Source organism: Melanotaenia boesemani, chromosome 1 (assembly GCF_017639745.1).
Source record: "Melanotaenia boesemani isolate fMelBoe1 chromosome 1, fMelBoe1.pri, whole genome shotgun sequence".
Taxonomy (NCBI): Eukaryota; Metazoa; Chordata; class Actinopteri; order Atheriniformes; family Melanotaeniidae; genus Melanotaenia; species Melanotaenia boesemani.
Genome location: NC_055682.1, coordinates 25,423,780 through 25,695,590, shown reverse-complemented (window position 1 = coordinate 25,695,590; position 271,811 = coordinate 25,423,780). Strand labels below are relative to the sequence as shown.

The window sequence follows — 271,811 nt, the reverse complement described above, 5'->3', positions numbered from 1 at the left end:
TCTAACTTTGACAGAAAACTTATTTCAGATGCTCCTGCTCTTAAATTTTTGTTAGATCCTTAAAGTCCATTTTATTTTGATACATGTAAAAGTGTTCTCTAATCTTGATTAATCATTTGTAAAACTCTTTTAATGTTAAATAAAAAGCTTTAAAAGCTGGTCAAACTGTGTTAAAACAATCTGAAAGTGCAGCTCTAATAGGTTTTCTGTGGTCTGTGACATTCAGAGCAACTCACTGAGAGCAACTCACTGGCAGAACTAAGACCTGAGTTCGTGTTCTGGATGGTTCAGTCCACCACGGATATATTTCATTTAAATTGTGACAAAACTGGATTTTGACTGAAGAAAATTCCTGCAGTCAAAGTGAAAAAAAATGCAACCTATAAACACTTGATGCTAAAACGGATGTTCCAGAAGTATAACAAACACATTTATTCATTGCTGTTGATGCAGTGGTCAGAAGAGACGGTGTGTGTTTTGGTTACCTACAGTAGTGTTACAGCCTGGATGGATGGAAGTCAAACTTGTGAGGAGAGGGGTGGGGGAGTGAGAAATAGAAACAAATGTGCAAATATAGTGGCATGAAGCTAAAAGAGTTTTTTTTTTTGTTGTTTTGTTTTTTTATCCTTAACCTCATCTGTCCTGAATGTCGTGTTGGGAGGGTCTCAAATAACCCCCAAAGAGTCAGAATGACATTTCATTGAATTAATTCAACTTCCAGCCATAACTATGCAGTTTTCTGCATTTGATCATGAATGTGAAATCTACCATGTTAACTTGATATATTTGTAATAGCATATCAAGTCTGACAATGATAAATAACTTGCTTTAACCCCTTTATCTTGCTTTATTACCAATAAACAATAATTTATGTAGAACTTCAATTTTCTACAAAAAAAAAAAAAAAAAACAGTGATCACAGACTGTTCAAAAGAAAATAAAAGGAAACTGTCACATCAAAATGAACTATTAAACAGACAAAATGACACACAGAATCAGATCAAAATCAAGAATGGTGTTGGAAAAAACAGGTTTAAAATTTAGATCTAATAGATTACATATTTCCTCCAGCAAAGTATGGAAGTCACAGGGATGTAAAAACACAAAAAACACTGTTCAGCTGAGAGTTTGGTCCAGACAAAAGCCTCCTCTTCTTGGATTGTACAAAGACATGAAAGTTTGGAGAAATACTAAGGAGCAGATCATGTGATTCCTTGTACGAAAACAAGAAAATAACAACCTGGAATGAAATGATGAAATCGGTTAATGCTTTTTAAGAGCTTAATAGTTGCAGTTGGTTTCTGCAGTTTTATCATTTTGCTATCATTTAACTGAAAAGGCTCTGATGCATGAGGAGATTTAGGTGTTTTAAATTAGATCACAATGCTTGTATTACATTATTTTATTGTTTTTTTTTATATAAGAACACAGTTATAACCAAAATACGGTCGGTTTACGTTTATTGATTAAAGCAGGGATCTAGAAACATGTTATTAATTCTTAATGAAATATCAAAACCACAGAGAAAGCATCAGTATTACCCCATTGAACTGCAAAATATCCCACATTAGATGTCCAAAGAACAAAGATAGTGATCAATATTACATGACGGATGGATAATTGATTTATAAATGCAACTAAAAGATAACTAATGATAAAATTTATCTTTAGTTTTTTAAAGTTCTCTTTAAACTAATGTTTTATTCACAACAGAGTAAAGAAAACCGATCCCAATGGTAGTGAGGTGCATTAGTGCCAGTGGAACCAGAAACATTCACAAGGCCCAATCAGTGCTGAAAGGTAAACAGATTCTCGCCCTTTCATGCATAGTGGTCACTACAGTGGACAGCAATTTAAAGGTTTTCTAGTACATGCATGGGTGAGGATGGTATATTTGTAAATTAGCCAGAGGACATTAGTGAGCCTATTTTCTAAACCTCCAATTAGTTTTTAATCTGGTGAGCAGTCATCCTTCAGCAAGCAAAATTCTTACAAACACAAAAGAATACATAATTAGTTAACAAAGGACTTAAAATAAAAATTACTGACAAGTCTTATGAGATTATTAGTGATTTCCTCAGTGCTGAGAAGGTAGATTCATTATACAATACCATAAGGAACAGAGCAAAATAAAGTGTGCTGCATTTAAAGCAATTTTATTTACAGCACAGTATACAGTGCGAAAATGACAAAACAAGTCTAGGTACTTGACATAATGAGATAAAAAAAAGCTTACAACACTACTTAGAGACCCCCAATGATTCCATTCAAGCAGTGGAAAAAAACCTTTTACAGAGAGCAACCTCAGCAAAAGCAGGACGCATGACGAGCCCAAACATACCACTAGATTCATAATGACCTCTTTCTTTCTGGAATAAAGCTGCATAATGAGACCAAAGCAATGAAGGCAGCTTAAATCTACAAAAGGAACTGTGATAAGTTCATCCAATGCTTTGAAAAACCAATCAGACAAACATCCTGAAAACTGTGCTGGACTGCATTCAGAAACTGATACTGGCTGATCTTTTAAATTTAAGGAAAAAGAATAAAACAAAAGAAAAAAGCAGCATTGCCATTCCCACTGTTTACAATGATTTTTTTATGTAAAGCAAAAAATGACAGTAGTACAGACCAGGTAAAGTACAATTTACACATTCATACAAATTTCAGCAAATGATATGAAAAATATTTTATTAAACCCTGAAGGGGTAATTATAAATGATAAAACAGCTAGCAAAGCAAAGCAAGTCATGGTTATTGCTCATTGATATTTAAGCTGAAAACAACATAGCACGGTTCCTGCAAAGGCTCTTCGGTGAACACTTCCTGCGCTGACTCCAGCTGTGTGTATGGGCTCTGTGGTCGACAGTTTCTGCTCCCTCAGTCGGCCACATGCTGGGTTGTTTATACTCCAGGGTGTAGCAAAACTGATCTGCATGAGACCAGCTTTGTGCTTCTCACTCTGCTGCAGTCAACATATATTTATATGAGGTGGTGCAACTTTAATATCAGCAGATCTGGATACAACCACCCTATAGGCCATTTTCAAGGAAATTACTTCACAGATCCTTTAGAGCAGGGCTACTCAATTCGGTCCTACGAGGGCCATCCAAGCAGGTTTTCAATGTATCCCTGCTCCAACACACCTGACTCAAATTAGTGAGGCATTATGCAGAACTTGAAAGTTTTTAGATGCATTTAATTTGATTCAGGTGTGCTGAAGCAGAAATACATTAAAAACCTGCTGAATTGGACCCATGGGACAGGACTGCGTAGCCCTGCTTTAGAGCTTGGTCTGTTAAGGCAGTGTTTCTTGATCAAGGTCCTCAGGACCCACTGCGGTGATGTTTTAGAGGTAATCCTACTTTAACACACCTGAACTAAATGAATGGCTCGTTAACAAGTTTGCAAAAAACATGAAGTTCATTCATCTAAATCAGGTGTGTTGGAGTAGGAACTGTCTACCTGGATTGGAATAACAGTTTTAAAGTACCCACAGAGACGACAAACAACCAGCTTTAGGGTTATGCACTGTAGTCGTTGGCAACTTCTCTTTTATTGCTGTTAAAAAGTTCAGATTCAAAGCAATTCCAGCTTTCACACACAAACTGTGTTTACACCTTGTTTGCATAAGATTTAGTCCACAATGAAGAATATAAACAAAATATGAATATATACACTAAAACCATAAACATGTATACCTGTGGAGACTAAACTAAATTACTGAGATTGTTTGGTAGATCAGACTGTATACTTGTCCTCTCCTTGCCGCTGAGTTTTGTGGTAGTGAGTGTAGCTGCTGTACAGCTCATTAAACACCTCTCTGACTCCTAAATGCAGGCCGGTCTTCAGAAATTTGAGATCCTGCTCCATGCACAGGTCCAGTATACAATAGATGCCCTCAGTCAGGTGCAGCTTAACATCTGGTCGCAGAGTAACCTGGAGATGAGGGGGAAAAAAAGTCATTAATAATGAAGACAGCTGAGGGGACAATTAAACAAGACAGGGATTTTAAAAACGGCTATTGCAATAATGACACTGAGGTCAAACAAACAATGTTTGCCTAATTCCTAAATCGCTTTACCTAATTAAATTTAATTAATATGCTCAATATGCCATGTTGATCTTTCCCTTTTAAAATGCCTTCTTGGTTCAAGTTTTTACTTTTTCTACCAAAATCTTAACAAGATCATCTTTTCATGCTATCATGATACTGTGTGGAAGCTAAACTACAGCATGAGGGACTGCCTGTAGCGAAAATGTTAAGAGATAAATCTTATGTCCAAGTTGATTAATATTTATGCACAGCTCAAGTTTTAGAGCTTCAAAGGACAGTCAAAACAATCTGCCCGGAAAAACATGTAAAATGAATCTTGCAAAAAAAAAAAAAAAAAGCAAAGAGAGGAAATAAAACAGATGATCAGTCACAAAGAAAAGATCCAAAAATATCAGAATTTAAACAGACATCCACAATGGTATCAAATCTTAGACTATTGTTATCGTTCTCATTATCAGCCATTTTGGTAGGTCAGTGACTAATCCCAGTCAATTTTAAGAATTAAAATTTATCATGTCACTCTGAACTGACAGTTTGGCATTTTTAAGCACATTATTTTCTTTTATCAAATATATACACACACACATCCTTCCTATGTGGCCTAATACTGCTGCAGAGGACTGTTTAATTCTCTGACAAAGGATGTGAATAATGCACCAGAATGGCAGAAGCAGACTGTTCATCAAGCAAGAAAACCAACACTGTAACGAGTGTGGCTTTCCCTCTCCACCCATACAAAAAAAAAAAAAGTCAAACAACAATCATTGTGCACAGTGAACCCTGCTAAACAAGCCGGGAGGATATTCAATAGCTGCTGCTCATTTATCTCGGTTACATTATGCTCCCACAGGTGTACAGATGATACACAAAATGATCTGATGCAATCTACAGAGGCCAAAGTCTTCAGACATTTGTCATACACCATGAAAAAGCGAGGTGGTGACAGTTGCTCTGAGCAGGAGGACCTTTTAAATGATTAGTTAAAACTTGACTCACCTAATGACAGGCTTCACTGTATGGGTTGCTGTAAACAGCTAACATTTAAATGTGATGTTAGTTTACAAAAAGGTTAAAAAATGTCTGAATACCTCATGTTATTATTACATCTCCATATTGATTCTGTTTTATTTAACATGCACGGGCTAAACGTTAGCATGTTGGTAGATAACATCAAGCATTATACATCTGTTTGTTCTTTCTGAATCATTAAAGTCTGGATTCTTACAACATGTTAAGGCTTTGGTAGGTACCTCCTTATTGCTAAAGTGACTGCAAAGTATGGTTTAATTGGTAATCCACTGTAAGTTTACAGTATCATACATGGCCACAGGGCTTGAATTACACAGGGGTGTTGTTGCTGAACAAGCTCAAATTCATCCATAGAAATGTATTACAAAAAAGATCTTTGTTTTGGATACTTTTTAGCCTGTTAAACCAAAAGTGCTAAACAAAACTTAATGTAAATGTGCTGACAGGCATGTTGCACTTAACACACTGAGTATTGCTTAATACTGAAGTAGGACCAAAATTATCTATGCATCACTACTTGACAATTCTTGACAACCTATTGTAATCACTGATTTAGGATTTATGTAGACTGAAATCGATAAAATAAAAGTTGTTGGGAGTTTTCAACGTGGGTAATGGCGCCAGTGAAGAAAATCTGTTATCTATTTAAAATAACACAGGACAGTGTTACTCTGGTTTGTCAGGCGTTCTTAAAAATCTCTATAGAAGCATACCGATGTCTTTATCTCCTGCTTTTTAGAAGCTCTTCTAACATACATGGCTAAATGACCTCTGAAAAGCTTCATCAAAAGTGCAAAACGAATATAATTTCTGGGTGATTAAATGGTTCACACAGAGTTAAAGGATTGCAAAAAAAACTTCTCCATATTAACGTCTGTCCTCTCTGTCAGACAATCTGGACAGTATTTTTATGCCTTCCTTTTAATGAGTAATTCTTCTGGAAACTGCTGAGTCAGGCTGGCATCATGTTGAACACAGTTTCACAGCTCCAGGAGTGGCGCTTATAAGCCAGACGTGACTCACTGTACTGAGGAAACATCAAACCTTAAGCTTTGCTTCAGCATGGGGGAGTTATGATAATCCAGGGCCTGTTCGGTGAGATTTGTGAACATCTACATTTTGACTAATGGAAACATTTCCCAACTCTGCCTTTGAGTGTCAATGTCTTCGTCATTCAGGTTTAATGGATAGCAGACAAACTGGTGAATCAAAGAATCAGCCGAGCTACTGGTGGCTAAATGACATGTATATATGTGTTTGTTACTCACAGCTGTAGAAAATTACGGGGGGATGACAAATTGGTTTGAATGAGGGACTGTGTTGACTTTGTGTGACATTATAACTTTATTCAAGCATGAGTGTGTATATTTTCTGTGCTGGCACTGAACTATTTGGTTTCCAAGCCTTAAACATTTTCCACAGGACATATAGCTATTAGACACAGAAGACAACCATTGTGTGCGTGTGCATGTGTGAGTTTGTACCTTCTGCAGCTCTGTGACGTACTGAGCCACCATGAAGGCTGACAGCGCAGTGAAGCTCTCAGCTGTAGCAGCAATGTGTGTGTACATCCTCTCTACCAGCCTGGAGCACTGCAAATACTCACCACTGTCCGCACCTTCAGAAGCACAACCATAATAAATACTTCAATACATAAGGGCATTTCTCATATATGGCTCAAAATGAGTCAAGACAGTAAGCGTCATCTTTAACTTTCCTTTCTTCTGCTGAGTGTTGAAATTTGATTGGATATGACAGAGTCCCTGCAGTTCCAGTTTACACAGTTTCATCTTTACAGTAATCTAATTCTTTGTTCAATTTCAAGGACAGGAGTACATCAGACCACATGTCAGATCTGGATTGATTGTGAATCTTATTCACTGACAGCTCTCTTACATCAGATGAAAGCTCTTCTTCCATCGGGCCTTGAGGACTTGATCTACTTTCCTGCAGCTTTTACAACTAGCAGCTTTCCACTGAGCACGCTTAAGCAAAAACCCTGACCTATCTGAGTAAATTAACTATTTGTACTCACAGAAAAAGGTTTTTCTTTGATCCTAGGCTTATTTGTTGCATTAATAACTGATAATACAAGAAATTCATCTAATCCTACCACATGTATTGCCATACAGTGACTAATTACATGTAACACAGTTATATAATTAAGCAATAATGAGTCACTGGGGGGAAAAAAACATTTAATTAAAGTTAAGAATAAAAATGCTGGTGACTACAAACGATTGCATTCAGAAAATCTTCATTGTAAAAAGATAATAGAGCATTCATTCTGCTTTGCATTTCTTTTCTTTTCTTTTTTGCCATGCAGGAATGCCTGTTTTTGTCCCAGAAAGGCAGAAAGCAAAGCTACAAATTTGAATGCAACACCATCAAGGGCATGATGGCTTATGAGACATCCCCTTTATATCTAAATGGGCTCCATTCATTTTAGATTTTGCACTCAAATTCCAAGTTGTTCCTATTAGATTGGCCTCTCATCTTCAAATCTAACAATTATACATCGCTCTGAGCTGCCAGAGTTTGCTATGCTTGCAACCACTTGTCTACACCAAAGTGGGTTGCCATGACATCGGACAAGAATGCCTTCAGTGCTAAAACTCAATATTTTCCCTTTCAAATCAGAAAAGACCATGACACTGACGCAGAATAAAGCTTGTTTACCAGTACTGAAAATCATTTAACATTGATGTCTGGTAGAATAACCATTTGTTGAAGTACTTTAAAACAGCTTTTTAAACTGGTAACTAATAATCTTTAACCCAATTCATTTAGAAAGTATCTTTCCCATCACTGGTTACCTGTGTCACTGTCTCCTCGCTGCCGACCCTCCTGCATGATGGACGCCACCAGACGATAGAAGACATTTAAGAAGGATGGAGCTGCTTTCAATATCACCTTAAGAAACACGTAAAAATAATACCATTAGACACTAAATACACAGGACTTGTTTAAGTCAATTACTTATTGATTAAAGGCACACACTTAACAACACTGTTTGCAGACCCCTATATTCATGGGAGAGAAGTATTCTCTTGAGGATTTCTAGTTGACTTCATAGTACAGAATCTCTTGAATCATGCTCGGAGTTATAGAATGAATTTAAAGAAGCTTATGTGCAACCTTTAGGTGTCAAAAGGTTTTATGATGGAGGAAAGAGTTGCACACAAAAACATTTTTCTATTTGGGTAAACCACTCCTGAAATACTTGTTTATTACATAACCATCAGCACTTCAGCCATAACAGAGCTCCTATAGCAGCATACAACAAAACTGAGATAAAAGTTAGATTCCCTCAAGAGCTACGCTCACATTTCTTTTCTATAGCTTTCTCCTTTAGTCTTTTATGAAGGCCTGCTGTGGAAAGAGGGAAATACAGAGAGAATATAAATGAGAGAGGGATGAGGTCACTGGCACTGACTGGAGCTCAGCAATGGTTTCCATCGACTTAAGCCCGCTCCATGCCAACCCTCTCTGCCTGCAGGTTTCCATTGTAATTTCAAATAAAAACATTTCCCACTAGAACCTGGAACTAACGCAGCTTATTAGACCGTTTCTATGTATAAACAACATTAAGCTCTAAATGTATTAATTTGAGAACATTTGATAGACTTCTATGGGTTAACTCCTGAAGATTGAAATTTAACTGATTTAGATTTAAAACTTTTGACTCTTATAAAGTTAACTGCTCGTGTTCTGGTGCTCATTTCATGTTCTATTTTCAAGGCTTTGCCACACAATTATTTATCATTTTCCTCCTGTTCAGCTTACATTAAAGCTGCCAAGACTCGCACCAAGGCCCTTTGATTGACGTGCTGGTGCAGTGCATTGTGGGACTTGTATTAGTAGTGGTGCGGGAGTTGACACCCCTCCTCTTGAGGTTGCAGTGGTACACAGATTGACCTACATCCCAACAATTCTTTCTTGATTGGCTGTTCGGTAGTTGTGGTTCTATGCTAGTAGAAGGCACATTCCCGCTCCCGGGAAAATTTTCCTGTTTAAAAACGTCTGTGCTGGACTTTTTCAGCATTGTCCAATGATTTCTCAGTGTGAGAAATACTATGTGTGGCACATGAGTATGTGAACAAGCTGAAGTGTGTGTGTCTCAAGCCCAATGAGTTGAGAGCCCTGTAACTTATGTCTTACTCTCATCTGTACTCTCCTTACCTTGTCTGCCTCTTCTCTATTCTCAGTTTTACCTCCCTTCTCCTTCCTCTCTTCTGCTGGTTTCCTTAACCAATGTCTTTTTCCTTTACTAACATCTGATATGACTTAGCTGCTCCTTGGACTCCTTAATTCAATGCAGCTGCCCCATTTCAATACTGATTTGTCACCATTTTCTCCCTCAAAAATAAACAATAAACAAACATTTAAAAAAAATATCACAAAACCAAAACAGCAAGAAGTCTTGTGTAAACTGTAATGTGAATCTTCAGATTTAAACCTTTGAGGAAAAAAAAAAAAAAAAGAACTTGAACTCCAGGGGCTTTCAGGTGTGATGCAAACACTTTCAACAGTAAAAGAGGTTTTGAATGTAATGAGGTTTTCATGGCGCTGCAGCAGGACTCCGGTGAGCTGCAATATCCTCTGGAACAAAAAATGACATTCTTCTGTGGAATATCCCAAGGGCCCAGCAGCAGCACGAACTGCACTTTCTTCATATTATGGATTCAAACCAGCAGCCCTGACCGGTAGCGACTTTTACTAAAGAAAAGCAAAAGGTCCAGTTTTTTAAGTGGGAGGCACAATACAATTTCAAGAAATAAAATTAGGATTGAAAAAGGGGACTGTGAATTAAAGTCCTGTAATATACTTCATATTATTTAAAATGATAAGCAATGTAAGCATTTAAACTCAATATATAGCGTATCTTCTATGCAAATACTGACCTGGTTAATGACATCTAGTGTGTTTTTGAGAGAATGATTTGAATAACAGCTTCATTAACCTTTGCCCCAAGAAAAACATACAGAGGCCCTAAAGGACTTTCAGCTCTGCGGGGTGTCAGTGTGCTGCCTTGCTTGCCTCCATCACAAACCAGTGTAGCAGCTTCTATGCAAAAAACTACAAGTTACTCGAAGCAATGAGAACAAACTCAGGGGCTTTGAAGTTTTAGCTTTGTCCTTGAGAAGCAGTTTGGTGTCGTATCCCATCAGGAAGCCAATGAGTTCAACCAATTCTCCTTTCCCTCTATCTTTCTTGTGAAGGTATCCAGACAATATCATCTTTCTAAAGACTGAAATTAACAGTCCATCTCAACTATGTGGAACAAACATTGGCTGTTATACCCATGAGGTCACTTTGTTATATAATCCTTATCATGTGTGTTCTAGCATCACAAATAAATAATCTAATCAACTACTATGATCCTATGTGTCCACTTCTTGATTAATGAATAAAAATCAACTAACGTACAGAGACTACAGCTCCTCAGTTCAGCTGGTAAAGGTTCGAGTCCCGGCTCAGTGCCCTTTGCTGCAGGTCATTCCCTGCTCTCTCTGACCCCTTTCCTGTCCAGCTACTGTTAAATAAGGCCACTAGAACCCAAAAATCCTTTAAACAACAAAACAAAAAAGCAGTTAACGCAGATAATGACCACTAGCTTTTCCACATCTTTTAATTTCTCAGCTCCACCAATCACACACTGACTCTTGGTACCTGAGGATGACACTGGATGATGGCGAACAGGGCCTCGTGAACAGCCAGGAACACAGAGTGGTAGACAGGTGGCGTCAAGTGGCCAAGGGGAAGCGAATGGAGCGCACCAAGGATCAAAATCACATGATGAGGGTTGGTGATGAGCCCCTCCCCCTGGCGCAGCAGTGATACCATTGATGTTACCGTAGGAACAGTAAAGGGAAGGGTCAGAGAGACATCCTGACTGGACGATCTTACCAGGAGCTGTCAAAAAGAAAGATAACACACGTACTTATCAGTAAGACATATTCAGACACAGATATGAGAGAAAGTAGGTATAAAATGTGCACACAAGTGCGATATAAAACATTTCCTTCATTTCAACTTTACATAAAAAAAACTGACAACTGAATCAGGCCTATTTAACACTTCACTTTTCACAGTCTCAGGACATGAACCGTCTCCTTCACAAAAAGGCATTTAATGTTAAAAATAAATTTTAATAAAATAATTTTCTCAATATGCCATACGTGTGTGTGTGTGTTAACATTTTGGAAGTCGAGTGAAAGGGCCTCAGTGAAGATGTCAATAAAAATCCATCTTAACAAAACTGACATGTGACTTCTGTGTTATTTAAAGGGGTTATGTTCATTTGAAGCATGCAGAAACTAAAGACACTGATCTACAAACATAGCGTCAGTAATTTTCTGTACATCGCCCTCAGTTGATGATGGAGAATAAAAATCTTTGACAAAATTAATCAAAAGGAAAGACAGCAATTTTGGTGATGGCATTAAAGATTATTAGCATAAATTATTTTTTGTTCTAGTAATATGCTGTTAAGTAATTATTTCCAACCAGCTGTACTCACTTATGGTCAAAAAACCGAAGAACATTAACAACAAGAAACAAAGAAATTCTGGAGCAAATTCTATAAAAATTACTCAACAATGAGAGACTCAGCTGAAAGAAAAAAAAAATTAGACTCAAACTAGTGCCTCCTAATTAAGCCTCTAGTCATTCCATGGACTCAGTTCAACCTTATTTAATCCAGAGGGATTTAAGTAAGACTTGCACAGTCTGACGTAGTGCAGCCACCGGGACATCTAACAAGCCCGAATAAATGGATAATCAAAGAGTTGATTAAAGGAACGACACTAAAGGTAAAATCAGAGCGCCGTTCTTGTCATCAGCAAATTAAATGCTGTTAATGGATCTGTACAAAAAAATACAGACATGGTTATTTAAGTATTCCATGTTCAAGTGTACTTCACTTTATATTATTCTGTGTTTTTTTAATCACCCAAGAAGTTCTTTAAATTCTGTATTAAATGTTCTACATAGTAAACCTCATCTTATTTTTCCATTTTACTGATTAAAATATACTTTAAAAGTGATTGTGTGACTATATTATTAAGCTAATAATTTCCACTGACCTAGTAACCATTAAGCTAAATAACCATACTTTCATGAAATAAAAATTAAATGAAAGATATCAATAGGCTATATTCATATAATAATATTTTTATACCAACCACTCAGAAACAGAGTTGAGGGTAAATAAACCATCTGGCTGAACGCTCTTTTGGGGGTCCCTTTTGGGACATTCTTTAAGATGAAACTTCTTAAGTAAGCTTCTTAATGAGCTGAATAAGCTTCTTAAATAAGGGCAGACCCTGAATTGGGACACAGAGTTAGCCTGGTCCGAAGCAGACTTGTTCTCCAGCACAAGTTACCACAGTAGCTCAAGTGGGAGTCATTTAAGCCACGATGATGGAACAGAACTCTCACTTTGATGAGCCAGACTTGTCAAAATAAGCAAGATTTTTCCCTAATCCTGCTGCATGGAATTCCCTCCTGGTTAGTAAATGTGAGGTACATGCCAGGGCAGAGCCATTTAAGACTTTGAAGGTGAGCAGTAGAATTTTTAAATCAATACAAAAGCAATCTGATATGCTCATACTTTTTTTTTTGCACCAGTAATGACTGCATTTTGAATTAATTAGAGGCAATAGAGGGAACCCTGACAGATACCAGAGTACGATGAATTTAAGTAGTCAAGGTGAGAAAAAAAAGCATCCATGACCTTTAACGTCAGTCAGCAACATCACAGACCTGCAATAACAATAAAACTGTTTAACTTGCCTAAACATAGCAGGTAGCTCCTCCTAACAACAGGACAGAGAATTGCATTTATAAAACATGATTTCTATGTAAAATACTACCTCTTGTTTGGATCTAAAAGTTCTGGTGTCCCTAAATGATTGGTTAAACACCAGCACTGAGTCAAACATCTCTGACTCAGACCTGAAAACAGCAAACATGTATTTATGTGCAATTCTGTGCTATGAGTAATGTGTGCATTTGTGTGTATTCTCACTTTAGCAGGCTCTTTGCTCAGCCACATGATTTTTGTGTGTTTGTGTGTGTGTTGCGTTCTCACCACCATAGCAGATATGATGTGTGGTACAATGAGCCACAGAGCTTTAGAGCAGGCCTCAGGAAGTGGACAACAGGACAGAAGCTTAATGATGATGACTGCTGAGAGCACCTCCTGGAGGACAGTAAGAAAGGGCCAAAGTTGAAAAAAGTTCATATACTAGGTAATTAAAAGAGGTGGAGAGGGACAGATCTTGTACTCTAATGTATAAACAACACAAATGAAAATACTTCAGCAAGTTGAGTAATGCATTAAAATGTTTACACAAGCACAAAAGTGTTTGTATTTAAAAAAAAAGACTTAATAGAAATGTAAAAACACTCATACAAAACAACAGATTGCAGTAGGTTATATATTAAAATTATGAATGCATTGTTAAAATCATAATAGTGTTGCAGCTGTGGGAGCAATGTCATCCTGATCTAAAATATTATAATGAAATCTATCAACTAATTTTTGTGATGTCAAATTAAACCTGCAATGCAAGTCATGGATAAAGTTATCAAATAACTGGAGAAGTTAATAAAAAAAAAAGAAAAGAAAAAAAGCTTTTGCATAAAATTCTATACAAGCACAGTATTTAAATAATTATTCTTAGTTTTTTCTATTGAAGGTTTTGATATCATAGTAATTATCATTTACTTGGACAAAAGAAGAATCTAGAGACTGTGAGAATATGAAAGTTCAAGATATCAGACCTGATCTTGGCCTCACCCTGTAGTTTCCTGCCCTCAGCTTGCTAATATCCAGACCTTCTCTGATCATCAGTAGAAGCAGGTTGAACTGACTTGTAGTACTTTTCTCCACCAGGTGGTGCAGCAGCTCCTGCACTGCTGGCTCCAGCTCACCAACATCAGTAGATGACAGCCAAGGAGCTGAAAGCAAAGAGAAAGGGTAAAACATTCAGAGCAAGATTATAACATTCAGTTCCATCTATCAGTAAAATCTAAGTGCATTATTTAACTGGTTTATTCTTTATTTTTTATTCTAAAGTAATAAGGTGGACAAAAGCTAAATCAAATTTAACTTGTAATGGGTATCATTCCAGGTACAGTAAAGCTATAAAAATACAGACCATTTACCGTTTAGGTGTAAACTGCTTGCTCTGTTGCAAACTTGTGTCAATATGTTAAAATATGCTAACGCCCAATAACCAAAGAACTGTGTAAATGAGCAAATGTTTGTTTTAACGTGGTTTCATACCTGCCATCAGTCTGTACACATTCTGCAGTATCTGCATAAAGAGCTCCTCCAACTCTTTTCCGCCTTCCTCTGCCTCTTCTTGCAGTTTCTTTTTTCTCATCCTTTCCAATGCTGTGTAAAAAGCTGAGAGGAAATGGAGAGAGGAAACCAGAAAGTCTATGGGTCTGGGGGCGGAGTTTATTTCCCTGAGAATCTGTTGACAGAAGCCTTGGTAAAGAGTCCTGTGGGTGAGCGTGAGCTGGGTGCCACTCTGTTTGCTTTCCTCCTGCACTACCAGCGGAGCCACTTCACAATGCAGCATGACTGTAACAACTTCTACAATGAAAGCTTGGCCAAGGATGCTGGCTGGCTGGATGACAGTCTCATTGGCATTTTGGGGCTTCATGGTGGACTCAACAGCTGGTCCTAAGGATGCAGTTGTTTTTGAAAGCATTTGAGTTAAGGTTTGATCCATTGGCTTACTTCTTCCCAAGTTGGAGATTATTGCCTGGGAGAACGAAGTCAGAGATGCCAGCAAAAGCTGAGCAGACATCAAAGATGCTCCAGATGTGGATAGTCCAATTTGTCTGTCTGTCTTTTCTTTACTGGTAAGATAGGAAGCAAACTGGTCTAGGTTGAGTCTGATGCTGCTGTTTCTGATTATAATCAACTGGACCAAAGATCTTATGAAACTCTGAGCTGCTTTGACTAAATTCTGCCAATCAGTGCTGCACATGGTTCCAACTCTTGTGCTGTTCCTGTTGAGGAGACATGACACAGCAGTTTGCAGCAAAGTACCGCCGTGAATGAGCTTCAAAACACTGTGGAAGGTTCTTCCCTCCAGGAGATAATCCAAAAGCCTGAGAAGCTTTGTCAGAAACAGACCATCAGCTACAGATTCAGGAGAGTCTGCAATCATCTGGTCCGGCTGCCTGGAGGTGGAGGTTAGCAAGAAGAAGAGAAGGAGAAAAAGAGAGGAGAGATCCTCAGAGTTCATCCCATCTTGGTTGAGGTTTGTTATGATTTGAATCAAGTTTACCAGCTCCTTAGTTTGTGTGTCTGCCAGCAGAAAGTGCACATCTCCAGTTTTAGAAGATGCCAAAATATCCTCGACTATGGCCTCTTTGTTTACCAGTGTGGACACAGGTTGACTTATATCTCCCTCAGAAGAATTGGCTCCATTTTCTTTTTGATGAAATGTCAGAAACGTAGGACAAATTTTGGGTTTATGCCCTGCCTTGAGAACATTGATAATTCTTAGCATGAGGGAATGAACTGTGGCAGAGAACAGTGATGCCATCTCAGCAAATTTTGGACTTTCAATAAGCTGCGAAGATATGAGAGAGAAACTCAACCAGCCAGGAGGTTGGTCTTTGGGACTTTCAATCTGTCTGTTCATCAATGAGCTGACAAGGATGTGTGCTATGTGGCTGACCTCTTCTCCACTCAGGTAAGGAAGAATCAACGGCAAGTTAGATGTGAGAAAGAACCAGTGTGCTACACGGTAGGTGCTGGCGTTCACACTGCCTATCTGCCCATCCCATCCCTGCTCTTCATCAGGTCTCACCTCAAACTCTGACTTGCCTAAAATAAACTGGGCTGCCCTGTTTAGTAGTGCTTCTGTGCTGGATTCATGAAGTAAAGACCTCTCTAACAAAATCTTCTTCATCTGCTGTAAAGTGAGGTGTTTGAGTAGCAAACTGCTCATGGGGCTGCAGGAGGGGGAGGGATGGAGACCGTCCATGTGGAGTAGGAGTGAAGAACTGGAAGTAGCATCACTTTGTTTCACAGCTGCAGTCAGGGATGAATCAACAGATGTGTATTTGCTGCAGTAAATGTGGAATAGGGTATCCACTTCCACCCAAGTGTATCTGAGTAGGAGAGCGGCCTCCTGGGTCCTATGTTCCCAGAATGTTTCCATTTTTACCTCTGAAACCTTTTCTGTCTCTTTGGGGTCCAGACTCTTTTTGCCTTTCTTTGGGATCCTTTTAGTTGATGTTACATCTAGTTTGAAAGGTGTTCTCTCTGCTGGCAAGAGATGTAGTAACGCCTTGACTGTCTGCTGCATTTCCTCCATCAGGCCTTTGCACTGCTTGACCAAAGGAACAGGAGAGGCGTTATCCAGAGTCTTCAGATTAAATAAAACAACATGAAGCAGCTGACTGAGAGAAGAGAGTTTCAGAGATGCATCTTCTCTCTCTTGATTCCGATGTCCTCCATCAATCTCCATCTTATCTGCCTCACCTTCTTTCACTAGGTCAGGTAGTATATACGTATTGATGCTCTTCAACACTGATGAGCAGATTTCTAGGATCTGTGAGGGTGGTGTGTCCAGAAAACAGGTCCTGAGGGATATGGAGATGCCGTCAGAAAGCAGAGGTGGTCGGCGGTCATCCAGAGCTGGCTGACAAATCACAGAAAGGAGGACAGAGAAGAGACGAGGCAGCTGACGGAGCTTAGTGTAGATCTGAAGGAGGCTGGACACCATGAGCTGTTGGGAAATTAATAATGAGGAATTTACCTTACAATGATTACTACTGTTGATTCGTTAATGCATTTAATTTCAGAAATATGAATGCATTCAATTAAAATCTAGACCTGTCTGGCCTGTTGCACTTGTGCTTCCATGTCTTCAGCATCTATCCAAGCTGAGCTTAACAGCTGGTCCAAGTCAGGTTCAAGAATCAGATGATTGAGACCCAAAAGCACCTTTAAACAGCGGTACCATGAAGGCATGCTAAAAGTCAATAGAAGCAAATTTTTCATTTACCACCAGTAAAATAGTTACACAAAATTACTATTAAAGTCAAAACTAAAATTTTGTTGTTACCTTGGTTGGGCCTCATTGAAGAGTATTTGGGCCAAGGATCTGTAAAAGTTGAGCTGGACCTCTTTGTGTCGTATCCTGTCTGCAGCAACATTGTAAATGTCTGCTGACAAAGCCTGGCTTAGCAAAGACTCCACAGCCTGCAGAGCCAGGCTCCAGCTCTCTGGAGTGCAGGGGGAGGCTGGAGGAGACTTTTGTCCAGGGGAAACAGCACCCCGCTGCTCTGTTTTGGCAGCTGTAATCGAGCATCCATCAGGATGAAGATCTAATGCTGGGACCAATCTGACGAGAAAATGGAAACACAGCATTCTCTGCTCCTCTTCGGTGTCTCCCTTCCCCTTTCTGTAACTTTCCAGAAAAATTTTAAAAAGCAGACCCAATGCATCAGATTTCACAGAGTAGTGCAGAGATGGTTCACAGTAGTCGTGGGCACTTAGTTTGCAAAGTATAGCACTGACTGGCTTCAAAGGCCCTTTTGTCCCACCAGAACCACATTTCCCAGAATCCTCTTTAGCTGGAAGAAGTTCCCCTTTGTATAAGGCCAGGTGCTCAGAGGGGAAGAGAGCTAAGTGGAGGATGGAGTCTATCTTGACGCGCATGTCTCTGCACAGCTGCTGACGGAGATGCATGCGTGTGGGTGAAGATGCAAATTCCTCAGAGGCCAGCAGGTATCTGAGCAGCACTAATGGTTGGATCAGCTGGTTGGTGACCATAGTAAAGACTCTGTTTGGGTTGGCTTGTTGTCGCTGGACTGACAAATAGCATGACAGGACCTGAAGCAACACTTCAAATAAATTAGCTGAGGGATGGCTTTTCTTTGGCTTGGAGTGGGTGTTAACATCCAGCTCTGGCAGATCTGGTGGACTGCTTCCAGTGATCTGCTCAACTTTGGACGTCTCCAAAGTAGTATCATTTCCATTCTGAGGAGACTCTGTGATCATTCCACCTTGACATGTGTCAGACTCCGTAATTTGGTGTTGTGTGCGCAATGGTTTCTGTATCTTATGGCAGGCCAACAAGCAGAACTTGGACACTAGATTGACAAAAAGTTCATACTTTGATGTAAAAAGAGATGAAAGTACAGGAGAGGAAAAAATGCCTCTAAGGACACTCAGTATGGTTGACACACACAATGGCGACTGACCATGTGCACATTCCTGCAGTTGGTCAAGCAGCAGCTGGAGGCAAAAAAGAAAAGCAGTCAGTAAAACCTTCACATGTAAAATGACGATTATTCTGAAAGCTTTTCCGAATTCTGGAATATGATCAGAGTAAATTCTACAACCCGAACATTTATGCAATATGTGACAACTCAGTTTAGCAGCACAAAAGAAAGGATCTGACACTAAGAAGTGTTACTACATTACAAAAATAGTTACCACACCTGTGCCATATTGAGCCTCAGAGTAATGGTCTTTCCCTGCTTGAGGAAAGAATGGAGCTTTTGGCTGTGAAGTGCATCATCAAGGTAGGACCATAAACCTTCCAATATGTCCTGGGAGAACTCCACCTTTTTATTGTGCCAGCCTGTGAGAGCATGGGTGCACCAGTCCAACAATACCTAAAGAGAAAAAGGGTCCAGGGAGCCATGAATATAAACATACGAAAACATCGCCTTATGAGTATGCTTCATCCGTTACCTGTTCTTTGTTTGGCAGCAGGCACTGCGAGGATATCCAGGCAAAACGTGCCAGCTTCAGCTTGTCCTCCCACGGAGTCTGTGGACTCTTCAGTTTCAGATGGATACCTGAGTATATGGCAGCCATCGCTGCTGTAACAGGTGCACAAGTCTGGTCAAACATTAGGGAGAAGATGAGTCTGTGATCGCCATAAGAAGATAATGCTAAAGAAGACAGGTAAGGCCATATAGGAAGTTGAGTTGTCAATTATACTTTTGTTACGACAAACCATATTTATAAAGCAGCGCACGGACAGTTGTCACACAGGAGACAACAGAAAAAACATTGTAGGCTGCTTGTTTCAGAGTGAAGAACTAACAACATAACAAAGACAATAGGATAATTACACTAAAACATTTACGCAGACGCTACAAGAATGGTTAAAAAAAAATAGATGTTAATTTTTCCATCTGTTCAGGTATGGCCCACCACCACCCAGATCATCAACCACTTTTTGATCTCTGCATCCATAAGCTCCACGCTTTAAGTAAGCAGCTAACGACTAGCTACACTTGCTAATGTCAAGATAAGCGGCTGCTCTATTTGTTTACAAGGAAACAAATAAGCCCTGAGTTTTCATTGTACTTGTTCATAATTCATTAATTGTATTTTTTTATATAGGTTGGTTTTCATACGTACTACTTCTATACTCACACGTGTCTCCTGTTTTCAGATTTGGTCGAACTTTCAACTTTCACCCTGCAAGGCTGAAGCAGTAGAAAGTCAATGCAATCCACCTGCCAACAGTAACAGTTGCCTAAGGTTGCGTCCATGTACTTGCCCCACAACAACAAATTTATTTGATCATGTATATTCTGAATTAAGTTTACTTACAGTTACATATGATTAAATAATAATAATAATAATAATAATAATAATAATAATAATTATTATTATTATTATTATTATTATTATTGATGTTGTTGTTGTTATTGTTATTATTATTATTATTATTATATTAAATGTTAGATTGACATCCAACCCTTACGGTAATGTAAAGCTAATATGTGATTTTAAACCGTAAACATGTTTCAAACTGTCACGAAAACTCACTCTGGGTTCGTTTGCTTTTGCTTGGGAAAGTTTCCTTACATCATCAACCATTGAATTGCCGTCTAAAGGAGGAATCGTTTCTACTGGCCATACAAGCCAAACCAGGGTCACCTTTCCATTTTTTTAAACCTGTAGCTCTTTACCTATCCCAGTAGCTTTACTTTTTAGGGCGGATTCGATGTTAAATATTCGTCGGCCGCTTATTATTCTGCAGGTTACAGGTACCTGTCAAACCTAGCTGCAGTTGACTGTCAGGCAGGGTGTTGGGAGGTGTTCAGTGATAAGCGATAAACTGGGTTAAAGGCGGGCTGTCATGCACAGATAAAGTGCACAATAACGGTCCAAAATCGACAATGTAGGGGCAACGAGCTTAACCACCGAGCGTCTATGGATACAGCTTGTTGACCTGCCAGCTGGCACACCAAAATGCTCCTCCAAGAGGATTTACTTAACAAGAACCACATCGACACTGCCAGTCATTGAGTCTGTATGCGTAGCCAAACAGATATTTCTACTACTTAGCCAAGTTTATCATATTTCAGGTAAATATCTGACTATTTGCATGATGCGGCTTTTAATTCGTATGTCAAAGTGCACACACAGAATGCCCTTATGGAAACTAAAGCCAATCCAGCCCAGGCTATTATGGCTGGATCACCGTACGACCCTCTCGGCTTCCCACCGGAAAAGGAGACAGTGGACCGGGATGAAGTCCTCCGTTCAACCGACCATTGCCTCTCCTCTTTGCATGACCGGACCCATGCTGTCGATCCTGCCCTGTAGCCAGCTGACTGGTCTGTCTGCCCTCTTCTCACAAACACCGACGGGCCGAGCACGGACGGTCACACGTACACCTGTTGCCTTCGCGAGCTCCTCAGCGGCCTCTAAACCTGCACCAGCCGAGTCAGTGAAGACTCAGACGGACGCTGAGAGAGCGCAGACACCGACCACAGTCCCCTTGGAAGATGTTAAAAGGATTTTGCGACTTGCTCACCCGGAGAGATGGAGACTGGCAGGTAAACACACTGTAAATAAGTATAATTACATAGCTCTAATATACATTAGTATTTAGTATCAAAGCTGATACCGTTAACTGTGCTCATTCCTACCTCTCTACGTTTTTGACAATAAAACAAGAAGACTTTTTCTTTTGGTTCTGCTTTATACGGGGGAAACTAGGCTACTAATTACAGAAGGACTGATTTAAAAAGTTATGTTGTATTATTTCTATTTTATTTGTTTATGTGGTAGATGGATGCCTAACCATGTTTTTTTTTTTTGTTTGTTTGTTTGTTTTTTAATACACTTGGCTTTGTATCCTCTATTTTGGACACCAAAGGGGTCTTTAGTTTCCATAACTTCCCTTGAATAGTTTGGAGACGCAGCCTCCAGTCAATAAATATTTGGCCAAATTATGATCACTGCTTGGGGAGCATCACCTCTGTATTTTTCAGTGTACGGAGATCTGTTAAAAGTACTTGTATGGTGCTGTTAAAGTGAAGAAAAGATTTTATGAATTGTAGTCCAGGGTTTTGCATCCCATATCAAATTATTAAGACTTTTTTTTTTCTTTTTTTAACTTTAATTTTCGCTGGATTTCTGTCTTTTCTTTCATCCACTCCAGCTGCCGTTGGCTTCCTAACTGTCTCGAGTGCAGTATCCATGTCAGCTCCCTTCTTCCTGGGCAAAGTGATAGACACCATTTACACTACTGGAACAGACACAGAGACAATGACAGCCTCACTAACATCATTGTGCATCATGCTGACAGGAGTGTTTCTATGTGGTGGAGCAGCCAATGCTGCCAGAGTCTACCTCATGCAGGTCTCAGGTAAGATGAGGGGCCACAAAAAAATAGCCACAACAGACTAAATATAAACCCATTAATGTGTGTTCATAAACAGAATGAGCAATCTTCATGATGGCTCTGGTGGTTGCCTGGCAAATTTATTGTTTGTGTACAGATTAAACATTGTGGTTGTAATGTGTTTTATTAGCAAGCTGGAGAGGGTTTCTATATTTTATCTGCAGGTTACATGAGATCCTAGCTAGTAAGTGGCAGTCCTCTCATGTCATTGACCTAATTTTACTGGAAGATATGAGCAACATGTGTATCACCTATCAAGAAAATGCTGAACAGATTTGTTTTTCCATGATAAACTTGCTGATTGATTTCATTCTTTTTCTCTTTAGGTCAACAGATTATCCGCAATCTCCGTGCCTCGCTCTTCTCCTCAATCCTCAAACAGGAAGTTGCATTTTTTGACAGGAACAGGACTGGTGAGCTGATCAACAGGCTCTCAGCAGACACGACCGTGGTGGGCCACTCAATCACAGACAACATATCAGACGGGCTGAGAGCTGTTGCCCAGGCAGCTGCTGGTGTCAGCATGATGGTTAGTATGTGTCCCGTAGTGGTCCACTAGCTTGGATAAGCAGTCACCTTTTTATAAAGGAAAATATTTGCATAATTGATGGATATTAAATATTTTTAAAAGCATTTATGACAAAGTAATGACATAGTCAGTGTCCTGTTTGCCAAAAAAATAATGTATTGCTAATTTTGATCAAAAATCCAAATGATAGATGTTTTTTCCACCATCAGTAATACTTTTAGAAGTAGATATTTGTGAGAAATGGCATCTGAAATCCATTTCCATTAACATATAAAAAGTCACAGTGCTTTAGACATTCAGTCAGACAAGACAAAAGGTGAGGGAAGACACGCCTTGTTTAGTGCTGCTACGAGGAAGTGGACGGGATTTTCTTAATATTTTGTGGTAAACTTTCCACTCTGTGCTTCCTGTACGTGTGAGCTCAGTTTCCTTCTACATTACTGATAAACTCCAGGACTGTTGTAAAACAGGTTTACCAGAATAGCTTTTATCATTTAAAGGAAATGGATAGATTCTAGTTAGTGTCACACCTGTTTAGTCAACAGGAATTACAAACTGCATGTGTTGGAACAGCAGCTGAAGTTGGTATTGAAGTGTTGCCTATTTGCAAAGTTAATTCAAACAAATAATGACCCTCTGTACTGTGTTAACTTTTATCTGCCTGCCTTTTATTTTTTACTTTTTGTATTTGTGAGCATATACTTGCTCAGACTTTGAACCAACCTTTTTCTAGTTTCCATCTTTCATAATGGTTTCCCCAAATAGTTCATTATAAAACATAAAGCATGTTTTCAACATGCAATATGTTTTTTCACAAGGAAGCAGAAATATTTCTTGGTGTCACTGACCTAATAAGAGGTTAATGGAAAATAGGTACTGCAATCTAGTGTAAAACTGGCTGATCTTTGATGTTTTTAATCAAATGTGTAATCGCTGTAAGCCACTTACAGAGATAACACAGCATTAGCAAGTTAATTATTTATTTTTAAACTCCACAAGTGTCTTTCATATTTTGCAGCATTTATAACTCAACAAAATATCTTTAAGTTTGGAAACGCAGATGAGCTTCTGCCATCAGATTTATATCCAGTTCCTCAGGTTGAATCCCTGCTAATAAAGCAGTTGTATTTAGGATGAGACCTGCGGTACCAGGGTTTATGGACCCCAGAAGAGTAGCTACCACCTCAGTGGCAGCTAATGACGAACTGAATATAAGTTTTACTACATTAATGTTGGCAGTCTGGTGACCAGTCTGGGAGTATCTTGCATCTCACCTAATAGCTGCTGGGATAGGTTTCAGCTCTTCTTTGACCCTGTATTAGAATAAGCGGGTATATAAAATGAATGACTGCAAGTTGGCAGTAATGACATTATAGCAGAATTGTAGATATTATAATTATACTTCTCACAATCAGCAAATTAATTGCATAAATGGGATCATGTGTGCATAATCTTCTGAATTCTCCTTGCATGAAACAAACACAAATGTCACATTTCCACATTGTTTATGACCATATGATAGAGGTGACTTACTCATAGTTTACCCCCTTTAATATAATCTTGTTGCTTCCCTGTGTTCTACTGGTGCTATAGTATTTTGTTCCTGTATTAATTTCCAGTTAATGTTATTTGTCATAAGGATTATGTCAGGCAATAGATTATTATTAGGCTTAAACTATTAACATTGTCATAATGATTAAGCACAAGAACTATTCCCTTCTGAAACCCCCCCCAAAGGCAACCAATGATTTGCATTGCAAATTATGTAAAAACATATTGTAACAATAAATAGTTGTCCAACCATAAATTCTATATACCCTGGATAATAGTCAAGCCCTGTCCTCATTCCTATATTGATCAAATAGTATTTCTTTAAAGTGTTTTATATTTCTACACTGCTTCAGTTCCTCACTTTAATTATCCCCAGCCGATCACCACATATTGACACACAAAAAGTTTTGTGTGTTGTACATAATATATCAATGTTTTTAAGTTTAGATTGCCTGTTAAATTGTAACCTCCCTCTCCATCTTTAAGTATTTTCTGAATATTGCCTGGTAATGGGTTATTTCTTGCCCTAAACATTATTTGCACTGTGTGAAATTTAACCAGATCTGTGAGTAATTTTGACAGTAGGAAAAGTGGGTTGGTGTGTTGCTGATATTCAACCTTATGTATAATGCACATTGCTCTCTTTTGTTGTATGATTAATGGATGCAGTGATGTTGTGTATGTGTTGCCCCAAACCTTCAAACAGTAACTTAAATATGGTAAAATTATTTAACTTCATTAACTTTTTCAATAGGAAAACCATCAATTTGAATCTTTACATCAATGTTTCTATTGTAATTACCAAATAGCATGAATTTAGTTTTGCTCAAGTTTAAAGATAATTTATTTATGTCAAACCAAACTTTTATCTTGTCAAGCTAAAGTTTCTGCAGATTGGGCCCAGCGCAAAACATGTTTGTATCATCGGCAAAAAGAATGATTTTTAATACATTCAACAACTTACAGAAATTGTTTATGTACCAAATAAATCATTTGGGGCCTAACGCTGACCCCTGTGGGACACCATAGATTTTGTCCAAACACTTGTCATCCAGTTTCACAAACTACTGTCTGGTTTCAGGTAGCTTTTTACCTACTCCAACACGACCCCTCTAACACCAGAACGTTCCAGTTTTCTAGCCATTTAATTTGATCAATTGTGTCAAATGCCTTTTTCAAATCTATAAATTCCCCGGCAGTGGCTTTTTCTGATCTATTGAATTTGTGATTTTCTCTGTTGACTCCAGTAATACAAGTGATGTTTTTTTTTTTTTTTTAATAATACAAGTGATGTTGATGTATTTGTCCTAAAACCATACTGACTGCCAGAAAATAGCTTCTGTCTATCAATGAATTTATCCAGTTTATTGATAAAGAGTTTTTCTAATTTTTGGGAGAATTGTGGCAGTAGAGTAATATTACTCTTCTTCACTTTAACCTTAATTACATGCATGTTTTTTCTCTTCTATCTTCTCTCCCAGTTCTATGTCTCCCCCAGTCTAGCCAGTTTTGTGCTGCTGATTGTCCCTCCTATGGCTGTCCTTGCTATCATCTATGGCAGATACCTGCGCGCCATCTCCAAACGTAGACAGGATGCACTTGCACAAGCCACACAGGTGCACAAACAGACCAGAAGCTGTCTGCAAGTAGTGACAGTTGTTCAAACTCTCAGTATTTTTACCTTTTTGTTTTATTGTCACTCATTTCTCTTTAAATTTGTGCAGTTTTTTATTTTAATGAGCCTCTTGCAAAAAATACTTTTCATATCTGAGGTTGGAGAAACTGTTATGTTTGTTTAGCCCTCCTTTTGTGTACATGTGATTTAACTGCTGAACTGCCTGTGGAAACTTAATTAAATATGGAGAGTAAATTTGCTTTGATGTTTCTATTTCTAAAGTCGTGATAAAATTGTGTGTTCAGTTTGCAGAAGAGCGAATCAGCAACATGCGTACAGTCCGAGCCTTTGGTAAAGAGCTGTCAGAGGTCAACCTGTACACACAGAAGACGGATCATGTCCTCAACCTGGCCAAAAAGGAAGCCGTAATGAGAGCTGGTTTCTTCGGAGTGGTGAGTGTCTGTGGGTTGCTGTGATGTAAATTCACAGTTAGTAAATGAGATATTGCGCATAAGCTTCTGCTTTCTGGTTTGTCACAACACCTCACAACCAAATGAACCATGTTTTAGCTTTTAAAAAAGTATTATCCAATTCCCTTTATAGGAGTTTTTAAAGATGGAAAAGTAAGTTTTAAATTCTCAGTCCTCTTTGTATTTTCTGTACAAAATGTTTTTTCTAATTCTTAAATAATCAGGTGTGACATATTGTCACAGGTCTGTCTGTGTTGATGTTCAGTAAACTGTAGTCAGTAGTTGGTATCAGGGGAGAGATTCTGGTGACAAAACCCACCAGGAGGCTCTCCCAGCAGTAAGATGGTAATTGGTGTGATCAGTTACACCAGGTACTGTTGTAATTAAATAATATGCTTGTTTTCCAGACTGGCCTCAGTGGTAATCTCATGATCCTGTCAGTGCTCTACAAAGGAGGCCTTCTGATGGCCAGTCAGCACATGACTGTTGGAGAACTCTCATCGTTCCTCATGTACACCTTCTGGGTTGGCATCAGTATCGCAGGTAACACGCACGTACCGTACACATGCACAAACATACAATTTGCTTTCATGTTTCTTTGTTTGGACGTGTTTGTGGTTTCTAACAACGTGTTGTTCTATGATTTGGTTTGCAGGTCTAAGTTCATTCTACTCGGAGCTGATGAAGGGTTTCGGTGCAGGATCCAGACTCTGGGAGCTCCTGGACAGAAAACCTGAATTACCTTTAAATGGTCAGTACACACACAAATACAAAGCTGCATAGAAGCACCGCTTACCTACTTGACTGAATAGCCTCAGCTGTCATGTATAATCACTCTCAGAGGTTAAATTTGTAATTATTGAAGCCAAATTTTTATATATCGACCCACTGCTTGAAAAAATGTGACAATTTTATCTTTTGTTGAGTAACATAAGTCACTAGAAAAGTTGTAGAGATCACATATCTTTGAGTTATCCCTGGTTATACCTACGCAACTGGCAAACATACATTTTACTTCTCAAGATGCAACCTTTCTGATTAAAATCTGATTAAAGAACAACTGCAGACACACACTGCAGTGCCGGGTGTATCCGACATGATCAGCATGTCAGAGGAGTCAGATAGGGTACAATATTGAATTAAAAGAACAACAGGGTTGTTGAAAGTTAAACAAAAGGGTTTTGTTTAATTTTTACTCTAATTTTAAATGTCACTTACTTCATAAAACCATTTAAATTAGTTTAGCTAAACACTGTTGTGTCCCTGCTTCTCTTTCCACCCACAGAGGGCCAAGTTCTCCCTCCAGACCAGCTGAAAGGCCAGTTAAAGTTCTGTGATGTCTCTTTTGCCTACCCAACTCGTACAGAGGCTCCTGTTTTCCAGAACCTCAGTCTCCTGGTCCCCGCTGGTACCATCATGGCTGTGGTGGGACCCAGTGGATCTGGAAAATCCTCCTTGGTCTCACTGCTGCTCAGGCTGTACGACCCTGATGCTGGTGAGATCAAGATACATCTACTAATGATCAGCTACTCAGCTAGTGACAAACTAAAAAGTACAATACTGTGTTAAGTGGTTGTTTTTGCACCTCAAAAGATACGTCTCTTCTCCAGGTTTCATCACATTTGATGGTCATGACATAAGGGATTTAAATCCCTCCTGGCTCAGGAGTCACATTGGGACTGTCAGCCAGGTGATAAATCAAAGTTAAACTATCTGACATGCAACACATAGTTTATCTTTTTATTTATTTTTAGTAAGGAGATAAAATATTCTGTCTTTTCCCACCAATCTTCCAGGAGCCAGTGCTGTTTTCCTGTTCTATCAGAGATAATATAGCATATGGTGCTGTGGATCCTGATGCTGTGACCATCGAAGACATCTACAGAGCGGCCAAAGTGGCCAATGCCTATGATTTCATCCAAGCCTTTCCTAAGGGCTTTGATACTGTAGTGGGAGAGAAAGGAGTATTGCTGTCAGGTGAGGAACTGAGGTAGCAACATGACTAAATGAATTCAACAAGGTCTCCCTCACTCCACATTGGTCATCTTTCCATCAGTTGCAGTTAGGCTGACACCGCTGAAGAGTTCATTTCTATAGTTTGTCTCTTTCTAACTGTCACCTCAAAGCGTGAAAGTTCATGAGGATTTTCCCATAAGCATTCACTATGCATACTCTTTATTTGTTGCTCAGTAAAACTTCTTTTCCACATTGTTTTCTTCAAATTCTGTGCTCATGTTGCATCTCTGTTACATCTTCACATTTAACAGATCCCCACTTTCCTCTCCCTCCACCTCCAGTCCTTTCTGTGCTCTCTGTAGCAAACTTTAAACTCGTCACCGTGGTGCCAGAGCTTTCTTTGTGCCTCATCCAGGCTTTCGATTTCTCCGCCCCCTCATATCCACCTACTAAACTCCATCACACAAGTCAAAGCTTATTTTTAAAACCCACTTGCTCAAAACACTGCATTTGACCAGATTTCATTCATCTTAGAGTCTGGTTCTGTCGTCTGATCTTTAAGTTTTTTAGTTTCTGGTAATAAGCTGCAGCTTATTATTGTTTAGTGTGACTCATAGTTCTTTTGCTGCACTTTTGTAATTAATTACTTGTGATCTTGTTTTTCTTAAATATCCTGAAAGTCCTTTGAAAAAACATATTGTCTTTATAATTAGTTCTATTAGAAAGATTTGTAGTAATTTGTATTAAAACCATAAGCTGCATGACTTGACAACTATGTGGGCAGATTCACAGAAAAGAAGACCTGATATAACTTACCACGAAAATGAATGTAGCATCTATTATATTAAAGTCTTGTTTTACCAAATTTCAGTTTAATATTAGAAAATTTATAGTTTTTTGATGAGGCAGAAGTAAAAAAAATTCAGTTCAGTTTTTCAAAGCTTACTTTGGTGTGGAAACTGAAACTTGAATTTCAAAATGCTCTCTCATCTGTAGAGAGCCAGGATGTGTTATATAACAACCATGGAGATGTTACTAACTGAGTTTGATATGACTGTTTCTCAGGTGGTCAGAAGCAGAGGATAGCTATAGCCAGAGCTCTGCTCAAGGTAAATACATCAACATTTTTGTTCAACTGTTTGGTGTTCTTTTAATCATTCTTGAGTTTTCCTGTCATTACTCAGCCACGCTCATGTTCTGGATCTAATCCTTCCATTCACAAGCGTAGCTGTAAGAAGGCGGCTTTACTGGTGCTGGGCACCTCTTTTGGTTGGGTAGATGACTCGTATACAGAGACTGAAAGTCCTTGCAGCAGCAAACTCAGTGTGGAGTTTCGGCAGGTGGCCCTTTACTGCAGCTTGTCTCATGGTTTCCTGTCACAAGTATAAAGGCCACAAGACAGAAAAAATAGAAAAGCTACTCTCTGCTTCTCTTTTTCTAAGAAAGCTGAAGTGTTGTCTTTAATATAGTTTTTCTTTTCACAGAATCCAAAGATCCTATTATTAGATGAGGCCACTAGGTAAGAGATTTTACATTTGCTGGTAAAAACATGTCTCATTTGTTGATGAAAATCCTAACGACCATTCCATTTCCGGTCCGTCTTTCATAAGTGCACTGGACGCTGAGAATGAGTTCCTTGTCCAGGAGGCGTTGGAGCGTCTCATGGAAGGTAAAACTTGCTATCTTTTCTGTCTTACACTTTTAAATTGCCTCACACATGTATAATCAAGCTGGCATTAAACATTCCAGCTCTTATCATTTCCTGTCCTTCTCACTTAAATCAACAGGAAGGACCGTCGTGATCATCGCTCACCGCCTGTCCACCATCAAGAACGCGGATACTGTCGCTGTTCTTGATCAGAGGCATATAGCCGAGTGTGGCCATCCCACAGAGCTGCTGGGAAACAGGCAAGGACTGTTCAGGAAACTGATGGAAAAACAGGCGTTCCTACATGAACAACAGCAGCAAGCTCTTCGCTAAGAAAATCCAGAGAGCACAAGTGGAAGAGAAATAAAATATGTGTTGGTGGCTTGGAAAAACTGGATTTGGAAAGACCTGAGCCCCTCCACACACACACAGACATATACAGATGAAGAAACGCTAAAGGAAAGCAAAACTCATTTACTGAGACTTCTCTTTCCAGCGCAGTGCTGAAAAGTATCACATGATGACTTGGCCTGGAAAGACATCAGATATTCCTATAAATTGTTTAGAAAATATCTAAACAAGATAAGAAAGATGGGACAAGATCCTAAGAGAGACATAAGGACAGACACGTGATTTAAATCATTTTCCCTGCTGTAAAACGTCTACTGATGCATTCAAAGGAGGACTGTGGTGAGCATATATATGACAGGATGACTCTGACATCCTCTTTCATTCTCTACTGTGGACCGCTCTCAATTACCACTTCATGATATTCATAACAAACCAAATAACAGTTCAGCATGAATCATAAAGCACTGATAACTATATATTTATGTTATTATGTCTGTAAAATGATTTTTTTAAGCATCATAGTTGAAGCATTATATACAGCATCTTGTAATTTAAAGCCTAAACAACTGAGAGCAGCTACGTTAGGGGTTAACACTTTTGTAAAACAGGATTGAACACAATTCTGACATATTTTGATAAATGTGTGTACATTTGTTACAGAAGAGTCTTTAAAAATCATTGAGGTCTCATAACTGATGTTAGAGTTGTGTAACTTTTTTGGGGGGGGGGGGGGGGTCCTTAAGATTTAACTGACAGCCACGAAACTGCTAAAACATGATCTTCAAAGCTGACTGAAGTCTGCTAAACAGTCTCTTAAGTTGTCAGAGTCAAAGGTGGCTCATGCATCATAACCACCTCTATGTCAACACTTTTCTGAATGTACAGTTTCGTATACAAGTTTCTCTGCAAACCCACTTAACTTTCTTAACACAGTTTGCAAAAACCAAAAATTCAGCTTTATCATGTGATTGTAAAACAGCGTCCATACAGCTGTGAACAGCTGTATATCTCAGCCTGTGACATGATGGTTTCTCTTATCCCCTCAGTACTTCTTAGTGTTTACAGGATCTCCACTCGACAGCCTTAAATTCTTTGTAAACCGTATTAACCACATACGTGTTAGCTCCTGCACTGTTAAGCCAACTAAATATTGTAGCTGGCATGGAGAGGCTGACTTGGAGCTAATGATTCTCCTTGGTAAATATTTGGACTGTAAATGACCACTAAACTGCTCAGTGAGAGTAACAAGAGGACTGTTTCAGAAGATTCAGTTTTCTTTCAAAGCCAAATTTCAAAATGCTTTGAGCTCTTTATATGTAGCTTTTTATGTTTTATTTTGTTTTGTTTTTTAACCCACATCAGAAATAACTTCTTGTAATCAGTAATTTTCACTAAATAACAAGTTTTCTTTGCTCTGATTTGTACCATTGGGCTGCATCGTGGTGGTGTGGTGGTTACTGCTGCGGCCTCACAGCAAGAAGGTTGCTGGTTCGAATCTCGGCTAGGTAGAGATTTGAACACTACCGTTTCTGTGTAGTTCGCATGTTCTCCCTGTGTATGCGTGGTTCTCTCTGGGTTTCCAGCTTTCTCCTACTGGCCTGGTATAATACCCAATGAGACAGATTGATGTGAGATGTGGACGGTCTTGGAAAATGAATTCAGCTTTGATCAATCACTAATTCACTCACTAAATTGTCTCACAATGTTGCCTGTTTACCACAGCTGTCAGTTTGGGGTTCTGTAAATTTAGAGTCATGTATTTATTTATTAAAATGTGTAAGACTATGCACAGGTCACTTATTGTTTTAATCATTATTCATCACAAGATGGCTTTATAACTCTATCCATCTATCCATCCATCCATCTATCTATCTATCCATCCTGTTCGGTAATAATGTCAAACCACATTATTAGAAGTAGGTGGAAAGAAGTTAAGTCAGAAGCTTTTAAATTTGTCTGAATATAATGGATAGATACACATGCTAAAACAAGTTACACCTGAGAGTTTGCTTCTTTGAATCTTAAGCAATACTTAGTATTATAAAGGCCTAAATTATACTGTTTTCTAAATTATAATTATGTGTAGAGGTGGAAAAAGTGACATATTTATAGTCATTCTATTTGTAAGACGTCTTTTACGTCTAGAAACACATTGTTACTAGTACAAAAGACTAAATTATTAAAACTGCAGACACGAGTATTACTGCCCCTTTTGAGTGACCACTCCTCATTAAAGCCATTCAAAAAAAAAGTTGAAAAAATTAGCATAAAGCTTTATTTCTTGCCCTGTTACTGTAGATCAAATTGTGTGTCTCACATCCCCTCAATCATTTCTTGTTTACAAGTGTGCATCTGTGCTGTATCTTGGACTCTCACAAGGGGGCGCTGCTGCTTCATACACTGAGCTACAACCATGCTCTCAGCTCCTGGTAGCTGTGGTAACACAGCTGTGAGCTTTGCTGCAAATAGACTCTGTGTAGTCTCATTTGCACATACACAGGTCCTAGAAAAAGACCAGTGAGTTCATCCTTGAAATATATTCTTACATTAGACATGTTCGTGGAAGTTGTTGACCTTTGTTAACAGAATATGTACTACATGTTTGAGTTCAGATCATTTTCAATGTATTTCTTTTGATGGTTTGATATTTGACAATGAATACTAGCAAATGCCTTTATTTTTCAATTAATTGGCATTATAATAAAATCTAGGGGAGTGAATTTTCATCCAGTATAGCCAGCGGTCATGTTCATGCTGCGGGCCAGGTGCTGCTTGTCCTGCACACATTCCTGATCCATGTGCTCCAGCTCCCCTCACTTCTCTGTGCAGCCACGTTGGGCTATTTGAGGAACTATAGAGAATGAACCTCTAACCTTACACACCATCATGCTAAGCTTGTACTCATCACTTAAAAACATCACATGGAGTCTTGCAAAACAGAAACATAAAAAATGGGCAGAAGTGAACAAAAAACAATCATGCTGTACTTCTCAACCATACCCTACCACCACTGTTGGGAACTATGTGGAGGCGTCCCTCCACTTGTCTATGCATCAAGCTTCCTATTTGTGGTATGCCAACACTGTATCCTGCCTGTCATTAATCCCAAACACAGTCTACGTAGCGACATTGCACAATTTCTTCACCCTCACTCAGAACATTAAAGAACAGCACTAAGAAGGTACTTTTTCCACACCATATGGCAAAAATGAGGTAAAACAGATTAATTAAACAACTAATAATTAACTGATTTTCTTATTTTCTTAAGCTTGATATTATTTACCTGCTCTTTTATAATATCCTTAGTTTCTTCTCTTATTCTTCACTGTAACAAGATAGACAGCACACCAATTAAGACAGCCAATGAATGCTTGTTTAAAAGCAAAAAAAAAAAAAGTCTACTGTACATGTGGTGCCATGCTTTTAAAGGTAGCACACTCATGAACAGCCAGAGCATTGTTTCCAGCTTCTGAATGCCGGAGCTTGTGCTGTTACACTCCCACTTACACGCTCACCCTCTCTTGCTCTCATGAGACTCTCCTGAAACTGTTAGCCGAGTTAAATCGAGTAAAAAATGTTGCAGTCATAAGTGACTGAGCATGCACTCATATTCTAAATACAAAAAATTTCTTCCATCTTTCCACTCTGTAAAGTCACCAGCTGAAATGATCATTCCACACTACTGATCCATGTTAGGTCCTTCTGTTATCATCACTACATCTAGTCACTGCGTATCTTCAGCTAGCTTGGTCACACATCTTCTGACAAACTGAACCCATGTTCTCTACCACCTGCTGCACACACCCTTTCTCCTCCCCCTTCGCCACCTCAGACCGTCCCAGCTCCCCCACTCCTGCCTCGGCCCCTCTGACCTCCCCTACACCACTTCCCTCCCTCCTTCCACAACAACTGCCAGCCTCTTTACATTTTAGGTGTTTCTTGGACCCTTGGGTCCAAAGTGGCTTACAACAAGTGCATAAAAGTAGCTCAACCTTGCTCTTGCTTTGCAGCCCCCCACTAATCCCCATTGCCTCACTCCCACCCACACACACACACACACACACACACACACCCTTCCACATGAACACACATTCCCTAATCTGCTCCTGCTCCTAAAAAGGCAGATTTACCTCTGATCCATCAAGCTTTTTGAGATTTAACACCTCTCTTGTCTCTCCTGTTTTAGAAATTAAGCCCGAAATTGTTGAACTGATGAATAAGTTCAGGAAGAACAATACGATTTTAAAGGTCTATTAATGCATTTAAACACCTGATGGATGAATGTGCACAAGATTTTTCCCTTTCAATAAGTCTGACATGTCAGTCATCTTTTGCTGCTGTGCAAGAGTCAGTTTCAATAAAGATGTAGTTTCTTCTCTTCCTTGAGTCTGTCTTTAGTTTATGAGATGGATGTTTTAAATAATGTATCTGTTTTGCCAAGTTATATAAATCAACAATTATTCAGTTTATATTGTGAAGTATTTTTTTAAAATGTACCAAGACAAAGAACACAACTTACATGGCAGTCACACAACTGTATTTAAGCATAAATACCTAATGTTAGTTCTGAATAGCATGCTTTATTTTTTATTATTTTGTCTTAATTTTTACTTACTACATTACATGTTTTTTGTTTGTTTATTTATATATATATATATATATATATATATATATATATAAATATAAATAATATAAAATCTCCAGGTGTCACTGTAATTGCAACATGACAGTGGCCTCCTCTCGGTTTAATTGTTTACCAAATCAGGCACCTCTGCCTCCTCCTCTACACTCCGCTGTTCCTCTGTCAGTCCTCCCTTTTCAGTTTATAACAACCGCCTCCTCTTCCACTCCTTCTCTCATGCTGTAACACACACTCACATGTACACATATGTACACACTCCCCATTTGTCTCTCTCTCTCTCAAACACATATGCACCAGCTCCCCTCCTCCATTAGAGTTATAATTAATCCAACTGCTCCAGTGACAGAGCAGAATAGCCCCCTGCAGATAAGGTTTCAGCTTTTGGCTGTTGGAACTCACTGTGATCTGTGTGAATATTGAACCATGTGGTCTGCAGAATTGCACATTTCTAATTAAATTAATTGCTAATATGCATGTTACTGTTACTGTTTATGCAAACATAGAACTGAAAAAACTTGACTCAACTTTTTTCAGTGTTGTTATATAGAAGCTAGTCTTCTGTGATGTTTGTTGTAATTGTGTTTTTATTCTTTATGTAATTTAGAAATGTCACAAAGTTTTATGTAAGCATTTAATTAATTAATAGTAGTCTGGTTTAAGAGTTTATGCTGATGTTTCAAGAGTAGAATAATACAGAAAGTCCATCCTAAGCTTTTATCAGCTGACTCTGACTGTGTACCAACCATCAGTATGAGGAATTAGCTATTAATTGGGACCTCGCAGGACCCTCCCTGGTTGAGCTGTCAGTCACTGCTCTGGGCCCTGGCTCTCACTGTGGCCTAAATCTGTTCAGACGAGAGAAGCATTTTCCCATTTTAAGGCTGGATGAGGCCTACTAGTAGCAAATCTATAACCCTGGTTGGCAGCAACTGGCGTCTCCCCTAGAAACCCCCCAGTGGCCCGCGCGCTCCTTATACGGCCGTCTAGGTGGGACCGTGAAGCTCGATGGGAGGTCAAAGCCACAGTTCCATATATGGCGTGCACTCTCTCCTCGTTGGGGGCGCGCAGCGTCACGTCTGATCCCCTCCCTGGAACCTGGTGGATGCAGCTTGTTGCAAAGAGGCGCGCCTCCTCGCTGCACCCCCACACCCCCCCCACCAACCCCTGCACCTCGGCCTGTCATCCTAATATGGCAGAGGGCTGGGATGGAGGCCAGTGCTGAGGTTTGTGAATGGTGGAGAGTGGGTATAAAAGGTGGACAGGCAGCAGGGAGGACTGTAGCTGGTTCAGCAGCAGCACTGGTTGGGTCGTTCTCTCCGAGCCGCAGACAAACACCTAAGGTAAGACCCTGCAAGGACCTTCCACCTTTGAAGCAACTCAGGTTGGGACCCTAGAGTAGGCCTAAGTCAGAGAAGCCCTGAAGCATCGATTGCAGACAGACCAGGGACAGTAAAACGAGGACGGAATATACCTCAAGACAACGTTGTCACCTGCTCGAGGATAGACCAGAGTGTTGGAGAGACTTGAGGCAGAATAATTGACTGTTAATTGGCTACTTGAGCCCAGTAAGCTGGGAATCATAATACAGCTTGACATGGAAAACCAATAGTATCAGCTCTAAATAATGGAATAGATAAGTGAATTAATTGTTTGGTAGATATAGCAGATAACGTAGATTTACTGACAAACTAGTCTGATTACGCATTTTCAGAGGTGCCACATTAGTACCTGTTGTATAAAAGATTAACTGATGGTTATCGCTATAATAACATAACAGTACCAAGACGCAATTGGACTTTTAATTAATTCCTTCAGGATACATTAAATGCCTAAACTTAAAAAGTTACCAAAAACCTTAAAATGTCAGAAAAGTTGTAGGTTTAGTGACATTTTAGCATGTTTTGATTCGTGTTTTTTGTCCATAATTATATATGTTTACAATCTACAAGTTAAAAGATCTTACCAGATCTTACCAAATTAGAATAGAAAAGTAAAGGTCTGTTACAAATTCAGCGCTTTTGGATGCCTTTTTTTTAGGTTTACAGTGGCTTGTAAATCATGCGTAATAGCCAAGAGTCGGTGTGTTACTGGCACATTTAGCGCAAACTGTCCAGGATACATTCGTGTTTAAGTATTCTTAGTCTTTTTGGTTTTTAAAGAAATATACCGTTAATGGTCCCATAAAGGCTGAACCAAAGTTTTAGATTTTTGAAGCAATTTTATGCCATACATGTAAGGTGGATTTGATGTGGTGAAATTAATCCCTTTTTCCTCCACTCCTCTACAGAAGCCAACATGTGTGACGACGAAGAGACTACCGCCCTTGTGTGCGACAACGGCTCCGGCCTGGTGAAGGCTGGCTTCGCCGGAGACGACGCCCCCAGGGCCGTGTTCCCCTCCATCGTCGGCCGCCCCCGTCACCAGGTAAACGGAACAAAGAAGAATCTACCAATTCTTAGAGGTTTAGACAATAATAATTGGCTAAAGTAATTATTTCACACTAAGTATAATAATCACAACTCAAAGAAAAAACACATTTTTGACAGAGATAGCCTGCTGGATATCCAAAATAGTCTGATAATTTAGATGATATTTATCCTAATGTTAGAATTTTCTTACTTTACGCAGTTAATCCTTTATAGCTAATAAATATTGAGACAAGTAATTGTAGCTCCCTAAACCTCGAGCAATGCGGTCCCTTCTTCTTTCAGATTAAATTAGTCACACGTTAATTGGCAGTCTCACAGTTGCTCTTTGTCTGCCTCTGTGACGCATGATGTTATTTGGCACCATTACGCAATTGTTACTATGTCCGTCCAAAGACTTCAAGAGGTCATACCTCTGGACATCCACGACTGACTTTTCCTTTACCTTTTCTTCTCTTCCCCCTTCAGGGTGTCATGGTCGGTATGGGTCAGAAGGACTCCTACGTCGGCGACGAGGCCCAGAGCAAGAGGGGTATCCTGACTCTGAAGTACCCCATTGAGCACGGCATCATCACCAACTGGGACGACATGGAGAAGATCTGGCACCACACCTTCTACAACGAGCTGAGAGTGGCCCCCGAGGAGCACCCAACACTGCTCACTGAGGCCCCCCTGAACCCCAAGGCCAACAGGGAGAAGATGACCCAGATCATGTTTGAGACCTTCAACGTCCCCGCCATGTATGTGGCTATCCAGGCTGTGCTGTCCCTGTACGCTTCCGGCCGTACCACCGGTAAGACTAACAATAACAAACATTAGCGACTCCTGACACAAACACACAGGTTTCCTAAACACATATAACGCATAGTCACACCTCTAGATTACAAAATTGCTCTAGACTGAAACAAAAGGAGGAAAAAAACGTATTAATTGCAACACATTTCCAAACATCATATTTTCATTTGGGCCATTTTACGCACAACTTTTACGCACAGTCCACCAGCCTTTCTTATATTATTAATACAAGTCAGTTGCCTTTGTATTTCTAAATTACCCTTCAATCACATACTTTAGCTACAGTTTGACGCACCAGAGTGTAATACTAAATTCCCTCCTTGCCTCTTTTCAGGTATTGTGCTGGATGCTGGTGATGGTGTGACCCACAATGTCCCAGTCTATGAGGGTTACGCCCTGCCACACGCTATCATGCGTCTGGACCTGGCTGGTCGCGATCTGACCGACTACCTGATGAAGATCCTGACTGAGCGTGGTTACTCCTTCGTGACCACCGGTGAGGAACTCTGCCTTCTCCAGTTCACCGATTAATAGGCAAAAAGTTTACCAGAGGGAGATTCTAAATTATTCTGTCAATTTCTTTATTCAAAACCACATTTAATTTATAAGCGGTTTAGGAATTTTGTCATAATAGCCTGCCTAAAATCAACCAATCAGTGTTTGTTTACGCGCTCTCCAAGCCGCGGCAAATTGGCATACTATTTTAAACTGTAACACATATAATGAAAATGAAGAATAGACCTACACATTTCTATAGACTAGGTTTGAGTATTTAACGTGGTTCACTCCACTAAGTCCGTTTACGCACATAGTGTCTGTGGTCTCTATTCCTTTGTCTCTGAAAAAAACTTCGGCATATTGCCCCCTACAGCTGAGCGTGAGATCGTGCGCGACATCAAGGAGAAGCTGTGCTATGTGGCTCTGGACTTCGAGAACGAGATGGCCACCGCTGCCTCCTCCTCCTCCCTGGAGAAGAGCTACGAGCTTCCCGACGGTCAGGTCATCACCATTGGTAACGAGAGGTTCCGTTGCCCCGAGACCCTCTTCCAGCCTTCCTTCATCGGTACTTCAGATAATCATTTATTTGTCCAAAAACTGTACACACCAGACCTTGTGTGAAACCGTAGTATAGCTCATTTAACACTTGTACTATCATCTGACCAGGTATGGAGTCTGCTGGCATTCACGAGACTGCCTACAACAGCATCATGAAGTGCGACATTGACATCCGTAAGGATCTGTACGCCAACAATGTGCTCTCCGGCGGTACCACCATGTACCCTGGTATTGCTGACCGTATGCAAAAGGAGATCACTGCCCTGGCCCCCAGCACAATGAAGATCAAGGTACTTGAAACTTGAAACATGAAAGATGTTCTTTAACCCAACATTTCAATATGTTACGAATAAACAATTACGCACACCAGACAATGAGAACTTATCCACTATTTTTTTCCTTCTCTTCTAGATCATTGCTCCTCCCGAGAGGAAGTACTCCGTCTGGATCGGTGGCTCTATCCTGGCTTCCCTGTCCACCTTCCAGCAGATGTGGATCTCCAAGCAGGAGTACGACGAGGCCGGCCCCAGCATTGTCCACAGGAAGTGCTTCTAAGTCCTCCACCCTTTTCGCCAGCTTCTCCATCAATTTCACCACCGGCTATCTGGAGATCAAACAAGGAGGAGGAACAACCTTTGCGGCACAGCAACACTCTGCTGTCAATGGACTGTCCGTCTGCGCTGTTGACATTTATATGCATTTTTTACTCTGATAAAATCTGCATATTTTATGGCTGTTTGTTGTCTGTGTTGCATGGAGAAAGGCTGTGAAAACAACCACTGAACCATGCATCCACCAAAAAACTTTAATAAAAAAAATAACAACAACATGTTGCTCAACACATGTGAATGTAAGTGTATATACATATTGATAATTTATTAAAGTCCATTATTTGGTATTTTTTGCCCTTGATCTTGTTTTTCTATTAGAGAGGGAAAGGAGAACAAAGAAAACACAAGCATCGAGAAATTATGTGAAAAAAATAGTCCCTAAAATAATAGGTTTAACAGTATGGCCGCAAAAACCCAAAATATGATGTTAAATTTGTAACAATATTTAAGACTTTCAACAAGGCACGACATAAGCACATATATAAATATATGAGTCATTTAAGTGACTTAGATGACACACTCTACCCCACGGCAGGGGTTTAGGTTCAGAGTTGAATGTAGAAGGGGAAGTTATTAACCCTGCAAGATTTGATGGTTAAAGGAGGGAAATGCACTCTGCATCAGCAATTCTGTCAGGTGGGGTCTGCTAGGTGAGAGGTAGAGACGCCTTTAAAGCTCCGACAGTCGGACTATTACTTGCCAGGAATGCGCACAGGCAGCAGCAGCTCCGCTTTTTAAGACTGTCCGGATCAGCAGCATTGGACACCTGACACCAGGCCCTGAATCCCGTTGAGCTGCCTGCTCTGCGCAACCACTTGCGCCTCCCTGGCGTCAAGACCATCTTTAGCCAAAACCCTACCTCGTGTACAGAAGGGCATCTCCGCAGCCCTACCTTATATGCATATGAGCTCATCGGGTTATCTTGGTGGGGGGTTTAAGTCTAGGCTGAAACAACAAAAGGAGTGCACTAGTGTGAGTGTCAGACCATTTATAACCCTCTTTGATTGATGAATATTGTAAAAAGACACCTCTTGTGTATTTTCTCTAACAACTGCATTAAGCCACAATGTGTCATTGTCAATCTGCCTTAATTCAACAGGCAACGAATAAGGTTTCTCAGTGAACATCTTATACTTTTTAATTCGTGCATTATCACTAAAGAGAACAAATTAAATTGTCGTTTCACCATCATTTACTATCTGATAGAAATCATTACATGCCAAAAGCCGCTCTGACCGCATTCCTGACATCCCAGCTTGGACCACCTGTTGCGGGTGTGTTTGGCTTTTTAAAAACGTCCTCAAGCGGGCGGAGCTAAGCTGGGAGACGAAGCCTTGTGACAACAGCACATCGTCGTCAACGCCATCTGTTCGGTACTGCTTCCGTGAAATCCGAGCCTAGTGTGAGTATATTTACTGTACACAAATTTAGACTAGTGCTGCCATGAATTTGTCAAGCCGTGCGCTGTCGTTGACGAAAGTCGAGGAATTTTCAGCGAGATTTAATGTTCTCTGATGTGTATGTTCGAAGTGACAAGCGATTAACGGTACTCCATATTAGTATGAATACCTGACGTGTATAACACGGGCACGTTTATCATGAGATGGGTTACGTATAACAACGGGAAATGTAAACGACACATTCTGGACAGAGTAGCTTAATTACCCATTTGAAATATTTACATTACATAAATGCATTAAAATATAGAAAGGATATATTTTAACCACAAAAATAAAAAAATAAAAATAGAAAATATGGAATAAATCGCGGCTGCAGTTATTGTAAAGCTTTCTGTATTTCTTAGTGATTGGAAGTGATCTGATTTCATTGGTAGTATTCAACAGTCGTTGATACCACAGCCAATCAAAGGGGCCGATGACAGTGACGTAAATTGGTTCAAGAAATTTCTGTAGCGAGTTTGGTAACGGTTGATCGTCCGATTTTTTTAGAATTAAAACTCCAATCGAGTTTAAATAGCACATGTCCTATTTCGTAACCTTAACCCCTCTAAACCAGATTTCTGTCTGTTCTCGCCCGACAAGCGCGTTAACCTCTAACAGGAAGTAGGCGGGTTGTGGGGTCTCTGCTGTTCTCCTATTGGTTTCCACTGGTTTCCACCTTTTTGTTTAAATGTCTGGTGGTGACACTAAATAAAGTGCGTAAGAAGGTACGTACAGATGTTCGGCCAGTGTTTGCGCTTTTAGATGATAGACGATTGAATGATTTTTGCCTGTGGTAGAGTATTTGAGTTTTTTTTTTATGGTCTTTTATTTACTTTTAGCTTAAAGAGGGGCAAGATGGTGACAAAGAGGATCCGCTCGGAGTACATGAAGAAATTCAAAGACCCCAAATGGGAGACTTACACCAAATGTTATGAGGCGATGCTGAAGTACAGGCTGACCCGCAGGCTGCTGGAGCACACACACAACCCCTGGTTCTGGAATGGCTCTGAGAGTGATTCGGAATCGGGAGGAAGAAGCCCTGCTCTTCCCAGTAAGAACCAGGTAGGGGCTGAAACCACCAGCGACAGAGCAGAGGTTGAGCTGGAGGAGTGTGAAGGGGCGAGGATGGACAGACTGGAGCAGCAGGCCAGAACCACAGGGCCAGTACCCAGGCTTCCCATTCAAGACAAGGAGGAGGAGGAGAATGTATCTGCTGTGCAGTCTTTAGTCCACGGTAACTATGACAAATGAAGAAGAAAGGACTGTACAACATAAAGTGATGCCTGCTGGTCTTGTAATATGAGATTTGATCACTCCTCAGGGTTGGAATCTAATGGTACCAGGGAGAAAAGAGTACTGCAGGAGGAAGAAAAAGAGCAAAGAGTCAGCAGCATAGGCAGCAAACATATAACAGTTCCTCAAAGAGACCAAGGTAGCTCCCAAGAAAAACAGCTAGACTTGTAAATAAAAAAAAGGGGGCCATTGAACAATTCAGTATCTGGAGAAATCTCTATGTACTAGAGATGAGCTTTAAAATTAGCATTATCTTAAATATACTCAAAGAGTAAAACTGATGAAATAAAATTTTAAATGATCTTTTGAAATCATTATGTATTTCCTGGACTAACAAAGCGAGGAACAATTTAAAAGTTATTATCAAATAAGTTAATATATATATATATATATTTCAAAAGCCTAATTCAGTGATAGTGAAAGTAAACATGGCATGAGTAACTTGCATAACTGTATATCTCCTTTATCTCAAATGACATGTAAGACTGCAGTAATCAGACTCCTCTGCTCTGTAGCACAGTTATTTTTAGAAGAAAATATGATTTATTATAAGGATAAACATGCCCCTGGCCCTACATTTTTTAAAACATATTTCTGGCATCAAATTCAAATGTTAATACTGTCAATTTAAAGTATGTAATCAAGCAGTTACTCTTGCTGTGTTGCCCTAGTTGTAGTATTGACCTTTAAGTTCCCCTTTTCACCCATTTCAGGTAGAAGTGGTTTGTGATCCTGTAATCTGTTGGTCTTTTCCGTTTTTAGAGAATGACAAACGAAAACCCCGATCACAACAGAAGAAACCATCCAAAACCACAAAACAAACCTGGCGCTCTCAGCGGGTGAAACCTTCCCCTTTATGGCAGCCTAGAGAGGACAGTAAGGGCAGCAGACACCCTTTCGCGCTGTATGGCTCTGGGGAAAAGGATGCAGACATTGCAGGCAGGAAGACTCACAATGTTGGTCCTGCAGCATCAACTAACGAAGTAATTGTTCTCGTTATGGTTCTGTTCAGTAAATGCAGGAAATTGTATGTGACCAGAGTATTAATATTTATTTTACCCGCAGATCCACGAATCAGCTCTGCGAGCCAAGACTAGGCGGGAGGTGGAGCGTCAGATCCAGACACAGCGAACTGAGCGGCGGAGAGCCAAGTCTGCAGACCTGGACAAAGTTAGGAAGCAGGTCCAACCTGAGTTCAACCCCTGGCTCACAGAGTACATGCGCTGCTTTTCTGCTCGCTCCCGATAGGACAGCTACATTAGAATGATTCATAGCAAAAATCCCACATTAACGCCATCACTGCCTCTCACCTCTGAAGTGTAAACACCAAAAGTAGAAAACAGGGCAGCTCCTAATTGTATACCTTTCACACATTTCTGAGCCATCTGGGTGACTGTCAAAACCTTTAACATTGACGTACACTGCATGGCTTTTTAACCTAGATCTGTACTGTCATGTTTTTATATAAATCTCTTTAATATATAGAATACAGTAAGAGAAATTTTACAAGACAGAAGATGCTTTTAGCAACTTTAGGATCTATGCAAATTCTGTCATATGAAAATATTTAGATGAGACTGTATGGTTCAAAATTAATCTTACAGCCATATTTTGATGCTTTTCCTTTAAATAGACCCATTGCAGGATGTGTCAATATTTTTATGCAGAGAAATAAAACTCAGTGGGGACACACAGGGCTGTGAAGACAGAGGGCAGCACTTCTAAATCTACTTGTATTTTAAACACTTAAGCAAGATGAACAATATTATGTATAAAACATCCTTTGCATGCAGTGCTGTCAAAAATGCTGCTTTTAATCACACACTTTTGTCAGATTTATTTGGTTTTCAGAGCAGATGGACATCCTTCTGTGTGTTAAGCACTACCAACACACAGGAACACGTCTGCTTTATAGTTAGAAAGCGTTTCTATTTTGGGGTCTTTATCTGCTATGAACTGGATCTTGTTTGTGTTACGCCTGGTGGATGAGTCCTGATTGCCTTGCTTTAAATGGACAAATAATCGCTTTGTACTAACAGTCAGTGTCACATATGTGTTGTGATGATTGTATTTTCTCCTAAGCTTACAAACACTTGGATTATTGACTGTAAAAGGGTTTATACTCAATCAAATTGGTGCTAATATGTTCTCTTAAAGTCACTAGATGACTGTGGACAGTGCGCTCTTGTGGTACTGTGGATACTGCCATCTTTCTTTTACACATTTGCTGAATGTAGAACATTTTCTAATAAAAAAATAACATAAGATTATAAGCTTTCCAAAACCCAAATCCAAACATCTTTATCATTCCTTACTGAAAACATTTTAGAGACAAAAAAGGAAGCACAACAACGCAATGAAAGCTGATGCAGCGTCTTCTAGTCCGAACTGAGTACATACTCATAATTTGTGGTTTAGTTATGACCAAACTGAACTGCTTATTTGATCATGTTGCCTTTCTGAAATATTACATAAGAAAAATGGTTCATAATTGTAATGAAATAAAATCAGCAATGTGCCATAAACAATTGGAAAAGGTTTTATTTACTTTTTTTGTAGCTTTAGTCTTTTTTGTATTATGGTTGTGAATTTTGTAGAGTAAGCAGCTGAAATGGGTGGAATATCTGTGCTGTACATACAACCATATACTGTATTACTCTAAGAATATTTGCAACTTTTAGTTTAGTATTACGGCATTATGTAACTTGAATTTTATCATGATTTTTTGATTGGGTTTAAGTTATGTTAGACAGTTTTGTGCAATATTTACAAAAACAATCAAAAACACTAACTGCATTTGAGCCATTTTGATTAAAAAATGTGGTAAACTTTGACAATTGCAGAATGCAGGAGTAAATAGGACAAAAAAAACAATTTAAATTGTTGATGAGACCAAACTAAGAAGCCAAGCTCTTGTTTATATTGTAGAAAAATATATTTTTGATGAGATTCCTTTATATCTCACGATTTTCTAGTTTTGTCAATGTTCAACAGTAAGTATTTATTTACACTGTGATGGCGTCTGCATTCATGATCGTATAACTTCAGGAGTTTAATAAAGAAGAAATACATTGTGATAAATAAAAGGCTTCATAGTGCAGGTTTTGCCAGTTTTGACTCATTGCTTGTTATTAAAAATTTGAATATAATGAAGGCAACGACAATACTGTAAAACATAATCCTGTTACTTTTTCTTGGCTTTGAACATACTGTGTGCGCATAATTAAATAACTTAGAGGCAACAGCTGGACTTCAGTGGTGTGATGTAAAGCTTTTAGTAAACAAATTACCATCATTTTGTTTTTCTTTACTAAATCAGACAATATCCCCAAATTCTTGAACCTCATTAAGCATCACTAACTGGTTTCAATGTGACCCAATTCCTGATGTGATATGTCGGTTTGTTTGTAGCTCAATGCACAACATCAGGTTTTCACTGTGCAGAGCTGAGTTTGTGATTGTAAATCCTGTTTTATTTATTCTGTTCCTCAGAGCTTCAACAATCCATTTGAATATGGTTTCAACTAACTTTTATCTAGTCATTTTGGACAAAGAAAGAAAAACAAATGAAAACACAATGGTGTATTTGTTTTTATTTCAAAAACATATGCCTTTTATTATACATAATAAATTAAAAATCTATGATATTCGTAATGACAAGAAAAAAATGAAGTACACAAATATAAACAAAAAACGTGACAACATAAACAAGACAAAAACCAGCATCAGATCTCAAGATACCTGAAGCTCTCTTAATGTGAAATGTTTCTTTTGTTTGAAATGTGTATAATTTAAGAGAAATGTTCAACCAATAAAATGTTTTGTTGTTTTTTTTAAATAAATGAAAAGCATAAATGAAATGTCAGAACTCTGGTTTAAAATCTGCAAAGACTTCCAGAGTAAATCAACAACAATGTCTTCAAACAAGAGATGAGAAAAGAAATAATAAAAAAAGCACACATCAGATAATTTTCATACTGACACCAAAACTTGAAATGTGATTGGTTAGTATTACCCCACAGCTGGCAGGAGTCAGACAGATACTCATGTAAACAACTTTCAAGTCACACAACAGTCATTTCTACTAAACTGAATCCTTTGTATGAAGATGCAACAGACACTACCAGTTAAAAGTTTGGACACGTCTCCATTACATTTAATGTGAGATTTTGTAGAAACCTTTGACTGGTACCATACATTACCATTTATCTCAATGGTGACATCTGGGTGTACCATTGTGAATTCACAACTGGCCAACCACTGACAAACCAATGATTTCAACAAACAGAAAAACACAGTGACAGCTCATAATATCTCACGCTGCCTTATTCAAAAGATCTACACCGATTTCTCCCATTTACCAAACAAGTTACCAGTGTATTGGAGCTGAATATCCTGATTATACAGTGGAGCATGAAACATATGCTTAATATGATATTTATTTTAATATACATGTAATATCTCTTCATAATTAAACCCTCTGATATTCTGCTTCAGAAAACATGCGTTAGTCTGTATATACAGAAACACTGTACAGTGTAAAAGATGCTGCGGGGGGGATAGGAGGGGAGGAGAGAGACCAGGGAATTTACACAATGCAAGGAGGGCAGGAATTGGGGGAAAGAGGGTAAGATTTGGTGATGAGGGGGAATTTAGTGGGCATACAGCTAAGAGGAACTATTATTAGAAGATAAATAAGTTATGAAAAGACAGAAAAAGCCTGGTCTGTAAACTGTTAGTGGTGTGTTTTAATCAGGTAGGAAGGAAAGTTAAAAACTAATCAGAGCAAATGGATGGTAAAAGAAGTGTTCTATGAGGGAGTAGTATGCAGTTAAAGGTACTGCTCGACAATTAAACAGATCTGATTTTCTGCTATTGGGATGAAAAATTCATTCACTTTGCACACCATCAAGCAAGAAGAGGAAGAGCAGGAAGTCAGCTCAGTCACTCCAAAGGTTTAAAATCCACCCACTGACACCTTTTAGCTGAAACAATTAACCAATTATATTTAACTTAAGTTCAACACAAAAAGCAGGAAGAAAATGTAGAATATTCATGTGAGCTGTGTCAGGGTGGAACAGCAAGAAGTGGATTAAAGTCTGAGACTGTGGGTGAGCAGGTGTGAAGGAAAAATGCTGGATAAGCATGTCAATAAACATTCTGGTTGGATGGTTGGGGAGGGTTTGGTCCAATAGAACAGCAGGATGTTGGAAGGTGGGCTGTCAGTGGTTACCTTGGAGATTTCTGAGCTCTGAGGAGGGGCGGGGCCAGGAGGTCTCAGCACTGCACATGCAGAAATGACAACAAAGGCTCTGAAGGGTCAGTGCAAAGGTCAGGGAAGGGTTACCAGCGTAGCAACCTGAACCTAACATTGTTGGGTCCTCCATGGCTGTTCTTCTTCTGGTCTTCACAAACCTGTCTTCAATGTTCACATAGACACAGGCAGCATAAACCGCAATGCTGTAAGAAAAAGTGAAGATCTATTCGCAAATTGCACCTCCAGAACAGATTCAATATACAATCCTTGTTGTTACTGGACAAAGAAAATTGCAGAGGTATGACTAATTTTGGCACAGCTGCCCAAAATGCACAAGTCTGCAAAAGCATAAGCCGTGTAAAGACAAAAAGTGCCTGAAAGTAAAGATCTGAGTCATACTGCTGAGAGCGGTAAGCAGAATTTTAAGTTGCTCCTTCCAGCTTATAAGAACAAACTCTCAAGACATGAAAGAAATTTACTTAGGCAGTCATCAGAAATATTAGTTTTTAGAATAAAACAGCAAAAGTGCTTTGTCCCTGACAAAACACTTGTACTCTGGCCTGCTTACCTTGAGTATGTATGTTACAGGATGTCCACTAGCAACCACACTCCTGGGTGCCCTGTGGCTGAGCACGACGGGGAGAACGAAGTTGTCGTAATGCAGCGTCTCCATATTGGATACCTGAGCCCATTCGCTCTGGATCCAGTTCCCCTTTAAAAGAGAGGTAAGGTCTTTGAGGAGATAGAAAAATGAGAAAGTGGAAGGTGTACACACACTCTCCTCATATAACCAACACAAACCTGATTCGTGATAGTCTGCTTTGAAATGAGGTTTATTTCCTGTTAATAAACAGCGTGTAAATAACCGATGTTTTATCTCTGCAAGAGACATTTTAACACAGATTTGCCTGTACGTCACACAAATCTACAGGCCAGCATTTAAAGGTAGGGGGGGCTGAAGTCACACCTAAGCCTTAACATTGATCCTGTTAGGATAAAGAAGGGATTTTACAGTTATGGGTGAAGATTAGAGCTCCTACCTGACTCTATCTTGTTCAGGATTTTTCGAGCACACTGGACAAAGGCCTCTTCAACATTTTCCCCTGTTAGAGCACTTGTCTCTAAGAACATCAGCTCTGACACACACAAACATATTCCCAGATTAGACCAGTAGCTAAGAACAGAACATTGTATTTCAGTCCTTGTCAATTTAATAAGTGTACAATGAAAATAGCTTTTTTTTTTTTTTTTTTTAAGAATCCCTTCATGGTTTTACCGTTCTCTTGAGCAAAGCGTGAAGCCTCCAGGAAGGTGACCTCTCTGTCAGCATCCAGGTCCTTCTTGTTCCCACATAGGATGATGACTATGTTTTGACTGGCCAGCATCCTGGCATCACTCAACCATGTGGTCAGAGCATTGTATGTTTCCCGACTGCATTGTCGAGTGAAACAGAAATAAAAAGAGAAACAGGTTGTATTTTTCATGCAGAGACTCGAGTTAGCAAGAATGAACAGATAAGATGATGAGAAATCTGATGCTAAGCAAGTTTTTGTGATACCTGGTGATATCATAGACCAGCAGGGCTCCTGCTGCTCCTCTATAGTAGCTCCTGGTTACAGACCTGAAATACACACACACACACACACAGATATACAAGTTAAGAGGCACATAGCCAATAAACAAGTAGCGAAAAGTAAATATGGTTCTATAACTGCAATCACAACTGAATGAACTAAATATCTGTGTCAGTGTCTGGCATGTGAAGATGTGTGCTATGGAAAAAAAGTTTAGCCCATCAGCTTCAGTCACAAAACATTTTCTCCCCCACCTGTGAGCTTCAGCATAGCTATCCCAAGTTCAGTAAACGGAATAAATAATACTGCCATCAGGCTTACAAAAGAAAAGCAGACTACATGTTCAACTATAACCATTTCACTTAGAACATTAACATCCCTCCAAAAAAATCCAGCAACCCTGAAACACCTCCTCTTTAATAGACGATGTCATAAATTCAGTTTTTACAGTCCATGCTTTGTGTACCAGTTATCTCGATGTGCACATAAGGCTCAACATAAGTTAATGGTAAGGGGTTATTGACTGATAGCTGTTGAGTGAAGCTGTGTGTCTCTGTCATGGGGTTTATCTCTACCTGAACCGTTCCTGTCCTGCAGTGTCCCAGATCTGCAGTTTCACTGTTTTGTTGACAACACTGATGATCTTAGAACCAAATTCCACTCCGATTGTGTGGTTTGATTCATCCTTAACTGGAAAACATAACAAAGAGTCAGTTTATTTTTTTATTTGTCACAAGTTATAAACATCTGTGAAGACATACTATTATCTTTGAACAACACACAGAGACGTCACATTGACATGATATAATAAGCAGCTGATTAGGATTCTCTTTACATGGCTCATAATTAGCCATTCATGTATTCTATCTATCACTAATCATAAACTATAACAACAGTGCGAACAATAAAAAGTAGTGGCATGATGCTTATCCGTGACTTACATCTCTTCTCTATGAACTGGTGCAGCAGACAGGATTTGCCTGTTCCAGCATTCCCAATCACCAGGAATTTGAACAGAAAATCTGCAGAGGGAACATTAAAATTCGATCCATGACAGAAGACATGAGATTTGTAAAATGGTATGACATTCATGGTTTTCATCTGTGGTGCTAGGGCAGTATATCAACTGAGCTACTCTTATCAGACCATATTAGTTTATTGTAGTTAATCATTTGTGTATCAGCTGGTAACTGCAATACGCAAATATAGGAATACCTGTTAAAGTGCTACTTCCACACTAACTAGGGCTATCATATATTCGTTATAATTAGTTAACTACCATATATTTGTTTATTGTGTTAATCCACAACTCATTTAACAGTCACGATTATCCAAATGTAACATTGTTGTCTTAGCAGCACATACAAACAAACATGGTTAAGTATGTATTTAAACTGCTCAGTCACATACTGACACCAGCTCGATGATGTATGTAGCCATGTATGAGCCTCTTGCATTTCCTTATAACCTCGGGTTTACTTAAAATAACTGTGAAATCGGAACATTTTGTATATACGATCACAGTAAACTCGGCTCTGTAATCTCTTTCGTTTTCTTTTTACGCTGACATCTCACTTTTAAGACCAAAAGCCTTAACTAGTGGCTCAGTTAGCTCATCAGCTATCTGTTTACGACGAGAAAAAGCCTCCTCGACACACCTGTCTCATCCCTTCTCTGACTACGGAGAGATGTTAACGGTGGGTAGACTGCAAAAGGGACTCCTTACCGTAAGACTCTGACATCGCCAGTTTGGCGGTTTGAGAGCAAAACGGAATGAGGGAAAATAGAAATTGACAGATGCCTAGCTAGCTTTGTAAAAGGAAAATAGTCCGGTTGGTGATTTCCGCGGATTCCAGCTGATTTTCCCCATCCGACTTCCCGTACGTGAAATCCATCTAACGAACGGGATATGTGTAATGTTTTAAACACGCCGCACGGTGGCGATGTTAAACTTTTTTTTTTCGAGTTGAGCATTGTACAAATTTGTCGAAAATTTGTGATACACATGATTTAAATATCATATTAAAATAATCCAACCCACTGACCATTTTGTATAGCAATATATCTCTGACAACTATGTAGCAAGGTAATTATCTTATCTCAATCACCGCTCCAGTCCACCAGGAGTCAGTTATGTGACTGAACGTTTGCCAAGCACGATATGCTCTTTCAAAGAAGAAGAATATCTGCAACGGCTAGTAAGCTAGCCTAGCAGAAGGTATTATTTATCGAGATATGGCTACTGTACTACCCGTTAGACCGCCTTGCGATAGCAATCCCGCTACCCCTGGAGCACAATCCATAAAGGTGACGTTTGCACTCCTTGTAATTGTTCATTTATATCATCCCAGATCTCAGCGTGGCTGTTGGCTCAGCTAACAACTAGCTGACTGGTTAACGGCCGCCTCCTTCCATGAATGACAACAGTTAGCAGCATTAGCATCACTTCTTTGTTGTCAAATGGGTAATAAAGGCTTGGTTAGACTATGTGACTGCCGTTTCTTCGTAATGTCTAGAGACAGCGTGATACTCTAAATATGTAAATAAGAAACAGTGTTGAGAGCAATTTTTAATTTCTGTGCCCTCCTTGCCACTGTGTTTCTTGTCAAGTAGTGTATGAAAAATCGTACTTTGTTTTATGATACTCATTTTGCATTTGCAAGTTGTTAACAAGTTTGCGTTATAAATTATTTTGATGTTCCAAAGATGACTTGCAGGTTTTCTTAGTGATGCATTGGGAAAAGAAGAAAAATAATACATACATACATACATACATACATACATACATACACACATACATATATTTGTGATCCAATATCGGTAAATACATAAAAGTAATTTAAAATGAATTTCTCCTGAATAAATTACTTGTAAACTCTTTTGTCGACAGGAAAAGCTACCCTGTCTAAAATAGACTGTCATTGTTATTAATTTAAATTGGCTATGGTTTTATTACCTGTCTGAGAAGTGATGTTGAAGTCAAAAGATATCCAAGCATATCCTGTTTATTACAGGGTTTTTGTATTGTTTGTTTTTTGTTGGACTGCTAGGAATAAACTGATATAGATGTTTAGGACTAAGACACTAAAGAAACACTTAGTCTTTAGTGAAGAAAAGCTTCCACTTGCCAAGCTACAGTTATAAAGTGTGACAGCATTATGAATGTACTATCATTAAAATTGCCATGTGTCAACAGTCTCTGTTTGCTCTAACTGAAAATATTTGGATAATTTCGCTGCATATGATTTCATTTGATACCTAAAACATCGAAATTAAAATAGTTAAGTAAATAAAAGCCAATGAAGTATGCTGTGGAAAGGTTTCCAACATTACACTGTGTAATTGTTTGATATTCAAATAAAATGTTTTCTTTTGATGTGTAGGAGGATGTAATAGAGGAGGTGTCCAATGATGGGAGCCAACCTCCAAAGAGAAGGAGAATGGGTTCAGGGGACAGCTCTCGAAGCTGTGACACCTTTAGTCAAGAGCTTGGGTAGGCTGGCCAGATACTAGGCATGGCACAATAAATTAAGACTGGCATAATATTATAGCAGTATTATTAACTTCATGACACATAGTATGTTTTGTTATAATACAGTTTCTGCTCAACCCCTAAACTCTGCTTTTTTCAAGGATCTTTTTCAGTCTTTGTTCCTTTATTTTCCTGTCCAGACCGACATATTTCCCAGCAGAAAACCTGACAGAATATAAGTGGCCACCTGACGATACAGGAGAATATTACATGCTCCAGGAGCAAGTTAGCGAGTATCTTGGAGTCACGTCATTCAAGAGGAAGTATCCTGGTAAGAATTAGAGTAAAATGTTTAAAAATAAAAAAGCAATCAGATACTAAACATGTTGTGATGCATTATTGTGGAAATTGCAGAGAAGTGGAAAATGTTCTTGCTATGACTGAAGTATTGCTTTATTTATTATCATGCTGCTGTAATTCCTGTGTTTTCTATACCCATGTTCTGTTGTGAAGAAGTTGTTGAACAGTGAGAACAATTTCCACTTTTTTAATCACTTTGTAGATATGGAGAGGAGAGACTTGTCCCACAAGGAGAAGCTCTACCTTCGCGAGCAAAATGTCATCACTGAGACACAGTGCACTCTGGGTACAGACATATTCTAAAAACTCACCAGCTTAACATCTACAGCTTACAATTTACAGTCTCACTTCATTTCACACACTCCTAACATATTTTTAACATAGTGCACATCTTTGATTTGTCTCCAGGTCTGACAGCTCTGAGGAGTGATGAGGTTATAGATCTAATGATAAAGGAATATCCCACCAAACACTCAGAGTATTCAGTCATACTGCAAGAAAGGGAGCGACAGAGAATAGCAAAAGAGTACTCTGTAAGTGCACAGTCAACAGAGATTTCTTGTTTTGCATTTGATAGAAATTTTCTACAGGCTTGAATTTCTAAAATTTTGTCTTGTGCTTTGATAGCAAATGCAACAGCAGAACCCTCAGAAGGTGGAGGCCAGCAAGGTGCCAGAGTACATAAAGAAGGCAGCAAAAAAAGCTGCAGAGTTCAACAGTAATTTCAACAGGGAGCGCATGGAGGAGAGAAGAGCATACTTTGATCTCCAGACACATGTAAATCCATCTAAAACAGCACATGATTCTGTAAAGGGGCGATGATACATTGCTTGTTGTGCTGAATTTCAGCTATTTTTATGTTACGTTTCTTTGTCCCAGATTATCCAGGTACCCCAGGGCAGGTTTAAGGTGCTGGCTCCAGAGCTAACCAGAACAGGACCTTACCCTGTGGCTCTCATACCAGGACAATTCCAAGATTACTACAAAAGGTATATTTCATGCTTAAACAAATGATTGTGCTTAAAGGCTTGCTTTGATTATATTAAGAGTAATTTATTTAAAAGTGTTTCTTAAGAGAAAGTACTCCATCAGCTGTGCATAATATTGTGGTTTTCATGACAGATACTCTCCCAATGAGCTGCGCTATTTACCATTGAATACTGCTCTGTATGAGCCTCCGTTGGATCCAGAGCTGCCTGCTCTGGACTCAGAGCCTGACTCAGATGATCCTGAGGATGGCAAAGATGGCAAGAAGAACTCTTCTGTAAGACAGTAGTTGTTGCACAGTCACATAGAAATGCATGATGTGTGCATGACAACACTTTAGTCCTGAATAAGAGTCTTATGTTAAAAGAAATGTAAAATACATTTAGATTAGCAAATGTGTGGTAAATCAGTGGTAGCATCATGTCACAGTGGCTAACTTTCATTAGTCTTAATGAAAGGACATTTTTGTACACCATTATTATACATTTTGTGAATTTTCCACCTGCCTCTGTTACTCCACAGGACAGCTCTTCAGGCAATGCATCAGATGTGGAGAGCCAGGAGAGTGGAGGTGGACAGGGCCACAAGTCCAAAGCCAAAGATAGGACATCAACACCGGGCAAAGACCAGCGGCATTCTGCCTCCCACAAAGCCACCCCAGGGTACAAGGTAGAGGACAAAACCAACTGAACTCTTCCTCAACAACAGCAGCAGCACTTTTCTACCCCCTCCTCCTCTTTCTACTACTACCTTACTCCATCCATCCCGCCACCCCTCTATAGCTCTCTTTGTTCTCCAGCTTCTACATTGGTCAGCCTTTTCAGGCTGGGACATCCTGGTACACACACACACACACACACACACACACACACACACACACACACACACACACACACACACACACACACACACACACACACACTGGGGGTCCTGTCTTCAGTTTTTGGTCTCACAAATACCACATGGCTTTTTTTTCTTCTTCGTACAAGACTGTGAGCAATAAGAACATTATAAAGGAACAGTTCACGCTTCTTTTTGCTGCACTTTCAATTTTTTGATTTTTCAGCAAAGACAGTTTTTCCTTTTGTCTTCAATATACCTCTTGTTTGTCCTCACTTGTCAAAAAAGATATTTCCAAGACAAGTAAGTGGATGTTTTGGCTGCTAGTTTCCCCTTTTTAATCTTCCTTTTTGTTATTCCAATATAAAAACAAAACACGAGCCAAACAGCTTGTGGTTACTATTAAAAAGAAATTCGTGTTAACTTTAAAAAGGTTTTATCATTTATATCTGAAGTGTAGAAGGGACTTAATCCTAATGTTTTAACTTTGTATTGATAAGATAACACTTTGTTTATACACCTGTGATGTATTATCAAGATGTAAATAAGTATCAGAAAGCTGTTTGGCATGGACACTAACTGTCCCATTAGAGGTGAGGATATGCTGACTTTGTTCACACTGTCACTGAGCTGAGCTACAAGTAGTCTGTGTGCTGACTGAGCTACACATCAGCTTGAAATCCAAACTTGGATGCATCTTTGATGCTCATTTCAAATAAAGTTCGTGAACCGCATCTAAACTCTTTACATATTGTTACCATGAGATCTTTCCCTACAGGAAACTGGGAACAAATGTGCACTCATAAAGTTTATTTAGCTGTTTCAGTCTACAAGAAGTGCATGATTAAATCAGCATTAATGAGTATAATGGATCTGAATATGTCCAGTTCAGCTCAGCTTTGTAGTGTGGGCTTGGTCCTTTTAAAGTGTCTGGTTACTGTGTTGAAGCTTTTTTAACTTAACTTTGAGTTGGCATTTTTCAGATCATTTTGTATATGTTTTTGAGCCTTCAGACTTGGCATGGCATAATGGCAGCAAGAACTCACTAAAATAACATCCCAGTACTGTTCATAATTTTGATGCATACGGAGGGATGTAGATGCAATGACTTTATAACATTTACAAATTTGAAACAATATATAGTGTATGGAAATCAAGTATAATCTGTCATTTTGTTCATCTGATCTTGCCCTAGCAGATGAAAGGCAGATTGATCTGTGATGATTCTGATGTTTCCACAAATATTTAACAGCATAATTTCTATTCAGTGGTTTAGGTGCTAGCTTAAAAAAGTTACTTCTGCTTTGACCTAACTATTATCTGCAGGGCATGTGGTGGAACAATGACTTCACTGTTCAGCTCTAAAGCTTTAGAGTAGTGCAGCATTTTACAGACAACCCGGAAATAAAAATGATTATCAAAGAAGGGATTCATTTGAATGGTCCACAGCAGTACTTTGCTTAGATGTTATTCACTGCTTCTGAAATGCATCTAAACTGCACCATGAAATTGGTAGATTAAGTTTAAGGATTCCAGAAAATAAATTATATGATACCTGAGGCTTCATAGCCATTTGGTAGATGACATATAGAATTTAATGGATATAAAAATCATGGGATTCAGTTCTAGTATGGATTATTGTTGGAAGACCAAATGTTTAAAAAGTTTATTAGACATAATAAATATCAACAGCTCAGTTGTCAAATTATTTATCCAGCAGTGAATTAGTATGTATAGTCAGCTAGTACAAAGTCCACATTTAACTCCCCCCTCTGTTTGCTTCTGCAGCTGCATGTTAGAGCAATATGACACCTTTCAAAAACCAACAGTCTTTGTAAAGGCAAACATGGCTGAAAGTGTTTTGAAAACGTTAGTTATGTTTCTTATTTGTGCCTGAAAATGCAGTATTTCCTGTTCAGATTCAGTTAACATAGAATAAATCATACTGAAACTAGCTGGATTCAGTCTCATGAATCTCCCATTTTCAGTCTTAATGTGATGATGTTCCCACTGAAGAGGTTTTCACTGTGCAGGCATCATTCACACTTTGTGGGCTTAAAAGCCGACTGAGCACTGCTGCTAATGTATGTGTTTCATGTACCTAAAAATGTGTTTTTATGGTTGTGAAAATAATATAACTATATCAATGTAAATAAAACTTTTTCAAGTTTTAAACTAGTTCAGACAGGCGAAATTAGGGGCTGTGTTTTAGCTAAGAATTGTTGGAGAAAAACAAGAAAATGTTGATAAGTAAGTCAGTCCTTCTTTCCTCTTCCCTTCTCCTGCTGCTGTCATACTCTTAGTTCTTTAGTATTGGATTTTCATCTTTACCAAACCATGTCCTTCAATGACCCATAGTTTTGCCGCTTTTGGCTATTTAGCCCGATTTGCTCACCTCCTGTCGGGACATTTTAATTATGGATGTCACACCATGTTTTGTTTTTAAAGCTTAGCTAAACAAAACATGATCTTTTCACGAGTAACAGCAGAAAATATCAAATTTTTAAATGAACAAATACGTTGATAACAGGATATGGCCACGAAGCCAATTTTAGTTTCTGTAGAAATAATGATGTTGAGTTAATTAATAGTCATAAGGCTGTGTTGAGTTGAATGAGGCCTGTGTTTTCTGGTTCAAAGCTTTAGCTGTACTCTGATAATAATACACATGGATCAGCTACAGCATCAAAACCACCCACCTCTTATTAAATAGTGATTTATGTCTCTGCTTAAACAGTTCTGACCAGTCAGGCTATGGACACTGAACATCCAAGGGTGTAGGAGTGTGTTACTAGGATGTTAGCAAATGGTCCTTTGGCCCTGGGGGCTGGAAGGGTGGGGTCTTTTTGGATTTTGCTTGCTCCACATATATATCAGATCCCATCAGATCGGTAACTAGAGAGTTTTAAGGCAGGGTGACACCTTAGACTCTTTTTGTGTGGGTGTTCTTTTAGTGCTTGCCAAGCAGTTTGGCTTTTTAAGATGGTGACTGGTCTGCAAACATGCTGAAGTAGGTGACCATTGTTAAAGTAACACCTACGTAAATGCCAGGATGCATTTCAACAAGTTGAGTAGTGTTACTCACTTTACCTGTCAGTGATTTTAATGTTATGGCTGATTTATGTATGGTGTATTTAATAGATTGGTTTCTTGCAAAACAAGAAGTTTAAAATAGTTTCTTGTTTGCATGTGTGATGTCCTGATTTAAATGTCCCTGAGCTTCATCTTTCTACTCTGTTTCTTTCCTGTTTGCCATCGTTTAAACTCAACAGTAAGTTTCATAAAAACTCAAGATTTATTCTTTTACAAGCGAAAGAGGGGTGTGTTTCTAACTCACAGATGTAATGGGAGTTCTTTTTTTGTCATTCATTGAACATTTAAAAGATCTTTACCAAATAGTAATGATCTTTCTGTCACTCCAAGTAAAGGGAATTGTTATAGCTTTTGTCAGACTTTGTCTTTGTGTGCTTGCAAGTAAACAACACATCTTTCTGTGAACTCTGAGTTTTAATCTCTTGGTACTTTGTTGCTGTTGAATCCAAAGAAATAATTTTGGGGCTGTGATCTCAACAAAGCTTTGGTTGCTCTTTGCTATAAAGACTATACCTAAAACCTAAAAATAACATCCACACCTGCCAACGCCTCAAACTTCAATTTTAGGTCAGCTTGAAATTTGAGTTTCAATTTTTTGAGCCAGCAATTATCCACCTTAAGTGTTATGCCCCTCAAAATAGAAAAAGCCCTTGTTAGTCTAAACAGTGTTCCTTTTTCACCCAGGTATTACTGTATTCTTCTGTATTTCCATGACTACAGGATACACATGTGTGATTGGTTTTATAGCATTATTCTGCCCTTGCAGCTTAAGGTCATTCCAAATGCTATATGTGGCATTTGCCAGAAGGGTAAAGAGGCCAACAAGAAAGGCAAGCCAGAGGCTCTCATTCACTGCTCCCAATGTGATAACAGTGGTAAGTTCATACTCTGCATTTTACAGGACAATTTTTTGCTGTTTTGTTATTATGTTTTTCCCTCATCATTTTTTAAATTAATTTAGTACTTTTGCCAGTATTTTGCTAAACATCAGGACAATTTAGACCATGAATATGATTCTTTGTATCATAAAAGTAAATGTAATTGTGTGTAAGATCATTTTAATTGTTAATAGTGTTTATTTTTGTCATGTTTAAGAAAATCATGCAAACTCCAAGCAAAGTTTGTGATTTTTTTTCTTTTTTTTTTGTAAGGTTTGCAATTCATTTTACACTGTAAAATAAAACTAAAAGTTTGATAGATTGGTCTTTATTTTTAATTGTAAAAGAACATAGAAAGATTGGTCACAATATGTCAGGAAATGCATCTCTCTCTTATGCTCCTCTAAAATAAAGCAGCAAAGATAAATGTATGTACACGGGCCTGTTCACAATATGTCTGTTTTTGTCTCTTTCCGTGTGCTTGCCTCTGTGTGTCTCTACACGTATTGTCTATTTATTTGTATTATCGTGTGTGTGTCGCCGTCTCTTTTGCTCCTGCTTGTGTTTTCCCATGTCAATAAACTTCAGGCCATCCCTCATGCTTGGATATGAGTGAGGAGCTGGTTTGTATGATCCAGACATATCGCTGGCAGTGTATGGAGTGCAAGACCTGCACCGTGTGCCAGCAGCCCCATCACGAGGACGAGATGATGTTCTGCGATATGTGTGACAGAGGATACCACACGTTCTGTGTGGGCATGGGATCCATACCTACAGGTGAGTGGATAGACCAACACGCTCAGTGCATGGTGGGTGTAACCACTGAGTTTTGGGAGAGGGTAAACCAGACTTAGAAACCCAATTTCCAATAATGTTGTTCACCTGGTTAGTCTGTTTTCTGCTTTTGGTTCTACTAACTATCTTTAATTACTTCTGTCTTCTTAGGTCTTTGGTTATGTGAGGTTTGCGACAAAGACTTCACCACACCCAAGAAGAAAGGAGGGGTCAAAACACCCAAGAAGTCCAAGTCAGCTCGTAAATGATCAACATGATGAACAGTTATACCGTGTTGAATTTAAACATAATTGCACTGTCACTAATTCATCCAAAAACATCAGATAATTTTTTATCTAAAAAAAACGGTTGGAAAAGCCATCATTTCAAACATGTATGATCCCCCCTAAAACATAAAACAAAAAAAAGACCAAATACTAACAATCAAAACACATTTAAACTGTTATTACTTTTCACTTGATGCCAAACAGATGAAGCCTTGAGAGTTTCAGCAAAGTAGACCTTGAATTTAAGTCAGTCGATTAGCATCTGTGTGCCAGACGACCATATTTTTGTGATTGTACATCTACACGGGGCATTATTTTGTAAGCGTGATAACTAAACTTCTACCCAACCATGAGCAGTTTACAACATTCCTGCTTCAGTAAACCAATGAGTTATACAATTTTTGACTCATAATGTGTCTGCACTGATAAACTATGTTTTAGGAAATAGTTTCAGGTACAAATGGTGCTTTTAATCTATCGAAAGAATCAGGGTTTACAAGAGCTCAGTGGTGTTACACAGGTTGTTTCGAAATTACCTTTTTGTATGTGTTTTTTGTATCTTATAACTTGCAGTTTGTGTTTTTGGTCAAGTTTTATTTAATGAGACAAGCAGTAAATGGCAATCTTTTTTTTAAACAAATGGTGCTTTTGATCCTTTGTAATTAAATGTTTTACGTTTGCGTGTGACCGACTTCGGGCTGTAGGAATTTTCAGCTTTTGTGAGTAAATTTTCAAACCAAGCATCCCAACCCTTCACTATTATTGTTGTTCAGAAATAAACCACTTGTAATTACATCAGAATGTAATTATACTGAAGTTAACATCCATCAGCATAATGATCTTGCAATCAGTTCTTTTCTTTTATTAGTTTATCATTTTTTTTAGTCGTTTTGTATTGTCCTACCATATTTGTGTTGAAGGAATATTTGTTCTAGCGTCATGGTTACTGAATTATAAAAAGTTTTTTCAATAAATAATAATAAAAACACTTAAAAGGGTTCTTTTTCCCTTTTCTTGTGTATTGTATTTAATTGTAACCTAGTTGTTTATACCTGCTTATTCCAATACAGAGTTGCAGAGGGGGTGGAGCCTATCCCAGTAGCCATGGTACACCCAGGATAGGTGCCAGTCCATTTCAGAGCCAACACTGACAAACAGCCTCTCACACTCACTCCTAGAGAAAATGAAGTGACCGTTTAACCTAATTTGATTTGTTTTATTTTTCATGGACTGAGCAGTTACAAAAAGCATGTTCATTAAATATCATGATAGTAGCTCCATTGTGAGTGTTTCTGTGTTTTATCTCTTAAAAAACCCACGTACCATGCCAACATTAAGTTAACTGCTTACAGCTTGGCCTGCAGGTGCAAAAATTGCAAAAGGAAATGCAACATTATGCCAATTCTTTCTGTTGGTGTATAAATAACACCTAACGTAAAATATTAGTTAAAGTGAATTTAAAAATATAAAATGTCTCTTAAGAACTCAAAGCCAACATTAGGGACATTTTAATTGTTACTGGGGGGAGGGTGACTAAATTAAATCATGTCAGTTATTGGTTATTTTGTATTGAAAACCGATAGGGGAGCTGTCGCGCAGAAACTCTTCACACATGTTCACGAGTTAACCGTAGAACAAGAGTCTGCCATATTGCAGTGATACAGCGAGTTTACCTGGTTTGAGCTCTATTCCGTCAGCTTTCTTTTGCTAATATGCTTTCATCTCAGATTTTTGGAGATCCTGGGAAGATGAAAGAGTACCATTACACTGGCCCAGTAGAGCACCGGTTTTCGCCATACGCTTTTAATGGAGGGTCAGTAAGAATTTTCAGCTGCTGATCACTTAGCTTCGTAGCTAGCTTACATTTACGCTCTGTAATATTGGATTGTGCTAAGTAGCTAAAACTCTTAGCACATTATAAGAGCCAATAAAACAAAGGTTAAGTCAATTAATAGTTTGTATGGAAAGTAGTTTGTGTATTTTTGTGGCGTAATCTGTGTACATTTTATCTTAATGCTTAGTTTAACATTTTTTCTCAAAATTAGCGGGGGTAGAAGAGGTCACGGTTTCAGTTTCGAATCTGCTTCTTAGCTTCCGTTAGCATGTATCATGAACAGCATCTGGTGTTGTGTTTTATGAGCTAAAAGAACTTAATTGTGTTTTTCATGTTTTTAGAACTGTACTAGCTGTTGCCGGGGAAGATTTCGCAATTGTAGCCTCAGACACCAGGCTGAGTGAAGGCTACTCAATTCACAGCCGGGACTCCCCAAAATGCTACAAGCTGTAAGTGCGCCCTCATTTCTCCTTAGAGCTAATGAAAGGTAACAGGTTAGCAGTGGTTACACTTTACAATCTGGGTATATTTAACGGATCATTTTTACGTAGAGCTTAGGTTTGTGTTAAAACTAATATCAAATGTGACATTTAGCTGTCTATTGTGGTGCCGTGGTATTTATGAAGGTAGGTGACTGTATTTGGTCTGCTAAATGCTTCCTAATAGATTCATTCACTTCCATCTTAACAACAGCTGGAATTTGTCGATAAAATACCTTCTACATAACATTATAATAAGCCGACTAAGTAATACGTTGAAAAGACTGTTACTGATATTTGTTTCTTTTTTCCCTTACAGCACAGACACAACTGTCATTGGCTGCAGTGGTTTCCATGGTGACTGCCTCACTCTGACAAAAATAATTGATGCCAGGCTAAAGGTGAGTTGGGGCAGAGAGATGTTGTAGGTTTCACTATCAGTTTACATTGCAAAACATTTTGATTTATGTACATCATCATTGCAAAACCATCTCTAATTGCATCCAGACATTTTATTTTCAAAATGGTCAATGGCTGAATGATTTAAGGTTTAAAATGAAAACTTATTGTAGCTTTATTTTTCTGCATCAAATCACATGTTAAGGAAAAAAAAACAGAAATGTATCAAAACTTAGGTGAATTTATTTTAACTATTTGGAAAGAATCTCTGGAACAACTTGGATGTTTTCATAAGAGAAGTGCAATGCTTGTCCTATGAATCAACAAAAGCTAAACTCAGTGTTTGCAGTACCTGAGAAAAAACAAACTAATTCAAAGATTGTGTTTTTGCTTCCTCACATTTTACTGTGTCGCAACAACATATTTTGTCAGAAACTATGCAATTCCTTTTATGCTTGCTTTGGATGAGGCCGGTAGCTTTCAGTAGATTACTGTCTGCAGTGTTCCACTAGTTCACACTGAACCTTTGCCAGTGTAAATAGTGTGATATTAGACAGACTACACTTGAAAATTGGCTATTAAGGTGAGGAGTTTTCTGTTACTGCCACTAAAAATTTGTAGAACTACTTATATTAGGTTTCTTCTGGTAACATTGCAAGTCTTGCAGTGAGAGTATGGCAGCGATGAGCACCACAGTGCAAATGATCAGTAGAACTTAATTGTCATTATAATAGCCAAGTGAAGTGCAATGAAAATTCATGAGCATCCTTAGCTGAGTGGTAAATGTATAAAAAGTAAATGCTTTGTCTACTGCGCTTTCATTCATTCTCTGAACCGCTTAGTCCATTAAGGGCCACGGGTAAGCTGGAGCCTATCCCAGCATTAACAGGTGAGAGGCAGGGTACACCCTGGACAGGTCACCAGTCCATCGCAGGGCCAACACATAGGGGAGAATTTAGAGTCATCAATTAACCTAAACATGCATGTCGTTGGATGGTGGGAGGAAGCCGGAGTACCCGGCGAGAACCCATGCATACAGGGGACAACATGCAAACTCCACACAGAAAGGCCCTCCCCCAGCCGAGATTCGATCTGGTGACCTCCTTGCTGTGAGGCTGCGGTGCTAACCACCATGCAGCCAGTCTATTGCACTTATTAATGCAAATACTTAGTAGATTATCATTGCCCCAGGTTTCCTTGCTGTACAATAGTTTCTTTAATATGAGCGTTGTTGAATCTATGAAAACCTGTGTTTTAGATTGTTTTTTCTTGTTTGTATTGTCCTGAAACAAATTTCATGCAAAGCAGGGTATGACGGATACTGATGGGCCATCTGCAGTTTGTCATCCAAGATGTTTTCAGGTTTGTCGCTAAAGGACATCGAAATTAATGTTCCTTCTCCCTCAGATGTACAAACACTCAAACAACAAGACGATGACCAGTGGAGCCATTGCAGCCATGTTGTCCACCATCCTGTACAGCAGGAGATTCTTCCCATACTACGTTTACAACATCATTGGGGGACTGGATGAAGAGGGTGGGTACTGATATTAAGTTCTAGTGTGTTCCAGTATGATTTATTGTCAGACATGTAATAGAAGGAAGAGGATGTTGACTTGTTATAGTTCAAAACATTAGATTTCACTACACCCTGCATGCTGAACTTTGAAGATGATTAAACTTAAAACCTGATGTGTAACATAGTTCATATTTGCACAGGATTGCGTCAGTTAAAAAGGCCCCTGTAAAAACATCTGCAGCAATATTTTTGTTTGTCATATGCCATTGTTATTCCTCTATTGTTTTTTCTTTTTTTAATTGTATTTTTTCCTATGTTTTAAATTATGTTTACATTGAATATATGCAATGTAGGCAAAGGAGCAGTGTACAGCTTTGACCCAGTGGGTTCCTACCAGAGAGACACCTACAAGGCTGGAGGATCAGCCAGTGCCATGCTGCAGCCACTACTAGATAACCAGGTGAATGACAAATATACACATTCATGCAAACTTGCATTACTCTTTCCTCACACTGGACACTTTTTGACTTAATAACATTCTTTACAGATTGGATTCAAAAACATGGAAGGTGTGCAGCATGTTCCTCTGACTCAGGAAAAGGCGGTTCAGCTGGTCAAAGATGTCTTCATCTCGGCTGCAGAGAGAGATGTCTACACCGGAGATGCCCTTCGGATTTGCATCATCACTAAGGAGGGCATTAATGAGCAGACAATACCACTGAGGAAGGATTGAGGAGTAAAGTCTCCTCTTCAATCTGTCTCTTCCACATTTATTCTGCAGATTTAATCCCTTTATACCAGGTTTGTTAGAACAGGAGTGTTGATCCAGAGGTTGATTCATGTTGCCTCTTAACTTTGGCTTTAGTTTGGAATCCTTGTTTAAATGATTTGACAGCTTGATCCTAGATCAGCACTCCTGTTTTGAGAAACCAGTTCTGTACCCATGCCTGCTTAGACTCTGCCTCTGTATTGATTTTTCATGCTATTCTTTTTACATTCTTAATAAATGTTAAGAATTTAAGTAGTCTGTTGCTGTTCATTGTCTCTGCACTTGGATGTGCTTCTACTAGTTACATTGCAGTCTATTTAAAATGAGCAAAGAGAGTACAGAAGGGACAATTTCCAAGTAAAAAGGTTTAGTATTTTTGATTCTTAAATCTTCTTATTCGTTTCCCCAGTTAAAATTTTCTTTGTTTCTTCATTTTAACAACAGAATGGGAAGTATAGCAGATTTTAGTCAAGGAGTTTGCACACCATCTTGTATAAACTGCTGGGTGTGTTTAAATGTGGTTCGTATGAAATCCACTCAATCTAATGTGGTTGTGCACTTAAACGGTTAATCTAACCACCAGGCATCAGTCTAAATGACCAATTAATTGTAGCTGAGCAATGACAACTAAGTAATTGATCTGGCTATGATGATTTCTTATCTCATTATGTATGTGTTACTCTGAGCCACGAGCAGTTGTTTACCATTTGACAGCACTTGCTCAGCTCATTTAAAAATATTCTGTATTGTAACTGGTGGTGTACAAAAAAAGTATAGTTTTTAGTGGTTTTATGAATTTCTTTGTGTATGCAATGTATGTAATGATAAAAAGGAATTATGATTCTTAGGGTGGACCTTCTGATGGGGAAAATAATAGAGAATGTGTGGTCCATATTTTTAGAGAATGTTTTTTTCTCTGTTTTCTACACAAGGTAAGAACATCTCAACTTTTACACTTGGACCAGAGTAGGAACTCCAGTCAACATATGATGTAAAATCTAAGTTGAAAATAATTTACCTAAATCAATACTGTTCATTTCTATCCTTTGATGAATCTGCTCCCTTCTCACATAAAAAAGATAGAGCTGATGTGCATGTCATAGGCCTGTTCCCAGAGCTTGTCATCATATTTGAGGTATGCCTCTAACCTATCAGACGATCGTTCTTTTCACTGAAGATTTTTAACTCTCCCAAAGTTTGTATGATGTGCGTTTATCTGCAATACTTATAATTTAAAAAATATAGAAATTTGGTACCCTTTGATAGTTACCAATCTGACAGTATTGTCCCGTTTTCACTCACTTTTATCCTATCATTTTTTATTTGGCTGAGGTGGCTCCTTGGAACTTGGAACTGTTTACACCTACAGCTGCAAGTCTCTGGGGATAGGTTTGAGCATAGTATATCTAGCCTGTTTTTTTTTGTTTTTTTTTTGCTGATTCCTCAAAACAAAACTGCTCCAGCCGGTTCAAGTTGGATGGGTTCTGCTGACTTATAAGTCATGCCACAGATTCACAGATCCTAACTTGTATTGAGGTCTGGGCTTTGACTCGGCCATTCCACCGGATTTTAAATATTTCCCTTTAAACCACGAGTGCTGTTTTCCAGCTACTTCAGGGTTACTTTTTTGTCGTCTCTGATTAATGTCCTCCTTGCCTGGTCTGTGAGTTTTGGCAGATGGCCCTTCTCTACACAGGTTTCTTGTGCCAAATTCTTTCCATTTTGGGATGATGAATATAATGAAGTTCTGTGGAATTATCTAAGATTTTTTTCATAACTCATTGACTTGTGCCTCTCCACAACTTTGCTGTTGACCTGGTGCCTCTTGATTAGTGATGTTGCTGACTGGTGCTGAAACGCATGAATGAAATTTATGAATGAAGTTCTCAATAGCGCAATGGCCAAATTCATTAAATTCTTTTTATTAAGTAATCTCAGTCGATCAGAAACAGAAACATTCTGCATTTGTATGGTACAGTTTTTCATTTTTTTTTTTTTTTTGAAAATAAAATATACTAAATAAACAAAACAAAACGGAGAGAGAAAGAAGAAAAAAAAAAAAAAAAAAAAAAAAAAAATTACATATACATACATGTATATACATATACACACATACACATACATACACACATATATACACACACATACATACATACACACATTCATATACATATACATACATATACACATACATAAACATACACATACATACATACACACATATATACACACACATATACATATATATATACACATACATACATTGGTCCCCTAACTACCCTCCCCTTCCCTATAATTCTCTGTATTTGCTTATAATTTATATGGTTTAACCAATACATTTGACAAAGACTCTTATACATCATGGGTAAAACAATTCTGTAATATAGGATTATAATGATCCAAATATGTTCAATTCTGTCTCCCTAGTCCATTTTCATTAGGATGTTCAGAAAGGGGGTCCATGTTTGATCAAACTTTGTTAATGTCCCTCGTATTGCATGTAGAATTTTTTCAGGAGTACAATATGACGACAGTTCATTAATCCATTGTTTCTTGCTTGGAGGGACTGTAGATTTCCAGTTTTTGAGTATACATTTTTTTGCTGCAGAGGATGCCAAAAGAACGAAATATTTCTTACATGAAAGTAACTGTAATGATGAAACATCTCCAAGTATCCATATTTTAGGGTCCGGATTTAAAGATAGACCACACACCTCTGATGTTACTTGGATCACATCATTCCAATACATTTGCAATTGTGTACAACTCCAGAACATGTGTAGTAAATCCCCAACATAAATTTTACACCTTTGACATTTATCGGTAACATCCGCATATGATTTATTCAATCTATATGGTGTGAAATATATTCGATGGAGGATGTTGAATTGAATTTGTCTATGTTTAGTAGAAACTAGTAGGGTCTGGAATGAATTTAATAACCTACTCCAATTTTCATCCTCGTATATACAGTTCAATTCCGATTCCCATTTCTCTTTTTTTAAACTTATCTTATAGGCTGGTAAGTTATCTATCACCGTTTTGTAAAGACAAGAAATAAGGCCTTTCGTGTTAGTACGTTTGGGATCATATAGGCATTTTTCATATAAAGTTTCCTGTGGTTTATTTGGATATATTTCTGAGGTTAAAGATTTGATCCAATGCCTGATTTGTAAATATTTAAAAAAATTGTGTCCTGGTAAATTATAAAGTTCAGATAATTGATTAAAGTTGGCAAAAACATTGTCAATATAAAGGTTACTAATTGTTGTAATACCCTTTCTACCCCATATTTGGAGTATACCATCTGCTATGGGTTTAGGAATATTGGGATTATCTCTGAGAGGGGTATTACTGAATGTTTGTAATTTCATATTTATAATTGAATGTAATTCGTGCCATACATCATAAACGTTTATGGTAAGAGGGTTTGATGTTATCGTTCTGAGTATTTTTTTTGAACCCACAAAGGGAATGTTTGATAATGGTATAGGTTTAATTTCTTGTTGTTCTATCGAAATCCATCTTACATCCTTTCCTTTTGAAAAAGTCCACATCCAAAGAATGCGGAATTGTGAAACTAAATAATAAAGTCTAAAATTGGGTAAATTTAGGCCACCTTTAGAGTAAGGGGCTTGTAATATCAAGAGTTTAATTCTAGGGATTTTTTTTTTCCATAAGTATGCTGATATTAATTTATCCAAATCTTTAAAGAATTTTTTGGGAATTTTAAAAGGTATACACTGAAATAAATATATAAATTTGGGTAAAATATTCATTTTTATTGTATTAATTCTGCCAATTAGGGATAAAGGAAGGTCCATCCAGCGCTCCAGTTCGGTTTTGGATTTATTAAATAATGATTTGTAATTCTCCTGGAAGACCTTCTCGGGAAAAGAACTAATGTATATACCAAGATATGTAAATGGCCAAATTCACAGCAAATATGTTACTTCAGTAGATAGAGATCAGGTAAAGTGCAAAGTGAATTAAAGTCTCCTTTCTCAAGCAGTTTCTGTTTGTAATACTGGTTATTACCGATTACAAATCAATTCAAAATATATGATACTATGCCATCAACAGGATGTGAGATTGTAAGAAATCACAGAGAAAATAACTGTCTGCTGAGTCTTAAACTCAAAGATTAATTACGGATTTTCTCCGCATTTACTGGCTCCATTAAAACATTTTTGGAAGATTTTAGGAACTTTGCATTGATATTGTTTAATAACTTGTAATTAAATACTGCTCTGTTTACACATTTTGTTTTTACTTGAAGCTCATTCTAAGGCAAATACGTGAGAATGTAAATGATAATTTAGTGGTGTAGTTCTGCACTATATGAATAACTAAATGTACATTATCAGTCACTTGTGCAGTTACTTTCAAAACTGTCCACTGAGATTAGTTTAGTTTCAAAAGATGGTTTAAGATGTGCCACCTATAAATTAAATTTAAAAGCAGCTATATTTATCTACAGCACCCATATAAAGAAATAATTTTTAACTTGACCTCTGTGTTTAGTTAAAACAAACACAACACAACTTAAACTTTCCTTTTATTAACCCAAGAAAATCAGTATTGGTAACAAGTGTTTACTCCACATCTGTTTTAATATTCAAAAGACATTTTTCACACAAACAGACACAGTCAGTGTCTTTAGGCATAGTACTGAAGGTTAGCCTTCTTCTTGGCTTGGACCTCCAGGATTCCCTCCATGTAATCCTCGTGGTTCAGCTCTGTGGCTCCACGGCGCAGCGCGATCATACCGGCCTCCACACACACAGCTTTGCACTGGGCTCCGTTGAAGTCATCGGTGCAGCGGGCCAGCTCCTCATAGTTGACGTCAGGACTGACGTTCATCTTTCGGGAGTGAATCTGCATGATGCGAGCTCTGGCCTCTTCATTAGGCATGGGGAACTCAATCTTCCTGTCCAGTCGACCTGAACGAAGCAGTGCAGGATCCAAAATGTCCACTCTATTGGTGGCAGCGATCACCTAAAAAATAAAACAATATTACTGTAGTCAAGTCTGAGCCCATCATACTGTAAAGTTATTGTAAGGATGCTGAGTGTTCACAATTTAACCTCTGATTTCCTTAGCAAAACAAACTTTTTTGTCCTTTTATGGCAACTTATGCCAAACGCAGAATATGTTACACAGAGACAACTTTTATTAGTTGAGGCTTGTTGAAATATAAATATTATAACAAATAAAGCTAACAGTTTTACAGAATAAGTTATTTTAATCAGCTACACTATTCTGCCTAATGCAACAACACTTCCAACATAGGCTATGAAGAATTAATAAAATATGTTATATTCTATGTAAACAAGTTTACAAGTGGCAGCATCTTTACCTTGACCTGCATGTTGGGCTGAAATCCATCCAGCTGGTTGAGCAGCTCCAGCATGGTCCTCTGCACTTCTCTGTCTCCCGCCTTCTCGCTGTCAAACCTCTTTGTTCCGATGGCATCCAACTCATCAATGAAGATGATGGATGGGGCTTTTTCTTTGGCCAGGGCAAAGGCATCTCTCACCAGCTTGGCTCCATCTCCGATGAACATCTGGACAAGTTGTGGACCTGCCAGCTTCAGGAAAGTGGCCTTGGTCTGAGCAGCGCAGGCCCTAGCCAGGAGAGTCTTTCCAGTGCCAGGTGGTCCGTACATCAGGACCCCCTTGGGTGGCTGGATCCCCAGGTTTTCAAACTTCTCCTTGTGGTTCATAGGCAGGACTATGGCCTCCACCAGCTCTTGAATCTGCTTATCGAGCCCTCCTATATCACTGTACTGCTCCGTGGGCCGCTCATCTACCTCCATGGCCTTGACTCTGGAATCGTACTCAGTGGGCAAGGTCTCCAGGATCAGGTAGGAGTCTTTATTCACTCCGACCAGGTCCCCGGGCTTCAGCTTCTCGGCATCCACTAGCCCGATCACCGGCAGGAAGTAGGTCTGTCGAGTTGAAGTTTTAATGACTGCGCACTTTCCTTTCCTCTGGGAGTCCAGATCCACATTAGCCCCGTCTTCCTCTTGGTCGTTGGGGTCCACATCCAACAGCTCAATCACGTTGGAAACCAAGTAGGGAAGCGTTTTATTCACCTTTATCTTCTCCGTGTTTTCTTTGATTTTATCCTTCATGGCCTGCAGTTCGTGAGTCACCCGAAGAACTTCGCTCTTCATAATCTTTATCTCACTGTCGAGGAGACGAGTTCGCTGAACTATCTCTTCTGTAGACATTTTTAACACTTCTTCGCCGATACCATCCTCCACTTCATCCCAAACTGATTTGTCACTCAGCGACGCCATCTTTGCTGTCTCTCTTGTGAACTGTGACCCGACGGAACATAAAGGCTTCTCTTCCGGAAGTTGTCGATTGCCTTCTTGAGCGCCGGAGAGCAGTGAGGATGACAGAGAGCAGAAGTTGAATTAATTTAGTTTGTGTATTGTGTTTTACTGGGATTGTGTGAACGTAAGTTTACCAGAATGGCACGCATTTGCGCTGTTAATTATTAAAAGCTGTTGCAAATTTTTATCATAGAACATTGCTGCTTAGACCCCGCTACCAAACATTTATCGGGTCCATGTTAGCTAACATTAGCTTCATGGCTAACTTCAGCTAGCGCGTTACGCGTTTCATTTTGAAGGCTGTCAAGGCGTCATATTTGAAAGCTATTTAGTTATAGATAACTTTCGCCACAGATAGTGTTTAACTGCTAAGGCGAACACATGATGCATGAGGTCAACGTGAAAGGATGAATTAACGTAATTTTATTAAGCATGGAAGATGGTTAAATATGACTTGCTATGTTTATGTTCGCGCCACTACAGGAACTCGTTTTCATAAATTTGCATGTGGTTAATTGAGTATTGTCGATGCATAGTGATAGTCAATTGTAATTCGTAAAGCGTTTGTTCGACTAAACCGCGTTTTTGTTAATCTTTATAGGGGAGATACTTGGGATTATTTCTCCAGAATCCTGTCTCCTGTGGAGGGCTTGTCTTGCACTGATACCTGTTTTAAAAAAAGTCCTCCTACAAAGGACCTGTTGATTGAAACTTTCCCAGCCTCTGTTTGTTGGGAGTGTTGAACGTGCGGAGCTGAACACATGGACCAGAACAACAGTATACCAGCCTTCCAGGGGCTGGCTTCCCCTCAGGTAATGAAGCTTTTTGTATTTTATGATTAACATGTTTTTACAATGTGCTGTCTGTCTTTTTCATGTCAGAATTCTCCCTGCCCCCACGTGTCTGTATTTTCAGGGTTTTAAACTAATTTGCCTCCAGAAGCATTAGCTCTCATTTTGGAAAATTACACAGCACAAAACAATGAACTACTCCAAATTGATATCTAACTCAGTACATTTCTATACTTCCAAGTAGATAGTTGATAGAGCACCATATTTTACTTTAATAGGGAATGCTCTAAAATTGTTAAGTTAAAAAGTTATCTTTTTTTTAATCATGGATGGCAAATGATTGAAGCACTTTACAATAATTTATCATTTATTAACCCCAAAAGAAATTTATTTGGATCAGAGAATTTTTTTCTTTCTGTAAGTTGTCTATTTTGAACCATTTAACAGAAATGCACTTACGATCTAAAATATTTGGTTTAAGTTTATTTGTTTAAAGATTAGTATTAGCAACAATGAACTGTAGATCTACTGTTCCAATTCTGTATACAAGGGCGCATTCTCATCAGCCGTTTTGATATGAATCCTGGTCTCGTCGGAAAGTGTGCTTCATTTCAGGTAGTGTTAATATGCAAATGAATTCTGATTTGAATCAAAGAAGCGGACTCGGCCCGCCTACAAAACAAGGTCTTGGTCTGCTTCTAGTGGACCAAATACAAAAAGCGACCTACAAAACAAAGTGCATTGTGGGTTCAGTGCACAGCATTGTGGGTAAAGCAGCTACAGACATTGTATTTGGTTTACTTCATAAGTGTTTTTTTTATTTTTTATTTTTTATTTTTTATTTTTTATTTTTTTTTTTTTTTTTTTTTATATTTCGTTAAATAACTTTGGAAAATATTTAAACTGGATTTGTTTTCAGTTGCTTCTTAAGAAGGATTGTGTGGTTTACTATAGCCTAAAGAAACCTTACACAATCACAACAACCAGCAATAATCACAATAATGTTCACCTAACCTGATTTTTGATTTGGCATAGGAAAATATTGGTATCGACCAATATCCGAATTTCAGATATCAGATCATAACACCAAAAAAGCGAGTCAGTGCAGCTCTACCAATCTATTTTTGTTTCAGCTTATTTTGTAGATAAGTCTTCCTTTTTTTTTTCTTCTTCTTTTTTTTTTTCTCCTGGCAGAAAGCTGACATGTCCATCAATGCTTCAGTCCCCTCAGTTTATTTTGCACTATAAGTGTTTTGTACAGAATATGTGGTGAATTTATGAAAAGCAGGAAAAAGATATTGTTGTATCACAATTTTATTGCACTTATGCAAAGGTCACCAGAGGGTACTAAATTTATTGACAGAATACAAAGACGTGGTTTTAAAAGACACTGGATTTTAAAAATATCTTGAAAGAGTTGTTGCACAAAAGGCGGGCAAACTTAGAATTGTGATTGTGATAAACACCATTCTTAAATTTCTGCATAGTGATAGTTATGTTTTTACATTTTTTTTTCTTGGGGTGGGGGGGATGTGTGTTTTTGCAGAGCGCCATGACCCCGGGCATGCCTATCTTCAGTCCCATTCTACCATATGGCTCAGGCCTGACACCGCAGCCAGTACAGAACACCAACAGCCTGTCTATACTCGAGGAACAGCAGAGGCAACAGCAGCAACAACAGCAACAGCAGGCCCAGCAAGCCAACTCTGGTACAACACATTTTTATCGTTATTACTGTCTTCATCTTCTACTTTTACTCCGAGAAATTAATCGTAAAGTATTACATAAATTTATGTGCTGTTCATAATACAAAGAGGATGCAGGAAAAATGCTTTTTGTCCCTCAGGCCTTCCAGGGACGTCGGGGCAGACTCCTCAACTCTTCCATTCCCAGGCAGTGACAGGCTCAACTACAACAGCACTGCCGGGGAACACCCCTCTCTATAACACTCCGCTGACCCCCATGACCCCCATCACACCGGCTACTCCTGCCTCGGAGAGCTCTGGCATTGTACCACAGCTACAGTATGTTTCAAGTCCAATTGATATGACTGTTTGTTAGTTTGTGCCAGTTGGCTTAATAATTATTTATGTGATGATTACTCCTTTTGATTTACAGCAGTAGGGGTTGGTGATATATTGAATATACTCAATGTATCCTGAGAAGTTTTATTTGCAATATATAAAATATCTATATCGCAAACATCAACTACAAATTGTCACAGCAGCATCTTAAGCCGTCTGCAGGTGATTTTCTTCGTAGCTTGGCAGGCAGACAGCACACTCCCGCCACTCATCCAGAAAACTTTTCTGTGTGCATGCATGTTGTTTCAAAAGAGACAGGAAAGAAGCATGGAGACTGCAGAAGTAAGCACATTAAGCTAGTGTGAGCATTAAGAGATGGAAGCTGAATGTGAGAAGTCTGTTTTAGGCTGTAATGCGCTTTAGAAACTACCACAATGACAAAGAGACTCTGATTGTTCAGTTGTTTGTGCACATTCCCCTGATGGACATGCAGGTCTTAGTACACTGGAGCAGAAAAACTCCTTCACCTGCTCCTCGCAGGTAAGCAAGTGTTTCCACCTTGGGAACGTTTAAAAATGCAGATATTTTTGTATGGTTTTCATGTGGTTGACGCCACATAACTTCCTATGTGTGCTCTGTCCACTTGTGGGAGAGTAGCTCATCTGTGTTTGCATGGCACAGCTTGTAGAGACGCAACATTACCTAAATATTGTGGTGTAAATAGTAACGTAACATTAACGATAGACTGGTTAGTTTTTATATTAAAAGAACTAAATATAAACTTTTTTTTGAAGAAAGATCTTAAATAGCTTCTGTTGCGATCTAGTGCAAAACAAAAATAACCAAAATAATTATAAAATAATGGAATATGAAATTAATGTATAATAATTAGGGCTGTCAAAAATAACGCGTTAATGGCGCTAACTAATTTATCTAATTAATTGAGTTAATATTTTTAACATAATTAACACATGCACGCCATAACAAGCCCAATACATTTTTTTTAATGACAACGGGGCATGGAGGCGTCTAGAGGCAAGATGGAAAAGATGAGCCAGCTGACTATGGATGGATTTCAGAATAAACAGAACATTGATAGATCAACACATGGCCGTCGCCCCTGTGGAGGATGATGGTGTTTTAACACCACACTTTTCGTGATGAGAGGGTTCCACAAGGTTTTTTTTTTTTTTATTGCATTGTGCACAAACAAATGAGGCTTTTGTGTTTTTAGCCAGATCTTCAGTTTTATCAGAGTTTCTTCATCAATATCAACTGTTTAACTTAATTTGTCAACATTTGTGGTTTTATGACAGATTTTATCACCATGTGGTGATGTGTAGGTGGTTGGTGAGATTATGCTGGATGATTTCTGAATTATGATCTAGAACAGAGAGATGATGCAGAACAACACAGAAGTACATTACATGCTGCATTTACTGACCCTTGGACATTCGATGTTTACCCAAAGGGAGGTCAGTTACTAAATGTAAGCACTGGCTCGCTGTAAAAATGGGCAAATTTCACAAATGGTGATTAATCATGATTAATTAATTTGTAAGCTGTGATTAATCTGATTAATTTAAGAATGTGACAGCCCTAAAAATTATATTTGAGTAATGATAGAAAATAAAATTAACTCCGTGTTCAACTAATAAAATGGTAGAGGAAACACTGGTGTTTTTTAAACAACACTTATGAGTGCAAGTCCCTGGTTTCAAAACAAAAGGTTTGCTAAATTTAACTTGTGATTTGTTTTCTTCCTTTTTAACAGTTTACTTAAATCTGCTGGTGTCTTTATACGTGACAATGTTGAATTAAACATTTATACAGTGTTTTAGGGGAGATTTCAGAACATCCAGATATATATCGTGTATCATTAAAAAGCCAAAGAAATTGGAATATTAGTTATGAGCCATATCACCAGCCCTATTTAGGTTTGCATCTGTGCCTCTGTCTCAAATATTTTTTTAATATTAGCTCCTCTGTACTTTGCCATCAGAAACATAGTATCTACTGTAAATCTGGGCTGTAAACTGGACTTAAAGACCATCGCTCTGAGAGCCAGAAATGCAGAATACAACCCAAAGGTAAGACTGCTCAGCCATGTGCTCTATTAGTTCCACGAGGCAGCGCTTAAATACTTTATTTTTCTGTAGCTTTGAGTCCAGAGCAAAAAAAAAGTTGTCAGTGGAACTCATTTCTCATCATTAACTGCTAAAATTGCACATAAGAAAACATGAACTTGCTGCAAAATGCATCTCATGAACATTAGATAAATTGACCCTACAATTAAAGTGAAAGCACTGGTATCTTTCTGTAATGTTTGAATTAAGTCACATCTGTCATTTCTTAGCGTTTTGCTGCTGTCATCATGAGAATACGAGAACCGAGGACCACTGCTCTCATCTTCAGCTCTGGAAAGATGGTCTGCACAGGAGCCAAGAGGTTCGAATTTCTTTTGTAAATGAATTGTTTTTCATAAAACTTTTATTATTTTCTTCATTGTTTTTAAGGCTATCAGTATCTTTTTGGAATTGGTTCATTTCAGTAAAATGTTTTCTATATTAATATTTGTCCAGCTGTTTTCCCACCGTCTTATTTTTGGGCACTGATTGATTCACTTTCTTTGTAGTGAGGAGCAGTCAAGGTTAGCGGCTAGAAAATATGCGCGTGTGGTTCAGAAACTTGGTTTTCCTGCCAAATTCTTGGACTTCAAGATTCAGAACATGGTGGGCAGTTGTGATGTGAAGTTCCCCATTCGGCTAGAGGGATTAGTCCTCACACACCAACAGTTTAGCAGGTAACTTTTTTTTTTTTTCTGTCTGGAAGCTAACAGATGGCATACAGCAAACAATTTACAAAGGTAGATTTTTTCCATATCTTGTCTAAAATTATTTATAACAGTTTTCTTTTCATACTAAAATGACACGACCTGTGTTTTGTAGCTATGAACCGGAGCTGTTTCCAGGACTGATTTACAGAATGATCAAACCCCGAATTGTCCTGTTGATATTTGTTTCTGGGAAAGTAGTACTCACAGGTAAGTCTTCCCTTATTTGTCATTAGTCTGTATTTATTAAGCTGGATTGAGATTCTGAGGTGGTCACTGGTGCCTGTATGTTAGATTTGGGGAAAATATGTAAAGTTGACTAATTTTAGATGTTTCTTTGGCCATTGTTGAAGCACTGTAAATTGTCTTATTCTTATGGACTTCAGCAGTGTAACATCTAATATCTGCTTGTTTTGAAGGGGCCAAGGTGAGGTCAGAGATCTACGAAGCATTTGAAAACATTTATCCCATCCTGAAAGGCTTTCGCAAGACAACGTAGATTCTATAGCTGCTTTTATTGTCTCGACCATGTCTGTTTTTTACTAGTTTTTTTTTTTTTTTTTCTTTTTAAAGTCACATCAAACTGTGATTTTAATGTTAAACTTGACAGGTGGACTGCTGAAGGGGCTGTTGTACATAATGAGACATTATCACTATCTGTTGCCCTCAGTGTTTTCAGGTTAGTGGTTTTTTGTTTGTTTTTTTTATTTGGAAAGAGAATTTTAAAGGTCCTCATCCGGTGCTCGGATCTCATGTCTAAATCTAATACTGTTGTCTTTCCATTGGTTTCCATTTATTTTTAGTTTATGCATTTCAGGCTTTTGTTGTCCCCATCACATCCCTGATTGTACATAGGACTGTAAGAAATGTAAAAAAAAATGTTAAGAGAAGCAGTCTGGGGCTGTTCTTGTTTTATTTTAAGCAGTTTTAAATAGTTTTGTATTTACCATTTTTATAATTCATGGACTTTTTAATAATGCATGTTCAGATCTGTCAGGTCTGCCATAAAACTCTTGCTCATTGAGTTTTATTGTCAATATTAAGATAATCTAGGTTAATTTGAAGTGGATTTCCATTTGTATTTAGGCTTAAGATGTTATGCACTAATGAAATGTGGATGCTCTTAAATTTGCAAAGAATCCAGATCTTTCAGCCAATGTTAAGTTATAGTTTAGTTTTCAGTTTGCCTCACTTGGTATAGGCTTCTTATACAATCATACTTTAATCTTTGACTGGTTGGAATCAGTTTAGGAAAAAAATGAGTATGTTCCAATTTCAAAAGTGTTTTAATGAGCAAACTTGAGTATATTTTTATTTTGTGGTTAAAAAAATAGGGAAGACGGGGATGGACAGATCAGTTAAAACATGGAAGGCCTCATCTTCTTCATCTTAACCTCAAATTTAGCACTAAAGACTGTACAATGGCAGATAACGTATTGTTTTAAGAGTTTACTTTGTCTAGTTTTCTTTTAAGGCATCCTCTCCGAATGTAGCTAGTTGTACCACAGTTCACTCTAAACCCACTAAAATGACTTGTGGGTTTAAATTCTGGTTATTTCTCTGTGTGGTTGTCTCTTAAATGCACAATTTACTGCTCATATCTTTGACGACCATCTTAATGTTTAGCGGTCAATGTCTTTGATTCAGTGCATTTAATTAACACATTTAATCAATTTCACCAACTCGACTTTTCCACCTGATGTCTGTATTGACCGTAGCTGAAAAAATCAGGGAGCCTTTTTACATCTAAATGCTTCTTTTTCAGTTTATTAATGGTCTGCATTGTACATTAATAAATGTGTTCATATTGACTCTGTGCTGCATTTATTTTTGTTCGGTTTACACATATTGTATATACGCTGTCAGTACTTTTCTTAGTAAAGAGAAAACCATTCATAACAAATGTTTGTCAGTTTTAGTGTTTTGTACATCCTGACATGAATTTTGAAAAAACAAAGGCCAGAAAGTTGCAAAATTACAATTTGAAAATCTGGTTGAAAACAATTTAAGTCATACAAAAATAACTTATCTGGTTGGCCACAAAAGAATGAGTGATTTCAGATTAGATCTGTGTGTAGTCACTGCAGACGTCCTCAGGTGAAACTGATCTGAGTAACAATAACTCAAGTCCCACCATACCAAGCCAAAAAGCTGTTATGTATCTTTAATCTGCAAGTGTTGATCTGAGCTGAAGTCCTGCTTCCAGATGAACTCCGGGCAGTACTGGTCGCCATGGCTACAGCTGGCAGAGCATGTGTAGACAGCCAGAGTCCCCCAGTCAATACTGGCTCCCGTCGAGTCCACAGGGAGACAGTTTAACAGCTGAGGCATCACCTACACACACACATGCACGTAAAGCTATTACATGTTTTGATTTCCGGCAGCTACACATGCTATTCTCAACATGCGAACACTTTATTAATAAACTTCATTATGGCTTGTTTCACGTCTCTGCACTAAATCCCCCATGTCTGAGTTAGTAAATGAGATCACAAACTCCTTGATAAGTTTTCACCGTTGCCAAAAGACGACAGTTCCTATGTTACTCAGTTCTATTTATAACACCAGTTCTTATCAATTTATATGCATGATAAAAGGTTTAACTTGAAGTTGAGGTCAGTAAAGGTGAAGGCTAAAAGCAAAAAGATATAAGTGAGAAAAAAAACCCATTAGCTACAGCTCATTACTGCTGCTATTTTTCCTGGGGTCCAACCCAATACCCATACACGAAAATTACACCAATAATGTGAGATAAAAATAAAAAAAATCAAGTGATAGAAACACACACACAAACTAAATTTTTACATTGGTATAGAAAATACTAAACCAACAATACTATCCAAACTTAAAATTAATTTCATCACCTCACTGTATCAATAAAACTATTTCCATTACATATTTGCACACACATCACCACTCATTTATATAACAGTTACTCTAGTCCCTTTATCTTTAACCCACTGATTATTTACTCGTTTAGACAATGCCAATATCCTCCTATACATTTTTAAATTAAACCTATAATCATTTTATATTTGTTCCAGTAGATACTGCTGTAGTGATGCCTTAAACTGAGTTTTACTATTAGTTTGCGAGATATATTTTGGTAATAAATTCCGCTCTTTAAATGCTACCCCTGGGATTGATATTTAGGAAGCATGGTATTGCCTTCCATGGCTTTGTTGATGATGTGCAGGTGTATCTGCTGCTGAAGGTTCCTTCCCAAGATTCCCGTCAGGTCACTAGCACTTCACAGAGGATCCCATTCTAGGAGTCTTGGTGTGATCGTGGAAGCTAGACAAACAGGTCAGCTCAGTGGTTAAGTCCAGCTTCTTGCAGCTAAGACTTTTTGCCAAAGTCAAGCCTTATCAAAGGAAAAGAGACCTTTAAAAAGTCATCCATGCTTTTATCTCCTCTCGATTAGACTATTGTAACTCTGTATGTGGGAATTGAACAGTCCAAACTTCACTACTCTGTGGAACACTTTGCGCTTATCTGTGCGGTCTGCAAACAGTCTCTCCACCTTTAAATCTTTTCTTACGACGCACTTGTTTACCTTGGCCTCTGGCTGAGTACAGGCACTCTATTGGGGTTTTATGTTGTACTTTTGAATGTGTCCCTGTGTTTTCATATTTTATTTGTTTGTGTAAAGCACTTTGGAGGGTTTAGCTGTATAAATGTGCTATAGAAACAAACTTAACATTGAAACTGATACGTTATTTTGTAGAGAACAGTTTGCTTGATGGCAGTTTTTACTACTGATAAAGTGATTTTACCAACAACAGCACATCTCATAGATGTGTTTACTTGCACTAAAACCCAAGTTCTTATGAATTATGGCTGGTGTCATTGTTACAATATTTCTGATAAATATAAGTAATGAATATATAAATCTGTCTTTAACATGTAATATGTTTAATTGTCAATGCATGGTGTAACATTAGTCCTATAATTACATTTCAGTGCTATGCATGCTGCTAGATTTTGTAACATTTGTAGTTTTTTTAATATTTCTGTTGTGGCACTGGACCTGATTTCTGGGCAATAGTCTAAGTTTGACTAAATCAATGATCAATGCAGAGATTTATAAATCAATTTGTTTGATTGTGGTGTCAGAAAGCTGACCAGACTTCACCCCCATTTTAGCTGTAATCCCATTCACATGCTTTTCCCACGTTAATTAATCATCAATAACGATGCCCAAAAGCTTTGTTTCATACACTTGATTAATTGCCATGTCATTTATTTTTTAACTTAATGTTGGGTTTTTGCTGATAGAATAGTTTGAACCCAGTACCATTCTGCTTGTTTTTGTAATATTTAAAACCAGCTGACTTTGCTCCACCCCTTGAATCACTGATTGTAGTTCCCCCTCCAAAAGTCTGAATGTGTAGTGTTAAACTGGCAGTAACTACCTGAAACTCAAACATCCTTTTAGCGCCACAGGTGCACGGTGGGATGTCCTCATCTGAAGGAATATGCTGAGAGGAAACCCACAAAGGAGAGCCTCCCCGGCTGTAACGTATCACCTGAACGTGACAAAAACACCATCAGATAGAGGAAAACCTGTGGATCTAAGTAACTACACTATGCTGGCTGTCTTATATTTTTTGGACCTGGTGTGGCTCTGGTGCAATCTTCTTTTTAAAATGCTGGAACACTTTGTTGTCTTCAGTCTCATGCATAGCCATCTCTTCCAGGTCTGTTTCTGTCAGGGCTAATAGATGACAGATGAAAGAATCATAATAAAAGAAAGAAAAGTAATCAGATTATCTAAGCTGATACTAGATATTAAACATTACACTGGTTACATCATAAAAAGCATGTTCGACATGACTGAAAACTCACTGTCTGCTAATGAGGGACAGTCTAAACTTTTCTGAATGCTGCCCTCTTCTTCAGCTTCTGTATCTTTTCCTTGCTTTCCCTCCTCATCCTCCTCCTCCTCGGGCTCAGTGACAAGCTCAGACTCAGGAAAAAGGAGGGGAGAGCTTGTGACAACTGTTGCATCTGTACACAGAAAGACATCAGTAAACAAAATTTGTCTTTCTGATTTCAGTTAATGCTACTCTCAAGCTACAATCAGTAGCCACTGCTGCTCAGTTTCTTTTCGAATCACTCAGTGAAGTAATGATGTACCTGGACTGCAACACTCCTTCTTGTGAGAGTGTTTCCAGTGGAGGGTCTGGTGGTGTTTTCCACAATAGGTTACAGTGTGACAGCGGGAGCAGGCTTTGTTGCCAGGGCAACCACACATCCAACACAGTTTAAATCCAGAGACAGACAGCACGGTGTGGTCTTCTTCTGTACCGTTGGGTGGCTCATCCTCTGAGGAAAGTTAGATAAAGAAACAAAACATGGAGATAAAATATCATCAGAGGAGTCGCTCACTGCAAGCAGAGCATAAAAATGCATTTTAGTTATTTGTTCATTTATACCCCATTATATCTCTTCTGCAACAACTTTTATCTGCATTTTTTTTTCTTGAAATCAAAGTTCTGACCTAAAAATTTCTCATGGATGCTGCAGTTAATAATATTTCTGGGAAACTTAGTTTGCAGAGTTTATTAATTTCTTTATAGCGCCTATGAGGGAATCCAGCTTAGCATTAATACTGGACAGTTTGGATCAATTCAAATGCCAAATATGGAGTAGGTCATCCTTTTGCCACCAAAAGAGCTCTGACTAGTGACTGAAATCAATCAATCAATTGCACATGAACAAACCTGGAGGAGGCTCATAGGGGTAGAACTCATTCCTCCTGGGCAGCTGACTTCGTAAAACTGGTATAAAAAAGAAAAAAGTTTTGTAAAATGCTCCTAATCTTGCAATGATACTGAAAAGAGTTCGGCTACAGGAGCACCAGCTGTGCAGATACCCTACAAGAACGACAAACACGAAAGCAGTAATGATGGCTCCATGTACCTTTCATGCAGCGGCTGTCATTGTGTGAGTAGCATTCAGGAGTTTTGCAGCAGAACAGAAGGAGTGTTCGATGGAAGCTTCTGTCCTGACCGGATATCGGTGCATACACCTGCAGCAAAGATAGACAGGAATGCAACACAAGATATATCAAGTTTTTAAAGGAGAATATTTTTAGATGTGTATTTGGCTGAATTAATTAATATCTTGCTTGGAATTATAGAAGTTAAATAACTGAGTGTTAATGTTGGAAAAAATTATTAAAATGTTGTTTGGGGGTTTGAGCCTTGTGTTATGGTAATAATTTAGAGGAAGTTTAAAAACAGTGCTTTAAGCAAATTGTTTAAAAAAAGACTTAAAATTTATTCATAATGTATGCTTGTATGTTTTAAATTGTGAGATGTGTGGGGCAATGGGTTTTACTATTTGGCTGTGCTGTTAATAAAGATTTCCATCACTGTTTAAACTCAGAAAAATGCCAAGAAATGACCGTGGAACTGCTTTCAAGTGAACAAGATACATATTAAGAAGCACATACTCATTGTTATCACACAACACCGGCAGACTAGTCGCTTATCAATTCATATTATTTGATTAAATACATCCACACCGACCTGCAGTAGGAAGACCATAGGAAGCCGGCAGATCTCGCACTCCAGCTCGTGAAGGGAGGGCAGGTCTTTTTGGCTAAGCCACGCTGGTTTCCCTCCTACTTTGCTGGGGAACTGTGAAGATCGAAGCCGCCACGGCTCTGCCTCCTCCAAGAAACCCAGAACTACCTCTGCTGAGGACATGTTTGAATCTATAAAAATAAAATAAATTAATCAATCTCCAACTGACTGCATTGAAAAAGTGAGGAGCTTTAATTAGCTGTCACAACCACAACACATGTAGGTACAGTTACGAACATCATCCGTGAGGAAACACCAGTAAGAATTGTTCCGCTGTCCGTAAAGTTCTAACTTAATTAATATTTCTTTAAGTAAACTGTTATCATAATCTATTTGGTAATTGAGAAATCAGTATATTTTCTTTTTGTTTCCAGGCACATACATATAAATATATATCTATTTTTTTTTATAAAGACTAACAGGACTTTGTGATTGAGTAACACCTTATTATGTCACTATGCTCACTAGATGGCGCAAATGTCGTATCTTTGGTTTGCAAAACGTATACAAGATGTCAAACATTGGTAGCCTGACCTATGTAAACTGTAATCCAACATAAGTGGATAATGACAGCTGAAAGTAGCCCAACCAAACACATTTACTTGAATATAGTACTTTACTTTGAGTATAGTACTTTTCAATAGCACGCTGCGCCTGTATTTAGTTGGAATAAAATCAATTTTCATGTTTCAGAGGGATTATTGTACTCTCTGCTACGTCTAATTCATCTGACAAATGTAGCTGCTAAATACATAGACCTGTCATATAACAATATTATGTAATGACTATAATATGTGCTTGTAAAAACTAATTTCAAAGCTACAAATATTTGACTAAAATACAAAAAGTAAAAGTAAAATGTTATGCAAAGTGAGGAGTGTGGCTAACTTAGTTCACCGCTAAGCCACTGTATTCTAAAACCTTTGACAGACTGCTAGTGAGACAAGACAAAGAAGTAGAATAAATTAATAAAATTTGTTGTAAAAATAACGTTTAATATATATATATATATATTTATATATATATATATATATATATATATATATATATATATATATATATATATATATATATATATATATATAACAATTCTATTCTAAACCTATAGGCCAATAGGACATGATACAGACAGTTAATTAATTGCACTTCTCTTAGTCTACAAGCTACTTTATTTAAACTTTAAAGCAAGTTCACACCTTAAATCGTATTTTTCTCCCCTTAGGAAAACTATCTCCGTGTCCCCAGAAGAGTACCCCCTAAAGTTACTGGGATCCCGATGTCCTCACAACCAGAGTAAATAAAAGTACTCTCTCTCTCTCTCTCTCTCTCTCTCACACACACACACACACACACACACACACACACACACACACACACACACACACACACACACACACACACACACACACGCTTAGTGATGTCACGGAAGGGGAGTTTTGGACGTCTCTGTCCGTTGGGCGCCTGGACTGACTCACATTGTAACAAACGGCCAGCACTAATTAAATCTCTGCTCTTTAAACTGGACTTTGTAATTAATAACTAAATAAACCATGTAGCTGAAAGGGACGCGGCGTCATTCGTGGATTCTGGGGGGTGTAAAGAAATTTAACCTTTTGCCATTTAACCATGGAAACTGAAAGGAAACGGAAAGCGGCACCAACGGCCAGCCAACAGATTTCTCCAACGGAAGAATGGACGGTGTGAAAACTGGACATACTCGCCAGGAGTGATCGACCCGCCTGGGTCTCCTCCACCTCCATGTCACCCTCCTCCCCGTACCAGGTGCCTTCGCGGAACGATGGGAGCTACAAATCACCGGCACCGATGTCCCCGGCTCCGCCCGTCCCGCCACGGAGGGTCCGGTGTCGGGACTGGGGCTCAAGCGGGAAGACGCGGCGATCCGGAGTAGGGTCAGCGGGAGCAACAGGAGCGGAGAGGCGGGTGAAGTGCGTACTGGTGGGGGACGGAGCTGTGGGGAAAACCAGCCTGGTGGTCAGCTACACCACAAATGGATATCCTACCGAGTACGTCCCGACCGCGTTTGACAACTTCTCAGGTAAAAGACATTGATGAAATACTATAGCCTACCTGTATGAAGATATCTAACATCAACTCTTTTCATGATAAATTAAGAAACTTAAACTAATCTAATCTAATCTTTTACAAATGTTTGATATGAAATACATTTTAATCACAAACTATCTTTCAGTGCTATGACTGTCAGAATTAATGTTAATTTATTATGTGAGTATTAGGCCTGTTAGATAAGCAAACTAACTCACTATCTCTAACTAAATTATGTATTTGCTTAACTTCTGGCTTTATGAATATCTATCAATAATTGGAGCAGATAATTCCAGAAATCACAGTAAACTGAACATTTTCTTTACTATAGGTGTGTCTTTATTGCTTAATTTTTGTCAGCTGATTGCTAGCGAAACTCCACATGGGTGTTACTGACATCATGACGGTGTGTGCATGTGTTTGTGTGCATAGCAATGGTATCAGTGGATGGGCATCCAGTCAAACTACAACTCTGTGACACAGCTGGACAGGTCAGTAATTTCGGTGCAAACACACACACACACACACACACACACACACACACACACACACACACACACACACACACACACACACACACAAAGACACACACAGCAGCAGCATTTCCTGTTGTTGTTTCTTTTTCTATACTGGACAACAATATGCCTCTGTTGTGGAATTATCCTTTCTTTCTGGTCTAAATTACACAGGATATGACAGGACACAGAACGGGATGTAGGACATGCAACAGTTCCCTGACTGGAACCAAAAGGGGACACTGTGGTTGTTTTGTCAGATGGGTTTACCCCCTAGCCACAATCCTTTTTTGATACTGGTCAAAGTTTTTATACTGAACCTGATTTTCCAAATCAGATCTGTAAACATACAGCTTATGTTCTGTCCATACTTCAGTAAAAATGTAAAGGAATAAAACCAAAAAAAGATTTCCTGCTCCATCCACATTTGCTGTTACATAGACCAACAGAAGCATAGCAGTGTTGTTTAAGCAACAGAGTTCCTAAGCTCTAAAATTCTAAATAATAGGAGCAAATATGCAAATTACACTTGGGCAAAAATTGATTTTGGAAAAGCTTCTTGTCCAGGAAGCTGTGTGTATGATAGGTCTTTCCTTTGAAAAACATGGTAAACAGAAAGTAATGCAGTTATGTCTACAGTTGGAGTAGCAGATGTTTGTCTTAAAAAGATCCATATTATGAGATACAAGCTACAACTGGTCAGACATTGTGAACACAAGCACAACACAAATGATAATGAAAACTGACTATCTATACCCACACGTCTTAGTCAAGATATGCCAAGTATGTCCCAAAGCACATTTTTGATAAGAGTAATAGACACCTCAGAACTCATATGGGTGCCTGCGCATACACTATTGTGCATGGAATGCAGCAGCTGCATCCACCTACAGTGGAAAACAGGATAGATTTCTTTTTTCATACCGAAAAACTGTGGCTATTGCTGTAAAATGAGAAATCTTATTTATATTTAGTGGATGGCGAGTATTATGTGACGTTTTTAATCCTTGAACATGTGAATACAAGATACCGCACACTGAAATAAAAAATAAATCTACATTTTCTACACAAAGACCATCTGTCCTGATATATGAAGACAGAATGAATGGGAGGATCATAGAGGAGAGGGTGGAAAATTGCAGGTCAAAAGATAACTAAGGTGAAACCAGACAAAACTTTATAGTTAATCCTCCGTAAATAAACAGATCAGTCAGTGGCTTTTGACTGATTATTACCGTCTCTCTTATGCACATGAAAAGGTTGATAGAAGTTGTCCTTCCTGCTCTGCTGTTGGGACTAAATCTGACTTTGTTCGGTTGCTTCCTCTTCTTGAAATATTTATCGTCATAGCATCCCTCTGTTCCTTATGTCTCCATCTCCCCTTGTCCAATTTTGCTGAAACATACAGAACTGAAAACCTCTTGGAGATTATTGTCAATGCTACACTGGGGATGCCAGTCAATCTTTAAAGCATTCTTGAGTTGGTTGGTCTTTATCTCTTTGACTTTTAAACTCTTGGTGGCTCTCTTTTAATCTCTTCCAGGATGAGTTTGACAAGCTGCGTCCTTTGTGTTACACCAGTGCAGATGTCTTCCTGCTGTGCTTCAGTGTCGTCAGTCCCGCTTCTTTCCAAAATGTTCCTGAAAAATGGGTGCCAGAGATTCGAAAACACGCCCCTTTGGCTCCACTTGTTCTCGTCGGGACGCAATGTGACCTCCGAGAAGATGTCAAGGTGTGGGGTTTGAACACAGACATAACAAGTCTCACTGTGATTTAGTTTCTGATCATGTAAATAAATGAGACAATGTGCATACTAGCTGGAAGCCTCACAAGAGTAGCAAAAACCAGACAGATTGCTTTATGATAGAAACTCAGTTGCTATGTCTACTAGTACATGTTTCTAATAATAATTTGTAACAACATGTGGTTCAAAATTTTGGGTTATTGTTTCAGTTGTCTGTTTTAATATTCCCTTGGTTAAACCCAGAAAAGTGTCTTTCTCTAGCTTAATCTTGGCAGCAGCTGCTTCTTTCTCAATTTTAGAAACATCTTTTTGTTTAATGTAAAGTTACTCAGTAAGCAGTAAAAACTGCAGTCATCCACTGGAAATGTAATTTAACTGCTGAACACAATTAGACTGAAAACTGTCATCAAGGTAAATCAAGTCTCCCGTGGATCTTAAAAATCACTTTTTTTCTTTTTTTTTTTCTTTTTATTTTTTATTTTAGTGAGTTGTTTGTAATAAACTTTCAACAGAGTGCTCTGTTTACAGTAAAGCCAAGGAGGAAAAGCTAGTTTCTCCCAACTGTTGATATTAAGGAGAATTATTAGTGAAATGAAAAAGATTAATCAGTAGTTTTTTTTTTTTGTTACATTTATGTGAAACAAAAACTTCTTTGATGCAGCAACACATGAAGTAAACAACAGCCATTTTGACTTGTTGAGTCGAAAAAGAAGAGGTGTAATTTTTTTTTTTTTTTTTTTATTCCACTGTCCTATTACAAAAGGAAGGGTGATGGTAAAGTGACTTATGAAAGTAAAGCAGCCTAACAGAACTGATTTTATGATTGTCGCCTGTCCTTTTTCTACTGTGACCTCCAAAATATTTTTCTTTGGAAAAAATAATATATATAATAATATAATATATATATATATATTATATAACTTCACTGCCTGCAGTTCCCAACCATAATGTAATGGTTGTTACGCATCTGTGTTTCTCACGGGTGTCAGAAACCTCATCATGTTTAATTACATGGAAAACACAGTTTTAAGATGCAGCATCTGCTGGTGATGCTTTCAGAGGAGTTATAAGATTTCCTATCTGTTGAAACGTCTAAATGGAATTTTTTTAAGATCATTAACAGTGTTTTATAGTGTATTTGACAAAGCTCAGAACAGCTGCAGCTGCTACAAGAGTGTCACAAATTTGTCTTTATGGAATCTCTGCATGACGCTTACCAAATCCACAAAACTAATTGTGCATCTATCCTTACTTCTTGTTTAATAAATATCTTTGTAATTCTGAAGACGTGTATAAAGGATACCTCTTTTCTTTAGGTCCTCATAGACCTGGCTAAATACAGAGAACGTCCTGTGGACCCCATGGATGCTCGTGACTGTGCAATGGAGATTGGAGCTGTGGCTTACATGGAGTGCTCTTCTTTGACGCAAAAAAATCTCAAGGAAGTGTTTGACACGGCCATACTGGCCAGTCTGCAGAATAACAGCTCTCGTAAGCAGCCGAGAGGGAAACAAAAACGGAGGAAAAAACAAAGGCAGAAACCGGACAAGATGAAAAGCCTATCAAAGTCATGGTGGAAAAGGTACTGCTGTGTGGCCTAGAACAGACTTATGATGGGTTTGGTTCTTAGATCCTCTGGTGACTTCATTCTGGTCTGGTTCCAGCTGGGTCTGGACTCTGTCAGCACAGAAAATCAGCTTTCTCTCTAAAGAAGCCTGATACAGGACCTTTGCTGGATTGTGGAAGGGAACCAAGTAAGACTGTCCCAGACGTGAAATGTTTTTGTTCATATTATGGATAAGATTTACTACTGAGCCTCTAGTGTGAGCCCTTTGCAGGGTTCACCTTGTGTTTCCTTCACCTGAACTGGTTCTCTTCTGAAAACAGCAGAAGATGTGATGGTATTGTTCAGGATTTGACTGGTATTAAGTTGAAGAAGAACATGAACTGTTTTTTCTGTGGAGTTCTGGTCAAATCCCCTCCCAGACCTATTATGGATTTTTGCGGCCTTGTATGTGGCCTTGAAATGAACTGGACTGTCAGCAGAATATGTGTTATTGGTGACCTAAATGCAACTATATCCAGTCAGTCATTGTTCTAAATTGCATCTTACTTTAGACTGCTTTCAAATAGAGCTGCCCTCAAAACCAAACTTTATCATCTAGGATCATTTAGGATTTTCTGGCCCAGACATGATCACCAGACATAATTAAAGTCCAGCCTGTAACTAATTTTAGTGCTACTTTTTTTTTCTTATAAATGGGGCCATTGTTATTCCAATAGAAAAAAAAAAAAAAAAAAAAAACTAACTCATTACGACTCTGTCCTGGCCAAATGCACAGTTTACTGTTGTGCCACATAAAAAATAGTGAGAATGTTTCACCTTTTAATTTAGTCCTGATCTCAGTAATTCATAGATGATTCATATTTTAATTTTTGTATGGTTTTCTTTATGTCCTGCGAAGATTTGGCTTCAGTTTGGATCAAATTTATTCTGCATACCTCATGAGGGTAAAATCACTCATGCATTGATCAAAGCAGAGATTTCCAAACAACCATACATTTGAAGGCATTGTCTGTATATCCTAACACAGGCTTTGTTCTTTAACAGCAGGTTGTATTTTTATTCACAATCCCCTTTGGGTTTGCTCTTGGTAACCATGATAATTTATCATCCGCATCTATCTGACATTGAAGGCTTAACTAAACAGTCTGAAAATGTAGTGGTGCCAGTGTGGGTTGGTTAATTATAAATCTTATTTCAGTGGTGGCAGATTCTTGTCTGGGCTGCACTTGACCTTAATCAGGATGAAGAAAATTTTGCAATTTCTAATAACATTTTTCCACAAGGCACAACTGTTCTCAGTAAAGTAGCAGACGAGAGCCTCTTTTCAAATGAAAATGGAAAATCTTAGATTGCAGACATGTTTGATTTTAATAGACATCACAAAACCAGTAAAACAACGAATAGGCTTCAGATATTTGAACTGCTTTTTGTGAGTTTGATTTATATTTCCAAACATTTAACAGCATTAAGTATGAGCACTTGATATCGACCAAGATGGATCTCATTGTGTTCCAAATCACAAGAGGGACTCGTATCTCATTGTGTAAGTCTGTGTCAAGAACACATGGAGGTTCAGTTTATAGCTTTTTCAGTGTTTTCAGTGCAGTTATATGTTTGGCGGTGAAAATAGTATAAATTACATGTTTTTCTGTTCAATCTTTTCTTAATAGTAAAAAACTATATGTTCACTCATAATGTTTGTTGATCTGTCTTTGATTACTTTACAAAAAGAAAAACAATCTTTATCTTTTTAAGGTGGTAATAATGAATTATTTCTGTCACTCACACCACCTACATCACCTGTTCTGTCTTTCTTCTCTCTCAGATTGAGCATTTTATGTGGTGTAACTGAGCTGAAACAGCTTACTGAGACTGAAAATGTGTGGCTCACATGTTCTTAGCTGCCACACCTTCCTTTGTACATTCTAGTCACCAAATGAAGAGTAAAACTCAATAATATGTGTTTAATGTCCTTCAATGCTCACATCTAATAAGTTTTTCTGTATAAGAATCAGTGAAACAGAAAGGAAAAGGGTGAAATCACGGTACAGCTTGCCATGAACTTTAGGTTAATAAACGATTATTGAATACACAACATTATTATTTACACTTCTGAGACATAAACAAAAAGGAAAATATGTTTCCTAGCCCAAGGCCAGGTTAACCTGACTTCTTAGTTAGAAGTGAGAGTTCCGAGTCTTTGAGTCTTAAATTTGATTTGGTTTCTAATTTAAATGCTCCACAACAGCTCATTTAACATTTTATTATCACTGGGAGCATTTTGTAATTCCTGGAATAAGAACAATCTAATTTTCTAAAGGATGCACAACAAGCATGCTCTGTTTGAGAAAGCGAAGCAGTGCTGTCCAGCTAACATCAGGTTTTCTGATGAGTCATTAAAGTTAGGTCTCACACTGGTATGCAATGGTGTTAGCTGTGGTTTGCCCATGTATCTAAAATTCATTCAATAATTTTAATCCCACCTTTATGGATATTTGGTTGACCAGAACTCTAACAGTCAGTTTAAATCTTTGCATGCATGCTGTTTTCTATTGACTTGTCAACTAAGGCTAGACTTGAACAATCACAGAAGATAACTCCAGACTTTTCTGGAATAATTTATGCTTGTTAAATAACTTCTCTCTCATTATATTCTCTATTAATCTCCACTGGGTATAGACATATGTAAGCTTTTTTTTTTCTTAGATAAACTTGACATCTCAATTTAAAATGTGTAAGCTTCAGAGTTAAAGCTTTGACTGCTGGTCTGACAGCAGCTCACTGGGGAAGTTTGGTGGTTTTCTGTTGAAGATGTTACAGCTGAATGGGTTGACTGTGTCGATGTTTCACTCTTGATAGCAAACGTATTGTGTCTTGCAAAGGCAAAATAAGTCACTTGTCACAAAAAGCATAATAAGTCACTTGTCCTGCTGTTGTGTGTAGTGTTGGCTTATTGTGGAGCTAAGTAGGCTAAAGGTCACACACTCCTATGATAGCTGGAATTTCCTGTGTCAGGCTTTTACCTATGTACAGTTTACTGACATATATAGACAGCATTATATTTCTCACCAGAGCTGTTTATTTTAATGCAGTTTTTTCCTGCTTAATGTATGAATGATATCTGTGTCTGTTTCCACTCAGCGAATCAAACAGAGATAACATCCTCTCTCTTGATGTAGTCTGTAAAAACAGATACTTTGGTATGCTGTAATCCCTTAGAGGCTGTTTAAATCTATCCACAACAGCAACTCTGCTTTTAAGTGATACTCAAACCATGTTCCATCTTCAACTAAAGAGAAAAAGTGACGCCTTTATTACTTGTGAACACAACTTTTAAGACTACGAGTTACACTGTGCCACTATGACTTATTTCTGATTTCTTCTCAGGTGGTGAAGCCACAGCAGTGTTTAACCTGGAAAACAGATTTATGGCTCTGTAATGTAGAACAGATGGGGGTCTGAAAGTGAACTATTGTGTTTAAAGATGGACAGAGAAGAGACATGGATATTGTATTTATGTTTTGTTGTAAGTAAAACATACATTATTTGGTGATGATGTGTGGGTGTATCGTGTACTGTATGAAATTTAAACCACTTATGATTGTGGCTGATTTGCTTACTTTAATTAATTTGATGTTGAAACAGGCCTTCTAAGAGTGATTTAAGGCATTAGTAAGCCACTGTTTAGTCTCATTGGATAGAAAATGAGGATATACAAGATCCATTCAAACATGTCAGTATATGCACATTTATCTGTCCTCTAAATTCCAATGCTCATCAAATTTTTACATTCACAAATTCACATTGTTTGAATTCATGCTTGTGTTGTTCTTACTCTCAAATGTAAGTCGCTTTGGATCAAAAGCGGCTGCTAAATGACTGTAGAATAGAACTGTAGAACAAGGCTAACAGAGAAGCTCATTCTGGAGATTTGCTTGTTTTACTGAGGTTGATACCCCCAACACAGACCTGAGCTCACTCACAAAAAACACCAGCTGAGATCTTCTCTCAGGAAGCCAACTTACCCATCACTGTTTCCATTGTCCCTGCATGTAAAAACAGTAACAGATATGATAGACTGCTGCAGTCCGCTCATAAGTAACTATCTGTTAAAGTGGACATCAGTCGAAGGAGAATGTGTTTGTACAGACCTGTTGTACCTTGAGAAATAAAGATATGACATGAAATAAGCTTTGGTATATTGATTTTTGACTGCTAGTTCACAGAACTAACATGCAGGAATATGTGTCTTTAAAAAATACGTATGTCCTAGACATGTGCAACCACCATGTCACAAGAGCTGGCAGACTGGAAATGAGATAAAATGTAGAGACATTAGAGACATTTCTTTAAAATTTCTGACTATGGACAAAAAGAATTTCATGGTTTTGACAGAAAAGAAATCTGAAATAAACAGAGCCTTGAATTTATTTGTGGCACATGGCCCTTGTTGGATGTCTTGGTTCCACAGTCTGAACATGTTTTGTCATGTTGTTTTGGCTAGTCATGATTTGGAATTGCACTGCTGGCTTTGTGAAGTGCAACAACCATGATGCGCTCAGCTGATGAACATCAGGAGAGAAAGGTTGAGATAGGCACAGCTTCAGGGCATGGAGACTCATTTATACAAATACACACACGCCTACAGAAAGTCATCCAACTTCAGTCTGGATCATTGTAAGCAGACTCTGCTTCCAGGCTCTCGTGGTTATGCAAGAACTTTTTTTAAGGCTGTCATGTGTCATTTGTTTGGTTGTCTTTGTAGGCAGTGTATGTATGTGTGTATGTGTGACTTTCAAACAAACTGTCCTGCTTTACCAGACAACACAGCTGGTGAATAATATGGAGAAAGACTTTGTTCTTGTTACATTAACTTTTCTTTGCCTGAAGTGGTGCCAGGTCCTGTTGGATTATGTTACTCAACTCCTGCTACAAATTACAGCCTGTTTTTCCAGATGTAATTTACCATGAATTGAAGCTTGTGAGGAAAAAAAAACCCAAAACAAAAGAATACCCATAAGATGGGTGTGTTTTAATTCTACTTAAATATACAGTATCTCACAGAAGTGACTACACCCCTCACATTTTTGCAAATATTTTGGAACAGCTTTTCATGAGACAACAATCTAGAAATGAAACTTTGACATACAGAATATTAAACTATAGAAACTAAACTTTGATATTCTGTATGTCAAGTTTATTTCCTAGAGTGTTTTCCCATGAAAAGATATACTAAAATATTTGCAAAAATGTCAAAACACAGGCTTTCTGTGAGATACAGTATATATATATATATATATATATATATATATATATATATATATATATATATATATATGTATATGTTGATTTAGGCTCCAGCTTCCCAGCACCCCTCAGTGGATGAAGCGGTATAGATAACAGGATATATTTGCCAGTACTCAAAGAATTGCTTTGGGGGTCAGTTCCAGTTAATTTTACAATTTCATTGCCACTGTGTGTGTGTGTGTGTGTGTGTGTGTTGCATAATATAATGAGAAGTGACATCAGTGCTGACTCTCAACAAGCATAGCTAAAATCCAATTCACTTTCCTAACAAGTTATAAATCCAATTCATGTGTGTGTAGGCAGCTGCTCTCAGTTATTGTGTGGTTGTTTAAAGAGGCGTTAAGAGAAAGTGAAGAAAAAGAAGACAGACTTAGCCACAGATGGGGAGGAAGAGAAAGAAAAACAGTAACAGACAAATAATTGACAGTTAAAAATAAACACTTCACAATTTGGGATGCACAGATTAGTAATTAAGTGGAGCATGCTCCAACTATTACTATCAGGCTTTAAAGCCCTTCATAACACATAATGTTAATTGATAAAGGTTATTAATGACATCTCTTTGCATGTGATTCAAGTGACTACGTTGTTTTGGTTTTGCTTGATTTAACTGTTTCATTTGACTCAGTAGATAACATTTTGCTTATCTGCCTTAATCAACTTGTAGGTATTCGTGGCACAGCACTTGATTAGTTCAAGTCAGGTGGATAGGTCATTCTGTGTCAATATTTTAGACTGTATCATTATGTGCTCCCCTGTCATATGGAGTCCCACATGGCTCACTTCTAGGGCCACTGCTTTTTTCCACTGTTTTTATTTCTTATGAGTTCCATCTTAAGAAAGCATGGAATTGTCTTTTATTGCTATGCCAGATCTACTTGCCTCTAAAGAGGCAACGGATTCTCAATCAGACCTCTTTTAGATTGTTTGGAGGATATTAAAGCTTGGTTGACCCTGAACTTTTTAAATTTTAATGAAAAGAAAACAGAGGTGATGGTGTTTGGCCCAGATGGCCCCTGTGAATCCACAATGTGGAACCCCTGACAGTATATTTTAAGAAAACCGTTACCTGTCACGGTTTCTGGGTTTTGGTGGGTGTTTTGATCATAGTCTTGCTATTGGTTTATAGTTCTTGTTATGTTCATGCTTTAGGTTTCAGTTTTGTCATGTTTGGTTTTCCCTCTTGTGTTCCTGTGATTTCTGTTCTGCCTCATTAGATCACCTGGTCTGATTAGTCATCCACTTCACCTGTGTCTTGTTACACCCTCTGTATCTAAGTACCCCTGGTTTTCAGTCACTCCTTGTAGCAGGACTTTAAACAGGCACCAATAACAAAGACCACAGTACCCCTTTTCTGGCTTCATTCTAATGTATGCCTGTGCATTTTAGAATTGATTTTAAACTTCTTATGTTTGTTTTTAAGTGTCTAAATGGCCCTGTCCCACCTTACCTTACTCTGAGCTTCTTCATTCCTTCTTGCCTTCTCAGTCAGCTGACCAGCTGCCCCTATAGGTACCAAGGTCCAGGAGGAAGCTCAGAGGGGACAGGGCAGTCTCTGCTGCTGCTCCACAATTGTGGAAAAATCTGCCTTTACACATCAGAGAGGATCCTTCACTATCCATTTTTATTCTTTGGCTTTAAACCCCAGCGAGACTTTTTATTTGATTTTGTTATTTGTTTTAATTAGGTTTTATTGTGCTGGGTTTAGCTGTTCTTATGTCTCACGTTTTTATTAGTATTTATATTGATTTTATTTGTGTGCAGCACTTAGTGTCAGATGTGGTTGTCTTAAAGTGCTTAATAAATAAAGTTGGTATTGTATGTTATGGTATTAGAAAAACCCCTTACCAGAATCCCACAGCCACACATACATAACATCAACAGTTAAAATAGATTTTACTTTCCTTTTTAAAGGAAACATCCAAATGCTTTTACACATTTGCTTGGCAGCATTTTGCTTGTTTCTGCATATAAAGAATGAGAGGCTAATTACACATTTATCACAGCTGTGTTAATTTGTTTAACCTGGTACTGTTCCCTGAACAGTTGCCCCACATCTCCCCCTGCAGCTGAGTAAAGCTACACTAAAACACAACTAAAACAACATAAGCTGCAGACTATACGTGGTACATAAATTCCAAATCCAGAGGTACACACTGTCACAAATGATCTCCTCTTGTCTTCTGAACAGTTCACACACTGTCCAACTTTTCTGATAGATGAATTATTATAAATAAAACATGTAAAACTTAAATGAACAAAGTTGGCACCTGCACAATTTTGCCATCATCTCCTCTTGCAAAGGCGACATCAGCACTATTCTTATGTCAAACTGAGGCAAAAGTAGCTTTACACACTACAGCCTAAGAAAACCTATTAAACTAAATATCTGTGCTGCAAACAGTCTGCAAAAAGATATGACAAGTAAAAATACAGAAGCTAAAAAATTAAATGAGAGAAAAACAGTAGTGATAGATGGACAAAATGGACTTTATATAAGCCTTTCACCCAAGTACTACCCATGTTTAGAAAGTTAAAATTAAGCAGGGTTTTAATGTGATAAGAGGAAATACAATGAAGTATAAGTTTCTTTCTTTTGTTAAGTAATGCCTTAATCATTTAAACAGTGGTTGTGTAAATGGCGTAACAGGAATGTGTTATCTGGTTGATGTTTCTGCTGTTGTAAGAGAGTAAATTATAGCCAACTGTTTTTATTTGACATTTTTTACCTCTTTCGCTTCAATGAGAAAATGTTTATCTATTATCTTTCACATAGAACACTGTCCATTTTAAAACAAATTCTGGGATTATATCCATCCAGAACCTTACAGGAACTTGGTGATCAACTGACACGTTGTCACTGAGCACTGGTTTGGAGCCATTTTGCTGTTTTATTTTCAAATATTGTTCTTTTTTTCTGGACATGTTAGCTAACTACCACCTGGTCAGGACCTATTGATTATTGTGCATATTATGCAGGCTTTTTGTGCCACCTAAACTGTTCTGCTCTGAGTCTGACATTTGTAACCTCAACTCTTATCTTCATACTGAACAGATTCAGAATGACGCAACCTCCTGGAATCTTTCCTGGACAAGTGAAACCGAGTGTGCTTTATCTCTACTCACTCAGCTCCTGCTTTATTCAAACACATTTTTCCCTTCTTGTCTTTCCTTATCATCTAGTTTCTCTTTCTCTGTTTTCCCATCAAACACGCTCTCTCCTTGGCTTTGTTCTCGTCCAGTTTTCTGGTTCATACGGGTTGTTTATGTGCATGAATGTGTGTGGAGGTAAATGTGGGCTTTTGAATGTATGCAAGTAGAGTTCATAGTTTGTTGTGCAGCATTTGCACAGTTGAAAAACAGTGTGACACATGAAGATTACACCCTCACGACTCCCTCCCATCGTCCTCCTCCTCTTCCTCGACCAGACAACAGCTGACCACTGTGTTTATATTACAGCTGATGACACCAAATACAGGTCAGTCAAGATGCACCACATGTTTACATCCTGATTACATACCTTCTACATTAGTACCAAGAATATGATGTTTTCACTGGATTTCATGTTTGGTCTCGTTTTGCAGATGAAAACAAGGTCAGTGAAAAAACTGTTTCTTGGGTTATAACTTTTTATTATTTGGTTAGTTGCTCTTCAAGTGGAACATATCAAGGCAGCTGTTAACAGAGTTGACTCACTAAAAAGCTTTAGCTATTGAATTACAGACAAATACAGTCTGTGAATGAACACAACAGGAAGATTACAAGCTTACCACTTCAATAACAAAAACCCTGGCAAATTTCAAGAGAGTGTATCAAATGGCAATCTTAAAAAAATAAAAAGCACAATATTTTGCTCACCATGAAATGACTGTGTAACCTTATATCAAGTTAGCCAAGATTAGTATACCTGCAAACCTGCACTTATCCTGACTGATTAAGTCATTTTCTCAAGCTGTAGTTGAGCTAAACTGTGAAAAGCCTAAGAAAAACTTGACTTCATGTAAAAATAAAAAAGGATAAATGTGCAATTTGTTTTGCCACATCAGTGAAACTGAGCTAAGAGTATTTCTCTTAGCTACGAAGATACTAATTAAAAAACGGTCAACACACTCACTTAGTCTTCAGAGAGAAAATGTAACTGGACAAAAAAGTAAGTGAAAACACATTCCCCAGGTAGTATTAGCATTATTAAACAGCAGCTCTGGTAATATACCCAGCTAAGAGATATAAAAGAGAGGATTGCAAAGAGACTGGAGGCTGTTCCAGCTACCATCAGGGCAGAGGCATGGTACACCCTGGACACAAAGGGCCAAAGAAGAAAACTATTGTGTCCAAAACCACACATGCACATGCAAACTCCCTACAGAAAGCTCAGACTGATTTCTCAAAACTCTTTTGGACTAAAACCATGCCAATTTCACATTTCCACTAAGATAAGCCTAATGATCTTGGAGAGCTAAATAAAAAATAAAAATTAAAAGTAAATGATTCTCAGGCAGTTTAACCACCTTATTGTCATAGTTCATGGTTTATGCTCTTGTTTCATGTGTTTGGTTTTTGTTATGTTCATGGTTTATGTTCTTGGTTTCCTGTTTAGGGTCATGTTTAGTTCCGTGTTTTCTGGTTTTTGCTCTTTAGTTAACCTGATTAATTAGCTCATTCACTTCACCTGTGTCTCGTTAGTTCCTCAGTGTATTTATTGGTTTCAGTTGCTTCTTTGTTTGTTCTTGCTTTCTGTTTAGTTAGTCCATGCCACCACAGCCTTTTCTTTCTGTAAGTTTAGTTATTTTTTCATTAAAACCTCTTTACCTGCACCGGTCTCCCTCCTGCCTCTTCAAGTCTGCACTTGGGTCCTCATGTCCACAGCCTCTCTGACACTTATCTTGGGATAACTTAGGACCTGGTCAAATCTTGCCCTCTATGAGTATTAGCGGTTGTTTCCAAAATAAGAATTTGACAAAATTTTGAAAATATCACTAAAATGTAATTAGAGATGGGTCAGCAGGATATAACTAGCTTTTGTGGACATGACAGCAAGCAGTGGGATCTCCTGTTGTAGTTCTCATGTGTTGTCAAGAACCAAGCACCTCCATAGTGACAGGTACGGCTGCTTGACACATGTTTCCATGGTGACAAGTGATAAACATCAGCTGATTTAAGAAAAAAAAAGATAAAAATCAATGACACATGATAATTTGTACTTCCATGATAGCAGTCACATACTGTTACACATACTTGCAGCCTTGTGTGTTGATGGTTCTTTTGAATTTGTGGCATATTAGTCCTGTTAGGGAAAATGGGACAGCTTTGTGTAACCAGTACATGTGAAATCTGACTTTGGTTAGAGTCTGTGCAAATAAAAGCCCCGAAGTTAGTTTTTCCTGACCTTTAACAGTGCATGCATGGCATAAAAAAAAACACAAGCATGCCTCATAACATTAAAGACTGCATGTGCCATTGCTGAAACCTGACACTGCTTCACCTTAATTAAACAAAGCCATTATTAAAATCAATCATGTTTGCTGCTCAGACTATGATGCTGCAAAATATTTCTAGTGGAAATAGTCTATGGACTGGCCAGTTTTATTGGCTTAAGTGAGTAATGAGAGTCAAAGTATGTGAAGTAAAATCCACACACACCTACACAGCCAAATAATAGTTGCTTTGTAAAAAGGTCCTGGCAGGTCAGGCTTCAAGACTGATTGTAACACACAGGCTTTGGACAACGTATGTTGCTGAAATAAGATGGAGGTGTCAGTTTGGATCAGAGTTCAAACTGACTCTGACAGTATAAATAGTAGGAAGGGAAGATCTAGCAGCTGTCAACATTTATGTAATCATATTTAATTTAGTGTAAAATTATCAGAAGATTTGTCATTTCGGAATTTTAAAATGTTTTTATACACACTGACAAATCAGACTTCTGGGAAACAGGGATTAGTAACTGATCTTGAGCAGTGGGAGAAAGCAGCCTCCTTCTTTGGCCTCTTAAACCAGATGTAACCAACTGGCACACAAACACACACACACACACACACACACACACACACACACACACACACACACACACACGCATACATACACAGTGACCACCAGGCTTATGGCCAGAACTTTTGTCCTTTTCTCAGCTGTGTGAATCGACACATAATGGAGCCAGAGAGAGGCCCAGTTTCAGCTGCATAGTCCAGAGAAGCTGCTTCAATGCACCTTTGTGGTAAATGGCAACAATTGTCATTTTTTTAGAGCGGCTGTTTAAATTAAATATTTTAAATCTTTGTCCTGACATTAAAACACTAGATAAGTAAACAGAGAGCAAATAAACATATTGCTTGTGTTCCTGCATCTGTTTCTTTGACCCAGCACACACACAGAAGGAGAGAAAGTGTGTGTGGTGTGATGTTGAAGCAGTGACTGAAGAGTTTGATTGTGAAAGCAATAGAAGTTTTTATGGTTATGGAGAATATGCTGAGCTTTGAATATTTTACAGACACACCTGCTTTGCTTACAGTCTAGAATACAGAAAGCTTGTGAACATGCATTAAATTTTGAGTCAGAACCAGATCAAGAGGCCTGTTTTAGATATTACTGCTTGTTCTTTAAAATCTGAAAGATGACATGTAAAATAGATTTCCCTGAATAACCTGTGACAAAGCTGTGGTTTGTTCCACACTTGAATTTCTTTTATTCAATGCCACTGTGCATCAGTGCATCTTTCCACATCTGTTTGGATGGATTCCCATCCAATCTACATCCAGATGTCTTTTGAATGTTTGAGTGGTTCCTGAAGCACTGATTCCAGCTGCAGTCCACTCTTTGTGAATCTCCCCCACATTTTTGAATGGGTTTTGTTTCACAATCATCTTCAGGGTGCGGTTATCCCTATTGCTCGTATACTTTTTTTTTTTTTAACCACATCCTTCCCTTTCCTTTGCCTCTCTATTAATGTGCTTGGACACAGAGCTCTGTGAACAGCCAGCCTCTTTAGCAATGACCTTTTGTGTCTTGCCCTCCTTGTTCAAGGTGTCAGTCTTCTTTTGGACAAGTCAGGTTAGCAGTCTTCCCCATGATTGGGTAGCCAGCAGAACTAGACTGCGAGACCATTTAAAGGTCTTTGCAGGTGTTTTGAGTTAATTAGCTGATTAGAGTGTGGCACCAGGTGTCTTCAATATTAAACCTTCCCATATTATTCTAATTTTCTGAGCCTTCCCATATTATTCTAAATTTCTGAGATACTCTATTTGGGGTTTTCATTAGTTGTCAGTTATAATCATTAAAATTAAAAGAAATAAACATTTAAAAATATGTCAGTCTGTGAGGAATGAATGTTTACATTATTCAAGTTTCACTTTTTGAATGAAATTACTGAAATAAATCAACTTTTTCAAGATATTCTAATTTCATGACGAGCACCTGTATATTGGTTAATCCCTTGTCTTTTTCCTCTGGAGAAATCGTAAAGGCAAGTTCTTTTATTTGTCCAACGGGAAAAAATTCAAGCACAAGTCCGCATGAAATTCAGAACGAGGAAACCTATTTTATTCTTTCAAAATTGTTGAAGGGTTCAGTTCAGGTGTTTGTAACACTGTGTTTAAGCCTAGAATGTCACTCATATTATTACATCTGTCTCATATTTCCTTTTACTGACAGACACTGAAGGAGTAAGGTAAAATAAACTAAAAAGAGAGTATATTTTTCTTTGTTAAAACATTAACACCAGTGTTATCAGAGAACAGAGCAGTCATAAGACAACGGTTCATATGATCAAACCGCACCACATATAGACCACAGCTGGTGCCGCTGCTGCTCTGAGATGGGATTTCAACCAAGTCACAAGATGAAACAGCTCAGGGCAGAATCAAAATTTATCCAATCACAAGATCTTTTACCAGTCAAATTTCTGTCCCCAAAATAAAGAAAAGTTTCTCTTAATCATAAAAGTGAGTGTTTATAGTTTCAGTGTACAGTGTCTACCTTGGACAAACACTGAACACATGACTGTAACAGAAAGAAGAATTTCCTTCTCTTTCTTTCTCAGCCATGCATGTGACTAAACAATATGTCTTTCACTGATAGATAGGAGACGTATCCGTATTCCAGAAAAATGCTAAACAAAAAGCATAAATACAAGAGCACACACTCCAGTGTGTTACATAAATTGGTCCATAAACAACACTTTAAAGTCATTCTATTTTTCAATGATCACTATTAAACCACCATTTATGTCTTAAAAGGAGATTCTATTTTCAGTAAGAGAAGTATCTGCAGAATTTTAAACTATTCATACATAATGCATTGTTTAAAAAAACATTAAAGGCTTAGAGTGTATAGGAAACCATTTTAGGAATTTAAACCTTTGACTAAAATATTTTTGGGATGGCTTGAAAATGATGTTGTAATGCTGATGTCGCATGATTGAAAGGTAAAAGCATGCATATGATTGCATCAGATCTGAACGGATTAATGAGGTGCAGCCTCTTAAATGTTTTTAAAAGCACCTCGTGACCACAGTCTATACCCATGACTTACTCCATGCCTAGCATGATACAAGAGATAAGGGAAAATGTGACAGGAAATAATGCCAATGAAAGATGTGAAGACAACAGAAGGGATGGGAAAGATGAAACAGAACCTGAACCCCTAAACCTGTGGAAAAAGAAACATTTTCCAAAAAACATCATGCAATGTACTTTTATTTAGACTATAAGATGAAGTACTGAGTCTCTGTGGACCTTAAAATGAAGAGGGAGGAAAGCATGTTCAAAATCAGGAAGCATCCTTGTGTATTCTACACATATTTTGAGGATAAAGTGTCTGACTAAGAAAATGGAGATAAGGGATTCGGGTAATTCGGTTAGAGATGGGGTTAGGAGTTGAACATGTAGAAGAGAAAGCATAAATGACGGAGACAGTGAAGAAATAATGGGTGATGTCAGAGCAGCAGTATGTCCGCTGATCAGATAGCTGCTTCTTTCACACTTATCGCTGACCTACATGTATGTCTGTTTGCTCACTGTACATGTGGATGTCCTGATATACTGTAAATGTATCAGCTTCAGTGTAAACCAGTGGGCATGTGAACAGGTGTGTGTCCCAATGATCACATGTTTGTATTTCAGGTTTTGGAATGTGCTGCCCTGATTTCTTGATGGAAAAGGTAAAGCACAAGGCTGCCCACAAAGGGGCCAACTAGAAGATAAAAGTTTCCATAATCTAAAAGAACTAAAACCTCAAAAACTTCAGCTATTTGAGTAAAGGCTATTCTTGAATAATCATTGTGCTACTTTTGCATTAGATTGCTATTTACTTAGTCGTTTTCTTGCTAGCTTTCATACTATATATACTCTATACTGACATCTAGTCAAAGAATGAAACATTTCCATAGAGGGCTAATTCATTGATAAAAATTAATTTTATTTCATATTTCAATATACAATATACTGCAACAGAGTAATGTGCATATAATATTTATATTTTAGTTATTAGGTTTTTGTGCTGTTAGTGTAAAATATGTACTTGTAGCATATGGAAATTTCCAGACAAGCGTTCTTATACAAAAACTACTATTTTTATCAGTTTGTGCTTGGTAAGCATTCATGCCATTTCTGTCGAAACACTGGCTGATCATCCTTATTACCAAAATTATCTAAAGATAGATTTGATTTAATCATAATATCATAATATATATAGTATATAATAATTAACCTCTTAATCTGGAGAGTTGCAAATTACATAAATTCTGTGAGAATGGTTGAACATGGACACAGGAAAAGAGTGAATGAGACTAGACAAAGTTATCAGAAAAGGAAGTATGAAGGAAAGAAGAGAACAGAGGACAAGGAGGAAGGAAGAAGGGAGGAGGTGGCAGGAACTGACAGTAAGTGAAGAAACAATAAAGAGAGGATAAAAGAAAGTTTAACAGAACAAGGGAAGTAGAGAAAGTTCATTCTGGGAGGTTTTCCTACAACTTTGAGTTTATCCGGCATGTTTCACACACACACACACACACACACACACACACACACACACACACACACACACACACACACACACACACACACACACACACACTTACAGGATGTGTCTGCTGCTGACATGCTGATGCATCCTGTCAGCAGCAAAACAGCTGACTGTGACATCTTCCATTAAACTGTGTGTGTGTGAAAGTGTGTGTTTTTCAGCAACAAGGCTCATGCTGACCATTGGGTAGTCTTAGGTTGTGAGTGAATGTGAGTTTTTGAATCTTAAAAATCAGTAAAAGTTGGTGGTGTACATTTATTAAGATTTAACTGAAAAATGTAGCTTGAAGTTAATTCAAGTTAACCCATAAAGGCCCAACCAATGAAATTTTTTTTAATGTGTGAGGTCTTTCTTTGGCCTTTTAACAAAATATAACAAAAAAATTAACATTTCTTTCTTTTGGGGGGGGGGGGGGGGGGTATCTTCCATTTATTACCATGTGATAGTTTAAAAATATTATAATGAGGTTTTCTGCATCTCTGTATCTATTAGGGGACAGAAGACAAGTATCAGATTGTGTTCAACAGGATTTTAAGCAAAGTTTACACAGCCAGCACAGACAACGTTACTATTAATCTGGAATACGTTTTTTGTCGACTACAAGTCAAAATTGCATCAAGAAGTGCAACAGCAAAGAGATTTAATTTAACTGATGGATAGAAATGCCATTGATTTGCTGTGAAATGCCTATTATGATCATTCTACACAGTATTAAAAACACAGTTGTGTAGTGAGAATCAGTGGAAGGACCCGGAGGCGCTTCTGAAACCTGCTGTCAAAGCATTCACGGACACAAAAGTGAAACTGAGGACTTTTCTGTGATCTGACTAATCCAAATGTGAAAATCTCTGGATGCTGCAGTTTTATTATCACGTCTCCATGATAGTATGGGTGCATAAGTGCATGTTTCAAGGGCAACTTGCACAATTTGTAAAGGTGCCATAAATGCTGGATGAGGCTGTATGCTTTAGCCGTGTAAACATGGGTTTTCCATTCAAATAAAGCCAGTTGAAATTGAAAATGTAGGCTGCCATCTACAATATATTTTTCAGGGAAAACCTTGCATATTTCAACAAGAAATTAAATAAACTACACCCTAAATTGCTAAATCGACCAAACTTAGAACTGCCATGCACTGAAACATTTAGAATGAAAAAAAAAAAAAAAAAAGACGATTAAATTATGAAATAGTGGGAGGAAGCTGGAGTAGCAGTAGTTTGCATATTCTCTGCAGAGGGACAACATGAAAACTCTTCACAGAAAAGCTACAGTGACATTTAAACTAGAAATCTTTTTGTATTTGTAGTGTAACGCCATGATGCCCATATGCTCTTCTTGTGGCATATTATGTCAGACATCCTACATGAGCAAGTTACAGCATGTACCACTACTGCAGATTAAAACAGCAACAGGAGGACAAACTGAAGGTGTGTTTCTGAAAAAGACTTATGGTATCTTATTTTGGGTCCAAAGACCATATTTTGACTGAACTACTGTGACCACTGGAATGTGTCTTTGTGTGTTTGAGCCTTGGTTGGGGCATTGCTTAAGCTTGTGCAATGTGAGGGCAACGGGGCCAGTGCAGTTTTAGGAGCAAGAACAGGAAACTGAAAAAGACGGTAAGACTTGATGAAGGCCTTCAGTGTCTCAAACACAACCTGCTATTGTGGTCTAGCTTTCTATGTAAGACCTAGACAACACACCAGCACTTACATACACACAGACTTATATAACCAACTTTAGGCCTTGTTGGACTCATGTGGTTCACGTCCACGGTCATCAGTCTGGTTTAAGAGACTGGAGACAGAAATACCTCCACAACACACATAGATGGACAAGGCCACTACTGAACTCCATATTGGTGCCTTTTAACCTTAATTAATTAATTTATTTTACTGTCCCTGCTTACAAAAGATCACCTGTGACAGCTTTGGTAGCATTAACATAGTTTGAAAAACAGCCAAGAGTAAAATCATGTACAGAAGATTCTCAACATAGAAACTATCAACTATTTTCTATTTACGTCTGCAGTAATTTCAGGTTCTCGCTTGAAGGTTTCAGTGATGGCACCAAGAACAGAGCAGGGTGGACGTTATATTTATTTAACATCTGAGAACAGAACAAACACATTCACCACCAGACAAAAACAAACTCCAGTATCTTTTGGACTGTATTTCTGTCTCTTAGCATAAGCATGAGCACCCAGACTAACAAACTTTGCATGCACTCTGTATTCACAAAAACACCAGTGAAGCTGCTAATCAGCGCTATGAGATCATGAAAACATCCTGCCTGTTAAAGATTGTGTTCTGGTTGTGTGTGTGTGTGTTGGGAGACATTTTTAGATTCCAAGGACAGTGTATGTTTCCTGTCTTGCTTTCTATTGTTCCTGCAACGACATTGATCCTCAGGAGGCAGCAAAACAGACAGCACTGCCAAGCAGCAGTCAGTGGAAGGGTGGGTTAGAGACGCCCCGAGGCTTAAGGAAACTAAAGACACCTCTTACTTTTCACTACATACAGCAACAGAATGGTTAACCCTAATGTCTTCCATAAAAGACCTGACATCATGCATCGTCATGTGGTATGATTGAGAAACAGTCTGAGGAGTTTGACTTCAATTATGTGATTTCCCTACATTTGTTTATCTGAGCTGGTTTAAGCTGTGTAAGTCAGTGTGATCAGCTGCTGCACTCTTTCGCCATCAAACATTATAGGCTCAGTTAGTGTAACTAGCGCCTTCGCTGCCCTCTGGTGGACAGTCTGAGTACTGCAGGCAAAACAAAAACCGGTGAGGTCTTTTTGACCAACAAACATTAGCTCAAACTGACTGTGAGCACAGAGAATATTTCTGCTCAGTACAGTCAGTGGAAAAACATTGACTGATATTTGAGCAAATAACAAAGCCCCCCCTCAAAAAAAAAGCATGACCCCAGGCAGAAATGATGGAATCATCACTCATAGGGAAATGTTCATTTTGTTATTTCAACAGCTAGTACACAAAAATATTTTATGTAACAGCTGATAATCATGGCTTTGTACAACACAAACCAAAGAAGCTAAATACAGTTGCTATATTTTTCTTCTCTCCAGATAAATATATATGGAATCACTCACTCAATCATGTGGAAAAAATACAGTATATGGAGTACCAGTAATTTCCTAAAACAAATACTTAGAGAAGTGTAAATATTAAAATTACTCTATAGTTAAAAGTATTTTTAAGTCTTAAACTTTGCTGAGTGACAAAAAACATAGCCTCAACAAGAGAACTGTCAGTGAAAACAACGGGAAAAGATAAAAACTCCTTCAAGGGGATAATTCCAGTATGGGGAAAAAATAGAAAAAGGCAGGAGCAAAATGGGGCAATTGTAGAAGAAAAATCAACCAAGGCAGAAAACGGCTTACAGCTATGTGTAATTAAAACTGTGAAGGGTACATGCTTCTAACTAATCTATAAAAAAAAAACATTAGCAGGAAATGAGTTGCTCATTCACAAAAATCAAACTGAGCTTCTACCAACACATTTAACAGAAGAAAACCAGCTTTGATGTTGGTGCAGGATAAAGGACCAGGAGAGATGCCCCAGAACGAGTGGACAGCAGTCATGAAAGACAATGACATGATCAGCAAACAGTTCAGATCTCAGTTTGATCTAAAATTTATTATAGAAACTGAGCTGTACATGTCACTTTTAACCTGACTGATGAAGATGGATTTCCATTAGTGAAGTCAAAGAAATGGAGTCACCTCAGCGTACGGATTCGTTTCACAATTTCACATCTTTCTACTTGATCTAAAAATATAATTTAAGTATCATTTAACAGAGCTTGAATATTTAGATGTTAAACAGGCTTGTGCCATATTTGTAATTCAATAACTTATGATAAAAAAAAACAAAACCCACACATATGATTATTTAAAAAATGTATTTGTATGTACTTACATACTGCTGTCAAAAGAGTATGCACCAAAATGTCACATCGATTCACAATTACAAAGAAAAAGCTTTTTTCTTTTTCAATTACAAGTATTGAAAAAACTATGTACAGAAAAAAGGGGCATGTTGACAAGAAGGTACACTAGAAACTTACAGTCACAATGATTTAAATGAGGCTTCTGCAAATAAAAGAAACAATCTTAACAGTTACACTGTCTTGGTGCTCTCAGCTTCAAATTGTATTCCACTCAGAAGAATAACCTTGTGCAACCTCTCCACAGTCCAGCGTCAAAGGCAGTTTCAGAACGTGCTCCCAAAAAGAACTGCCAAAAGACTAATTTATCAAAAATGGAAAAAAAAAACAAAAAAGGAAAAAGCTGAATGGAAACACTTCTTACTTAAAACATATGTCCTAAAGATAACTCTTAAAAAAGGTATTACAGTGGACAGAGACTGACAGTTTGGAGGAAGGTCCTGGAGACAAGCTTCTCTCTGGGTGGACATTAAACTTTGTCTCCATTTCCCTGCTATCATATGTCACAGATGGAAAGTATATTAGTTCCCCAGATTCTGGCATTTCTCCCCTTATGGAAATTTACAGATTTGGATCAAGACAAAACACAACCGGTAACAAAAACAGGCTGGATAACCAGGATGTCATTTCATGTGCCCAGCAAAACTGAAAAAAGGTTTCTTGAATGAATGGGTGTTAGTTGGAAAAATACATGTATAAATGGCAAGAACTGGACTGGTACCCCAAATGCATCAGTTCCTCTCTTGCGATGGATAAAGTCAAAACTCACAACAAACTCAGTAGAGGAGCCCGAAATCCGGCACAAACACAACTGAAGCGACACTACACGGCTCATTGTCACTGCACTATGAAGCTTCAGCTACCTTTATACAGTACCAGGTTATTCCTCAAATTCTTTTAATGGTACATCTATGCAACGTGTGTGTTGGCATTGTGCAATTTGTGGCTGTAATGTGTATGTTTTATACTGCTAAGCCACGGTGGCATTGCTCCCATCACTGTTAAAGTGTGAACAGAAATCAGATGCAGGTGACTCCATGAACTATTTTCAAGCTTTCTTCAAAACAAACCAAAGCTGCCAAGAGTAAAGTGATATAATAACAGAGTGCAGAATATGGCTGCAGGCAAGATGAAGCATCTCTAAAATAATCCCTCAGTGGACCTGCAGTGTTATTCAGCATGGCAGTGAGGGTGCCTCTTTTGAATGAAAGAACTAAAAGTGAGTCCAACTCCTTTCCAACCGGACCGATCAAAAGAAACATCTGCAAGGGTGAGTTAAAGTGAAAATCCACCTAGAACAGAGCACAAAAACCAAACAGATGATGTTTGAGCATACATTATAGCCTTTGTAAATGTCTGCTTCAGGGTAAAATTATGTTTGTGAGGTAAGGATTTCATTTTGAACAGAGTACGTCTCTGGTGTATCTGGGGTAGAATGGAACCAGCTTCTGCCTCTGGGATAGTTTCTCATCTCATTTAGTCACTTTTAGCCTTTTTGCTGTCATTTCCATTCTCTTCTGGGACAGTCCCTTCTGCCTCTTCTTGGTGCTTCCTCTTCTTTGTATCGTCCGACTGAGAGGGGTGTGGTCGGAAGGCAACGATGATGCAGGTCATGTTGTCACACCCCGTCCCGTCTCCAGATGTGTCGGGTGCCAAACAGTGGTCCAAAAGCTGTTTGGGGGACATCAAGGGGTTAAAAAATAAAGATGGAAATCATCAACATTGTTAAAGAGTACAAGCAGCCTTCTGCTGTTCTCACCTCTTCCACTATGGATGAAAGGGGTCTGGCTTTGCCATTCTGGTCTGGTTTGATCCTCTCACTGATGAAGTCCACCACCTCCTGACTGCTCAACACATTCCTACAAACATGTACAGCAGCAATATATTATAGGTTTACAACCCTTATAGCTGTTTCAGTGTGATTTGTGAGGTCTAAACAAGAGTCAAAACTGAATCCTTAACTTATGAATTACACAAACTCACCAGATGCCATCACAGGCAATGACCATGAAGTCATGCTCCTCATTCAGTGTGAGAACCTTGACATCAGGCATGGCAGAAATCATCTGTTCCTCAGGCGGCAGGGCCTTGTTCCTTTTATAAAAGTGGTCACCTGAGAGTCGGGAGTTTTTGTTAGATGCTCAAGTCATTGCAAATAAGGAAAATTGATGCATGCAATGCTAAAGAGATTTTAAAAGGGTAGTCCTAAGGAGAGTTTCTCTCCAAGTTACCAACCAATGGCTCGGGAGAGGTTCAGGCCACCATTGACTCGTCCATCCATGGTCACTTTCCCTCCAGCATTTTTGATGCGAGCCAGTTCCACCTCGTCTTCTGGCTTGTGGTCGTATGACATGTCAACAGCTTTGCCTACAGCAGTGCAGGAACAGAGATATTAGATTTAGGACATGTTAAAACACATTTCAGCATCAAACACACAGAAGTCAGAATTTTAAGGCTCATTTATGCTCGATCCAGAACACGGACACGAAGACAGACCGACAGTTTTGTCTGTCTTTTGCATCGGTTCCACATGTAATTTGGTCTGTTTTCAGGGAGCTTTGCTATCACGGCTTGATGCAGAAGACACAGCAATACTACTGGAAATTGAGGGGCAGCGCTGAGCAGAATAGCTGACATGCGACCAACCAAAGAAACAAACCAGAGAAGAAGAAGACGATCAGGATGCGAACAACAAAGCAGAAGAAGAATTATGACGAGGACAACAGCTGTAGAAATTGTGCAAGCTTTTGAAGAAAGACTGTATGCTACTGTTTAGGATGTGTTGGTGGTTGGAAACAACGTCATAGCGATGCATTACCGCTGCTAAGCGGTGTCTGAAACTGAGTGAACTCTGAACTCAGCACTGCTAGCTAGTGGAAGAATTGACTTAACCATGGCAACGTAAAAGAAGCACAGAAGCATGAAGAAGGCGACGTATTACAACGTTTGAAAGGGACGTCGACATTTACGTACATAAGGGAGCATAAATGGGCCTTAAGACTGGCTGTTAAAGATAACAAGCGTTGTACCGTTGTAGCTAACGAGATGCTAAAACTTTATGAAGTCAAGCGTGGCAATGGTAACATTATGAATGTGTGTGTGTGTGTATGGGGGGGTGTTTTCATTATTTTACAATTAAACTGAAAAGCTGGATTACAATTGAACTCACCGTGTTCAGACACCACACAGCGGGAATCTCCAGCGTTGGCCACTATTAGCTGCTTTCCTCGGATCAGAGCAACGACAGCAGTGGTACCGCTGTCTGAGCCAGGCTGTGAGCACAAACACAGCAGGTGTGACACTTAAAACACATAATTCACATTAATACTCTTTTACATGTACAAAACTGCGAGCAGAAGATGACTGCTGATGCTTTCTATGAAAACTAAATGGAAAAGGTTTTCAACCACAGTAAAACTTTTTTTTTTTTTTTAATAGGTTTTATTGTGTTAGATTTTAGTTTTTCCTCAAGATTTTACTTGACTGCAGCATTTTGTTTCAGCTGTGGTTGTTTTAAAGTGCTTTATAAATAAATTTGTTATGGAATAACAGAAAAGTTTCTGTTTTATCGTACTGAACTACCCACCACTTATACAACATTTTGGTTTGTGCAGCTTTATTTTTAAAATGTTAATACAGCCTAAAAGATCTCAAGCAATGTAATGTAATTAACATTTTTAAAAATGTAAAACTATATTTTACAATATAGATCTGTGCAGTGAGTCAACTCACCATTTTCCAAACACACAAGTACTTTTTTCATTAGTTATTATTGTTCCCATTTTTTTTTGTAATTGTCCTTGGTTGATTCTCCATTTTTTCATTTTTTATATGACCATCGCTGGTATCAATAATTCTCTAGCAGCTGTAACACGGTAATTTCCCTAATGCAGGACCAATAAGGATGATCTTGTCCTGAGTTCACAGGCCGAATCAAAGACTCTGTATCAGAAGATATCTAAATTCAGGTATTAAAACTGAGCTTCAATCAAAAAAGTCCTGAATCAGTGCATGAATGAAAGTGAATCAGTGCATCTGACTTTTGATGGAGAAATAATCAGAGATGAGAACTGTTCACACATCTGCTTCACAGCAGGAGATTTTACTGTTGGCAATGAACTCTCACAGTTGGAAACGGATGGAAGGGGGTGTGGGAACGTCTGTCTGGAGTGCCCAAGGGGCAAGGCATTATGTAAAACGTGATGGAGATCTCTGATTTTAATTACCAATTTTAACTTTATACCACAATCCCACATGCCCTACCTTAACAGCTAAGAAGTGGAAAGGAACATACAAGTCAACAGAGAAAAGTATGAAGCAGAAACGCTTACCAGTGCACATACTTACTCAAACACAGTTAATGTTCTAAAAGATTAGCAATGGATTCTCACACTATCTTGTATGGACGTGTTACCAGAGGACTGAGTTTACATCTATGCAAGAAGTCAAGAGTCAATGTTTTCTATCCTCTTATAAACAGTACTGTGACATTTCATATGTTGTTTGGAAATTAAAAGTCAACGTAACTTTAGGGAACCAAAAATGAACTACACCGTAAAGACATACAATCTAGTCAACCAGTTTCCCTTAAATCAGCTACAAAATGCATTGTTTTCCCTGCATGCAGGAATCTGTAGCAGCTGTGTTCACTTCAGACACCCACTTTGTACAAACCTCTTCTTTGCCATCCATTCCTGGTAAACACATTTCCTCTTCATCTTCAGAGTCCTCCTCCCCTTCCTCTGTATCCTCTTCCTCCAACTCACTGGTGTCACCTTCTTCTTCTTCTTCACTGCCATCCTGATTAATAATAATAATAAAAAAAAAGATTAAATGCATGACAGAGTCATTCAGTGTGAACTTTCACAGCTCCACACAATGGTTTATTCTGGTCCACCATTCTCACCTCTTCATCACTGCCCTCCTCCTCTTCTTCGCCTTCTTCCGATTCTTCACTGTCATCAAAAAACCTGGACTTGGAATCTCCTGCAGCCTTTGAAGATGCAGACGAGCAGGAAGGGCCTGCGTCTCCTTCTGCCTTACCAGCTTTTTCCTCTCCGTTGGAGCTTCCCGACTCTCCGTCAGCTACCACAGAATGGAAGAGTGAAAGTCAGACAAATGATGGACAAATTGACAGAAGTACTAGATAACTGATTCCCACTCATTTTTTAAATTGTAATCAGCTGCAGTAGATTTTTAAGATTTAATAAAATCGAAAACCATTTAGTCCACAATGTGTGTACCTGCACCACGCCCGTCACCTGCTCCCGTTCGCCGACAGGCTCGCAGCTTAGACCCACATGTAACTCCTTCGCCTTCCTTTGCCTTCCCATTGCTCTCCTCCTCCACCTCTCCATTTACCTCTTCTTTCTTCTGCCCCTCACCAGCTTCTCCTTTGTCTCCCGAGGCCTCTGCATTTAGGCAGGATGCCTTCTTAGCTGCCGCGCTGGGGGGGGGGAATAAAACAGTACATCAGACCAAGTGTTGCCAATATAGGACCATGCAACCACTGTGATGCTACTCCTTATAACAGTAAGTCAAAACATGGCTTGTTGGGAGTACCTGATGGCTGCAGCATGTTTAACTGCACTGCGGTTCTGGCCATAACGAACCAGCAGCTCCTCTATGGTCATGGTGGCTTCCTCATGGAGCAAAGCTGCCTCCTCTGTGTCCACTGTGAGGAGGGCAGAGGCATCAAATCACAACTTGTCATCACTAAGTGTTGACATCTTATTTTGTTACAGTTTAAAAGTTTTAATGCACCTTAAAAAAAACATAGCTGTGATAACTTTGGAATGGATTTGTTTATGCATTTTCCTAACCATGTAGAGCCCCATCACATTACTCAGGCTATTTTTGAATGAACACTTACAGTCGTCCTCCTCTGCCACCTTTTCAGCAGGTGGCTCCTCGGTTGGCCGTCCAGCAATCTGCACCAGCTCTTTAATGACCTCTTCCGTAGTTATTCTGCCGTCGATGGCCAAGAAGGCATCCTCCAGTGCCTAGAAACACATTAATATGCCATTATTGTAGAAACCTACAAAATAGTAATTCCCATTCTTATAATATGCTGATTTAGTGAACATGTTATGCTGTGTCTTCTACAGCTTCTCACCTTTTGAAGTTTGCCATCTTTGTAGGCTTTCTGCTCTTTGATGATGTCAGGAAGGTACTTTGAACAGTACAGAGCAACTTCTTCACCTAAATGGAAACAGAAGGCCATATAAATTCTCAAGACAGGTGTGTGAACACTTCTTTCTCTGAGCTGTGTGCAAAACAAACAAAACTGTAAATGCTATGGAAATTTAAAAAATGGACCAGTTGTTATCCAAACTAATAAGGAATGCAAGTTTATCTGAAGTACAGCTCTGTTTTAAATCTGCCCACTGGTTTACTACAACATGCCAAATACTATAAATTACTCTGAGTTTTACCTCCATGTCCATCATACACAGAAAACATCGCCGTCTCATCATCAAACTCTGGGATACAGTTGTGAGCATCCTACAACACAGAAGTCAAAGCAATAAAAACCTTTGTTCATGAATCCTGAATCTGAGAATAGCTTTGTGTTTAGAGATGTTGAATATCAGGTTGGCTGAAAAGATCCCACATTAATATGCATCTTGGATGATTTAATTACAAGTACACAATTCTAATTAAAAGCCTGAATGCACTTGTACCACACTGATGCACATTTTACTCACTAAAAAATGGCCATTAGTTCTAAAAATGTATCAGTTGAGCTACAGTTTACTAAACTGTTTCCAGGGCCACATTGTATGGGGTGCTGAAACAACTGATATCCTATGTACAAATATGCACTGATATATTGATGCCCAAATCACCTACCATACACATATTATACACACAAAGCATTTGCTCTCAGCAAATGGGCAGGATATTGATTTTAATGTTGATACAGAAAGCAAGATTCACTAACATCATGATGGTTTAATGCCATGTGTTCAGTGGCATGCTTAGATAAACCCACATGTCTTTAGATTAGTCAAGATGCAGATTAAAGTTGGGTATGAACAGGATCTATCTGCCAAGTGAGGTCTGTTACAGCAAATCAGCAGTAGGCATAAACTACATGGTCATGGGAAACAGACTTTGTTACAACGAATCTTAAGGAAAAGCTTTTTTAGAAGTTACTCTTGTAAACGTGAGAGTAAGCACCTTTATTGGATATATTTAAAGAAATGCTTCTCTTTATCCCGTCATTAACAATTTAATGCAAACAGTCTCTTCGTTAGATTCAGCGAACAGACTTGGTTGTCTAGTCATTCATTTTTCCGCCTCACCTCCATGGACACCCGCCAGCCTTGCATGGCAGAGAACCCGTAGCTCATGCTGCTGTTGCCGCCATCGGAAGAGGTCTTGGTCGTGTTAGGCTGCGACAGATATGCCCCCATGGTTGTAGTTTCCTATGGCTTTGCACCTGGGGAGAACATACTTCACATTTTAGCTTCACATAAAGAGACAGATATAATATAGAATACAATAGTCAGGTTTCATCTGCTTCGCTAGTTGCAGTTGCTAACTAGCTAACATTAGCAACACAACAAAAAGTAAACGCATCAGCTAGCTAACATCACCGTGCTAACAGGAGCAAACCCGGCTAAACTTCCAGCAGTAACCTCTGCCCCCGCCATACAAGCGGTTGCGCAGTTGTACAAAAGCCAAAATCTTAACACCGACGGTTCACTTACCTTTTCTGACAGAGCAGGGTTAGTTTATAGGACTAGCTTATAAAGGAGATTCACATAGGAATGATTGCACGTGTAAACGCAAAAGCGGCTATCTTCTCCTCCCTCTCCTTCGTCTTTTTAATTCTTCTTCTGATGCTACTTTTACTTCTCCTTCTTTAGTGTCCATTGATGATTGACTAAAATGGTTTAGAGGTGAATTACCGCCATCAACTGGACTGGAGTCCAGAAAGTCCAGTTCAGGGACTCATGACTATGTGGATATAAATATAAAATAAAAAGCATTTAATAAAATAAAATAAATAAAGAAACCAACTTTGTTACTAATAGTGAAAATAAACTAACATTTAGAACAAATGAACGAAGTAAATAAATAAATAAATCGTCCAGATTCATTATGAGAGTCCCTGCCTGGCAACTAAGTGGGCCCCTGAGCAAGGCTCTTATACTGCTCCCTGGGCGCAGGAATCTGACCTTGCAGCCCATTGCTTCTAGCAACTAGGACGGCTTAAAAGCAGAGAAAGAATTTCCCAGCTGGGATTAATAAAAGTAGAATAAAAATAAATAAATAAATGAATAAAATAAAAAATCATAGAGGACTATGCTGAAAAGTCTAGCTAAAGCATTTCAATGTTGTATTTTGTTCAAATACATTTACAGTATAGATGATGTCTCTAATCAACTACTGGAAACAGATAACTATAGTGTTGCTAAAAGTCTGATATTTGCCTCTAGAATCTGAACTGGCAACCATTCTTTTAAAAAACCTAAAGTACCAGACAAAAGCTTGGACAGAAACTATTTTTCAGAATGAAGGAAATTAAAAACTTTTGACTGCTACTTTAAATGCAACATTTTTTTTTATCCAAATTCAGCCATACTCCCAGTGTAGTTGGTCTAAAAAAGTAATAAAAACTACATTCTGTCATTTGTTCATACATTTTACCTTTTATTGCACAGATACATGTCCGAAGAAATTATTTTAGTCTTAACCAGCCAACTTCACTGTATTTAGAAAATATAAGCTAATTTAATTTTTGATGCCAACAATACAGTATAAAAAAAAAGTTTTGATCGTAGCATTTTTACTGTTGTCTTACATCATTTTTACCTTTTACTTGTTTGAGAAACTCATGGACTGGCAACCTGTCCAGGGTGTACTTGAGGGCGGCTCTAGCTCACGAGGAAGACTGAATGAACTCCAGGCTTTCCCTGACTACATTTCGAAGTGTCCTTGGGCGAGACAGTTAACCCACATTGCCTCCTGATGTGCCTGTCGGGGTGTGTGTGTGAATGGGTGAATGTGATATGTAGTGTAAAGTGCTCTGAGTGGTCAAGCTGACTGGAAAAGTGCTATATAAGTACAATTTGCCTCTTGCCTGGTATTTGCTGGGATAGGCTCCAGCCCTCCCTGCGACCCTGCATTGGAATAAGTGGGTATATATGATAGATTTCAGTTGCTCAGCCATACATGGTCATCATCCTCTGATTCACCTCTTCATAACGTGCCATAAATTCCCAGCAGGAGACAAACCTGGACAACGGGAAGCAGGCAATCTCACACACACTGCTGTAAGTCTTGTCCTGGTTAAATAACTGTGGACCTCTTTGGAAAAGATATTTCCTTCATGATATCATGTGTCTACCTCAAACTCTAATGCACACATTTGCATTATTGGTTACCTTAGCAGATAGCAAGTCATCCATAGAAACCAGTGCACTTTTTTGGTACTTAGAACCAGATCTAACTATTTTCCCAAAAACAAATAAAAATGTATGCTCAATGTGGGCCACACAACACACTTCCACTGACTTTCTGTCCATCTAAGGTGAACTGGTGCCAGAAAACTGTAAAGTCAGCATGTTTTGGATCTCTGACAAGTGCATCTTTACAGTCTTTCCCAGAATGATTATATGAATAACACAACAGGTTAATTATGCTTCAGCTACAACTCAAGCCAGACAATAATCAACAATAAAGTCAATAATGTTTGTATTTTTCTTATATTTTTCCTTGTTTTTGAATGTCAGTTTTACTTTTGTCTTCTTCATAAAAAATATCACAAAACCAAGAATCTATAAATTTACCTTTCACATGAAGATACTTGAGAAAACCCTTTTTAGTTAAACAATTTTGTTTTGTTTAGTTAAACTAATAATAAAATAAATTTCCAGCCATTTCTGCAAATGCGACTTAACAAATCCAAAATCCTTTTTATCATTATTATAACATCACTTTTCTTACAATGACACCTTTAAATATGAATTGCATTCATTTCTGTGTCAATTTTAACCTTCGCAAAAAGATCAAGACACATGCTGCATTTTGGTCAGGAATCTTGACAATATATATTTTTATATAAATATTTTATCGGTTTATGATCAACAAACATTACATTGGTAAGTAACATGTATTACCAGCTGGTGGCAGCACTGCGCAGGTTTTAGTTTTACCTAAAAAAAATCTCAAGAGGAAGAAGAAGAAGAAGCACCGACATTGATTAAACATGGCGCGGGAAACCGAGGAAGCGATGGAATCAGTGGACGAAGAAATGGATCGGTTTTCTCCATCGTCTTTGAAATTGTACGAAACTCAATTTTTCGGCTTCACCCCACAGACCTGCATGTTACGGATTCACAGCGCTTTCCAGGACTGCCTGTGCGACATTTTACCCGTGGTAGAGGAGGTGTGTGTCAGGCAATTGAGAAAGGGCGAGTCTGACGGGGCCGAGGAGCTCCTTCGAACCCGGGCCAGAGAGTGCAGCCGGAAGCTACAGCAATTTCTAGAGGAGCGCTTCAAGCAGCTTTCAGAGCGGATGGAGGCGCTGCTGATGAACCGCTGCTTCGCCGTTCCCCCCAATGTTCTGCTGCCCGAAGACCAGTCACACAAGAACTACCCTCAGGACTTACAGGTGGGTGGAGACTCAGCTGTTGGGTGTTTTCATCACACTGGATGATATAAACGTCCTGGAACTGTCTCCCTCTTTCTGTGAGGTCTGTCAGAACCTTGAATGATTTAAAATCTCTTTTAAAAACTCATCTTTTGGCTTTTAACGCCAAAGAGCACGATCATTAGGCCAGGCTTTTTACTATTTTTTCTCTCTTATTGATTGTTTTATTGTTGTTTTGATGTTTTTATGTATTGCTATTTTACCCGTGCAGCACTTTGGGTACCTTTTGGTATGTGAAAGTGCTATATAAATAAAGATTTATTTGATTTGAAACGTCCGAGAAGCTGCTGATTTATTCAGCAGTATGTTGACATTAAACTAATTGCGTTGTTTGTGCTTATTAGTCTTTGTTACTGTGTACTACGTTTTATATAGACATGCAAACGTTTATGGTCTTTTAGTGTTTTGTTTTAGTCTTTATTTTGTCCTTTAGATAATGTTATGTCATTTTAATTTTTAAGCATCTTTTTGTGTGACATTCTGATTGTTTTACATATCAATAACACACATCTAGATAATAAAACAAAAATAATGCTTCCTAACCATTTGTTAGGGACCATCTGATTGTCTAGATGAGCTGCTTTCTGGATGTAGTTCTTCACAGCTATACCACTATCTGCATACATATATTTAAAAAAGTTATTTGATTCTATTCCATTCAGGAGGTGTTAAGGCTTGAAACGTCCATTGCAGATATCCAAAGAGCCTACGAAGCTGAAGTTTGTGCCAGACAAGCCCTACTAGCTGAGCTGGAGGAGCAGCGGGAGGTGCAGCAGCAGCTGGAGGGCATCCTGTCATGGGTCAGAGAGCTTCAGGCAGCCTGGGTGAAGGAGGGTAACGGCAACTTCCAGGAAAGTTTCCGGCTGGTGATGGAGTCTGTAAAAAAACTGCAGGTTGCTGTCAGAGAGGTGCTGGCCTGCAGCAAAACCTCCAGCTGAAAAGATGTGTGAGAAGTAATGTGTATAATAAAGACATTTCTGAGTCAGTTTAATTGATTTGGTTTTTAATATTGATTTGATTTATCTCTTCACAATGTTAAGCATTTTGTAGCACAACTTTTATTTGGTGCTTCAGTGTAAGTGTAATACCCAACAGAGGGTGTTCTCTGCATGTAATCACAATTTATTTAGCTTGTTAAGTCCATAATTGCAGTCTGGGTGTGAGAGCAAAAAAAAAAAACATTGTATGTTAAACTGCATGAAAACATTTTCAGGTTACAGCTTCTGTGGTCAGACATAAGTGAATACACGGAATATTTTTGACATTGAAATGTTTTTTACTAATATTTTGCCAACACAAGAAAATTGGTGACTGATGAACAATAACCTTCAGCTGTATTCCCCTCTAACTCTTTATCTTTCTGCAATACATTTAAAAATGTTGTAAGGATTTGATGATAGCTGATTCACAAACCCTCTATATTTTGTTGTATTATTTGATTCATAGGTCTGTTAGTCCGACATGTAAGTTAAACTATATATAAAGTCCCTTCTTTGCTTTCTTTGAGACATGTCATGAAATTATAGTTATTGTGTGTTTCTTAGATGTGACATCGTTAGCCTCAAAACACAATTGCCTTAGTTATTTAGGGTAAATTGTGATATCTATTACTCTCCTAATGTGCTGTTTGCATCATTGAATATAAAACTTTAAAATATGACTTGGGCAATTGTGGTATGAGACTAATGCTATATTATAAAATTAATGTTTTTATTATTAGTTTTGTTTTGTTTACTGGAGAGCTTGTGTATTAACTGCACCATGTACTAACTTTGCTCTGTAATCACTAGAGGGCAGCATATGCATATCATAAGCATTGTATTGTCCTAACATGCTCCATCTGAAATGCTCAAAGGTGACAAATGGTAGGAAAATGAGGATTGTAAATAAAATCATATTGATTTGAAATTTACTGTGGGCAGAGGCTCATATTTGTGTAACTTTTGCAGCTGGAAAATGTCTCTTTTAAAGATGATTCCTCTTTTTAAATTAATCTCAATTACTTGAAGGGTGAAAGCTATTTTAATGTTTATAGTTTGAAGCTCTTTCTGTCTGACAGGTGATAAACAACCCATTATTTATAGATAATAACAGTAAGACCTGCATACATGGGAAATGATTTATCACATGGTATTCTAATGATTTCATTTGTAGTGTTGCAGATAAAAGATATGACTATTGCAGATGTCGGCTTTACAACCCCAGCAACAACAATTAGAACAGAGAGAAAGTACATAAACAACAACAGACAGAATAAATAGTCAACATTTGTTTTAACATTCTTTGAATGTGTGTGTTTGCCAGTTGTGAAAGACTTGAGAAATGATCGGTCCAAATGGAGAGGTGTGAGAACTCCTGTTTTCCTCTGTTAATGATACCATCAGCCATAATGATCTTACAGGCTGTATCTGTGTTTCCTCAGAAGAGTTTATTTTGTCATAAACTTGAATAAAACGTTTCAGATCAGGAATCAGAAACCACAATGACAACTATTCGCTGTATAATTAATGAACAGCCTAAAAGATTTCAAGCAAAAGAACAAAATGACAGCATTTTCCGATACAAATAGAGTTAATACAATACTTTATACATTTTTCTTTTTGCAAAAGTATCATTTTTATGTCCAATCCTGAAGCAGTGGTCTGTGGTTTCTGCGACTGACCTACTTTTACATACAGTCTGCAGCACACACTTCTGCACAGATACACACACGATTACTGGCTGCTAATAATGTTGCTTATGACAAAATAGCTGGATGGTATATATGCTACACGTCCTATAACCAGCTTCAGAAATGTTAGATCAAGCTGAACAAAACCAACATATTTATTATTTTAGAGAAAATCTTTTGCCAGTGATGAATGATTTAACATCATAATATGCTTTCCATCCATCCATATACGTCCACCAAGTTTTCACAGCAGCCTCTTTCTGTCCCTCTTTTAGTTCTTGGTTATTCAAGGACATCAGTGCCATTTGTCTGGTTTTTGGTGGTGTCTTAATTCAGATTATAATCTTAAATAGTTGACAGTGTTTCACATCTTTACCGTGAAAAGTGTCTTGGTTGCTTTTGCTGTGTCTCCTGCTGAATGATAAAAATTCTTTTGAGTTTTGGTGCGTTTGGTTGAATGTGTACAGTGGTCTCTTCCAAAATGGCATGTGTACCAGTTACAGTCAGACAGAGATGTCAACATATTTGTAAAGGTGATACACAGACATTGCACACATATGGTCTTTTTTTGTCTACTTTTCCCTTCAATCTTTTAATGGGGCCTGACTTCTGTTGATGCTTTTCTCCATACTCTACTTGCTTGTTTTTGTATGTTGAATGCAAGTCAAGGCTTCCTAATTTTGAGGCTTACCATGGTTCTGCACCTTGTGGTGGATCCTCTAATTTATGGTCATAAAGCATTTACAACTAAATCCCAGGAAACAAATTGACTTCATGCCAGGTCATGAAGTCAATTTTCCTCTCCAAGAAAACAAGTTTTTGTTAACCCTGAAGACTCATTTGCCATTTTCCAGCTATTTCCAGCTATAAATTGTTCACATATTTACTCCTAATACTGAAAGAAAGCTCCATAGCATCTCATAACGGCTCTATAACTCCTTTGTACATAAATTAAAAATTAAGGATACACATCTGCATGGAAAGTATTTGTAAGTTAATATTTTACAGTTTGAATCATTTATGATTTATACACTGTGTTTTTAGAGGAAAATGCTCCACTCAGTGTTTTCCATATTGATATAAAATGAAAGCTGTCTATAGTCTCAGGGCATGTAGTATTGTGAGTTTTGAGATCATGGGAGTTTGAATTTATGGTGCTTTTTGGAAAGTATCATTAGTATTAGGAAAGTCTGTTGTAAGTTGTCGTTGAAAGCCTGTTGTGTGTAACGCTGTACCTCTTAATACCCATTAAAGATGCTGTCTAACACTATGAGGACAAGGACACAGCTGTTTGCTGCCATCTCTAAGTGTATGTCTAAAATATGTTGTTAGAGAGAAAAATAAAGAAATACAAAGAGAAAATGAACATTTAATTCACTAGAGAAGGAACCAAACAAGCATAAGTGAATTTATTTGAAGTGAAAGTGTTCAGGTTAGATGTAATGGAAATATTCTATTTTTACCAGAGAGAAATTACATGTTTGTAGTAGTTTTTTGTTTGTTTGTTTGCTTTTAAAATCAAAATAATAATAATAATGAATTAGTAGCTTTTAGTGCTTTGTTCTGGAGGGTGATGGCTGCTGGAAGGAATGATCTCCTGTTTCTTTCTGTCTTCCAATGGACTTAACGAAGCCTCTCACAGAACACACTCTGTTGTTTCCTCAGTGTTGTGTAGAGGAAACAGAGGAATTATGTTCAGCATCTTGTGCAGCATTATTTTCTAGACAACCAACTCCAGTGGCTCCAGCATTATTCCCAGCACAGAACCAGCCTTCTTGATCTGTTTGTTCAGTCTCTTTAAGTCTCTGGCTCTGATGCTGCTACCACAACAGATGGCTGCAAAGCTGATAGCACTTTCCACTTATAGAAGATCTGTAACATCAATGTGCAGACATTGATTGATCATAGCTTCCTTAAGAAGTAGAGTCTACATGTCCCTTCTTGTACACGGGCTCTGTGTTGCATATCCAGTCTAGTCTGTTGTCTAGCTGAACCCCAAGGTACTTGTATTCCACCTCCACCTCTTCTGTGTTTGCCTTGTTTACTCCTGTTCTTCCTGAAGTCAACAATCATCTCTTTTGTTTTGTTTGTGTTCAAGATGCAGTGGTTATTTCTGCACCATCTCACAAACTGACTGATCAGATCTCTGTACTCATCTTCTTGTCCATCACTAATACCCCACAGCTGCAGAGTCATCAGAGTATTTCTGTAGATGACAGGACTCGTCGCGTTGTACTGGAAGTCTGAGGTGTACAATGTGAAGAGAAATGGTGAGAGTACAGTCCCTTGTGGCGCTCCAGTGCTGCTGACTACCATCTCAGACACAAAACCTTTCAGTCTCACAAACTGTGGTCTGTTTGTTAGGTAGTCATAAATCCAGGTGGTTGTGGAGGGATCCACCTGGAGTTCATGGAATCTTTTGCATAACCGAGCAGCTAAATTGTATTAAAAGCCCTTGACAAAGAAGAACATGATCCTCAAAGTGCTGCCTGATTGGTCCAGATGAAAGTGAGCTCTCTGAAGCAGGTAGATGTTGGCGTCTTCAACCTCAAGCTCAGTTCAATAAGCAAACTGTAATGGATCCTAAAAGGCGTTCACTTGCTTATTGAGGTGAGCCAATAACAAGCTCTCTCTCAAGGACTTTCATGATGTGAGATGTTAGGGCAACTGGTCTGTAGTCATTTGGTTCAGATGGTTGTGATTTTTTAGGTTCTGGAACAAGGCAAGGTGTTTTCCACATCCCAGTAAAAACAAAATAAATAAATAAATAAATAGAGACAAACAGAGGCAGTCTCAAGTAGAAATATTTAAAAAACACATTTAAAAACACATTTAGAATAATATTATCCTTATTGTTCATATCTATTATAGGTTTCATTGCTGTGTTTGCAAACCAAGACCACATTACTTGAAGTTCCACTTTCCTTTTATCTGAGCGATCATTCTGCTGGTAAAACAGAACACCATTATATAGCTTCTGGACTCTCTCTGGGTCTCATAGAGACAAGTGCTCTCCATCATGTGAATTAGTTCACGGTTTGCTTTCTTAATTTCCCGTTTGACTGATGCTCTTTTAATCATATAATCTCATTGTGCATTTTCTTCTGACATTCTGGTGGAAGAACGAGTGCCCCCTGCTGATGATCTCAGTCACACAATGCTAAATAATTCATTATCAGTAGTGGGTGAAATGCACATACATTCCTCATTTACATTATTTAGAAATTTGAATTGAATTTAGAAAACATTTGACCACTTAATGGTCAGTGGGAGTGAATTTCCTTAAAAACATAGCCATATACATACTGATGTATTTCAGTATGTGCACAATTTTAGAGGTAGAAGATATGTATTTCATTGCATGAGTGTATCAGCATGCATACTTGTATGAGCTCATGTGTGTACCTGTTGGACTTTGTGATTGTACTAGTGTGTGCATGTGTGTGTGTGTGGTGTGTGAGCGTGTGAATCCACATTTGTGTGTGAGTGAAGACAGCATATGGACAGTGCCCTCCTTCCTGTTGGGAGGGGAACAGTGTGGTTTTCTTTGAACCACAGCTTGACCTCTGATCTCTTAGGATCACACAAAGAAAGCGAGACACACACAAACCCAGATACCTACACACGTACGTATACATACGTCCACCCTCAGCCCACCAGCTGTCCTCATCGACTGAGTGTCCCACACAGAGACAGAAAAGAGAGAGAAGGTGAGAGTGACAGTCAGATGGGGAGACAGGATTGTTTTCTCAGGCTGTGAGAGAGTAACTCTGGAATTCACTGACTTTTCTAAACCCACGTGTCACCCAGCGGGGAAACCAACACTGGGCAGCAGAACCTCTTTTCCTACTTTAAACAAGTGCAGGTTACTGTGACATCACCAATTAGGAGGAAAGAACACAGACATGAACAATTGTATGCAGCGCTGGTCTTTCCTTTTAGCAAAGTAAACAGAAAGAGAGCAGACAACAAAAGATTTATATTTCCATTTATGCTGATTATAGGATGTGTCATTCTTTTTATATGCGCAAGTACACACTGATCAAAATCTGACTTAAGATTAGAATTATTCTAACAATAATATTTTTTATTTATTTTGAAGACTCGTAGGTTTTAAAAATATACAGTAATCCCAAATTTGATTCCACTTTAAAAACAGCCTTATGGAAGCAAACCATTATTTCGATAAATTATTTGTAAAAAAACAAAAAACAAAGCAAAACAAAAAACACATTCACTAGAAGAGCTGAGAACAAACCATATCAACACTAATGCATTCATCTAGTTTCATAACATGATGTGATTGACATCTCTCTGTTTAATACTGACATCAATAAACTGTACACTTGTACTCTTTTTAAGTGTACTTTATAAGTTGGTGAAATAAATTAAATGTAAAATATTTTATTAATCCTTAGAGGTAAATTATGAAACTGTATTATGTTTTGCTTTGTTTTTGTTGTTGTTGATTAGATATTATTCATTAATTATCAGCCCAAAACATTTGTCATTAAATTCTTGCTCTGGATGGTGATTGTTATTGATAGAAACAACCTTATGTGCAGTACCTTTGATAAGATATGCTTTGTCATCATTGCAGGCTCAATTACATTTTGGTACAGCAAAGGCCCAGAAACCATATATCTATGAAAGCTTCTTGTTACCTTTATTCAACCAGGAATAAGTCTACTGTTTCTTGAGCCATGTTGCTCACAAAGTGGCAGTTTGTATACAAGTAATTAAAACAAAAAGAACTGCATATCTTAAGCATAACGTTTTTAATGTTGATTGATTGAAAATTTTATTTAAACAAAAGACAAAAAAACAAAAAAACAAACAAACAAAAAAAAAAAAAAACAGGAAAACAAAACCAAAGGAATATACAAAAGAAGGGAACGTAAAATAATTTTTTTTTTATGTTTAACTAAGGGTCACCTGCTTGCTTGATTGGGCCTGTCCTGGTGGATCTTGACTTGCATTCTCTCACTTGGCAGGACCCAGTCCTGGTGGCTATAAAATGCTTGTTTGACCTTGATTTGTCTCTGCAAAATTTGCCATACAGTCATAGTTAGTCCATGTAGTGTAAACCTGATAACTGTCAGAAACATACAAATGACAAAATATAATGCACATACCTCTTTATTTTTAGATTTGTGTGATGTTTAAGTTGATAATACACTGTTTTAACACTGCAGATAAGACAGACAATTAATCTGCTCTGTAAAAACTAAAACTATACCCTTTTAATAATAGTCCAGTAAATTGTAAACATCTAAGATTTGTCCTGGGACACCTGATTTCAGCTAACCGTCACAGACATCCAGATGCTCTGAAAACTACACAGTTGCTTACTTGGAACTCCTCAAAAGACTGAAGAAACAAAGAGTCAACCATCAGTTTTTAACTGTCAATACAGCACACCGCCCTCCTCAAACTACAGTCCTTTTGTATTGCCTTCTAAATGCCTTTCCAGTGAATAGTGGCCACTATCAGAGGGGAAAAAAGAAGATAAAGAGAGCAGCAGTAAGAAGAACAGAAAGAGAAAAAGCATAGAGGTGAGGTGAGAGGACAGAAGGAAAGAAAAGACGAGGTAAGAAGGAGCAGAGCAGCAGCTGGCAGGTGTCAGGAGTCACAAAGGACCATCTGTCCATCGAGTGCCATCTCCACACACACTCACACACACACACACACACGCTAGATTAAACTTTCTTGCTCAAAACAGTGTGCCTCAACATGACAGCTATCTCGTCATTCTGCTTCCTTTCTAGTACATTTCATCTTCACATATAAATGACTGTTTATTCTTATCCGTTGACTGACTGGTTCACCCCTATGTTCGTCAGCATTTTACAGTGAAATACATGCTTGCAAAATCTTTGGATTGAGCTCAAGTGTTCTTTCCTCAACAGAGTCAGACTGACAGTCCAGAGAGAGTCTAGCAGATACTGTGACGATGAGAAAACAGGGAATGTGGTAAACCTTGACTGTCTGTCTGTGTGTGTGTGGTATGTTGCTTTTTTCTGAACTGAAATGCCATTAGTACTAACCTAGAGAGACTTGTGCACACACACTGTGCTGACCTCTGACCTTTCACCTCAAACGATATCCCTCTGGGGAGTTTTTAAGAGTGTGAAGAGCTCTGGGATGACACATGTTAAAAACTTCATGCATGCAACAAGAGAAAACTCAAGAGAGTAAGGAAACTACCTTGATATTGACTCATCAAAGTCAAGAACATGAATGAAGTTGACAGAAAATGATCTAGACTCTGTATTACAGATGATCCCAAAGATGTTTAGTAATTTTAAAGAAGCACCACAGGAGATTTTCTTAGTGATGCGCCCTGTAGCGATTCAGCATCCATCTTGCAACCTACCTGCACTGTTTCATTACTTGTCTCTTGCTCTGTCCCTTTTTATCTTTCTTTTCCTCTCTTCCTATGATAATGTCTTCTTGCATTTCTTTGCTGAATGAGCCATGGTGTATATTCAAAATGACCAGTGTGTTTATATTTGCTTCTTAGTGCATAACACTGTGCAGAAAGTAAAACTCGGCTGCTATGTCATGCGGCCTCCCAGAAGAAAAAGTGGGCCACAGCAACAACTCAAGAATTGTGCATAATAAATGTCACTTTGCCATTTAACAAGTCAAGAACGCAGAGTTTTAATTTTGGAAAGTTGCATAGTGTGTCTTCAAGCCTCCACTCAGACCAGAGAAGTTTCTTTGCAACAAAGTTGGACCATTTTACAGACGACCTTGTTTTCTGACACTAGTTTGCAGTTGTGTCAGTATGATTTATGCTCACGACCTGGTGCACGACTTTACCAAATGTGTTGCTGTTTTTCACTTTTGGGAGGCAGACAGGGTGGCCGAGTATACATTCACAAACACACTAGAAAAAGCAGAACATGTCCTTTTAGTAGGTTAACTACTAAAAGCATGTGTTCAGATCTTAATGTGTCCTAAGGATGCTTTTACACATGTACTTTGAGCTGTCCACTCAACCCCAATTCCTAAAACTTTAGGGTTTAAAACAGAAATAAAATGATGGAAAATTAAAATCATATGCATTAATTAAAAAAAAAACAAAAAAAAAAAACAAACAATATTTTATTCACCATAGTAAATATAAAATTTGTTGAAAATGAGAAATTTTACTTTTTCATAACAGGCTTCATAATCCCTCTGCTTTTGATCTGGGTCTCTTACAAGCACTTGTAAAACCTGTAATTACTAGCCATGGTGTGAAAAGGGACAGTGATGTTAAACTTGACAGGCAGAATAATTGTGTAGTGAAATCCAGTTTTTATCACTCACGGCTTTTATTGAAGATTAAACCAGTTTTACATTTTAAACATCTTGAATGTGTGATTCATGCTTTTCTTACATCTTGGCTGGACTACTGTAATGCTCTGTATGCTGGGCTCAACCAAACCTCCCTGGTTTGTTTACATTTAATCTAAAATGCTGCTACATGCTGGGAACACTGCACTGTCTGCCTATCAATTTTGGAATTCATTTTAAGATTTTACTGTTTCTTCTGGAATCTTTATATGGTTTGATACCACCTTACATATCAGACCTACTTGAACTATACACTCCATCAAGGGTACTGAGGTCTGCAGATCAGTTTTACATGGATGTCCCAAAATCTAAACTTAAAACCAGAGATGACCGAGCTTTTTCAGTACTGGCACCCAAACTGTGGAACAAGCTCTCCACAAGTATCTTAATCTTTTAATTGCTTTCAGTGTGTTTGAGCATTGATTTATTTAGCCTTCTAGCCTTGGTAAATTATTCAGATGTCCTGGATGTGTGTAGACTGTCTGTCTTTTTAAGTATTGAAATTATGTTTTAAAATGTACAGCACATTGGTAACCCTGTGTTTTTAAAATGTGCTATATAAATAAAGTGGAATGGATTGGATTCCTAGTGTTGCTGGAGCTTTTTAGAGAGGAATGTTGCTCAATTGTTGTCTGATTTCTAGTTGAATTGTCATTGCTCAAAAGACCTGGGTTTTCCTACTTTGTGATTCAAGAAGTTTCAAATGTTTGTAGTTAATGAAAAGTCTGCACTGGAGATATTGTCAATACACCCTGTACAGTGTCATTGTCATAGGAGACAATAGACAGTTAGATAGCCAATAACATTCACTTTAGATAATAGCTTAAAATCTTTTGAACTTGGTAACAAACCACACTCTAAACTGGTTTAAAATCAAAGGAAGGTGAATAAATATCTGATGATCAAAAAGAAGTAACGTTTAAGTTCAGACCTGATTTTTTTGATAGCTCATCATGCAGATCTCCCTTATACCCTATGTTGCTTTACCCCCTCACCCTCCACCCCCCATCCTTCCTTCCACATCCAGCAGACAGAGGGCGGATGCTGGCAAACACTTCCTCTCTCCACAAAGTTACTTCCTGGCACTGGGAATCCATTTCCTGTTCAGAGATACTACAACAGCACTAAGAGCATTCCTTAGGAATCTCTCTCTCTCTCTCTCTCTCTCTCTCTCTCTCTCTCTCTCTCTCTCTCTCTCTCTCTCTCTCTCGTACTCACACAATACAAGTTAATACCTCACTGTCCAAAACTAATAGGTGATTGCTGTCTTCTGGATTCATGATGTTGAGGTCTGAATAAGTGAGGAGCCATCTGCTGCAGAGTCTGATTTTCTTGTTGCTGTTGTTGTGGTTGCTGCATGAATCTGGGACCGAGCATGCCTGCTTGCATTGCATGATGGATGCTGAACATGCTTGTTGGAATTGTGTTGCAGAATGGTTTAAATTAAAGCTCATGCTGTGTGTTTGTGAGCATAATTTATTTTTCTTTAACTCAGGGTTGGTGTGTGTTGATTGAGTTGAGGGCCTCTTTGTTAACAGTTCTCTCTCATATCTCAGATTATTTGTTTTCAAGCTCAGATTTTCCAATGAGTTTTCCTCCTGCTGTTTGTTGGTTGATAATGAAATGATTAAAAACAAAACACAAGATGCCAAATGTCCTTTATTTTTACTTTCTGTGTCAATGAGGTCCACGTCAATGGTTTTTGGCTCAAAAAGACACTGAAAAGATAGATTTTTGAGTAAAAGACTAAGTTTCTGCCATTAAATGAGGAGAAAGGTGAAGATAAGAAAAGTAAGAATGAAAAATAAAAGAAATATTCTTGGCAGGAAACAGGCATGGCTTCCTGTGATGTTAATGCCACAAGCCTGCTTAACACAGAGGACACACACACACACATACACACACACACTCCCAACAGTCTTGTTGCTAATCAGTGGCACTGTTATCTAAACTTACAGGGGGGGAAGTGTTTATATTTGTCTAAAAGGCTGGACCACCACTTAGGACTGGAAATGGCACACAAAAGAAAATCGATCAGCACAAACGGGCCATTTGACAGATGTCAGCATGCAGACACATGAACATACAGAGATCTGCAAAAACATGTTGCACATGTATTTTGCATGTCAAAAATAAAAAGTATAATCAGTTGCTATCAGCTCTTTCTTGAACTGCTTATTTTCTTTGGTATTTACGGTACAACCCCTCCCCAAAGGAATAAATATTTAGGTTTGATTTTAAAGCTTAGCTGAACCATGTGGTCAGACAGGAAACTGTCTCCTACAAGGAAACATTACTCTGTCTCTGTTGTGTTTAGAGGTGAGGTGCAAATTCAGCAGCCAAGTCTTAGTTTTGATCACATCTATGCTAAAGTTGTTCAGGAGTATCTTAAAATGTAGATGTTTTAGTGTGAGTTTGGCTGCAGGTCCTTTGCATCCCGTTTTTTCTTCTTCTTCTTCTTCTTCTTTTTTTAAAAAATGCATCTTTGTGTTTAGCTGTGAGATAATGTGAATTACTTAATTTTTACCACAACTGAAAATCAGGATTCATTGGAGACATCTCTGAACGTTTTGTAGCTACTTTGAAATGTTTTTGTAATAGTTTGTGGTGATTTTATGTTTATATTAAATTTGATAGCATCACAAGGAATAAGTTATACTGATCCATATCTTCTGTGATATAGAGAAGCTCATTTAGACATAACAACTGTCCCCTTAACAAACTGGTTATTATACAGAATGGGCCTACTGCTGGGTCAGTGGTTCCTCTTCACATTTTCCTCCACCAGTGCATGCATGTCTTTACATACAGCATAAACGAACAATAATAAGTGGGTTCATGTTTCAGTCTCTTGCTGCTTTATTTGCAGAAGACACTGAACATGAAGTTGCTTCAAGTAGCAGGGGAGCATATTGTAGCTCTTGTTTGTTTCCATTAAAAGGAAATTCAACCATACAAAGATGCATTTTGATGCCAGATAGTTTGTGCAGCATTTGACATGGTTGCTATTTTGAATTTCTATTTTAAAATCAGCAAGATTACCTGGATCTGATATGTAAGTTGACTAAAATATTTATGTCAACTTATGATAGTTTCATTACAGACTGTATTTAAAATTTTTGGTTGACCTTCCAGTGCTGGCACAGTGTTTACAAGTTTTGGGGATAAGTCATGTTGTGTATTTGACTCATATTAAGGAAGCGCAATGTCTTTGCTAAAGATGAACTTGTCTACCTTGGCCTTTGGCTGAGTACAGGCACCCTATTGGAGTTTTTATGTTGTTCGTTTGTGTGTTGTTCCTGTGTTTTTTATTTTATTGGTTTGTGTAAAGCTCTTAGGAGGATATGACTGTATAAATGCACTATATAAATAAACTTGACATTGACAACTGAACTTTGGCAAATTGTTAATCAATGGGGCAGATTTTCTCAATGAGGTGCCCCCTAACTATATCTAATTTAGCATCCTGTCTGTATTCTAAACTCTTTCCAGTCAATAAAGGTCAGTCGATGTTGACTCTTCTGTCTGTCAGGGTTGAGGCGTGGACTAGAGGACCCAAGTGCAAGTTGATGAGGCAGGAGGCAGACAGATGCAGAATAAAGGTTTATTAACAAAAAAAACTTACCACCCAAAAACTAAATATGACAAAAGCCAGACTATGACATGGAGACTACATGACAAGAAGACTACAAAACATGTTAAAAAGACTACTTGGGCTAAATGAGATATGAAGACTACAAGGCAAGGAGATGTCTTGTAGTCTTCATATCTCCAATAAAGTCCTGCTGTGTTTATTTGATGAATTAGCCATGGTGCACATTCAAAACAGCCACTGTGTTTATATCTAAGTACTGGTGTGTGATGGTGTGTGTAAAGCAAAACTCAAAGCTGTGTTGAAGTATGGTTTCTCAACCCCCGGTATGCTGCTGTGTAACAATGACTTTAGGAATGAATATAAATAATGTCAGTGTTTTGGTCCAAAGTTTTGGTCCAGTGCAGAAATTTACATGTCTTACTTACATTTAAAGCATGGGTGGCAATGTTCCTGTAGACCAGCAGGCATAGAAAAAGGGGATGCCAGGCCTCCACACAGCACATCCTTGAACAAGTCAACACAGCCACTACAAAAATGTCCAGGTTCATGGTCTTCAGTACATCTTGTGCACGGATGTGTCCACAGCCTCTGCCAGTTTCTTTCAGACTGGTGAATCAATCTTGTTTCCTTCCACCCATAATTTATTACAATCAGTTTCAGAGTCTCTATCTGAGAGAAGGTAACATGACCATACTCTGAGTGCACCACCCTTAAAAAAAAGCTTTTCCATCAAGGTATTTATTTCCCATGAACGTTGATCATAGTGGCAGGTGATTAAAAAATTTCTTGAAATCAACAGAACCCACTTCACCTCTATTACTGCTTGGTGTTTTATCTCACTACATGAACCCCTGATGTGTTTATAAAGGACATATGAACATTATTAACAACTTTTGAATCATGACAACATGACATAGTTGTTGCGATAATGAATGCACACTTCTTGCATTAAAACATTCAAGGGATACTACAAGGACATTCCTGATCAGTCATATATGAATGCATGATAAAATGTTAGCAAAACATTTCATTTCAGTCCCTGTGAGGGCTTTGCACATGCCAAATCCACCCCCCTCACAGCTACATCTTTGTTGTTTTACAACATAACAAATGCATTTTTAATTGCAAAACGACGAGGCAAATTTTGCTGGAATGCTTTGCTAGGTAACCATAAATCTAAACACTTTGATGGAGAAACCTTGTGTGAACCTGGGACCAAGCCAAACTATTGTTTTAAGGTTTCACTTGGAAAAATGTAATCCATTTTAATGGGTAAATTAACTTGTTTTTTTGTTCCAGTAGAAAAAAAAACCTCTGAAATTCTCCTGTGTGTGTTTCTCCATCTGTTTGTTCTTCTTCTGGCTTCACCTCTTAAAGTGTTCTAGACTTGACTCAAGGTAAAATGTATTTGCCATATGCTACAGTGTGCTGCTTGATGTTAACATATCCCAAGATGTTGTCATCATCATATTCTTGATGGAGTTGAAAGTATTTAGTGTTTACAAGCTCCAGCAGATAAGAAGAAAAGACATAATATAAGAGTATTTGTCTGCGAGGAAGCACACCATACAAGAGGCTGTGTTTGGTCTTAAATTGTACGGCTGCTGGTGTGTTTGTTCATTGTTGGTCCGGCCTCCTCTCTCCCATCTGCCGCTACTCATTAGCATGGAAACAGGACCGGGAGCATTTTCACACATACACACACTGGCCATTAATCACAAGTCAGACCAGGGTCCATTCCCACACATACACACCACACATATGAAAACAAAGAGCATACACACACAGACCCACAGCTTAATTACAGAAATATCCCAGAGCACACTTTACTAGATCTCGACCACTCCTCTCGTCTCAGCGGATCAGACCTGGCAACCCAAATTTTTGTCAATCAAGTCTGCCAACCTAGTGACGTCTCAATTGCCTTTTCCTTTAAGTGATGACTGCTCCCTCGTGGCATCGTGAGTGAACACGGGAAGAATTGTTCCCATCAGCTGTTCTCCCTTTTGTCTTCATGGGATGAATTGGCAAGTATTATTGTGGGAATTTGCTGTCTAATTTGTCTGGCCATCATGAATGGCCACATTGAAGAGAAGAGGGTATTCCCATGAACTGACAGCATAAGTTTGAGGATTGCATAAAAGCAAACTAGCTAACTGTGCTGCCTCCATGGTGGGATACATAGCTTAATGTGTTTATATCCTGAATTCAATACATTGACAGAATGTATGGAAGGCTTATTCGATTTTAAGAAGACATACAACAAATAGGTTGTGAAATGTTTGAAAGTAGAAATTGAAAAAATTAAGACATTATATTTTTTTTCCCCCTAAATGTGGCTGAAAGAAGTAATAGGCTGCAAAGTGATGCACCTGAGATGCATAACACAATAACATAAGACAAACCATGGCAAAAACTTATTAAACACATTTCACATAAAAGTAAAATAACACAGAAAACAGAACAACAAAAATACAGAAAATACACTGTTTTGTTTAGTTTTTTTTTTTTTAGCTGTGACTATATTTTGTTTTCCTGTTCTGTTTTGTAAAAATTCTGTATTTTCTGAGATGTTGTACTGCTTTGTGTTATGAAACATTTTGTTTGCTGTTTAATTTTTATTTCTTAGTTGCTATTAGAGTTTCTGTTTTGTTATTGTATTGCACTAACGTTACTAAAATGTTGCAATTACCGGATTAGTAGTAGCCCTCATTGTCCTCTTTGCTTTGAATATTTTATTTAAGTGTCTTGTTTTGCCAAATTCTGTTTTTCTAAGATGATGAGCTGTTTGTTATTGTGTTTTCTGTTTAGTGGTAGCTGAATGGCAATTGCATTGCAATTTTATTTATTTATTTATTGTTTCTAAAATGTTGAGTTTTGTGAGTTTCTAGAAGGTTGTATTTTTGGTTTTGTTTTTGCATATTGAATCATAGTGTCAGCTACAAAGGGTAGCTTTTTGTGACACCAGAAATAAGTTGTCTAATTTTTAAAGTCCCTTATACCCCTCTCTACTACATTGTGCATGAGCACATTTTATGTAAATCATTTTATTTTAACACTGTTTATTACACTCAAATCAGTTTTATTATTACATTTCACTGTGACTAAGAGGTTTTATGTAATTTGTGTTTTCACTTGGAGCGTTACTTTTTCAGCCATCTAATATATGAAAAAACCCTCACTTGTCCTCATGTTTTATTATCTGATGAATGAGGCCTGAACATCCCATTTATATACATTTTGTATTCGCACATGACTCATATTAAAGTGACTCTTTGTGCCTTTCTTTGTGGGCTTCTTCTTTCTACATTAGCAGAGTAATTTATCACATATTTGTATCTGAGATATGATATCATAATTTAAAGACTCGTGACAGGACATTATAATAGGCAGCTCAAAAGTTTAGAGGGTTAAAAAGAAATTCAACCACAATAGCCAACTGCAAATGTGGGACCAGCCTGCTGTGCTCTGCATCACTGAACAAAGAAGCATCATTCTATCAAAAGCAGGTAAAGCTGCTGTCTCTTCTCACCTGCTGCTAAAGAGCTGAACACAATTCAAGCTCATCAGAGAGCGATAGAGAGAGACATCTGCCGTTTCTCTATCTCTGTCCCCTCCTGTGTGTCCTCTGTGGCAACATCTGCTTCCTCTGCTGCTCTTTCCCATCATGCAGTGGGCGTGTCCTTTGTGTTGCCCCCAGCTTCATTGTTCTAGCCAATCATTGTCCTCGCCAAGCTGTTCCCACGATGCACTAGTAATGACCAGAAGGTGCTGATGGGAGCTGGTGGCTCTGAAGGAATGACTCCTTCTTTACAACCTCTTTACAACCCCAGGAAAAGACAATAATAAGCAAAATACAAACAAAATCAGCAATCACAAAAACAACCCAGAGATGTGGTCAGTTTTAATAGTTCCTGATTTCCAGCTATACCCCAAAGCTATGATTTTAAAAGAAGCTGCATGATGACTGTAAGAAGAGGTGGAAATGTTATGCTCTGTGAATATCAACAGTCAGAAAGAGACAATCAGGAAAGTAGGAAGAAAGAAGGGGTGACAGAGAGAGATGGAGCTCTGGGAAAAGATCAGAGCCTGGTCCCTGGGGAGCTGCGACAGATGAAGTAGCTGAATAAGCTGTCTGTCATTGTGTGACTCAGGCTGCTGTGGTCACTTCGTTTGTTCAAACTCAACAATGGAGGATGGCTGAGAGAGAAATCTCTGTTTTCCCACAAGATTTAGCCCAAAAATCTCTAGTCAGGGATGCTCTGTTTGTGTGGGGATTTGTCCTGATGACGAACTGAAATGCTAATAATAGACAGAGTGGAGAGAGGTGTAAAGTCAGTGGGTCACTGTTATGATGCAGCAAGAAAGTGAAGACATGGGTAGAATGAAAGGCTTTGTGTTTACATAAATCAATACACTGAAAAAACAACTTCATGTCATTATTAAACGAACAAGTGGATGTTGAATTTGATTACTTTGATCCAACACATCAGTTGTCCTTTTATCAAGACACGATAAAACCGTACAAACCCCAAAAAAGAGAAATTCAAGAAAAAAAAGTATAATTTAGAGGAACCTAGAGATTAATCATTTTTACTACATATATGCAGGTTTGGGAATCAGTGGATATTGACATCTTGTATTCAAAGTGGCAGGATATCCATAAAGTTATAGCTGAAATGGCTATTCTTGAATTTTGGAAATTCTGCCCATCCTTTCATCTTGGAAATCTCTGTGCAGAGATAATACCTATTATTATAAACAATAGTACCAAAGCTAAAAAAGGACATCACAGTGGTGTGTCATCTGTTTTGTTGAAACAGGTTTGGCTGAACGAGTCATTTTTATAGGATGATTATTCACTGTGTAATTTGCTGTTTTAATTTGAGAGGTAAAAAATCTCTGTTTATCATGGACTTATTAAAAACTCACTCTGGGCTGATGACCAGAACACACATCAAATAACAAACACCGCCTGTACAGATCTCAACATTGTTCAGTTTGGCCTGACAATTCAGTTTAAGGAGTTAAATGACTCAATAAAAAAATGAATACTTTCCCATAAGAAGGCCTTCTTTGAGCAATGGGGAACATGGTTTTAAATATTTTATTTACTCTGTGAAAATATTTGTATTTTAGCTTTCAGAATAATTGATTGGTATAGTGTTGTTCTTAATACGCACACATGTCCCTGAGCTGTACTGAAGTACATTTTTAGAGTAAATGCTTCAGGAAGCTTTGGACAGTAAAAGGCAAAGCAAAAGAAATTTAAAACATAATACAATTGATAGATTTTATGACACTGAAACTGAATAAATAGTAAACAAATAAATAAATAGAATTAAGTGTGATCACACTTAACACCATCGCCTGCCACTCATTCAAGATGGGATATTGAATCAAAGATTAAATTCAGTGCAATCTGTTTCCTTAGCAAGGTAATTGTTTTCATGAACTGGTTTATATAAACTGAGTTATTATAAACTGGACTAATGTGGATCATATAATGGACTTGTTCTAATTGGTTTATTTTTTGGACTAGAATTAATTGTATTGAATTGGATTGTATGATAAGAGTGCTTTGGTGTGACTTTGTAGTGAACTGGCATGTTACAAATAAATTTAATTGAATTAAAAATTGTTTCTGGTCCCCTTGTTACATTTGGAGAGTAGTTTATAATGTCTACAAAAATCCTTTAAAGTCTTTTGTGGATGATTTTTAATTCCTGTTCAAGTATTGTTTTTATTTGTAACTTTGCTAAGGCATCTGTTAAACACTGCTTTCATTTAATTTTCATAGGTTTTAATAATTTGTTTTTTAGATATGTCACTATTAATTCATTTAGCTTTAAGACAAGGGTCTTGTGAGACACAATTTCGCTTAGCTGTATATATTCCGTAAGTATGGGAGGAATGACAGTCATTAATCAATAAACAATAGTATCTTACAGATCTTGCGACATGCCACTGTCCTCTCAAATAATCCCAGACAGACTTGATGAGACCAGGGCGCTGTGGGGGCCAAACCATCTGTTGCAGGACTCCTTGTTCTGCAACAGAACTTTTATGGCCACCTTTATGACTCTGACTGGATATGTAGGTTTATTGTCATGATGCAGAATAAACTTGGGACCAATTAGTCACTTCCACCATGGTATCCAGTGACAGATAAGACTTTAAACATTTAAATTCCTAAAACCTACTAAGCATGCAAATAAATTAATAGTTAATAGAGAGGTGACAGGAAATGATGGGGGGCCGAATGGGCTGGTGAAAATTTGTAAACAGAAAAATGGGACAACCTAGCTGCTGCAGCCATCAGAATATCTCAGTTTCGACCACTTTTAGCAAAGTACTTTTGTGCACATGTGTGTGCTCCTATGACAGGTGGCCAGTGCACAGACCAAAGTAGGGTCAGTGGCCAAGTGCGAGTTTTTTTTCTTCCTCCCTTGTTACCCTCTTCCAAACAATATCTTTCTGTCTAGCTCTAACACACACACAACACACACACCAGCAGGCAATGACATGCATGTTTACACACAGGAAAACACTGACACACAAACACACATGCACGCACCTAAATGCTCTAAAAGGTCTGCAAAAGGAGAGGAGAGAGGAGAGGAGTGTATGAATGGACAGATTAATCAGATTATAGCAGAGACACACTTAAACAGGCTGTTCTCTGGATTAGCTATGGTCCTGCCTACCCCCTGTCAGAATGAAAAGTGTAGAAGAGGAGAGCAGGCAAAGAGTGAAGCAGACAACATATCATCCAAAGTGCTTATTTAGACATTTCAGAACATATTTGCATTGATGTTTTGTTCTTTTTTTCCCGTTATTGTTATTATTAAACATGATCAAGGTTTCTGTTGTCCAACAAGAGCTGATCTAAATCCCAAAATATGAATGAAAGGTACAACTTGGATATCTTACAAGAAGGTAGAAATAAAATGTGCCACATGAACAAGAGAAACACTTCGCTATATATTTGACCATGAAGAAGTTTTGATTTCCCCCTCAGAAGTTCAAAGAGCACTGTTCTTTATGAGCAGCAGGACAGCATATGGCAGCCAGTGACCGGGGCTTTGTCTGACTATTGACACCAGATAGATGCGGAGAGGGAGGACGCGAGTGTGTGCGACTGTTCAGGGGCCGGAGGACAGCCTAACAACAACAAAGGACCAGCTTTAAGCCTGTCTCCTGTGATTTTCCAACTCAGCGAAAAGCTATTGTGGCACAGAAAAAAAGTTAAGTTAAAAAGCTTAGCATGGTATGTGCTAACAACTGCCTGCTGCCTGTGTAATACAAGCAAATACTTTCTAAGCAGCCACAGTTGCAGTCTTTGGAAGGGCAACCGTCACTGTGTCTACAGCCAGTGGGCAGGTCACTGGTTCGATCTGCTGGTCTTTCAAGTCAGTTGAGACATGACGGAAACCTCAGTAGCACAGTGGCATGCAAAGTTTGGTCACTCTGACTCAAAATTTCTATTTCTTTTCAAAGTTTCAGGCAAGATGGATGTGTTATTTCTGTTTTGTGCTATTGTAGAGTGAAAACAAGAGAGGGGGCACCATTAAAAGGTTTCAGCACTTCAATAAATTTTACTTCCCACATAACTTACTGGGACTCATACCTAGTATTGATTGTGCTATAGCTTGTTGCAAATCATTGTTGAATAGGGCTTCATCAATATTCAGACAACTCAAGCCAAGCCTCATGAAATCAAGGGTTCAAGCAGATGCCTTCATGCTAAACATTAAATTAAATTACTACAAAACAAGACCACAAGAAGATAGGAAGGCAATTTCAGCAAGCTGTTTGTTCAGTTCAGAATTAAGAAATGGTAGTATACAGGAGATTACGATTAAGAGGAGGTTTTGAAAGACCAAGAAATAGACTGATTCTGGAGTGGCTGTGCACCATTTTACTGTGCACTAATTCATGTTCATTATTTAATTTCTCACATCCTTGATTCATTCCTCTCCTCACATTTTAATTAGTCCCCTGGGCAGGAGTTGATGAGAAGGACTTTTAAGGAGAAAGGAGTTGAGGAAAACAGTTTTTGATGAAAAAGAAACACCCTTACCTTTTGAGCAGGGGTGCCCAAGTTCAGTCTTCGAGCTCTACTATGCTGCAAGTTTTAGATGCAACCCTTTTTCAATACACCTGAATCAAATGAATGGCTTGTAACAAAGCCTCTGCAGAGCTGAATGACATGCGGATGAGGGAATTCAGATATTTGTTTCAGGTGTGTTGGAGAAGGGTTGCATCTAAAAGTTGTAGGATAGTAGATCTTGAGGACCGGACTTGGGCACCCCTGCCTTTGAGCCATTATTTTAAACAGATGCCATTTTAATATGAGCTTAAATGCAGCTTTGTCTGTTTATTGATTTTTTTTCTTTATATTTTACTTCTTTATTGTTTAGTATCCACCAGATAAGCACAACAGTGTTCATGACAATTTGATTATTAATATTTTAAGTCAAATGACAGCGTGGCACAATGCATATTTCATCACATTTGCCAATAAAACATCTTCAAATGATACACCTAGGTATCCTCATGCCTCTGAAAAGCCTTCTCCGTCCTCAATAATTTGTTTTGTTGAGCTGAAATTGATTTCTAGGTTACTAGCAGGAATACGGAGAAGTGAGGAAATGTGAGGAGTACAAGTCTGAGAATGGAAAAGCATTACTGAATATAATATTCAGGTAAAAGTCAGCAGAAGAAAACCTTTTCAGCATCTTCACTGCAGAGGTGAACATAATTAATGTTTTAGCTTTTTAATCTCTTAGCTCTGATGATGGGTTGGCTTTCAGCATATTTTCACTCAATGAGCATGTTGATTAGCTGCTAACTATTCACATCTAACATCAATCTACCAGACCATGAATTGTGTGTGTGCGTGTGTGTGTGTGTGCGTGCGTGCTATGTGGCTACATGTCAATATTTAATACAGTTTATTCTTTGTACGGTTTGTAAATTTCTGATCATCTGTCATCCAATTTCACGGTCTCATTTGTGTGTGTTTATATAAGACTCCAAACCAGATGAGTTTCTTTGATGACTGCTTCTACGCTCTCAGTGGTTGCTAAATGATACACATACACACACACACACGCACACACACATACAGAGTAGTCAGGCAGGGGCAACTGGGACTAAATCCAGACTGGTGGTTTCTATCTCCAGCTATAAATACTCCTCTGCTTAAACAAGATCACACACTTGAACTTATACTCATGTCGAGAAGCTCACAGAAAAAAAAGATTCATTCACTAACATTAAGGCACAGGCATACACACTCATACACATTTGGGCTCATGCTGATACACACGAGCACACCAATCCACACACAGAAATGACTCTGGGCTCAGAGGAGGCTAGCTAAGCGGTCTATGATTATGGGGTGTGTCTTTGTCTCATTTAGTGGTTCCACAAGGAGACAGTCTTCTGCTGTGTCAGACAGACACACGTAAATACACACACACACACACACACACACACACACACACACACACACACACACACACACGCAAATACCACTTAGTGACAACAAATCCCTCAGTTGGAATTTATTTGTTCGACAGCTTTGTAGAGGAGCTCTAAATGTAAATATGAAGTCAAATGACTGAGTAAATTTATTTTTTGATTTGCTAATCTTGCTTTGAGATGATGCACACAAAGAAGGAGGCTGATTTGAGAACATCTGCCACAGTATATGTTTTTTCATTGTTTTGAAAAAGAAAAACAAACATAAAAATAAAATCATTCAACACCAAATAGGCTAGATTTCATTACTCTTTTTTTATTTTGGAAAAATATTGTATTTTTTCCCCCAGTAATAAAAATGACAGGCTCTGTACATACAACTTTTCTCTTAAATACAACACAGTCACAATGGTCTCAAGTGCCTAACACATACATGCATACATACTTACTTACATACATACAATATCTGCCAAATAAAAACAATACAATTTAAATTATGACAGGTTTAACAAAAACATCACAACAAAATGGAGCGCAAATAATTACATAATTAAATTAAAAGAATACATCTTTCTTTAGATAACAAATAAAATAAAAACAAAAGATCCTAACCAAGGGCAGGCAGGGTGATGGTGTCCTTAATTGGCTAATAGTGGAAGACTGGGGGTGAGGGAGGGGTGGGAGTGGGCAGTGCATACATTGACATCATACACAGGCATTACCTCTTCTCTACACACATAAACATACACACTCACACAAACATACACCTCTATAGTGCAATGAGGTCTTGGCAATTAAGTCTTTATAGCTCAGCCTACTTGGAAAAAAAACAGCGTCTTTAAGAGGTCAGAAAAAAAGGGGTCAACAGTCTATTTTGAGTTGATGCAGCATTCATTTCACTGAAAATATGCAGCTGTTTGAATTCAGCACAGAGCGTTACTAACAAATTACTTTTTTTTGCTTTATGTCATTTTTCTTTTCAATTTGTTTTCATTTATTTGTGCTCTTATGCTGACGTTTCCTTGGTTGTCCTGCCCGTAGCATTGCCCTGTGTATCACAACCTTCAGCGGTCAGAGGCCAGTATGGCCCAACAGAATCCATGTTGGATCGATCTGCAGTCACTACTGGAGTCTTCAGTTCTCTATTGTCTGCTGAGAACCAGCTCAGCCAACATTGGCTCTGTCAGTGCTGCAGAGTTAAAGATGTTCAGCTGCTGTAGGAGTTCAACTCTCAGTTTTTTAGTAGTCTTGTCAGGAAAGCTCCACTTGAGATTCCTTGAATGATTTCGTAAAAATGAGCAGACTACAGCAGGACAGGGACTCCTCATGTTGCTACAGCTCCACACACTACTCTGCAGCACTGCACAGAACATGAACAATATTCAACATCCATAACAGATTTTACACAGCAATGTAAAACCACAGCACATTACAGTACTACAACAACACTTGAAAAGTTCTCAGTACTCTTAAGGTACTTTACTGCTCATTCAATCAGTACGCCATGGTACAACATCATCAGTCGACTTCCAAGTCAATGCTCCTGCTTTATCAGGAGAGAAGAGTTCATTCTGTTATGAGCTGCAAATCTTTCAGTGCTGTGGAAAACATCAAATGAGGTCTTCATCAGTTTGCCAGCAGACTTTTGTGACTGTGTGAGTTCTCAGTCAGCACTATTTATGTACAAGTCCATATGAGTGCTAACACTGTCTTCTAGCGCTTCGTCCATAGCACTGAGTCAGCCAAAGATCTGCCTCCATCCAGCGACAAAAATATCCAGAAATCACCCGTAGTACTACTGTAGTACTCAGTCCTTGCCAAGTAGACACTAACTGGCTCATCAGCACCTTGGCTCAAAGTCCTCTGAGAAATCCCAGGGAACAGCAGCAAACAGCGGGAGTAAAACCCCCCGGAAACAAGCTGAGCTCTACTGCTCAGGGTTGGTGCGTATGAATCGCCATCAGCCACAGGAAACCAGTATCATACCTGTAAGTCAGAACGAAAAGAAGTCAGTGTTTAGTATGTTTCCCTGCAAGCATATTATATATATATATATATATATATATTTTTTTTTTTTTTTTATGTGCTCACTCAACAGACCCATTATTCTGTACTCACCTCTGTAGCAATGATACATTCATCTTTCTGGTCTGATATGACATAGATAGACTGGTATTTGGTATCAGTGGTACATGGATACCGGCTGTCACTGGGACTGTGGTATTCAATATCACTGGTTGACTGGAATTTCACATCACTTGTTGACTGGTATTTCAGCTCGCTTGCTGCGTGACAGTTTAAATCCGAGGATGACTGGTATTTTGCTTCGCTGCAGCTTGGTGACTCTGCCCCTTGTTTCTTTTCTGATGCATTGCTGTGGGATAAAAAAAAAGGTTTAGAAATGCTATCTCTTACACAAGAACTTAAATTATATTAAGGGACACGGATTAATTATGTTTATTTTTACTTAGGCAACGTGCAAAATTTCTGAGAATTGTAGGATTTTTACAGCTGTGTACCTGTTTTGTCTCTTCCGAAATCCTTCCTCTGTGTCGGACTCATCCAACACTTCACATTTGGCCTCTGGCTCATTGGGCTCCTCCTCTTTACACAGCGACAGCTCCTCAGGCCTCAGTTCGTGGACCAGGTTGTACTCCACACTGGGGTAGCGAGTCTTAAAGCCGTTCTTCTCTGATCCATTAAGCCCACTGATTCCACTCAGACCACCAAGAGAACCGGTCAGGTCAGAATGGTAATCTGCCTTCTTGTTGGTGTTTTTAATTGATGTTGTCATCACAGAGCATAGTTCCTTTTCGCTACGAAGACAATTATTGGTGGTTGTCAGGTTATTCATGGTCTCATGGCTGTCGCTGTGGACACTATCACTGTGGTGACTGTGTCGGTCCTGCAATTTCACCCGAATATACACCACCAGCACAGAGCAGCCAATCAGGATCACAAGAACGAGGAAGACACCGGCACACACAGCCGTCCAAGGGAATTCAAGGTCATCATCAACTTCACCTTCAGTATTCCCACTTTCTGAGGAAGAATATCGACGATCTGGTCCTTCTACAACTGGCTGGGAACCCCGGGGAACCTCTGGTAAAAGGAACTGGCAGTTATGACCACCATAGCCGGGCACACAGGCACACACATAGCGACCACCACGCTCATGGCAGGTGGCCCCGTTGTGGCAGGGGTTGTGATGGCAGCGAGAGATGGGGGAGCTGCAGTTTTTGTCAGTGTAGCCTGTGAATGAAGTTTAGAGTTTAAGAGTCTGGAAAACTGACACAGAACTATATAAAACAATAATTAAGAAAGTTTATGTTTATTGCTGTTATACCTGGAGGGCAAGTACAGGTGTAGCCAGTCACTCCCTCCTGACATGTACCACCATTCTGACAAGGAAAGGACTGACAGTATCCAGAAAAGGTGCTGCTAATCTCACAGTTAGGACCTGAAAATCCCTCAGGACACTGACAGACGTAAGAGTTCACCAGATCCACACATTCTGCACCTGCAGAGGACATTGGAATTGAGACAAAGACAAGAGATTAGTCTTACAGAATTCTGCTTCTAGCATTAGGTTTATTCACAGATGTGGGTACAGAGAACACAACATACCATTTAAACATGGGCTGGAGGAGCAATGGTCGATTTTCTTCTCACAGTTGAAGCCAGCATATCCCATTGGGCACTGACAGAAGTAGCCACCTTCAGGGTTGTCCACACAACGTCCACCATTAAAGCAGGGACCATCCGCACAGGTATTGGCGCTTAACTCACAGTTGTTGCCATAGAAACCAGGTGGGCAGGTGCACTTGTAGCCACTGTCTCCATCCTAAATCGGAAACATTATAAACAATGTTTACACACAAGTTTGTCATAATTATACTTAGATGCCCATTTTCCTCTGAGGTGATACTCACAGTGCAGCTGCCTCCGTTGCGACAGGGATTTCCAGAACATTCACTGACTTGGATCTCACAGCTGGCACCTGTGAATCCAGGTGGACAGGAACAAGTGTAGCTGCCTTGACCGGTGTTGGTACAGGTGGCTCCATTAAGACAAGGTTTGTGGTGTGTACAGTAGTTCAGATCTGGAAACACCAAATATAAGAATAATGAGCAAAACAGATTAAATGTGAAGCAAAAAGGGGCTGATTGCATGTTTAAGAGGACACAATCTCGTAGTAAATCCAAGCATAAACAAACTCACCCTGGTTGCAAAAGAGTCCACCCCATCCCTCCTGGCAGTTGCACTGCCAAGGTTGTTGGCAGGTGCCATGGAGACAGCCTGGGTAACGGATGCAGTCATCACAGTAACGCCCACTGAAGCCCACGCGACACCTGGGAACACAGCATTGAGTTAATAACTTTAAAAAAGTAAAGCGATATTTACATTTAAGACTGTTCCATTTAGGTATGAAATATAAAAGAACATTTTGGAACTTACTTGCACTCTCCTGGTTTATCACAGAAGCCATGTTCCTCATCACATCCAGGAAGGCAGATTGCTGCAGAGAGAAAAACAAAAAGTGTGTTGTGAATCAAGGGAAACTCAGTGTTTGCTCTCCATCAGTCTCCCATTCAGAAAGCCTTTTCATTGTTGTCTGCTTGCTCACCTGTCTGGTGATTGCACCAGGCTTCACATCTGTTTGTGTGTCTTTCTGTCTATCCAGGTTCTGTCTTCGCAAATATTGTGTTTTGATCATTTTAGCCTGTCATTGCTAATCTAAATGTCATTTTTGACTATCTGAAGGCTTGTTTCTCCAGTGCTACAAAAGTTGCTGAAATGGTTGCCTTTCAGTTTGAACAGTGAAACTAGGAGCTGTTGCAGTTTTGGTCACCAAACAGGAGAAACAGCCAACAACCTCCCTCTTTTAACATGGTTGCTCTTCAACACAAAAGCATCCCACACAAAGCCTCCTTTCTCCCCTTGACTGTGGGTCAGAAGTTTTTTCTCACCCCTTGCCCCTCTCCTCCTCCTTTCCCTCCCTTCCTCTTCCATCCACCTATGCCCTCCCCTTCTCATCTCTTCTTCTTCCTCCTCTCTTACATTCTCCTTTCCCTCCTCCTCTCCTCCTATCTCTCCTCATCCTCATCCTCATCCTCATCCCCCTCCTCCTTCTCCTCCTCCTCCTCTTCCCCCCAGAGCCAGCTGGTCTGTGTGGAGCTAACCACCAGACAGCTGCTCCATTGTCTCCTCTCACTGAGCAGCTGCCCCCTCCATAACAATACACAACCCTGCTTGGCCAATCGTCGGCCCGAGCCACAACAATACAGGACCCCCGCTTGGCCAATCGGGGAGGAGGTTTGGGGCAAGGAGGCCCCAGTGGTCTAATGGAAGGCACGCGGCGTGTGAATTACTGAGGAGCCACTGCGGCTCATTAGAATGGAGGCCTCTGCTGCTATGGGATAACTAACTGACGCCTGTTGCACACGGGCCTCGCATTATGAGGTGGAAAAAGTCTCTAACAATAAAGAGAGCTAAATGACTGTTGGGGAAATTAGAAAAGTAGTTTTATAAACTATGTAGAAGCTGAAAAGCCTTTAAGAGGGTGCCTCTTTAGTTCTTATGATTAAATGATTATTTCTTTAAGATGGTACTGATTTGTGCCTAAGTAAATCTAATGTAAACATGTATTATTATTATTACATCAGCCAGTGATTGGAGATTGGGTGCCTTGTGTAAACATCAGCACCCGCTGTTAATGACTGTACCTCTTCTTCACTTTAATAACCACAAAATCAGCTGTCACCAGAATGAAACATGAGTTATTGCATTACCAAGAAGGTGAAGCAGCATGTTGTCTTTTTAATTTCCAATGTATGGCTTCTCCCTCAACATTTTTCCATGCAGAATGATGATGCAGGATTAAAAAGCAAACCCACTCACGCTCAGTGCAATACTGGCCCTTCCAGCCAGAGTTGCATATGATCTCTCCACGCTCGCCACAGGTGAAGTGTCCAAAAGCATCATCTCTGGGCCGGCAGAAGACAGAGCAGCCATCGCCGTAGTAGTGCTCATCGCACAGGAAGCGGTAGGAGTAGCGCAGCTCTGTCCTGCCGACTGTCTGCATATCCTTGGACCATTCTTCTCCCACAGCAAGGTGGCGCTGAGTGGTGATCCTGCTGATCAAACGGTCCGGGTTGTCTGTACAAGTGAATCATAGTTTGTTATCAATCTTTTTTTTGCTTTTTTTTACAGTTTTATGGTTGAATGTTAACATAATGTCACTGTCTTAAGTTGCGGTTAGTTTGCTACAGACGTCACATCTTTGTAACTCATTCTAAACCTAACTTATTTGATTTGTCCTAGTCATAGACATGACCACACACATTTTAGTGTTTTGAAAAAAGAGAGTGCAAAACTGACATTAAACCTTAGAGGATGTTGCTAAAGTAATTCTTCTGTGAATTGTTTTACAAACATCACAAAAAAGTGCCATCCAGCTGAATTTCCATTGTCTTCCTATTATTCACACATTCTCCATCTGTGCTGCATTTCTAATGTTAAGAGTTATGAATGCAAGAGAGGAAGATGCTTATTATCACACATGTAAAAACGTGAAAATATGACATTAGATAAACAAAATTAGGTCTTGTGCCAGATTATGGCTTTTGACTTAAAGTTTTCTGTGTTTTGAATATGATCAGTGAAAACTTGGCTTGATTAAATATTTGCACCCTTTTTCCACTGAGTCTACATGATCTGAAGAGTACTTAGTTCAACTCCATTAATTTTTCAATGAATTTTTGTAGAAACTTATAAAATCTATTGGAATTTTCTTAGCAAGATGCAAAAAAACAAAAAGATAAAAAAATCACAACATATAAATCAAGAACTGTAGGTCCTAATGAACATTATTTATAATAATAATAATAATAATAATAATAAACGGCTCTGTGAGAAAACAGGGTCCTCATTAGCCTTAATGCCTGTCTGGTTTACACTGCTGCCTTCTTTGGATGTCACCCACCTGTTGTCAGGTCGTCCAGGGAGTCAGTGTGCAAAGCTTCAATGATCAGTGAAAACGTCCCCTGAGGAGAGATTGAGAGAGTCAACAGCTGCTTAGCCTAGAGGCCTCCCTCCCACAGCAGATCAGCACAAGACCATTAGGAGGCCTCGCAATAAACTTCACAGCCTAATTCCCCTGTTGATTAGGGGCCTAATAAGGCCGGCTACCTGCTCTCTTTTCACACCCCTGCTACAATCACACTCTGACACGGCAGTAAAACGAAAACGAGGCGGAATTTCAAGCTGCGCTGCCAATGATGTGCCAACTCAGAGGATGTTATATTTCCCACCACTGTTGGTCAGAGGAGAGGAGAGAATCGTTTGGTGACACCCCCCCCCCCCCCCCCCCCCCCCCCGCCCTCTTTCACACACCCTCCTCTCCTCCCCGTTTTATTCTACCAAAGAGCACAGAAATACTACAATAGCCTCTCTCACACACTGCTGACAAAGACCCTCACATGCGTTGAGTTGGGGAGCATCTGTTGGGTTTTGTACTCTTCAAAGCTAACATGTCCCACTGGAATATGAGCACAATAATTTAACTGTCTGCTCGTGGTTTTAGTTTTCCCTTAAAATGAGTGGGGTAAATATTACGCCACGCATCCTGGAAAATAAACTTGAACAGGAGATAAATGAGTCTAAATTTAGTTAAGGCTAACACACAAATCTTGCATAAAATGAATGAAGTAATTTCTTTCTGCTTGTGGCGTGTCATCAAAAACAAAGGTTATGCTAAATAGTATTTATAACAGGATGTCTACAATTACTCACTGGCCATGTGAAGCCGAAAGAAAAGCGGATTGGGTTGGTGAAAGTATCCGCATTGGTCTCCGGCACCTGGAAGGAGTTCGAGCCAAGGACGGGAGTCACAGTTCCGCCATATGTGCAGGGGGGCTCGGGGGAAACGCTGGCCTGGTAGTGCTTCAGACAGATCCGAAAAAAGGTCTTGCACTCGCATTGGTGGGCCTGCGGATGCGCAGAGCCTCCTGGGCAGCAGTTGGCGTTCCCCGCTATACCCTTCTTGTTGAGAAACTCCTGCAGCTTCAGCTCAAACATACCGGAGCACTGAACCTATGACACAAAATCAATTCAGCTTGTTTAAGGCACACATCTTCGTGATGATTTTTGATATAGGAGAAATAACATATTTAAACAGAGCCTACAATGTTTTGTTTCTTCTAAAAAATATACATGAAGACAAAGGCGTGCGCAAATTTCCCCTATTATGCCAAATGAATTTTACTGGACCTACCTGGCAGGTGAGCAGTGAGAGACTGAGAGCCAGGAGCAGACATAGGCGTCCCATTGTGTTGACAGCTCCTCAAAAAAAGCTCCACAGGTCCGTGTAGAACTATTCAAACACACATGGAGAAAGTTTAAGAAGCTCTCCGTTGTGTCACAGTCAAGGTGAGTTTTTATGCGCAAGGGTAAAGATGAAGTTGGACTTTTCCTGTAGAGCCTCTGTCTTATGTCCCTCTGTTTTCCCGCAAGAGGTGTCAGTTGTTGGAAGAAATAACGTTTTAGTGTAAAGTAATCCCCAGTAAAAGGTTCCCCTTGAAGAAGTGTCACTGAAATCCCCGATGGAAATGTATCAGTTAATTCCAACCAGTCGATGCAGAGATAGCTTTTGATGTTCTTGTTTATTTTTCCAGTTGATTGCTCGTGATATGCTGATTCCAAAGACAGAAAACAAGGATCCGCTTCTCTCTGATTCTCCTGGTGTGCCAATCCGTAAGTCTGGTAGGTCTTCTACCCTGCGCAGGGTTTTATACCGGGCCAGCAGGCCAAGGGTAATAAGATGCAAATGAGCCCCTCTGCTCCTCTTCTTCCCCTCCCTCCACCATCACCACAAGTCCGCCCAGGGGCCATCACAAAGAAAGAGGAGGAGGAGGGGTGGGGGTGGGGGTTAGGAGGGGGTGCGCAAAACTTTTCTAAACCCACCCCCTCCTCTCTTCTGCTCTCAAGGGGACAGACCAAATGGCTAGTGAGCTGTTAAATGTGCAACAACCCCTTGCTTCCCCTGATGCCTCCCTCTTCCACAACACACAGGACCCATTTACATTCCGACAAATTCTTTAACCTCCGCAAAGAAATCCTCCGCTCTATCATGAGATTTATATGCGAAGCAGCCAGTCTGACGGTGGCTTCTCATATTTGGGGTTATTATGGTAAAGCTTTGGCTGGCCTGCGCCTTGCATGGCCAACCAGCCAGCCAGCCGTCCCAACTGCGCTAACGACCATCTGCTCCGTTGCATTCCTATGGTGTTACCCTGCCGGGATTTTCACATGTTCATATCTCCAAAAACAAGTCGATCTGTTTTTATTACACTTTACCTTAATTCATTGACGTTTAGATATGTTTCCTATTGCTCCACGTGTGCATTCATTAATTCAACATGTTCTTGGTGTATTAAATCTGTTTTGCTGCTCGATCTACAGACTAAATACTAAATAAAAAAAATTATTTGATGGATGGTGTTTCCTAAGCATCAACATAATTTAATAACTGTCATGCAAAGAATAAGATGAGGTGAACAAACAATCTGTTCTAAATCTGGTCCGATATCTTTAAACACTTTGAGCTGATAAACACACAGGCGAGATGGAAAAGAAAATATTATCTTTGAGCGCAAAGACGCATCAAAATACGCACTCTCCACAGACCAACACACCTAAATCGTTTTCACTGCCCGTCTGAATATTTCCCTAACTTGCTCTTTCGTAGAGGCAGTAAAAAAGATTTGGTGGTGTGTCACTCGCGTGGCTGTCATTAAGGGACTTTGTGAGGAGAGGGAGGGGGAGCAGGAGGAGGAGGGGAGTCACAGGGAGTAAAGTTTTTTCTCTTTGTGCTTTCAGCTGTATGGTAATTGGGTCGGCAGCACCTGCTCTCCCACAATAATACAACACCAGAGAGAGAGAGAGAGAGAGAGAGAGAGAGAGAGAAACATGGCTAGTGGCAAAAACAATAATCTATAACAACGTATTTCATTTTGAAATATACACGCAATCATATGACTAAAACATCATAGGCTACAGTCACTGGGCACATGTGCGCGCTCTCCGAGTGTTTGAGAATCTGTGTTTGTCATGTGGCCACATGGCACAAACTCACCGGATTCACTGTCTAATTTGCATTTGTGTGTCTTTCCGCGAAAAAAAATGCGGGGAAGAATGCACACTTGTTGCCATGACGTTGTCATGAGCTTATCTCTGGCTGTGAACCAGCTGAAGATGTTTGTAAACTTAAACCATTTCAAGCGAATCCCTCCGCGTGGTCCAGTTTAGCTTCTTTATAAATTAAACTTAATTATTGACCGATAAACATGTAAGTTAAAACCATCGAAACTATAAAGTCGTTGATGTTGTGTAATGTGTAATCTTTTTAGCCTGCTGCTAACAAAAAGAAATTTAGCTGAAGTAAGTTGCTGATTGGTCAGAGCAGTTAATTGGGGTTTGGTGCCACACTTGTCAATCAACTCAGTCTCTATAGCACAATTCAAAGGGACTCTTTCTGAATTCCTTTCTTACAGTGTTGGCGCAGAACAAGTGCACTGCACTCGTGTACTATTTCACTTCTAATGTTTATGCATACTAGCTCACACGCACGAATAGGGTACAAGCACTGGGAGGAGGAGGTGGGGTGGTGGAGTATCTTAATGAACAACTAATTGAAGGGCTAACTCTGCATAGCATCGCTGTTTTGGTCTGCTGCTGTCCACAAACAAGGCCCTCATTCACAAACCGTAGCTAACGTATGGATAACTTTTACCTGCCATGCCAACGCATACAGTGCTGATACAATGGTCTGTGAAAGCTGCAATCGTCTTACTGCATAAGCTTGATTAGCCATGTGTGGATGTCTAATGTGGTTGGGTGTACATGAAGTGCTGTTTTCACCCCTCGTGGCCGATTGAAAGGCCTTTAACCTTAAGCTTTAACACTATTATCCCTGCCTGCCACAGTCTTTCCAGATACCCGTGTGTGTGTTTAGCTGCATGACGCTACTCCTAGCTCCTCATTTCATTTAACCAGTTGATTTCAGCCCCCTTGTCAATACTCCGAAATGCTCCTATGTGGCGTGGCGTAAAATCCTTCTCTTGAAGCCTTTTATTTGCCCTCATCCCGACTTTCAGAGGTCCCTGGTGCTTCTCTCTCTCTCTCTGTATTAGCCCCAGTATACCATCAGTCACTCATCACCACGACGTGGCACACATTTTCCGATTACGCCAGCAAAGCGTGACTGAGAGGCATGGTGAGATGGAAAGTGACCCCTCCTTGTTCACCAACATCAAGACGACATTTTTCACCCAAACATAATTTATGCCAGGAGATTCTCTGTTTTAAGGAAACAGCAGAAACTCCTCCCCTCTGATCCCTCTTTGTGTGCGCGTGAGTGTGCGTGGACGCACGCGAGGTTAAAAAAAATTGTTTAACTGGAGGTCGATTGTTTAATTGAAGTGCTTTCCTGTTGTCTATGCCTGTATGTGTAACTGCGTGCGTGCGCGCACTTGTTTGTCAGTGTGCGTACGTGTGTGTGTGCGTGCGCACGCGGGCAACTGAGAGCTCTGTGACACGCAGGGAAACAACAAAGGAAGAGGTCTCACGCCCCGCCGCCCATTCATCCCTTTCTCTAGTGAAGTAATTCCCATTGATTCCCATTGAACGGCAAGTCGCGAGCCCCTCAGGGGAGAACCGTGTGATTTGTGAAGGGTCGCGAGGACAAGACACGCCCCTTCTCGAGCCCCGGCCATCTGCTCACCAAACACCACAACACTAACCAACCACCAAATGGCTTCTCTCATCTCTATCGCTCCATACAGTCTCATTAATTTTCCGTTGTACCTGTTGCCCGTTCCTCTCAGTCACTCTCATCCCTCTGTCATTCCCCTGTCTCCTTCATTTCTTGGTCTATCCTCCAACTGAGGAAAGCCAAATGTCTCTGTAAGGGAAACTACTAGTTGCTTCCAGAGCCAACTCACAGTGGTGGCATGCAAGGGGTATGAGATGGCCATATGGCCTGTGTGTGTGTGTGTGCCAAGAAATGGATGGATGGCCATCGTGGGAACCTCCACATCATCGCCATCACACCAGTTACACTCACATACATACATGCACGCACATACACACTATTCTGCCCAGCATGACAGCCTTTACCCTGGTCAGTTGAAATCCTAGTTCAAAAGGACTGTGGATTTTGCAGTTTAACCATAAGCAAATGTTAAAACATACACAGCTAGAATACTGGTTTCACTTCATGTCTGACTATGTGGGTCACAGGTCTGAGTCACTGCATATAGATAGATAGATAGATAGATAGATAGATAGATAGATAGATAGATAGATAGATAGATAGATAGATAGACAGATAGACAGACAGACAGACAGACAGGTGCTGAGGGAGGATTTTTCCTTGGCTGATTATAATGATAAAGGGAGAGTGATGTGGCTTGATGGATAAGTCTCCCCCAGCAACAACGGCTCTGTGATCAGGTCAGAAACTTGAGATGTACCTCATCCTGTTGGATCCACAAAGAACTAAAGCAGTCCTCCATCTACAGTCACCAGTGTAGCAACTTTTGACGCCACCTGTTAGCCTAGGTGTGTGACAACTTTTAATCAGTGTATGTCGAACTTGTAATAACATAAATCATAACTACAGATGCAGTCTGTCATAAAAGTGTCTGGCTTTCTTTTCTTTTTTTTTTTTTTTTTAATTTCATTTTGCCTTTGGAAATGAGACGTTTATAGTTTTGGTGTTACGTAAATATCTTTTTTATCTTTATCTTTGTGTTTCACACTTGTAGTCAGACAGACAATCAGTTGATCAACACCTACGTAATTTAATTAGAAAAAGCAAGAATAGAAAATGGTAATAATTTCGATTAATAATTTCTTTTCCTTGCATTATCATTACAAAGAATGGTAATGTGTTATATGCATCCTTGAATATTAATGTGTATTCATTTATTCTTTTACTTATTTTCAAGAAGGACGCAAATTAGTTTGTGCTATTTAAATCCACACTTGCCAATAGCAATGAATCTGCATCTTATTTATCTGTCTTGAAATGATGACATAGCTTTTAGATTCACACGTGACACTGATGTTTACATATTACTTCACTGGGACATTAAATGTTTGATATAGACTTAAAACAAGCAAGCAAACATGCAAAAACCTCTGAATTTTGGACAAATCACACATTAGCAGCTCCCTGAGGTCCTTGCCCTATGGCCCTCCAGGGGTCCTTGGCCTTTAGTTTGAGAAACAGTGGTCTCCAGCAACAGGATTAGCCAAGCCAGCTGCCCACAGAGACCCTGGGCCCTGGACGCTGACACCAGGCCTGACCCTGGGGTGGCTACTATCAGAGAACCTGAGGCGATGTGGACAGCGCATGGTGTGTGTATGTGTGTGTGTTAGCTGCTCATTCAGTTGGACAACTGTTGAGCTCTTACAGATTTGGGCAGCGGTGTTCTTTGTATGAGTGTGTGTGTGTGCTTGTATGGTCAATTCTTTCCGGGGGTTAACTGCTGATCCAGTACAAATGGGAGGTGCTGGGGGTGGGGTGGGGCTGTGGGTAGTCGTGTGCTCCTGGAACATCTGCCTCTGTTTCTCCTGAGTCAAGCTTTGGTCAGGAGGGGGTGATGATGGAAGGCAATAGGGAGGAGGGACTCGGAGAGGATTGAAGAGAAGAAGGAAGGGTCAGCATAGGAGGAGGAGGAAGTTGAAAAGATCTAACGTGAAAAAGCAACAAACCTAAATGCTTAGAGCTGAGAATGGGATGTAGGATTATAGAGGGAAAGACCCTCTCTCAGGGTTGAATGCTGAGTTAGTGCATTGGAGTATGAATATACAAGTGCATATGCATACTAATTCAGATATAACTCGCATGTGTGTTTTTCCTGTGTGATACAAACATGTGGAAACTGCTCAACTAGATAGATGGTGTTAGTTGCTCTATTTTATGCAGCTGTCTAGATGAAATAAAAAATAAACAGTTAGATTGACTGATTTTTTTTAACAGAGTCTTTAACCTTAGTTTGTAACTTTAAAAAAAAAAAAAAAACTCTCCAAGGCTTACAGCTTTTCAGATATAAACTTTTTTTTCCTCCTATATCATAGTTGACAAATCTGTACAATTTTACACATGAAAGAATAAATAATCGTATTGGGTAAATCTGTAGATGAATCGAAAATGGTCAATAAACATTAGCTAAAGTCTGTTTGGGCAAAAACAAATTACGTAGCTACAGCCTTTGTCCAATCAAATACATACCTCTCAGAACTGAGAAGAATTTATGTTTATGTAATAGCAGATTGTTGGAGCAGCTGCCCTTGCAACATCTGCACACGGCCAGGAATATTCTTTTATTTATGATAATAATAATAATAATAACAACAATAAATTATTGCAAAGTGATTCTTATCCATTGATTTTAAATACAATAAAATTTAATTTTAGTTAAAAAATACAACTGTTTCATTGATGGCTAAAAATCATGCTGGAAAGATTAACAGCATGACTCCCCCTGCTCTGAAGAAGTTGTTTGGGAGGATTGTCCTCCCAGTCCACAGAGCATCTGGCTGAGAAACAACAGATGCTGACAGCTGGACTGACAACCAGCATATGTCCCTTCCTTTATTACTGCTCTGTGCAGACAATAGAGTTGAGGGAAGGGGGTGCTTTGTGTTGAGAAGGTGGACTTAATATCTTGTGACTTCTGAGAAGAGCCCCCATTCTCTCAGAGAGTAATTAGACCCTCTGCTTTTCTTGCCTAAAGAGTTTACTTGAGGACTGCCCAATAAAAACACAATAGTTTGTTATTGTTCATGAAAAGTTAGATTTTGTATGTAAAGTTAAAGCTACGGTGATGACCCATAACACAGGTTGCTCTGCGTTTTGTTTAACCTCTGATTTGGCTCCCAACTCATCTCACAAAACTCTTAACTTACATGCGCCGAGCACGTGTGCTTTGTTTTGCAACGCGATGACGTCACGCGCAGATTACGGAAGTTATTTGAATTTACGTTAAGTAAAAATCACAGACAAATACTGTCCGAGCATTTAAAGTAAGTTTCTGCAATTTGAAGCTATGCCAGAGATTATATTATTTTCAGATATATCACAGTAGTATGTAAGTTGTTTGTAAGGATAAAAATAGAAAACGTAATTGTGATCTATTGCTAGTGGCTACTAGCTAAGCTAACATTAACAGTTTATGTCTGCTCATACTGAACACTGCTTTGCAAATAAGCCGTCATACTGTCCCTTGTCTTTCTGCATTAATGATATAAAACAGACCAACCCGTTTTGTTTTCCGAAAACATGACTTTGCACTTTGTGTCCACTGAACCCACATACCTTTCATCAATTACCTGAAATACTCGAGTGTTTTTTTATTTATTTATCTTATTTATTTATTTTTTTACTTACTGTTTCTTCTCAGTAGGAATGGGTGTAAAAGGTCTTCAGTATTTTATGGACCGCTGCTGTCCGGACGTTTGTGTGATCGTGAACTTGAGAGAGATGGCCAGACAGCATATTGCCAACAACCAGAAAGGCTGCTCAGCCACAGGTGAAATTACCACTTGATTTTTTTTTTCTTTCAGTGCCGTGTGACATTAGATGTGTCAAGAAGTTCAGATACACAATCAATCACTATCAAAGTCAGCGCAATTTGTTATCTTATCTCTTTGGACTTCGCAGTTACAGTGTTCATAGGTGTTAAAGAAATCCAAAAGTCTAAAATACCACAAAAATATCAGAACATGCAGAATTAAAAGAAAATATCAAACGAAGGGAATAGCAGAATGAGGATGACTATGGTACATAAAACAAAATCCTCTTTAAACCCAAATAAACACTCACTACACATCAGCATGATAAACGTAGGTACATACTCCACATCATTCTTGTACTAATAGAATAATTTGACCTTATTTGTGGTGCTATTAATATAAAAAAAACAATTAAACTAAAACAAACAAATGGGCCAATGATAATATTGCAAATCATGTGACAAATATGTGTAAAAACATTAATGGTAAACACTTTCTTGAAAATATAGTCACATTTGATATAACTAGTCACAATTAAGCAATAAGCTAAGCTAACATAAACACTTTTTGTCTGCTCATACTAAACACTACCTTGTAAACAAGCCGTCATACTGTCACTTGTCTTTGTGTGTTTGTGTATGTGTGCTTTTGTGGTTGTCTGTATTTTATTTATTTATTTATTTCATATACTTTTCCTGCTAGTCTTAACAGTAAATGTAAACACGGTACTATATATATTTTTTTTTCTTTTATTATTATTATTATTATTTTAACTTTTTAGTGAATCTTTTTACTTTTTAGTCTCTGGAGAAGCAAGAAACATTCATTAAAATAATTTGAGAAGTCAAAATTTCTGTGTTAATTGTAAATAATTGGCTTTGCCCTGCAATGCAAATGTTACATTTAGAGGCTTGAGAGGTACAACAACTCATTTGTTGCTTCAGATTGTTATATTTCCATTTAACTCTTTTGCAGATCCCACACTTGTTGTGGATGGTATGGCCTGCCTGTTCTACTGGTATTCATGTAAGGACTGGGTGTGCGGGGGCCAGTGGAAGGAATATGTTGATGTTCTGAAGAGTTGGGTGGAAGCATTTACCTCTGCAGGAATCAGACTTATCTTTTTCTTTGATGGAGTCGTGGAAGATCAGAAGAGACAAGAGTGGGTGAGCACAGATGCTAATCAGGTTGCTGTGACTAGTTGTGTTTCACCTGCAGTAGGAGGAGTCCTCTTGATAGTCTCAGAAACAGGTTAACTAATTAGTTTCCTGCTCAGATAGTACAAATCATAAGTAAGATGCTGTTTCAAAAACCACTGGACTTTAATGATGCCCATTGGGCTTGTTTTGTAAATAACACAGTTTTTAACTTCTATAAGAACTTCTCTGTTCTGCAGATAAAGAGAAGACGCAGAGTAAATGGGGAGATTTCAAAAGTATTTAACCACATCAAGCTACATGGAGAGCAGCCTGGTAAAGAGCTTGTTTGTCTGCCTTCTGCTCTGGCAACATTCACACCCTTAGCTCTCAGGTCAGCATTTCCAAAAACTAATTGTGATACATTTGGTATTACATAGAAAATATTATGCTCAATAATCGTATACATGATCATTTATATAAAACAGGAAGTTTGACCAGAATTAATATTGTTTACAGGTCTTTAGGTCAGGAAGTGTTTTGCTCAGTGCGGGAGGCGGACTATGAGATTGCCAGCTATGCTCGTCAGCATGGATGTATGGGCATTCTGGGACAGGACTCAGATTTCATCATATATGACAGGTTTGCAAAAATGATTATGTTGTTGTACTTAGATTTTAAAAGTGTTAAAGTTAATGATTACAGAGTGAAGGGTATAACTTAAACTGCTGCGCTGGACTTTATGGTAATGATAAGTTACGTGAAGTGTGAATAAATTGTCTGATCTTAACATGCAGTTTTATTTAATCTTTTAAGTGCCCCATACTTGTCTGTGGCAAAGCTGCGACTAAACAGCCTCACCACCGTCATGTATGACCGGCAGAGGCTATGCAGAACCATTGGAGTGGCTGTTACCCAGCTACCACTGCTGGCATGTCTCCTAGGTAATGATGTGGTGTCAGAGGAGCAGATGCAGCACATCAGGAGCGGTGCCATGGCAACATACAGGTATGAACTGGAGTTTTCAGTCTTTATGTGAATGACATCTTTGCTCAGCTATATTGAATAATTATGTGCAAACAAAGAAAGTTGGTTGTCTGACAGATGGTGACAGCTCAAATCAGAAACCATTAGTCTTTCTTCTTTTTAACAGCACAGTGAGATCATTAGTATGTTTGTGATTTTCTAAGACTAACAGTATGGTAGACTGTCTACAGAGAAAAACACAAATCTTTTTAAGGTATTAGAAAGTGAGCCAACATAGTTTATGTAATGTATTTTACTATTAACAGGAGAAACAACCCACCACCACGTTCTGGGGCTCATCAGGGCCAGATGGTGCAAGCAGTAGCTCAGCTTGTGAGCTCTTTCCATAGCAGAGAGGAAGAGGAAAATGAACTTGTCCCAGAATATCTGAATGTGTCAGCCTCTCAGAGGGAGCTACTGAAAAAGGGGATTTACTCCTATTTACTACCTGAAGACAAAGGCTTTGAGTTGTTCGACATTTCTTCACTCCCATTTGCTTTTGAGAAATATGTTAGTCCAGAAATTTTAAAGGTATGTTATGATTCTTAACATGTATTTAAGCTGTAAGTCTCCCTACAGTTTTCAATGTACCAAATACCAGAATAGCTAAATATTTTTTACTGTGTGGTTTTCCACAGGCATGTAGAGAGAAGCATGTAGCAGCAGAGGGTTTCATGGTTTACAGTGTTGTGTGTGTTGGAGTCACTGAATGTAGCAACTCTATGGAGGATGAGGTGGACACGGAGTTGCTGCCTCAGGCCCTCGTCTACAAGTGCTGTAGACAACGCATCTATGGTCTGTTGCTGCTGCTTGGGCAAAATGGTAAGACAGCAAAAACTCAGGGTGGTTTATGCTCACACACAAATGAAGGCCTAAGCACACATGTATATATACATGTGGTCTGGTAGCATAAAAAATACTTGTTCCTTTGAATACATGCATATTTGCAAAGGAGAAGCTTTGATGTTGCCAACCTTGCAGACTTTTGTTGTAAACATCCACAAATGTCTGAGTGTGTAGTTGAAAATAAATTAAAACATATTTTTTGTATCTTGCATGCCTGGCGTTTAAATCGGTTTAATTAAAATGAACTGTTTGTTTTCAGACACCAATGTGGATCTCCCAGCAATCAAAGAGTGGTTTGTCTTCCCTGGAAACTCTTTGAAAGAACCTGACATGGTCTATCCTGTCCCGGTCAATCTCCCATGTAGTGTATCTGTTTTTATACTTGCATATTATATATACTTAAAAACTGAGGCATTATTTACTTCTTTGACTTCTTGAATAACTTTGAAAAGCTGCCTCTGTTTATGCCTAAAATACATCAAGTATGTCTTGATCTTTTAAGCAGTGATTTTGACCCTATTCAAGAATATCTTCTTCTTTCTGAATTTGTAGGTCCTCAACCCAGTCTGGACTTATTATGGTTTAGCACTGGTCCAGAAGTTTCTGCTCTTCGCCTGACAGCCTTCCTTTCAATCTTTGACTGCCTTGAGTACTCTGAGTTGTATGGGGAAATTGAAGACTCTCTCCTGGCTGCTCTCTGCCTGGTCACGTACATAGTCCTCCAGGTAGCGTCATCCTGCTAATCCTGATAGTTTTAGGGTAGTTAAAAACAAACACTGATCCTTGGAAAAAAGTGTAAAACATTAGTACAGCAGCACATAATCCACCAGCAAAAAGAGAAACAAGATGAGTATGTCAGATCATTTAAATTTTAAGCTAATTCCCTTTTAAGTTATAAGAATCATATTAATTAATCACAAATGAAAAATGCAGTTCAAGTTTATTTTACTTTAAAATACAGGTGACATCATCTATCCTCCTTTATTAAGTGCTGTTTTGTGCTCGATTGGTAAAAACCATGCAAACGTCATTAACGATATTCACTTTAAAAGTAGTGACATCTCCACCGTGATTAATATGTTTGTTTTACTGTTGACCAGACAGGCTGCATGTTTGACATAGGCTCCAATGAGTAAGTTCTGCTGTTGATGAATGGGTGGTAAATCTACACCGTGTGATTTGTGTAAACAGAAAATGAAAGCCCAAATTTATTTGGTGACAATTAAACACACACGTCAACTTTTTGATTTGGGTTTACATCTAAAACACATACACAACAATTATTGTGCTCTTTTGTCAACATGTGATGTGAAATTAAACATGGCTTGTTGACGTTTTTCTCTGTGCCGGTTTTCCATTGGTTGATGGTTCCCATTATCACCCAAAGAGAGCCCAGTTGGGCTTCAGATGCTGATCTTTGTTTCTTCAGCTCTTGCGTCAACAGTAAGTCTGATAAACATAGAAAGGATCTGAATATTTTAAGAGACAGTTCTTCATTCACCAGCACCCTTATGTCATTGCCATTGTAAATGTTAAACTATACACACACCTGAGTCGTTTGTGATCCTGTTGCAATACCTTATAACCACTCTTCAAAGCGTGCAAAAGAAGCAGAGATTTGTGTATTTTACACCAACGTCATCTGTTTTTTTCTTTAACAAATCAGATCACAAAATCACACCACCTGGAGATAGGTCCCTGCGTCACAAAACAGAAGCTAAACAAAAGATAAACAGCAGTTTAATTTTTCAACTTTGCCGCAGTCAGATTTTAATGGCTCTAAACTGGTATCCGGTGTGGTCTTCAGTTAATCATCCAGAATTAAATAAAACATGTAAACGTGTAATCTTCTGTTTATCACTTTTTATTCTGATGCCTATAAAATTTTTTATCTTTAAAGTGTCTAACTTGGCCTTATACTTCTTTAACTTTGTCTCAGTCACAGTGAAAAGTTAATAAATAACTGCATCACTCAGCCATCAAAAGTTTGGTCTGACCTTCAGGGGTTTCATTGTAAGTTTTTTAACCTTTCTTATTTCGTGACTGTTGTGGCCTAAACAGACTGAGGTGAAGGATGGGCAGGATTCCAGACAGACCCTGATTTTCGTCAAACAGAGACTGTGACTGACAGCCACGGATTTAAATGGATGAAGGGCCAACAGACAGACATGAGTGCAGCTTGTTAGACAAACCGTTAGACAAGTAGATAATCAGAGATGAGCAGCCAGCCTGACACACAATAGTAACTGTTGTCTGATCAGTGCTGCTTTCACATTCCCCGCTCACTCTTCTATTTAAATAACTTCAGGGTTTGTTTGTTTTGTACACATAACTGGGCAGCATTGTTTCTTTCTCTGCTGAATTCTTGGACAGCAGGCAGACCAAACAAACAGACCCACACAGAATACAAACTGGGATGTGATTGAACTGGCAAACCATATAGTGTCCTCTCTGTGTGTTTTTGTGTATTTTTTTCAGGTACAGAGTTTGTCTCAAGAGGATGTGGATGCTTACCTGAGTCAGGCTGTGTGTCTGAGACTGAAATCCTCACAGGAGCTTCAGCAAATCGAGGTCAGACACAGCCCCCCCCTACACATACAATGTTTTTCATTTTTATGTGATACTGAAAAAGAAAGAAAGAAAAAAGTCTTGATTTTTAGCCGCAACTTTTGTCACAAACTTTGCTGTGCTCTCTGTTTCAAACAGACAATGCTTGCTGGTATTTATAGTACACAAAATCCTCTTTTGGTAAACAGCTCAAAAAAAGGTTCCATTACTGGAAAATCAAGGGAAGAGACATAAATAAGCTTCTGATTGGCAATTTTTTCCAAGAAATCATAGAACAGATTATATAAAAAAGAAACGGTTATGGCAAACTGTAATGTTATATAGATTATTGAAACAAGATAGTCAACATTAAGTAAAAAGTGCACATTTTTTAATATTCTCTTTATCATTTTTTTTTTTTTTTTTGCTTTTTTCTTGCAGTTATTTCCAGATAAAGGTGTGAAGTGATTTATTATGTTTGAGCCAAATGATCAGTTGAAATAAATGATTACTGGGGTCATTTTCTGCTTTATGTCAACCCACCTTCACAACTTGGAAGAAAATGAAACACTTCTCAGTAATGATGACAAAAGGACTGGAGTGGTACGTGTTTACGTTAACATTATTTCCTAAATCAACCGATGGCTTAATAAATCATCAGTTAATTCATAAAATAATCATGAACTCAGAACTCTAAAGTCAACAAGCCAATAAGAACTCGGCTCATGTGACCTGTGAGATCTCTGATTCAAACGTCGGAGAGTCAGCTGTGCTTTTTCATTTTCTGGGAAAACAGCCGTTGTGTTTGCTCCCTTTTTGCAGCCCCGTTTATTTTTACTGCTTAATTACCATACTTATGTCAAGTAATTTGTATTTTTGCTGCTTGTCTGTTTTCTACACAATAATTAGGGCTGGGCGTTTATATGCTGTCTAGAAGAGACTCAGAGCTGCAGGAGGGGCTTTAACTGACTGACTAATGTATGGATTAAACACACACACACATGCCGCATTTTGTGCATGTGCAGTGAGGTGTAGATGGACAAACGGTAAAGTACTGTTAGTGTGTGTGTGCAATATTTTTGCAGGTTCACACAACAGGAGCGTTTAGATCAACACACAGCACAAATGGAAAATTTGCTTTCTTTACACAGCATGTCAGACAAAAAACTTAAGATTTTATCAAAACATTATTCATTAGAAGAGTGTAAGTGTTCCACTGACTCACACCACTTATTTGCTTGCATGTTAAGGAAAAAGGGGTTTTGGGTAGGCTTTGATAGTAAAAGTTTTTTTTTCCAGTATTCCTCACAATGAGATTGTGATTTTGGAGTGTGTGTGGGTCAGGGTGTAAGCGTCTTTGTGTGTGTGACAGGGAGAACATGAGACAGTCGCCTGTCTGTCCTGGCTGACGCTCACCACATGGAGTTATTTACACCACACACACACACACACACACAAACACACGTCTGTCTTTGTCTCAGGCCTTTTGTGTGTTCTCATGTTCTCTGTTAGTATCCAACCACTTGCTCATTTTCTGTTTTCCTCACATTATTCTTCGTCTCTTTTTTCTCTGGGTTTGTGTCTGTGTGTTTGTGTGCACCTTCAGGTCTTTGTGTGTCCGTCCAGTGGGCCATTGTTTTCAGAAGGTGAAGCTGTGTTTGACTGGAAGCAGGTGGCAGGCAGGACTGTGTGTGTGTGTGTGTGTGTGTGTGTGTGTGTGCGTGTGCGCACACGTAATCACTGTTATCAGTGCTTCTTGCCAGAGGACAGGTGAGAGCAGACACACACAGGGAGAACATCTGCATGCTGTTACTGACTGCTGTCATTACAGTCAGCTTGTTTCCAGCTTCATCTCTTAGGCTTTATTATCTCCCCCGTTACTTCTTTCTTTTTTCCTCAGTAGCATCTTGCTAATCTGTCATCACAAGAGATTAGATATAATCTTTTTAAAGTAATTTGAATAGTTTTTAGTCCATTGTTTATTTGTTTACTGAAGTTTTTCTTCTATTTTTTAACATATTTTTCCTCAGTATTCAATAAGTGAATGAGTGTATAATTCTTTAGAAAATCTATCACAAGTAACATAGTGTTACAGAGCTTTAAAATTAAACTTGGTGCAAAGAAACTTCATCACTATAGACAATCGTCCCAATATTTTTGAAAAAAGATGGACACACAAATGGACCAATCAAGAAATTTCTCTGTGTTTTCTGGCTGTGAGGACAGGAAGCAGAGTGAAGTAACATTGCAGTGGGTGGCCTTAGTTGTGTGATTTATGTGTCAGAGTTTAGAAGATACGATTGTGCAAATTGAGGTTGGGAAACACTGATTATTTTAGCAAATGTGAGGAAGAAGTTTTGGAATTTGTTGTGGGTGGTGGCACTTTAGCACATTGAAAAAACAGATGGCTGTTAGAGATGCTGCAGCACAGGAGGATATCAGAGGGGTGTGTAGATTGATGTTGGGGTTAGTTCTTCAGTCACTACTGCAGTTTTGTTTAATATTCCATTATTTATAGGAATGTCATGATTTTGGAAAGCAGTCTAAGATGAATGGTTCAGTGACACATCAGTGCTACAGCAGATACTGAGCAGGACAGTTCTACGTGATTCAAAGCTCAGATAATTACTAGTGAGCCAGTTTACAAATTTGACATTACTTGAAGAGAAAACTGAGGTAAGCATGGACTTTAAAGTGACCACTATGTGATATGTTTTGTTTTTTTGTTTTTTTTTTAAACCTGAGCTCAAAACTTACTCCCACCATAATAAAATGAAAACATTACATTTGTGCTTCAGCTGTGATATTGACCTGAATCTTTTGGGCTCAGATAGTCTGATTTAAGGCCATATTTATAAGTATAATTACATGTTATGTTTAAAAAAAAACATAAAAGCTTGTGAATATTTAACATAACCACAACTCACTGCTGCATTTAAACTATAACAGCAACCCAAGTTATTGAAGAATAGGCTTCATCTTAGCACTGCTTGGCTTGGGCTTTTCCTGGCTACAAATATAACCTGTTGACCACATTTTAAAACCATCATTAAAAATGTTTTAAAATCTGTAAATGTTTAACATAAGCACAACACACCCTTGAGTTGAAAGTTTACTGTAAACATTGACGTGATGGATTTTTTATTTGCTTGTGGAGAATTTGTGGTTTGATGGCCTCGAGGCACCAACTCCACCTACCATTACTAGCATTATCAACACCATGATCTAAATAGGAAAAACATGTTCATGCCATCTATATATGTAAACTATACTCTTTCCTCATGAGGTTTATAGTGAACTTATTAAACTGTCCCCTTACAGTGTCCCTCTACTATAAGTAGCATAAACCTGCATTGTGCTTTGCTTTTAAGCACTAAAGTCCTTTTTATGCTGACTATTAGACCTGCTACTATCTAACTTTTTAGTGTAGTGGCACAGTGTTTAATAAGCATTCAATCCCGTGTCGAATGATTCTGCTGAAGTCACAAGTATTTACCGGCTGCTGCTATTATCAGCATTGAGGGAAATGTAGTAGTTGAGTGCACACACTGCTGCACGAGTGGGCACAGATAAATTTTTCTTGACAAAAACACAGCTTTATTGGCTGTAGCATATCCGGTGGAGACTCAGGGCAAAATAACCCACAGATTGAAAAAAAAATGTATAGATTTTTTTTCCCTTTCTGGAATAACACTGGCAGTTTACTCTGTTTTGTTGTTTGACCTGAACTGTTCAAATGATCTCTGAAAGTTGTGAAAAACAATAAAATCTCATCAGAACAAATTGCCGAAGCTAACAGGCTTGACTGTAACAGTAGTTGGTTGATTTCAGTCCAGTGCTGTGTTTATCTTTGAATCCTCAAAGCACTGAGGGTAAACATGCTACTATATATATTACCAGCAAACAGAAAAACTTGTGCTCTGGTTGTCTTATTGACTTTGGCCTCGAACTGAAAAGATTTAAAAGTTCATTTTATTGGGCACAAAAATAAATAAATAAATAAACAAACAAACTTTTGGTTAGCTTTGATTTAATTAGCTCAAGAGTCATTAGAAGCAGTTATGTGTTTATTTATTTATTACAGAATAAGTATAATTTAAAGGTTATAATAAAAAAATATTTTTTTACACATTTGGATAAAATAATTTAAGCTCATTTAATGATGGTGGGATGGAGGGCTGAAATGTTAATGAAAATGTTCAGTTCCTTTTAATAATAAATCTTTTGTTGTTTTCCTAGCATTAAAGGGAAAATCAGTTACAAAATCGCTAGTGATTGGCCAATAGGCAAATTATTATCTCCAGCATCAGCGTCAGTTTCAGCACAGAATTTCATTTTTGTTGCATCCATAGACAGTTGTGATCAGAAAGCTTTTCCATAAACACATTTGTCTTTAAACATTAAAAAAGCATGAAGTATATATTAATATTTTAAGGAGGATATTCATTGATTTGTCCATTGCCCACTTTTTGTGATTTTTATTCAACTGTATGCAGTGCTCAACATTAATTAGGGAAAGAAAAGTTTGCATGAATTATTTGTGTGAGTTGCGTTTTTGAAGAACTGTTTTGGTCAATACTGGTCTTGAAAGATGTCTATTTAGCTTTGATTATTAAAAGTTCCCCTAAAAATGTTTAAAATTGAATGCCTATATGTTGACAGACATGGGACCTGTATTTCTGCCCAACCACCTATCTGAAAATACGGTGTCAAAAATACAACTTGTGTTACACATCATGATAAAGATATCACTAAAATGTGAAACCAGACTTACTTTTTGTTTCCAGCTGCCTCTGCTTTCTAGTCGGGCCGTACAGCTTGGATGTCTGTATGTCCGAGGACTGAGCCACCTGCTAGGTGCTAACATCGCCAGCGGCTGCCCGTTGACCTTTTCGGCCCTGATGCCGTGGCACAGCTTTGATGGACGGTTTTTCCACTCAAAGTACCTGCTGGCACACAGGGGTGTGGAGAAAACTGAGCTGCTGGACAGTAATGTAAGTAAAAACAGGAGAATAATTGGGGGATTTGTATCTAATTTTTGTCAAGAGAGAAAAAGGCACCTATTTTTTGGACATTTGTGTGTGTTTAGTCATGTCTAAGGGGAGTGCAAGTGTATTCTATATTTTCCTGTCTTTTGTTTGTAGCCCTCCTGCCTGTCTCACTTTCTTCAACTGAAGGACAAACTTGTAGAAACCTGCTCAAAAAGAGGCAGAGTCCTGCAGTCCAGACCTCAGACCCCACTGCCTAAAACCACCCCTGAAGTTAGATACAGAGACGCACACTCAGGTGAGACATCCATACCTGTGTGTCTCTTCATATGCTGTAAATAAGATGTATTTTGGTATGTTAAGATACTATTTTTTGGGGAAAATGAAGCTCAGCTAATTCTGGATTAAAATTTTTAGGGAGGGAAAAAAATCTGTCGTTGACAATAATGTTTATGTAGTCAGATTTGTGTATATACATTGTGCTGCACTGGACTGGCAACCTGTCCAGGGTGCACCCTGCCTCTCGCTTTGTAGCAGCTGGGATAGGCTCCAGCCCCCTCATCACCTGGCACTGGAATAAGTGGGTATAAACAGTGGATGGATGGATACATGATGTTACACTGAAAAGTGAAAAGTAATAGTTCTGATCAGGTCATTGTTTAAAAACTTCTCAGTTATGTGTCACAAAGTGGTCAGAAACTTGTAGTAAAAAAAAAAAAAAAAATACTGACTGCCACATGTTCTCCAGACCTTGTGTTAGCGACAAAAGTATTAGAAGTCAAGTATTGTAAACAACAGAATCAATGCTGGAAAATTGATATTATTCATAAAATACATCAAACAGATTCTTTTTTTGCGTAATATTAATTTAAAATATAATGAGTTTGATGGTTTGATACATTTTATGTTACTTCTGTCTTCATTATTCACTCTGAAAGTTTGTTCTCTGTTGTTTTCATGTCGTATAAATACACTGGACTCTTAAAAAAAGGCTTTTGATCTTGAAAACCTTTATGGATGGTAAGTGAGGGGAAAACTTGGTCATGAATTAAAAAACATTATGCTGTTTTTAGGATCTCCTGGTAATCTTGTGGTTAAGGTTCATACCAAAAAGTGGAAAAAAACAAACAAAAATAAACCCCACAATGTCCTTGTGCAAATCTGTTGTCAAACCCTGATTTCTCTTGCTTGGTTTCCTGTCTGTACCCGTTAACTATCCTATAAAATGGTAAGAAGAAGAAAAAAATAAAGGACCAAAACAAAATTGCAGAAGAGGTTCCTTAGTGTTGCTATTATTTAAAGTACTTGACTTGTTTCATTTCTATATTGTGAGCTTAAGAGCGTCTCTCGCACAGAGAACTAAAGAGGCCTCCAGTGGTAGCAACACACATGAAAACATTTCTAGAGCCAGACGGAGACACATCACTTATATCTGTCAGTTGATCTATGAATGTAGTCCTTTTGGTCCCTTAAAGAACCACATTACCCAGAGGGCCATGCTGTAATGAGGTCCATGTGTACTGCGGCCTTAATGCATACCACCGTGTGTGTGGGCACACACACGCTTATATGCATGCTCGGATGGAGACTTGCTTTGTCAGTGCAGCAGTAATAGTAGGTTTCTGTTTATAGGCTGGGATAGCTCTATTTTAAGACACACAACAAGACTAACTGATTACAGACTCGTCTATTCACTCCCTCCCCTCTTTCTGCTCCCCTTCCTCTCAGTTGTTCCTCTCTCCTTCACTCTTTGTACTCCTATTTTTCCACTATCCTCTCTGTGTTATTCTTATGTATTTGTAGTTGTTTTCCTTACGCTTCCAATTGTTTCACTCTCTAAACAATTTTTCAGATTGTCTCACATTAATCTGCAATTATTTTCTCACATACTTGCAGGTTTGTATTAATGTGGCCTGTCCACGCCATAGTTTCATTGCAGTCTTTAGGCTTTGTCCTGCTCAGCGGTCAGTCAGATAATGATGATGCAGCAGTAGCTTATGAAATGTGAACCCATGATTTCTATTAATCACTGAGACTTATAAACCTTTTTCTTTGCTTGCCATGTTGGTGCAGAGTCTCCGATTTGTGCTGAACTGTCTGCTTTTTATCTGTCAAAAGTGATGTCGGTCTCCTGAGGATGTTTCTGGTTTTATAGATGAAGAATACACACTCCTTATACCTCAGTGCTTCATTTCTGTCAGACGCAGACACCAATCATTACTAGAGAGCTGTGGAGAAATAAAGCATGTGTGTGTGCGTGAGAATAGTAGTGGCGCTATGTGGTATCTTTGAGGGCCCGGTTTGGTTTTTGTTTGGAATCAGGCCTGATGTTTAGTCTCCTCAGCAAATATCTCCTCTGCCGCCTGCCCTTGCAATTACACTCCAGCAGAGAATCCAGTATAACTGCTCTCCCACATCTCTTTACTTTATTTCTATCCAAAAGGACAAAAACAGAAAGAAAAACATCCTCATATTCAGACTGGCTTATATCTGTTGTAGAGTACATGATCTTCTGGAGGAGAGCAGTGATAATGATTTATACTGATAAGCAAAGTTTAATTTTATTAACACGTCCTGCAACTATGCAGAAAAAATCTCCAGTTTCCCTTTATTGTTTGAATTTGTCCTCTTTTCCAAATGAAATACCAGATAAAAGCTGACCTTAAAAAATAGTAGGTGATTTGTCTTGTTACTAACACGTCATACACTAACACATGGCACATACTTCAAAGCTCAGACTGTGTATGGTGGCCTGATTTAGACAAAGTGGCCACAGCTCGTTTCTGAAGTTGGACTTGTGTGTTTTATTTTCTGTACTTTGCAACTAGTTTAAAATCTTGCACATCTGTCAGAGTTAAAAACATGCTACAGTTTTTTTTCATACTAAAACAGATTTAAATGGCAGCTAAATGGCCTTGGGAAAGTTTCTCCTGCTAGTAATTTTTTACAATGAACAATGGAGTGGACACCATTAGCTTAGTCTTAAAATAATCTCTTTAACTGTGTTTCTTTTTTTAAAAATTTGTTAGATGACAGATCTGTGAGCAATCATTTTAATAAAACTGTACTCCTGCCATTTGTCAGACTTGACGAGTGTGTGGTCCAGTCTTTATGCCATTTGTTTCTTTTTTTATTCATGTTTTATGGCTGAGCTTTAAATAACTGTAGTTAGATTATAAAGACAAGCTGACAGTGTGTGTGCTTGAAAGGGAGGGAATCAGGACTGCAGAATGGCACGTTTGAGATTTGAAGACGGCTGAATTCACAAGTTCAAAAGCTTAATTTGTCTCTTACTGGTTGCCTGAAAGTGTATTCCTATACTCTGAATAACGTCTAGTAGGACATTCAAGGGCAGTGTAACTCAGCAAAGTAAAATCTTGCTTTATAAACAAAGTAAAGGAAGCAACATGCTACAACCTGAAATCAAGTGAAGCAAATCCTAGAGGTCATATATAAAAAGTATTTTATCTTTTGTAAACATTAAAGTGTCAGATTTAAACTCTAAACAAAAATAAATTCTTTATTAATAGTTTTCCTCAAGCCCCCAGTTAACTAGAACTCCTTAAAGTTTGACTTTATTTATTAAAAAAAATCCTAGAAACAAAACCTTTATAAAAAAAAAAACAAACAGAACTCACTACCTGCTTTAGGAACAAGAGAAAACTGAGAGAAGCTGTTTCTTGTTTTTTGCCCATTAAATTCTTAAATAACAATGATAAAAGTGTGAAAAAAACTGTGAACTTTAAGCCCAGGTAATTTTTATATAAAGCATTATTTATACAAAAAGCAATTCAAGGTGATTTACAAAGGCAAAAAGATAAAATAAAATACATTACATTTTTAAGAATAAATTGAAGAAAAGCATAAAATGACAAAAAATCTGAAACAACTATGAACAACTATGAATTGATTCACGGTGAGATTAATGTAGGGGCTAAAATGCTTAGGCTTTTCTTTTTTTAATTTGTCGTCCACCCGTATTTCCTTCAGTGTGTTTGATGCCAAGAAAGCGCAGCTCACATTTGCATCAGCCTAAATGTTGTTTCTTACTCTCAGGTTTGCCTCCAAATGTCTGCGACGGCTGGAGAGGAAGAGGAGAGACAACAGGAGGACATCGACGTGGACAGGAATGGAGGGACAGAAGTGAATATGAAAATAGAGACAGACCATGGGGTAGAGGAGGACACAGAACAGGAGGTCAACATTTTAATTCATTTCATCCTAATGATGGACGACCCAGTAACATGAGCCAACCTCCAAAACAGTCCAGGAGTCGGTCATACCACAACAGAGAGAGATACCAACTTGCTCCGAGGTAGCACCACTGTGGTATGAAAAATGTCACAAAAAGATCATCTTCTTCACTAACCTCTCCTCTCCTCTCCTCTCCTCTCCTCTCCTCTCAGATGGCTGCAGCCTCCTGCTCCTTGAACATAACTCGACCATGTAGATGAAGGAGAGAAGACGAGGGTTAGAGTGGAGGACTTAGGGAATTGAGAGGATAGGAATAACATGATGAGAGGACAAAAGGAATCAAATTTACCTGTTTGCCCAAAGGATGCAGTAAGAAGAGAAATGAGGATTATGAGGTGGCAGAGTGATGAGGGTAGTTTTATGCTCCCCCAGTTAAACCTGAAAGTGTCAGTCTTTTAATCTGAAAATGAATCCTGTGGGGATGCTTGTGAAGCCAACAGCTTCTACTTGTTGTCACGGTAAGTTTACTTTTTACTGTGACAGAAAATGAGCAATATAAAGAAGTCCACAAACAAACTCACAGTAAACCAGATCAGTGGTTAATTATCTTTGACAGTGGGAAGGAAAAAGTCTCAACACTTTGTGTATCCTGTGGCATAATTCTGGTTTTAACTACAGAAACTGATGCTGGTATTGCATTTCAAAGGAAAGGATTAACTTCTACGGTCAGATGTCTTCTGTGTGTAAAACAAAGTGAGGCCACCACAGTTGATGTTTTGTAAAAGATATACAGTGTTTCTACTAGTTGTTTCCAATGAATGCTGTTGGAGAGAAATATTATATTTAGATATATTTTTCTTTCGCTTTTGCTCTGAAATTAAATCACCCACCACACTAATCCCATCAACATATAAAATATCCTCTGTGCAAGTGGTTCCCAACCTATTTTCCCCAAGGACTCCCGTCATGCAACTACCAAAAAGCTGTGAACCCCGTGTGTTGAAACCATTGTTGGTTTTATGCTTTCATTAACTAGCTTCTCACCATAAACAGTGCATTCTGGCTGACGCTTTCCTTTGATAATAACTGATAAGTCATTGATAAATAAAGTGTTGAATTAAATCAAATTGAATAAAACCAAAGTTTAATGAAATGTTTATCCTAAATTTATTGGGAGATCTGTGGCTAAGACTTCATTCATGTAAACATTGAACCATTGTCTGAACCACATTCCAACATTTGATCCCAAAAACATACCTGAAACGTCACTGCACTGTGATGAAGCTGTCTTGTTAGCGCCTGAAGTATTTTCACAGACAGCAAGGATGCCATTGTCAATAACGTGTGTGTGTGTGGTTTATGGGTTGATGAGGAATGTACAGCTTGTATAGTCAGGCTGACAGTCTTCCTGCAGTAACGTCAACGTTGTAAAGCCCACTACAGAGGAACAGGATGCAGAGAAAGTTCCACAGCCTGAGTGCTTTCATTCCTGTGTGTGTTCATGTGTGTGCACATGCTAGTAAGAAAAGTATAAGAAATATAAGTGTCTTGCTCAACAAATCTAAACAATTAGAGGGAGATGAAACTTTGGTACAGTGACGCTGAAAAGATAAAGAAACTGATTAATAAAATATTTTCATGGATGGCTTGAAGTTTTCTAGAAAGTCCTCAGGTTTTGGATGTGGTTTTTTAAAAGTAACCTTCCAGGTCATGATAGATTAAAATGCAAAAGTGTGCATAAAACTAAAATGTATAACTGAGTGATTGAAGTCTGCAGCCAACACACATGAGATTTAAAGATTTATAGCCAGCAGGAAACCAATTGAGATGTTTAGTAGTATTAGTATCAGCTGCTGTGTTGTGAACCAGCTGTAAATTTTTAGGTTCTTAAAACAATGACTTGCACTAAAGATGGATGCTTGTTATTACCGTGGAGGTTAATTCTAAAACAAGAGAACAACAGTGGTGGAGGGAAAAATATCCTGAGAATTAAGCTGCAAAATTTTATTTTTGAATGTCTGACCCACTTCAGACATTCATGTATTATAAGCTTAGGCTTTTTTCACATGTGTTTGCAGTGTTTTATTCTAAAAATATATTACAATTTGGAAAAGTCTTCATTCAGAGTGAAAAAGCAGGGCACACATACAGGGAACAGTTCCATAATTATTCTTCATGTCTGCACATTGGAGGTTCTAGCTGCACAATTAACCCAACATCATCACTAGTAGTTGTACAGTGCTGTGGTGGTTAACATTGTGCCTCAGTGTAGGAGTTTGCTTCTTTTCACCATGCAGCAGGTATTCCGGCTTCCTATCGTAGTCCAAGAACATACTTGTTAGGCTAATTTATCATTATAAATTGATCCTTGGAATGAGTCTAAGTTTATATACAGTCTTTGTAATGGACTGTCCAGGGTATATCCCATGTTTCAACTGGTGGCAGGTGGGATAGACTAAAGTTAGGCAAATAAAGAAGATTGATCATTAAAGCACAGCTTTACAACTTTATCTTTACTGCAGTTGCATTTAAAATTAGTTAAAAGCACCATCCAAAGGATCAGTAAATTTGAGTCATATCTGTGAAGGTGTTTGTGGAAATGCCCACATTTTAGATGAAGTGTTTCAGAAATGTGACTTGAGGCACACTTGGGCAGACTGTGATATTAACCCAGTCATTTCAATACAGAACCAAAGTATATAGTCTTTGCTGGAATTAGAGTGTGTTGGACGGGGAGAAAACTGTAAATGACGGATTTATGCATAAAACCTTTAGTTAATGACGTGTGACCACACCGTCCGCTCCCAGTCTTTCTTCTCAGTCCGGTGGCAACAGAAGAAGCAAGAGAGCGTGTGGGTGTTTCTGGGTTAGTAACTGTGGCGAGTGGCGTGTGTTGGTGTGTGTGTGGGATGAGGAGGCATAAGGGTGGGGCACACAACACACATACACAACTTGGGTCCAGTCACCCCTTCTAGATAATAACAATAACAGGAGGAGGGATGTTTTCTGTGGTGAGGAGGAAGCGAAGGATGGAAGGTTAAACAGAGAGGAAAGGGGAGAAAAGAAAATGAAAGAGCTCTTAGGAGAAGCGGGATATAAACACTGAGAAGGATGGATATAATAGAGGTGGAAGACTAAGAATAGAGAACAAACGGGATGATAGGAAAATTGGTAAAGCTGAAAGACGGGAAAGAGGAAGACAGAGGACTCCAGAACACGAGTTGTCTGAAAGTTACTAGTTTTGCCTCAACCAGAGGAAACACTGCTGGTGTCCCGACAGTTTGGCTTCCTCTGTGTGTGTGGTGGAGGTCTGGGTGTGGCCCCTCCGGCAGCATAGAGACAAACAGACAGTAAAACCCTCTTTTGTAGCCTCCTCCCTGAGACTGGCTTGGGCCTCCTTCCTCTTCTAATGCCACTTATTCAGCAGGTTCCTTCTACTGTATGTGACACTCAGTTTTATCTCAACTTTCTGAGGATTTCCTCCTACTAAGGTCACCAAACCAGCAGGTTGCTGGTATAACCTAGTAGAACTAAGAGAGGATTTAATTTATATCTTTATGGTATCCAGTGGTGGTTTCAAGGATCTGGCTCTAAATGAACCCCATGACCACCACAAAACCACGTCACTGTATATGCCAAATGGGGAAGGACTTCAAGTTTAATTTTTATTCAATTCTTTACTCACTTATAGGCAGGAGAAACCGATTCATACAATTAAGTGTGACAGATATGTAGAAAAAAGTATCCTCTGATATTTGCCTATTATTAAAAGATCAATTCTAAGTGGAAAGTCAATAAAAAACAGCACACAGATAATTTATTCCTGGCCTTGCAATTCAGTTCAATAATAATCCACCTACTAACTCTAGGTTAACTTTAGCATTAACGTGTGTCCACAGTAAATATCTCAACAGCTACTGTACTTAATATGCTCAGGACCATTTGTGACAACTTTGGGAACTTCAAATTTGGTGGGAACTCCCAGTCTAACCTTTAATTTGCACAATACTTTATTCCTAAATATTGTCAAACGTTCTCTTTTTCCTCATCTGTTTGTTTATGAGCATGCATGCACGTGTGAAATGAGCACAAAAAAAAAGAAAGCCAGTGACAGAAATGGCTCTGTTATTTTGTTGTTGTCATTTTTGATTCTACAAAGGCACGCACGAAAGAGACACAAGCGTCCAGAAATACACTGAACCATGATGGACAAATATAACCCTTGTATATTTACAACAGTCTTTAAATATAAACTGCTTTCTTTAGCTGAGGCCAAAACACAGACGGAACGACTTCCAGGCTGTTATGTGAGAGTGTGTGAGCCAGTAACCAGTGAACACACTGCAGACTACTGCATATTAACTTAGATGTTTTTTTTTTTTTGTTTGTTTTCTTTTTGTTTTTTCCACAGCAGGCAAATAAACTTTGTTGAACTCAGCTGTAGATTAATGTGATTTCTGATTTTAGAAGGAAAATATTACTGCCTTTCTTGCACTGCAATACTTTTTTGACTGATCAGATGGCCACCCACCCATTCTTGGTACAGTCAAAGTATCAAATGAAGGAGACAGCTCCTTTTAACGGTGCTAGATATATTCCAGCGATTCTGCGTTAGCAAGATTAAAAATATCCTATAAAATCATTTACAATAGAATTGGGAACAATCTTTAAGCTCCATTAAAAAAAGACTGTTTGGATTAGATATGAACCTTTTGTAATCTCCATTGAAATGCTGTAATTAAACACACAGAGAGCGAGAGAGAGAGAGAATCCACTAGTGACTAAAAATTATTAATTCTAGACTGGTTTTGCTTTTTTAAAACAAACTATGCTTTGGATTTCTTGAACAGTCCAATGATGTGTATACTGGGGTAGTTGGTGATTGGCTTTAGTGATGGTTATTTGAATGTATGTCTGTTTGCCTGATGGAATGGCAGCCTCTCTAGAGTGTTCCCTGCCTTTTGCCTAATCGCTGCTGGAATAGGCTCCATGGAATAAGCAGTTATAGTTAATGCTGTACTTTTGGTGATCTTTGGCCTTGTCTGATGTTGCGTTTATCTTATGTTTCATTATACATGTCAGAGCCACTGTACTAATGTAGCTGTTTATCAATTGGGATGATTCTTTATTTGTTATCATTTGTGAACTAATCCCAAATTACCACTTAAAAACACCTAAAAAAAACAAACAAACAAAGATAAAAAAAAAAACAACAAAAAAAAAAAACAAGGGTGTGGCCTCACTCTTCCATACCATGTCAACATCAGCACTTGCAGCCACAGTGTTTGGCTCCAGCGGTGGGCAGGAGTTATTTGGCCACTTCCCCCTTTTTCCTGCTGTACTCCAATCAATTTCCCCCTCCCTTTTCTTCCCCCTCCTTTTATCTCTTTTCACCTCTATCCATCCCTCTCGCTTGCTCTCTTGCCTTTTTCCTACCTCCATCTCACCACAGCCCCCAACCCAATCACCACCCCCGCCTGTCCTTGAATGAATGCTCTCTGACTAGTGGAACATATGCTGCTGGTTGTTCAATACCCTCCCTCTGAGCAGGGGTGCATCCATGCATGTGTGTGTGTGTGTGTGTGTGTGTGTGTGTGTGTGTGTGTGTGTGTGTGTGTGTGTGTGTGTGTGTGTGTGTGTGTGTGTGTGTGTGTGTGTGTGTGTATGTGCATGAAGAAGACTGCAAGTTTGTGTGTTTGTCCTTATGTGAATACAAGGCAGTGTGTGTGTGTGCGTGTGTTCATTGAAACATATGCCTCCTGTTGCACATCGGCCATCTGTTCCATGAATGGACTGATGGAGTGCTGCTGTAACCATGACGATAGGCCATTCAGTCAAATACTCCGTCAAACAACCCCTGGCTCTGTGTGTGTATGTGTCTCTCTGTGTGTATGTGTATTTGTATGTGTTTATGTTTTGGAATTGCTTGGCAGAGTGGAGGAATTCCCACATGTTGATGAAATGAGGTTGACCCTCCGAGGCGACCTGCTCCTACTTCATCCCATCCTCCTTTGGTGTCTACAGTCAGTGAGATTTGTTTATACTGTAGCTGAGGACACTGTGTCCATCACCCAGATGGACCATTCCCGAACCATAAAGAAAACACAGTACAATTAAGTTGTTGTACAATAATGACAAGTATGAGGTAAGTTGGGGTAAATGATCCAATTAGACACTTGACATTTCGATTGTTCCTCCATTATATTATGATTCCTTGTTATTTGAAATTTGTACAATTATGAGTAATCAAATTTAAAGTTTTTGTTTGTATTTTTTAGTCATACAGAAAAACCATTCCAGCAATTATTATTCTGTGAGAAGTTTAAGAAACTTGTTGGCACACACACACACACACACACACACACACACACACACACACACACACACACACACACACACACACACACACACACACACACACACACACACACACACACACACTCAAACAGCAGCAGGGCAACAGTGAAAATGAATATTGAGTTTCAACTGTCTCTAACCACTGGTCTATTCATCTGCACCCTCATCAGACCATTCAGCAACCCCACCCTCACACACACGCACACATTCACACTGCCCCACCCAATGCAGTGGTGTGCTGGCCATATGTCAGCCCCATCTCCTGCGAGACACCTCTCATGGGACCCCCCTCTTCTTTTGTATATGGGTGCGTGTGTTTCCCCTTGTGTTTGCCATGTCATGTCCTCTCGCTATCTTTCCAATCTCTTTATACCATATTCAGTAAAAAGTTAAAGGAAACTTATTAGTACAGCTGACCAGATAACACACACTTAGTTTCATTATTTTCTTGCTGGTGAAGACAAAAACTGATTCAGAAGTTAAAATAGGGGTTTTCATTTGAACCTACTGAAACTAGTATGGCCTGTTTTCCTGCAGAGCAACTCTGACATTGATTTCAGGGGATGGTAAACTGAATTTGCATTTCAGTGAGTTGTCACAGTGGCGCTTGTGTGTGTGTGTGTGTGTGTGTGTGTGTGTGTGTGTGTGTGTCTGTGTGTCTTTCTCAGTGTGCAGAAAGACTAGAGAGCAACACAACAGAGAGCAGAAACTGTCTTCCCACAAATACAAAGTTATGCAGAACAGTGTCCAAAATTACTTATTGTCACATATGGTTTCTAGTTGTACAGCAGTTTATGTTATTATCTTTTTTCAGTTTGATTTTTTCCTGTAGCACACTCTTCGATTCCTTCACTCCCCCATTAAAGCAGTAACCATTTGCAGATGCAGAGCATTTACAGATAAACATGTATTCATTAATTTATTTTTATGACAATAAGCTATTTGGTTATCTGGAAAAATTTTAGCTTAGTTTTAGAAATTCAACTATTAACAAAAACAACTTAAAAATCCATAAACCACGGCATCTCTTATTTTTGCATGGACTATATCTCAAGCATAATGTAATACTGTAATATTTTTTGTTTTATTGAGAAAAGAATAAATAGGCACTCATCTGTGACAGTGGATTAGAAAAGTGGTGTTAAACCACTTGTTTCCAGTCACTGTTTTAACACGACTACTTTCATGTAGCCCCAGATTTTGCAGGTTACTTGAAGGAATTTGCAAGATTTATGTTCCATGTAATTCCTAGTTTTGTTAGCATGTGCACATAAGAATGAGCTCATACATAATGCATATCCTTTTATGTTTTGTCTTCCATTATTTATTGATACAGTATGGAGGACACTCTGTTTTTATGAACTTGAGATCTATGCAGCAAAAAAACAACAAAAAAAAAGGTATAGTAATATGTAAGTTTGATCAAAAAGTTGTAAACTTAGTTCTGTTCATGTGATTTTTCTTTACACTGAAGTAATATATATATACATATATTCCTTGAGGGAAAGTGTATCCTGTGAACATACAAATTTGTAAGTATACAGATTTAAAACTTGTATTCTGCGTGATTACCTCTTAATGTATAAAAATTGATAATCATGGGAAAAATTAACTCAGGTGTTACAATTTATCAGGAAAAGATTTATAGGGTCCACAGCACAGTGTTTCTTGCATCAGGCTTACACGCTATGTAGTTATTTACTAATAATGAAAACAGCATACATACTTCTCAATATTGATTAATGATAAAGCACTTTGTGTTGCCTTCAGCATGAAAAGCACTTTATAAATAAAGTTTGATTTGATTTGACTTGATAGTTTTGAGATACAGCCATTGTTTACGTTTAGGCAACAAAATGACTTGGTTAAGTTTAGGAAAAGAGCATAGTTTGGAATGACTCAATAAAATAAAAAATGGAATTAAATGAAACATTAGTTCAAAGACACCTTTTCACAGCATTACTGAATAATATAAAACTATTTTTGCCCGATGAATATGCTTATAAAAATGTAGGCACTTTACAATCTGACAGACTTCTTGTTTGTTTTTCTTTTTTAATTTCTCATTTTTGTTTGGGTTCCCATTAGTTGCAGCCAAAAGCTGCTGCTATTCTTCCTGTGGTAAACTTGATCGTAAAAGTATTAAGGACTGTGTTGTGGATCAAGTAAAATTTTTTACGTTTTAATGGTAAAATGGGATTTTTTTTTTATCCCTTTGATTTCTTCATTTCTTCTTTGTGTGTTAATGCGATCTAAATATCCACTGTAGTTGTTTAGTCCCATTTCCACCAGTGATTCTATATAAAACATGCATGTAGCCACCATAACATCATCCCACTAGGATCAGGATGTTAGGGATTGATGGACTTTTGGAAGCAGCCTTGAATGGCTTTTCAACAAACTGCAGTTTCCAGCACTTTTACTTTGGCTTCATTTTCCAGAATGGGAGGTTGCTGCTCAGTTTTTGCTCCACATGCGAAAACCACTAATCTCATATCTCGGCACTCTTTTGAAATATTACACTTCAGGTTGACAGTTAAATGGTGATTCTGGTGTATTTCTAATTTGGTTTTATTTAGTCTGGCTGACATCTTACTGCTTATTTCTTTCTTCATCAAGCTTAATTTTCCCGTAATCACCCTATGAAAACAAGATCCTCGTTATAATAAACTGGAATTATCCTCGTATTATAAATCAAACTCAGATAGAATTTCTAAACATGCTGTGTCTGCTGGTGCCCACAGCCTCTGCAGTCTCTCAGTGGGTAAAGATACCACTGCATCCCACAGGCCTGATTGTGAAGCTTCTGCTTTTTGTTTCTTGGCTCTGTCTTGAGCAGCTGAAAAGCTATGATGGCTGACAGCTGCAGAAAAAACATAGAAGCAGACATGATGAAGACAATGTATCTCTGTGTATGTGGGAGTGTAACATTGTGCAACAGCAGTTGTATCATAGAAAATATTCAGCAAACAGCATTACTGGCCACATATACTCAACTAGTTATGGTTAACCAAAATGTCCTCTGCATTCTGGATATATGCATGCAAACTATGGTAGCATTCCACATCTGTTCATGTGTGCTCATGAGTATTTCAACTGCAAACTTTAAGCCCCAGACCATTTTCCAACGGTTGTTTATTTTTTCTTCCTCTCTTAATGTTCCTTTTGTTTTGTTGACTCTCACCACTTTCTCTCCTTTTTTCTCTTCATCTTGTCTCCTCTTTTATCTTTGTCTTCTGTCTGTATTAAGATAATAAGAGCGGGTTTTGTGGAATTTACTTCACTTAGTTCTGTCAGTCTGTCCTGCCTCTCTACAAATACATGTCTTTAGCTCTGCCTAGAGCAAAGCGGTTGAGCTGATTTACTCTCCCCTGGCTCAAAACAGGAATTTATTTTTGTCTGTGTTTACCTGTCAGTGTGGTGTTGGTTGGTTACAAGATATAAAAAAGATGTTAAGAAAAAAACAAAAGAAAAAAATCTGCCCAAACAGACACAGTGTTGGTATTTGCTCTGCAGTACTTGTTTTTTATTTAATTTAGTGAGCTGCAGTGTACTTACAGCCTGAACACAAGGACTGTTTCAATCTGCTATTTTGTTCATTGTAATAATGAGAAATGGAAGAAAAACCCTCAAGTGTTTTGTCTCTTACTTTGTGGCAGTCATCTTTACAGATGTCTGTGGCTTTAGCTCTCACCGTTGTTGTCAACAGTGTATGTGGGAGAGTAAACTCCATGTGTGGCAAGCAGGATTTTTTGGCAGAGGTGGAAAAATCTGAAACCTGAACTTGGCAACAGTGTAAAGTTAAGCTGCCTGTTGTGATCATTTAGCCAAAACACTGGCTGACAGCAAGGTTTGATGCCAGTCAATATGATAAATTATACGAATAATTGTTGTAATGTCACGTAACTGTTGAGCTTTTTTAAAATTGTGAAATATTGCTAAATTGAAATTGTGCTCTAATTGTGCCTCACAGCAGTGTGAGGCTCAGTTCAACTGAGCACATATTCATTGTTGCTTTTCATAGTTTGTTTGTTTTTTTTTTTAAGTTAAAACAGTGAGTACATTAGAATTTTTTCTGCAGAGGGTGTTTTCATCTCCTGTACTTAGTCACTCTTGTTTTGTTGTTGTTTTTCAAAGTAAAAACTAAACTCGACTTCAATGTATGAAAAGAAAATCCATCTTCTCGCTTGAGAGTCTACAAGAAAGAAAACAAAGTGTTCCTGTTAAGCAACGATAACAAGAATTTGCTAATTCTAGCATTACAATAAATCCTTATCACTACAGTGAATCCCTTCATTTGTAAGTGGAGTGTGATATGTAGTGTGTAATCTGATGGTTTTGGAGAGCTGTCCCAAAGTGACTTATCTCATGTTCCCATAAACCAGTGGTTTCCAAACTTTTTCTGCAGGGTCCCCTTTTCATCGACAACAATAATGTCTTCATAATTTCTAATAAACTCTGATTCTTACAAAGAAACATATGAAGAAATGTGCCACAAAATAGTCTTCAGTTTATTGACTGCTACTATAGTTAAAGCCATGTCAGTGGCAGAAGGAATTATACTACTTCACTACTATATACTACAACTTTAACTACTTCAGGTGAGTTGAGCTTTCAATGAGATGGATGCTGCTTTAGTAAAACAACTCTACAACATATGTCAGTTGAGTAGTGTATTTCTAAAGTAATCAGCAGGCTTTTCTTTATGTTCAGGATAAGCAGTCCCCAAGTGGCTTCATACTGTCAGATGCTAATATTTTGAGACATAAGACACACGTGGTCTTTCTTCATTACCCACCATTGGCCATTACCATAACTTGACCATTACCTGGTCAAGCCCAGGATAAGACATGTCTTATCACATTTTCTTGTCCTTTTTTGGTAGTTGAAATTTCTGTTGTTGATTCATCATTTGCTCACGGCACGTTCACAAATTTGTCCATGTTTTGTTAGCAGTGCAAAAACTAAGTTTTATTTAGCTTTGCTCGTTTTAGAATCCAAAGAAAAAAATCTTTTGTTCTGCTGTGGATTCTCCCTTTAACTAAATCATCAGTTTCATGACCATGTTCTAACCCCTGCTGCTTGAAACTTCCAGGCCTCACTGACATTCATGTGTTAATGCATAAATCATTGCACTTTGACTCTGCTGGGTCTTTCTTCCTTTCCCCCATCTTCATTCGCATTGCTCAGTCTCACTCATTCTGTCTTTCAGTAACGCTTTAACCCTCCACAGATGACTTTGTGTTAGGATTTCCTCTGAAGTGCTGATGGGCCACATGCATGACGCCCAGGTTAACAGGGAGGCAGGTTATGGAGGTGGGGATAAGGGGGTCATGGCCAAAGGTCAGGATAATGAGGAAGTCCAAAAGCTGAATGCAGATTCCCTCATTCTCCTGAGACATAATTACTTCAGAAATCTGCTTTGATCTGTAGTTCATCTAAAGCACATCACCTTGTGACAAATGACTTGTTATACATATGTTATCTTGTCATTATTTTGTGCACTACTTTGTTTTTTGGCTCTGCAGGTGATTTATTTATTTATTATTTATTTAGATATTCTGTTTGCAACCATAAGGCACTCAGGATGTGGCCAGTTTTATCCTGGTTGTGCCAAACTGAGAGCAACAGGTGTTTTTAATTGAGACAGAACCACAAAGTAAAATATTTGTCCTGTTTTTATTACACAGTGTAGATACAAGCACACATAATTGCATCTGTGACACATGCACACACACACACACACACACACACACACACACACGTGTAAAGACTTTTGACAAACTTCTGAATACAAACAGAATTTCTCTCGGGGCCAACATCACTGGGCAAAACATGACAACACAGAATTCACAACAAAGCATAACATAAAGACAACCACAAAGCCAAAAACATTTGAGAAAAACAACAATATTTAAGAAAAAGACTTTCATGAAGCACCATAACAAAAACATTAAAAGAAAAAAATGGCTTCTCGTGAAATGTCTAACATAATAAATCAGGAAACACGTCTAATTAACATAATAATAGTTTATTAATAAACAACAAAATCAAGAATACAACATTTAAGAAAATACAGTGACCATCAGGTGATGAACAGGTGATCTGTCCAGGGAGTATGGTTGTACTCTGCCTTTTGCCCAACAGACACTGGAAACTCCCAGTCGTTTTTTTTTTAACTTTTTACTGTTTGCTGTTAATTTTGTGTGCATTTTTATGAACGACCAGAAATGTTTCTCTTTGCTAAATTTTATGTCTTTTCCATTTGTGTTTTTTAAAATTTTTTATGTATTTTTGCATATTCTCTGCCAAATTTTCTGTTATGTTTGTACAATGTTGTTGAGTTCACCTCTGGGAAGTATAAATGTAAAAGAACAACAACAAACATAACATAGATACAGTATCACAGTCTGAAATTGATCAGAGAAATGAAATGGGACAAGGCAGCCGTTAAACTCACATTTTAAAGACCATCACAGCACTGTGGCGTCTTCCTTCGTGTAAATCACAGACATGGCTGTAAATCCCTGACTGGGAACACTTTGATCATAGCAAAGAAGTGTGTGTGTATGTGTGTGTGATGAGGGTGGAACCTGTTGGGTCTTTTTTTTTCCAGCTGTGTATATTTTAGGAAACGTACTTATGACTTCACAGTGAACAAATCAGACTGAATGCTTCCTTGTGAACTTTGTGATGTACTTCTTCTTTAAAAGAGGGTTTGATAAGATAACTGTCCCTAACACAGACAAACACACACACACGCTGTATGTGTGTGGTGGTGAAGGGGTAACAGCACAGTAAAAAAAAAGCTGGTAACTTCTCAGCAGGTACATGTCAGCTCATCCCGCCCTTTGATAAGCCCAGACACTTCCCTTTAGCATGGAACTGACAAACACACACATTCACTCTGCTTTGTACCTTTGTCCTTTTGTGCCCACACCCAGTTGGCAACTTTGAAAATGGGTAATTTTGGTTTTCTTCTCACATTAAGATGATATTTTTCTCACCCAAAAAATGGAGTCAGGCAAAGTGTCCTTCCTGTTTTTGTTTTACATAAACTTTTTCTCTTTACACTCTGCCCTTTTCAAGTGGGCAATCATAAATAAAACAGATATTTACTTAATGTCAGGAATGGGAAAATGTATCATGACACACAATATAAATGATAATGAGAAGGGTAGTTTTTATAACTATGGTGCTTGTATGATGGTATTATGTTTGTGTGCAACAGGGTTTGTGTAAAAAGTTCACATTTTTGTTGAACAAGCAGTTGATGAGTAGGATGGAGAGCAAAGAGTAAAAAAGGAAGAGCGAAGTCTCGACGAAGTCTTAAATAGTACAAATTACTCCCAATCTCTCTTTAGCATGAATCTGTCAAAAGAAAGAGGATGTGTGTGTATGTGTGTGTATATATGTGTGATGGGAGGGGGTAAAGGGGGTGAGAGGGTGTAAAAGACTGACATACTGACAGTATGCAGACCCTCAGCTGATTTTTGTATCGCCTCCTGCTTATTTTGAGCAATTCTTGTGAACTTTCTGATTACTAAATGTAGGCCTGAATGAATAAGGCTGTTTGTGGTGACAGTTTGACACCAAGACTTTTTTTAATGTGCTCCAAAAGACTGTTTTGTTTTTTTCCCCCAATCTTTTTCTGTTCCCGAAACCACCAGAACAGAATCCACTCTGTCTTTTGGGACCTCTTCCTTTACACATCGAACACTTAGTAAGAATATAAATAATAACAAACTAAACAATAGCAGCACTGTGTGTCACAAGCCATGAACAGCAGCAAATCAAAAAAAGAAAAAGAGGACTTTTCATTGCTAATTTTACGCATGATCCATGACACAGATATGACAAAAGTATGGTAAAAATGGCATGCTTTGTACTCTGATGTTTTCTGTGGAGGTCAAGCCATATTTAAAAAAGCCAAGCCTTCATGAGTGCAACCCTCCACACTCTGCATTTAACTCGACCACACAAATTTTAAAAATTGTGAAAGAAAACTAACTGAAGCAAGCTGACCAATCATCTGTTTATGCAGAAACTAAAACACAGCTTGTTTACTTAGAAATGGCATCATTGAATGGTGACACAGTTCCAAGCAATGCTGTTTTTTTCTACTTTTATCTGCTGGTGTCTTTATGGGAACTTTATCTTCAAATATCCCAAAATATAAATGTTCTGTTAAATGGTAACTTTTCAATGAAAAAGAAGTGGTCTTTAGTAGTAGTAATGTTAAATAAAGGGAATTGGTTTTGACTTTCCTATAATAAGATACGATAAACGTCATTAATCTGGAAGTATGAACATTCTTTTTCTTCTCTAGAGGTCCAATGACAATACTGACTGTGTCTTCATTCATTGTAATCCTCAGAGTGTGTATTAGGTATTAGGAGGTTAGTTAGAAGATCATCTATATTGTCAATGAGGTGTGAACCCCAGCCTTCTCACACTCCACCCCCCTGCACCACCCCACTTTTGCACCAGCCCAGGTGTCAAAGCCCCCACTGAGGTGACACTTATCACTGGTCTGGGAAAGAGCTGCTCTGCAACAGGACACACAGACGCACACACACAAAAATACCAGGGGATGACTCAAACTGGAAAATGTCTCTTCTTCTCAGCAGATATTAAGATTATCAGGTCTAGACGAGAAAGATAAAACTGCTGTTTCCTTGACAACACCTTGGCAACAACAAGAGCAGTGTTGGTTACAGATTTATCCTATCAAACTTCCCGTTTAGAGATACTGGCTTTATACTGATCCATATCAGCTTATTCATGCTGGTTTACTGACACTCACTTACAGATTTATCTGTGCCTACCTGACAGGAGTCTGTTTTTAGGCTGTGTATCTTGCTCTGCTCTGCCTCCTCCTTTCCTCTGAAGATAAATATGTCACTCTCACTGCAGGAGGATGTGTCTGTGCTTTGGAAAAAGTGTGTGTCCAGAGAATTTAAGATTTTAAGCTACCCACTGCAGGGAAAACAACAGACAGACAACATAATGAGAACAAAATCATTTGTATCTGGACTGTAACAGACTTAGTTAATGCTCTTTTTGCAATTTATCTAAAACTCAATGGAAACCTGAGTTCACTGTGCAACATAATACATTGACAAAGCGCTGAGGACAAGCACAGAGTACAGAATATAAACATTTGTGGGGGACAGTAGCCAAATGTTGGTAGGATTGACCTTGTGACCAGAGGGTCAGCGGTTCAAATTCCTGGACCGCCTGGCAGGCAGAGAGAGGCACAATGACTCCCATCAAGATGCCTCAAAGTAAGAAACCCTAGGAAGGGCAGATTGTAGTTTACAAGGTATTTGGTGGTTGCCAGATGCCAAGGTACTACATCCAAATTATATCTCTCTGCTTCTTTGTGTGTCAAAACACAGAAGTGTCCTCTTTACAAATTTAAGGGCTTAATTTGTCAAAATATATGGGTGCTTAAAGGCTCTGACTGACTCTTTGAAGTGTTTGAACCCACAGCAGAATTGCACCTGTTTTTAATATCATGCCCCAAAGGGCCTGAAGATCATTTTAATACAATATTGGTTCTCAACCCTTGTGGTGACAGATTTCTCAAGATTCCCTTAAAAATGTAATGTTTTAATGTGTAATAATTAATCCAAAAATTAATGCTGTGAAACATTGTCATATAGCTCAATTATTTACTCATTAAGTGATTTACAGTAGTGAACTTCTGACAGATTGAATTTCCCATTTTTCATACCCAATCATGTTACTGACCTGCTGCTTTTTAATGTTACACAGATTTTATTCTTGAATGTTGTTGGCTTGTTCCATCAATCACTACATTCATTTATATTTACTTTTTATTTATGTTTTGGAAGCAACCAAACCTATTTACAAAATGAACAGATATGGGATAAGAAGTATTTAAAACAATATGATAGTAAGCTGTCCTGTCACTAACCCCACTGTCTTTAGATGTTTTCTGCTTGTTTTGCTTTTGTGCCCCTCTGACTGAGCCCCTTTGGCTCCCCCTAGGTAATGGTTTTTATAGACGACAGCAGTGTGGGCGACAGATTGTTGCAATTGATTGACTGCAAATCAAAATTTTGTGTGTCAGAGAGACACTTGCTACAACTGTTGAACTTGATGAATGTTTTTATATTAGACATCAAACAATTTCATTTTATTACACTGATACAGGGTGTATCTTATGTAAGTTCTGAATGAATAAACTTCTAGACAATGACAAACTGATTTTTAAAACAACTCTTAAAAGATCTTGCTGATGTGTCCATGGTTATAAAGAAGAAAAATTGCTGCTGCAGCTCATGCAGGAACAGTACTCTACTGAGAGTGTGCCACAGTTATTATTTACCTTTCCCAGGCTAAATCAAAGAGGAAAGACACAAATTAAATTAATTTTATGCTTAAAGATTTTCATAAATAGTCATAAACTGAAATTATTTTAATGGACATAAATGTTGATCTTGATTTGCTTCTGTGTGAACAAGAACAGAAACTTTTTTATGTTTAATAGTTAAATCTAATTCTTTGCAATTTAAATGAAGGTGCTTTGACTTTATAGATCATAGTAATAACACTTTGCCACCTCTTATAGAACCTGTGTAATTTGTCTAGACAGTTGTGCCATAATAGTCACTATAACAGGGTGTACTATCACATGTGACATCCCTACAATAATAACTGATGTCCTTGTAATTGTTGTTATTCATTGTGCAGTCCTTTTCAAAATGTGCAATCCCATAGGAGAACCAAAACTCCCCCAGCACAGACAGTGTTTGATCGTTGATTTGATGCTCTCATGTTGCACCTGCTTGTGGTCTAAACGTGGTTACCACTTAAAATAATTTACTGAAGCCCTTTCTTAATTCTGGCTTTTGATGATATCATGTTGTGCCACACCAAACCCCTGTTTAACAGGCTGCATAAACAGTTAAATATAAACAAAACTAAGGGTTAGGACAGCAAGTGTTTGTGTTTGCTTTCATAAATGTGGTTGCTGCAAAATTAGACATTTTTAACAGCATCTTATTCGTAGAATAAAAGGCACATTCCATTGTAATGATTTATCATAATGAGCAGTTGTATGTTTCAAGGCTATTTCTTTGTTTACAAAGCATGCACTTAGAAAGCCATTTGCCTTCTGATAGCAATTATGTTAATTATGAAGTTTGCACCATAAGTAGCCATACTGATTTTAGCTTACCACTACTAAGTTTGTGTAGCATAAATGAAAATGTTAAAAAAAAAGAAAAAAAAAAGATGCACACACACACACGCATAGTGAGAAAAAGATTAAATAAAATATTGTGATCCTTGAAGCATTTTGGAGATTGTCAAGCTATATGCAACATTTCTAGTCCTTTAAATATCTTTTCAAATTATTTTGATATTCAGGGCAGAAAAAAAACTTACTCATAATCACCAGATCCTGATTTACTGAAGTGTCATCAGTAATGACAAAACAGCACAGATGAAGGAAAAGAGCAAATGTGCCATCTAGTGCAAATAGACATGAAGCACAACCGCGTGTTAGTGTAGGAACAATGACACCTTGATAAGTCGTGAAAACTGTTAATGTTATTGTCCTGTCATTAAGGCATGTAATAAATGAGTGTCACATAACAATGACATCTGTGTGCTTGGAATCATTCTTAGCATGCTGTTATCTTCTGCCAAATAGAGAGAAAAACAAACAGAATGAAACCAAACAAATAGAAAAAAAAGGCAAGGATAGAAATTCCACTTTTCTTCTCTGTTTTATTTGCAGGCTTACTAATAGATGCAAATTGTTGACAGTTGGAAAATATTCTCTGAGATTCTGAGATGTCCCTAGACACCAAGAACATCAAAATGAACTTATTACTGTAGAGCAATTCTTCATTTAATTTGGGCATGTCCTTTTAGATGTTGTGGCCTGGGCTCAAAGAATAAGTAAAAAAATAAAATAAATTAAATAATAATAATAATAATAATAATAATAATAATAATAATAATAAATTTAAAAGTCAATACAAGGAGGAGTTCATTAATGACTTAGAAATATAATAAATATAAATTATAAGTGTACATTTATTCCTTTCTGTATATACAAACATATACATGTATACAGTCCCAGCCAAGAGTTTGGATACACCTAATCATTAAAATTTGGTAATTAGAATGGGTAGCTGTGTTCAAACTTTTGGCTGGCACTGTAGACATATCGCCTCATAACATTGTGAAATAGCAAAAGCAAAAGATGATGGAGTAAATGGAAGGAAGTTTAATAATAATGCTATTTTATTTTACAATTACTTACTCAGTCATGATGGTATTCATTTATGTGCTGCATGTAGATTTATTTATTTATTAATGTTTCTTAAAAGCACTCACAGAATGACTACCAATCATTCCATGAAGTGTGGACCCCAGCCTGCCTTCTAAGTGTACTTGGTATTGAGAAATGGCCCTGATCTAGATTGTTGCTATGGTGGCATCCTCTATAGACATTGGCGAACTGGCTACTGGTGTGGACGGATCCCCAAGATATTGTTTCCTCACAGAAGCATCAAGCCAGATGTTTATTACATTAAGTATTTTTATACCTACATTCAGCAAAGAGACTGAAATTAGGGAGTCATGTTTGTGCAGAATGGAAGGTGGACTGCTTTGTTTGCGTATGTGAAAGAGACTAAGTGTGTTTTTTGTAGTTGCTGTGTTTTCTATTTTGGTGTGTGAAGGCTTGTTTTATTTTAATATGATGAATTGTTTTTATCATGTAAAGCACTTTGAATTGCATTTGGCACGAAAAGCGCTTTATAAATAAGGTTTGATTTAATTTGATCATTAATAAAAAACAAGAGATGTGACAATTTGGGGATTTAAAATGTAGTTTACGTTCACAATTTTAAACACAATGTATCTTTTTCTTTAGCCTGATGGGGGAAATGACAGATATGCCAGAACATTTATTTTGAACTGTTCGAGCTCCATACTTCCTTCTGACGACTTCAACCTGCCGGGAAACGAACCGAGGTCGTTGTCTGCAGACGAAGGGACTTCGCGGTGAACGGATCTGCGAGCAAAATGAACGTCACTGAAAAGAAGCTGGCCGAGCTGATCCGCGATCATCCGAACCTGTACGACCAGTCACGCCGGGACTACAAAGACAACCTGAAAGGGCATTTATCGTGGAAAGAAATCGCTGACGCCATGGGAAAGTCGGAGGACGAACTGAAGGTAAAATGGAAAAATCTGCGCGACAAGTTCTGTAAGGCGAAGAAACGAGTGGCCAAGAGAAACATCCTCCAGCTAGATGGCGACGACAACCCGTTGGAAAGACATGTCCCAGTGCTGTACAGCCAGCTGGGCTGGCTGAACGCTTATGTCAGACCCCGAATCGAACCTGGTGTGGCGGAGTCAGAGGAGGTGCGTGTGTCCGCTTGTCTGCCCCGTCAATGGGCTGCCCTTAAGTGTGGCATGTTATTATTTAACGTGTTAGCCTGGCGGCCATGGAAACACCGACGTAATCAGATTTTACTGTCATATTAATTTAACTTATGGGAAGAAAATGAAAAAATAGGTAAACGAAAAGAAAAAGAAGTAGTACATACAGTATCAGTTTTTCAGTTTTATAAAAGCTAAGTGCATGGAAACATCCAGCTCCATCTTTTCTGCAGCTAGCTACCTCTACAACTTCCGTCTATGGCTTTTCAAAACAAACGCAGTTCGAGGAAGACAGACCGATAGATGAATGTTGTTTTATCAACGGTTGTTTGTTTGTTTATTTAAGCTTTTTTGATATTCAAACATCAATTCAAAGTTTTTTTTTAACATCTTCTTAAATTAAATTTCTTAGCGCTGTTTAAATCAATACTTGAAGTACTTGATAAATAGATTTTAAAATTCATAGAGTCAGACTTGTGCCCCGTCGGATTGAGTGTAGTGGAAAAGTAAAGCTAAAAAATACTCTAATAAATATTAATGATCAACAGTAACTGCTGATGAAAGAAAGAAGAATAAGAAATAAACAATATGTTAAATAAAAAATTAAACCAGACTGAATAAGGGATTTTTAAGTTGGCAATATAATATTTTGCTTTCCAAAGAGCTTTTTACAAAATAAATGACAAGATATACATGCACATTAAAGTTTTGCTTCACTGCTTTGCTACTAACAATAAATGGATGCAACATAAAATACTTTTGGGCATTTATTCAGCATCTAAACTGTAGTGTAATGTGTGTTGAGCTGCACAGTTACACATGTGTTTTTAACCATTGCCAATAAAACTGTTAAATGTAGATTAAACATAAATTTGTCACATTTTCTGTCATGCATCTGTGATAAACAAATAATGTAACAGCTATATTGATCAGCTATGTTATACTTAAAATCCACTCTTACAGAAAGGCCTCTTTTAAGAAATATTTTTTAGAAATGATTTCAGATGACATAAGTCTTTGTCTCAGTTTGAGGTAAAGAGAAGATCCTGCGAGAGACTTGACCGTGTCTCTGTGATCACCCGCTCCCAGTGTGTGTTGTTATCTGTGTTAAATCAGTTACTATGACATTTCTGTGCTACACAGGTAACTGGTAGAGCAGAAGACCCAGAGAAAGAGCAAGATAAAGAGGAGAAGATGCAGCACAATTCCATGCCTGTTGTCAGCACTAGTTTTTCTCCTGTGGAGCCATTTCCAAACAGCCACCCAGATGTTGGGGTCTCTCTTAAACGCAAAAGGCAAACAACCACAGAAACTGAGATAAACTCTGCAGATGCCCTCAGCAGCAGCCTCAGAGATGAAGATGAACTGTTTTTGCTTAGCCTACTACCCTCACTGAAGAGGCTAACAATTAAAAAAAGGATGGAGGTGAGGATGAAGTTTCAGCAGGTGCTATATGCTGCAGAGTTTGAGGACTAAAATGCTTCAGAGGGACAAAGCCCTTAATACATGTAGAGGTTTGCTGTCTCGTCTGTGCAGTCCTGGTCAGGCATTCAGTCTGTAAAAAGATATTTTTAAGCATTATAACTCATTAATATTTATTTTTGTATCCCTGTTACAGAAAGATATAAATATGTTTTTTTTAGAGTCCATTGCTGTGAGTGTGGAATATTTATCAAGTGGTGTGTCTCTTGACTTCAAAGCAGAAAAGTCTCACTGTCCCTCGTTTTGAATTAAGGTTATAGAGAGGCCTTTTTGTTACTATTTATGACCTGGAGTTATGATTTATTATATTTATCAGCCACATATGCAGTAAAATCTAATCAAGTCAAATGAACCTGATCATCCCCATCGATTACCTGCTTCTTAAAACTCATAATGTCATGTTGGTTTAACTGTTTAACCAGTTATTTAATAGCTATTCTCTTCTCTGCATTATATAGATTTGGAAAACTATTGTTTCCTTTAACTCTTAGAAAACATAAACTCCATACATAAACTTCTGTTTCCTGATTAATTTAACATATTTTTTAGACTCAATAGAGCTCACTGTACATGAAAAACTTTACCTTGTTTTCCTGGAGGGAGCCAGTGCTGCTGTTTTATCATTTAAAAATAAATATTTTTCATGCTCCAGAGAAACTTAATTCTCTCCGGGTGTTTTTTCTTCCCTTTGTACTCTGTTCACAAATGTCTGACCACAGCACAGCATCTTTGCTCACAGATATACAGACTTTAAAGAGAAAGATTAACAATAGTCAACATTCAGCTGGTGCTGTTAAAGATCATCACTGCTTTAGAAATGTTGGATATCTTTTGTTAAATGGCACCTTTTTTTTTTTTTTTTTTTTGATTAAACCACATATGCATTGATGGGTATGCAAATGCTGGACTTCATGATTGGAAAATAATATATTAATAAATAATATATCTCTAATCTTCTTGAAAAGCAATTAATCTCAGTTCATATGGAACTGAGCATTTGTTCCAGCTGCAGCGATAAAATTTCATTCTCATAGCTGCAAAGTCATTCATTTCCAAACAAAGCCAATCACTTCCCTGCCTCAACAAAGTCCACCCACTCTCTCCAGCTTTTGATTGGATGGTAACAAGCATTATGTTTTCATTCATCACCCTATGCATTTCATTCACGTTCTTTTAACTTAAAGGTTTACATGAATCTAAGTTATTTGCCCTCCTGCTCATTTCTCTTCCTGCTGTTTGTTTTCTTTTTGTCTACTCTTCTCAAAGCTACATTGTATTTATCAACCTCAAAACCACCTCCCTTCTTCCTCCACCATCTCCCGTCTTTGCTGTGTTACTCCCAACCCCCTCCCCCCTCCAAGCCTGCCTGCTCGATTGCCATTGGGTGCTGTGTGGGGTGATAGTTGTGGTTTCTGTCAGTGATATCCCCAGTGCGTGTGCCGGCTTACTGCCTCTGAGCTGCAGACATTCATATTAATACTGCAGCCTTGCAGTATCTTAAAAGAAAAATGCAAAGGTAGACTGACAATATCTTTATCTGTTCACTACTGCTGATGTGTTAGAAGATGCTAATTGGTGCCTGTAGCTGCTACAACTAGACTGATGGACTAAAGCTTTGATGTACATCAAGTTCATCTTGGAGAATTTATGAAGACCCCACTGCCTGAAGGTGAAAGTATAAGAACAGCCTTCAGATTGCAGACATATGGAATGACTAAGGATCTACACAGTGCTTCTTCATGCTGAGGTGAGATGGTCATTCCCCTAAAATAAGCATATTTAAGTAATTATAGCACATTAGATACACGTTTGATACATGTTAGATACATGGTTTGATACATGCAGGAGGCATAATTACAGCTATCACACGTGCAGCAGTCTATAACATATTGTACTAATATTGCTACAATTTGACTGCAATTTTTAAAAGCTACATGTAATTTCTCTTGATAAATACTATGACTTATGCACATATTATAATGATATTAAGTAAATTTACTGGAGTCTGAGAATAGCAACACTCCAAATGCAGCATTGCTGCACCGTGAAAGGCAGGCTACTACGATGAAACAGCATCCCATCGCTATTGGTGGACAGAGCTTCCAGTAGAGTGTATTGATTGGCTGGAGCAGTTGTCTCTTTAATAGGAGAGTGTGTTCCTGCACTGATTTAGATTGTCAAATGGTCAAAAGTTGCACCACCCTCAGAGTGTGGTGTTGTAGTGAGCATGCTTAGGTGTGGTTCAAAGATTAGTGGAAAATGTGTGAGGGGGATGGAGAAAAGGGTGGGGAATCATGCGACAACATGATGCAGTGATTTGATCATTCAGCTTTTTGATGTAAGCTGTTGTAATAAGTCAGTCTTATCAGTAGGATGCATGTACTGTGCATGTAGCTCCAGATAATAGAAACCAAATTGCTTATGTTTATTTTTTTTAAATACATAAAAATAATATAAGGCAATAATTTTAGGCTTAAGTGATGAAATATAGTTCTTTGTTACCACTTTTTAAACATTTCTGGCACAGTGTTAAAGGTAGTTAAATGCAGTATTAAATACAGACAAACATGTAGAAAATATCTGTGACAGATAAAACCATGAAGCTGTCAGTCATTTATACTGTTCGGCAAACAAAAAGATGAACTGAACAAATGTACATATGAATGGGAAGAGCACACATGCACAGACTGCATATCAACAATGAATCATATTTTCTGCTCGCTGTATTGAAAAGCAGCCTTTCAGGGATTTAATGCAGGCAATATATACAGAGAGCTAAGAAGGCACAGATTTGCAAGGAAGTGGTCATATGATTCCTGGTCAGTCCTGAGCGATTAGAGAGGCGGAGGGCAGGAAAACTAGGCAAGAGGAGGAAAACAGTGGGTTTTGTTACAAACCTTTACTGTAGTTTCTGTGCAAAAACAGCTATGATGGATCTTGGAATTTGCCATTGGTGTAATTGGAGTTTTTTGCAGCAATGTTGTGTTAAGGTTGAGGACCCAGTGTAAATGTTTTCCTCTTGAGGGAAATAATTAATCAAACTCCTTGAAATTTTTGTGGTGAGTGTACTACATCCACTTTCATTTTGTTGTAATTTTATTTTCCTCTCAAAACTGCAAATCAGCATATATTATTCCTGATAGTAAAGGGTGTGTAGATGTGAGGGGTGTTTGTTCGGATAAGTGACAGGATTGCGAGGAATAATGGTCTCTGTTGTCTAGATTAAATAACAATTATGGCAGTTCATTAATGTGTCTAGCTTGTTTAATTCCATTTGTTCATAGCAGAATTGAAGAGGTAGCATTTCAGTAATCTGGAGTTAGGCTGGTAAAAGTGATAGCTAAATTTTACATTAGCCTAGCATGGTTCAAAACTAATCACATAGCCATGTGCATCTAAAAATATATTTTTACTTTTATTTCAATTACTTTTATAACCAACATAATTTCAGTCCACTGAGTAGGGTGCTGCTCCACATCCCATTTTCTCTGGTACCTCTGATCTCTTATGTCAAGCAGGCATTTCTGTTCAGCACATCCAAGCACATCAGAAATCTCAAGATAAACCACTCCAGAGTGAATCACTTCAAGACTGTGGGATTTTTTTTTATCCCCTTTGCAGCAAGACAGCAGTCTGAGAGGAGACCCCCTCATCATGTATTCTCCTCAGAGTCTCCATCGCTGGGGCATCACTCACAGTGAGAGTATGGAGCGGTTAGCCTACAGCCAAGGTATGATGGAAGCTGATATTTGAATGGCCGACCACGTCTGTGATAACTCTCACTGCACGCTAATGTCATCTCATGTTCTTACTTTGTCTGTGAAAGAACATTTCCACAGTCATCCTTACTAGAGAACCACTGCTCTAGTAAAAATTTGTTTAGCAGAAACCTACTGATAGATAACTTTTCATGAGTCATGTGACATGACTCATGTCAGACATGTGGAACCAGCTATCTCTGCTGTCTATCGTTTGCTTATTTTCTCAGAGTAGTATTGATGCCCCCCCCCCCTCCCCCCAAGCTTTTGTTCTTACATTTATAATGTAAAATAAATGTAATAATAAAGCAGATAACTGTGCAAACTAATTGATAATACAACCGATGATTGTGTATAGTAGGCCTACCTAAATTTAACACACAATATGTTTTTTTCCACTGGAAACCCTAACCACTAACAGTCTTGTACTCTTCACTTCTCCTTTCTTTTTACTGTTGACTTTGTGGGTGTTTGTCATTCACACCATTACACTACAACATTTTGATCGATTCCTTTGTATTGTTATTTAAGACGTTTGCCAATGTGGATTTAGTATATAGTTGTAAATATGAAGGTCAGAAGCCCAAATACCCCCCAGCAGAAACTACAAAAAACTAATAAAAAAATTCTATACCTGCTTCTAACAGGTGGAAAGTACTCTGATTACTTTAAAAGGAATGTAAATTTGTCACCTATCGCTACACCAAATGCCCCTACAGAATCAAAAGCAGCCTTTTAGGGATTATTCTACATGATTATGCATTAGGCTCTTTCCCTCCTCTCATCTGAAAAAGGGTCTCACATCTTTGACCCGCACACCGCCCTGTAATTCTCACTTTCAGCAGCAGAGGGCAGCATGTTACCAACACAACAGCCTCTAAAATCATTACGTAGTGCTGCCTTTTGTGTGTCTTGTGGGCCTTTTGACACCGCCCCTCCGGAGGGTGCAGCGGAACTGTGGAGTCGCCAACTGTCGGTTAGGTTTGCTGGCTGTAAACAAATCTGTACGCCGCCGCGATGTACAGAAAAGGCTTATTTCTCGAAAAGCAATTTTCTGTACTTTCGCCGCGGGTTGTAACGCTTATCATGTTGTGAGACTGTCGCCTGTTAAACGATTGGCGGCCTGGTAGCGCGAGGACAGTTGATCTTTACCTAACACTGGTTAGACCTGTCATCCTTTGGCCAGTGGTATCCCAGGTAGCCTATTTTTTATATGCTACAATTACCATAATGGTTGCCCGGTGCATTGTTCATGAAAGCTAGCCCGCTAACGGTTAGCATATTTGGCTTTTTGTTTTTTATTTTTTGTGCATCGAGCAGCATACATAGTTTTAATAATTTCAGACGCACTTGAACATGGCATCGGCTGCAGAGCACGACCTGTCTCTGTCTGAGGCGGACAGCAGCAAGGAAAAATCACAGGTGTTTGGGATTTTGAGGCTACAGGAAGAGAAAACTGGTGCTGGGGATAAAGCTAACATCACCAGCACAGTGAGAGGAGGAGGTGGAGGAGACGGGCGATGGCAGGCTCCTATCTTCGCTTTGGCCAGGAAAGCGTCCGAGACTATTTCAGGGAGCATTCATGTCCTGCCCAAAGTGTCAGAACACAGGACGTCTCTTCCAGGGGACTGGACTGTCCAAGGTAGAGTATCGACATGGTTTAAAGACGTTGATTAATAAAAGACGTAGGGAATAATTTAGATTTATAGAAAATGCGAAGTATGTGATTAATTAAGTAAGCTGATTGGAGCATATCAAATAGTCTCAACTGGTGTGGTCGACGTGACTATCATTTCCTCTGCTGTTAAGTGAAACCAATTGATTTTTTCATACATGCATAGCACCCCCCACCCCTACCACAACCACCATTCACAGTGATACAGTAAATTCTGCACTTGTTTATACAACCATTCAGCTGTGCTGACTGAAGCATCACATGCCTAACTGATGCAACTGGAAATTAGTCCTCAGGGGGTTGTAATACTTTGTGGTGTCATTCTGCTGATAAACATCGTAATAGTACAGGCTTAACACGAGCAAGAGCTCCAATCTCTCTGCCCTGCAGCCAGTATCTTTATTTATGTGTTGTCAAGCTTCTTGTACCCTCCCACACCCTCAACTAAAAATAATATTTCTGTCATGTGTGCATCACAGACTTGCACATGAATGACTGATCAGCTGAAATGGCCAGTTATTTTAATAATTAACTTTTTATATTTTATATTAAGCAAAATACCAAAACAGCTGGTTTCAGCAACTTATATTTGACAGTTTGCTGCTTTTATTGAGATTATGTTAAAGTACATTAAGCATTCTTGTATTTTAAACTAATCGCTTAAAGCACAAAAATAATAATAAAAGAGCAGTTTTTAATGTTAATGTCTTTAGGAAATCTTGAGTGCAGATACAGTTCAGGACAAATTCAAACTCTGCCTTATACATTCAATCTTGCATTACGTTTGCAGTTTTAGGGTTCAAGTTGCTTTAGATTTGGCCCTTTTCATACTCAGTTACTGTATTTGAAGTCACATGATGAAAGTTTTCGCTTCTTCAAGGCTCACTGCCTCAGTGCTCCAAACAATCATCAGCCAAGAAATAGTTAGTTGATTTATCTGTGTATGTACATCCAGGCCTGCTTGTTACATTTAAAACTCTGACAAACAACATTTCACTTGACATTACTCTGTCCCGTCCTGGTGTTTGGCTAAACATTAACCCAGGGTTCCACATGTAGAGTTTTTAAATGCATACGGCTGGGAAATGTTACAGTATCTGGTCTTAGATATTAGCATTAATCAAAATGTAGTTGTTTATTTAGTCTTAAAAAAATACACTGATTAATTTTTAATGAGCTAATAAGTACAGGTTTCAAAGAGTTATTTGACTTGGGTCACAGATTTACGAAACAAATTCACTTCTGATATGTTTGGCACTTTTTCTATACTCTGTTGATCTTTGACAGGACACTGATCTGACAGACAAATGCAGATATGCATTTTATGTTTAAAGTGGATTTGACCTTTTGAAGTATTTCCCTACAATAAACATGCTTCTGAGATAATGACGGCTTGTAAGACATTAACCTGGCTGACTCAGTTGTTCAGGCCTCAGTTCATTTAGTTATACCACCCCTCCTCCTCCCCCCCTATTTTTTTAAATTGTAATAAAAACTTGTCTTTTTTTTTTTTTTTTTTAATAAATACAAAGAAATGTTTTTAGTGTTTCCACTAAGCATTTCCCTTGTACTTTGAAAATGCAAACAAAGTTTTAATTAACAAGACAGAAAAGATGCATAATTACCATTGTATTACATCACACAGGGAACTGTTCTTTTTGGTAACTTGGGAATAGAGAATATTGAATTTTGTAGTTTTGCATGATGAATCAATGTCCATTCATGCTTTATATAATAAGTTCAGTCTGTGGTTGGTACTGCGTGATTACCTTCTTCGTAATTCTTCATACATTTTCAGTAGTAATACAGATCTGTACTGAAGGCAGACAAGTACATATATACAGTCTGTCTCTGTAAACAACATAATCTGTATATTTAGTAAAATTGTCTTTCTTAGTAACTCACCGTTTTTTGTTTTAATTGAGTAGATTGCTGTTTTCAAACAAAAAGAAAACAACTGAGAAGTGAAATTGGTTTATTCATACTCTTGTCATTCACATCCAAGATATTTTGAATAATCAAATGTATATTTACATATTATTTTAAGTATTTCCTCTGTATTTGTCCTGTAGCCTTGCGAGACCCCATGGCCATGGAGCGAGCAAACCTGCTGAACATGGCCAAGCTGAGTATTAAAGGTCTGATCGAGTCAGCTCTGAGCTTTGGGCGAACTCTGGACTCGGACTACCCACCTCTCCAGCAGTTCTTTGTTGTCATGGAGCACTGCCTTAAACATGGTCTCAGAGGTAAGAGAGGTGGATCTTTTAGATCGTGCTAGGTGTGAGTTTAGGGCTTCTATTGTGTTATCTTCTACCTTATTCATTTCTCTGCCAAGAAAGTTTGTTAACTGATTTCTCCCTTTTCAGTGAAAAAGTCCTTTTTGGGTTTTAACAAGTCTTTGTGGGGTCCACTGGAGCTGGTGGAGAAACTGTGTCCAGAAGCAGCAGAGATCTCAGCATCCGTACGAGATCTTCCCGGCCTTAAGTAAAGAATACATTCATGCACACTCCTCAACTCAGTCAACTTGACCTAATGAGATGATGTAGGAACATGAGCTACAGCAATTACACACAAACAGGAGTAACATGAGAATGTGATCTGAGCTATTTCAGGGAAGTACCTGAGTGTCATTTACTTTCACTTCAGCTTTCTCCAATCTGCTGTCTTATTTCTCACTTTCCCTGTTTTTCTTTTATTCTTTTTATTTAAACATATTAAATAAATGTGCATCAAGCAGATTGTGTGTCATACGGCCAGTTTTAGGTAATAGTGGGCTTAAAAATGATTGTTGTTGTCAGTGTTAGGCAGATTGTGGGAATAGCTTGACAGAAACATATTTGTAAGTTAAATGAACCACATGTGCATGATGACCTTTCAAGCAGGCAATGAAATGAGAAATATTCTCGTTTTGTCTGACCCTGCAAAATGAGGAACATTTGTGTTTGTTCAGATGGAAAACACACTTTTTCCTTTCCTGGTGCTGAGTCAGACCAACAGATGTGTCGTATAACAGTGCAGAGCCTAAGTTTAGATACAAAAACTGTACAAACCGTGGGGTCAGAGTCAATAAAATTTAAGAATTCTGATGGGGCCTAATCAACTTTCAGAAGATTTTACTAAAAGCTCGGTTTTTGAGGAAAATATTTAATACTTACACCTTTATATATATGAAAAAAGTAGAGTCTGATTTGTCACTCTTGAAATTTTAAATTTCAAGTTTAAAAAGACACAAACTGGGCCTGACTGACAGACAGACAGACAGAAAAAACAAACTTCTGCAGATCTGCACCCATACACTCATTGGCCACTTTATTAGGTACATCTTGCTGGTACCAGGTTGGACTCCCTTTTGCCTTTAGAACTCTCCTTTATTATTCGTGGCATTGATTCAATACGGTGTTGGAAACGTTACTCAGAGATTTTGCTCCATGTTGACATGATGGCACCACACAGCTGCTGCAGATTTGTTGGCTGCTCATCCATGATGAGAATCTCCCGTTACACCACATCCCAAAGCTGCTCTATTGGACTAAGGTCTGCTGAGTGTGGAGGCCACTGGAGTACAGTGAAGTCATTGTCATGCTCAAGAAACCAGTTTAAGATGATTTGAGCTTTGAGACATGATGCATTATCCTGCAAGAAGTAGCCATCAGAAGATGGTACACTGTGGTCATAAAGGGATGGACATGGTCAGTAACAGTACAGGCTGTGGTGTTTAAATGAGGCCTAAATTGTAATAAGAATGATCCCCCACACCATTACAACACCACCAGCCTGAAATGTTGATACAATATAAGATGGATCCATGTTTTCATGTTTACACCAAATCCCGACCCTATTACCTGAATGTCACAGTCAAAATTGAGACTCATCAGACCCAGCAACGTTTTCCAATCATCGATTGTCCTGTTTTTGTGAGCCTGTGTACATTTTTGCCTCAGTTTGACAGTTTCCTGTACTTGGCTGACAGGAATGGCCCCCGGCGTAGTCTAAGCTTCTGTTGCCCATCTGGTCCGCGGTTCAACGTGTTGTGTGTACAAAGATGGTATTCTGCAAATTTTGGTTGTAACCAGTACAACAGCAGTTTCTGAAGTACTCCGACCAGCCCATCTGGTACCAAAAACCATGTTCAAAGTCACTTAAATCTCCGTTCTTCTCCATTCTGATGTTTGGTTTGATATACAGCAAGTCATCATGAACATACATGCATAACAGCACATAGTTGCTGCCATGTGATTGGCTGATGAGCTATATTTGCTAACAAGCAATTAAACGTGAAATAAAGTGACCAGTGAGTGTATATCATGGTACACCAACAGCACAAAACCCTCACTACCTTCTCAAAAGGTCACCTTATCACTGAAATGATTGTGTGTGCTTTCTAGGACTCCTTTAGGCAGAGCCAGAGCATGGCTGCGTCTGGCTCTCATGCAGAAACGGCTGGCCGACTACCTAAGACTTCTCATCACTCGAAAAGACCTGCTCAGGTAAATGAAAGAGAAAATGCCACTCTTTACTGGTGTTTTAACAGCAAAACTTTGATTCAACATAAATAGGAGATTCTGTACTTAAAGAAAAAAGGTTTTCTCCTCCTCCTCAGTGATTTTTATGAGAATTCAGCACTGATGCTGGAGGAAGAGGGGGCAGTGATTGTGGGCCTGCTGGTGGGCTTGAACGTCATTGATGCTAACCTGTGTGTCAAAGGCGAGGACCTCGACTCTCAGGTAAGCAGTGCTGACAATTTAAAAAAAAAAATCCTCTCTGACGCTGGGCATGATACAGTATCTAGAATAAAAAATATCAGATGAAATTACCATTCATTGACATTCCCTCTGTTTGTATTATGATTAAATAAACCTTTTCTGCTTCCAATATACTAATCAACTCTGCATTTCTGTGACACGTGTTCTGGAGCTGTATAGTTTCAGGAATCGCAATCAGAGATTAAAACTATCTGTTGAGTAATTTTATTTTGACATCAGGAAGGAGAGGGAGGACTGGGGCTCCAGGGTTATGCTTCCATTTATGGGTGGAGACTTGGCACATTTCTCACTATTACAAGAATCCTGCAGGTTGTTTTTACACCGGACTGAATGAGACTGAGATACTTGTGATGTGGAATTATCTGATGTAATCAGTCATGTGAGCCTCTCTTTATTAACTCCATGCTGAAATAGCAGCTTTCATGCATGTATGTGGTTTTAGGTTTTTTGTTTTGAACTAGTTTTCATTTTTAAAATGACCACACATTTCTTATTCTCAGAAACACCTGGCTGATTGCAGACTGAAGTCGAAAAGACCTATATCAGTTGATGATGTTCAATCATTTCTTTTTTCAATTGTTGACACCTTTTCAGTGATGCTAGTTTATTCATCTTTTTATTTTAGGTTGGAGTGATCGACTTCTCCATGTACTTGAAAAATGATATTGATGACTACAGGAGTGAGGAGAGGTAAGATCTTTTCATTAATGACTAAAATGCTTTTGCACTAGTTATTTTTTTATTCCATCTGTGATGCAGAGTTGTTTGTTTCCATGGCAACAGGAATAGCCAGATTGCATCCATTTTGGATCAGAAGAACTATGTAGAGGAACTGAACCGACAGCTGAAGTAAGACCTTTGTTTTGTACTCAAAGACACCTGTCTGAAGGGTTTTCCAAAAGTTACCATAAAGTTTCTAATCAAAGGAGTAAAAGCTGTGCCTAAATACACAATGTAAAGCATCAGCCATGAATAATTATAGCCACTATAATCCCAGTCCCATAATCTAAAAGAAAAAAATGACTGTTTCTGTACTTTGTAACTTGTACTTAAAGAGCACTTTTCCATTCAGTTAGACCCCTCAAAGGGCTTTACACTACATGTCACACACATTCACACCCCGACAGGCACATCGGGAGGCAATGTAGGGTTAAGTGTCTTGCCCAAGGACACTTCGACATGTAGTCAGTGGAAGCCTGAAATCGATCCACCTACTTTCCAGTTGGAAGACAACTGCTCTTTCTCCTGAGCTCAGCTGCTCAATTGTTAAACTAATTGATCAGATTGTATTAGTAATTTTGTGTTTTACTGCACAGCTCTACAGTTCATGGTCTTCAGGGCAGAGTTGACTCTCTAGAAAAGTCCAACTCCAAACTTATTGAGGAGGTAAGACCCACAGAAAAAAAACAAACAAAAAAAACTGCATCTAATCCTCAGAAATTACAGCATCAGTTTGAGCAAAAGAGCCCGTTACTGTTCATCCTTCAGTTACCATATACATGTTTGTGTCTGCAGTTAGCAATAGCCAAGAACAACATCATCAAACTGCAGGAAGAAAACCAACAGCTGAGGAGTGAAAACAACCTGATTCTGTTAAAGGCACAGCAACATTTAGAGGTACACAGCTACACAAAATTAGAAGAACACATATGCTGTCTCAAAACAGAAAAATAATCTTCTTTAATGTTTTTCCTCTTGATGTAGGTTACTGAAGGAGATGTGTCAGTGGAGAGAGACACTTACAAACAGTCTCGTCAGGGTTTGGATGAGATGTACAATGAGGCTCAGAGGCAGCTGAAAGAGGAGTGCCAGCTCAGACAGGTCAGACCTGGACCTGTGTGTAATATGTTTCTTTAAAATATATGTGAAATAGGTGGAATAATCATTTATATGCATGTGTTGTGTCCTTTGTCAGGATGTGGAGAATGAGTTGGTAGTCCAAGTGTCAATGAAACAGGAAATGGAGCTGGCCATGAAGCTTCTGGAGAAGGATATTCATGAAAAACAGGTCAACAAAGATTTCTTACTTTCTTTAAAGAGATTCCACATTGAACAGCTGTAAAGCTTCATTAATAGAAGGATGATGGCAAGATAAAGCTGACATTTCTGGCCTTGCTAGTGTCTGGCCTCCCGCTACCAACGTGAACTCTTCAACAGAAACACCAGCCACTGATATTTAGAGCCAAGCTGTTAGGTACGTTAGTCCCTAACAGACAGGCAGACAAACCAATGCCGCTGAAAACATAACCTCCGCCTCAGCAACATAACTCAAAAAGTTATGTATGGATTTTGCTTACATTTTTTAGGAAATGTTAGATATGTAATAAGGAACAAATGATTGCATTTTAGAGGTGATTCGGTTCACTGTCTGGATCCAGAAATTTGTTTTAAAGGATTCTTTACTATTAAGAGAAAGGGAACCCTTTGCCTTTACACCTTTTAACTCATCAGATAATGCACACCATCATCATTAACAAAAAGAATATTACAAGATGATATCATGGTAGAGGTTAAATACACTAGCAGCTAACCCAGATTGCCGTCATTAGATAAAATGCAAATTTCATCAATAACTTCTAAACTGTTGTAGCTATTTGCTTCATCTTGGTGTATAAGGGTATGTTTCCAGGGTCAAAGGTTCCAAATAAGATGTGGCATCTATCCTGATGATGGCAATAAATAATAATATTAGCTTGAAGTATATATAAGAGTGTCTGTGCTCTCTGAGTGCTTCTAGTTTCAGCTTGGTAAAGCTGGATGCATTAAAATCCAAACCTTCATGAAGTCAATCAGCAGTGAAACTGGAGGATGGGGGCTTATTCTTACGATATAACAAGATAATGTAATATTACATTATTGTATTTTTATGTTATCTTACCCAGTTTTGTAACATCTTAATTTGCTGCTTGAGAAAAGGCTGCATTTCAGTGTACTGATTTATGTTAATATTAGAATTTTTAAACAATTTAAGTGTTGGATTTTTAATTAACAGGACACACTGATTGGACTGAGACAGCAGCTGGACGAGGTGAAAGCCATCAATGTAGAAATGTACCAGAAAATGCAGGTACTGACAGAAAGATACTCCCCTTTAATAATCCAAAAGTCAGACATTAGAATGCATAATAGTCATCAGTGCTTATAAAAGTCACTCATTCTCATTTTCCAGTCATCCGATGAGGAGATGAAGAAGAAGAATGATATGATCAGTCGTTTGGAGGAGAAGACCAATCAGATCACTGCCACCATGAAGCAGCTGGAGCAGAGGTGAGATACTGTACTCTGCCTGTAAAAGCACATCACACCCACTAATCACATCACTCAGACCTTTGTGCCTCCACCGCACATCCAGCTGTCTTAACCAGGTCTACCACAGTTTTTTGTTATTGTGTAAGGAATTAGTAATTAAGAGTTCAGCTTTGTTTCCATTGTAGTTAAGCAGAAGAGAACATTAAGACAAATTATTTAAGCCTTCTTTCTCTTTGTTGGGGTTTCCCCAAGGAAATGGGTCATGAGGTGAAAAGCCTTATCATTACATCATGATGTTTCCCTCGTTATTGTGGGTTATACTGTATCTCATCGTCAATAATAATTTCTTTGAGGGAACCCCATACCACTTAACTTATCATGTCTGATACCATAAACTGCAGATATTTTCATGCATGTTAACAGTAAGTGCTTCGTGTTTGTCATTAAGTAGCTGCCTGCTGGTCCATTGATGCTCCCTTCTTGCCCCATTGTCTGCCAGTCAACATGATCCATCCTTCCCCTCTCCTTTCCCATTGGCTCCTGTATGCTCCATCTTATTTGTGATTGGCTGTGACTGTTTTTTGCGCTTGACCAATTTTTATGTAGGCTGACACTGCAGGACAAAGACTTTGGCAACACTTTCAGCTGGAGTTTTGTGTTGTTATAGCTGAAAATTTTATTAGAGCAATTAAAGTGTCTTTATAAAAATATGAAATTAAATTATCTACCTGCTAATGTGAGAAATACCCCCCCCCCTTCTGAATTGAACATGTTTACTCTAGAGAAATTAGAATGGCGATAATTAGTGTTTTTGTTGTGTTTTGCTTTTCTGGCTTAAATCTTTCATGTTGATAATATGCAGCAGTTCTGTTCAAATATAACCTGAAACTTCCAGATTTTGTCAAATGGAGTTCTGTTCATCTGTCTTCTACATTATCTTTCTCTCCTCCTCCCAACCTCTTCTCATTGCTCACTCTTAGTATGAAAAAAAATATATCCAGAATGTAGAAATCTGATGTTGGCATGAACCTGGCCGCCTCTTTTTTAGTGTCTCATTACCACTTCCTGCTATGCTTATGGTGATAAATCACAAAAATATGTTCAGTGTAATTGGCGCCACAAAGAATACTGATGTATTGACATCCTTTCTTCCTACTTCTTTTCTTTCCTCCTCCTTCCCTCCCTTCTGTTTGTCTCCTTTTTCAACATCCATCTTCCATATATCCATTTTCCATCCATTATCCACTGAAACCTCCATGTTTAAATTTACTTTTCTTTTTGGTTTTATTTCTGCTCTCCTGTGCAGTGATAAGGATCTGCTCAGCCAGACCAGAACACTTGCTATGTCATTTGTGAAATGTGCCAGCACAGACACAGAGCACCAGTACAAGCTAGTCAAGGACATCTCCTTCTGAGGACATGCACGCATAAATAACCGACTAAACTTAGAGGGAACTTTCCTGTTATTTTGCACACATATTTCAATTGAATTTAGGGCCTGGGAGCTGCCAAATCAGATGAAACTGGACAGCACATTTGGTTTAATTCAGGAAACATCCTCTGCAGTGAAGTCCATGGATTTATAGAGATTTTTGCAGCACTTTTCACATTTTTGTTTGTGACACCTGAGTTTAAAAGAAGGAAAGAAATGTTTCTTGTGAATGTCCTGACAAGACTCAGTCTTAAGTCAGAATCTTGGTGTTAGAAATTTCTTAAAAAGTAAAAACACATTTGAAATTAATTATTTACTGCTTTATACATGCTACACAGTTTTAAATAGTCAGTTTATATGCAGTAAGAAAGGCACTAAGTTAGTTGGGACTCATAGGGTATTTGTTGTGACTAATAAACATTAAAAATGATTACAATAGGTTGATTTCGTATATTTAAGCAGCATCTTTTGGATGTAGAATAAAGTGAAAGTGGTAGCTGCTATAGGATGGTGATGAGAGATGTATTCTCTGGAGAGATATTGTCATCACTACAGACTTTCCTGCTTCCTGTTTCACAAAATAAGTAGACTTGCCTGCCCCTTGTTAGCAAAACAATGCTTACATAGTCCCGCAGTCCATGCTGGCTTAGCTGAGATATTTGAATAACTGCACCTGTGCTTTCCTGTCTGTCACAGTCCCTGTGCCATTAGAGGACATTTATTTTAACGCAGCTCAAGTAGGTAACACTGTTCAGCTGTAAAGCTTGAGCAGAGCAACAAAGCCTCGCTACATCAGTTTGCACCGCTGCCCATCGCAGTCACGGAGGGTCGCTGCAGACGAGCAGTCAGACAGGAATGTGTTTGTGCAGTTTCCTGCTTCTCATCTGTTCCTGGTTTACGTTGCATGTGTTGCACCTCCTGACCTGCTGTAACGACCCTTGCTGTGTCTGAAATCACTGTCAAGCCCTTTGCAATAGTTATTGACTCATGAGCAGGTAATTAATAATAATAATCCCATCCCGTGATATTTTAGGATGTTACAATTGATTTCAGAAAGTATAAAGCGGAGATTTATAGCATTAATTTCTTGTTTACAATTTTAACATTCAAGCATGTGGAAAAGCAAATGTAGTGCAACATAAATATACAAGGGGAGTGATTGTGGACACAGCTTGTTTCCTATTCGTTCTACATCCTCTTTTAAATTTCCCTGAAGTGAAAATGACAGGTTGGGTTTGCCGAATGTGAACTACTGAATGGGACCAGCAGCCGTTTATGCGATTCAGATGTTTGTGTGCTCAGCCAAATGTAAGAACTACAGAGCTGTAAATGTCCATTAAGGAAACTGCGTCGTTGTGATCGTCTTGGCATATTTACTGACTTCTGTGATCTATATTAGGTAGTAATCTCTCTGCCAAGTCAAAGTACATGTTCTTAATGCTCTGAATTTGTACAGAAATGAATATGATACAGCTGTTTAAAACTTGCAGCTACTGACTTTTACCGCAGTCATCAATAAAACTAAGTGTTTTGAAAGTGCTGGCTATGGTTGAGTTTTTGGGCATGTTTAGCTTGTTGATGATGTGAACAGTGACACATTTTTTATGAGGATTTTAAAGGAGAAAGAATTTTTTCTTTAATGTGTTATGATACCTTTAAAATGTTATCCTTAAAACAAATAGCTGAAATAGCTTCTCCACCCTGGGCAGAGCAACCAGATATATTGAAATATATTGAAATTTCAAAGGCGTGACTTCTTTTTGTCTGTCGGCACTTAGAAGCTACATTTGGTTAGTTATCCTTCACTTATTTTGTCTATACTCTTGCTTTTATCTCATTATGTCATCTAGATCTTTATTTCGGAGCTATCCCTCCTTCATATTTCCTAATGTTATGTTTTGTACTTCCATAGTTCAAATCTCATCCCTGTGTTTACTTCCTGGTGCTGTAACAGTGCAGATTACAGCACCTTACTTATTCCCAGCTTTAGCCATTCCTTCTTCATCTTTATCCCCTGATGCACCAGTCTTCAACTTTCCTCTTTACCCTTCCATCATCCCACCCACTTGTGTTTTTTTCCTCTCCCCCCTTCAAACGCCCCCACCCACCTCCCAGTTTTTTCTCTCCATGGTCCTGAGTTTGTCCCTGGTTATAATGGTACAGATTACAGGAGGCAGAGAGGCAGCGCACCTCAGCCGAGGAGGGAACCAGACGCTTCAAGTTGGACTTCGCTAACAAGGCCGACAGCCTGCAGCGGCAGATTGAACACAGAGAGAAGCAGCTGTAAGCAAGACGTGCACTTATACATAAGCTTAATTGTACATTTCACATAGAAAAGCTGTTTAGTATGGGTAAGCCAGTTGTTGCTGCTAACACTCCCCCTAGAGTTTGTTCTGACTTAATTCATTAACCTAGAAGCCCTACTTTAAGTTTTATACATCTGCTTGTTCAACAATTGACACGCCAGACTTCAACTTGAAGAAGCAAGAACATAATACAAATTGAATATATAAAAATCAGTGTGTAGTAATATAATCTTTATTTCTGTTTGTCATTTTTACTTTTTTTTTTTTATTTGTGAATGTTTATGGTTACGTGGGACATGCAGCCAGCAGCTGGAGACAGACCTGAAGATAGAGAGGGAGTGGAGACAGACATTACAAAACGATCTGGACAGAGAGAGAGACACAGTGGCTCAGCTCAGCACAGAGGCTCTGCAGATCAACGGACTGAAAAAGGTGACAAAAGAGATGCGAGCATGACCTGCGTGTAGTTTGTTTTATTAAGTAAATATCTCATGTATGTACGATGGATCACATGTGCGCTGTACTTTGATCTAATGTTGGCTTGTGTTGTCTGTGGTTTCCAAGGAGTTTCATCGTCTCCAGGATGAAAACGTTCAGCTGAAGACCATCTGTGAGGATCAAGAACAAGCTCTAGAGGAACTAGGCTCCAAACTCAGCGAGTATATAAACTTTTAATAGTCATTTCTCTTTCTGCCAGTCAAGCTGTTTCCCACTTTCAACATTTTAATTTGATTTAATTTATAATATAAATGCATCTTAGAAATCCATCTTATTGCTCTCATATGTTTTCTTCATTTCAGTCACATCCTTAGTTTTTTTTTCATGATATTTTATGATTTATGGTGGCTAACTGTATGTATGCTAAATGTGCTTTGTCATTAGATCTAAACTTAAGATTGAGGACATTAAAGAAGCCAACAAAGCTCTCCAGGTAAAGTAGTAGGCAGAGTTGAAAATATTGAAAAATTATTTATATATATATATATATATATATATATATATATATATATATATATATATATATGATAGTGTATGCCTAATTTTCTTGGAAGCAAAGAAGCTCAATTAAAAAAAATCCTTTTAAGTCAAACTGCTTGTGGTATTGCTCTTTTAATGTGTAATATGAAGTAAAGAAAAGAGTGTTTTGTTTCAGGGGGGTCAGGTTTGGTTGAAGGACAAAGATGCTACTCACTGCAAGCTGTGTGAGAAGGAGTTCTCCATCTCAAGAAGAAAGGTCAGTCCTCACTAGACTTAAAACAACGCATCAAAAGTCAGTTGTTTTCATAGCGGGAATACTCTTCTTTTTTGCGTAACAATTTTATAGCAGATTTTAATACCCATTTCACTCTTGGTCTCTCCTGGAAGTACTCATCACAGGAAATGCACACAAGACATTTCATTTTTTTTTTTTTTCGTGAAATTAAACACAGCAGTTTTGGCTTTAAACTCACAGGAGGTCTGAAATTAGTCATTTACTGTGTTTTGAAAAGAAAATTATTCAGTCAATTAGCTGAACAACAGCTCTTTTTGTCTATCCACAGCATCACTGCAGGAACTGTGGGGAGATTTTCTGTAACAGCTGCTCCGACAATGAGCTTCCTCTGCCAGCGTCTCCCAAACCAGTCAGAGTTTGTGACACCTGCCATGCCCTCCTACTCCAGAGATGCTCCTCCAATCCAACATGAGAGCACCCCGCAACACTGCCAGGATAATTTAAAAACAATTTCTGTATATCTGTCTGCAGGATCCATGCCCCCAACTTGTATGAACAGTATTTGCTGCTAAGGGGGGACCATGTGCACAAGCTTGATGTTATTCTTGTTTAAAAAGCCCCTGGTAGACTAAAAGAGTGGTTCCTGCACTGGTTTCATGTGTCTTTTTCCAGGAGTTCAAAAGGTTTTCTCCTGTAATTGAATACAGAGGAGAAGCAGTTAAGTCTGCTGTAATATGGGCTAAAATATTCTAATAACAGAGAAGTTAAAGTTCTTACCTTAATATTAATAATTATGACTGTCTTCAATTTTCTAAATATACATGTTAAACCATTAATTTATAGAAGAAAAATGGACAGCATGCAGTACACTTTCACCCACTGTCTCTGGGTGTTTAATAGTTGGAAGACTGAACATCCCATGGTGAACAGCTGGGCTGCTGTTCATTCTTTTTTAGAAGCATGAGGATTTGAGATGAAAATGAAATTGCACTGCTTCTGCCAAATGCAGATGGGTGTCTTAGTTGTTCTCAACACCATATCATCTTAATGCATGTGACAAACTGTGAGCATTTGGCGTGTAGCAAGACACAAGATTATATTCAGTACACTCTTTCTATTACTTGGCTTGTTTTCAGAGTTTTCATGTTCATTTTAATAGAAATGAACACAATCTTAAAAACAGTGTTCACACGAATTAACAGTAGACCAAATCAGTCAGATACTACAGTAAATCATTAACTCTGTATGCACTGCCTGGCTGAAAAAAACAAAACAAAACAAAAACCTAGAAGCATTATGATCTGGGATTGCTTCAGACGAGTTTACACAGTGGCTTGACAGTCCCATCAACATCTCCATGAGCAATGCAACTCCAGATAGAAATGGACTAGAAAAAGGACTTTTTTTTGGTTAAGCAGTGTATATCTTTGTGTATAGATCAAAACTGTGCCACAAAAAGAAACCAGGGTCATTCTTTTAATTAAACTGGTTAACATGTGTACCCTCATGTTTTGGATTCAGTGGGTCACATTCTTCAGACTAATTCCAGTATGGCTTGAGAACTGCTGACAACTTCATCACAGGGCTGTGGGGTATGAAAAGTGTTTTTTCCTCCTTTTATAAATGGTGCCATATGAGCATACATTTATATGATAATACACGATTTAAACATTTGAAAGTAGCAACACTAGCCAATCAATCTCGATTAAAGGCACATTTCACAGTTTTGACGCACTAATTAATGCAGTGGATGCTGCAACAAATCCAGCCAACATCAGTTTGGATGGCTCTTGTGTTGATGAAGGTTATGACCACTTCACTCACTGGTGGTGTTCTTATGATCAGACTTGAGTGTTACACACTTCTGACAACTTTGCCACAAAATATGTTTGGTACACTTGCCAATCACTTGCTGGTAAATATAATTTATTTTGTATTTTCTTGTTTAAATCACATTATTTTGTACTTTACCAAGTTCTGGGACCTTGTATAAACTTTCAATGTTAACTTGAAGTTGTGGTAAAAGTTTATAAAATCTTTTACCGCTGCTCCGTTCCTGAGAGGGAAGGTTTGAAACTTTTTTTTTTTTTAAATCCATCTTGTCAACCTGTCAAGACCATATTAAGTGATAGGTACCAACAAGTTACAGTATACTGTATATATGGTTTTGCACATACTATGTTTACAGCATTTTTTTGGAAATGGAAATCTTGGTTCCAATATAGTTTCTGAACTGAACGCAGTAAATTTCTTTTTGTTAATCTTGTAAATCTTCCAGTTTACAGTAGGATTTGTACAGTGTTGATAAAACTACACATTGTATATAATTTTGTTAAAGCTTCAGCTTACTAATCCTTTCTGTTCTAAATTAAATTGATTGCCAAGAGCCCGTTGTCTTGACTGCAGTACATCTGAGTTAGACACAACAGTAAATGTTCTAAATTGCTTTTTATGTTTGTGAATGAAATTCCACTTAACATTAATTTTGACGAGCTGGTCTGTTACCGGTTCCTTGTTCTTTATTTCAGTTACACCAATAATGCTTTGTAATAATGAGGTCTACACCTATTCAAACAATTTCAGTCAGAGAGGTAGACAATTAAATATAAAATTTATTAGGTAAAATTTACAACAGCTGCATATGCCATTTTACAGCTCAAATATAGAGATTATTTTACTTCCACTCATGTGGAAAACATTAGACTTGAGTTTTAAATTCTGTAATGAGCTGTGAAAACATAAAACAAAGACAACACACTGGCTCACATTTGTAAAACCTTTCAAAACAGGAAAGCTGATATATGAAATCCATTTAAATCTGTACTTTCAGGATGGATTTCTGAAGAAACATTTTAAAACCTGAAACACTATTTTCCAAAACAAAAAAAATTCTTATCAAGAAAAAGGTCCTGACATGCAGCGCCATAAAATATATCTAATTGTAGTGTATAAAACAAATGTCACACTTACAAATCTGTAGATTTAAGTTCTACACCCTGTAATACAACAAGATAATGTTAAAAAAATAAAACCATTTAAAAAGAAAAAAAAACATTACCATTCAATACGTAATTTCTCAATCTAATCACAAAATGTACTCTGGAACAGCATATTTCTCTTTCTGACTTGGGATAAACTTTGATGAATCTAATTGCCACGAAAAAAAAAACTTTAGAAACATTTAAAGAAATATTTAATTTCCAACACATTTAGCACTTAAATCAGCTCCAAGATTTAAAGAAAGAGAAGCTGTTTTGTTCTTCTTATGCTTTTAGGTGTGGTGTGAAAATAGCGCTGCTGAGGTCCTATCTGCTTTGGCATAATAGTGTAGTTGTACTAAATGTGTTGTGTGACTTCTGTCAGCTTTTCTGCTTAGAAATGTAAGTTGTTTAAATGTGGCCTGAAGAGATGAAGACCAACACCAGGATGGATTGAAAGAATAGGGGTGACATCATCAGTATGCACCTCGCAGGCCACTGCTTCTAGAGCCTCCACCTCCTGAGTTACCATAGTAACTGCCTCCACCACGGCCTGAAAGAATTTTGAAAGATACAAGTCTGCTTGAAATGAATGTAATTATTTTTAAAAGGCTCAAAATAAAATTAGTGTGAGAAGTTTAATGGATTTATGATTGCTTGAATGGGAACTCACTCATTTCAGCAGCTCCACTGGCTGTTGAGTTAAGGAACAACTCAATATAGCGATGCTCTGTGGAGAAGGAAAAAATAACATTCAAAATGCATTTCTCTCAAAAATTATACTCTTTGCTTCTACCTTCAATTAACTCAGGGTCAGAAATTCATTCATAAAGAGTTCTATTAAAGTCAAACTTGTCTTGGGGAGAATCAAACTCTGTAATGAGCACCAGACTGGTGAGGTTTGTATTCAGTGAATTTCTGAATCGTTTTTTTAATCCTCCTTTAAATGCTGAAACAATGTTCACATGATTTCAGTGTTTATAAACAGCTTAGTTTTGATCTGGTTATCTGTGTATCTTAATGAGTTACTTTGTGTTACTTATGGTGGATTCATCCATTATTAAGGAAAACACAGGACTTTAGCACAGATTTGTCAATAAATTTCACAAGTGTACCTACAAATTCTTGATGCATTCATGGCAGACCTTTCATTCATGTAGCTACCATAGATTTGTGTTTCTAGAAGGATACTCCATCTCTTTCATGAACTGAACCAGACGAAAAAAATCTACTAGCCAATTAATTTAGTACTGAAACTGTTTGGTAACATAAAAGAGGAAGAGGGGGGAATATCAAATTAAATAATTGCCCATAAATATGTGCTTAACTTATGTGTGGCCACAAGTTAATGATCTTGTTCACTGAACATTATTACACACCACTGTCATTGTATGCGGGAATTTCCTTCATTTTAAGAGTTAGGTTTACGGCAATCGATTGCATTATGCGAGATTTCCGCAATTCCGCAGTGAATTTCAGGCCCTGAAAATGTAAAAAAATATCTTCTCCAGTCATGATAAATTGTTACATGTATATTAATACTAGATTTTTATGTTTTAAGTTCCACTTAAAATACCCCTTTTTTTAAAAAAATAATTCTGTCTCTGAATGTCGACCAGAGCCCAGGAAGCCACTTTATGAAGTTTGGCAGTCTGCAGCAGTAATGTAAATGTTTCTATCTACCGTCAGCCAACAAGTAGCTCTGCCTCACGCATGCTGTAGATGTTCTGTCAGAAAAGCATCACTGGAACAAATAGAAGAACAGAGATTAAAGAAAAGCAAAAAGGTGGACTTACGCATGTGATTTTTGTCTTTGGACATTGCTGCAACGGCGTCTTCATGAGAACGAAACTCTACATCTGCCTCTCCAGTTGACTTTCCGTTAGGTGCCACATCAATATGGACTCGCAATGGGTTCAAAGGAGAGAAGAACTGAGGGGGCAGAAAAGAGAGAAGGATGGGGATGTCACAGATCAAAAATTTTCATCTGGTTCCACTGAGAGTATGAACCCAATGCATAAAGAAAAAAAGGAAACATATTTCCAGGAAGAAATTATTGATTTTTTTTTCTTATTATTTTTCTGGAATTTTATTTTAAAGGTAATATATGTTTAAAATCTTAACAGATTGATGCATTTTTGTAAAATGTTCACATTTCACCTGAATGAAAAGTTTTGAAATGTAAACTTGGATCTACTTCATATCAATAACTGCAGTTGATTACAGCTCAACCTGGCACCTAAATCCAACACTGTACTTGTCCCAGTACACATGCACAAGAGGATGATTGAGTTATTCACTAAAGTATGTTCTACAAATTGTCCCTGTGGACGTTCAAGACATTCTGCTACTTCAAATTTCTCCAGGGGAGAGCAGGATAGCACGGATAGTCATTAGCTACAAGATGCTTTTAAGGTGACTGTCAGGTGGCACCACTGTTTTAAAAATCTGGATTCTGTGACTGATGGACAGTGCAGAAATGCTTTACATAATCACAAGTTGAAAGTAAATGAAAATAGATTGCTTTTTTATTTGTCACTGTATGTTAATATAACAAAATTAAAAATAGGTTCAGAGAATGTAACAGATTAAAACAAATTAAAATTTAGGTTAAAAACAGCAATGTAACAAAGTGAAATACTGAAATACAAATCTTATTTAGTGCATGTATGTGCAATGTTACATTTTGGTACTTCCTGTTTTATTGTGGTGCTTCCTGTCTCCAACTTCAATTAGCTGAATTACAAGCACCTGTGAGGTCGAGTCTATAAAGCTCCCTGGCTTTTCTCTCTCCCTCTCTCTCTCCCGTTTGGGTTCTGTTTTTTTTCTACATTTTTAATAAACACAGCAGTTAGTCGGACTAACATTCACAAGCATTTAAAAAGACCAGTTTTTGTCAGGCTAACGATATTTTGTCTTTTTTTTTTCTTCTTTTGCTTGTGCAGTGATACCATGATGACTAGATGAAACTCATTTTGAGAAGGTGGTGTGTGTAACACACGGTACAGACAAATGTAATTAGAATATTTATCATCATCCATTAAGTATCTGGATTGGCTCAGGGTCTAGCAACAATATCACTGTTAATTTGCTGGAGATTGGTACACTGCTCTTTCTCACCAAGCCTAGTTCATGGCATATTACCAGCTGTTAGAACTGGCTGTACTTCAGTGCTAACTCCAGTGTGGACAAAGAATACACACTGCATTAAAAGCACTAATCTCTTCTTATAATGAGACTGCATTATTGTATTATATTAATTCTTAAATTAACTTAATTTGTTCTTACTTTAGCAATGTCTCCCTCTGTAGCACGGAAAGGTAAACCCCTCATATGGACAAAATGTCCACTGTGAAAACCAGAGCCACCATCAGGTTGTCCGCCATAACCATGACCTCCCATACCTGAAAAGAAGAAACACAATTTACTGAATCAAACAAAACCTTTCACAAGAGGATGAAACAAAACCACAGACATTGCTGGATTTGTTCATATATTTTATATCAAAGTAAAAAAAAAAATCATATACAGATAAGCCAAATTAAGTTCATAGACTTGAATAAACTTTTGAGTTTTTTTTTTAAAGGGACAGTGCATAAATAATATACATATATAATGTAAATATCCAGGACTGTAGCAAAGCTAATTTCCATCCTTAGTCACTCGGCAGGCAAAAACAATTAAATAACAGTAAGAATAATTATAATAATGGAAGGAGATCAAGGTGCACAATAATAACAAGGAGAAAAGAACAAAATAAGAATATTGTTGATCTGAGACCAGAGGGAGCATCCCATGTAGTGGAGCAGGGGCCGGACCATGGAGGATGTTAAACACTAGAATAGAGTCTGCATATATAATCATATTTTCCCAGCTCATCAAATTGTGTTTAAGATCCTGCAGTGATGAGGTGTTTTTGTATCTTTAATACAAATATATAAATATTTGATTTTTTTTTCCCTTTCAGCCGTTGCACAAATTGTAAGATTCTAAAGGGTAAATAATACTTGAACTTTACCTCTTCCGCCCCTTTCTCCTCTCATTCGTTCATCAAACATCCCATTGCCAAAACAGTAGTTGTTGAAACCATTGTAGTTGTCAAACCCACTGTAACCTGGACATAGAGCAAATGGCTAATGCAATACATATAAAAGATTAACACCTGAAGCCTTTCTTTAAAGAACCAAAAGAATCTATGACAGAACCGAGAAATGAGTGAAAGGTAGAGTAAGTTTGTTTTGTTAACTTAATAGTAACTGATGTGGGCCTGGAGAGTGTCCGTTTTTGGATGATGTGATAGAATGTAAATATTTGCATACCTCCTCCATAGCCTCCTCCACTTCTCATGTTTTCCACCAGAGCCCCACCACGGCCAGGCCCAAGGCCAAAGAACCCTCCTCTTGGGCTGGACATCATGGGTCTATCATATGGCCCTGGTCTCTGGCCTCCCATCCCCCGCCGGGGAACCTCATAGTACGCTCTGATCTCATTACGACTGCTTTTAAAGATCTCTATGTACCTGCAACATGAGAGGCCCATGGGATCAAAGGGGTGTAGAGGAGAGGGTTAATGTGTAGAAATGACTCCACTCTGGATTCAGGCACAGATATCATTTACACAGAGAAAAGATAAGAACAAAAAAATAAATATTCTGCATAGTACTATGAATGACTGAACAACCTCAACAAAATCTCAATATTAGCTGGGCTTAGGGTTGCAAATAAAGGACTTCTACAACAGCCTCATCACTGTTACTTACAGTTAAGTGAATCCTTACAGGGCAATTTGGTGTTTACTTTGACTGTTTTACTGATTTAGCATCACAAAAATGCTTTGATGGTAGAGGCAATAATTCTACACATAATCCCCTCTGCCACTGTAATTTATCTACAACAAATGCATATTCAGTATATAAAATGAAGTACCCATCTAATTTAACCAGATGTTGCTATTTTAAAGTCTACCTTAAAACTTTTAGTCATAGAATAATCACACCAACTTCAACTTAAAAAGATTAAATATATACCCTTGTATTCCCATGTTTAACATTAAAAAGCCCATTAGGTTGTACATGACCCCATAAAATTACAATGTTTCCATTGTTTAACATGAAATTTTCAGTCATACCAACCCAAACTTATAACTCAACCCAAGAGAGCTCATCCCAATTTTACCACAATTCTAATATGATCCCCAATTAAAACTAAAATGGAAGCCCAACCCAGTCCAGCCCATCCCTCTCCCATCTGTCCCACCTGTGCCCTATTCTTTCCTTGTGTTTCCCCAGAGCCTTTTCTGCTATCTCCTTTGAGGCAAACTGCACGAAGGCTTCCCCTGTGCTCCTCCCCTGGTAGTCCACTGGCAGAGTTATCCCATTTGGCACGATTCTCAACCCTTTAACCCAAGCACACAAATACATAGGTCGGTAGGTAGACTGATAGGATAGATAGAAAAAACCCACTGCATCAGTGGAGCTTTCAGGATTAATATACGTCATTACAACCAATACACAGTGGTTGGAGTACCTTGTAAGACTTCACTAAAGAGGAGATAGTAAGGGGACTACAAGTGCTTGAACACAGCAGTGAAATAAAGGAAATACTGTCCTGGAGTCAGCATTTTAGCATTAATATCAAATTTAAAGTATCTTTTCACTCTGATACAGAAGGTTGTTATATAATTCCTTGTTTATTCATTTGGGTATTTTTAAATCAGAGCTGAGTGAGAGCACTCTACCTGTGTTGATTTATTCAGGGTTGATTATCCTAGAGTTGCAGGTAATCATAATAACATTGACTCCAGGTCAGTTTAATGGGACTGTCAACTATAGCCAAACCAGCCCAGCTTATTCCTATCATTAAGTAATGTAATGTAAGTAAGTAACATGAGACACGGCTTTTAAGTCATACAAGTTTGCTAAATAATAAGTTAAAATAACACTTGAATGACTGAAGTCACACTAACACTTAACAACGACAAGTTTAGCAAGCACACTATGACTATACAACAAAGACAAAAATGTTTGTAATGTCCATATATGCACAGAACTTAGTCAACGTCATTTTGTATTATGATTTTTAAATGAAAAGCACAAGTACAGCTGAGAGAATCCAAATTGTATGATACAATCCATGAAATATTTCCCAACATGGTAGAAAGACAGAGCCTGAAAACATTTACTGTTCTAGTTTCACAGAAACATAATGTAACTTTTGGAGGCAACAATAAGGTAAGCCATTTTAAACAAAGACTAAATATATATAAGAATAATTTCTTGGCCCTATTTAATTAGACTAAATCACATATGTTTCAAAGTTAAAGACTGTATAAAAATATAGGGCTTTACTAAATACTATCCAGCTTTAAGACACTTTACTTGTTTAAGTTGCTTTTAATGATTTTGTTAAATTTTTTGCTCAAATTCTTGCTTTCACAGCAGCACAGTTAGACCATGGTATCAACTGCAAAAAACAAATAATAATAAATAATTAAGTATACAAAAACTAATATAGTATTAAAATTTACTACAAATACACATAGATAAAAAGCAAATGTTTTTGTGCCCATGTACCTGAAAAGAACTGGACAATCTCCTCCTTACTGCAGCCAAAGGGTAGTCCTCTTAACCTCAGCATACAGCCACTGCAGCTGTCATAATCAGCAGGACCACTGCGTTTCAGCACCCAGTCCATCTCGCTACGGTTCGACTTGAACACTGATTTAGACACAAAAACATACACTAACATCCCGTTTGACAGTTGAAAGAATAATTCAAACGCAAAAGCCTTTTTCCCTTTATATGATGGCTTTAGTACAACCTACATACAAACTTGTAGAAAACTTAAATATATAAAATCTGAAATTATAAAGCAGCATTTTTGCTTCTGTGGTTACCTGACAAAACTGCCAGAATAATTTCCACCTGGAGTGTAAATCAATGTCACAAATAAACAACAATTATGCTAAATTAAACATAATTTTTTAAAACAGTACATAAAAAGAGATTACCACTCCAACAGTCAGATGTCTGCCACTCTCTTGTCACTGTATGAACTGCTCACCCTCTATGTATCTGTGTCCCATGTATTTACGGTCCTTGGCAAGAGCATTCTTGAAATCCTCTGTTGTTTTCAGTTCAATAAATGCCTCACCGCTGGGTCGGCCTTCTTTAGAGTAGGTGAAACACACTCCATTTACTTTCCCCACGATGTCACAATCTACACATAAATAAGATTGGTGCTGTTTATAAATAATGCAGGCCTTGACATTTTTTTAATGATCTTAAAATACTGTGTTTGGTAAAGCACTTAGAGATGGGGCAGACTCATTGTAATCTAATGTCAGTGAGGTTAACTGGATTACTTTTATGCTTCCAATAAAAGCTTTTCTTACACAGGATAAAGCAAAATAGTAATTTGACAAAGGTCTGAAACAACTGAAATTCCAAGTTCTTCTATCTTTAAATAATGCTGCTAAGTTTAATATTGCAAAGTATACAACTCTGGAGACAGTTTTAAAGAAGTGCGTTAATGAAGAGTAACCAACAACTGATCAGACATAATAAGTCAAAATCAAAAGTTATTATTATATTCTTGTCTAAATGGGATGAGTGTGTGTTCGCACCAGAGAAGAAACTGGCCACCTCCTCCTGTGTGCAGGACCAGGGAAGTCCTCTGATTCGGACCACATAACCCTCGTCGTTCAAAGACATCCTCGCTGCAACAGAAAGATAACCCAGCAGCAAAATATTAAACCACAGTGTCTCCAATACAAACCTAATAATAACTAAGCTGATAATTTTGTCTTTGTTCAAAAGTCTTTCATTCCACTACCCCTTGACCTTCAAGCTTTGGTTACTGTTTGGGGTTCCCTCCTGTTTGAGTTAAGTTAAGAATCAAAGCTTTTCTACTCAATAGTTGTGTGAATGGACAAACAAGATCCTATACTAAACCCAATACTAATGATGTGGTCTTCAAAAGACCACATCTTTAGTACTGTGCGAACTCAGTGTTTATATTTTTCTTTTTGTTTATTGTAAAGACCACTGCGTCTAGTATCTTGGTTCTTCTTCTACGTGTTGTGAAACGTAAAATTTATTCAGTCATAACACAAACAATTTTTGCTTGAAAACTGAACTGATGTTAAGCAGATCACTGGTCTGTAGCTTGTAACGTGGTTAACAACCGACACGTATTCCTTTACTAATATATCATTTAACTAACTATAAAATTTGTGCCAAATAACATTAAAACTGGTCAGTTAAGCTAACGTTTAAACTTCCTCTTCTTAAGTGTGGGACGAAGAGTTAACAAGGTTTGCTCGAAAACGTAACAGTTGATCTTTAAATTCATTCATAAGACATGAATGACTTCTCAAAACAGATCTTTACAAGACATTATCGACTTATTATTTATGCCAAAATAAAAACTCGTCTGTTCCCAGGGTTGTTTAGCATCTATGCTAGCAAGTGTCTGCTGTCGAACTAATGTGAAAATGTTGGCTTTACAGCCTTAACGGTTAGCAGGCTAGCAGCTAAGGCTAACTGTATGACAGTGACAGCGGTCAAACGTGCTAGCTAAAACAGTTTACAAGCGAACAGTTATGCGTCTTAAGCGAGTATAAATATATATGCCCACATATTAAGAAGGTTATCAAATAAAAGCACACGAAAACTGATAATTATTGTCTTACGTGCAGCTCCTGTCCCCGGTCTCCTACTCCTGCCTCGAGCTTCAGGTGACACTACCAGCAAACACGCTCAGGTATGTTATCGCGAGACTTTTTTTTTGGGAGGGGGTGAAAGGGGTGGGGGATGTATTGTACTCTAAGTTGTAAATTCAGTTATAATAAACCTGATTATAGTATCTCAAAAGCCGTCTGTAATGCAAAAAATAAATAAATAAAAATAAAAAAACAAAAAAATGAACAATTTCCTCCCCGTAAACACTATTAATTAAAAGCTGACAGACTACTTTGACTTACTATGAAAGTATAGTCAGTTTGGCATTTACATTTACACTTACACATGCTCGGATAAATATCAGCATATGCAGCTATTTCTTTCTTTTGTGTAGCCTAGCTATTTTCAGTGATAAAAACATAACAAAGTCAACAGTGTAACAGCAACCTAATTACAGATCCCATTGTGTTTAGATACCTACCATTTTAATCTTTTCGAGGGAGCCGTTTGCCCCTTTAACATTTGCCACGTATCTACAACATTGCAGTGCAGTTGTGCAATAGGCCAAATAAATGAAGGTCTTCTCTGCAAACTCTGGCAGTGAGGAGAGAGGAGGAGGGGGGAGGGCAGACTGTAGCAGACGGGGCTGAAGTCCATCAGCGATAGTTGCAACACAAAACTGCCACTCCAGACTGTTGCTGGATTCAGACTGTTTTTATTTTAAGCCAGACTGAAATGGAAATACCGGTGTTTACGCTGGACGCCTTCACTAATTTACCCTTCAAAGGGAATCCAGCGGCTGTATGTCCACTGATGCACGTGAGTAACAACTTTTGGATCAGTGTGTTCAGTGCGTGTATGAGTTACCAAGGGGCCTGGTCCACAATGAGAAGTAGCAAAAGGACTTTTAGAGAATGTTTTTTTTTTTTTTTTTTTAACACTGCATTATGCAGTTTGTAGAACGTACAAATAGATCATGTTTGTTGACTTCATTAAACCCTCAAGCAGGACTAGTCTACAGGGTGTGCAGAATTATTAGGCAAGTTGTATTTTTGAGGATTAATTTAATTATTGAACAACAACTATGTTCGCAATGAACACAAAAGACTCATAAATATCAAAGCTGAATATTTTTGGAAGTTGGAGTGGGGCTCTTTTTAGTTTTAGTATCTTAGGAGGATATTTCTGTGTGTGCAGGTGACTATTACTGTGCATAATTATTAGGCAACTTAACAAAAACCAAATATATACCCATTTCACTTATTTATTCTCACCAGGGAAACCAATATAACAACTCAAAATTTACAAATATACATTTCTGGCATTCAAAAACAAAACAAAAACAAATCAGTGACCAATATAACCACCTTTCTTTGCGAGGACACTCAAAAGCCTGCCATCCATAGATTCTGTCAGTGTCTTGATCTGTTCACGATCAACATTCAGTGCAGCAGCAACCACAGCCTCCCAGACACTGTTCAGAGAGGTGTACTGTTTTCCCTCCCTGTAGATCTCACCTTTGATGAGGGACCACAGGTTCTCTATGGGGTTAAGATCAGGTGAACAAGGAGGCCATGTCATTATTTTTTCTTCTTTTAGCCCTTTTCTGGCCAGCCACGCAGTGGAGTACTTGGATGCGTGTGATGGAGCATTGTCCTGCATGAAAATCATGTTTTTCTTGAATGACGCTGACTTCTTCCTGTACCACTGCTTGAAGAAGGTGTCTTCTAGAAACTGGCAGTAGGACTGGGAGTTGAGCTTGACTCCATCCTCAACCCAAAAAGGTCCCACAAGCTCATCTTTGATGATACCAGCCCATACCAGTATCCCACCTCCAACTTGCTGGCGTCTGAATCGGAGTGGAGCTCTCTGCCCTGTACTGATCCAGCCACGGGCCCATCCATCTGGCCCATCAAGACTCACTTTCATTTCATCAGTCCATAACACCTTAGAAAAATCAGTCTTATGATTTTTCTTGGCCCAGTCTTGACGTTTTATCTTGTGTGTCTTGTTCAGTGGTGGTCATTTTTCAGCCTTCCTTACCTTGGCCATGTCCCTGAGTATTGCACACCTTGTGCTTCTTGGCACTCCAGTGATGTTGCAGCTCTGAAATATGGCAAAACTGGTGGCCAATGGCATCTTGGCAGCTTCATGCTTGATTTTCCTCAGTTCATGGGCAGTTATTTTGCGCCTTGTTTTTTCAACACGCTTCTTGCGACCCTGTTGACAATTTTGAATGAAACGCTCGATTGTTCGATGATCACGCCTCAAAAGCTTGGCAATTTTAAGAGTGCTGCATCCCTCTGCAAGACATCTCACTATTTTTGACTTTTCAGAGTCCGTCAAATCTCTCTTCTGACCCATTTTGCCAAAGGAATGGAAGTTGCCTAATAATTATGCACACCTGATATAGGGTGTTGATGTCATTAGACCACACCCCTTCTCATTACAGAGAATAATGCTTAATTGGTAGTAGGCTTTCAAGCCTGTACCGGTTGTAGTAGGACAACATGCATAAAGAGGATGATGTGGTCAAAATACTCATTTGCCTAATAATTCTGCACACAGTGTATAGGTCACCACACAATTTGGGGGTAAACTTTTTTGCCAAATGCTGCATGATAAAACCGTTTGTTATAAAACACACAGTTTAAGCAGCGCAAGTCACTAAATAATTCCTAACCAGAACAGCACACTGCATTGATGTTTATTCACAGGAGCTGGATGATGACTTGTATCAGAAGATAGCCGCAGAGATGAACCTGTCAGACACGGCTTTCATCACCAGGATCAACTCCTTATGACACTTTCACCACTGGTAGTGCTCATTTCTCTCACCATTATCATTATTATTGATTCCAGATATCAGCTGAGAGTTGCCATGTGGAAGCTGAAAATACTAATAATAGCTGAAAAACATTTTTAAAAACAGCTTTTTGTGTCAGTTTAGCACTTCATACGAAATCAACCTTCATCCTCACTGATACTGAGGTGAGACTGGGGTCAGGGACTAGTGATTCACTATTTACCTATGCTTCACCTTTGAAGTCGAATAGCTTGGCTAATGATTACTGAATGCTTACTAATGTTCAGTCATAAAATGACTGGAAACCTAATCACGGACTAATGATTAATTAATTATTCCTTAATGATGAGTATCTTACTACTCTTCTGGTGAGTGCTTTAGATTAACCAGCTGGTTAAAACCAAAACCAACTATGTAACTCATTTGTTTAAAGACTAATCTTAAGCAAGAGTAGTTCTGCTGCAATAAATTGAAGTGAAAACTCAAAAAGAGTAACAAATCATTAACTCATACTCTGGTGATTAATAGTTCATCCTTTAAAATGAGTGATCAAATTTCACAACAGCTATGTTAAGTGTTGGCAAGGTTTGTTTTTTTTTGAGTAAAATACCTACATAGCAATGAAGAAATTACCTTGTTTGAGCAATGTTTTTATATAGGAACATCACAAATAAGTGTAACATTACATTTTAAAATCTTGTATTGTTCAATATTAACTCTAAAACCCAAGCCTAAAAGTAACTTGTCACCAAATCACATTGTCAAATAAAGAGCACAATTGTACTTACAAGGACTCCAAATTTGTAATCAAGTAGCTACAAGTATTTTGTACCACTGGTTTTAAATAAAACTCACTCTGCTCCAATAACTTAATGAAAAGTTGCAGACACCGTACCATATTTGCAAAAGTAGAAAATATCAGTTTAATATGACCTTAAGGCTAAAAGGAAAAGTCACATTAATATTCATTCTCTGAGGCCATTATTATATATATAAAAAAAAAACAAGCCTGCCTTCGTTGTGGTTTGACATAGCAGTTATGCAAAATGGCTCACTTCATTTTGTGAACCCATGTAAAAGTATATCATCTAGGTTCTAAGCAAACGTGGATCTCATTCAGTAAACTGGTCAGTTTTATGTCAGCTGGAAAACACAGGTCACATCTGTGGCTCTGGACAACTTTACAGAAAACATCTCTTTAATCTCTTGAAAATCCAGCTGCTTTGCTAATTAAAAGTATTAAAAGAAATAATACTTAGATTAGATTATTCACACTCAACATATTGACATACAAAAGTTGTCATCATATACACAGTAGGGGAGTTATTTAATTGTGTGTGAATCAGGTCTCCCATTGAAGCTATTAAAAAGCTTATTCCAGAGGCCTAAACAGGTCATAATACACATTAATCATTACAGCTAAAAACATATACAAGCAAGACAGATTTACAAGTAAAGACACGGTTTAGGGTATTCTGTATAGATAAATACACACTTGCCTCTTCAGTTTACTAAAGGTCATTTTGACGTGTCACCAAGGGTCAGGGTAACGACCACTAACTGGGAAACCCCAAAAAAGACCCATCCTCAGCAGTTTTGCAGTAAAGGCAGTAAATGTTCAGCTGTGGCTGCTATTGTTGGAAATGAGACAAACAAAGCACTGTATAGTCAGTGTTTCACAAAGTGTAAGAGTCATGTAGTCTTCTGTCTTCTAAATGTTCGTAAACATTTCTCCTTGAATAACTACTGTGCTTTTTTTACAATTTGTCACAAAAAAAGATAAATTACTAACAGGAAATGACATTGTGTTCATTCAACCTCTATTTTCCTCATTGAACCTCTATTTTTAAGTCTTTTTATTTAATTTGAACTCAGAAATAATATGTATTAAGCATTCTGCTATGCTCTCCATTACTGTCTTCTTTTAATGCACCCTCATTTGACACTTTTCCAGTGTAAACAAAACACTTCAGGCTCAAATTCTGCTTAAAGCAAAATTATTATGTGGCATGGAACAGTTTTTCTCTACAAAGCAAGACTTTGATAGTGAAGAAAACTTTTTTGGTTCTTTTTTTTTTTTTACTATTTTATTTTCCTGACTGAAAATGTCTGATGTGATTCAACAGGATCAAGGTTTCGCCTTCGATGGTTTACACCAACAACTGAAGTGAATCTGTGTGGTCATGCCACCCTGGCCACTGCAGCAGTGCTGTTCCAGTATGAAAGTAAGACAGTTGCATTATAGTGAAATAAATAGGTTGCATTTTAAGTTAATGCCACTCACATAATGATGTTCAGGACATCGCAAACAGTAAATAAAGGATTTGTTCTGAAGTTGTTCACATATTGTAAAGTCTCGAAGTGTTGTGCATGTTGCAGCTGCCAAGTGTTACATCACTCAGACTGACGGCCCAGGATGTAGAAAACTTTTTTTTTTTTTTTATTTCTCACCAACAAAGATGGGCAGACTGTGCAAACATTCTGATACCTCAGCATCAGGCACATGCTTCCACTACAACACACGTTTTTGGACTCTTCCCCTTTATATTGTATGTCTGGCTGCACGAGCCAGTTTTACCAAGTATACCAGGGTGACAATGGTAAACTGCAGAATAATAAATATGTTTAAAAGTACAGTGAAACTAAATATGCAGCAGATTGAGCAAATACACCAAACAGAAACATTTCCTTATAGGTGCTACACAAGGATCACAAAATTTTTTGCCACGTTTGAGTTGGATGAAAACATTTCAGTGAAAAAAGCTGCTTAGATAGAGAGACAGCGTTGTACAATGTATGCTGCGTTTGTTCCACCAGAGAACAAAAACCCAAAATTGGTGTTTGAGACCAGAAGCGGAGATCTGGCTGTCACTCAGAGGGGGAATGAATATGTCTTGGACTTTCCTCTCAATCCACCCACCCAGGAGGTACAGTACATTGTCAAATAGATGCTCCTCTGCATTTGCTGCGGAAAGATGAAATCCTACTCATCATCAAATGCCACAACTAAATGTCTAAAGATACCCAAAACAAGACTGTGTAGAGTATTTAAATGTATTTAATAGTTAAAATGATATCGTTTAAAGTTTTTTTTCCCCTCTTGATCTTAGGATCCTAATGAGTTCAGAGACATTATTAAGGTGAGTAATATTTGTTCATGAATTATGAGCTTACCTGCATGAAGAGTTTGCCCAGTATAATGACATCCTGTGTGTCTAACTGTAGCACTTTGTTGTAGAAAAATTACCAAGAGTCTGGAATGAGTGAAAGTATATGAGGTTTATTACAGGAGAAGTATAAGAAAAATACAGTCCATACTTGCAAATTTGCGAGAGCTGTCTTGTTGACTCCAGAAGCAAACAAGAGGACTCTGATTTGTTACATTTTAGGAATCAGTTTTATTGAACCTGATCCAAGCTGAAGGCCAGTCTCTGAACTGATAAAAGGAAAGAGAGACTGTGAGGCGCCGTTCCCTTATTGTCTCGCCCAAACAGGCTGCTATTTTTCTAAACAACTGTTCGTATCTAGCAGCTGCCCATCAGTCTCAACCTTTCCCCATATCACGAGTCTGGAAGAAAAGTGGTCAGCCTGACCTCACACAAGAACATAACAGGAGAATAATAACTTCAATGTTCTATATAAGGAAAATACACATTATAAAATGTAATTGAGGGTAATAAATGAATAAATGTATCATCTGAATAAAAGAATGATTCCACTTGTGATTGTTATATGAGTAAATATGATCGATTACCATATGCATTAAAATTACTTCCACAACTTCTGTATTCCAGGCTGCAGTTGGAAACCATCCAGTTCAGGATGTTTCTCTAAACTCAGTCACCAAGAAGCTTCTGATTCGATTGTGTGACAGCTGCGACAGGTTACTATATAAACACATTTTCACACAGCATGCAGACAGGCAAATAACTGAAATAACGTTATGCTAAGGACGGTAACCCTATTGTAGTTTATTGTCTATGAACAACTGTTGGCTTTTCAAACACTTGTAGTAAACATCTGACTCGTGTGGACAGGTGTGTTATTCAAGCCACCGTCCGTACTGATCCACATCAAGAAGTACTGAAATATATATGTGCTGCATGTGTGTCATCTACAGGTCAGTGCTGGCCAACCTGAAGGTAGACCCCTTGAATCTTCTGAAAAGTGAAACTAGTGGAAGAGTTAAAGGACTAATCGTCACCCTCAAAGGTAACCAGGCTTACATACATACAGCAGCTGGACCAGATTTATGTTGTAGAACAGCTTTATGGGCCTTGAGCCAGACCACATGCTGTCATTTCACTTTTTTATTGCTAACAAAAATAAATCATGTAGAATCATGGCAACACGAACCCTAAGTCTTTTAGATCACATTGAATCTTAACACTCATACCCATGTTAAATATTTTATCAGACTAGTGTATGTAAATAAGTGAAAGTCTCTTCCCAGAAACCCAGAAATATTAAACAAAGATATCACTGTCAAGGCTTACCCAAGATTGATTGATTCCAGTTTGGGCAAGTCTAACAATCTTCCTTTTTAAACATTGTACCATCTAACTACAGGGTCACCAGACTGTCAGCCAGGATACGACTTCTACTCCAGGTTCTTTGGTCCGTGGTCTGGCATCCCAGAAGATCCTGTCACTGGTAAAATGACCACTATAGCAACAACTATTGTGTCTCAAATAACAGTTTAGATCACAATAGTCCATCTCACAAGAAATTATTCTGCTCTAGTGCTGTTGAGCATGTGCATACTGTACAGCAGGGATCGCAAACTCCAGTTCCCGAAGGTCACTGTCCTGCAAGTTGTAGATGTTTCCCTGCTTCAACACACCTGACTCAAATTAATAGGTGTATTGTGCTTTAAGAATTAATAGAAAGCTGTTGGATCCGTTTGACTTGAATCAGGTACATTGGAGCAGGGAAACATCTAAATCCTGCATAGGGCTGGGCAATATATCGAGATTTTCAAATATATCGAGACTTTATCAGACGCAATATAGAAGGAAGCAATATCGTTTATATCGAGATAGCTTGTTTTGAGTTAAAAGCATCTTTTCTTTTACATTTTGCACAGCTGAATTTTTGTTATGTCATTGAAAAGTATATTTAATTTTTGTTTTAGGAGCATTTAATTTAATATCAAGGTACTTTAATTTCAGTCAGCTGTTTTAATGCACATGTGCTGCTGATCCTTAATAAAAGTATATTTGGCACTAAAGGCTGTAAATTAGAACAGTCTTTTTGGTTACTTGACACAAAAATATATATATCGAGATATATATTGTATATCGTGATTCAGGTAAAAAATATCGAGATATAAGATTTGGTTCATATCGCCCAGCCCTAATCCTGCAAGACAGTGGCCCCCCAAGAACTGAAGTTTGACATCCCTGCTCTACAAGCAACAGATCAAATGCTGTTTGGTGCATCTTATATGATGTACAGGTACCAACTGCATGTTTCCATGTCCATGCAGGCTCTGCCCACACTGTCCTGGGTGCCTATTGGTCTCAAAAACTAGGAAAAAAGAAAATGCTGGGTAAGTAATTCAACCAGTTGCACATAGTTAAACCTCTGCTGCTCAATTCTACATTGATAATGATAAACGCTTTTGCTTATCATTAGCTGTTGCATGATTTACTAGATGGTAAATGTCGCTGACTGTATGCATTCAGTTCGTGACACTCGGGTTATTATATTTGTGTAGCTTACCAGTGCTCCAGTCGTGGTGGGAAGCTGGAAATTGAAGTGAGAGATGATGGAAGGATCAACATAGCTGGAGAGGTCAACACGTTCCTGCAGGGAGTGATCAGACTGTAGGCACAAGCAAAGTGTCAACAGTCAACGCATACCAGCTGATGAACATGAGGTGGTTTTAACCAGTCAATAAATCAGTCTGATAAAACATGATTCGACATAGTAAAAACAGCATCTTCACTAAGTTTAGATCAGCATAGTTTATTCAAATTACACTACAAAAAAAAAAAAAAAAAAAAAAAAAAAAAAAAAGACAAGATTAAGTACAAAAGCAAACAAAAGAAACATTAAATATGAGGCTGTGCTCAAGTAAAAACCCTTTATGGTTGAACCACAGCTAGACTTATTCAATAGAAACTTAGAAATGAATGGGAGTTAGAGTTAGGAATCATAGATTAACATCACATTTACAATGTTAGAACCCACAACATTGCCCTAAATTGTAGTTTCTTATACATTTCTTGGAGTTTTATTCATTCTGATATCATGTTGTTTTCTCAGTCATTTGCCGTCTCTGCACAACTGATCTGCAAAGGAATGAGAATAATAACTCAAATACATGGCTTTATTTAGTTTCTGCTGTTGACAACACCTTGTTATAACCTTTATTTAGTAAGAGAATTCCTGTAAATGACTTGTATATCAGCTTGTTGTTTCTTCACAGTTGCAGACCAGTAATGGCCAGATTATTTAGAATATTTTCTTCTTGATGTGGAATTCTTCTTCAAAATCAAGTGACCTAATAAAAAATATGAATTAACCCATTAAAGTCCTGGAACTGGGAAATTCTTGGTTTTGGTAGGAATCAAGCAATAAATGATTCTGGAGTGGTATTATAGCTTTAGACTCTACCAACGTGAGTTTTCGGACATGAAGTTATCTATTATAGCTGAATGAAAATAAGTTTAATCTATTTGCTTACACAACTATTAGTTCTTACTGTTGCAAGAAAATGCCCAGTAAATGTTTCAATAGTCCAATATAAAATATCACATGTGCATCTACAGATGCACATGTGATATTTTGTATTATGATTTTTAAATGAAAAGCACAAGTACAGCTGAGAGAATCCAAATTGTATGATACAATCCATGAAATATTTCCCAACATGGTAGAAAGACAGAGCCTGAAAACATTTACTGTTCTAGTTTCACAGAAACATAATGTAACTTTTGGAGGCAACAATAAGGTAAGCCTTTTTAAATAAAGACTAAATAAGAATCATTTCTTGGCCCTATTTAATTAGACTAAATCACATATGTTTCAAAGTTAAAGACTGTATAAAAATATAGGGCTTTACTAAATACTATCCAGCTCTAAGACACTTTACTTGTTTAAGTTGCTTTTAATGATTTTGTTAAATTTTTTGCTCAAATTCTTGCTTTCACAGCAGCACAGTTAGACCATGGTATCAACTGCAAAAAACTAAGCATAAATAATTAAGTATACAAAAACTAATATAGTATTAAAATTTACTACAAATACACATAGATAAAAAGCAAATGTTTTTGTGCCCATGTACCTGAAAAGAACTGGACAATCTCCTCCTTACTGCAGCCAAAGGGTAGTCCTCTTAACCTCAGCATACAGCCACTGCAGCTGTCATAATCAGCAGGACCACTGCGTTTCAGCACCCAGTCCATCTCGCTACGGTTCGACTTGAACACTGATTTAGACACAAAAACATACACTAACATCCCGTTTGACAGTTGAAAGAATAATTCAAACGCAAAGCCTTTTTCCCTTTATATGATGGCTTTAGTACAACCTACATACAAACTTGTAGAAAACTTAAATATATAAAATCTGAAATTATAAAGCAGCATTTTTGCTTCTGTGGTTACCTGACAAAACTGCCAGAATAATTTCCACCTGGAGTGTAAATCAATGTCACAAATAAACAACAATTATGCTAAATTAAACATAATTTTTTAAAACTAACAGTACATAAAAAGAGATTACGACTCCAACAGTCAGATGTCTGCCACTCTCTTGTCACTGTATGAACTGCTCACCCTCTATGTATCTGTGTCCCATGTATTTACGGTCCTTGGCAAGAGCATTCTTGAAATCCTCTGTTGTTTTCAGTTCAATAAATGCCTCACCGCTGGGTCGGCCTTCTTTAGAGTAGGTGAAACACACTCCATTTACTTTTCCCACGATGTCACAATCTACACATAAATAAGATTGGTGCTGTTTATAAATAATGCAGGCCTTGACATTTTTTTTAATGATCTTAAAATACTGTGTTTGGTAAAGCACTTAGGGATGGGGCAGACTCATTGTAATCTAATGTCAGTGAGGTTAACTGGATTACTTTTATGCTACCAATAAAAGCTTTTCTTACACAGGATAAAGCAAAATAGTAATTTGACAAAAGTCTGAAACAATTGAAATTCCAAGTTCTTCTATCTTTAAATAATGCTGCTAAGTTTAATATTGCAAAGTATACAACTCTGGAGACAGTTTTAAACAAATACGTTTATAGAATAGAATAGAATAGAAATACTTTATTACTTTGGAGAGTCCTCAGGGAAATTAGGGTACCAGCAGCAATACAACACCAACAGTAAAGCAGGACATGCACAAGACACAATATATACAGGTACAAAGCAAAATAGAGGCAACAAGGTGCAAGAAAAGCACAAATAGAATGCAATAAATAACAATAAGATAAGTCAATTAAAACAATATAAACAAGCATTGCACACAGTAGAGGTGGTACAGATTCCCAGTTCACTATTGCACGTATAAGTTATTGCAACTGTTTGTATGGGTTATTGTGCATGTGTTGTATCAGGCGGACTGCACACCTCTCTCTCCCCCCCTCCTTCTCCCCCTCCTGCCTAATGCAGAGTTGTACAGTTTGATGGCTCGGGGGACAAAGGAGTCTCTGAGCCGGTTGGTCCTACTCTTGGGGAGGAGCAGCCTGTTACTGGTCAGGCTTCTCTGTGCACTGATGACAGTGTGCAGAGGGTGACTGGCATCATTCACAATAGCCAGTAGTTTTTTTAGTGATCTCCTCTCTACCACTGTCACCAGGGAGTCCAGCTTCATGCCAACCACAGAGCCCGCCCGCCTGATGAGTTTTTCCAGCCTGTTAGCACACCTTTTTGTCATGTTACCCCCCCAGCAGACAACAGCATAAAAAAGCGTACTAGCCACCACAGACTGATAGAACATCCACGGGAGTTTCCTGCAGATGTTAAAAGATCCCAATCTTCGCAGGAAGTACAGACGGCTTTGGCCCTTCTTGTACAGGTGATCTGTACAGCATGTCCAGTCCAGCTTGTTATCCAGCCACAACCCAAGGTACCTGTAGTTGTCTACAATCTCCACCTTGTCGTCCCTGATGGTCACTGGATGTGGTTGTGGGCTGGACTTCCTGAAGTCAATAACCAGCTCCTTAGTCTTTGAGGTGTTAAGCTGGAGATGGTTCATCTGACTCTAGGTGACAAAGTCACTGACCAGATTCCTGTACTCGTCCTCTCCATCATCCCTGATACACCCCACGATGGCTGTGTCATCTGCAAACTTCTGGATGTGACACAGCTCTGAGTTGTAACAGAAGTCTGAGGTGTAGAGTGTGAAGAGGAGGGGGGCCAGCACCGTCCCCTGGGGTGCTCCTGTGCTGCTAATAACAGTGTCAGATGTGGTGTCCTTTAGCCTGACGTACTGCGGTCTCTCTGTGAGGTAGTTACCAATCCAGGACACCAAGCAGGGGTCCACCTGCATCTCCCTCAGTTTGTCCAGAAGCATCAGGGGCTGGATTGTGTTGAAGGCACTTGAAAAATCCAAGAAGAGGATCCTCACTGTGCCCCTCCCCTTATCCAGATGTACTTGGACACGGTGTAGGAGGTAGAGAATAGCATCCTCCACACCCACACCTACGCGATAGGCAAACTGTAGGGGGTCCTGGGCCTGTTGCACTTGGGGCTTGAGGAGATTGAGGATGAGCCTCTCCATCGTCTTCATCAGCTGGGATGCAAGTGCCACCGGTCTGTAATTGTTCAGCTCACCAGGGCGGTTTTTCTTTGGAACTGGAACAATACAGGATGTTTTCCACAGGGTAGGCACTTTCCCCAGCTGTAGACTGTGGTTGAAGACATGCTGAGACATGAGGCACTCTGTCAGGGCCTGCTGCTTTCCATGGGTGGAGCTTCCTCAATTCTCCCCTCACCTGTTCTGCTGTTATGTGTGGAGGGTGCTGAGATGGGGTGAGGGGTAAAGGCTGGCAGGGGAGCTGCACAGAGGATGAAGTCAGGGAGGTTGTGTACTGCAGTGGGGGAGGGGGGACTGTGGGCTGGTCAAAGCGGTTAAAGAAGATGTTCAGCCTGTTTGCTTCTCCCACTGTCCTCCCCGCTGTTATGGCCTTTGATCTGAAGCCTGTGATGGTGTTGACACCATCCCAGACCTCCTTCATACGGCTCTCACTCAGTTTATCCTCCACCTTCCTTCTGTAGGTGTCCCTCGCCACCTTCAGGCATTGTTTCACCTCCCGCTGTGCTAATTGCATTGCCTCCCTGTCATGGTTCATGAAAGCCACCTTCTTCCTGTTGAGGGCAGCTTTGACATCTTGTGTTATCCAAGGTTTGTTATTTGGATAACAACGGACAGTCTTATTGGGGGAGACTACGTCCAGCGAGAAGTTGATGTAGTCCGTCAGACAGTGAGTCTGCTCCTCTATGTCCTCACCATGTTGTCTCAGCAGTACATCCCAGTCAGTGATGTCAAAGCAGTCTCTCAGAGGATCCTCTGCCTCAGGTGACCACTTCCTGATTGAACGTGTGGTTTTAGACATCCTTTTGACCAGGGGGGTGTACTGTGGCTGTAGGTATACCAGGTTGTGGTCAGACTTTCCAAGTGGGGGGAGGGGGGTGGCTCTGTAGGCATCCTTCACATTGGAGTACAGCAGGTCTATTGTTCTGTTGTTCCTTGTGGGACAGTCTACAGCCTGGTAGAAGGAGGCCAAGGTAGTCCAGGGAAGCATGATTAAAATCCCCAGATATGACCATAAACGCCTCGGGGTGCTTTGTCTGCAGCCTTGCTGTTACTGTGTGTATCTTCTCACAGGCAGCTGATGCTTCCGCGCTGGGCGGGATTTAAACACAGAGCACGATCACGTGACTAAGCTTCCTCGGCAAGTAATATGGCCGCAGACTAACGGCTAACAGTTCCAAGTCCTGGCAACACAGTTCCTTTTTCACTGAGACATGTCCTGGGCAACACCAACAATTGTTCACATATATGATGAGTCCCCCACCTCTGCTCTTACCGCAGGCGTTCATGTCTCTGTCAGCTCTCACAGCAGTGAAACCCGGTAGATCCACGTTAGCATCCAGTATCGCATCAGTGAGCCATGTCTCTGTGAAGATGTATAAGCTGCACTCGCGATAACTGCGTTGATTGTTCAGTGCCAACAGCTCGTCCATCTTGTTAGGTAGTGAGTTGACGTTCCCCATTAGTACAGAGGGGATCACTGGCTTAAAACGTCGTCGCAAAGCCTTTAGCTTAGATCCTGACTTGCAGCCTCTGTACTTCCTCCTCAGCTCTGTCGGTACGTTGTGCTGCATTCCGACATTAGTCTTCCATGCAAAAAGTTTCTCTCTTTATTAAACAAGACAACGTGCAAGTGCCATGCTAGAGTTCAAAATATTCAATAGTATATATTAGGCCTGTCACGATAACAAATTTAGCTGTACGATAAATTTTCTCAGAAATTATCGCGATAAACGATAATATTGCGCAAAGCGCTAATGTGTCATTTTGAGACCATTCTCAACTAATATAATAATAATAATGCAAGTACACATTTTCAAAGATCAATAAACTAAATAAATAAAAGCGCCTTTTTCACATAAGCCGGGACGCCGGCCCAAAAGTAATGCAGCCCACTGGGAATCCTCCCAAACCTCTCGATTAGCCGGCATTGCTCTTAATGTGTATTTTGTCAAATACGCTAGTGTTAACCATTCCCGCTTCTTATCCGCCGATAGTAGTCGGAGGACACGGGGGAGATCCGTCCTCTCCAGGGCCGAAGTGGAGTTGGCTTCGGGGTTAACTCCCAATTACTCTCTTCTCTCGCCGCTCACGGCGTGGAGCACCATAAAAAAAAGGAAACAGCGGTTGTGCTGAGAAACGGCTTTATTATAACGCACCGTTATTGTTTTTCCTGACTGTTCTGCCTAACCGCTCCGTCTCTTCTCTTCACACCTTTTCTTCTTCTGCTACTCTCGTTCCTCATAAGCTCTTCTTCTCCTCCCTCTGCGCTCACGCTCACTCTCACGCGCACTGAGCTGCTGGATCGCACACACAAAGTTAGACACATCGCACAACACTAGTATATAGGCTGACTCTATTTGCGTAATGTGCCTGCGGATTACAGGGGTTATTACGGTAGACCAGGAAGTGGGGGCTTTGTACTGACGTCGTAAGCTAGATGTGTGTGTTCTGCTTACATGTGGGGAGCAGCGAAATGATAAAAGAGGAGGTGCTTGCATCTATTATTTCTCCATTCGACTTATTTACATATTTCAGCATGAGAATCGGAGGTTTAGCGCGAGAGCGTGAGAAGCCACTTAAATGCGCAAGTCTCACGGCCATTGCGTGTTGGCAGCCCTGCAAAACAAATGCGGCTTACCGGCTCGTGCTGCAACATGCTGCAGTCAAGTATGACACCAGAGAGATCACTCCGCAAGAAACCAGAGCGTTTAGTCGAAATACTCCATAGTGAAACCTATTGTCATACACAGTTTATGGTAAAGGGGGGACTAATAAAAATTATCGCGGCCGGCAAACTTATCGTGCTCTTATTTTCTTATCGTTCAATTAATTGACTTATTGCTTATCGCGACAGGCCTAGTATATATATATATATATATATATATAATAAGGAATAAAACGATAAGAAAGAAAGAAAGAAACACTCGGGTGCGTAAGAGACACTGGTAAGGCAGCCGTCTCCTTCAGCGCCGTTACATTAAAAAAAAAAAAGAAAAAAAAAAGAAGAGTAACCAACAACTGATCAGACATAATAAGTCAAAACCAAAAGTTAATATTATATTCTTGTCTAAATGGGATGAGTGTGTGTTCGCACCAGAGAAGAAACTGGTCACCTCCTCCTGTGTGCAGGACCAGGGAAGTCCTCTGATTCGGACCACATAACCCTCGTCGTTCAAAGACATCCTCGCTGCAACAGAAAGATAACCCAGCAGCAAAATATTAAACCACAGTGTCTCCAATACAAATCTAATAATAACTAAGCTGATAATTTTGTCTTTGTTCAAAAGTCTTTCATTCCACTACCCCTTGACCTTCAAGCTTTGGTTACTGTTTGGGGTTCCCTCCTGTTTGAGTTAAGTTAAGGATCAAAGCTTTTCTACTCAATAGCTGTGTGAATGGACAAACAAGACCCTATACTAAACCCAATACTAATGATGTGGTCTTCAAAAGACCACATCTTTAGTACTGTGCGACCTCAGTGTTTATATTTCTCTTTTTGTTTATTGTTAATCATTAAAGTCCACTGCGTCTAGTATCTTGGTTCTCTTTCAACATTCGTTTCGGTATCTCACTATGGGACACGCCCCCAGACGCTGTCCCCAGAAGCCCTTTTTCATTATGCCAGTCCTGACTGGCACACAGAGGTAATGTCCGTGTGCCAGTAAGGGAGGGGCTTCCTCCCGCTATAAAAGCTTGACGTGACCATCTCTTTTTAGTCTAACACCTCTTCTCGCTCCCAGAAGCAACCTCTCAGACGGCAGGTGTAGCTAAAGGGCTAGCATTACTGTTCACAGAGCGAGCTAACCACTCGGTCGCCAGACGCTTCCTGATACTGCACAGCTATCTGAGAAACCAGCTAGGCTGTCACCAAACAGTAGCTGCTACAGCTGGCCGCCATACTAGCTGCAGATCGCTTCGTTTTTCCATCGGAGCTGACAAACACGGAGCTTGAAGTTTTTCCTCACCATGGAGACGGACAAGCTACCACCCAAGTTGTGCGCATGCGGTAGCAAAATTTCCGGGGCAGATACCCATGCTGCTTGTGCTTCGTGTCTTGGGCTGCAACATGCCCAGGACGCGTTAGCATCCCCGGCCAGCTGTGAGCATTGTGCACGCCTGTCTCTCAAGACTCGAAGGCGCAGGCTAACACGCCAAGCTAGTCTGTCGTCCACAGACCCAGTGATGGGGGTAACCATCCCACCACCACAGGAGCTGACTGAGAGTGACCAGGGAAACACCATCCCCATGGGCACCAGCTGGGGCGACCAGCTAGATGCTGTTGCCCCGTTAACCGACCCTGACGAGCAGGAAGCCAGCCCTCTGGAGCTCGGTGACTTCGCGGGAGTCGACTCTGACTCTGGGGACGAGTCTATCAGCCTCGGTTCTGAAGAGGACGGGGGAGATATCGAACCCTTCTCTGTTCAGCCGATGGCCTCGGGTGGCACGTGCAGCGGCTCTCCAAACCCGACTGCAACGGTGGACCTGCATGACGTTTGTAGGAGAGCAGCTGCAAAGCTGGGCATCGAGTGGCCTGAAACCCTAACGGAGACCACCACGTCCCGCTACGAGGGAAAGAGGCTCCCGAGAGCAAAATCTTCAACCAAACAGCTGCTGCCGGGCTTTCCGGAATGCCTGGAGGAGGCAACCCGGTCATGGAGTAATCCTCTTTCCGCCAAGAACCCCGTCCAGGGAGGGTCGGCGCTTGACTGGGCTGACATGGATGAAAGAGGTTTTTTCCCGCCTGCCTCTGGTCGAACCTCTCCTGGCGTCCCACCTCCATCCCACCCAAAAGTCCACCATGACTACGGCGGGCCCTACCCTGCCGTCCAAAGCCGACTGTTTGCAGTCATCCATGACGGAGAAGGGCTATAAATCGGTGGCACTGTCGGTGAAAGCATTGAATGTGTCGTCGCTGCTCCTTGCCTACCAGGTGGAATTACAGGAGGACATGTCGACCACACCGACCTCAGACCTGTGGGAAGAACTGTGAGTGGTGACGGACCTCTGTCTGCATCTCCACAGGTGCGCTGTCCAGGCCTCTGGAAGAGCCATGGCCCTGATGGTCTCTCAAGAGAGAGCCAGATGGCTGAATTTGTCTAGTCTGCCTCAAAAGGAAAAGGCTCAACTCCTCGATTTGCCCGTGGATCCGAAAGGGCTTTTCGGCCCGGCTGTGGCCACAATGCAAAAACGCTGTGAGGAGAGGAAGCGAGAAGGTGAAGCACTGCAGCTGTGCCTCCCCAGAAAAGTGCCTCCTACTCCAACCCCTGCACCCCGGCAGACGTTCGCTCAAGCGACAGCTTGGCCAGCTTACCGCATCAGCAAACGTCAGCTGCAGCCGAGCGACCGCGCTCACGGGAAACCGCCGGACCTCAAGGGCGCTTGGGCAAAGAAGCCCTTTGCCCCCGGTGTGACTCCGAGGGAACCAGCGGACCCTCCGGTCACTCTGGGCGCCAAGAAGAAGAGGCGCGCTACCTAGAGCGCAGCCACTGGGGAGGATAAACGGGCTCAGCCAGACGCCTGCCCCCTCCCCTCCAGGACACGTTCTGTCCCCGCCAATGCAGATGCGGACATGTTCAGGATTCTTCAAAAGACGTGCAGAGACTGTGCCGGAGCGCCCCGCACACAGCCACGCCAAAAGGAGGAGGACAGGACCTGCCGAGAGCTCAGTGGAGCCAGAGCTGGGTCCTGGTGCCACACACCAGTGCCTGAGCACACACCAGTGCCCAAACACACACTTCCCCTCCTCCCTTATAAGTTCATTAAAGTTCTGTTACGGCGTGCAGCCAGACTCCGAGCCGAGGGCGCAGCCATTAAAAACATGCACAATAAAAAAAGTGAAAATAATGGGACAGAATGTGGCTAGGCAAATGCACGTGTCGCCACAAGAGGGCGTCAGTGCTCCACGGCAGGCAGCCTCTCTCGCTGTCACAGGAGGAGTAGGCCCTGCTGCAATGCAGCCCAGAGTGTTGGTGCGCTCTGGGTCTGCAAATCTAACGCCACTCGGCCCATTAGCGAACAAAGCACCGCAGTGGAGGATGTGTCGGGCATCGGACTGGGTAATGAAGACTGTAATCAGAGGTTACAGACAGTTTGCCTCCACCCCACCGCGTTTCAACGGGATACTGCAGTCACAGGCCCGGGGAGACAGGGCTCGTGTTTTGCAGGAGGAAATCTCCACCCTGCAGAACAAGGGAGCAATTCAACTTGTGCCACCAGAGCAAAGCTAGAGCGGCTTTTATTCGAGATATTTTCTCGTCCCGAAAAAGGACGGGGGTCTGCGGCCAATACTAGATTTGCGTGCTCTGAACAGATACTTAAGACAGTACACGTTCAGAATGCTGACGCACGCAGCTCTAATACGGTTTATACGTCCAGGAGACTGGTTCGTCTCCATAGACTTAAAGGACGCTTATTTTCACGTTCCTATTTACCCCCCCTCACAGAAAATACCTCAGATTTTCCTTCCAAGGGAAATGTTACGAATGTCTGGTGCTCCCATTCGGTCTTTCTCTAAGTCCACGGGTTTTTGTGAAATGCACCAAGGCTGCCATCGCTCCCCTGAGGTAGAGGGGGATGTGCCTAGCAACGTACATAGACGATTGGCTTCTTGCAGCACAGTCTCAAGAGGAGGTTCACACCTGGCTGCTCTTGGCTTCACAAAAAATTGGGAAAAGAGCGTTTTGTCCCCAACTCAGGACATCACATTCATAGGCTTGTCCCTAAACTCAGTCGAGTTCCGGGCACGTCTCTCTGTGGAAAGGGTGAAAGCTCTTCGGGCTTGTCTGGCACTTTTCCGCAGGGGGGCGTGGCTGAAATTCAGACCATGTCTGAGACTACTTGGGCTGATGGCATCGGCGCTGGTGGTGATCCCATTCGGCCGTCTGCACATGCACCCGTTCCAGCGGTGGGTTGCGTCACTCAAACTGAGTCCGACGCGTCACGGTCACTGCCACGTCCTGATCTCGCTGGCGTGCGTCCAGGCTCTGCGTCCTTGGAAACGCACAGCATTCCTGACCACGGGCGTTGCCATGGGGACAGTGTTAACCAGGAAGGTTGTCACTACGGATGCCTCCATGTCAGGATGGGGTGCCACGCACGAAGGCAGGACAGTGAACGGTTTATGGAGTTTACAGATGCAATCGGTTCACATAAACTGCCTGGAACTCCTGGGGGTCTCTTTGGCGTTTAGACATTTTTTGCCTCTTCTGAGAGGACAACATGTTTTTGTCAGAACCGACAACACCACAGTGGTGGCGTATATCAACAGACAAGGTGGTCTGCGCTCATGTCATCTGCACACGTTGGCACACAGGCTGATAGTATGGAGCAGCTCTCGCCTGTTATCGCTGAGAGCTACTCATGTGCCAGGCATTTTGAACAGGGGGGCAGACCTGCTGTCCAGAGGCCACCCTCGCTACAAGGATTGGAAACTCCACAGCGAGGTAGTGACCCTGATATGGGACAAATATGGCCGAGCAGAGATCGACCTCTTTGCGTCGAAGAAAAACGCTCAGTGCCCAATGTTTTACTCTCTGACCGATCAGAGCGCTCCACTGGGTTTGGATGCGTTAGCGCATGAATGGCCACGCCTCCTTCTATACGCGTTTCCTCCGCTGGAGCTGATCATTCCCACTCTTGCCAGGGTGCGGGAGGGGGGCCACTCCCTCATCCTGATAGCACCCCGGTGGCCTGGGAAACACTGGCTGACAGAAATCTTTCAGCTGCTTTGCAGCCAGCCGCGGCCTCTACCTCCGCGCAGAGATCTTCTGTCACAGGCGTGCGGGGAGATTTTCCACCCTCACCCGGAGCGCATGGCTTTGTGGGCTTTGCCCGTGAGAGATTGAACTTGGTCACCTCCGGGCTCCCACAGAACGTCATTAACACCATGATGGCAAATAGCGTGCGTTTGAGGACTGGTGTGCGGCAGCAGGGGTGGTGGCTTTTCAGAGCCCCATTCCCATTGTTTTGACTTTTTTACAGAAGCTGCTGGATAAAGGTTTGGCTTTTTCCACAGTCAAGGTCTATCTGGCTGCCATATCGGAGTGTCATATAGGTTTTGGGGACAAAACGGTGGGCCAGCACCCGCTCGTTTGTCAGTTTATGAGGGGCGCACGTCGTCTCCGCCCAGTCTCCAGGAGCCTAACCGCTCCATGGGATTTACCTGTAGTGCGCCCACCTTTCGAGCCGCTGCAGCAAGCTGAGTTGAAAATGCTGTCATTTAAGACGGTTTTGCTGCTTGCGTTGGTTTCAGCCAAGCGCGTGGGTGACATCCAGGCGTTGTCAGTTAACCCAGCCTGTATGCAGTTTCTGATGGGGAATTCTAAGGTTCTGCTTAAGCCTAACCCTGCGTTTGTGCCGAAGGTCTTCAACCCGGGCCGGTCATACCGCCCCATTGAACTGTCGGCCTTCTGCCCGCCGCCTTTCTCGTTGCAGGAGCACGAGCGGCTTCACGCTCTCTGCCCTGTGTGGGCGTTACGCATTTATGTGGATAGAACAGCTGGATTCAGGAAATCTGAGCAGCTGTTTGTCTCATGGGCCCCACCCCACAGGGGGGAAGCCCCTCACTAAGCAGAGATTGTCCCACTGGATTACGGGAGCCAATGCAATGGCAATGGCATATGGCAGCAATGGGTTACAACCCCCTACAGGCTTGCGTGCTCATTCCACTCGTGGGATGGCTGCATCCTGGGCTCTGTTTGGGGGCACTTCTGTGGAAGACATCTGTGCGGCCGCCAACTGGGCGACACCCCATACTTTCGCTAGATTTTACAATTTGGATGTCACTGCTCCCTCACTGTCTCACACAGTGTTGAGCGTGGGCACCGTGTCTGTGTGAACTCTTAAAGGGTCTTCGAGGTAAGCCTGTCTGGCAATACGGGAGTCTCTATATCCCATAGTGAGATACCGAAACGAATGTTGAAAGAGAACTTTAGGTTAAGAAATTAACCCCAGTTCTCTGAAACATGAGTGAGGTATCTCACCAGACCACCATCCTTGCCTGGAGCGAGGAAGAGGTGCGCTTACCTAGACTAAAAAGAGATGGTCATGTCAAGCTTTTATAGCGGGAGGAAGCCCCTCCCTTACGGAGCAGACGTTACCTCTGTGTGCCAGTCAGGACTGGCGTAATGAAAAAGGGCTTCTGGGGACAGCGTCTGGGGGCAGCGTCTGGGGGCGTGTCCCACAGTGAGATACCTCACTCATGTTTCAGAGAACCGGGGTTAATTTCTTAACCTAAAGTTCTTCTTCTACGTGTTGTGAAACGTCATAACACAATCAAACAATTTTTGCTTGAAAACTGAACTGATGTTAAGCAGATCACTGGTCTGTAGCTCGTAACGTGGTTAACAACCGACACGTATTCTTTTACCAATATATCATTTAACTAACTATAAAATTTGTGCCAAATAACATATTAAAACTGGTCAGTTAAGCTAACGTTTAAACTTCCTCCTCAAGTGTGGGACGAAGAGTTAACAAGGTTTGCTCGAAAACGTAACAGTTGATCTTTAAATTCATTCAGAAGACATGAATGACTTCTCAAAACAGATCTTTACAAGACATTATCGACTTATTATTTACGCCAAAATAAGAACTCGTCTGTTCCCAGTGTTGGTTAGCATCTATGCTAGCAAGTGTCTGCTGTCGAACTAATGTGAAAATGTTGGCTTTACAGCATTAACAGTTAGCAGGCTAGCAGCTAAGGCTAACTGTATGACAGTGACAGCGGTCAAACGTGCTAGCTAAAACAGTTTACAAGTGAACAGTCATGCGTTTTAAGCGAGTATAAATATATATGCCCACATATTAAAAAGGTTATCAAATAAAAGCACACGAAAACTGATAATTATTGTCTTACGTGCAGCTCCTGTCCCCGATCTCCTACTCCTGCCTCGAGCTTCAGGTGACACTACCAGCAAACACGCTCAGGTATGTTATCGCGAAAAATTTTTTTTTTTTTTTTTTTGGGGGGGGGGGGTGAAAGGGGTGGGGGATGTATTGTACTCTAAGTTGTAAATTCAATTATAATAAACCTGATTATAGTATCTCAAAAGCCGTCTGTAATGCAATAAATAAATAAATAAATAAAAATAAAAAAACAAAAAAATGAACAATTTCCTCCCCGTAAACACTATTAATTAAAAGCTGACAGACTACTTTGACTTACTATGAAAGTATAGTCAGTTTGGCATTTACAGTTGGTCAGTTTCATTTACACTTACACATGCTCGGATAAATATCAGCATATGCAGCTATTTCTTTCTTTTGTGTAGCCTAGCTATTTTCAGTGATAAAAACATAACAAAGTCAACAGTGTAACGGCAACCTAATTACAGATCCCATTGTGTTTAGATACCTACCATTTTAATCTTTTCGAGGGAGCCGTTTGCCCCTTTAACATTTGCCACGTATCTACAACATTGCAGTGCAGTTGTGCAATAGGCCAAATAAATGAAGGTCTTCTCTGCAAACTCTGGCAGTGAGGAGAGAGGAGGAGGGGGGAGGGCAGACGGAAGCAGACGGGGCTGAAGTCCATCAGCGATAGTTGCAACACAAAACTGCCACTCCAGGCTGTTGCTGGATTCAGACTGTTTTTATTTTAAGCCAGACTGAAATGGAAATACCGGTGTTTACGCTGGACGCCTTCACTAATTTACCCTTCAAAGGGAATCCTGCGGCTGTATGTCCACTGATGCACGTGAGTAACAACTTTTGGATCAGTGTGTTCAGTGCGTGTATGAGTTACCAAGGGGCCTGGTCCACAATGAGAAGTAGCAAAAGGACTTTTAGAGAATGTTTTTTTTAACACTGCATTATGCAATTTGTAGAACGTCCAGATAGATCATGTTTTTGACTACATTAAACCCTCAAGCAGGACTAGTCTATAGGTCACCACACAATTTGGGGGTAAACTTTTTTGCCAAATGCTGCATGATAAAACCGTTTGTTATACAACACACAGTTTAAGCTGCCCAAGTCACTAAATAATTCCTAACCAGAACAGCACACTGCATTGATGTTTATTCACAGGAGCTGGATGATGACTTGTATCAGAAGATAGCCGCAGAGATGAACCTGTCAGAAACGGCTTTCATCACCAGGATCAACTCCTCTGACACTTTCACCACTGGTAGTGCTCATTTCTCTCACCATTATCATTATTATTGATTCCAGATATCAGCTGAGAGTTGCCATGTGGAAGCTGAAAATACTAATACTAATAATAGCTGAAAAACATTTTTAAAAACAGCTTTTTGTGTCAGTTTAGCACTTCATACGAAATCAACCTTCATTCTCACTGATACTGAGGTGAGACTGGGGTCAGAGACTAGTGATTCACTATTTACCTATGCTTCACCTTTGAAGTCGAATAGCTTGGCTAATGATTACTGAATGCTTACTAATGTTCAGTCATAAAATGACTGGAAACCTAATCACGGACTAATGATTAATTAATTATTCCTTAATGATGAGTATCTTACTACTCTTCTGGTGAGTGCTTTAGATTAACCAGCTGGTTAAAACCAAAACCAACTATGTAACTCATTTGTTTAAAGACTAATTTTGATCAAGAGTAGTTCTGCTGCAATAAATGAGTAACAAATCATTAACTCATACTCTGGAGATTAATAATTCATCCTTTAAAATGCGTGATAATACTGCATCAAATTTCACAACAGCTATGTTAAGTGTTGGCAATGTTTTTTATTTTTTTAATTTGAGTAAAATACCTACATAGTAATGAAGAAATTACCTTGTCTGAGCAATGTTTTTATATAGGAACATCACAAATTGTTACAACTAAATCAATGTAATAACTACTGACACAGACTTGAAAAAGAAAGTTTTTTTAAGTGTAACATTACATTTTAAAATCTTGTATTGTTCAATATTAACTCTAAAACCCAAGCCTAAAAGTAACTTGTCACCAAATCACACTGTCAAATAAAGAGCACAATTGTACTTACAAGGACTCCAAATTTGTAATCAAGTAGCTACAAGTATTTTGTACCACTGGTTGTAAATAAAACTCACTCTGCTCCAATAACTTTATGAAAAGTTGCAGACACTTTACCATATTTGCAAAAGTAGAAAATATCAGTTTAATATGACCTTAAGGCTAAAAGGAAAAGTCACATTAATATTCATTCTCTGAGGCCATTATTATATATATAAAAAAAAACAAGCCTGCCTACGTTGTGGTTTGACATAGCAGTTATGCAAAATGGCTCACTTCATTTTGTGAACCCATGTAAAAGTATATCATCTAGGTTCTAAGCAAACGTGGATCTCATTCAGTAAACTGGTCAGTTTTATGTCAGCTGGAAAACACAGGTCACATCTGTGGCTCTGGACAACTTTACAGAAAACATCTCTTTAATCTCTTGAAAATCCAGCTGCTTTGCTTATTAAAAATATTAAAAGAAATACTACTTAGTTTAGACTATTTACACTCAACATATTGACATACAAAAGTTGTCATCATATAAACAGTAGGGGAGTTATTTAATTGTGTGTGAATCAGGTCTCCCATTGAAGCTATTAAAAAGCTTATTCCAGAGGCCTAAACAGGTCATAATACACATTAATCATTACAGCTAAAAACATATACAAGCAAGACAGATTTACAAGTAAAGACACGGTTTAGGGTATTCTGTATAGATAAATACACACTTGCCTCTTCAGTTTACTAAAGGTCATTTTGACGTGTCACCAAGGGTCAGGGTAACGATATCGTATAAGATAGCTGTCAAAAAGACGTATGCATGATTCTAAGATTTGTAGTCGTATTTTTGTGTTAATAAAAGTTTTGTACACAAATCAAGGCTGTCATATATGTGCGTCTGGTCAATTTTGTGGATTAGGAGTTGTTTTATGTGAGTATGAATCTTAAAGCTGTGAGTGCAAAATCTTGTGAATACAACTCCAATTTCTACGAAGACAAAGTCTCCTATTCTGTGTGGACACGAATTCACGTTTTTGGGTACGAGTAGAAAAGTATTCAGATGACGTCACAAGGGAGGAGTAATCGATCTGCCGATTGTACAAAACACAACAAGCTCCAATTTCAAAGATGGCTGAAGAAATTGCAGCGGGAGGAGCTACCGGCTCAAGTGAAGCATCACAGGTAAGATGTTCAAGCGGTCTTTATTTATATATTAAAGAAAAACATACTATTTTCAATAATATTCTTTGATTTAAAGACGTACTGCTATAGTTTGCCATGTCGGGTAGTGCTAGCATTAGAAGCTGGCTTGTGCTATTAGCATTGATGTAGCGTGGAAACTATAAAATGTTTATTCTTAGACAATGTCGATTGAAATGCGACTTTTATGGATTTATTAATTACGCTATTTAGTCGATCAGTCTGTCCTCGCCAATCCTCTTTTCCATTTACCCCACTCCCTTCGCCCGCCGAAGCTGAGGATAAATCAATCCATGTACCGGTGAATAACCGTATTTATTATATATGTCATGATATGCATATTTATGTAATCTTCTCTGCCATAAACACGATATTGCGGGGGTTGCGGGGGCGTTTGAGTGACGTGACCTGGGACGCCGATGGAGTGAAGAGACTTAATTCCTCAACCAGCGGAGCACCGTTGCTAGGGGCATTGGCGTCCCTAGCAACGGTGCTCCGCTGATTGATCAGATGACAAAGATGATGCTCAGGGAGGAAATATGCCAGATATTTGCCCTATGAGGTTTTACGCGGTACTTAACCAACTTCAGAGTAATAGTGATGGTTAAAGAAATCCATTGCAACTTTCTACTGGGAGGAATTAAGTCTCTTCACTCCATCGGCGTCCCAGGTCACGTCACTCAAACGCCCCCGCAACCCCCGCAATATCGTGTTTATGGCAGAGAAGATTACATAAATATGCATATCATGACATATATAATAAATACGGTTATTCACCGGTACATGGATTGATTTATCCTCAGCTTCGGCGGGCGAAGGGAGTGGGGTAAATGGAAAAGAGGATTGGCGAGGACAGACTGATCGACTAAATAGCGTAATTAATAAATCCATAAAAGTCGCATTTCAATCGACATTGTCTAAGAATAAACATTTTATAGTTTCCACGCTACATCAATGCTAATAGCACAAGCCAGCTTCTAATGCTAGCACTACCCGACATGGCAAACTATAGCAGTACGTCTTTAAATCAAAGAATATTATTGAAAATAGTATGTTTTTCTTTAATATATAAATAAAGACCGCTTGAACATCTTACCTGTGATGCTTCACTTGAGCCGGTAGCTCCTCCCGCTGCAATTTCTTCAGCCATCTTTGAAATTGGAGCTTGTTGTGTTTTGTACAATCGGCAGATCGATTACTCCTCCCTTGTGACTTCATCTGAATACTTTTCTACTCGTACCCAAAAACGTGAATTCGTGTCCACACAGAATAGGAGACTTTGTCTTCGTAGAAATTGGAGTTGTATTCACAAGATTTTGCACTCACAGCTTTAAGATTCATACTCACATAAAACAACTCCTAATCCACAAAATTGACCAGACGCACATATATGACAGCCTTGATTTGTGTACAAAACTTTTATTAACACAAAAATACGACTACAAATCTTAGAATCATGCATACGTCTTTTTGACAGCTATCTTATACGATATAACGACCACTAACTGGGAAAAAACCCACAAAGAAGGAAAAAAAACCCATCCTCAGCAGTTTTGCAGTAAAGGCAGTAAATGTTCAGCTGTGGCTGCTATTGTTGGAAATGAGACAAACAAAGCACTGTATAGTCAGTGTTTCACAAAGTGTAAGAGTCATGTAGTCTTCTGTCTTCTAAATGTTCGTAAACATTTCTCCTTGAATAACTACTGTGCTTTTTTTTACAATTTGTCACAAAAAAAGATAAATTACTAACAGGAAATGACATTGTGTTCATTCAACCTCTATTTTCCTCATTGAACCTCTATTTTTAAGTCTCTTTATTTAATTTGTACTCAGAAATAAAATGTATTAAGCATTCTGCTATGCTCTCCATTACTGTCTTCTTTTAATGCACCCTCATTTGACACTTTTCCAGTGTAAATAAAACACTTCAGGCTCAAACTCTGCTTAAAGCAAAATTATTATGTGGCATGGAACAGTTTTCTCAACAAAGCAAGATTTTGATAGAGTGAAGGAAACTTTTTTTTGGTTCTTTTTTTGCTATTTTATTTTCCTGCCTGAAAATGTCTGATGTGATTCAACAGGATCAAGGTTTCGCCTTCGATGGTTTACACCAACAACTGAAGTGAATCTGTGTGGTCATGCCACCCTGGCCACTGCAGCAGTGCTGTTCCAGTATGAAAGTAAGACAGTTGCATTATAGTGAAATAAATAGGTTGCATTTTAAGTTAATGGCTCTCACATAATGATGTTCAGGACATCGCAAACAGTAAATAAAGGATTTGCTCTGAAGTTGTTCACATATTGTAAAGTCTCGAAGTGTTGTGCATGTTGCAGCTGCCAAGTGTTACATCACTCAGACTGACGGCCCAGGATGTAGAAAACTTTTTTTTTTTTATTTCTCACCAACAAAGATGGGCAGACTGTGCAAACATTCTGATACCTCAGCATCAGGCACATGCTTCCAATACAACACACGTTTTTGGACTCTTCCCCTTTATACTGTACTGCCACGTTTGAGTTGGATGAAAACATTTCAGTGAAAAAAGCTGCTTAGATAGAGAGACAGCGTTGTACAATGTATGCTGCGTTTGTTCCACCAGAGAACAAAAACCCAAAATTGGTGTTTGAGACCAGAAGCGGAGATCTGGCTGTCACTCAGAGGGGGAATGAATATGTCTTGGACTTTCCTCTCAATCCACCCACCCAGGAGGTACAGTACATTGTCAAATAGATGCTCCTCTGCATTTGCTGCGGAAAGATGAAATCCTACTCATCATCAAATGCCACAACTAAATGTCTAAAGATACCCAAAACAAGATTGTGTAGAGTATTTAAATGTATTTAATAGTTAAAATGATATTGTTTAAAGTTTTTTTTCCCCTCTTGATCTTAGGATCCTAATGAGTTCAGAGACATTATTAAGGTGAGTAATATTTGTTCATGAATTATGAGCTTACCTGCATGAAGAGTTTGCCCAGTATAATGACATCCTGTGTGTCTAACTGTAGCACTTTGTTGTAGAAAAATTACCAAGAGTCTGGAATGAGTAAAAGTATATGAGGTTTATTACAGGAGAAGTATAAGAAAAATACAGTCCATACTTGCAAATTTGCGAGAGCTGTCTTGTTGACTCCAGAAGCAAACAAGAGGACTCTGATTTGTTACATTTTAGGAATCAGTTTTATTGAACCTGATCCAAGCTGAAGGCCAGTCTCTGAACTGATAAAAGGAAAGAGAGACTGTGAGGCGCCGTTCCCTTATTGTCTCGCCCAAACAGGCTGCTATTTTTCTAAACAACTGTTCGTATCTAGCAGCTGCCCATCAGTCTCAACCTTTCCCCATATCACGAGTCTGGAAGAAAAGTGGTCAGCCTGACCTCACACAAGAACATAACAGGAGAATAATAACTTCAATGTTCTATATAAGGAAAATACACATTATAAAATGTAATTGAGGGTAATAAATGAATAAATGTATCATCTGAATAAAAGAATGATTCCACTTGTGATTGTTATATGAGTAAATATGATCGATTACCATATGCATTAAAATTACTTCCACAACTTCTGTATTCCAGGCTGCAGTTGGAAACCATCCAGTTCAGGATGTTTCTCTAAACTCAGTCACCAAGAAGCTTCTGATTCGATTGTGTGACAGCTGCGACAGGTTACTATATAAACACATTTTCACACAGCATGCAGACAGGCAAATAACTGAAATAACGTTATGCTAAGGACGGTAACCCTATTGTAGTTTATTGTCTATGAACAACTGTTGGCTTTTCAAACACTTGTAGTAAACATCTGACTCGTGCGGACAGGTGTGTTATTCAAGCCACCATCCGTACTGATCCACATCAAGAAGTACTGAAATATATATGTGCTGCATGTGTGTCATCTACAGGTCAGTGCTGGCCAACCTGAAGGTAGACCCCTTGGCTCTTCTGAAAAGTGAAACTAGTGGAAGAGTTAAAGGACTAATCGTCACCCTCAAAGGTAACCAGGCTTACATACATACAGCAGCTGGACCAGATTTATGTTGTAGAACAGCTTTATGGGCCCTGAGCCAGACCACATGCTGTCATTTCACTTTTTTATTGCTAACAAAAATAAATCATGTAGAATCATGGCAACACGAACCCTAAGTCTTTTAGATCCCATTGAATCTTAACACTCATACCCATGTTAAATATTTTATCAGACTAGTGTATGTAAATAAGTGAAAGTCTCTTCCCAGAAACCCAGAAATATTAAACAAAGATATCACTGTCAAGGCTTACCCAAGATAGACTTGCCCAAACTGGAATCAAACAATCTTCCTTTTTAAACATTGTACCATCTAACTACAGGGTCACCAGACTGTCAGCCAGGATACGACTTCTACTCCAGGTTCTTTGGTCCGTGGTCTGGCATCCCAGAAGATCCTGTCACTGGTAAAATGACCACTATAGCAACAACTATTGTGTCTCAAATAACAGTTTAGATCACAATAGTCCATCTCACAAGAAATTATTCTGCTCTAGTGCTGTTGAGCATGTGCATACTGTACAGCAGGGATCGCAAACTCCAGTTCCCGAAGGTCACTGTCCTGCAAGTTGTAGATGTTTCCCTGCTTCAACACACCTGACTCAAATTAATAGGTGTATTGTGCTTTAAGAATTAATAGAAAGCTGTTGGATCCGTTTGACTTGAATCGGGTACATTGGAGCAGGGAAACATTTAAATCCTGCAAGACAGTGGCCCCCCAAGAACTGAAGTTTGACATCCCTGCTCTACAAGCAACAGATCAAATGCTGTTTGGTGCATCTTATATGATGTACAGGTACCAACTGCATGTTTCCATGTCCATGCAGGCTCTGCCCACACTGTCCTGGGTGCCTACTGGTCTCAAAAACTAGGAAAAAAGAAAATGCTGGGTAAGTAATTCAACCAGTTGCACATAGTTAAACCTCTGCTGCTCAATTCTACATTGATAATGATAAACACTTTTGCTTATCATTAGCTGTTGCATGATTTACTAGATGGCAAATGTCGCTGACTGTATGATTCAGTTCTTGACACTCGGGTTATTGTATTTGTGTAGCTTACCAGTGCTCCAGTCGTGGTGGGAAGCTGGAAATTGAAGTGAGAGATGATGGAAGGATCAACATAGCTGGAGAGGTCAACACGTTCCTGCAGGGAGTGATCAGACTGTAGGCACAAGCAAAGTGTCAACAGTCAACGCATACCAGCTGATGAACATGAGGTGGTTTTAACCAGTCAATAAATCAGTCTGATAAACATGATTCGACATAGTAAGTTTAGATCACAATAGTTTATTCAAATTACACTACAACAACAACAACAAAAAAGAGACAAGATTAAGTACAAAAGCAAACAAAAGAAACATTAAATATGAGGCTGTGCTCAAGTAAAAAACATTGATGGTTGAACCAGAAACTTAGAAATGAATGGGAGTTAGAGTTAGAAATCATAGATTAACATCACATTTACAATGTTAGAACCCACAACATTGCCCTAAATAGTAGTTTCTTATACATTTCTTGGAGTTTTATTCATTGTGATACCATGTTGTTTTCTCAGTCATTTGTCTTTTCTGCACAACTGATCTGCAAAGGAATTAGAATAATAACTCAAATGCATGGCTTTATTTAGTTTCTGCTGTTGACAACACCTTGTTATAACCTTTATTTAGTAAGAGAATTCCTGTAAATGACTTGTATATCAGCTTGTTGTTTCTAGACAGTTGCAGACCAGTAATGGCCAGATTATTTAGAATATTTTCCTCTTGATGTGGAATTCTTCTTCCTAATAAAAAATATGAATTAACCCATTAAAGTCCTGGAACTGGGAAATTCTTGGTTTTGGTAGGAATCAGGCAATAAATGATTCTGGAGTGGTATTATAGCTTTAGACTCTACCAACGTGAGTTTTCGGACATGAACTTATCTATTATAGCTGAATGAAAATAAGTTTAATCTAGTTGCTTACACAACTTTTAGTTCTTACTGTTGCAAGAAAATGCCCAATAAAAGTTCCAATAGTCCAACATAAAATATCACATGAAATATTTGATTAAACCTGTCTGGATCATGACCAACTCTAATTAAGGTTTAATGGATTAAAAGAAAAAAAAGATCACAGTGTAATTTCAATACATTCAACTGCTACAAATACAGCGGTTATAATTGTTTCACTACTTCAGTACCTTGTTTATTATGTTAAAACTGATTATTTTAAAACAGGAATGCATTCAAAACTTCAACATTAAGAAGAACAGGCTGTACCCTAAAGCTTCGTACCCTAAAACATATGGTTAAAAAACACAAAAAAAGATTTTTTTTATTTGAATTCAACTAAGGGTTTCAGATGGATAAAACACTTTAATACATGTCAGCCCTATTTGTGCTTTAAATATTTTAGTTTTACATCACAAAATCGGTTTCCAAGTACCTTGTTCTGAATGGCTATTTCAAGTTATTTAAAGAAATAAATGTGCCTCTAGGATCACTTAGCATTTATGGAGATTATCTTTTGATTCTCTGCCATGTGAGGGGATCCACAGCCACTGGGTACTTCACTGTGTGATGCTCTGAAACATCCTCTTGACTTCTGTCACAGGTGCATCTTGGGTAGGACGTTATGGGCGTCCGGTGGCAGCTGAATAATGTGGAAGAAAGGGTTCAGGAAAAGAAAAAAAAAACTGTTTACACAGATAAAAGAAAGAAATAGAAATAATTTGTTCTTTAAAACTAAAATATACACTATGATTTCTAAAGGATATCATGTTCTCCTGTCGGAGATGATTAAGTAGTTTCTCCACTGGTGTGTAGCGCTGCAGCGTCATAGCAGAGCCCACCATCAGCAGTTTGTGTTTCGCTCTGGTAATGGCCACATTCAGGCGACGCCAGTCCTTTAACAGTTCCCCTAACTTTGAGGGAACAGACAGGAGAGAAGCAGGTCAGGTTTCCACTCACTTGTTCATTCATGCAGAGACAAGAGGCACAAAGGAAAGAAAAAAAAAAGAGGGTGATGGGAGCAGAAACACGCACATTCGCTGCCTCCGCAGTGCTCCTGACAAATGAGAGAACAATCAGACTTTTGTCTCGTCCTTGGTATCTGTCCACCGTGTTCACTTCAACACCGGTGAAAGCAGGTGACTGCAGCAGTGCTGAGATGGTCTTTAACTGCTGCCTGTAAGGTGCAATTACACCGACATCACTGGACTTACATCCCGCCTGAAAACAGAAAAAATTAATTCATACCACAGATAATTACTGGTATTGCAAATTTTCTTTTGCCCTTTTTCCATTTGCATACTTTGTTAGTGCTATATCAATCTAATGTCTAGAAGCTAATGGACCTTTATGAAAAGAGACAGCAGCTTGTGTACGAGAGCAGCTTCAGCGTAATTGCTCACTCCTCCCTGCTCCACTGACTCCAATGCAGGCACCTTAAGTAACCAGTGGAGAGAACAGACTGAGATCAACTCAACTCTACTACATTCAAACATGTCAAAAAGCAGAAAGGAACATCCTTAATTTATATTTCATTTGAAATTTCTTCAACATTAACAGTCTCATTTGGTCAACATTCATTTTTAAAATCCAGTCATTTTAGCTTGAACTCATTCAAAGGCGGACTATACTGGAAGTCTTCTCTGTATTATACCAACCACTGAGCAGTCTAGGAAGCACACAGGATTGCTGGGCAGCAATGTGGCCTGTAACCAGGACAAATCATACTGGGGATGAGCCTGAGAGTGGAAATTCAGCTCTGACTGGACAGACAACAGTAAGGGCAGCGTGAGCAGCGCTGTGGCCGTCCTCTCTGATCCACACTCCAGCCGGCCGTCATACATCAGAGAGTTACTCAGAGACATGATCTGCCTAAGAAAGAGAATTCACACAACTTAACATGGTGATACTTGCATCTGTCACTTTACTAAGCTGTTTGTAGTTATTGCAACATAACTAAGTCTTCCGTGCGATCTTGCAGCAACATTAACACATATAAGTAACTTTAAATTTCAGCCATTACATATCAGTGACTTTTACATTCCTCATATTGCTTTTGTCAATTTTAAGCTGCACCAACATGCTAATGTATCGTTAGTTTCAAGGTGCGATTTCAATTGACATGATGGATTCATAATACATAAGACCAGAATCCTGAAGCATTTCAGTTTTCTGTGAACCTATGTTTACCTGTTCATTCGATACTGTACGTTGAGCTGCACCACTGCCTCACTATGGAGCGCCAGTCGCTTAAATAAACTTTCATCCATCCCAAATGACCTGAAAGAAAATATAGAAATTTATTGCCACACCAAAACCCTCATATTCTCTGAATAAGTGCCAAGTCTTATCTGCTACTAAAATTTTCTCCCCCGTTGGAACTTCAAGCAACATATTCTTGACCTTGCTTCCTGGTTTTGTACTATTGGCGGAAGTTGTTGATGGTCCCCAACCAGCACAAATCTCTTGGCGTAGAAAAGTGGTCCCAGACAGATCGGCTGGCTGATCTGTGATGCCTCATCTACGATACAGAAGTCAAACCGGCGACGTGTAAAGATTGGATGCTTGATGCCCATACAGGTGGTTGCTACGACCAGCTAGAATGAAAGGAGACAATAATCATTTTATAAAGAAAATCCAAACGTTCTCAAGAGGAGGTGTTAATCGTAGTTCATTTCAAACCTGTCCTGGATATTTTAATTATAATCCTCACCTCTTTGTTATATAGCATCTCAAGCTCTGAGAGTGTGTGAACCTCCTTTTTTCTCACTCTTTCCTCTGTGTAAGGCAGGATGTCTGGATGAACCTGAGGGCAGCAGAACACACATCAGAAAGTAACAAGAGCCTAAAACAAGAGATAGACTTTTGATATTTTTTAAAAAGTTACCATTACTATTCAAAAGTAAGAAATAGTAATTTTTTAAAAAACAGAAGACAAACTAAAGTGTACTGATGCTAAACAAAACTGGGAATAGAACATTTAAGTGTAGACTACTTTAAATACTGAACAAGAGTAGCCAGCTGTGACATACCTTCTGTCCCTGACCCAGGCGCAGAAAACCAACCCGGAAACGTTTCAGCTTCAGCAGAATGTTGTCAACAGCAGAGTGGGTGTAGCTGGTCAGCAATACGCTGAAACCACAAGCGTGCAGAATACGAACCTATAAAAACAAGCAGGAATGGTGGAGAGTACTGCATGAGAAAAAACAAAAAACAAAAAGTGAAAGTTAGTGATTTCAGACTTCTTGTCTTTTGTAAAAGGATAGTTTAAGGGTTACCAGGGTGCAGATGGTTGTGGTTTTGCCTGTGCCTGGCATGCCAACAATCAATGTATAATCCTTCGATAACAACACCTTCTTCATGGCCTGTTTCTGGGGTTTGTTGAGACCTAAACAAACACAAAATTAATAAATTAACCCAAAAGCAACTACTCTATGCAGGTGAGGTCTTCATAGGCGTATTATTGTATAATGTGGAACAAAACTAAGTACAAAAGAAAGAACATAAACAGAAAAGAGCAGAACTGAACCACCTTTGAGGATGTTTGCCACAGTGTCCTTGGCCTCTCTGGGCAGAACTGAGCTAAGGTTGGAGATGAACTCTGGAGAACGAAGGTCAATAATCAGCTCCCTCAGACTTGCGCTGTACAGTCACATAAATAACACCTTAAAACATGTGGACAAAACTTCAAACAAAGACAAATTACAAAATGTGTGAAGACATTTGCAGATTAAATATCCGTTAAATATATTTCACATAAGCTTGTTTTATTTTTACATGTCTGTTTGCTATCATTGCTTAATATTTACTTCAGTTTTTCCCACCTGTCAGGGCAATTTTCCATCAGTCTAGAAAGATTGGTGAGATGAGTACTGAAACCAACCACACCTTCATCACCATCCAGTCGAAACAACACATCACTGAACTTTGACAAGTCCCTGTTAAGACATAACAGAAGTACTTTGTTAACTGAAGCTGCAATACTCAACAGTATTGAAATGTGAATCCCCTCTCACCTGTCCAGAGTGCAGCTGATTGATGTCTTGCTGACTTCACACAGGTACCCGGATGCTAAGCCCACTAGGCGACCTTCCTGGTCACTAACAACAATGCGATCTCCGCTGGCCAAACCCTGCTGTGGAGCCCTACTACTGTTGCACTGGAAACAATGGAGGAAGACACCTTCAGACGTCTCAGTCACTGGGCCGCTAAGCTGCAGATTCCCCACACAGCTCCCCTTCTTCTCACTAAAAACACAGCAGAACACGAAATGAAAAAAGTACTTCTTACAGGCTTTTGACAAAGTGCTTTACTCCAAATGTCACAACTTGGAAAAACAATAAAAACTTGAAAAGAAAAAAACTGTGATGTTTGCTGTTTGGGAAACAAGCTTCACACCTCTCCTCAACAGACTGAAGCCACACTCGCTTTCGACCGTTCTTGGCCTCCATGGTGGATGCCTCCAGGCAGCAGAGCAGCATCCAATGAGAGTTATAGTTCAAATGTGTCAGAGTCAGGTGCCCCGTCTCTTGCTGCAAAAAATCTCGCACAACATCCTCGGTCACATCTTCAGAGTTGGTATCCACCCCTCTAAGCCAAAGATGAAGGTACGAAATGAGACAGAAAGGAGATGAATGACAAAACAATTAGACAATAAGCTAAATTTTTTAACTAAGACCCATGTTTGACAACTGCAGTAAACGTACCAGTGGTGGTGCCCCACCCCAAAAAAGTAAATAAATAAATCAATCAATAAATAAATTGAATTTCAACCAATTTACAGGTTGAACTCGCAAACTGACTTGGTTCAACCCCACTGCATTCATGGCTCCAAATGGGAACCACTGGACGGCCAGATAACTTCTGAGGTGGTATTTGACTTAAAAAGTTTGGGAACCACTGGTCTGAATCTTCATAAAAATTTGACAATACATTTTTACCTCTCATATAAAGCACAGTTAAATCTCTGAGGACAGTACTGGCAGGTCTGTCTGTTTGTCAGGATATCAGGCAGTCTAGAGAGGCGACTTCGATCTGCTCCTTTCTTCACGCAGTTTTGAATGTGATGAACCAGAGTGTTCCTCAGCTTCAGCAGCTCTGATAAAAACATAGTTTTAGCCATCAAGATGATGAGGAGAGACACCTGTTAATACCTTCTATTATTATGCCAGTTAGCTGGAAAAGTACTGAACTATTTCAGTAAAGGTCTTTATTCTAACATGTGTAAAAAAAAATGTAATTTAGTTTTCCATCTTATTATTCAGTGTGGCTACAGAAATTATATGTCATTTTCTGAGTTCATAAGGCTTATAGGTCAACAATAAAACTTTAAAATCTACCATAAACCAAACAGGGAGCCGATGAAGGGAAGCAAGTACAGGAGAGATATGTTCATGCTTTCTTGTTTGTGTTAAAAGACAAGAAGCATTCTGGACCAACTGTAGCTGAGAGATACAAGCACGACCAACACCAACATAAAAAGAAATACAGTATGTATTATGGAAAATAATAAAAGCATGAACCAACTTTTCAAAGTCCTTAAGAGTTAAAAAGGATTTTACATTGGGTAAGAAGGTTTCCAGAAGGTTTGCATGTGAGAATGTAAATATCTGTACACTGTCCAGCTTCTGTTAGACTGATTTTAACCAGTCAGCTTTGCAATATTAAATCTAGGAATTCATCTACATAAACTCTTGGTGAGTATTTCGCTGCATAACTCTCAGCTGTTGCTTCCAATCATCTTCTGTCTGAATCCTTATACTTTTCACATGTCTGTGTCTGTACCTCTGCGGTCCATGTGGCTGGCTGCTACAGGGTGCATGTTGCCGGTTTTGAGGTAAAGCAGAAGACCAGCTTCAGGATTGTATCTCTCCATGGTCATCAGGGTATACAAGATTACCTACACATAGAAACACACCTTCTGATTAAAACTGCCTTTAAAGCCAACTGCACTGGTTTACATGTGCAGTCCACCAACCTGACTCCGATGTTCTACCGAGTTTGACTCCCTTCCAGTTTTTAGCTCCAGGGGAAGAGTTTTTTCTTCTGAGACTCTGTGACTGCCACTTCTTGGTTTCTGGATTCGAACCCGTGCCGTTACATCAATTTTCCCTTTGAGGCCAAATCTCGGGGACCAGACATTCTCCTCTATATCAGCCAACTCGGTGACTGTGACAACACCAGGGGAGTCCTGACATCTACCTTGAGCTCTGGTGTTACTAGGACTGAAGCCAAAGACACAATGATCAGCCTGGTTACTGGAAATCCCATTTTAAAAAGCAATCAATCTTCAAACCGAACATTTGGTACATTCATGAAGCACCTTGACATACATTTTAAGACCAATGGCTTTTGGTGCTGAAGAACTGAGGTATTCTTTAGCCCAGTGTTCCAAGGAAGGTAGATAATCAAACAGTTCCTGCTTCATCTCCTCCTGACTTACACCCAAAGTGTACCTATGAACACACAAACAGGGGTTAAAGCAAAAAATTTAAAAAAAGCCTGAACTTATTTTGGGTATGGTATTGTGGTTTAGACGCAAACAGTACATAAATAAATGGACCTTGTTGGTGTTTTCATAAATAGAATAAAGTTTTCACATATCACACTGTGTTTCAATGACTCTACCAGCTCTGCAGAATAATTTAGAATAATTCAGTCCATATGAACATCCCAAGTCTAGCAGTTTTTCAGCAGAACCTGGTCTAATGTGCTCATAAAAATGTGGCTCTTCAAAAATTTTCCTAACATAGATATTTATCAAAAATTATAAGTTGTCTTTTCAAAAGTTGTAACAACTGCGCCTCAGCCCAGCTAAATAAAACATTTATGAGTTTTATATAACTGGGCTGAGGGAAAAATGGCTCTTTGAACTGTAAAGGTTGCAGACCCCTGTCCAAAGTGGTAGTTTTTCAGCAGGACCAGGTCTAATGTAGTCTGTACATGGTCGCGAGCTCACAATTCTCCTCAGCCCAGACAGGTGTGTGTGCTCATACAGGTGTGCACTCTCCCACCAGCACAGACAGAGAATCTGTCTCTGAAAACATGTGGCATAAATAACAGCTAATAACCAGGCTCCACAAGCTTACCCTCCACCCCATCAACAAAACTGAGGGACCGACATTTACAGCTACAATATTCAACGTTTCTATCGTATCTAAAGAGCTGAAAGCGTAGATCTAAACTGCAGCTGCATCCTTACTACACCGTTTCCAAGGCCCTGCTCAACTTCTGATTGGTTAGTAACGCGTTGAGAGCGCTGGATAAACATGGCGTGACAATAGTCCACATTAGTGCACATCAATTTAATAAATTCTCTCCTTTTTTTCCTTCGGCTGCAAAAAACTAAACATGCCGGAGATAAGGCACAAATTAATTATAACAAACTGAAAGAACTTAAAGACGTCTTTGCTGCAATTTCAGCTCTGTTGACATGTACTATGATCTCTGGCCAAGTGGAGCTATAACCAGAGCTCGGCTCAACTGAGTAAACATACTGATTGTAACGTAACCACCTACATGTCTCCTAGGTAACGAGGACTGTGCAGTGCTTCATCAGACAGTGTGGATAGTTTCTCCAAAGAAAAATCTTTAGCTGTAGCTGCTCTCTGGAAGACTTCATGGACCATGGTACCATTGAGCATTTGCTTAGAGCCTCCATCAAAACTCTGCATCAAGGAAAAGAGGAACATCAGAGAAGGCAAAGAGTAAAGCATTGTGTTACTGAAGTATGGCAAGTAATCTAATGTAATTTAATGCAGCAGCATCAACCTAAGACCTAAAAAGTCATTTTAAATTAATTATTCTTAGCAAATCTTTGAAAAACACAAACCTGTCCCTGCATACTTTCACCAGTACAATGCACAAAAACTAACATAATATCATTATACTAACATCAGTTTCTCAAGAGAGGCCTTCCAATTCCCTCCACATCAACCAAACCAGGGCACTCTATTCACACAAATATCACCAGCATAGAGAGGTATTGATAATTGGTAAATCCTTTTACCTTGAACATATCTCCCAGTACTGCACGCCTCATGCAGCGGATGGAGCTTGAGATGCTGGTTCCTGAGATGAGGCTATCAGGTAATAAAACCAAGAAACCCTGCTCCCTGTCCACTAACCAGGTCCCATCATCACAGCTACCCTCCAGATGCACTACATCACCACGGCGAACAGGCGTTGTCTCCCTGGAAACACAAGAAGAGAAATTATTTCATGTGTAAATACATGAGACAAAATACACTGAAAAATCTATATATAGTTAGGATTAAACGTGAAAGTGTAATATTACAAGAAAAATTAGAAAATAGACAAAGGCACTTTGACCGCAATAAGTTAATCTGCATATTGTAATTATTATATGATATAAAATGCTGGACAATTGCCACAATAAAAAAAATTAAAAAAAAGAAGCTCTATTACATAAAATCTTGCATTTGCTTCGATAAGTGCCAAAACAAACAAACAAACAAAAAAAAAAAGATACATACATTTTGACATAGATGTTAAAATAAAAGTATTACCATCCATCTTTTAACAGACATGTCTCAGTTGGATGTAGAGACTTGGAACATGAGATGATTACAGTTTTGGAGCTGGGTGTTTCCTCAACAGCTATAACCCAGTAGCGGTTGTTTAGGCCTCCAGAAAGAATCACATGGTCTGGTACCTTGCTGTGGGAACAGAAAGGCCTTTTGTCATATTTGCAAAGCTTCCTTTTTAAAGAAAGAGTAAGAGGGAAAAACAGATAATTCAATTCAAATAATTAGTATTCCTGTGTGAAAGCGCTCAGATTTTAATTCAGTGAGATAACATTAATACTGTCCACCCTGTGTATGAAATATTCACCCAAATTTTCATTTGTGCTGCCCAGCTATTTCTTACCAGGGCTTTTTAGATTCATCCTCTAGTCCTTCATTATGATCCATCTGCTCTGCAAACCAGCGCTCATCAAACTCCTCTTCAGTGGGACATGCAGATGGCATTCCTGTGTTTTCTTATTATTCACAAAGAAAAAAAAAGGCAACGTAAAGAGGAAAGTTAGCAAAGATCTGAAAAAGACTGGATCTAACAAATGATATACAGCAGTCATATGATAATAGTTAATGTGCTTTGACTTCTTTTGTTTTTAGGATTACACTTGATGTGATGTAACTTATCCACAAAACAGCTTGTATAAAAAACATTTTTTATTCTATTTATTGATTATAAGGCTGTTTAATAAAGCTCTAATAATGATCATAACAACTGAATAAAAGAACACTGTAAAAACAAAAAAATAATTAACCAGTTTTTACTTGGGAATAAAATAATATCCCCTAGGTGCATGCTAACTGGTAGAACATACCTGTACCTCCAGCTTGCTGCTTATCAGATGCTGTCCTCATGTCCCCATCTCCATCCTTTATTGGCATTCTTGTAGTTTCTTTTTCTTTCAATTTAACCTCGCCCTGCAGTGCAGGTGTGATAGTTGCACTAGGTTCATGCACATTTGGAGCAACAGGGCACATATCAATATCCAGGCAGTTGGCTTTCTTTTCAGCTGCTTTCAGCTCTGTTATCACAGTAAATCCAGGATCTTTCTTGCCTCGTTCCCCCTCATATTTTCTCTGTCCCCCCATGGAGTGGCCAGAAAAAGACTGCTGTGAAATCAATGTACGTCTGCTTCTATTACAATCCACTTCCACACCTTGGCTGTGACCCATGTCTCTGGAAAGGGGAGATATCTTCACAGGACCAGTCAGAGGCCTCATCACTTTCAGGCAGTTACCTGTAGAGCTGAGCATAGCTCTTGGTGGTGAAAGATCAGCAGCTCTTGCTCTTTTTGCATTATGGGATTTTTCAGGGCTGAAGAGTCTCTTCAAGGAGCCTGACAATCTGTCCTCTCTCTTGTTACTTCTTCTGAGACCTTTAGAGCAGGGACTGCGACAGATTGGGGATAGCTGACTGAACTTTGCCAGGTCTGCCCCCTCCCTGCTGGGCTCTGGGCTCAGGTGGGCTTCCTCTCTGGAGGCAGAAGTGCATGTAAGCCTGATCTGACTGTTGGGAGTTTCAGGAACAGTGAGGATAAGATCTGGGGAGGGGGGAAGATTTTGAAGGTCACAAAGGATGCCCCTGTTTGATGGGGAATTAAGTCTGACTTGCAAGTTTTTACAGTCATTTATCTGAGGCCCAGTCTTGCCAAATACTGTGCCAGTGAGAGATACTTTTGTGGAGGATAAGTCCTGCAAGCAGAAAAATAATACATGAAAATAAATTAGATATCAGATGAGTAATTTGAGTAAAACTTCATCATTATTTGTACATAAGAGAAAAACATAAACACACACTTTAACGGTTTCAGCCATCCATCTTACTCTAAAAACTCAGAACAAGATGAAAGTATATTCAATTATTCCACTGAACATTTATAATCCCACAGAAATTAAGCTTAAAAATGAAAAGTCTACGTTGAAAAACAATATATTACAAAGGAGAACCCAAATAAGTGGACAGAAAAACAAGCAATATTGGACCAGCAGAGTGGGTATTTCCAGCACAGAGCAATAGCCTTGCAAATCTTTATCCAACGAGTCTGTTCTCTAACCTCAATGCACAGTTTGTGTCTTTCAGGCAACATTAAAGAAAACAAAACAGTGACATTAAAATTTAATTCTCAACTGCCGGAAATATGTATATTTTTTGTGCAGTTAATTTTTTTCTTAATCTTAACAACTTCTAAGTTTGTTATAACTTTCTGAAATTCACAAATTCAAAATGTACATTACTAATTATTCCATAAAATCTTATATTTTTTTAAATAAATTGTATTAAATAATCGAATAATTGTGAAATCCACCCCCAAGACCTGGAAACAATGAGAGAGAGAGAGAGAGAGAGAGAGAGAGAGAGAGAGAGAGAGAGAGAGAGAGAGAGAGAGAAAGAAAGACCATTACCTTTTGATCTTTGAAAGAAAAGAAGGATGAGATGTTCTGCTGTCCCCCAGGTAAACCTGCAGGTACCTGACAGAAAAAACAAAAACATAATATATAAACACATGACAGTGTGTTAAACCATAATCTAATCTAATCTAATCTAATCCCCACACTTTGATTTGAAGCTGTTAAAAACAGAGGGAGCAATTAATCATCCCGGTCTTTATGGATGTCTGAAATCAGATACAAATACACCACCCGCTGACCCAATAAGCCATTATGAGACGTCACAACGCAAAGAAAAGAATATTTTTAACGAAAATTAAACAAACACACATTTAACAATCATCATTAAATATTTGTAACTAACAGTGACTTACTTTGGTTTTCTTCACCTTGGTCCTGTTCATGGTAAATGCTTTAAACAGCGGGCCGGTGTTTTAGTGCAGGTGTGTTGGATAGTTGTGACGGACAACCAGGATTTAATGAGATGACTAAAGGAAATATTTCAGCGGTTGGACTGACCGTGTTGCCAAGTAAAGGCTAATCTGAGCGGCATCAGCTAACAACAGCAGTACACGAACCCGGCCTGTGGTTCTCTGCATCTCCGCGACTCGCAGATCGTTCATACAACTTCCAGCGACAGATAACAATACAAAGACGATAAAAAACTCCAGCACTGGGGAACATCTATACAACGAAATCTTAGCTTATGCCTTCATAGCTTATTTAAATGTCCGGGGCGCCAAATTTTCAGCTTCGCGGAACGGAAATAGCGTCAACACACTTCCGTTTTTCGACCAATAAAATAATGAACTACAGAGGAAGAAGAACCCAAGAAGGAAATGAGACAAGCACGATGCCGCCTCCTGTTTAAACACAGCGGAATAAGCTGAGTCCCAAAGTTGTTTGTCTTTATTATCACATTGGAAACATTTTACAAATAAACATGACATTATACAAAACATGCAATATGACATCTTACAGACATGACACAACATAGGAGCACAGGGAGTAAGTAAAATGATCATATAGAGTAAATATTGAACAAAATAACTAAATATTAACCAAACAACACAATGTATCAGGATCTAGTAATATTAACCATAACATTCTTCATAAGACCAGATGTCTTGAGAGCTTTCTTGTTTCTATAAATTTTACAGACAGAGTCAGACAAGGATTTAATTTCCACATAAAACAAAGATTTATTTGGCGTAGTCTGAAGAAATCTAGCTTTATGGATGTGAAATTTACCCAAAAAACACAGTAACTTTATTAAATCATTAACTTCCTTATTGCTACATTCAACATTTAAAAATAAGACTATATTTTCAGTTATAGTGATCAGAGCCCTATGAGATTCCCAAATCAGTAAAGATATCTGAGTCCAAAGGTTAGTAGAATAGGGACACCTATAAAACAAGTACGAGAAAGACTCAATCTCTGTTTTGCAAAAGGAACACAAAGGGGACACATCAGACCTGAATTTGTCAATGAATTCATTACAGGGATAATATTGATGTAAGATTTTAATGTGTATTTCTTTAATTTTATTGGGGATAAAAAATGTATTAAATTCAGTCCTGGCATATTTACTGATGTCAGGGAATATTGCCCTCCAACGAATAAATGAGATTGGATACTGACTATTAAGACAAGTAAAGACTGATCTAATATGAGCGTTGTTACAAGAGCGTTCCTCAAGAATCTTTCCCCCAAGCCTTAGAGCAGGAATTATTCCTGACAAAGGTGTGTACAGAGCATGTGCTCTAATGACAGACAATAAACTAGAAGGTATGCTTTTGAGTAATCTGGAGTGCACAGAGCGAGATATGTCTAATCCTTTTCATTGGATTAATTCTTCATTGGTAGCTAGGTCCCCGATATTATTCAAAACATCAAAAACAAACATGACACCTTGGTCATATCAGGCTTTAAAAATAGGGTCTTATTTTTGTAAACAACATGTTGGTTGTTCCATAAGATACATGTGTGAGGAGAGAAGTTGTGTTTGAAAGCAAGTTTCCATGTGTCCAGGGCTTGTTTATGAAAATTGGAAAGCTTGACAGGTAGTTTGCTTGAGACAAAGTTACATGACAGCAAGAATTTTAAACCAACACATTTGTTAAACAAAAAATTGGGAATAAAAAAACCATGGTGTGTTATTATGTGCTAGACAATGTTTTAAACAATTGATTTTGAATATACCACTGATAGTTGGAAAATCTAATACATTAAGACCACCCTCTGCATACTGTCAGGTAAGTGTTTTCCTTTTCAGTTTTGTGTTTCCATATAAATTTAAATAAGAGTGAATTAATAGCTGCACAGGTTTTGCGATCCACATATAAAGATAAAGTTGGGTGCACTAATCTAGATAAACCTTCTGCCTTAGCAAGTAAAATTCTACCTATAATAGTAAGATCTCTCTGTAACCAACAGTTAAAGATAGATTTTGACTTTTCAAATTTCAAAGTATTTAACCTCTTTCTTAACCTTTCTAATCTATCGAGACAAGGTTAGAATCATGTATGGTCAATATTTCACACTTTTTCTTATTAATTGTGAGACCAGAAGCTCCGACAAACGCATCTAAAGCCTTTATAACAACAGGGACTTGAAGTTAATTTTTAAGAAACAAACAGGTGTCATCGGCCAGCTGACTGATGGTTAGAACATTCTCACCTATATTGATGCCGTCTACATTCACACAATTAATAATAAACAGATTGAGAAGTTCAGCAGCTATTAGAAATAAAAAGGGTGAAATTGGGCACCCTTGTCTTATCCCACGGTTTATATCAAAACGAGGAGAGGCACCATAAGCCAGGGATACACAGCTATTAAAATTTTTATAGAGTGTACTTATGATGTTCCTGAAATTTTCTTTGAACCCAAAATATTGCAAGGCCTCAAAATAAATGAATGTTCCACAGTATCAAAAGCTTTGTAAAAGTCCAAAAAACAAGATCAGTGACTTTTTATCTACTAGATCTCCATAATCTAAAATATCTAGGACAAGCTGAATATCATTGGAGATGTGCCGACCTTTCATAAAACCCTACTCCATTAGAGGGATCATTTCCTCTAAGGGGAACTTTAATCTGTTAGCGGACATTGCTGCAAGTATTTTGTAATTTAGCAACGTTATAGGATGCCAATTATCCAGATAGAGAAGATCCTTACCAGTTTTAGGAATTAAACATATTAAACCTTGCGTCATAGAGACAGTCAGTTTCTTGTTTTGGGCACAATCAACAAAAGCTTCTAATAACATGTGTTTTAAATCGTCCCAAAACGTTATATAAAATTCATAAGGCAGGGACTTTTATTAGCTGGCATTTTTGTTACAGTTTTTTGACATTCTTCTGGAGTGATTGAACCTTCACAAAGCTCATAACTCTCCCTAAAAATTTTAGGAATGAATGGGGAAACTCTATTTTTCTCGCCTCTCCATTTTTATTTCCAGATTAAAAAAATAGGATGAATTTTTTTCTCCATGTTCTGGCCATCTGGCCCGAGACCTTATGAAAGCTCCCCTTGCTTTTGTCCGGAAAAAAAGTTCTAGGTCTTCCTTAAATTAGTGCTGAGTCCCAAAGTTAGTGCTTAACATCAGAGCCATAGTAGAAGTTTGAAAACTTCCACTGCAACCTGTTGTCTCAGTTAAAATTAAAGTGCATTAGAAAATGTACACATAAACAGTCTTCATACTGACCAAGTCTAAGAAATTAAACTCCTGGGAACCATTTTAGAAAGAAAATGAGAGAAAATCCATAGATAAGTTAGCATAGATAAGGATTCTTTACTGTGGGGAGATGGGGATTGTAAGTGTCGCTGCAGTGTTTTTGTATGTTTGTTTTTGGCAGCTGACATATATTGTTTTGTTTGCATGGTTGTGGTTTGTGACATGCGGGCTGTGCAGGTTGCGTTTGTCAGCTGCAAAGGGACAATTTTGTTATATATATTACTTTTCTCGCGAGATTTGTATACACAACCATAAGTGACTGTGAGGCTTGCACAGGCAGAGAATGCATTAAGGCCTTGAACTGAGAGATTCGCAGCAACTCGGTTGGTTTGCTAACTGTGAAAGGTATTTGGCAATTATTGTTTTAAGGTTTCTGTAAATCCGAAATATATGGTGTTCTAATTATTGCACATGTTAATATAGAATGCACAAGACTAAGAATACTCTCCCAAGACCTCCGAAGTGGCAGGCGGCCACGAGGTAACTTTATTTTGATGTAACACATGGGTTAATTGTGAGTTGATAATGTGCCTAAAGCTGTTGTATTTTATTTTTGTAGTTTTCACGGCGTTCAATAAATCAAGGCAGAGCGCCCGTCTTGAAGAAGCCGTGCCTGTGTTGTCATTTCGGAGTAACAGTGAAAACTCGCCCAGCCCGTGCCGGTGAGAAGCTCAGTAAAAGGACGTCAGCTGCAGAGTGACGGTACCGTGGTGCGACACAAGAGGGCGCCATTTAACAAGATCACCGCTCACAAGCAGCAAAGCACAGCAGTAACAACCTTACTTAACTGAAGTAAAGTGGAATTAAAAAAGGACAGTGTTGAAAGTAAAATAAGAGTGGTTTAAGTTAAGTTTAAAGGACCACAATAAGTTTACTCATTTGTCAAAGGTTAATTAATTTCCACTGGACTTAAAGTGATGTATTGTTGTTTAGAAAGGTTTTTGTGCATTTGCTTACAGTTATACTAAGTGTGAAATTCATAAGTCTTTTAAGTTAAAGCACACTTAAATTTGAACATAGTGCACTGAGTGACCAGTCTCACGAGATGGCTGACAAACATCATAAAGAGCAAGATACTTTGTCATGTATTGAAGTAGGAAAACATGATGACGAGCAATGTTCAGAAGCACAGGCTACTCATAAAAGTGAAAGAGTAAGAACACTAACTGAAAAGGGTAAAGAGCTTCAAGAGGAGAAACTTAAAACCCTCCAACACCGCTATGCAGTCGCTTTTGAAAAATGGAGATTTGAAGCAAGATTAGGCAGAGTAATGCTAAGAAAGGAAGCTTCAGAGAGCGAATTAAATGACCTGACTAACAAGGTACATGCAGCCTGCAAAGATGTGCAAACAATTTATGAGCAAATGCGGCAAGTACAAACCCCTGATTCAAACACAAGGCGCAAGGTAGATGCATGTGCATCACTTTCGGCATTCATTGTCAAAAGAGCTGAAAAGCAGCTACACGGTGACTTTGCAGAAGGTGAGGAAGAGCCGTGGCCAGATGTTGGGTCTTGCTTAGGATCTGAGAGTACTACAT

At 38.8% G+C, this 271,811-nt stretch overlaps 22 protein-coding genes and 1 pseudogene across 44 annotated transcripts; 14 read left to right on the top strand and 9 right to left on the bottom strand.

Moving 5' to 3' along the window:
• Nucleotides 1-2,575: 2,575 nt before the first annotated feature.
• urb2 (URB2 ribosome biogenesis homolog) lies at nt 2,576-19,599 on the bottom strand. 3 transcript variants are annotated; one of them, XM_042000788.1, is made up of 12 exons: nt 19,521-19,599; nt 18,828-18,977; nt 18,572-18,748; nt 17,191-18,365; nt 16,959-17,097; nt 14,382-16,851; nt 13,893-14,053; nt 13,182-13,292; nt 10,760-11,002; nt 7,903-7,999; nt 6,571-6,704; nt 2,576-3,939 (listed from the first exon to the last, which is right to left on the bottom strand). In XM_042000788.1, the coding sequence occupies exons 2-12, from the start codon at nt 18,951-18,953 to the stop codon at nt 3,742-3,744; spliced, it is 5,031 nt and encodes a 1,676-aa protein (XP_041856722.1). In that variant the 5' UTR covers nt 18,954-18,977; nt 19,521-19,599; the 3' UTR covers nt 2,576-3,741. The 3 variants fall into 3 exon arrangements, with proteins under 3 accessions (XP_041856722.1, XP_041856794.1, XP_041856644.1); XM_042000860.1 differs by having other exon boundaries at nt 19,509-19,527; XM_042000710.1 differs by lacking the exon at nt 19,521-19,599 and adding an exon at nt 19,096-19,185.
• A 323-nt stretch (nt 19,600-19,922) lies between these two features.
• Nucleotides 19,923-31,692, top strand: abcb10 (ATP-binding cassette, sub-family B (MDR/TAP), member 10). The gene is made up of 14 exons (XM_041990943.1): nt 19,923-20,935; nt 21,544-21,750; nt 22,113-22,315; nt 25,348-25,482; nt 25,787-25,933; nt 26,359-26,494; nt 26,607-26,702; nt 27,237-27,446; nt 27,562-27,641; nt 27,748-27,928; nt 28,973-29,016; nt 29,392-29,426; nt 29,518-29,576; nt 29,695-31,692. The coding sequence occupies exons 1-14, from the start codon at nt 20,482-20,484 to the stop codon at nt 29,886-29,888; spliced, it is 2,181 nt and encodes a 726-aa protein (XP_041846877.1). The 5' UTR covers nt 19,923-20,481; the 3' UTR covers nt 29,889-31,692.
• Nucleotides 31,693-35,737: 4,045 nt separating this feature from the next.
• On the top strand, nt 35,738-39,723 carry acta1b (actin alpha 1, skeletal muscle b). The gene is made up of 7 exons (XM_041985856.1): nt 35,738-35,888; nt 36,836-36,972; nt 37,443-37,767; nt 38,104-38,265; nt 38,641-38,832; nt 38,934-39,115; nt 39,237-39,723. Exons 2-7 carry the CDS (start codon nt 36,844-36,846, stop codon nt 39,378-39,380), a joined length of 1,134 nt encoding a protein of 377 aa, XP_041841790.1. The 5' UTR covers nt 35,738-35,888; nt 36,836-36,843; the 3' UTR covers nt 39,381-39,723.
• A 1,038-nt stretch (nt 39,724-40,761) lies between these two features.
• ccsapb (centriole, cilia and spindle-associated protein b) lies at nt 40,762-45,832 on the top strand. 3 transcript variants are annotated; one of them, XM_041981409.1, is made up of 5 exons: nt 40,762-40,838; nt 41,718-42,112; nt 42,200-42,310; nt 42,934-43,154; nt 43,237-45,832. In XM_041981409.1, the coding sequence occupies exons 2-5, from the start codon at nt 41,734-41,736 to the stop codon at nt 43,417-43,419; spliced, it is 894 nt and encodes a 297-aa protein (XP_041837343.1). In that variant the 5' UTR covers nt 40,762-40,838; nt 41,718-41,733; the 3' UTR covers nt 43,420-45,832. The 3 variants fall into 3 exon arrangements, with proteins under 3 accessions (XP_041837343.1, XP_041837352.1, XP_041837334.1); XM_041981400.1 differs by lacking the exon at nt 40,762-40,838 and adding an exon at nt 40,870-41,603; XM_041981418.1 differs by lacking the exons at nt 40,762-40,838; nt 42,200-42,310 and adding an exon at nt 40,868-41,603.
• Nucleotides 45,769-51,083, bottom strand: rab4a (RAB4a, member RAS oncogene family). 4 transcript variants are annotated; one of them, XM_041981437.1, is made up of 8 exons: nt 50,729-51,083; nt 49,944-50,024; nt 49,578-49,692; nt 48,987-49,049; nt 48,705-48,859; nt 48,469-48,564; nt 47,997-48,160; nt 45,769-47,631 (listed from the first exon to the last, which is right to left on the bottom strand). In XM_041981437.1, exons 1-8 carry the CDS (start codon nt 50,742-50,744, stop codon nt 47,593-47,595), a joined length of 729 nt encoding a protein of 242 aa, XP_041837371.1. In that variant the 5' UTR covers nt 50,745-51,083; the 3' UTR covers nt 45,769-47,592. The 4 variants fall into 4 exon arrangements, with proteins under 4 accessions (XP_041837371.1, XP_041837364.1, XP_041837381.1 ...); XM_041981430.1 differs by having other exon boundaries at nt 45,769-47,456; XM_041981447.1 differs by having other exon boundaries at nt 47,997-48,140; nt 50,729-50,932.
• Nucleotides 51,084-51,171: 88 nt separating this feature from the next.
• On the top strand, nt 51,172-60,679 carry phf10 (PHD finger protein 10). The gene is made up of 12 exons (XM_041981386.1): nt 51,172-51,309; nt 52,386-52,495; nt 52,675-52,805; nt 53,037-53,120; nt 53,243-53,367; nt 53,462-53,611; nt 53,714-53,823; nt 53,957-54,098; nt 54,344-54,490; nt 58,521-58,629; nt 59,221-59,409; nt 59,578-60,679. The coding sequence occupies exons 1-12, from the start codon at nt 51,238-51,240 to the stop codon at nt 59,673-59,675; spliced, it is 1,467 nt and encodes a 488-aa protein (XP_041837320.1). The 5' UTR covers nt 51,172-51,237; the 3' UTR covers nt 59,676-60,679.
• A 640-nt stretch (nt 60,680-61,319) lies between these two features.
• Nucleotides 61,320-64,945, top strand: psmb1 (proteasome 20S subunit beta 1). The gene is made up of 6 exons (XM_041987278.1): nt 61,320-61,506; nt 61,869-61,976; nt 62,326-62,407; nt 63,813-63,942; nt 64,278-64,384; nt 64,472-64,945. The coding sequence occupies exons 1-6, from the start codon at nt 61,406-61,408 to the stop codon at nt 64,655-64,657; spliced, it is 714 nt and encodes a 237-aa protein (XP_041843212.1). The 5' UTR covers nt 61,320-61,405; the 3' UTR covers nt 64,658-64,945.
• Nucleotides 64,946-69,241: 4,296 nt separating this feature from the next.
• On the bottom strand, nt 69,242-71,027 carry psmc3 (proteasome 26S subunit, ATPase 3). Its single transcript, XM_041987230.1, has 2 exons — nt 70,053-71,027; nt 69,242-69,691 (listed from the first exon to the last, which is right to left on the bottom strand). Exons 1-2 carry the CDS (start codon nt 70,995-70,997, stop codon nt 69,353-69,355), a joined length of 1,284 nt encoding a protein of 427 aa, XP_041843164.1. The 5' UTR covers nt 70,998-71,027; the 3' UTR covers nt 69,242-69,352.
• A 26-nt stretch (nt 71,028-71,053) lies between these two features.
• On the top strand, nt 71,054-78,495 carry LOC121641230 (TATA box binding protein). Its single transcript, XM_041987256.1, has 9 exons — nt 71,054-71,160; nt 71,638-71,848; nt 73,374-73,536; nt 73,674-73,851; nt 75,854-75,941; nt 76,208-76,299; nt 76,487-76,654; nt 76,800-76,894; nt 77,104-78,495. Exons 2-9 carry the CDS (start codon nt 71,798-71,800, stop codon nt 77,181-77,183), a joined length of 915 nt encoding a protein of 304 aa, XP_041843190.1. The 5' UTR covers nt 71,054-71,160; nt 71,638-71,797; the 3' UTR covers nt 77,184-78,495.
• Nucleotides 78,496-78,833: 338 nt separating this feature from the next.
• Nucleotides 78,834-85,074, bottom strand: pdcd2 (programmed cell death 2). Its single transcript, XM_041987243.1, has 9 exons — nt 84,995-85,074; nt 83,221-83,408; nt 82,610-82,718; nt 82,411-82,467; nt 81,824-82,012; nt 81,533-81,694; nt 81,301-81,401; nt 81,100-81,213; nt 78,834-79,018 (listed from the first exon to the last, which is right to left on the bottom strand). The coding sequence occupies exons 1-9, from the start codon at nt 85,035-85,037 to the stop codon at nt 78,839-78,841; spliced, it is 1,143 nt and encodes a 380-aa protein (XP_041843177.1). The 5' UTR covers nt 85,038-85,074; the 3' UTR covers nt 78,834-78,838.
• On the top strand, nt 85,036-90,561 carry rhoua (ras homolog family member Ua). Its single transcript, XM_041987269.1, has 5 exons — nt 85,036-85,333; nt 85,774-85,832; nt 87,400-87,588; nt 88,917-89,182; nt 89,265-90,561. The coding sequence occupies exons 1-5, from the start codon at nt 85,036-85,038 to the stop codon at nt 89,317-89,319; spliced, it is 867 nt and encodes a 288-aa protein (XP_041843203.1). The 3' UTR covers nt 89,320-90,561.
• Nucleotides 90,562-108,402: 17,841 nt separating this feature from the next.
• On the bottom strand, nt 108,403-116,325 carry ppm1g (protein phosphatase, Mg2+/Mn2+ dependent, 1G). Its single transcript, XM_041987523.1, has 14 exons — nt 116,180-116,325; nt 115,772-115,908; nt 114,899-114,968; nt 114,580-114,665; nt 114,337-114,466; nt 114,027-114,138; nt 113,708-113,910; nt 113,371-113,549; nt 113,139-113,264; nt 111,634-111,736; nt 110,700-110,831; nt 110,448-110,577; nt 110,224-110,323; nt 108,403-110,135 (listed from the first exon to the last, which is right to left on the bottom strand). The coding sequence occupies exons 2-14, from the start codon at nt 115,880-115,882 to the stop codon at nt 109,941-109,943; spliced, it is 1,677 nt and encodes a 558-aa protein (XP_041843457.1). The 5' UTR covers nt 115,883-115,908; nt 116,180-116,325; the 3' UTR covers nt 108,403-109,940.
• Nucleotides 116,326-118,655: 2,330 nt separating this feature from the next.
• Nucleotides 118,656-121,035, top strand: mis12 (MIS12 kinetochore complex component). The gene is made up of 2 exons (XM_041984696.1): nt 118,656-119,088; nt 119,790-121,035. The coding sequence occupies exons 1-2, from the start codon at nt 118,684-118,686 to the stop codon at nt 120,063-120,065; spliced, it is 681 nt and encodes a 226-aa protein (XP_041840630.1). The 5' UTR covers nt 118,656-118,683; the 3' UTR covers nt 120,066-121,035.
• Nucleotides 121,036-142,522: 21,487 nt separating this feature from the next.
• dld (deltaD) lies at nt 142,523-157,758 on the bottom strand. Of its 2 annotated transcripts, XM_041987324.1 has the most exons (13): nt 157,684-157,758; nt 150,502-150,600; nt 150,021-150,320; nt 149,212-149,272; nt 148,128-148,385; nt 146,685-146,745; nt 146,448-146,578; nt 146,159-146,328; nt 145,854-146,070; nt 145,573-145,746; nt 144,746-145,478; nt 144,345-144,600; nt 142,523-144,212 (listed from the first exon to the last, which is right to left on the bottom strand). In XM_041987324.1, exons 2-13 carry the CDS (start codon nt 150,553-150,555, stop codon nt 144,207-144,209), a joined length of 2,421 nt encoding a protein of 806 aa, XP_041843258.1. In that variant the 5' UTR covers nt 150,556-150,600; nt 157,684-157,758; the 3' UTR covers nt 142,523-144,206. The 2 variants fall into 2 exon arrangements, with proteins under 2 accessions (XP_041843258.1, XP_041843251.1); XM_041987317.1 differs by lacking the exon at nt 157,684-157,758 and having other exon boundaries at nt 150,502-150,984.
• fam120b (family with sequence similarity 120B) lies at nt 157,231-174,163 on the top strand. 2 transcript variants are annotated; one of them, XM_041987347.1, is made up of 15 exons: nt 157,231-157,319; nt 157,700-157,825; nt 158,784-158,974; nt 159,205-159,338; nt 159,464-159,586; nt 159,761-159,952; nt 160,237-160,501; nt 160,609-160,792; nt 161,076-161,177; nt 161,369-161,541; nt 163,295-163,387; nt 168,151-168,357; nt 168,508-168,649; nt 172,408-172,666; nt 172,758-174,163. In XM_041987347.1, exons 2-15 carry the CDS (start codon nt 157,702-157,704, stop codon nt 172,780-172,782), a joined length of 2,214 nt encoding a protein of 737 aa, XP_041843281.1. In that variant the 5' UTR covers nt 157,231-157,319; nt 157,700-157,701; the 3' UTR covers nt 172,783-174,163. The 2 variants fall into 2 exon arrangements, with proteins under 2 accessions (XP_041843281.1, XP_041843272.1); XM_041987338.1 differs by having other exon boundaries at nt 157,239-157,319; nt 157,697-157,825.
• A 17,551-nt stretch (nt 174,164-191,714) lies between these two features.
• LOC121638455 lies at nt 191,715-194,640 on the top strand. The gene is made up of 2 exons (XM_041983268.1): nt 191,715-192,315; nt 193,477-194,640. Exons 1-2 carry the CDS (start codon nt 191,974-191,976, stop codon nt 193,807-193,809), a joined length of 675 nt encoding a protein of 224 aa, XP_041839202.1. The 5' UTR covers nt 191,715-191,973; the 3' UTR covers nt 193,810-194,640.
• A 618-nt stretch (nt 194,641-195,258) lies between these two features.
• Nucleotides 195,259-214,595, top strand: rufy2 (RUN and FYVE domain containing 2). 3 transcript variants are annotated; one of them, XM_041983172.1, is made up of 20 exons: nt 195,259-195,562; nt 197,437-197,545; nt 201,321-201,494; nt 201,615-201,732; nt 203,634-203,735; nt 203,849-203,972; nt 204,637-204,701; nt 204,795-204,860; nt 205,328-205,397; nt 205,527-205,628; nt 205,716-205,832; nt 205,927-206,019; nt 207,004-207,078; nt 207,181-207,278; nt 210,856-210,975; nt 211,301-211,430; nt 211,563-211,657; nt 211,881-211,929; nt 212,152-212,232; nt 212,540-214,595. In XM_041983172.1, exons 2-20 carry the CDS (start codon nt 197,470-197,472, stop codon nt 212,681-212,683), a joined length of 1,899 nt encoding a protein of 632 aa, XP_041839106.1. In that variant the 5' UTR covers nt 195,259-195,562; nt 197,437-197,469; the 3' UTR covers nt 212,684-214,595. The 3 variants fall into 3 exon arrangements, with proteins under 3 accessions (XP_041839106.1, XP_041839097.1, XP_041839116.1); XM_041983163.1 differs by lacking the exons at nt 195,259-195,562; nt 197,437-197,545 and adding an exon at nt 198,496-199,215; XM_041983182.1 differs by lacking the exons at nt 195,259-195,562; nt 197,437-197,545; nt 210,856-210,975; ... (3 more) ...; nt 212,152-212,232; nt 212,540-214,595 and adding exons at nt 198,497-199,215; nt 208,567-210,228.
• Nucleotides 214,596-214,805: 210 nt separating this feature from the next.
• LOC121638417 (heterogeneous nuclear ribonucleoprotein H3-like) lies at nt 214,806-223,962 on the bottom strand. 5 transcript variants are annotated; one of them, XM_041983196.1, is made up of 11 exons: nt 223,881-223,962; nt 222,813-222,905; nt 222,251-222,406; nt 221,761-221,904; nt 220,445-220,583; nt 219,509-219,708; nt 219,208-219,303; nt 218,478-218,593; nt 216,986-217,121; nt 215,863-215,919; nt 214,806-215,742 (listed from the first exon to the last, which is right to left on the bottom strand). In XM_041983196.1, exons 2-11 carry the CDS (start codon nt 222,898-222,900, stop codon nt 215,666-215,668), a joined length of 1,209 nt encoding a protein of 402 aa, XP_041839130.1. In that variant the 5' UTR covers nt 222,901-222,905; nt 223,881-223,962; the 3' UTR covers nt 214,806-215,665. The 5 variants fall into 5 exon arrangements, with proteins under 5 accessions (XP_041839130.1, XP_041839167.1, XP_041839138.1 ...); XM_041983233.1 differs by lacking the exon at nt 222,251-222,406; XM_041983204.1 differs by lacking the exon at nt 223,881-223,962 and having other exon boundaries at nt 222,813-223,075.
• A 379-nt stretch (nt 223,963-224,341) lies between these two features.
• On the top strand, nt 224,342-233,208 carry LOC121638440 (phenazine biosynthesis-like domain-containing protein 1). The gene is given in 11 exon segments (XM_041983245.1): nt 224,342-224,688; nt 226,587-226,664; nt 226,666-226,687; nt 228,802-228,900; nt 229,493-229,602; nt 229,786-229,815; nt 230,470-230,558; nt 230,796-230,887; nt 231,245-231,328; nt 232,164-232,226; nt 232,395-233,208. Coding segments are annotated over 11 exon segments (864 nt in total). The 5' UTR covers nt 224,342-224,604; the 3' UTR covers nt 232,508-233,208.
• Nucleotides 233,209-233,767: 559 nt separating this feature from the next.
• LOC121638467 (heterogeneous nuclear ribonucleoprotein F-like) lies at nt 233,768-246,362 on the bottom strand. Of its 4 annotated transcripts, none has more exons than XM_041983294.1 (4): nt 246,303-246,362; nt 239,541-239,633; nt 234,460-234,615; nt 233,768-234,110 (listed from the first exon to the last, which is right to left on the bottom strand). In XM_041983294.1, exons 2-4 carry the CDS (start codon nt 239,626-239,628, stop codon nt 233,920-233,922), a joined length of 435 nt encoding a protein of 144 aa, XP_041839228.1. In that variant the 5' UTR covers nt 239,629-239,633; nt 246,303-246,362; the 3' UTR covers nt 233,768-233,919. The 4 variants fall into 4 exon arrangements, with proteins under 4 accessions (XP_041839228.1, XP_041839218.1, XP_041839209.1 ...); XM_041983284.1 differs by lacking the exon at nt 246,303-246,362 and adding an exon at nt 246,026-246,123 and having other exon boundaries at nt 233,770-234,110; XM_041983302.1 differs by lacking the exon at nt 246,303-246,362 and having other exon boundaries at nt 233,828-233,859; nt 233,967-234,110; nt 239,541-239,684.
• LOC121650179 lies at nt 242,008-245,014 on the top strand (annotated as a pseudogene).
• A 225-nt stretch (nt 246,363-246,587) lies between the features above and the next one.
• Nucleotides 246,588-255,397, top strand: LOC121638447 (phenazine biosynthesis-like domain-containing protein 1). The gene is made up of 10 exons (XM_041983258.1): nt 246,588-247,142; nt 247,475-247,574; nt 251,672-251,770; nt 252,191-252,300; nt 252,484-252,513; nt 253,168-253,256; nt 253,494-253,585; nt 253,939-254,022; nt 254,443-254,505; nt 254,673-255,397. Exons 1-10 carry the CDS (start codon nt 247,059-247,061, stop codon nt 254,783-254,785), a joined length of 864 nt encoding a protein of 287 aa, XP_041839192.1. The 5' UTR covers nt 246,588-247,058; the 3' UTR covers nt 254,786-255,397.
• dna2 (DNA replication helicase/nuclease 2) lies at nt 255,391-267,287 on the bottom strand. Of its 5 annotated transcripts, none has more exons than XM_041983141.1 (25): nt 266,906-267,287; nt 266,547-266,612; nt 264,959-265,835; nt 264,496-264,607; nt 264,135-264,284; nt 263,615-263,798; nt 263,125-263,273; nt 261,939-262,061; nt 261,584-261,830; nt 261,391-261,505; nt 260,547-260,703; nt 260,005-260,196; nt 259,623-259,853; nt 259,431-259,544; nt 259,139-259,248; nt 258,885-258,994; nt 258,639-258,767; nt 258,320-258,412; nt 258,010-258,203; nt 257,797-257,886; nt 257,265-257,478; nt 256,953-257,042; nt 256,642-256,827; nt 256,374-256,520; nt 255,391-256,258 (listed from the first exon to the last, which is right to left on the bottom strand). In XM_041983141.1, the coding sequence occupies exons 1-25, from the start codon at nt 266,933-266,935 to the stop codon at nt 256,205-256,207; spliced, it is 4,164 nt and encodes a 1,387-aa protein (XP_041839075.1). In that variant the 5' UTR covers nt 266,936-267,287; the 3' UTR covers nt 255,391-256,204. The 5 variants fall into 5 exon arrangements, with proteins under 5 accessions (XP_041839075.1, XP_041839084.1, XP_041839055.1 ...); XM_041983150.1 differs by having other exon boundaries at nt 264,965-265,835; XM_041983121.1 differs by having other exon boundaries at nt 256,374-256,827.
• Between the last annotated feature and the right edge of the window lie 4,524 nt (nt 267,288-271,811).

Bases quoted from the DNA above. Each gene is read 5' to 3' on its own strand.
- urb2 (XM_042000710.1), bottom strand. The intron at 18,366-18,571 runs GTGTGGTAACTA...TTTTGCCTCCAG, and splicing joins TGAGGCTCAATATGGCACAG to CTGCTGCTTGACCAACTGCA. The intron at 11,003-13,181 runs GTGAGAACGCAA...TCTTTTTGACAG, and splicing joins ACATCATATCTGCTATGGTG to CTCCTGGTAAGATCGTCCAG.
- abcb10 (XM_041990943.1), top strand. From the start codon at position 20,482: ATGATGCGGCTTTTAATTCGTATGTCAAAGTGCACACACAGAATGCCC. The intron at 22,316-25,347 runs GTTAGTATGTGT...CTTCTCTCCCAG, and splicing joins CTGCTGGTGTCAGCATGATG to TTCTATGTCTCCCCCAGTCT. The intron at 25,934-26,358 runs GTGAGTGTCTGT...CTTGTTTTCCAG, and splicing joins GAGCTGGTTTCTTCGGAGTG to ACTGGCCTCAGTGGTAATCT.
- LOC121641230 (XM_041987256.1), top strand. From the start codon at position 71,798: ATGGACCAGAACAACAGTATACCAGCCTTCCAGGGGCTGGCTTCCCCT. The intron at 71,849-73,373 runs GTAATGAAGCTT...GTGTTTTTGCAG, and splicing joins AGGGGCTGGCTTCCCCTCAG to AGCGCCATGACCCCGGGCAT. The intron at 76,655-76,799 runs GTAACTTTTTTT...TGTGTTTTGTAG, and splicing joins ACACACCAACAGTTTAGCAG to CTATGAACCGGAGCTGTTTC.
- LOC121638455 (XM_041983268.1), top strand. From the start codon at position 191,974: ATGAACGTCACTGAAAAGAAGCTGGCCGAGCTGATCCGCGATCATCCG. The intron at 192,316-193,476 runs GTGCGTGTGTCC...TGTGCTACACAG, and splicing joins GTGTGGCGGAGTCAGAGGAG to GTAACTGGTAGAGCAGAAGA.
- LOC121638417 (XM_041983196.1), bottom strand. From the start codon at position 222,900: ATGTCTTTGAACGACGAGGGTTATGTGGTCCGAATCAGAGGACTTCCC. The intron at 219,709-220,444 runs GTGGGACAGATG...CTCATGTTGCAG, and splicing joins AAGGAAAGAATAGGGCACAG to GTACATAGAGATCTTTAAAA. The intron at 219,304-219,508 runs GTATGCAAATAT...CTCTATGTCCAG, and splicing joins TGGAGGAGGCTATGGAGGAG to GTTACAGTGGGTTTGACAAC.
- ccsapb (XM_041981409.1), top strand. From the start codon at position 41,734: ATGGTGACAAAGAGGATCCGCTCGGAGTACATGAAGAAATTCAAAGAC. The intron at 42,113-42,199 runs GTAACTATGACA...ATCACTCCTCAG, and splicing joins TGTGCAGTCTTTAGTCCACG to GGTTGGAATCTAATGGTACC. The intron at 43,155-43,236 runs GTAATTGTTCTC...TTTTACCCGCAG, and splicing joins CTGCAGCATCAACTAACGAA to ATCCACGAATCAGCTCTGCG.
- dna2 (XM_041983121.1), bottom strand. From the start codon at position 266,935: ATGAACAGGACCAAGGTGAAGAAAACCAAA. The intron at 263,274-263,614 runs GTAAAAGGATTT...TCCTTGATGCAG, and splicing joins TACTGGGAGATATGTTCAAG to AGTTTTGATGGAGGCTCTAA. The intron at 262,062-263,124 runs GTAGGTGGTTAC...GTGTGTTCATAG, and splicing joins CCTCGTTACCTAGGAGACAT to GTACACTTTGGGTGTAAGTC.
- dld (XM_041987324.1), bottom strand. From the start codon at position 150,555: ATGGGACGCCTATGTCTGCTCCTGGCTCTCAGTCTCTCACTGCTCACC. The intron at 150,321-150,501 runs GTAGGTCCAGTA...TTTGTGTCATAG, and splicing joins TCTCACTGCTCACCTGCCAG to GTTCAGTGCTCCGGTATGTT. The intron at 146,329-146,447 runs GTGAGTTTGTTT...TGGTGTTTCCAG, and splicing joins TGGACTCTTTTGCAACCAGG to ATCTGAACTACTGTACACAC.
- mis12 (XM_041984696.1), top strand. From the start codon at position 118,684: ATGGCGCGGGAAACCGAGGAAGCGATGGAATCAGTGGACGAAGAAATG. The intron at 119,089-119,789 runs GTGGGTGGAGAC...TATTCCATTCAG, and splicing joins ACTACCCTCAGGACTTACAG to GAGGTGTTAAGGCTTGAAAC.
- psmc3 (XM_041987230.1), bottom strand. From the start codon at position 70,997: ATGGCGTCGCTGAGTGACAAATCAGTTTGGGATGAAGTGGAGGATGGT. The intron at 69,692-70,052 runs GTAAAGATGCTG...TTTATTTTTTAG, and splicing joins AGCCCAACATGCAGGTCAAG to GTGATCGCTGCCACCAATAG.
- LOC121638467 (XM_041983294.1), bottom strand. From the start codon at position 239,628: ATGTCTTTGAACGACGAGGGTTATGTGGTCCGAATCAGAGGACTTCCC. The intron at 234,616-239,540 runs GTGCGAACACAC...ATTTATGTGTAG, and splicing joins GGTGACCAGTTTCTTCTCTG to ATTGTGACATCGTGGGAAAA. The intron at 234,111-234,459 runs GTGAGCAGTTCA...TGTCTAAATCAG, and splicing joins GGGACACAGATACATAGAGG to TGTTCAAGTCGAACCGTAGC.
- rab4a (XM_041981430.1), bottom strand. The intron at 49,693-49,943 runs GTAAGTCACGGA...TATGTTTTCCAG, and splicing joins CCAGTTCATAGAGAAGAGAT to TTAAGGATGAATCAAACCAC. The intron at 47,457-47,996 runs GTAAGCAGGCCA...TTCTGCATGTGC, and splicing joins CTGTAACATACATACTCAAG to AGTGCTGAGACCTCCTGGCC.
- pdcd2 (XM_041987243.1), bottom strand. From the start codon at position 85,037: ATGGAGGTGGAGGAGACCCAGGCGGGTCGATCACTCCTGGCGA. The intron at 83,409-84,994 runs GTATGTCCAGTT...TTATTTTTATAG, and splicing joins GGGTCGATCACTCCTGGCGA to ATTCAAACATGTCCTCAGCA. The intron at 79,019-81,099 runs GTAGTTACTGCC...GTGTGTGTGTAG, and splicing joins AAAGGATGTTTGAGTTTCAG to GTGATGCCTCAGCTGTTAAA.
- psmb1 (XM_041987278.1), top strand. From the start codon at position 61,406: ATGCTTTCATCTCAGATTTTTGGAGATCCTGGGAAGATGAAAGAGTAC. The intron at 62,408-63,812 runs GTGAGTTGGGGC...CTTCTCCCTCAG, and splicing joins TAATTGATGCCAGGCTAAAG to ATGTACAAACACTCAAACAA. The intron at 63,943-64,277 runs GTGGGTACTGAT...TATGCAATGTAG, and splicing joins TGGGGGACTGGATGAAGAGG to GCAAAGGAGCAGTGTACAGC.
- fam120b (XM_041987347.1), top strand. From the start codon at position 157,702: ATGGGTGTAAAAGGTCTTCAGTATTTTATGGACCGCTGCTGTCCGGAC. The intron at 158,975-159,204 runs GTGAGCACAGAT...TCTGTTCTGCAG, and splicing joins ATCAGAAGAGACAAGAGTGG to ATAAAGAGAAGACGCAGAGT. The intron at 168,358-168,507 runs GTAAGTAAAAAC...TTTTGTTTGTAG, and splicing joins CTGAGCTGCTGGACAGTAAT to CCCTCCTGCCTGTCTCACTT.
- rhoua (XM_041987269.1), top strand. From the start codon at position 85,036: ATGTCACCCTCCTCCCCGTACCAGGTGCCTTCGCGGAACGATGGGAGC. The intron at 85,334-85,773 runs GTAAAAGACATT...TTGTGTGCATAG, and splicing joins CGCGTTTGACAACTTCTCAG to CAATGGTATCAGTGGATGGG. The intron at 89,183-89,264 runs GTACTGCTGTGT...GTCTGGTTCCAG, and splicing joins TCAAAGTCATGGTGGAAAAG to CTGGGTCTGGACTCTGTCAG.
- acta1b (XM_041985856.1), top strand. From the start codon at position 36,844: ATGTGTGACGACGAAGAGACTACCGCCCTTGTGTGCGACAACGGCTCC. The intron at 37,768-38,103 runs GTAAGACTAACA...GCCTCTTTTCAG, and splicing joins CGCTTCCGGCCGTACCACCG to GTATTGTGCTGGATGCTGGT. The intron at 39,116-39,236 runs GTACTTGAAACT...CTTCTCTTCTAG, and splicing joins CCAGCACAATGAAGATCAAG to ATCATTGCTCCTCCCGAGAG.
- phf10 (XM_041981386.1), top strand. From the start codon at position 51,238: ATGGCTACTGTACTACCCGTTAGACCGCCTTGCGATAGCAATCCCGCT. The intron at 51,310-52,385 runs GTGACGTTTGCA...TTTGATGTGTAG, and splicing joins CTGGAGCACAATCCATAAAG to GAGGATGTAATAGAGGAGGT. The intron at 52,806-53,036 runs GTAAGAATTAGA...ATCACTTTGTAG, and splicing joins ATTCAAGAGGAAGTATCCTG to ATATGGAGAGGAGAGACTTG.
- ppm1g (XM_041987523.1), bottom strand. From the start codon at position 115,882: ATGGGGGCATATCTGTCGCAGCCTAACACGACCAAGACCTCTTCCGAT. The intron at 114,467-114,579 runs GTGAGAAGCTGT...ATGTGTTTCTAG, and splicing joins AAGATGGCAAACTTCAAAAG to GCACTGGAGGATGCCTTCTT. The intron at 114,139-114,336 runs GTAAGTGTTCAT...CCCTCCTCACAG, and splicing joins GGTGGCAGAGGAGGACGACT to TGGACACAGAGGAGGCAGCT.
- LOC121638447 (XM_041983258.1), top strand. From the start codon at position 247,059: ATGGAAATACCGGTGTTTACGCTGGACGCCTTCACTAATTTACCCTTC. The intron at 251,771-252,190 runs GTAAGACAGTTG...TTGTTCCACCAG, and splicing joins AGTGCTGTTCCAGTATGAAA to AGAACAAAAACCCAAAATTG. The intron at 254,506-254,672 runs GTAAGTAATTCA...GTATTTGTGTAG, and splicing joins AGGAAAAAAGAAAATGCTGG to CTTACCAGTGCTCCAGTCGT.
- rufy2 (XM_041983163.1), top strand. From the start codon at position 198,930: ATGGCATCGGCTGCAGAGCACGACCTGTCTCTGTCTGAGGCGGACAGC. The intron at 203,736-203,848 runs GTAAATGAAAGA...CCTCCTCCTCAG, and splicing joins ACTCGAAAAGACCTGCTCAG to TGATTTTTATGAGAATTCAG. The intron at 211,431-211,562 runs GTGACAAAAGAG...GTGGTTTCCAAG, and splicing joins AGATCAACGGACTGAAAAAG to GAGTTTCATCGTCTCCAGGA.